Below are 288,358 nucleotides of genomic sequence, written 5' to 3'. Positions count from 1 at the left end.
CAGCTTGTTGGAGTCCAGCTGGCGTCTGTCGGCTTCTGTATGCCAGGTGAGGTTTTAGCGACCTTGGCGCCTTGGTAGGCTGTTGGGGAGCAAGTGCAACCGATGCCCAATGTGAAGTTGTGTCGTGCTGGCTTCTGGGGTGTCCTTCCTCCCACTCCAAATTCTGCGATGACGCTTGACGATCTATCAGCGGTGTAACAGGTATCGGCTATCCTGTGGTCAGTCTACCGGACTGATAGGTTTTAGGACTTGGACAAGCGTGGACGCTGAACAGGAACGTGGACCTCAAGTGGCCTTATTGCTGGTATCTGCATTGAAGTTCAGTGCTGGCAGCACCTTGTGAGGAGGTGTTGTTGGAAGACAATTACTTCATCAATAGACGGTGAAGACCATCAACCTGACCACATCTTCACTAGTTCATAGACTGTGATGGCGCATCTAGGACATACATTCATTATAGTATCGCAATCATGGAATAGACTGTTACTGTTGTGAATGCCATCTATCGCAAACATCAACTGAGGATGAGAGCTGGAAGGCTGGAGTATTTTAAGGGAGGCTATGACGCAAGGTTCGGTTCGTAACGACCGCACATGGCCTCGTTATTTTGCTATATTCACTTAACAGACTGTTAACCGCTGCGTCAATTCCTCACTAGGTGTTCTTATACAGGATTTCCACCCAAAATATCTCTGGAACAATAACAGCTATTGGAAAACGACTTTCACAGGTATCAATGTAGGGCTGGGGCCCATGAATGTACATATTTGGAAACATTCTAAAACGAAAGCATATGTGTTTTTTAACACAAACTTATGTTTTTTTAAATGGACCTCCTATATTTTTTCTTCAGCAATCCATAGCATGACAAAGCACATACACAATGGCGTTGATTGCATCGCAATATTCCCATTACATCCGGAGATATTGAGACGCGAAGTTGACGCTTGAAACACCCCTACATGCGCTGCTAGCGCACGTCCTGAGGCTAAGGCGTGAACCCCATGCTTCCCGTAATCGCAGCAGGATGGCAGCGGACCGTATTATTCGTTTCGGACCTCTAGATAAGTATGGAAGTGTGATTCCGCATGTCAATCACATCGCGATTACGGGCAGCATGGGGTTCACGCCTGAGCCTCAGGACGTGCGCTAGCAGCGCATGTCGGGTGTTTCAAGCGTCAACTTCGCGTCTTAATATCTCGGGATGTAATGGGAATATTGCGATGCAATCAACGCCATTGTGTATGTGGTTTGTCATGCTATGGATTGCTGAAGAAAAAATATAGGAGGTCCATTTAAAAAAACATGTTTGTGTTAAAAAACACATATGCTTTCGCTTTAGAATGTTTCCAAATATGTACATTCATGGGCCCCAGCCCTACAGTGATACCTGTGAAAGTCGTTTTCCAATAGCTGTTATTGTTTCAAAGATATTTTGGGTGGACAAGATAGCTGGGACACCCTGTATAGGAGATAGTGTTTGTTGCACCATGTCTTACAAGCTGACGAATACGCTTGCCTCACTTCCTCTGTCGCAGTCTTCTCTCTGCTGAATGCGTAGTCTCACTCGGCAGAGTGTGAAGGGTCCTGAACCGCTCCCTGTTTCTTGTCTGTCTCTGCCATGACTTTACTTACCCTGTAAAAATTTTAATTAGTTGTAAGAAAAATTTCTAATTTCCTACACCTTACTATTCTGTGCCAGTTACAAAACACAGACATCAGTCAAGTGTCAGAAACTATCACCAGTAATAACAAATACCAAAATTTTAAGAACTGGTTAAAATGCAGTATGCAGGCAGCAGTCCGCTATATCATATACACACGAAGTCTCTCAATGATGATTAAATGCTGTAGAGCAACCAAACTGCAGAGATATTGATTCATACGTTTCATCCGATCTTCCAAATACAGATTCTTTCTATGGGATTTTGCGGTAGGGTGCCTTATTGTTCGTCAAAAGAGGCATGTATGCTTGCAACCCTGCGAACATTGCTGTTGTCATCCTGGAAGATGAGTGTCTCCACAGCACACATATCATGTAAATGTAGAAGAAAGAGCAACACTTTGTCAGTGAGTAAATTAAAATAAACATCCTTGTTCACTCGACGCCTAGCATTATTGCAATGATATAATTTTTCTGGTACTTTCATTGTGTATGTGAATACTGCCTGCATAATGTCACGAATACAGTTGGCAGTAAAGAAGTAATTAATGTAAACGTCTTGTTACATGTGGCAGTTTCACTGCATGGTCGTCAGCGAGAAAACGTTTAGTAAAAATTTCAAATTAAGTTTAAACTTTGCTGCAAGTCTGTTAGTCCTTCATTCTCAAAACCTAGGTGACATTAGTATTGGTATTCTTATGTAGTGCGCTACACATCTTCCCCCCCCCCCCTCCCCCATTAACAGGTTGTTGGTTCTTACCCCCAAAATGATGCTCTCCCGACATTAAGTGATACGTGTATCAATTTCGCTTGAAATCGATCCAGTGGTTTAGGAGGAGATGTGAAAAAGACATAGATACATATATTGGCACTTTCATTTTCAAAATCTATATAGATTCGTAAGCCCTTGCTTTTTTTCCAGTATTGCATCACGCAAAAACTAGTCATACAACCATTCACTTAGTTACTGGCCTAACATTAAATACAGAAGTAAGTTTCCTTGCGCCTGGCACATTTGTATAGTGAAATTAAGATCTATACATTGCCGTTACGCTGCAATTATATGCTTGGCATTGTCCTAATTATTTATATTTAATGTAGCAATATCGTGAGCAAATATACACAGCGGGACTGTGCTGTCAGAAAGATAAAAGTGGATGTCTCTGTGTTCTTTTTGTCTTAATGTAGTGATGTGCTGTGATATTGCTCCGTTGCGAGTTAATCGGAGTTATGGAGCGGAATTGCAAAGACTTGTTCCTGTAGGAACGTTAACTTTCATGATGCCGCTACTCGCGATGTATCTCCTGGATACATGCGGCGATTTCTGTCGTTGAGTGTCTGTTTTCATACCTTTTACTTGCAGTTCTCTTTATTCGTATAGATTTGGCATGTACAAAATGGAATATTAGTTTCATTAGATATTAAAACTAATGTTAGTAGTTAACAAAAAGTCTTGCATGAAATGTATTAAATAGTTAGACCTAAGTACAGATTTAAGAAAATTATTGAACTAATCAGATACGCCTCGGAGACTTGATTGCCGTCTACAGATATATTTTTTCACAAACTGTTTTTGGATGCTCTTATAAACAGAGATATGTACAGTGGTGCACAAAATATCCAAAATACCTGAATTGCATTTCGCCTGATTCGCATGCAACCCGCATAACGCAGCTGTCTAGCACGTCCTCTAACCACTCCTCGGTACAGTCGTTTGACTATTGAAATTGGTTCCAACAAGTCACCACTAGAAAACACTGCTCTGTATCGCAGTAACTCAAGATGTAAGGTAATACCACGATACTACAAATATCACGGAACACCTTATCACATATAAGACCTTCCTTAAGGCTTGTAAGCTCACATTTATTACAATAAATGACATACCTCAAATGTTACCACTCTCATTATTACGTCAGATAGATAATGCACGTAGTAAGTTCGTCGTATTCATTATTTCCTCTTCGAAGTAACATACCGGTATTATTATTTAACACAAAAAGACATTAAAAACTTAAGTTATTCACGAGCAGCTAGCTGGGAATATGTATGAACTTCAAACGACACGACGAACCGTCTCGTTCTGAATATGGATTCAAACCCAGGTCATGAAGACTAAGCAAAGATTTCGTGACTGACGGAAAAGAACAGTCATTCCTGTTTAGGCATACAGAGAGTGATATACCTCGATTTTAGACAATATCAGTTAGCAAATATCAACTTTAAATTACATAACGCAAACATTTTTAACGGACACGAATTCCTACCCAGCATCTATTGACTCTGTTAACGAACTACGAGAGATGTTAAATATTGCTTCTTCATAAGTAACTTACTTGAAATGCCGTGAGGTAAAGCTTTGTGTTGGACAGGGATCCGAACCCAGAACCTAATCGGATTGATAACGAAGCGCAATCAACTGTGACATATCGGAATTTCTCGGCAGTAGTTAGATGTTTTAACTGAAATGACGAGACGAAACATTAATTTTTTCCTTCGCAAGACTTCAACCCGGCACCTATCGCTGTTATATTCTAGAGAAAACGAGCGAGAATTATGGGTTTGTTGCACTAGCAGCGACATGTAGGCATGTTTGAACTAGAAAAAAATATGACGAAGAGTTCAGTGCTCACTGGGTATAGAGCCCCATACATATCGTTGTTGACTACACACAAAGAGACGTCAGCTACCGAATATTTCTCCACCAGCAGCTCGGAATAACCTCTTGAACTTACAGTGATCTCGCAAATGGTTCTGTGTCTCACTGGGAGTCAAAAATGCCAGATATCGTTAGTGTTGACAACGAATGAAAATACATTAAAAATCAAAATTATTATCCACCAGCAGATAGGTGTCCACATGCTAGAGCTTGATAATACATAATGAAATCTTTAATGCCAGGCCCGGATTCGAACCTATTCACGCTCAATACGTGAGATGTTGAGGAATTTGCAGTTTTGAACAAACAACAAGTTGTAGCCGACCTGTATTGTCACGAAGGGATCAAATTCGGCGTTAAGGCGGTCTGAGTTGCATTCCCAGTTCAGAACAAATTTTATCGACATACAGAAGCTCAAATAAAAGATGGAATAGGTCTCCTGTGACCCTACATAGCGTTTTTTTCGTCACTAGAAATAAATAACTAGTATAAGAAAGGTTACTAGTGATAGAGTTACTACATGTCGCCACTCCTGACTTTATTGTGGTTCAACCTAACGATTACTTGGTAGAGAAGGAATATCATTTTTAATGTGAATTTCAGGCCACAATGCCATTATATCTTCTTCACTCAGTGTAGCCAGAAGAGAATGGAATCTGTCTCTCCCTATCTAAAATCATTGATAGAAAATGGAGTCGAACCCAGACCATCGGTATAGGAACCTTTCATCAGTCTAACAAACAACCAAATCCTCTTGTCTGTGAGTCATTTTTCTATGGTAAAGCCGTTGCGCCAGACTGCTTGAGAATTCTTACACACAGGCTCCCTGTAGTAATTTGCAGCATGTTCAGTAAATTCATTTACATGGTTGACCGAGTCACCATGAACTAGCTGCCTCGGCTACCAAGTGCATACATTCGACTCTATTTTGTAATCACCGAAATAAAATCACGTAACTGCCACCTACACAGAACTGCCAACAGTGTAGGATACAGAAATTTAAATAGGAAGTGTTCCTTTCCACTTGAGCTACTCTCTTGCGCTAACTGTGTGTTGAAAACGTCGTGCAGTGCAAAAGAAAATCTGTAATTATTTGTCTCTCACAAGTCTAGACCGGGTCATATGCCACAGCGCTGTGGAATGCAGAAGTTCTGGAGGACTTGTTACTGAGTTCTGGAGCTATTGTAGCTACGTGTCAGTTAGTAGCGTAATGGTAAACGTCGCGATCCGTAGGTAAGACGTCGTGAGTTCGATTTCATTCATTGCTACATTTTTTAAAACGCAATTCTGCTGTCTAATGAAGTAGTCAATCTAATGGAACTTTGCACATAATTCCATTCACTTCTCAAACCAAAATAGTCGCATGTGGAAAAAGGGCTAACTTCTGCGACATTTTGTTCTTTTCAGGTTTAATAGACAGCCAGGTAGCAGATGCATCTCGAAACTTTTGTATTATGTATGGGAGTGAGCATCGTGCCAAATTACGTCTGAAAAGTATTTCCTACATTATCTGTCGTGTGGTAGTGGCATTTTATTCTTCTTCAAACCTTGTTCGACAGCTTTAACTCAGAACAAGTTTTCTACATGCATGTAATCAATAAACTGCATGTGCATTGTCAGACTGTTATAGATAACATCGGAGAATTCGCATATATCGTTAATGATTAATTTCTCTCTCATTTTTACTATTGTTTTAACAACACTAAAGGAAACCTAACGAAAAGTGTGCACTGTATTATAAGAAATGAAATAAAACTACCCACGATAACCATACGACGGAAGTATGTTTTAATAAGACTGAGTATTTGTACACAAGCGTGTCTCTAACGGCACTACTCACTTAGATTTTGATTGGGTCTGTGTTTAATTGGTATGCTGTGTCATACTCAAGAGGGATGCAAATGTGGCATTTCATAAATAAAGTTATGTATTCCTAGAAACCCAAAATTTGCTTGTCAGCAGCGGAAAGAGGCGTTACCTGTTGTGCAGCATTGTAAGTTTTTCACCATTGCACTACGAGCCGATAGTATTTTCTTGCAATTTCCTTACCGATGTTTGATCTGACTGCTTGTAGCTCTTTCACAGAAGGGTAAAAAATGTTACAGTCAGTGAGATCGGAACTGCGAACCATAACAGACGCTTTTTCATTGGGCAGCCCATAACCAAAGAGATGGCGAAGCGGGATGTGTCATAGCTTCCTCTTACGAGGCCAATAGTGGCTAGAACTCGTAAACCGCTATTTCAAGGATGGGATTAGTTGGGATTTCCACGTGCAACGACTTTCGTGGACTGAAACCCGTAAATTTACAATCTTTTGTTACACGTCAAGCGATAATAGATTATTCAATGGAAATGACAGGTAAAATCAAGTGTACTTTGAGGCTTATTTCCATGCACCCCAGGAAGTAACTCGTCGATCACAGAGTTGCCAAACATACCTTGCCTTGTTGCCAAATCTCAGTTACAGTACCAGCAGGAAGAAGACGAATCGATGTGATCTTACAGCGGGCTGGGAAGAGACCATAGCTGGTGTCTCCAAGTCGCGGCTGCTAAGAAACTCATTCATAGACGTTTTCGTGCCTCGCTGATAGTCGAGCACAACAAACAAATAAAAATAAAAGTGTGCATGCATTTAGAGATGAAGTGCATGATGTGAAGTTTGTGACGGCGATACGAACCCAACACGTAATCGGATTGTTAACTAAGTAAAATCAAATGTTACGTATCGTTTTTCCTTACCAGCTGCTAATTGTTTGAATCTAAAATAAGGATACAAACCTTTGTGCCTAAGCGACAATCGAACTGCACACCTACCGTGCATCCACGAATATAGCTTAAATATCAGTTGCTTACCCACCAACAGTAAGATGTGTGCGTGTTTGACCAGAAATAACGACACCTATTGCGATTGTTGGTAACACATGAACAGACATTAAAAATGCACGTTAATTTTCACTAGCAGGCCGGTGTGCACCTGATAGGGCTTGGAACAAAATTATGAACATTTTTGTACTGGATCAGGATTCGGACCCACATACTTACCTTTGGAGGAGACCTAGAGAAGATTGCAGTCTTGGGAAAAAGGAACTAAATGATGAACTATTTTGTTCTGAGAGATTCATATCCTCGAAAGAGGAGATACGAATTCGAAATCACAGTCCAGCACCAAATTTTTCAGCGTCTATAGTTTAAGGGGAGCCGGAGGTGCCTATACTGCCCATGTTAAAATCACTAAGTTTGAGGAACATTTATGAATAAACTACCCAATAGAAAAATTTAATTTTTTTTACATATAGAGTGGTTTAGTATTGCAGTTATGACAGAGGGATTTTGGAGTATCTTTTCTAGTTTCCTTCCAATTATTTTTTTTATTAATGACCCAAATTTTTTACAAATAATTGCTTTATAACGAAACTGAAATGAAACTACTGAACATATTCCAAATGGCTGTGTTACAATGTATGTTTGACCACTAGGAGTGCTGTATAAAAATTTCATCTCTCTAGCTTGAGTGGATTTGGAGAAAATGTTCCTTATATTCGAAAAATTCTAATTTACAGGAAATGGCTATCAAAATTTCTCAATACATTCCTGCACTATAGGATGGTTTATCAGGGTCTTCTTCTTCATCCTCCAAAAGCTTCCTCATCTGTCTTCTTTTCTGGCCTGTTGTTCCATCATACTTCATATGCCTTTCTCTTCTTTCTGCTCCTCTTATCCTTTCTCTGTCAATATTTCTTAGTGCTCGTACAGTGTTCACCCCAGCTGTAAATCCTAATGCCTTCAGAACTTCACACTTCACACTGTTCCCTTGGTTGTAGGTTGCCATTGTATCATAAATGCCAAAGTGCAGTGTTTTTATGCTTACAAACACCCTTTTAGGAATCACTTTCCAAATCAAATTGTTTATGCTCTCATTAGGATTCTGCGTCTTTCCGTGTAAACATTTGTATAACAACTATGGCTGTGCTAAGTCATGAAAAATTCCTTTTATTGCATTTATCACAGCTTCTGGCAAACCATGTTTGTGATCATAGTCCTTTTTTGCATTATATTTGCACCAAGAATCTTTTGGGCACAGGCTGTGTTGAGGGTATTCATTGGAAGAGGCAGTATGAAGGAACAATGCCCACACTGCTTTTCGCATGTCACTAATATTACTAGTATTTTGCCTTATAGCGTACCCATAGTATCTCTGTAGACGTTCAATCACCTCATCAGTAAGCCTGCCTCTCCCTCCTATTGTCTTTTCATCACTGAGCTTACTTGAACTTGTTTGAGCCTTCGAAGCCGTGCACCCATATGCTTTTGCACATGCCCAGTGCATTCCAAGTTTTCAACTACAAATTCATTTCCATATGGTTTCAGTTCCTCTATAGTCTTGAAACCTTTGGAGTCACCATCCCCAAGGTAGTATTTGTACCTAACGTTGTATCTGGGAACTGAACTTTCAAAAATTTGTTTCACTCCATCCACTTCCATTGCTCCACTTGAACCACTAAAATTTGTCTCACAGGTTCCACTGTGCTCTCCTTTGATTTTATTTTTGCACCTACAATGTTTTTATAATATTGCAACATCTATCACTTTTGCACTATCACCACAAGTAGCAGTTACAACCCCATTCAGGGATTTATGACCCCTCTTTTGCCAGGAACCATCTAATGCCACTACCAAATCCCTAGAACCACCGTTCATTTCTACAGATTCCTCCACTGCTTCCTTCATGGTTTTCAAAGCCACATATTCAACAGAGGATCCTGCCAGTTCACAGTAGTACCCAAATTTGCTTGGAGGCGATGGCAAGTTCATAATACCACAAAACAGTTTACCAGCAGCAGACCCTTTTCCAATGGATCGAAGACCATACACAAGTCAAACATTCACATCAAACACTCTAGATCGTCCATTTTCACCAAAGAGACTGGCATGTGAATTGTGGAAAGTCACTTGGTACTTGCAACATGCACAGATTATCTTCATCTCACAAGCTAAACCAAAGTGCTTTGTTATCTCTAGTCCCACTCCTACACTTGAACACATTTTGCACAGAACACTTTCTTTCAGCACAGAAGATAATAATCCAACATTCAGTACTTCGTTAATATCATCACTGTCACTAACATATTCATGAAATCTGTCACTTCCACCACTCAGCTTCTTGCTAGAGGATGTCACAGGACTATGGCCGGCTATGTGTTGCTTAGCAGAAGAACGCACTGTTTCAGTAATTGTAGTATCGCAACTTGGTATTAGTGTTAACTTTCTATTCCCTACGTTCTTCCTCTTCTTATATACACGGTTACTAAAACGTGGCATCGTAACCAGAACAACGCTTTACACAAGAAGTATAATACTACCAAAAACAGGCGCAACACTGAACTAATTCGAAATGGTAAACAGCAAAGAGACGATGTTCCGCGCTCTTAGAGCTTCATTTGTCACAGAAAACAATGTAGCCAACCCTTGCACACTCGCTGTATGCGTAACATAAGGCGCTGTATGCGTAACAGGCCGAGAAAATCCCAAGCAGTTCGCCAGGAAGTCACAAGAGGGTGTTAGATGCATTCAGCGGCCGCCCATTTCCTCTGCAGGCGTGGGGGAAAATGATAATAGCTCCACTTTTAGGGCGAGTAGAACAATAATTCAATTTTTACATTAAAGAGGAGTGTTCCAACTAATTTTCGGTAGCAAAAAAAAATCGTAATTTTTTGGATTTGACCACCTCCGGCTCCCCTGAATCAAGTACAAGTAAAATAAGAGCCCTGTTCCTTTAAATGGTTATCGATTCATCAAATAAAATAAAATTTTCTAATGTAAATAAGTTTACTGGCGACTGTATTTTTGTTTACCATGACTTCCACTATGTCATTTCCCAACGTAAACCGGCTCTGCCCAGTTGGTAATGAAGGAACGTGATGTTGAATGCGGATTCTGGATTATGACGTCTTTGTCTTGAGGTTATCAGAAGTAAAGTAAATCTGTTTGTGCCTCTTAAAAAGTAAATACCTGAACCCACGCATTGCACCTGTGGTAGTTCGCTCCACCAGACCATTGTGGCCACATTTCTCAGCCCCAGGAATGTGCGGTAACGGATGATGTGCTTAGCTTACACAGTTAGTTACAGTGGAAAAAATGCGAGTCTATTAAATGGTTAAGTAGAAGCAAGCTTCTGACCCGGGTATTATTCTATTCTCATGTCAGCATGATGTAAAGACCCTTCTATGCGTCATAGGCTCGATGTGAAGCCATTTTGAAATTTTCATTAATTCAGCAACTTTCTCAGTTCGAGAAAATCCACTGTGAAGTATGAAGTTACCGGATAATTCGATTATTACCGTCATTATTACTACCATTTTCTTCATACTGCTGCTGGAACACATGTGCTTGAAAATCAGTTAATGTCTTTTGGTCATTTATAGAAGGAGTTTCCCAAGAACAGGTTCCTTACCTGTTTACGGAATCCTTCTCATGTTAATATCAATTATCAGCAATTACTCGTAGATTTACATTAAAACTAAAGTAATTGGTGAAGGCGTAACTTGATAGCAAAAACGCGCTGCCTTTCTTCATTTACTTGCGCCTAGAAATGGCTATCGAGTACTGCCAAACCAAAAGGCAAGAGGTCTTCCTTACAACCGATATACGTTGCTGTCACTTCTTCCATATGATTTGGTCGACATGACCTGATTCAAGTTGTGTATGACAGGCAATGTTTTAGAAAATCAATTGTTTTCCTTTGCAATAAACAGAAAGATTTTCATTCTAAGCTATCCAAGTACAAAATTTTCGCAATATTAGTTCAAATTTAATATTGCTTCTATTATGTAAGAAAGTATTTCACAGTTGCAAAACTCGCATCAGACTCATTGACCTTACACTTAGTCTCTGACCATAAGTAATAGCTCAGAGTGACACCAGTTTAAGTACCCTAATGTAGCGAATACTGTTTGCCAGCGCTCTTTCTCACCGAAAAATACGCAATTCACTCATTTGGCTCCATAAGTACACTGTATCAGTAATTTCCGTGTGTATGGACGAAGAATTTAGTGGTGCTCTCTCTTCCACTTCTGTATACAATATGCCTGACCTAAACGGTTCCGTTATCATTACAGGCCCTGGGCAGTGCAACATCGTACTGACAACAGTAATGTGCTTCTACTGATAAGGTGACTGTTCGCTTTACCTGATTTTGTAATCGTTTAAAATAAAACAACATGACGTTCCAGTAGGAGACATTTCGTCCCCGCCGGCTGGTGTGGCCGTGCGGTTCTAGGCGCTTCAGTCTGGAATCGCGTGACCGCTACGGTCGCAGGTTCGAATCCTGCCTCGGGCATGGATGAGTGTGATGTCCTTAGGTTAGTTAGGTTTAAGTAGTTCTAAGTTCTAGGGGACTGATGACCTCAGATGTTAAGTCCCGTAGTGCTCAGAGCCATTTCTTCCCCCTTTTCCTTCTGTGAAATTTGTCAGTAAGCTTTTTGCCTTCCAACCAGCGAAATGCGGCAGAGTACGGCCGGTAAACGATTCACAAACCACGATTTAGTGCCGTTAAGACGATATCTTTAAACATTGTCGTAGCTGAAGGAATTTAGTTTCTTCTGAAATCGTCTTAAGCAGCAACGTTCACAGATATCTCAAATAGGAAAAAGCTCATTATCCAGGTACGAAAGGTTGTCAAACAAACTTCCCACAATTTGTGTCAGGTTGATCATTTCGTCTGATAGCACTGCATAAATATTTTGTCTTAGAGGTATCACAAGTAATGTTCCTGTAGCTGTGGGAATCATTGGCTGAAAACGAGTTTAACACCAATAGGTACAGTACTGCTAAATATTCAGAATGATTATCAACCTAAGTCTGAGTTCATCCACAAACTGAGGCGAATTCATAATACTGAAACTAGATTGTGTATCCTAGTCTTCCTTGAGTGGGCATTGGAAGGCGTTTACACACACGTATACAATACTATGAATACTTCCAACGCTATAGTTAACATTGCTCTCATAAACTACTTCTGTTTTTTAATTCTTCTGGGTCTTCATCGTGTAATATGTGTTGTAGATACAGTCTTAGACCAAAAAATTGACCGCCGTGTCGTTCACGTAAGGTGATCAATACAATCGTGCTCCTCCCAGAATCCCATGTCCGGCAATATGCTCGATCTGGCAACATTGTACACTGCGGCACTTCTCAGAGGAAGTCTTGACTGCAGTCTTAGTACATAACTCTTGACTACGACTGTAGTCTTGAGGTAAAACGTGAGAATAGCTAATATGACGTCTGGCGACCGTCAGCACACGTCGACAAAATTTTTATCTCCCCTTTCCTCTCGGTGCTGAAGCTATGAGTATAATTCAAGCGAATCTACAGTTTATTTCGATTTCTGTCACATTGGTAATAACAGTTTGGTTCAACTATATTTTAGCGAGAGATTTCTTGGCCAACCATCTGCCTCTGAACACCACATGCGTCTGAGTTCTCTGGGACCCATTTGCTGCCTACCAGCGGGGGCTGAGGCACTGCGCTGCATCACCTTCTGCCAAGAACTTCTGCTCCACTCCTCACTCTCGATGGTGTAAAATGCTGTAATGTTGTTGAGTGGTGACCCATAAAATCTGTCTGCGATTTGTGTTTCACACTTGATAGCAACGGCACAAACCCGTTCTTATTTGATGACACTAGAAAGCAATACATCAATATGGCACAGAATTAATTTCATTGTTTCTGATCCAATGCGCTATAATTAAAGCGTCACATTCTGTTCTTTTTCCTTTCACAGGAGAGTCTTCCAATAATTTATTTTTGTCATGGATTCATAGGTTTTACTCAAGGCACAGAGATTAAATACAATGTAATGTGTTTCGTTTCTTTCTTTGATTCCCTATGGTAAATGGATGCAAACGATTGTGTCAATACCTTTCAGAAACTGCTCTATAGCTACTCAGGCAAATTGCTTGTTTTGAGGTCCATACATTAATTAATGGAGAAGTGAACGCTGTTCACAAGTGATATATAAAATATACAATTGCATTTAAGGTGACAAAATTGCTCATATTTGATGCTCCCCAGAGAAAAAGAAAGTTGCTAGACCAGCTGTTAGCAGATGTCTGCAGGGAGTTGCTAACTGCTACTGTGGAAATTTAGAAAAGAGGCCCTATAGTAATAAAGAGGTTCACTTCCTTCATACTTATCACCCTGACGTGTGAGTCTTAAGTGAAGAACAATATTGAAATTCGTATCGCTGACGGTCGATTCGAATTTCTTCAGAGACGCTGGTACTGCGAAGTAGCTTGGCAATTAGAAAGCCGAGATCTATGACCATTAACACAACTTACTGAGTCGAGCTACCAAGAGGATTTGATGTGTAAAGATTTTCTTCTGATTTCGTTACAGAATTTCTTCTAGAAATTAGCTGCCCCATAAAATATATCAGAAAAAAACGTCGCACACGATAGCCCATCCCACGGTTAGAACTGACGACTAATTGACCTGTACTGACATGAGACACAAGCGGTACTACCGGGCTACGGACACAGTGCTGACAGCAAGGCACTCTCATGATGGTATTAGTCGCTCAGCCTCATAACACATCGTGAAAGATAATAAAAGTGTCTTAGTTTACATGAGGATTATACAGCACGAGTCATTCAAATGGAAACGGTTACCTCTGGTAACCTCAAGAGAAAGAAAATAATCCAGAATCCGCACTAAACATCACGTTCCTTGATTACCAACTGAGCAGAGCCGGTTTATGTTGGGAAATGACATTGTGGAAGTCATGGTAAACAGAAATACAGTCGCCAGTAAACTTACTTACATTAGAAAATTTTATTTTATTTGATGAACCGATAGCCATTTAAAGGAACAGGGCTCTTATTTTACTTGTACTTGATTAAACTAGAGACGTTGAAAAATTTGGTGCTGGACTATGATTCGAATTCGTATCTCCTCTTTCGAGGATCTGAATCTCTCGGAACAGAATACTTCAATCATTTCGTTCCTTTTCCCAAGACTGCAATCTTCTCTAGGTTTCCTCCAAAGGTAAGTATGTGGGTCCGATTCCTGATCCAGTACAAAAATATTCATAATTCCATTTCAAGCCCTATCACGTGCACACCGGCCTGCTAGTGAAAATTAACGTGCATTTTTTATGTCTGTTCATGTGTTGCCAACAATCGCAATAGGTGTCGTTATTTCTGGTCAAACACGCACACATCGTACTGTTGGTGGGTAAGCAACTAATACTTAAGCTATATTCGTGGATTCACGGTAGGTGTGCAGTTTTATTGTCGCTTAGGCACAAAAGTTTGTATCCTTATTTTAGATTCAAACACCTAGCAGCTGGTAAGAAAAACTGATGCGTAACATTTGATTTTACTTAGTTAACAATCCGATTACGTGTTGCGAAAAGTTTCGGTAATTCATGACTCTTCATGACTAGTCATCAATATGATATGATTAGATCAGATTACATCAGATTAATTCTTGTTCCATAGATCATGAATACGACATTTCGTAATGATGTGGAACGTGTCATTTTAATGAAAGATTTATTTACATACCATGACTCAATGTGTTTACAACAATTTTATACTCTCTCTCTCTCTCATTCTTTTTGATCTTTATGTCCCTCTCTATCTCTCTCTCTCTCTCTCTCTCTCTCTCTCACACACACACACACACACACACACACACACACACACACACATTCTCTTTTATTTTTACTTGTTTTTTGTGCTCGACAATCGCCGAGGCACGAAAACGTCTATGAATGAGTTTTTTAGCTTTAAGTACACTTACGAAAGAAATATAAAAACAACTATGAGAATTACTGATTTATGATTCTTAGTTTGCAGTCAGTTCTATTATTAGTAACTACGCTCCAGTCCCTAACCCTAGTTACAGAAATGCGAATCAGACGCATCGTGTATTCCAGGCCATAGCAGCCGCGACTTGGAGACACCAGCTATGATCTCTTCCCAGCCCGCTGTAAGATCACGTCGATTCGTCTTCTTCTTGCTGGTACTGTAACTGAGATTTGACAACAAGGCAAGGTATGTTTGGCAACTCTGTGATCGACGAGTTACTTCCTGGTGTGCATGGAAATAAGCCTCAAAGTACACTTGATTTTACCTGTCATTTCCATTCAATAACCTGAGTTATTATCGCTTGACATGTAACAAAAGATTGTAAATTTACTGGTTTCAGTCCAGGAAAGTCGTTGCACGTGGAAATCCCAACTAATCTCGTCCTTGAAATAGCGGTTTACTAGTTCTAGCCACTATTGGTGTCGTAAGAGCAAGTTAAGACACATCTCACTTCGCCAGCTCTATGGTTCTGTTCTGTCCAATGAAAAAACGCCTGTTATGGTTCGCAGTTCCGGCCTCACTGGCTGTAACATTTTTATCCCTTCTGTGAAAGAGCTACAATCAGTCAGATCAAACATCGATAAGGAAATCGCAAGAAAATACTTTCGGCTCATAGTGAAATGGTGAAAAACTTACAATGCTGCACAACAGGTAACGCCTCTTTCCGCTGCTGACAAGCATATTTTGGGTTTCTAGCAATACATAACTTTATTTATGAAATGCCACATTTGCATACCTCTTGAGTATGACACAGCATACCAATTAAACACAGACCCAATCAAAATCTAAGTGAGTAGTATTTTACTAATTCGTGCCGTTAGAGACGCGCTATGTACAAATACTCAGTCTTATTAAAACATACTTCCGTCGTAAGGTTATCGTGGGTAGTTTTATTTCATTTCTTATAATACAGTGCACTACTTTCGTTAGGTTTCCTTTAGTGTTGTTAAAACAATAGTAAACATGAGAGAGAAATTAATCATTAACGATATATGAGAATTCTCTGATGTTATCTATAACAGTCTGACAATGCACATGCAGTTTATTGATTACGTGCATGTAGAAAACTTGTTCTGAGTTAAAGCTGTCGAACAAGGTTTGAAGAAGAATAAAATGCCACTACCACACGACAGATAATGTAGAAAATACTTTTCAGACGTAATTTGGCACGATGCTCACTCCCCATACATAATACAAAAGTTTCGAGATGCATCTGCTACCTGGCTGTCTATTAAACCTGAAAAGAACAAAACGAAGTTAGCCCTTTTTCCACATGCGACTATTTTGGTTTGAGAACTGAAGGGAATTATGTTCAAAGTTCCATTAAATTTATAACTTCATTAGACAGCAGAATTGCGTTTTAAAAAAATGTAGCAATGAATGAAATCGAACTCACGACGTCTTACCTACGGAGCGCGACGCTTACCATTACGCTACTAACTAACACGTAGCTACAACAGCTCCAAAACTCAATAACAAGTCCTCCAGAACTTCTGCATTCCACAGTGCTGTGGCATATGGCCCGGTCTAGACTCGTGAGAGAGAAATAATTACAGATTTTCTTTCACACTGCACGACGTTTTCAACACACAGATAGCGCAAGAGAGTAGCTCAAGTGGAAAGGAACACTTCCTGTTTAAATTTCTGCATCCTACACTGTTGGCAGTTCTGTGTAGGTGGTAGTTACGTGATTTTATTTCGGTGATTACAAAATAGAGTCGAATGTATGCAGTGGGTAGCCGAGGCAGCTAGTTCATGGTGACTCGGTCAACCATGTAAATGAATTTACTGAACACGCTGCAAATTACTACAGGGAGCCTGTGTGTAAGAATTCTCAAGCAGTCTGGCGCAACGGCTTTACCATAGAAAAGTGACTGACAGAGAAGAGGATTTGTTTGTTTGTTAGACTGATGATTGGTTCGTATACCGATGGTCTGGGTTCGACTCCATTTTCTGTCAATGATTTTAGATAGGGAGAGACAGGTTCCATTCTCTTCTGGCTACACTGAGTGAAGAAGATATAATGGCATTGTGGCCTGAAATTCACATTAAAAATGATATTCCTTCTCTACCAAGTAATCGTTAGGTTGAACCACAATAAAGTCAGGAGTGGCGACATCACCAGGAACCTTTCTTATATTAGTTATTTATTTCTAGTGACGAAACAAACGCTATGTAGGGTCACAGGAGACCTATTCCATCTTTTATTTGAGCTTCTGTATGTCGATAAAATTTGTTCTGAACTGTGAATGCAACTCAGACCGCCCTTAACGCCGAATTTGTCCCTTCGTGACAATACAGGTCGGCTACAACTTGTTGTTTGTTCAAAACTGCAAATTCCTCAACATCTCACGTATTGAGCGTGAATGGGTTCGAATCCGGGCCTGGCATTAAAGATTTCATTATGTATTATCAAGCTCTAGCATGAGGACACCTATCTGCTGGTGGATAATAATGTTTATTTTTAATGTATTTTCATTCGTTGTCAACACTAACGATATCTGACGGTTTTGACTCCCAGTGAGACACAGAACCATTTGCGAGATCACTGTAAGTTCAAGATGTTATTCCGAGCTGCTGGTGGAGAAATATTCGGTAGCTGACGTCTCTTTGTGTGTAGTCAAGAACGATATGTATGGGGCTCTATTCCCAGTCAGCACTGAACTCTTCGTCATATTGTTTCTAGTTCAAACATGCCTACATGTCGCTGCTAGTGCAACAAAATCATATTTAACGTTCGTTTTCTCTAGAATATAACAGCGATAGGGGCCGGGTTGGAGTCTTGCGAAGGAAAAAATTAATGCTTCGTCTCGTCATTTCAGTTAAAACATCTAGCTACTGCCGAGAAATTCCGATATGTCACAGTTGATTGTGCTTCGATATCAATCCGATTAGGTTCTGGGTTCGAATCCCTGTCCAACACAAAGCTTTACCCCATGGCATTTCAAGTAAGTTACTTGTGAAGAAGCAATATTTAACATCTCTCGTAGTTTCTTAACAGGGTCAATAGATGCTGGGTAGGAATTCGTGTCCGTTAAAAATGTTTGCGTTATGTAATTTAAAATTGATATTTGCTAACTGATACTGTCTAAAATCGAGGTATATCACTCTCTGTATGCCTAATCTGGAATGACTGTTCTTTTCCGTCAGTCACGAAATCTTTGCTTGGTCTTCATGACCTGGGTTTGAATCCATATGCAGAACGAGACGGTTCGTCGTGTCATTTGAAGTTCATGCATATTCCCAACTAGCTACTCGTGAATAACTTAAATTTTTAATGTCATTTTGTGTTAAATAATAATTACGGTATGTTACTTTGAAGAGGAAATAATGAATACGACGAACTTACTACGTGCATTACCTATCTGACGTAATAATGAGAGTGGTAACAAAAAAAATGGCTCTGAGCACTATGGGACTCAACATCTTAGGTCATAAGTCCCCTAGAACTTAGAACTACTTAAACCTAACTAACCTAAGGACATCACACACACCCATGCCCGAGGCAGGATTCGAACCTGCGACCGTAGCAGTCCCGCGGTTCCGGACTGCAGCGCCAGAACCGCTAGACCACCGTGGCCGGCAGAGTGGTAACATTTAAGGTATGTCATTTATTGTAATAAATGTGAGTTACAAGCCTTAAGGACAGTCTTATATGTGATAAGGTGTTCCCAGATATTTGTAGTATCGTGGTATTACCTTACATCTTAAGTTACTGCGATACAGAGCAGTGTTTTCTAGTGGTGGCTTGTTGGAACCATTTTCAATAGTCAAACGACTGTACCGAGGAGTGGTTAGAGGACGTTCTAGACAGCTGCGTTATGCGGGTTGTATGCGAATCAGGCTAAATGCAATTCAGGTCATTCGGGTACTTTTGAGCATGACTGTACCTCTTTCTTCACACACTCACTTGAGGTTGGTTGGTTTGGGGAAGGAGACCAGACAGAGTGGTCATCGGTCTCATCGGATTAGGGAAGGATTGGGAAGGAAGTCGGCCGTGCCCTTTCAGAGGAACCATCCCGGCATTTGCCTGGAGTGATTTAGGGAAATCACGGAAAACCTAAATCAGGATGGCCCGACGCTGGATTGAACCGTCGTCCTCCCGAATGCGAGTCCAGTGTCTCGCCACTGCGCCACCCCGCTCGGTACTTGAGGCAAGTCTTTTATGTCTCCTTGTAACATGATTGTCCCAGTTTTCTTTTCCTCTTCACTGGTTCCAGAGAAAATTCAGCGTTTTTTGTCGTGTTCCTTCAGGCTTGTATTTTGTCAGCATTGACATTATATCATGTGGTAGTTCCGTAATCAGCGTTCTCCTTTTGAGCTAATCTTGCAGTAGAGACAGAATCAACGCTTTGAGATACAAGTATTTACGCCTATCTCAGTATTTATTCTTCATTACAGTGAACTATAATTTGTGGCTTTATCTCTGATCCCCCCCCCTCAAACATACATACTAGGAAGGAGGACCACAGCTCCCCCCTTTTTCGGGATAAAAGAAACAAGTTTTTCATTTTTGGTGTAGCTAAATACGCTCTGACAGCCTTGGGAGAGCCAGCCCTGACGAAACTGTACCGTCTGGTGAGCAAGGTGTATGAGACAGGACAAATATCCTCAGACTTCAAGAAGAATATAATAATTCCAATCCCAAATGAAGCAGGTGTTGACAGATGTGAAAACTACCGAACCATCAGTTTAATAAGTCACGGCTACAAAATACTAACGCGAATTATTTACAGACGAATGGAAAAACTGGTAGAAGCCGATCTTGGGGAAGATCAGTTTGGAATCCGTAGAAATGTTGGAACACCTGAGGCAATACTGACCCTACGACTTATCTTAGAAGATAGATAAAGAAAAGACAAACCTACGTTTCTAGCATTTGTAGCCTTAGAGAAAGCTTTTGACAATGTTGACTGGAATACTCTCTTTCAAATCCTGAAGGTGGCAGGGGTAAAATACAGGGAGCGAAAGGCTATTTACAATTTGTGCAGAAACCAGATGGCAGTTATAAGAGTCGAGGGACATGAAAGGGAAGCTGTGGTTGGGAAGGGAGTGAGACAGTGTTGTAGACTATTCCCAATGTTATTCGATCTGTATATCGAGCAAGCAGTGAAGGAAGCAAAACAAAACTTCGGAGTAGAAATTAAAATCCATGGAGAAGAAATAAAAACTTTGAGGTTCGCCGATGACATTGTAATTCTGTCACTGACAGCAAAGGACCTGGAAGAGCAGTTGAACGGAATGGACAGTGTCTTCAAAGGAGGATATAACACGAACATCAACAAAAGCAAAACCAGGATAACGGAATGTAATCGGATTAAGTCGTGTGATGCTGAGGGAATTAGATTAGGAAATGAGACACTCAAAGTAACAGATGAGTTTTGCTATTTAGGGAGTGAAATAACTGATGATGGTAGAAGTAGGGAGAATGTAGACTGGCAAGCAAAGCGTTTCTGAAGAAGAGACATTTCTTAACATCGAGTATAGATTTAAGTATCAGGAAGTCTTATCTGAATATATTTGTATGGAGTGTAGCCATGTATGGAAGTGAATAGAATAGAAGCTTTCGAAATGTGGTGCTACAGAAGAAAGCTGAAGATTAGATTGGTAGATCACATAGCTAATGAGGAGGTAATGAATACAATTGGGGAGAAGAGAAATTTGTGGCACAACTCGACTAGAGGAAGGGATCGGTGGTAGGACATGTTATGAGGCATCAAGTTATCACCAATTTAGTACTGAAGGGCAGCGTTGAGGGTAAAAATCGTAGAGGGAGACCAGGAGATGAATGCGCTAAGCAGATTTAGAAGCATGTAGGTTGCAGTAGGTACTGGGAGATGAAGAATCTTGCACAGGATACAGTAGAATGGAGAGCTGCATCAAACCAGTTTCTGGACTGAAGACCACGACACAACAACAAATGTGCCTGCAAAACACTACCTCTTTTTCTGAAGCACACTTACTAATTTCAACGCAGAAAACCAATTACCTGCTGTAATGTTCCTACTAGTCTCGTATATTGGTTCAGTAAGTCCCAAAAACTACTGCTTAGGCAGAACTGATATTCTTCAAGGAATCTTCTAGCCATAGTCCAGAATATACATCCATGTTGTAAGTGTAATACAGTTTGGCGTCTCGCAGACAGAATATTTTTAAGCCGTATTTATATGGCATGAACTAGCAAAATCCCCACCGATCACGAAATGATAGTAACTGTTCATCAACAGAAGGAGGAATCTGCGTTGCAGTTATCTACAAACACTGTGAACATTTCCCCCATGGCAGCCTTTTTACCTCTTTGGCACCGTTTTAGTCTTGAGGTACCATCATCAAAACGAAAGCACTTTATTAGGAATAGGAAATGAGAAATGAGATAGTAGCTGTTCATCAACAGAAGGAGGAATCTGCGTTGCAGTTATCTACAAACACTGTGAACATTTCCCCCATGGCAGCCTTTTTACTTCTTTGGCACCGTTTTAGTCTTGAGGTACCATCATCAAAACGAAAGCACCTTATTAGGAATAGGAAATGAGAAATGAGATAGTCGTTATAAAAATGTTGAAACCAATGTCATCTGCTGTCCAGAAGTGCGTATTCTCTCGTCCAATACAAAATACACCAGCAAGGTATAACAAGCCAAAAAAGGTTTTTATTTCGGCTATGTCTGTGTCTCTGCAGTCACTCTAGCGATCAAATTTCCCTTTGAATTTAGCTATGATTCAAATGGCTCTGAGCACTATGGGGCTTAACATCTCAGGTCATCAGTCCCCTAGAACTTAGAACTACTTAAACCTAACTAACCTAAGGACATCACACACATCCATGCCCGAGGCAGGATTCGAACCTGCGACCGTAGCGGTCGCGCGGTTCCAGACTGAAGAAATTAGCTATGAGCCTGTTGGTATTTTCCACAGATGTACCATATCACCACTGGTGATTATGCTCCAACTATCAAATTCTTGGCCTTTGCCACTACCCCAGGCAGTTTGGTCAGTATATTGTAGGGCCATGCCTGTGCTGCTTTCTAAGGTCTTTTCTTTATTTCGTTTCATCCTTACCTGAAATGTAAAATCAGTGCGTTATTATATAATTATTGTTAATCATTACTATTGGTACAGGAGGATTCTACCAATTAATGGAAAACGTTAAGCAAATAACTCAGTCAATTTTTCTTTAGGTTCTTCTTCTTGTTCCAGAAGCCTTTCACTCTCTCCGGAAAGGTTTGTTTACATTCATCTGATCACTTTGGCCTGCACCGTTTTTCTGTTTGTTGCTCTGATGCAGCTGCCTATTTGTCTACTGTGTGTCTCTTTCTACAATGTCAGTTGGTCTTACGTTTGCGTTTTTTAAGTCTTTTTGAATTGCGTTCATCCAAGGTATTGAGTTCTTAAATGACGACACCTAGTCTATTATCATATCCGTCAATCGCTTTTCTGGTAGGAAGAGCAGATTTGTATTTAACGTCCTGTCGACAACGATGTCATTTGAGACGGAGCACAAGCTCCGGAAGAATGGAGAAAGGGTGAGGAAAGAAATCGACCGTGCCCTTTCAAAGGAACCATCCCGGCATTTGTCTGAAGCGATTTAGCGAAATCACGGAAAACTTAATCAGGATAGCCGGACGATGGTTTGAACCGTGGTCCTCCCGAAAGCAACTCTGGTAGTCTGATAGTTTGTTGAGATGACCAAAGAATTTCGTTCGCCTCTTCTTATGTCATTTTTGATGTTTGAAAACTTTTCTATTGTTTCGATTGATTTTGGCCTGTAACCGTCTTGGGTATGTATTTTTCCTAAAATTTTTCTAACGATCTTTCTCTCTCCTTTTTTGATTTCTGCAAGTTGTGTTTTCTGTTAAGGGTCAGTGTTCCGCTTGCGTAGAGGACTGATGGTTTTATGACTGTGTTGTAGTCCCGAATTTTTGACTGTCTTGTGGATTTATTGTTGCAGAGGTTTTGGACTAACCCCAGCGCTTTTCTTTGGCTTTTGGAGGCGATTTCTTCGTCAGTTCGACGAATTCTCCGACGAAGTACAGGACTCTGTTGATTTTGCCGTAATTTGTCTCTGAACGTAATAATTCAGTTTTCTTGAATGAGATTTGAAACCCAATTTTCTCCGTACATTATTTAAACCTCTGGAGTCGTTAGACGTCAGTGTCTTCGTCCACTTTAAGTATCACCAGGTCGTCCACAAACATGAGGTATGGTACGCAGAGGTTGTTTTTGGGAATGCCCAAAACCTACGTTCCTTGAGTTCTTTCTGCCATGCTTCCGTAACTTCGTCTAGGGCGACGTTGAACAGAATAGCAGAGAGTCAGTCTCCTTGTCTCACATCTGCTTGAATGTCAAAGGGTCCTCAGGTTTCCCCCATCGATTTTTCTTTAGATTTCGTGCCAGTTGGTGTTTGTTTTTACTTTATGACTTCTAGTTTTTTGATATTTAGTTAATTCTCTTTTAAAATATGGAATGGCGAGAGCCTGTCTATCGAGAAATACTCAAATCCGGCACTGTCATTACGAAAGCCATTGTCATCGAAGTTGCTGGATAGGAACATCACAGAAAATAAGGTAAGATATGTAGATTGCCTGTGCAAGGTAAAAACAACAAATATTAGGTCATGTGAGGATTAATTTCATGTACACAGCAACATCTCCTGGAATATACCATTCCATCCTCTTCATCGCATTATCACAGTCTCTGTCCCTTCAACAGCTCAGTTTCTAACTAATATCTATTCACGGTAATCAACTTCTTGCAATTAGACTGATTCTTGTCGTGAAACTTCTCCCTGTTGATTTGTGCGGTTCTCTGGACACTAAACCCTTCTGTATAATACATTAAATGAACTTCTACAATTACCTGCACCGAGCAGTGCCGCATCTTCGACAGCCACCCACCAACAGTTAACAGTAGCAAACCCTATAGCAGAGACGTCTCGTATCTACTTCCACATCTACATCTATACTCCGCAAGCCACGTTGCGATTGTGGCGGAGAGACTTCGTTGCAGTGTCACTTCCCCTTTTTCTTGTTCCAGTCGCGTATCGTTCGGGGGAAGAATGATTGCTGGTAAGCCTCCGTGTAGGCTCCGATGTCTCTAAATTTATCTTCGCGGTCTTCTCGCGACATACGCGTAGGAGGAATCAATTTGTTCGTTGACTCATCTGGAGACGTTCTCTCTCAGAACTTTAACAATAGTCCATACCATGATGCAGAACGCCACTCTTGCAGCGTCTGCCGGTGGAGTTGGCTGAGCACCTCCATGACGCTTTCGTGCTTGCTAAATGAACCAGTAACGAAACGTGCTACTCTTCTTTGGATCTTCTCTATTTCGTCTATCAGGCCTCTCTGGTACGGATCCCAGACTGACGAGCGCTATTCGTCGAACGAGGGTTTTCTAAGCTACTTCCTTTGTTGATGGTCTACATTTCTCAGGATTCTTCCAGTGAACATCAGTCTGTCGTCTGCCTTACCTACGATTAATGTTATGTGGTGGGTCTGCTTCAAATCCCTCTGTAAGGCTACTCCTAGATACTGCATCGATGTGGTTGTTTCCAGTAATTGATCTGCAACTTTGTAAAAATTCAGTATGAAATCTTTCTGTCTACGTAATCGCAATACGTTAAATTTGTTTAATTTGAATGTCAGTTGCCACTCCCTGCACCAGCTGCTGATTCTCCATAGGTTTTGCTGCATTTCACTATAATTTTGTAGCGTAACGACTTCTACATGTACAACAGCACCATACGTGAAACGCCTCATGGGATTTCAGACGTTATCTAGTAGGCACTACCATGGAGCCCGTTCAGAATAACATGTTATGTTCTGTTTGCTACTAGAAACGCTTCAGTCTAATCAAGCAATTGGTCTGATATTCTGTACGCTCGTATTTTGTTCATTAGGCGGCAGTGCCTAACTGTATCGAATGCCTTCCGTAGGTCAAGGAGCTGTGCACTGTTTCTCAAGGTAGCAACACCGACGTCGATGCGACTGGCAATTGTTCGTTAGGAAATACAAGCAGTTCAGAAAGACGCGTCTCACACGCATAGCCCATTCAAGATCTCGTACCGTCTGAAGCAATCATTTCCGACAACTTGTTTCTTAAAATACGCAGCTTAAGATTGTGCCGTTACTTCCTGCGATGCTCTTGCTTTCGCGGAGTTTCCTCTGTTGAAACGATATGCTTTGCGACGCGATTGTGTTGTCATTGCGGCGCTACTGGCTGTTGGGCGTGCGGAACTGGAGTGTGGCTACAGTGGCCACCAAACATGGGCTCCGTCCAAGACACGTTCCGCCTTCGCGCTCTGACGAGACTCCGGGGGTTTGGCGTGGTTTGAACATCCACGGCGGCTCCCTTGATTAATTTTCAAATGGTGATCTATTTGTCTGGTGGATCGCTTATCGTTTTTCGTCCGTGACTGCTCTTTGTGTCCACCCTGTTTGTTCGAAGGGTGTTCTTCTAAATCGCTTGAGTGCTCCGTTTGTGTCACTGTTAACCGCGATGGCTGATTTTGTTATCAGTTCTTGATTTCTGTCAATTGTGATCCACATCGGCAAATGTGTATATTACTGAGTGAATTGCTACTTTCACGGTTTGTCAATTAATTCCTCGATTACGTGCTGAAGGCTAACTTTCTACTTAGGTTGGATTTTGCAGTGCCACGTTTTGCCTGTGGGCAGCTGTAGTTTGCCGTCAAAGGTTGGTATTTTTAGTAGTTAAAATTGTGTGCTGGTTTTCGTTCTTTACAAGGTCAGAGTCCTGAGTGGCTCTGCAGATTAGCTTTTATGAATGTTAATTTGATTCAAGCTCTCTTAACGGCAGAATTAACACCAACTGTAGTTGCAGTTTACTACTCAATTACGAATTTAAGAAACTCTGAGCCCAATGTTATCTCCATTTGTTTTCTACTTCGATGATGCTGCATTTTACTGTTGTTGTGGTTTAAATGAATTTGTATATTAATGTTGGTTTGTGTGAGTTATACAAGCTGTTGTCAGTATACAGCCCATGCTGGTTGTTTTCTCCTGTCGGACCACGCTCACGGAAAAAGGCGCGCGGTCGGTTTTGAACGTCAACCGTCAGTAGTGTGCTAATGTGTGTTTACCCTTTTCAGGCTACTCCGTTAAGTAATGATCACCCGATATTTATTGTTATATAGTACTCTGTGAGCTGCAGATTCTTTGGGTATTACTCAGCTTGCTCAGATGTGATAAACTTCTGTTGTTAAGACAAGTAAAACAATTTACATTTGAATAGCCTGAAAGATTGCTTGCTATAAAATGTGTAACCGATATTTGTTGTTTTGCTTTTCTCAGAAAGATGAAGATTCTTTGGTTATTAATCAGGCTGTTCAATTTGATACATTTTTGCTCTTAAGCCAGTCTACATTTGAATGATTTGAAAGCTTGCTTGATATAAACTCTGTTAGTGATATTCATTGTTATGCTTTTCCCTGTAAGATGAAGATTATTTCTTTATTAATCGGGTTGCTCAACTGCAGTAGAGACTTTCGCTGTCAAGACAATTTACGTTTGAATAGTTTGAAAGCTTGCTTCCTATAAACTGTGTTACCTTACTGAAATTCGTAAGGAACTATCGTTTACATGGGCCGAAATTCGTTCATTCAACTTACATCAGTACTTAATTTTTTTTTAAATTTTGATTGTGAAGTTAAGTGTAAGTAAGAGTAACACTGTTTTTATTAGACTTTTGGGCTCTAATGCTGTTTATCTTCCACCCCTTCGAGAACTGCTCGCTTAGATGAGAAGTAACTTGTTTAAAGTTAGTTTTAGTTAATTTTGTAACCATGAGTATAACACCGGCTGCTTAGGCTAGTATTATTCAATAACCGTATTGTTACCAATGTTTACATCTCTTTTTCTTTACTCTATCCTCAAATAGTGGCTCAGCATTTAACTACAGCAGTCTTGTGCCCTGCTCCCTACCTTATCAAGGCGCTTCAGTCGTGGACTGTGCGGCTGGTCCCGGCCGATGTTCGAGTCCTCCCTCGGGCATGGGTGTGTCTGTTTGTTCTTATTTAGGTTAAGTAGTGTATAAGCTTAGAGACTGATGACCTTAGCAGTTAGGTCCCATAAGATTTCACACACACCTACCTTATCAAAAAACTTCTACCACTTGTGTAATTTTGACTCCGTAGAGCACTCGGTTTACGCCCTCCATCTCTGATTTGTAAGGACAGGTTGTGCTGGAGGTGATGGAGGAAACATATCGACGTTAGAAACTGTCGCTCTGATCTTGACACCAATGAGGGGGGACGCAAGCCGTCGACTCATGTTACTGTGAAGTTTACTTGTGTATGGGACCACGATCGCAGTAAACATCTTCATCTGGAACAGTACTTAGCAAACCACTGTGAAGTGCTTGCCCTAAAGGTACTTGGCCCGGCTATGGCCACGTCCAAATACATTAGCTTCTTTCTGCCACTTCGTCACATCGACCTACCTTACTGCACCGGTTCATACAGCCAGCTGGCACATAAACTGACAAGGCGTAGGACTGCGATGGAGGATCGCGTAGCCTCCGCCTATCAGTTTACACTATCTACAACGCTCCAAGGCGAGCAGTGTGTTTTTTCAATGTAGTGCTCAATATTTTGTCCGTCGAGTTTATGCGCTGACACTGGCAGGATGGCAATTTCACCGCCGTTTGTAACGCGCAAACCTACTTGTCGAGTGAACGGCCATCGCAAAAGCAGCGCCTCATCGTGTCAGCTTCCAGTGTCGTCTTTGAGAAGCGCTTCACGTTGCTACACGTAGCTTTGAAGTGTCACGGCCAGAAGTCGCCCCGCCTTTGGAATAAATCCTGCGCAGAGCTCGGTGTCTGCGCCGTGGCGGACAACGGAAAGCAGAATTTCCCCCGAGGGCCGCTGCAATCGCGCCAGCAATACGGCGCGGGATACGCCGTAAGCCGCTTACGTCTGCGTCGGCGTCTCCAGCGGCAACCTGTCGTACAAGGCGGCTGTTAACTTGAGAGAGCCACGTGTACCACTCTGGACACGACAGCTCGTACAGGGAAGTTTACTGACACGCTGAATCCTGTAACCATTACATTTAACTACAAGGTGATCCAAAAAGTTTCACCCGATTTCAATAGACTGTGTCTTCTACAAAAAACCTGACGTGAGTTTTAATTTATGCGTCGTAACTCAGACTCTACCCCATGGCCAGTGGTATTTTTTTTGTTATTGGTTTGTGTGCTTGCCGTTACGGAACTACTTGTTGCAGCTTGTCCGTTTATTAAACAACTACAAAGGCGTTTTAGGTTCTACCTTTCAACAAGTGTAATTCAGTGACAACAGTGTAATTTTGGCCCGGAGTACGGCACTGCACTCCTGCAACTCACATTATTTTACGATGGTTCCATCAGCGTGAGGACACTGGTTTTTAATGTAATGGGAAATCCAAAGGTTGCCCCCGTGTGCTCGTTCAAGACGTTGAGCGTATCCAACATTTTTGCACATATTCGACAGAGGTCTCTTCGCGGTGCCAGCCGACAGTTATCTATTCCTTATTTGTCTGACTGGCGTGTTTTTAGGTGACGTTTCTGTTACAAATGGAGGATTCATTTGCTACGAGCCCTTCATAATGGTGACAAACAATTACGAGTACAGTATTGCGAATTCATTTCAGGTGTATAGATGGAAAAGTAACAATTTCTTTTCACGTTCAGAATTGGGAATGAAGCTACGTTTCACAACAGACAAAAAGTGAACCATGGCAACGTAACAATACTCAGAACGTAGCACCTGAAAAAGTTCAGCCGCGGGAGGTAGCCACATGGTTAAAAAAATGGTTCAAATGGCTCTGAGCACTATGGGACTTAACTTCTGAGGTCATCAGTCCCCTAGAACTTAGAACTACTTAAACCTGACTGACCTAAGGACATCACACACATCCATGCCCGAGGCAGGATTCGAACCTGCTACCGTAGCAGTCGCGCGGTTCCGGACTGAGACGCCTAGAACCACTCGGCCACAGCGGCCGGCTTCCAAAAACGTTAGTGCTCTCCAGAGTTACATGGAGTTTGCACCGTTTCCAGACACAGGGCTTACGGTTTTTTGGTCGAGGCACAGTAGTAACGGTAATTGCTAAAAATTTGTACAAGAAGCATGTAGTCAGTAGAATGTGTCATGAAAGTGAGGAAAGAAACTTCTATAGATGACCTCAGAATAACTAAAGGACTGAAACAAGGTCTGCATCTGATACTCTTTAAAATGTATGTGCGGAACGCTCTGATTATCTGGTGTAAAAAATGCATGGGCATGGGGACTGAAATGTGGAGAATCTATTATTAAAGAGGGGAAATAAATTTCTAGAGAGGACCTCAAAATAACTAAAGAACTGTAACAAGGGCTGCCTCCGACGCCCATTAAAATGTATGTGCGGAAGTTACTGGATCTCTGGTGTAGAAAACGCATGGGCGTGGGAACTAAAGTACGGAGCCAGTATATGTACACCCTTTTCTATCCTGACGATCAGATCTTTGCAGCTAAGGATGAAGAGAATACGTTTTATGCGCTTAGAAAATTGTTACAACAATTTTAAATGTGTAATTTAGAAATTAATTTTGAGAAGATAGAAAATCTATGTTGCGAAGAGGAGGAAAGTAGCTTGGTGGACATAAAATTAAAGTATTTAAAGAAAGTACCAGCGTGGTATCTTATCAACATGGTGGAAGATGCGACAGAGATATCCGACAACGGATCAGGTAAACAAGCTCGGCTATTGAAAAATTAAATCCTATACGTTGGTCCTTTAAAGGTTAAATTACGCTGATACAAATTCATTGAGGACACAATAACGCGTTACGGGACTGAGCGTTGGGTAATCACATAAAGAAATAAAAATTACGTTAGAGGTTTGGAAATGGACCAGTGGAGAAAGATCATGTGGGGTTTTCCAAACTGACAGAGTAGGAAAGGTGGGAATAAGAGTAAAGGTACAGATATATTATAATGTTACAGATAGAATAGTAGAAAGATATTTAGGATGGTTAGGGCATGTAAAAAGATTGTAAGATGACAGTTGCCCAAAGGCAACCTGGGAGAACAAGAAGAAGGCCACGAAAAGGGTGGCTAAGGGGTATCCAAGAAATGATAAGACTAGAAGAGTGAGTCGTACGTGGCTCGTGTTCCCGCCATCATGTATTATACACCCTGTTTTTAACGCACTTCCACCTCACTACGTTAATTTAAAGGACTACTGTCACTGAGTTGCTGCTTTGTCTGGCCGTGAGCGGCGTTAGCAGCGCGTATCGATATATCTCCCTTCCTAGTATCTTTGCTCGACTGCTATTACTTCCCGCTCGTTGTCTATCGTAAGCGAGTTCGGGTCGCGAGTTCGAATAGCGAGTTCGGGTCCGCCAGTCGGTTGGAACGCATCTGGAGCTAAGTCTGGACCTGCCAGTCGGGGGGTTGCAATGCGGCACTAGTGCAGTCGGGTTGGAGCAGCAGTGAGGTCTGTGTCGACATGGCTCGCCCGACCATTGCCGTCACGCATCACTTGAGCCGGGTGATGGTTTTGGTGGATCGTCGGTCGGTAGTCCTATCGGACGACGCGTTTTGGCTCGCCGATCATTCATGAATCGGCTGTGTGTGTGTGTGTGTGTATGTGTGTGTGTGCGTGTGTGTGTGTGTGTGTGTGTGTGTGTGTGTGTGTGTGTGTGTGCGTGCATCGACTCCCGATTTGTCTTCGTGTGTGCTTAGTTACTGTTTGGTAGCGTTCAGATCTTCGTGCAAGTGTTTGTCAGTTGTGTGTGTAGTTGATGTTACTTACACTGACGACTATTTTAGATGTTGTCGGCATTCTGAGAGGAGTCGGTCGGTTGCTGCGGACCAGGGAAGTTATCTCCGCGCGGTGCTATCGGCTGGGTCCGTTGGCGGTCCCTGCGAAGTGTCGGAGCGTGTGTGGAGCTGTCCGACCGCTACGAGCTTCGTCATTCACCGACGCAGGACGTCAGAGTTGAGTAGAGGTTTCAACTACCCAAGCCACGCCCATTCGTGTTGTGGTGGTTGTTTCGGTGGTTCGTTGTTGTGGAGGTTCTCCTGTGAGTGTTTCAATTGCTGAAATTTAGCCGCCATGCGGTGCAATTAACTATATTGGTTGACTACAACTCGTGTGCACCAGCGGTATTTTCTGCCTTGTGGCCGTTAGTGCTCTGGTTACCTGCCCTCGCCACTGACGTAAATTCAGGCAGTATTCTTTTGGGTGAAGTTAACTATATTACCGTATTTCAAATTCAAGTGTACCAGCGATATTTTCTGCCTTGTGGCTGTTAGTGTTCCGGTTACCTGCCCTGGTCACTAACGTAATTTCAGGCAGCGTCCTTTCCTCACCTGTTGTCACTGTCCAACATGGTGTCTAATTTTGACAGCTAATACATACTTCATTGTGGATTATCACGTTCGTAACCTTTTGTGTTTGAGTTCTCATGTGCTGATTGATGGGAAGCAAGTCGTTGCGTCGGTCGGTCCGTGGCTGTCCGCTGGTTGGGTTCCGACGGGTCAAGTGTAGTTGGGCTCACCATCTGTCTCACATAAGTGAACGAGGGCAGACCGAACTCCCTGGAGGCTTCTGAGTGCCGTTGTCTTTATTGTCTTTCCCATCGGTGCTTTCAGCTACTTAAAATTTAAGGCTTATGGTTTTTAAAAAAAAATTTGGAAAATTAATTGTGGGCTTTCAGCCTTGTAACATTATTCTGAATATTATCTTTCAAGCTTAAACATTGTGGCCTTCTGCCTTTGAGAGATTATGGTAATATATTTTAAAATTTTGAAACTTAATTGTGGCCTTCAGCCATTTGTCTTGCACCTTGTATATATTGGTTCTATCTACTTTGCCTTGAGGCTTTCCACCTAGCTGTGATATGTTTCTTTTAACTATTTTATTTGCTATGTTAATTGCATTTTTATCTTGTTGATTTTTAAGATTTCTTGTTTGGAGGCCTTAAGCCATGAATGAGTTGCATTTGGTAAAGGTTCGGCTACGTGCCGCTTTGGTTGTAAATGTGTTATTTAATTACAGTAAATTACAATTAGAAGGTGAAACTGACCCCAGCCTCATTTGGCCCTTTCCACAATCCTAATTACCTGTTCTACTCAGCGGATTTAGCGGGCGTATCAAAGAGTATGAGGAATAGTGCCGAGATCAAGGCGTTTGTCGCCAGAGGTGCGCGATTGGTGGAGAACGCCCGCGGCAATAAGAAGAAGAATGTAATTCTCCTTTATTGTCCCAGTAGCACATCTTTAACTAAATTAAAGGTTTCGATAACTGTAGATCATCTTCAGATCGAAAACATAGTAAAACTGAATATGTACCATGTAACATTTTGGATAAGTAGAAAACCAAAGAATTGTACATAATCGTGGAATTTATGTAAGTTGTAGCGTCGGCAACCCGTCTCGTCTACTCAGCCCCACATATCAGATTACTGTGTTTAGCAACTGCAGTCAATGTTTCAAATAGGTACATATTGTTGGTGAGACAGGGGGGGGGGGGGGGGGGGACTTGGGGAGAAGGAATTTTAGGCCGTTTACATTTTATATTCCCGTTTTTCTACACTATTTGTGTTTCATCGAGAATTTTTGCACAATTATACGTTCTATGTTTTCAGCACGACCTCTCCTATTAAACTCAGGACAACTCTATCATCTCCTCCCTGCAGTTGCTAAACACAGTACTCTGATATGTGATTCTGAGTAGATAGGACGGGTTGCAGACCCAATTGCTAAGGTAAATTCCACGTTTTTGTACAGTTCTTTTCTACTTAGCATAAAACATTAGATGGTGCATAGTTAGTTTTACTTTGTTTCGAGTCTGAAGATGATCTACAGTGATCGGAACATGTAATCTAATTGAAATTTGAACTAAGGCGGAACAATAAAGGGGAATTATTTGAAATATCTATACAAATGCTGAGTCTCTCAAGAAAATTGTGTTGGCTATAGTGAAACAGAAAAAGAAGAAGAAGACGAGGGTTTATGGCCAGTTCCTTTAAGCAGGAGAAGTCATTACTGGAAGCGTGACCCGGGATATGCAGAAAATTTACATATTCAGCAGGACTAAACACAAACCCCGCTGACAAGCGCATTTAAGAGTATTTCTTAATATTTTAAATTTCTTAACATTGAGCTACCTTCACGATGGATCAACCGTAAGAGGCATATGGACCTCGCGTTCCACCACTGGTGCCCAAGGTCTCCTGCTCTCAATGTAGCTGATTTCTGTTCTTCTTTTCGGGAAGACTTCTTAAAGACTGTGTCCATATGCCTCCTTTTCCACCAGCTTCGAGAGAACTGCGATGTCGGATAACTATAGCAGTGAGTGTTCGCAAAACTACGGAACGAGAATGCCTACCGCTTCTGTGTCGTACGTCCAGTGTAAGGTATAATGAAAATTGGTGAAAGGTATACTTGGGTACTAGGTACTAGTAAACTTAGATACTAATCGTTATTGCGAAATGCAAAAAATGGTTCAAATGACTCTGCGCACTATGGGACAACATATGAGGTCATCAGTCCCCTACGCATGGAACTACCTGAACCTAACAAACCTAAGGACATCATACAGCATCCACGCCCGAGGCAGGATTCAAACCTGCGACCGTAGCAGCAGCGCGGTTCCGGACTGAAGCGCCTAGAACCGCTCGGCCACAACGGCCGGCTGTGAAATGCGGCCCATTGTTGTATGAGCAGGCATGTGAAAGATACGTACTTGTAGAATCATATGATTGTTTTGAAAACCAACCATTTGTGTTAAAATTCATCCCAAGGTTCTTTCACATAAAAGATATAGTTTTATGATGACGACTGAATCAATCTGAAAGTCTCCGTCAATAAATCTCAGCACTAGGCGGCATTATAAAGGAGCACATATTATCACAACAGAAACTTAAGCACATTTTGGGCCAGGTAATTTGAAAGAAACTGTATACCGAAACGACATACTGAAGGATGTGTTTGTTTTTGGGCGTGGCAGTGAGCCTACTACTAACAGCAACCACGTCGGCATGGTGAAATGTTCCTCTGTAAATTGAACGAAGGTTAGAGCATGATACTCCAGGCTTAACATCACCGTAAGCTTAGAAGTGTTAACGGCTGCAGGTTGTCGGGGCCTATACATTTCTTACCAAATGATTATTTTTATTGGTAACATAAATACCAGAACTAACTCTAAAAGAAAAAATGTAATAAAAATGCAAAGAGTAATCATAGAGGCATAAGGCAACCTATCAGATGCTTTCGCAACGAACAATCCTTCAGTGAGAAAAAAACTACTTGGAAATGAAAAACCAGTCCAAGATGAAAATTTTTACTTTTTATTCATTCGATGGCTAGTTTCGGGTTGAGATCCATTTTCAACTCATCATAACATAGTCTAAAATAGCATTTGCGAAGGTACAGTGAGCATTTGTAATGCTACACATAACTGTATGAACTGTAAATGTTTACTGTACATTTTTGACACCTTCGGAAATGCCATTTTTGAGTATGTAATAACGATTTTAAAATGGGTATTGCCCCGAGACTAGCCTTCGAATGAATAAAAAGTAAAATTTTGCATCTTGGACTGGTTTTTCGTTCAAATGATTAAGAGTATCCTGGAAGTTCGTAGAAAAAACTACGCCGATCTTCCAAAGACGCGTGAAAGCAAACCTAACACAATGAATCACCGTAATTAAGCATTTGTTAATAAACAGGCAATGAATACCACACAACATCTGAATAACAATACATGTATATAATTCCCATAGCGTAAATAAGATTTTCTTAATTAATTTAGAATCAACCAAACAAAACCTGACGAGGGAAAAGCGAATATTAACCATACACTATCTGCAAAATAACCAGACACTATTTGTCGTGCTCAAGGTCCCAAAAATTCTGCCGCTTGTGATGTCATCAACCGCCAACTACGGGAGGGGGGAAGAGGAGTGGCGGGGGGGGGGGGTTTACTGCTTGCCGAAATGCTTCCCAAGAAAACCAAAACAACAGAAGTGCAAACGGAAACGAAGACCAATATTAGCGCGGCCTGGTAGAGGATTTTTAATTCGCAAAAATGTGGCACGAGAATCTGTATACCTGTTTCTCGAAATACGAGTATTATATGATAATATTTTTCATTTACACTTTATGGGAGGTCTAGTGGTAAACATCTACATCTTCATGCATACTCTTCAAATTACTCTTAAGTGCCTGGCAGATAGTTCATCGAACCATTTTCGTAATATATCTCTGTTATTCCATTCTCAAACAGCGCACAGAAAAAAACCAACACTTACATCTTTCCACGCTACCTCTGATTTCCCTTATTTTATAATGATGATCGTTCCTCCATATGTAGGCAGATGTCAAAAAAGTATTTTCCCACTCGGAGGAGAAAGTCGGTGATTAATATTTCGTGAAATCTCGCCGCAACAAGAAATGCCTTCTCTTTCAATGATGTCCACTCCAAACCCTATCTGGTAAGGATCCAATACTGCGCAGCAGTACCTCAAAAGTGGACCGACAAGCGTAGTGTAGGCAGTCTCTTTAGTAGATATGTTTGATCTCTTCTAAGTCTTCTGTCAATAAATCCCAGTGAGTGGTTCATCTTCCCCACAACATTTTCTTTGTGTTCGTTCCAACTTAAGTTGTTTGTAATCGTAATTCCTACGTTTTAGTTGGTTTCATGACTTTTATATTTGGCTGATTTATCGTGTAACTGAGGTTTAACGAATTCTTTTTAGCACTCAAGTGAATTACCTCGCACATGTCATAATTTAGGGTCAACGGCAGTTTTCGATTTCTAAATCGTTTTACAATTTGTTTTGACCTTCTGATGACTTTACTAGACGATTAACGACAGCATCATTTGGAAACAACCTAAGACGGTTGCTCAGATTGTCTCCTAAATCGTTTATATACATTAGGAATAACAGAAGTCCGATAACACTACCTTGTAGAATGCTAGAAATCACTTCTGTTTTACTATATGACTTTCCGTCAATTACTACACTGACAGGGAGTCACGAATTCTGTAGGATAACTGAGATGGTATTCGACAAGCACGCAACTTGATTGCAAGCCGCTTGTGAGGTACAGCGTCAAAAACCTTCTGGAAATCTAGAAATACAGAATCAATTTGAATTCACATTGTTCAAATGGCTCTGAGCACTATGGGACTTAACATCTCAGGTCATCAGTCCCCTAGAACTTGGAACTACTTAAACCTAACTAACCTAAGGACATCACAGACATGCATGCCCGAAGTAAGATTCGAACCTGCGACCGTAGCGGTCGCGCGGTTCCAGACTGATGCGCCTACAACCGCCTCGCCACACCGACCGGACAATTTGAATTCCCTTGTCAATTGCACTCTACACTACGTGTGAGCAAACAGCTAGTCATGCTTCACGAGACCGATGTTTTCTAAACCCGTGTTGACTGATGGTCAATAGACCGTTATCTTAGAGGCAATTCATGATGTTGGAACAAAATATATGTTCCAAAATCCTGCTGCATATCGACGTTAATGATATAGGCCTGCAGTTTACTGGATTTCATTGTTTTACAGGTCCGTCTTGATCACACAAACTTTTACACTTCATTGTTATCGGTTTCGGCTATTGCTATCTTCAGCTCATGAAATATTCTGATGTTGTATCAACGTCAAACTAAACATACAGGCACATAGCAAGTGCACTACCTTTTATTAAGTGATATAAGCTGCTTCACTACACCAAGGTTGTCTACTTCCAAGTTACTCAGTTGCGGCTGTTCTCGTTTCGAATTCTGAAATACTTACTTCGTCGTCTTGGTGGAAGAATTTCGGAAGGCTGTGTATAGTATTTATTTGTAAAACCCAATACTGCACATTTAACCATATGGGTTTGCCAACTGGAAATTATATTCTTGATTACCACCATCCTATGTGTATTTAATTCTTTGAATTTTATTCTAAATATGTTACTGGTATTCTTCTTAAGTTTTCCTCTCATTCGTAATACTGGGTGAGATAAATGATTCCTTATAGGTTTTTGTTTCGTATGAAACAAAATATAGTTTCGTCGCATGGTTTTCTGTGGATTCATGTCTATTTATTACTGCTTACGGTTCCATATCCGAACTGCTTGATTTAAATGCGTTGTAAGTATATTGCCCGTATAGTCCGTTATTTTTGTTCTAATCTGTGTTTCGCACTCTCGCATTTAATGAAGGCCACGGAGAGTTTCATTGATTTCTGCTCAAATGTACTGTTTCTGGTTAATAACTTGTAATAACATTATCCACACTACTCCCGAATTTTTAGAATTTGCGAGAAAAAATGCTCCAGTCACCAAACTACTAAGCGTACTAACCTATGTCTGCATCCATATTCTGAAAGTCACTGTGAAATGCATCGCACTAAGTGATAAAAAGCAACACCGTTCAAAGCCAAATGACAAGATGTAATAAATTTGAGAACTAATACTGTCAAAACTTGCTAACATGTAGTCTCCATTAAATGCGAGAAACTACTGAAAACAGACGCAAAAAAAGTAGAATAAAGGTAACGTACTTAGAATGCATTTAAATCGAGCAATTCACAGACAAATTAGTAAGCAGCAACAAGTCCATAGAACATAATTCAAAGAAAGTAACTACTGGTTTACATGAAACAAAAACAAATATGGAATCATCGACCTCACATCAATATACGGACGAGAACAGAACGCAATCTGAATACGCGCAATATACACTCCTGAAAATTGAAATAAGAACACCGTGAATTCATTGTCCCAGGAAGGGGAAACTTTATTGACACATTCCTGGGGTCAGATACATCACATGATCACACTGACAGAACCACAGGCACATAGACACAGGCAACAGAGCATGCACAATGTCGGCACTAGTACAGTGTATATCCACCTTTCGCAGCAATGCAGGCTGCTATTCTCCCATGGAGACGATCGTAGAGATGCTGGATGTAGTCCTGTGGAACGGCTTGCCATGCCATTTCCACCTGGCGCCTCAGTTGGACCAGCGTTCGTGCTGGACGTGCAGACCGCGTGAGACGACGCTTCATCCAGTCCCAAACATGCTCAACGAGGGACAGATCCGGAGATCTTGCTGGCCAGGGTAGTTGACTTACACCTTCTAGAGCACGTTGGGTGGCACGGGATACATGCGGACGTGCATTGTCCTGTTGGAACAGCAAATTCCCTTGCCGGTCTAGGAATGGTAGAACCATGGGTTCGATGACGGTTTGGATGTACCGTGCACTATTCAGTGTCCCCTCGACGATCACCAATGGTGTACGGCCAGTGTAGGAGATCGCTCCCCCCACCATGATGACGGATGTTGGCCCTGTGTGCCTCGGTCGTATGCAGTCCTGATTGTGGCGCTCACCTGCACGGCGCCAAACACGCATACGACCATCATTGGCACCAAGGCAGAAGCGACTCTCATCGCTGAAGACGACACGTTTCCATTCGTCCCTCCATTCACGCCTGTCGCGACACCACTGGAGGCGGGCTGCACGATGTTGGGGCGTGAGCGGAAGACGGCCTAACGGTGTGCGGGACCGTAGCCCAGCTTCATGGAGACGGTTGCGAATGGTCACCGCCGATACCCCAGGAGCAACAGTGTCCCTAATTTGCTGGGAAGTGGCGGTACGGTCCCCTACGGCACTGCGTAGGATCCTACGGTCTTGGCGTGCATCCGTGCGTCGCTGCGGTCCGGTCCCAGGTCGACGGGCACGTGCACCTTCCGCCGACCACTGGCGACAACATCGATGTACTGTGGAGACCTCACGCCCCACGTGTTGAGCAATTGGGCGGTACGTCCACCCGGCCTCCCGCATGCCCACTATACGCCCTCGCTCAAAGTCCGTCAACTGCACATACGGTTCACGTCCACGCTGTCGCGGCATGCTACCAGTGTTAAAGACTGCGATGGAGCTTCGTAAGCCACGGCAAACTGGCTGACACTGACGGCGGCGGTGCACAAATGCTGCGCAGCTAGCGCCATTCGACGGCCAACACCGCGGTTCCTGGTGTGTCCGCTGTGCCGTGGGTGTGATCATTGCTTGTACAGCCCTCTCGCAGTGTCCGGAGCAAGTATGGTGGGTCTGACACACCGGTGTCAATGTGTTCTTTTTTCCATTTCCAGGAGTGTATTTACGACGCAATTCAAAAAGTACAGTACACACGAAAAGTCATGATCAGAAGCACAATGTGATGAAAAAAGTTCTGTCAGCCACAAAACAAAAGCAAACATGGAAGACAAAAAATCAGCGAATAGAGAGCGATACGATGGACTGATAAACTTTCAAAGCTGCAAACGGTGTGGCAGCGAACCAACGTCGTGTTACCGAAAGTCCCCATATGAACTTCAGCCCGGTGACACTATCCTCCAGTCAGACGGCGATTTGTTTGCTGGTTCGCGTGGTGCTGGTACAGAATCCGCACTTGTTACCAACGCCCTCTCGGCAAGGAGAGAATCTACTGAAACGCTCGGGCCACCTGTTGAGCGCTGCAGAACTCCAACTGTGCCGTATGTCGCTAAATCACGGCACAAATAACAGGATAGGCCACATAAAAATGATCCGGGCTTCGGCTTGTTACACTGCCAAGATTTTGAAACCATTTGGGCAACATTAACGGTGGAGGAAAAGACCTACAGTTACTTCTATCAGTATGGGGCAACTGCCAATACAACTGGCCGAACCTTCGAGCACATTTCCACAATCTTCATGCCTCACAGAGTAGTTAGCAGATGTCAGTCTTGTCGCGGTCCTACCTAGCCACCCAGTCACCTGACCTGTCATTGTGTGATTACTTTGGGGGGGGGGGGGGGAGCTCTCAAGTCTAAGATGTATCGTAAGAACTCTGGCAGTCATTAAGAAGTGCAGCAGAACATTTCGAATGAGACTGCAGGAACTCCAGCAGCCCATCGTCGATACGCCTTCAGTATCTTGATGAACAGAGCCCAAAGTGCCGAGAGATGATTGGTGGTCACTTTATAGTCAGGATAGTACTGTATTTGCTTCCCTCTTGTATGTTTCTTTGTACACTGGATCTCTGTTCTCCGATCCAATTTTATCTTCCCTACCCTGTATAAGGCTGCCACTGGATTACACACTGAAATTGAACATGGAAACTGTAATTGAAGTACGGAACATTTAGTTAACACCATACTTAAAACATTAGTATATGAAACGCAAAACTATGTCAGTACCATCAACGGTAACAGAACGCGTTACTTGCATTATTTGTCCTTACATCCGCCTTCATTAGATACAAACGTTACTGAAGGTATGTTATTACTCACGAGTCATAAACAGGAAAGATCTATACATTTTTCCTTTAATCGGTTAATTTTTGGTTGTAATAAATTGCCTTCTTCCCTAGAGAAAATTTTTATTTATTTAAATAAGCGTAAAGGTATGTGCTGTAGGTAGAAACACTTCGTGAATTACCAGGCGGGACAGGCGCTGTTGGCGTACTAGAGCGACAGATGACATATGTAGTCTGAGATCGGACACAGAAAAGTACGAGTGGCAGGAGTGGCGATGCAGTCGCTGTAGGCGCTATACTGAATGTTTGTCAATTTGTATTATTAGCGAAGTAACTTACAGAAGTTAATAATTAGCTCAGGGAAAGTGGTATTGTTAACGAAAATGCCACTGTGATACAGTGATATCAAAATATACTGCTCTGCAAAAGTTAAGGGCGTGATAGATAAAGTAAATTAAAATGGTAACGACCTGGCGGAAATGAATGAAAATGTTGTTGCATGTTTATAGACGTCTAGCAGTCGTGCGCATAGAGCTGGACGTCGCGTGGGTGAGATCAGCGTGCCCACAGCATCAAGACACTAGTGACCCACGTCACACAGCGGGTACCATTGAAACCACATTTAAAATGACTGCAAGGGACGCAGTCTCACACAGTGGCACGGTGACTTGTGTTGTGGTCTCTCTGCCCGACGAACAGTATGTCATGTTCCTTTCACATCCGCATACCGGGGGTAACATTTACCATGGCGCCAAGAGCATAGAGTGAAGTGGAGTTGCGTGTTTCTCTCGGATGAGAGCAGATTCAATCTCAGCGGTGATTCTAGATATATGCTTACATGGCCACAGGTGGAAACACGTAGTGTACCTAGCAACATTGTTGAACATGATCGGTTTGCTGGTCCAGTTGCTATTATTTGGTGAGGCCTAATGTTGCACGAATGAAGTGACCAAATCTTTGAACACAGTGCACTCAGCGGTAAACGACAGTGTAACACTGTACTCCATCCCCACGTGAGTCTTTCTAGGATACCACTCGGCCATGTCTTCGTTTTTATAGATGACAATGCGCGACCGCATCCTACAGGGCAGGTGGGGGAGCACTTGGAAAGGATATTAGCAAGTATGTCGTCCTGCCCATTTCCCAGACTTAAGTTCCATCTATCACATGTGGCACTTGTTCGGGAGACGCCATGCAGCACGACCACACGCAACAGTGACCATCCAGCGGTTGTCAACCGCACTGGTGGACGAATGGAACGCCCTACCACAAGCAGTCCTTGCCAACCTTATCGTCAGCCTGGGAACACTTTTCCGTGCCTAGTGATGCCACACCCTACTGAGAACGATGTCCCAAGTTTTGTAATGTACAGGGAACCACCATAATAGCGCAGATTTCAGTGTATTTATGGTCTCTGAACAAAAATGTTGTTTCTCTCCGTCTCACTGCGTATTTCTTTCAGTCACCTTATGTACCACACCGTAGTTTTCTGTCTATGTACCAAGTTTCATCGACCTACGCTATTTGGGAGCGATACATCATGCGAAAGTTACTTTCGTGTTTAAGTTTTGCACGTCAGTGTATCTGGATTAAGAGAAACAAGTGGTTATCACACTCTTTACCGATCCTTCGCAAAGATATATGAGATCTTGTAAACATCACTCTGAAGTCGGAAGGGATGTACTGTTGGGGACAAACAGTCACTGTCCTACTGGAAACGCGTCGACGTACAACGTATTGTGGCAGCCTGCGGCGACATTACACCAGATGTACTGCGGCGTGTACGACATTCATTACGCCAGAGATTGCAATTGTGTGCAGCAAATGATGGCCACCACATTGAACATCTATTGGTCTGACATGTCGGGACACACTCTATTCCACTCCGTAATTGAAAACGGAAACCACGTGTGTACGTGTACCTCACCCCTCATGGTAATGTACATGTGCGTCATTGAAAAAGACCAATAAAAAGGTGTTAGCATGTGGACGTAATGTGCTGTTCCAGTCTCTTCTGTACCTAAGGCCCATCACCGTTCCCTTTGTATCCCTACGTAATTCGGTGCTCTCCGATACACACGATCGAACAGCGGAGGAGTGGTACTCAAGCGTCAACTTTAGATTACAATATCTCCGGATGTAATTAACATTTTACAATGCAACAAACGGCACTGATTACGTATTTGTTTATATGTTCAAATGTTCTAACAAAACTAACAGGGTTCCATTAAAAAAAACGTAGGTTTGTGTTAAAAAACATACTTCCTTGCATTTTTTTATGGTTTGTATTAACCAGTTACACTAGCCCCTCTGCTCACGTTCGATCGATTCGTCAGTATTTGATGTGGTTTACGAAACATATCCAGCGGTAACGTTAGGTGACTCACCCTGTAGAGTTCTGGCAATACCGGCTATGACCTTCTTCTGTGCGGCTGCACATAGTCTTACGGGACTTGGTAAGAATGTCTTCCACGAGTAATGAGTGTGTTGGGTAGCGACACTACGAATATAGTGTGTGGGCGTATAAGGTGAAGATTGTGGGTCTTGCAGGAGGCATACTCGAGATAATCGCACTATCCTCTGTCCCTCGGTGGCTCAGGTGGATAGAGCGTCTGCGATGTAAGCAGGAGATCCCGGGTTCGAGTGCCGGTCGGGGAACACATTTTCACCTGTCCCCTTTGATATATATCAAATTCTAGTTTCGTTATAGACGGCTGCAGGTCATCAATGGTGTCTGTTCTTTCGGACATGTCCGAAGGAAGGGACACCATATCCACTTAAGTACAAAAGTGGTTAGTCCTGGAACTTTGTGTCAGGCCTTAAGATATTACGATAGTTAGAAGGATTTTTATCATTCTTCTTTTTATAAACAGGGGACAGGCAAAATAATGTGAACAGAGGTAGTAATGGGATGGCTGTGTCTGATAGCCAACAACACAGGTAAGGATCGCGTCGCGCTGGACTGTGCGTGTTCAGTACGGACTAGGCATCAGTACAGGTTGTTTACGAGTAGTGCACACTTGCATTCAGAGGCCGACGTCGACGTGCAGTGAAAGACCTAACAGAGTTCCAAAGAGGGCGACTCGTGAGGGTCCGATTAGCTGGAGCTCAGTAACCAAGACAGCCAACTTATTGAATATTTCGAGAGAAACTGTTTCAACAGTCATGACAGCAAACACAAAACATGGAAAGACATCATCGTGTAAACGTAATAGTGGGCGCAAATGAAAACTAAGAAGAATTGTGTCAAAACTACAGCGGCTGAAGTGACTGCAGAGGCTAATAGCCATCTTCGAGACACCGTATCTATCGACACTGTCCTCCGACAACTCCACAAAGCGAATATTCATGGACGAGCTATACTAAAACCATTAGTGACGACAACCAACGAAAAGAAGCGTAAAAAATGGTGTCAGGAGCACAAATCCTGGACGACTGATCAGTGGAAACATGTCACATTGTCCGAAGGATCAACGTTTTCGTTATTTCCAACATCGGGCCGGATTTACGCTTGGACAACGCCAAAAGAAGCCCACAAGCCTGATTGGTTGATTCCAATAGTTAAGCGTGGAGCCGGAAATGTAATGGTGTGGGCAGCTGTATCAAGGTATTCTCCTGCTCCCATCATTACTCTCAAAGGCCGTGTTATAGTCAACGATTATGTGAACATTTTAGGTGATCAGGTTCACCCCATGATCCAAATGTTGTACCCCAACAATGATGACATACTTCAGGACGATAACACACCCATTCACACAGCTAGAACAGTACAGTCATGGTGTGAGGAGCATGCACCTGACCTGCAGCGTCTTCCCCGGCCAGCGTAGTTCCGTACTTGATTATTATTAAACCCTTGTGGGCGGTATTGGAGCGCAGACTCCGGAGCAGATTTCCGCCTCCCTCGTCAGTGCAGGAGTTAGAAGAGATTCTGATCGAAGACTGGCACAACATTCTACTGAAGACTATGCTATCATTATATTCCAGTATTTCAAGAAGAATCGCAACTGTGTTATGGGCAAATGGGGATCCAACCCCTTATTAATAAAACATTCTCAAGTAAGTACAGGTATTCGCATTATTTTGCCTGTCCCCTTACCACTCACTGACCTTCCCTACAGTTTTCACCCTCTACAGCTCCCATTAACACAATGGAAGTTATTCTCTAATGTCTCAGCATATTATGTCCCACCATTCTGTCCCTTCCTCATTTCATTACTTTCCACATACCCCATTCGTCACCGGGTCGGGTCAGAACCTTTCCACATCTCATAACTCCACATAATTTTCGACGTCTATCTGAAGCACCATAAATAAAATGCTTCGAGTTTTTTCTCTTTCATTTTCCATATTGTCTGTCATTCATTTCCTTTTTATACTGAACTCTAGACGTACAGTTTCAGGAATTTGTACTTAAGATGTGTTTGATAATAGTAGACTTCTTTTGGCCTGGAATGTCGTCTTGCACTGTGCTACTCGCTTTTTAGTCCTTCTTTCTTCCTTCGTCGTTCGTAAGTTTTCTTCCAACGTATCAGAATTTCTTCACTTAGTCCCAACAGTCCTCAGATATCACTGTTGATAAGGTGACTTCTTGCGTTAAGCAACAAATTCGGTTTCGATTCTCGGTTTGGCAACAAATATTTAGTTAACACGACAAACTCGTTACATAGCAGGTTAATCATACATCAACTGTTTTACGTCATTTCATCTCCATTGACTTCGCACCTATCGACCCATTTATTTTAAGCTAAAGAGCTGTGATGCTCTAACAGTCCACATGCAATGATTGGGAGCTTTCGTCTTTTGAACGGAGAGGGACCGAAGCTAAAAACTCTCTTTAAAATGATTCTACAGGGTGTTTCGTGATATCAGCATCAATTCAACGAGAGAGGTGGCAAAGTGGTTATCATACTGCATTCGCATGCGGGAGGACGACGGTTCAAGCCCGCGTCCGACCATTCTCATTTAGGTTTTCCCTGATTTCCCTAATTCGCTCCAGGCAAATGCCAGGATGCTTACTTTGCAAGGGCACGGCCGACTTCCTTCTCCATCCTTCCCCAACACGATGGGACTGATGACCTCGTTGTTTGGTCCCCTTCTCCAAATCAAGCAAGCAGCCAACACAAATTCACATAGCTATTGTAAAAAATCACTTTTGCCTGGTAAAAAAAATCACTTTCCATATAATCCAACTGCCTCATATGAAGTGGCGCATCTGCTCTGGAAGGATTGAGGTATAAATGGCGTAGATCATCTGTAGCACCGCGGAAATCTACGTACAAAAACGTTTTGGATACTGGAAGCAGAAAATTTGGTCGAGAGTATTCAAAAGGCCCCTATTTTGAAGTTATCACGTCTGACTACTTTTATATGGTACATATACAAGTTTACAGCATCAGTCTGGATGACCGCGTGCGGTAGCCGCGCGATCTAAAGCGTCTTGTCATGGGTGTGTGTGTGTCGTCCCTACGTAAGTTAGTTTAAGTTAGATTAAATAGTGTGTAAGCTTAGAGACCGATGAGCTCAGCAGTTTGGTCCCATAAGACCTTACCACGAAATTCCAAAATTTTTCAGCCTGGATGCTCGTCGACGTCGTTTTGGCGCCTGCCCGCAGTCAATACCGCTGCCATAATATCCAAAGTGTCAAGCTGATTGCATACACTTCAGGCGTCGCGGCTTCTCTCTCCATTAGTGAAAACAGTATGTGGGTGTCAACTTGTTACTGAATAACGTCAAATTTGTGCATGGTATTAACATTGCACATAATGATATACATTTTCTTCGTGTAGCCGTAAATAAAATAATATACTCATTCCTGTCGCCATGCGTAATACATACTGGTTACGACACATTCTCTCTCTCCCTCTCTCTCTCTCTCTCACTCTCTGTCTCTCTCTCTTCTGTAGTTTTAGTATATACAGGGTGTTCCCGTAAGAACGTGCCAAAGTTTAAAAGGACAAAGAGGATGGGAAACTTCCCCTAAAGGAAAAAGAATGGGCAATGAGCGACTGCATGAGGATGCAGTAGGCAATGGAAAACACTGCTTTAAAGATATACCGGGTGATCAAAAGTCAGTATAAATTTGAAAACTTAATAAACCACGGAATAATGTAGATAGAGAGGTAAAAATTGACACTTCTGTATTTTTTTGGTTCTAATAAAAATCCATGTCATTCCAAGCATGTGTGTCAATTTGTAACTCTCTATCTACATTATTCCGTGATTTACTCAGTTTTCAAATTTATACTGACTTTTTGATCACCCAGTAAATTGTGTATCCACATAACACGCGGTGTGTAAATAAAAAAGTGTCATGATGATTTCTCCTTTGACAAAATATTCCAGAATGGTCGCCCATTCGGATCTCCGGAAGGGAACTGCCAAGGAGGAGGTTACCATAACAAAAAGATTGAATAACCGCCGGAAGGATAACATTCTACGTGTCGGGTGTGGACTGTCAGAAGCTTAAACATGGTAGGGAAGCTAGAAAATCTGGAAAGGGAAATGCAAAGGTTCAATATAGATATAGTATGGGACAGTGAAGTGAAATGGAAAGAAGACAAAGATTTCTGGTCAGATGAGTATATGGTAATACCAACAGCAGCAGAAAATGGTAGAACGGGAGTAGGACTCGTTATGAGTAGAAAGGCAGGGCAGAGAGTGTGTTACTGTGAACAGTATAGTGGTAGGGTTGCTCTTATCAGAATCGACAGCATACCAATATCAACAACAATAGTTCACGTATACATACCGACGTCGCAAGCAGAAGTGATAGAGAACATATATGAAATAATGAAAGGGTAATACAATACGTAAGGGGAGATGAGAACCGAATAGTTATGGGGCACTGGAAAGCAGTTGTGGGGGAACGTCTAAAAGAAATGGTTATAGGAGAGTATGGACTTGGGAGAAGCAATGAAAGAGGAGAAAGACTCATTGAGTACTGTAATAAATTTCAGCTGGCAGTAGCGAATACTCTATTCAAGAATCACAGGAGGAAGAGATATACTTAAAAAGCCGGGTGATACGGGAAGACTTCAGTTAGATTACATCATGGTCAGACGGTGACTCCGAAATCAAATACTGGATTGCAAGGTGCTCCCAGGAGCAGATATAGACAGATCACAATTTAGTACCATTGGAGAGTAGCCTGATGTTTAAGACATTAGTCAGGAAGAAGCAGTACGCAAAGAAGTGGGATACATAACTACTAAGCAATGACGAGAGACGCATGAAGTTGTAGATACAGCAGCAAGGAACAGCTCAGAAGGCAGTACAATTGAAGAGGAATCTACATCCCTAAAGAGGGCAATCACAGAAGTTGGAAAGAAAACCACAGGTACAAAGAACTGTGAAGAAGCCATGGGTAACAGAAGAAATACTTCATCTGATCGATGAAAGAAGGAAGTACAAAAATACAAGTCGCTGAGGAATGGAATAAATAGAAAGTACAGGGAAGATAAGACGAAATGACTGCATGAAAAAAATTAAGAACTCAAAAACGAAATGATTGTCGGAAGCAATGGCTCAGCATATAGGAAAGTAAAAACAGCCTTCTGTGACATTAAACCATGTGTGGTAACATTAAGAGTGCAACGGTAATTTCACTGTTAAATGTAGTGAAGAGAGCGGGTAAAGGTAATGAGTACATTGAAGGGCTTCATGAGGCGGAAGATTTGTCTGATGTGATAGAAGAAGAAACCTGAGTCGGTTTAGAGAACATATGGTTTCCAATATTAACAGTAATGAAATTCTAAACTCAGATTGGAATGTATACCGCAGAGACAGGCAGGATAGTAAAGGGGACGGCGTGTTTATAGCGATACGAAGTGCAATAGTATCGAAGGAAATTGACGGAGATCCGAAATGTGAAATAATTTGGGTGAAGGTCACAGTTAAAGCAGGCTCAGAGATGTTAATTGGATGTCTCTATAGGCCCCCTTGCTCAGCAGCTGTTGTGGCTGAGCACCTGAAGGATAATTTGGAAAATATTTCGAGCAGATTTCCCCACCACGTTATAGTTCTGGGTGGAGATTTTAATTTGCCGGATATAGACTGGGAGACTCAAACGTTCATAACGGGTGGCAGGGGAAAAGAATCCAGTGAAGTTTTTTTAAGTGCATTATCTGAAAACTATCTAGAGCAGTTAAACAGACAACCGGCTCGTGGCGATAACATATTAGACCTTCTGGTGACAAACAGACCCGAACTATTTGAAAAAATTAACGCAGAACAGGGAAGCAGCGATCATAAAGTGGTTACTGCATCGATGATTTCAGCCGTAAATAGAAATATTAAAAACAGGTAGGAAGATTTTTCTGTTTAGCAAACGTGACAAAAAGCAGATTCCAGAATGCCTGATGGCTCAACACGAAGGTTTTGCCTTAAGTACAGATACTGTTGAGGATCAGTGGACAAATTTCAAAACCATCGTACAATATGTGTTACATGAGTATGTGCCAAGCAAGATCGTAAGAGATGGAAAAGAGCCACCGTGGTACAACAACCGAGTTAGAAAACTGCTGCGGAAGCAAAGGGAACTTCACAGGAAACATAAACATACCCAGAGCCTTGCAGACAAACAAAAATTACACGAAGCGAAATGTAGTGTGAGGAGGGGCTATGCGAGAGGCGTTAAATGAATTCGAAAGTAAAGTTCTATGTACTGACTTGGCAGAAAATCCTAAGAAATTTTGGTCTTATGTCAAAGCGGAAGGTAGATCAAAACAAATGTCCAGACACTCTGCGAGCAAAATGGTACTGAAACAGAATGACAGACTAAAGGCCGAAATACTAAATGTCTTTTTCCAAAGCTGTTTCACAGAGGAAGACTGCACTGTAGTTCCTTCTCTAGATTGTCGCACAGATGACAAAATGGTAGATATCGAAATAGACGACAGAGGGATAGAGAAACAATTAAAATCACTCAAAAGAGGAAAGGCCACTGGACCTGATTGGATACTGGTTCGATTTTACACAGAGTACGCGAAGGAACTTGACTCCCTTCTTGCAGCGGTGTACCGTATGTCTCAAGACGAGCGTAGCCTTCCAAAGAATTGGAAAAGGGCACAGGTCATCCCCGTTTTCAAGAAGGGACGTCGAACAGATGTGCAGAACTATAGACCTATATCTCTAACGTCGATCAGTTGTAGAATTTTGGAACATGTATTATGTTCGCGTATAATGACGTTTCTAGAGACTAGAAATCTACTCTGTAGGAATCAGCATGGGTTTCGAAAAAGACGGTCGTGTGAAACCCAGCTCGCGCTATCCGTCCACGAGACTCAGAGGGCCATAGACACGGGTTCACAGGTAGATGCCGTGTTTTTTGACATCCACAATGCGTTCGATACAGTTCCCCATAGTCGTTTAATGAACAAAGTAAGAGCAATTGGACTATCAGACCAATTGTGTGACTGGATTGAAGAGTTCCTAGATAACAGAACGTAGCATGTCATTCTCAATGGAGAGAAGTCTTCCGAAGTAAGAGTGATTTCAGGTGTGCCGCAGGGGAGTGTCGTAGGACCGTTGCTATTCACAATATACATAAATTACCTTGTGGATGACTTCGGAAGTTCACTGAGGCTTTCTGCGGGTGATGCTGTGGTATATCTTGAGGTTGTAACAATGGAAAATTGTACTGAAATGCAGGAGAACCTGCAGCGAATTGACGCATGGTGCAGGGAATGGCAATTGAATTTCAGTGTAGACAAGTGTAATGTGCTGCGAATACATAGAAAGAAAGATCCCTTATCATTTAGCTAGAATATAGCAGGTCAGCAACTGGAAGCAGTTAATTCCATAAATTATCTGCGAGTACGCATTAGGAGTGATTTAAAATGGAATGATCATATAATGTTGATCGTCGGTAAAGCAGATGCCAGACTGAGATTCATTGGAAGACTCCTAAGGAAATGCAATCCAAAAACAAAGGAAGTAGGTTACAGTACGCTTGTTCGACCACTGCTTGAATACTGCTCACCAGTGTGGGCTCCGTACCAGATAGGATTGATGGAAAAGATAGAGAGGATCCAACGGAGAGCAGCGCGCTTCGTTACAGGATCGTTTAGAAATCGCGAAAGCGTTACGGAGATGATAGATAAACTCCAGTGGAAGATTCTGCAGGAGAGACGCTCAGTAGCTCGGTACGGGCTTTTGTTGAAGTTTAGAGAACATACCCTCACCGAGGAGTCAAGCAGTATATTGCTCCCTCCTACGTATATCTCGCGAAGAGACCATGAGGATAAAATCATAGAGATTAGAGCCCACACAGAGGCATATCGACAATCCTTCTTTCCACGAACAATACGAGACTGGAATAGAAGGGAGAACCGATAGAGGTACTCAAGGTACCATGCGCCACACACCGTCAGGTGGCTTGCGGAGTATGGATGTAGATGTAGATTAGAATCAGAATTTAAGACAACTTTGGAGGACTGGCACACAAACGCGGAAGGGACAGATAACGTTCCATCACAATAACTAAAGTCATTGTGGGAAGTGGCAACAAAACAACTATTCAAGTTGTTGAGTAGAATGTATGAGTCAGGCGACATACCAACTGACTTTCGGAAAAATATCTTCCATGCAATTCCGAAGACTGCTAGAGCTGACAGGTGCTAAATGTATCGTGCAATCAGCTCAACAACTCATGCATCCAAGTTTCTGGCAAGAATAACAAACATAAGAATAGAAAATAAAATTGTGGATGTGTCAGATGACGATCAGTTTGGCTATAGGCAACAGAGAGGCGATTCTGACGTCGCGGTAGATAATGGAAGCAAAAGTAAAGAAAAATCAAGAGACGTTTATAAGATTTGTCGATCTGGGAAAACGTTCGACAGTGTGAAATTGTGCAAGGTGTTCGGAATTATGAGAAAAATATCGGTAAGCTATAGGGAGAGCCAGATAATATACAATATGTACAAGAGACAAGAGAGAATAGTAAGTACTCGGATTAAAAAGGGTGTGAAACAAGGATGTAGTCTTCCAACCCTTCTGTTCAATCTGTACATCAAAGAAGCAATGATGGCAACAAAAGAAAGGTTCAGGAGTGGATTTCCAGTTCAAGGTGAAAGGATATCAATCATACGATTTGCTGATGACATTGCTATCTCGAGTGAAAGTGAAGAGGAATGGCATGGTATGCTGAATGAAATAAACAGATTAATAAGTATAGAATATGGACTAAAAGTACATCGAGGAAAGACGAAAGTAATGAAAAGTAGCAGAAACGAGAACAGCTAGAAACTTAAAGTCATGATTGATGGTCACGAAGTAGATGAAGTTGAGGAATTCTGATACCTAGGCAGTAAAATAACCAATGCCGGACAGGAGCTAGGAGAACGTCTAAAACAGACAAGTACTGGCTAAAAGGACATTCCTGGCCAAGAGATGTCTACTGGTATCAAACATAGGCCTTAATTTGAGGAAGAAATTTCTGAGAATATACGTCTGGAGCACAGCATTGTATGGTAGTGCAATGTAGACCGTGGGAAAACCGGAACGGAAGAGTATTGAACCATATGAGTTGTGGCGCTATAGAGGAATGTTGAAAATTATGTGGACAGATAAGGTAAGGAATGAGGAGGTTCTGCGCAGACTCGGAAAGGTATGTGTGGAAAACACTGACAAGGAGAAGGGAGAGGATGATATCTGCTTAAGACTAGGGAACGACTTCCATGGTGCTACAGGGAACTGTACAGGGCAAGAACTGCAGAGGAAGAGAGAGCTTGGAATACATCCAGCAAATAGTTGAGACCGTAGGTTGCAAGTGATACTCTGAGATGAAGAGGTTGGCACAGGTGTAGTAATCGTGGCAGGCCACATCAGACTAGTCAGAAGACTGAATACTCAAGAAAAAAATAAGAAATGTTCCATTGAAAAATTTGATAGAGGGAACCTGGGGTCGGAAGAGACAGCTTAAGGAGATGATAAGAATAAAATCACTGTATTGCGCGCTTTTTCATTTACATTAGTTGCAATTAACTGTAAATACCATCACTGACACAATGAACATACCATTTGTATTGTATCTTACCAAATGTGCCATCAATCTCAATGCAAGCATGACGTCGACGAACAAGATTTCGACGCACCCTGACAAATATACCTAGCGTGTTTTGAGTCACAGCGCAGGTAGCTACAATTCTGACAACTAATTCCATCTCCGTATCTAGTGAGTATCCATTCATACACAAGTGACTTTAGATATCCCCATAAGAAATAATCAAGGGTGATTCAGGTCAGTTGACCTCGCAGGCCATCGAATAGGACCTCCCCTTCCAATCCAGCGACCACTGAGACGGTTGCGAACATCCAAACTGAAGTGACGCGTTGCACCGTCGTGATGTATCGTAAATACATTGTCCCATGGCAGAACGTGCTATGAATCAACGATACAACAGAGCAACCTTATGTACGTACAAGTGAAGTAAACAAAACCGGCATCTTGACTTCCTACTAGTCAGGCTTGTCCTCCTTGTTTCTTTGCAGGAAATAAAGATTGTACTTGTAAATAAACAACACAGAAAACGTAAACTCGGACGCATGTTAGCTGTAAAACAGTAATGCTAGAGAAAGCTGTTGACAAGTTTACTTCCATATCTCCTTAAGCCCATGTGCCCTGCCGCAAATTGTTCAGTAAAGCATTCATCTACATCTACATCTACATCCATACTCCGCAAGCCACCTGACGGTGTGTGGCGGAGGGTACCTTCAGTACCTCTATCGGTTCTCCCTTCTATTCCAGTCTCGTATTGTTCGTGGAAAGAAGGATTGTCGGTACGCCTCTGTGTGGGCTCTAATCTCTCTGACTTTATCATCATGGTCTCTTCGCGAGATATACTTAGGAGGGAGCAATATACTGCTTGACTCTTCGGTGAAGGTATGTTCTCGAAACTTCAATAAAAGCCCGTACCGAGCTACTGAGCGTCTCTCCTGCAGAGTCTTCCACTGGAGTTTATCTATCATCTCCGTAACGCTTTCGCGATTACTAAATGATCCTGTAACGAAGCGCGCCGCTCTCCGTTGGATCTTCTCTATCTCTTCTATCAACCCTATCTGGTACGGATCCCACACTGCTGAGCAGTATTCAAGCAGTGGGCGAACAAGCGTACTGTAACCTACTTCCTTTGTTTTCGGATTGCATTTCCTTAGGATTCTTCCAATGAATCTCAGTCTGGCATCTGCTTTACCGACGATCAACATTATATGATCATTCCATTTTAAATCACTCCTAATGCGTACTCCCAGATAATTTATGGTATTAACTGCTTCCAGTTGCTGACCTGCTATTTTGTAGCTAAATGATAAAGGATCTATCTTTCTGTATATTCGCAACACATTACACTTGTCTACATTGAGATTCAATTGCCATTCCCTGCACCATGCGTCAATTCGCTGCAGATCCTCCTGCATTTCAGTACAATTTTCCATTGTTACAACCTCTCGGTACACCACAGCATCATCTGCAAAAAGCCTCAGTGAACTTCCGATGTCATCCACCAGGTCATTTATGTATATTGTGGATAGCAACGGTCCTATGACACTCCCCTGCGGCACACCTGAAATCACTCTTACTTCGGAAGACTTCTCTCCATTGAGAATAACATGCTGCGTCCTGTTATCTAGGAACTCCTCAATCCAATCACACAATTGGTCTGATAGTCCAATTGCTCTTACTTTGTTCATTAAACGACTGTGGGGAACTGTATCGAACGCCTTGCGGAAGTCAAGAAACACGGCATCTACCTGTGAACCCGTGTCTATGGCCCTCTGAGTCTCGTGGACGAATAGCGCGAGCTGGGTTTCACATGACCGTCTTTTTCGAAACCCATGCTGATTCCTACAGAGTAGATTTCTAGTCTCCAGAAAAGTCATTATACTCGAACACAATACGTGTTCCAAAATTCTGCAATTGATCGACGTAAGAGATATAGGTCTATAGTTCTGCACATCTGTTCGACGTCCCTTCTTGAAAACGGGGATGACCTGTGCCCTTTTCCAATCCTTTGGAACGCTACACTCTTCTAGAGACCTACGGTACACCGCTGCAAGAAGGGGGGAAGGTTCCTTCGCGTACTCTGTGTAAAATTGAACTGGTATACCATCAGGTCCAGAGGCCTTTCCTCTTTTGAGCGATTTTAATTGTTTCTCTATCCCTCTGTCGTCTATTTCGATATCTACCATTTTGTCATCTGTGCGACAATCTAGAGAAGGAACTACAGTGCAATCTTCCTCTGTGAAACAACTTTGGAAAAAGACATTTAGTATTTCGGCCTTTAGTCTGTCATCCTCTGTTTCTGTACCATTTTGGTCACAGAGTGTCTGGACATTTTGTTTTGATCCACCTACCGCTTTGACATAAGACCAAAATTTCTTAGGATTTTCTGCCAAGTCACTACATAGAACTTTACTTTCGAATTCATTGAACGCCTCTCGCATAGTCCTCCTCACACTACATTTCGCTTCGCGTAATTTTTGTTTGTCTGCAAGGCTTTGGCTATGTTTATGTTTGCTGTGAAGTTCCCTTTGCTTCCGCAGCAGATTTCTAACTCGGTTGTTGTACCACTGTGGATCTTTTCCATCTCTTACGACCTTACTTGGCACATACTCATCTAACGCATAATGTACGACGGTTTTGAACTTTGTCCACTGATCCTCAACACTATCTGTACTTGAGACAAAACTTTTGTGTTGAGCCAACAGGTACTCTGAAATCTGCTTTTTGTCACTTTTTCTAAACAGAAAAATCTTCCTACCCTTTTTAATATTCCTATTTACGGCTGAACTCATCGATGCCGTAACCGCTTTATGATCGCTGATTTCCTGTTCTGCGTTAACTTTTTCAAATACACTCCTGGAAATGGAAAAAAGAACACATTGACACCGGTGTGTCAGACCCACCATACTTGCTCCGGACACTGCGAGAGGGCTGTACAAGCAATGATCACACGCACGGCACAGCGGACACACCAGGAACCGCGGTGTTGGCCGTCGAATGGCGCTAGCTGCGCAGCATTTGTGCACCGCCGCCGTCAGTGTCAGCCAGTTTGCCGTGGCATACGGAGCTCCATCGCAGTCTTTAACACTGGTAGCATGCCGCGACAGCGTGGACGTGAACCGTATGTGCAGTTGACGGACTTTGAGCGAGGGCGTATAGTGGGCATGCGGGAGGCCGGGTGGACGTACCGCCGAATTGCTCAACACGTGGGGCGTGAGGTCTCCATAGTACATCGATGTTGTCGCCAGTGGTCGGCGGAAGGTGCACGTGCCCGTCGACCTGGGACCGGACCGCAGCGACGCACGGATGCACGCCAAGACCGTAGGATCCTACGCAGTGCCGTAGGGGACCGCACCGCCACTTCCCAGCAAATTAGGGACACTGTTGCTCCTGGGGTATCGGCGAGGACCATTCGCAACCGTCTCCATGAAGCTGGGCTACGGTCCCGCACACCGTTAGGCCGTCTTCCGCTCACGCCCCAACATCGTGCAGCCCGCCTCCAGTGGTGTCGCGACAGGCGTGAATGGAGGGACGAATGGAGACGTGTCGTCTTCAGCGATGAGAGTCGCTTCTGCCTTGGTGCCAATGATGGTCGTATGCGTGTTTGGCGCCGTGCAGGTGAGCGCCACAATCAGGACTGCATACGACCGAGGCACACAGGGCCAACACCCGGCATCATGGTGTGGGGAGCGATCTCCTACACTGGCCGTACACCACTGGTGATCGTCGAGGGGACACTGAATAGTGCACGGTACATCCAAACCGTCATCGAACCCATCGTTCTACCATTCCTAGACCGGCAAGGGAACTTGCTGTTCCAACAGGACAATGCACGTCCGCATGTATCCCGTGCCACCCAACGTGCTCTAGAAGGTGTAACTCAACTACCCTGGCCAGCAAGATCTCTGGATCTGTCCCCCATTGACCATGTTTGGGACTGGATGAAGCGTCGTCTCACGCGGTCTGCACGTCCAGCACGAACGCTGGTCCAACTGAGGCACCAGGTGGAAATGGCATGGCAAGCCGTTCCACAGGACTACATCCAGCATCTCTACGATCGTCTCCATGGGAGAATAGCAGCCTGCATTGCTGCGAAAGGTGGATATACACTGTACTAGTGCCGACATTGTGCATGCTCTGTTGCCTGTGTCTATGTGCCTGTGGTTCTGTCAGTGTGATCGTGTGATGTATCTGACCCCAGGAATGTGTCAATAAAGTTTCCCCTTCCTGGGACAATGAATTCACGGTGTTCTTATTTCAATTTCCAGGAGTGTAGTTCGGGTCTGTTTGTCACCAGAAGGTCTAATATGTTATCCCCACGAGTCGGTTCTCTGTTTAACTGCTCAAGGTAGTTTTCAGATAAAGCACTTAAAAAAATTTCACAGGATTCTTTGTCCCTGCCACCCGTTATGAACGTTTGAGTCTCCCAGTCTATATCTGGCAAATTAAAATCTCCACCCAGAACTATAACATGGTGGGGAAATCTACTCGAAATATTTTCCAAATTATCCTTCAGGTGCTCAGCCACAACAGCTGTTGAGCCAGGGGGCCTATAGAGACATCCAATTACCATGTCTGAGCCTGCTTTAACCGTGACCTTCACCCAAATCATTTCACATTTCGGATCTCCGTCAATTTCCTTCGATACTATTGCACTTCTTATCGCTATAAATACGGCTCCCCCTTCACTGTTCAGCCTGTCTCTACGGTATACATTCCAATCTGAGTTTAGTATTTCATTACTGTTGACGTCTGGTTTCAGCCAACTTTCTGTCCCTAGTACTATATGGGCATTGTGACCGTTTATTAATGAGAGCAGTTCTGGGACCTTTCTATAGACGCTCCTGCAGTTTACTATTAGCACATTAATATTGTTATTCCCTGTAGCATTTTGCCTACTCCTACCTTGCCGCGTCTCAGGAGGCGTCTTGTCGGGCCTAGGGAGGGGATTCTCTAACCTAAAAAACCCCCATGTGCACTCCACACGTACTACGCTACCCTTGTAGCCGCTTCCGGCGTGTAGTGCACGCCTGACCTATTCAGGGGGACCCTACATTTCTCCACCCGATAGCGGAGGTCGAGAAATTTGCACCCCAGATCTCCGCAGAATCGTCTGAGTCTCTGGTTTAAGCCTTCCACTCGGCTCCAAACCAGAGGACCGCGATCGGTTCTGGGAACGATACTACAAATTGTTAGCTCTGATTCCACCCCGCGAGCGAGGCTTTCCGCCTTCACCAATTCCGCCAACCGCCTGTACGAACTGAGGATGACCTCTGAACCCAGACGGCAGGAGTCATTGGTGCCGACATGAGCAACAATTTGCAGTCGGGTGCACCCAGTGCTCTCTATCGCCGCCGGTAGGGCCTCCTCCACATCTCGGATGAGGCCCCCCGGCAAGCAGACAGAGTGAACATTGGCCTTCTTCCCCGACCTTCCCGCTATTTCCCTAAGGGGCTCCATCACCCGCCTAACGTTGGAGCTCCCAATAACTAATAAACCCCTCCCCCCGTGTGCCTGCTCGGACCTTGCTGAAGGAGCAGCCACATGTCCACTCACAGGCAGAGCGGGCGATGCCACACGGCCAGCCTCCACATTGACCCTCCGCCTCATACGCCGCGAACGCCGCTGAACCCGCCACTCCTCTTGGGGAGAGGGTGGCCCAACCGCGCCCGGTACCCGCGAAGATGTCTCGACAGCAGGGACAGTGTGTGAAGCATGTAACACCTGGGGTGTACTCTGCGACGCACCAGACTCCCCACTGCCGCTACACTCCGAGGCAGCAGCCTGAAGACGGCTGACCGCGGCCATCAACACGCTCAGCTGTTCGCGAACAGTGGCCAGCTCCTCCTGCGTCCGTACACACAACCTCCTGTTAAATTTTTGCATGCTCTTACGGAAACAGGCTACATATAACCGTCAATATTACAGGAAAATCTACTGTACCTGACACTGAATTGTGTTTCAGATTTTCAGGTAGATCTGTCTAAGGTTATATCATTTCTTCACTAAATACCAACAGAAACTTTCAAATCTTGGAAGATCTTCAGCTTGTCCGCCGTTGACATTTGCTTTTTGTTGCGTTTGTATTGTGGAGAGGGACACAGTTTTGTACCAAAAAAAAAAAATCCAAAATATATTTATTTCGTTAACACATAAGAGCAAAATAATTTACTATAGTTGTAACACCGCCGTCAGGATTTTGACTCATCATTATACGGTTTAATCAAAACTAACCACCCACGTTACGACCTGAAGTCTGCAAGAGCATGCAGTTACAGAATCTTATCTTTGTGTGTTTGCAGAATTTTTAAATCGAAGTTTTTAAAAACTGTTGAAAATTTATTCTTGTTAACCTGATAAACGAAAGGTTTAACAAAATGCCAACATATAATCACGTGGCTAATAGTGATAATAATAATAACGGTTTCATGCGAACATGAATTCACTCTTCAGCACTAATCATGTGTAGGCGGCATGTACAGCTAAAGATGCTGTCAGTTGATGAAATCTACTATACTACTGAATTTGGAGAAATATATTCGTGAAGTGTCTTTGCAGCAACAGTGAGACTGGCTAACGACATTTCCACCCTCAGTGAAAGTGAAGAAGTATTACGGGACATATTGAATGGTATGAACAGTCTAATAAGTAGAGGATGTGGATTGAGAGTAAACCGAAGGAAGACGAACCTAAAAATGAGTAACCAAAATAAGTTTAGGGAAAAACAACTCAAAATAGTGGTCCACGAAGTAAATGAAGGAATTCTGCTGCATAAAAGGAAGACCTAAAAAGCAGGTTAGCCCAGGCGAAGAGGGAACTCCCGGTCAAGAGAAATCTGCTAGTATTGAACAAAGACTTTAGCCTAAGAAAGGATTTTCTGAGAATGTACGTTTGGTGCACAGCATTTTGTGACATTGAAACATGGACTGTGAGAAAATTTCAACAGGAGAGAGCAGATGGACTGATAAGGTAAGGAATAAGGAGGTTGGCTGCAGAATCGTCAAAGAAAAGAACATACGAAAACATCTACAAGAAGGGGAGAAAGGATGATAGTATATATGTTAAGAAACCAGGGAGTAACGTACGCGGAGCTAGAGGGTGCTGTAGAAGGTAAAAAATAATAAGTAGATAAAAAATTTTAAAAATCACAAAAATAGTAAAATTTTCAATTACAATTTTGCTGAGAAAAAGAAAAAGGAGTTCCCTACGCCACTAACGGGTAGCACTATACAGGGTGAGTCACCTAACGTTACCGCTGGATATATTTCGTAAACCACATCAAATACTGACGAACCGATTCCACAGACCGAACGTGAGGAGAGGGCTAGTGTAATTGTTTAATACAAACCATACAAAAATGCACGGAAGTACGTTTTTTAACGCAAACGTACGTTTTTTAAAATGGAACCACGTTAGTTTTGTTAGCACATCTGAACATACACTCTTGGAAATGGAAAAAGAACACATTGACACCGGTGTGTCAGACCCACCATACTTGCTCCGGACACTGCGAAAGGGCTGTACAAGCAATGATCACACGCACGGTACAGCGGACACACCAGGAACCGCGGTGTTGGCCGTCGAATGGCGGCCAGTTTGCCGTGGCATACGGAGCTCCATCGCAGTCTTTAACACTGGTAGCATGCCGCGACAGCGTGGACGTGAACCGTATGTGCAGTTGACGGACTTTGAGCGAGGGCGTATAGTGGGCATGCGGGAGGCCGGGTGGACGTACCGCCGAATTGCTCAACACGTGGGGCGTGAGGTCGCCACAGTACATCGATGTTGTCGCCAGTGGTCGGCGGAAGTTGCACGTGCCCGTCGACCTGGGACCGGACCGCAGTGACGCACGGATGCACGCCAAGACCGTAGGATCCTACGCAGTGCCGTAGGGGACCGCACCGCCACTTCCCAGCAAATTAGGGACACTGTTGCTCCTGGGGTATCGGCGAGGACCATTCGCAACCGTCTCCATGAAGCTGGGCTACGGTCCCGCACACCGTTAGGCCGTCTTCCGCTCACGCCCCAACATCGTGCAGCCCGCCTCCAGTGGTGTCGCGGCAGGCGTGAATGGAGGGACGAATGGAGACGTGTCGTCTTCAGCGATGAGAGTCGCTTCTGCCTTGGTGCCAATGATGGTCGTATGCGTGTTTGGCGCCGTGCAGGTGAGCGCCACAATCAGGACTGCATACGACCGAGGCACACAGGGCCAACACCCGGCATCATGGTGTGGGGAGCGATCTCCTACACTGGCCGTACACCACTGGTGATCGTCGAGGGGACACTGAATAGTGCACGGTACATCCAAACCGTCATCGAACCCATCGTTCTACCATTCCTAGACCGGCAAGGGAACTTGCTGTTCCAACAGGACAATGCACGTCCGCATGTATCCCGTGCCACCCAACGTGCTCTAGAAGGTGTAAGTCAACTACCCTGGCCAGCAAGATCTCCGGATCTGTCCCCCATTGAGCATGTTTGGAACTGGATGAAGCGTCGTCTCACGCGATCTGCACGTCCATCACGAACGCTGGTCCAACTGAGGCGCCAGGTGGAAATGGCATGGCAAGCCGTTCCACAGGACTACATCCAGCATCTGTACGATCGTCTCCATGGGAGAATAGCAGCCTGCATTGCTGCGAAAGGTGGATATACACTGTACTAGTGCCGACATTGTGCATGCTCTGTTGCCTGTGTCTATATGCCTGTGGTTCTGTCAGTGTGATCATGTGATGTATCTGACCCCAGGAATGTGTCAATAAAGTTTCCCCTTCCTGGGACAATGAATTCACGGTGTTCTTATTTCAATTTCCAGGAGTGTATAAACAAATACGTAATCAGTGCCGTTTGTTGCATTGTAAAATGTTAATTACATCCGGAGATATTGTAACCTAAAGTTGACGCTTGAAACCTCCGACGTTCAGTTAAGTGTTGTAACAAACACGAGCCACGGTCGGCGAGCAGCATCTGCAGGGACATGTTTACGATGACGACCGAGTTTACGAGTGTGGCTGTAGTGCACTGTTGTGGTTTGGTCTAGCTGTCGCAGTGTCCGCATGTAGCGCTTGCTGCTATTGTTATTCTGCATTCGTCTCCGCACGTAGACCAACTGTAGTACACCGTGTTACCAGACGTCTGTGATAGTGTAGTGTTGTAGGAACTGTGACCATGGTGTATTCGAATTCTGAAAAGGCGGAGATGATACTCATCTATGGCGAGTGTCGATGAAATGCAGCTGAAGCCTGCAGGGTGTATGCATAACGGTACCCGGGCAGAGTGCATCCAACGTGCCGCACGTTGCAAAACATCTACCGCCAACTGTATGCAACAGGTATGGTCGTAGCACGCAAACGGGTCCGTAACAGGCCCGTCACAGGAGAAGCGGGTCCAGTTGGTGTGTTAGCTGCTGTTGCCATGAACGCACAAATGAGTACACGGGACATTGCGAGAGCCGGTGGACTGAGTCAAAGTAGTGTCGTGCGCATACTGCATCGTCACCGCTTTCACCCCTTTCATGTGTCGCTACATCAGCAATTACATGGTGATGACTTTAATCATCCAGTGCAATTCTGTCAATGGGCATTAAGAGAGATTGCGTTGCAGTTCTACCTGTTTACCGATGAAGTGGGTTTCACAAACCACGGAGCAGTGAATCTACGGAACATGCATTACTGGTCCGTGGACAATCCTCGCTGGCTCAGACAGGTAGAGCGACAGCGACCGTGGACTGTAAATGTATGGTGCGCAATCATTGGCGACACGTCATTGGTACTCACTTCATTGCAGGGGCCCAAACAGCTGCAACCTACATCGCGTTTCTACAGAATGATCTGCCAACGTTGCTCGAAAATGTCCCACTGGAAACGCGTCGACGTATGTGGTATCAGCATGATGGTGCACCTGCACATTCCGCAATTAACACTAGGCTGATCCTTGACAGGATGTTCGACGGGCGTTTCATAGGACGTGAAGGACGCATAAATTGGCCAGCCCGTTCTCCTGATCTTACACCTCAGGACTTCTTTCCGTGGGGTACGTTAAAGGAGAATGTGTACTGTGATGTGCCTACAACCCCAGACGATATGAAACAACGTATTGTGGCAGCCTGCGGCGACATTACACCAGATGTACTGCGGCGTGTACGACATTCATTACGCCAGAGATTGCAATTGTGTGCAGCAAATGATGGCCACCACATTGAACATCTATTGGCTTGACATGTCGGGACACACTCTATTCCACTCCGTAATTGAAATCGGAAACCAAGTGTGTACGTGTACCTCACCCCTCATGGTAATGTACATGTGCGTCAGTGATAATGATAAAGACCAATAAAAAGGTGTTAGCATGTGGACGTAATGTGCTGTTCCAGTCTCTTCTGTACCTAAGGTCCATCACCGTTCCCTTTGGATCCCTACGTAATTCGGTGCTCTCCGATACACACGATCGAACAGCGGAGGAGTGGTACTCAAGCGTCAACTTTAGGTTACAATATCTCCGGATGTAATTAACATTTTACAATGCAACAAACGGCACTGATTACGTATTTGTTTATTTGTTCAGATGTGCTAACAAAACTAACGGGGTTCCATTTAAAAAAAACGTAGGTTTGTGTTAAAATACATACTTCCGTGCATTTTTGTATGGTTTGTATTAACCAATTACACTAGCCCCTCTCCTCACGTTCGGTCTGTGGAATCGATTCGTCAGTATTTGATGTGGTTTACGAAATATATCCAGCGCTAATGTTAGGTGACGCACACTGTATGTTTGGTTTATAGCACGTAGGCATATATATTGAATATTTCTGATAACTTATTTAAAATTTTCTAAAATTGAAAATTTGTGGTAAGGAGTATGGGACCAAACTGCTGAGGTCATCGGTCCCTAGGTTTACGCACTGCTTAATCTAACTTACACTAAGGACAACACACACACACACCCATGCCCGAGGGAGGACTCGAATCTCCGACGGGAGGAGCCGCGCGAACCGTGACAGGACGCCTCAGACCGCACGAAAATTTCGTAGAGGAAAGGAAGAGAAATATATTACGTGTTACTGTAATGAATGTGTGTGTGTATTTAAGATGTGTGTGGACGCCTAGGATGTTCTGTGTCGTTACTTAGTGAATCAAACCCTAACATTTCATTGTATAGCGGTACAATATTTGTTACTAGAGATATCAGCAGAGTATAATTTTACTGCTTTACAGAATAATAGATTTTGGTACCAGTGAATATTTACCACCTGTTTTTCTTCTTTATTGGTTTTATATTAAGATGTTGCACAGCTGTAAATTTGAAATTATCAATAAGATTTAATGGTTTTCTTTACTGGAGTGTGAATTTGGAACACAGTCAATACGTCTATGAAGAGGTATATTTTATGATAGGAAATATCGTCTAAAAATTGTCACGGACGCATTTACAATGTGTAGTCTTGTATTGTAATGCATAAAACAACTATAGCCATTTTCGACAGTTATTAATTCTCTGTAAAAGTGTTTCAACATATCATTGACTTACATCAGTCCAGTAGCTCGTGATGCACTATCTGTATGAAATATTCGTCTTTTGTCATAAGACAGATGCACTTAATATAACCGATGAGAGTTTTCAGAAAACCAACGAAGACTGTTGTGCGAGTCAACATATCCGATGAATGCAGCCATGTTTGCCAGAACAAAGGGCTGTTAGAAAAAATTGCAGCGACAGATGGCTGATTGTGTATCTCTTGTTGTAATTCAGTACACAGCCACGAAGTTCGTACAACGAAACGGTCATTTTCATATCAACCTCTCCATGAAGTACTGAGTGCAATAACCAGCTGTCAGTCTATGCACTAGCGTTACTTTATAATGTTTCTCTTAGTATAAAGTACTGCAGCTACATGGCACTGACCCACCAAAATGATTTGTTAAATGGCGCAACGATTTTCCTGATGTCTTTGCACGGACGCTACTTACTCATGTATGTCGGATAAAACCGTCATCTGTCAAAGTGAGACTAACGGACCACACCAAAACGTAAAAACTGGCTTTTATAGTGACATACAGGTGCGCCGAAGTATGGTCAAAGTTGGAGGTACACACGTAAGACATACGATTTGCGATACTCACTCGCAGCGGCCAATAGGTCAGTTACCAAAATAATCTCTGTTCAAGTGAAACCTTCGGTTCGTCTGGACAGCCGAAAACATCCGATAGCAAAATCAAAGCCATGTGTTAAAATAATCTCCCTGAGGCTCTCCAAGCACGCTATTTGAACGTGAAGGCGGATGTCGATGTATGCGAGTACGTAGATTCCAACCGTGGTTGGTTACCGCAAACGAACTATCTCACAGGACACGTTGTTCAGCGTGATCTGCAAGAGCAGGATATTTCATCAGCTGCTGTCCACAATATGTGGCTCACCATCAAATTATGTTTCTTTCCGAAGACGTATGGTTGTGAAACGGTTGTGTAAATGTTATTAGGGGTTGTCGAAAGTGGGCACATTAAATCCCGGAAAACATTGTGGTCAGTAGTCCCATATTCGCTAAAAATGCTGAAAAGTTAAGTTAAATTCCCTAATTTCTCCTGTCTCCGCGGTTCGTACGCGAAATGTATGTTGGTAGCGGTAGAATCGTTCTACAGTCTGCTGTTTCTCTAAATTATCTCAGTAGCCTTTCTCGAAAACAAAGTCGTCTTCCCTACAGGGATTCCCATTTGTATTCACGAAGCATCTCCACAATACATTGGTACTGACCGAATCTACCAGTTACACATCTAGGAACATATTTCGGAATTAGTTGGATGTCTTCCTTTAATGAGACGTGGTGGGAATTTCAGACACTCGAAGAGCAATGATCTGTATGCAGTACAGTAGAAGCTTGTTTATCACTATATCCGTCACATAATTTATCTGTAAAGAGGGTAAGAGCGATTCTATCACAGTTCCCCGGGGCACTCTCGATGAAAACTGTGTCCGTGATGAACATTCGCCGTCTGGGACAACGAACTGGGTTCTATAGCTGGATTCAAGCCGCTCACATTTCTGCGAACCTATTTCGTATGCTCGGGCCTCAGTTAACAGTTTGCAGTGCAGCACTACATCAAACGCTTTGCGGAAATCTAGGAATATGGAATCTGCCTGTTGACCTTTGTCCATGCTTCAGTATACAGTGAGGTGACAAACGTCGTGGGATACCTTCTCATAGCCGACCGCGGTGGCCGAGTGGTTCTAGGCGCTTCAGTCCGGAACCGCACGACTGCTCCGGTCGCAGGTTCGAATCCTGCCTCGGGCATGGATGTTTGTGACGTCCTTAGGTTAGTTAGGTTTAAGTAGTACTAAGTTCTAGGGGACTGATGACCTCAGATGTCAAGTCCCATAGTGCTCAGAGCCATTTGAACCACTTTTGAACCTCCTGATATTGTGTCGCACCTCCTTTTCGCCGGCGCCGGCGTAATGCAGCACCTCGACGTGGCAAAGAGTCAACAAGTCGTTGGAAGCCCCATGCAGAAATATTGAGCCATGTTGCCTCTACATGCGTCCATAATTGCAGAAGTGTTGCGGGTTAAGGGCTTTTGAGCATAATCTGAACCCTCGATGGCGTTGTCCTATAGAAAGCTGCAGCAAGTCAGTGGAAACGCCTGCAATTTGGCTTTTTTTAACAACTCAAAGACGCGGCACACTATCCGAAATAATTTTATCCTAAATGACACCAGCTGTGAAAGCATAGAAGACTACGAACTTATATCCCACAAATGTTAGATGGGATTCAAGTCGGGTTAACTAGGTGACCAAGCCATACATTCAATTTGTCCAGAATGTAATTCATACCACTCCCCTCCAAGTATAAGAACAGAATCACTTCCGCCGGCCGCGGTGGTCTAGCGGTTCTGGCGCTGCAGTCCGGAACCGCGGGACTGCTACGGTCGCAGGTTCGAATCCTGCCTCGGGCATGGGTGTGTGTGATGTCCTTAGGTTAGTTAGGTTTACGTAGTTCTGAGTTCTAGGGGACTTATGACCTAAGATGTTGAGTCCCATAGTGCTCAGAGCCATTTGAACCATTTAGAATCACTTACAGTAAATGATCGGTTCTGTTGGACCGGAGGGACCCAATACATCGATGTAAACGCAGCCCACACCATATGGAGCCACCTCCGTCTTGCATAGCGCCTTGTTCACAACCTGAGTCCACGGCTTCGTGGGATCTTCACCACATTTGAACACTACCGTCAGCTCTTAACAACTGACCAGGCTCCTGTTTTCGAGTCGTCTAGGGTCCAACCGATACGGTTACGAGTCCAGGAGAGGTCCTGCAGATCAGTCGTCCTGTTGGCAAAGGTACGTGCGTCGGTGGTCTGCTGAGATAGCCCGTGAACGCCAGATTTCGCCGCACTGCCCTAACGGATACATTCGTCATACGTTCCGCATTGACTTCTGTGGCTATTTCAAGCAGTGTTGCTTGTCTTTTAGCACTGACAACTCAACGCAAACGCTGCTGTTGAAAGTCGTTAAGTGAACGTCGTCGACCACTGCGTTGTCCTTGACGAGAAGTAATGCATGAAGTCTGGTACTCTCGCCACACACACTTGACTCTGTGGATATCGGAATACTGAATTCTATAACGATTTCCAAAATCGAATGTCACACGTATGTAGCCCTAAATAGCATTCCGCGTTCACAGTCTGTCAATTCCAGTCGTGCAGCCTTAATCAATTCGGACACCTTTTCGCATCAATCACCTGAGCACTAATGTCAGTGCTGCGAATGCACCGCACTTTTATACCTTGTTATGCGGTACTGCCGCCATCTGTATACGTCAATATCGCTAACCCATGACTTTTGTCACCTCGGTGTATTATTAACGGCCTTCGGAAACTCTTGAAATATTGAGGACAGTGATATAACGCTTGTTAATGTGGTCGTTGAAAGCTATCGCAAAGGCATCCTGTTGTGGCCCCTACACGAGTTGCTCTTTTGTGCCAACCTCTTTATCTCAGAATAGCATTTGCGAACCTTTGTCCCCATTTACTTACAGCCTGCCTTCCCCTATAGTTTTTACCCTTTTCAGGCCCCTTTAGTACATTTAGCGACGTCTTGACACAAGTCCTAGTATCCCCTTCTTCTCGTCAGTGTTTTCCATATATTACTGTCCTCGCTGATTCTGCGGAGAATACCTTCATTGCTTCCCTTATCAGTTCACCTAATTTTCAACATTTTTCTGCAACACCACATCTCAGATACTTAGATTCCCTTCTGTTATGGTTTTCCCACAGTCCATGTTATACTACCATACAATGCTGTGATCCAAACATACATTCTCAGAAATTTCTTCCTCAAATTAAGGCCTACGTGTAACAGTAGTAGGCTTCTCTTGGTCAGGAGTGCCCTTTTTAACAGTGCTAGCGCGCGTCTTATGTCCTGCGTGCTCCGTCTGTGAAGTGTTATTTTGTTGCCTAAGTATCAGACTTCCATAACAGTATCTACGTAGTGAACACCAATCTATAAATTGAGATTCTCGATATTCTCAATCATGCTATTTCTCATTACTTTCTTCTTTCTTAGATTTACTACCCGTGGACATTCTATACTCATTACATTGTTCTTTCTAGCAATATCATCAGCAAATCTCGTCATCGGTATTCTTTTCTCTCCAATTTTAATTCCCCTCTTCGACCTTTCTTTTATTTCTGTCATTGCTTCTTCGATACGTAGATTGACAGGTAGAGACGGAAGACTCATCCCTATGTGGAATCCTTTCTAATTGGAGCACTTTGTACTTGGTCTTCCACTCTGATTGTTCCTCCCGACTTTCCTTATAGTTTACCCCTGTTTTTCTCAGAATTTAGAACATCTTGCCCTATTTGACATTGTCAAACGATTTTTCCTGGTTGACAAAACCTATGAACATGTCTTGATTTTTCATCAGTCTTGTTTCCATTATGAACAGGAACGTCAAAATTAACACTCTGGTGTCTTTACCTTTCCCAGAGCAAAACATCCTCGATATATTCGTCATTCTTCTTTCTGGTTTGATACTCTCCACCACGATTTCGTCTTTTCTGTCAGTCTCTACGCCAAACGTTTCCATTTAGGTGTTCCATATATTCTGATCTCTGTCTCAGTATAAATCTGTGAAACGCTGTCACGATTTTGCTTTGGTAGCAAGGCTGTCACCACTCAATAATTGAGACATTGCTCCCTCTGGCGAAATCGATAATATTTCGCGGTTACGGGCCATAACAAGGGACTTGACTGTGAGCCGAGGGAAGTGCAGTTGTCTGCAGAGTGCAAGTGGCAACGGACGTCACCAGTGGAGGCTGCCATCTGTACAATCGGTCAGAGTAGTACGTAAAGAAATATGAACGTTTTGGTTGGACCACTTTTTTCGCTTTGTGATAGATAGCGCTGTAATAGTAACAAACATATTGCTCACAGTTTTAGACGAACAGTTGGTAGCAGGTAGGTTTTAAAATTAAAATACAGAACGTACGTATGCCTGAACGTTTTATTTCGGTTGTTCCAATGTGATACATGTACCTTTGTGAATATATCATTTCTGAGAACGTAAGCTCTTACAGCATGATTAAATGTAAATACCACATTAACGCAATGAATGCTCAAAATGATGTCCGTCAACCTCAACGCATTTGGCAATACGTGTAACGACATTCCTCTCAACAGCGAGTAGTTCGCCTTCTGTAATGTTCGCACATGCATTGACAATGCACTGACGCATGTTGTCAGGCGTTGTCGGTGGATCACGATAGCAAATAGCCTTCAACTTTCCCCACAGAAACAAATCCGAGGATGTCAGATCCGGTGAACGTGCGGGCCATGGTATGGTGCTTCGACGACCAATCCAATTGTCATGAAATATGCTATTCAATACAGCTTCAACCGCACGCGAGCTATATGCCGGACATCCGTCATGTTGGAGGTACATCGCCATTCTGACATGCAGTGAAACATCTTGTAGTAGCATCGGTAGAACATTACGTAGGAAATCAGCATACATTGCACCATTTAGATTGCCATCGATAAAATGGGGGCCAATTCCCCCCACAATGCCGCACCATACGTTAACAGGTCGCTGATGTTCCACTTGTCCCAGCCATCGTGGATTTTCCGTTGCCCAATAGTGCATATTATGCCGGTTTACGTTACCGCTGTTGGTGAATGATGCTTCGTCGCTAAATAGAACGCGTGCAAGAAATCTGTCATCGTCCCGCAATTTCTTGTGCCCAGTGACAGGATTGTACACGACGTACAAAGTCGTCGCCATGCAATTCCTGGCGCATAGAAATATGGTAAGTCGGTAAGAACTGATGGCAGGTTTCGAGTGTGGCTCAGACCCCACGAAGCCTTGGACCCAAGCTGTCAACAACGCACTATGGAAGCTGGTGACAGCTCCATAATGGTTTGGGCTGCGTTCATATGGAATGGACAGTCCAGTGGACTGTTGGGCGCCGCGTTTCTGCAAGGCTGGTAGAGAGCCTGCTTGTGAGTATTCCATAGATGTCGCTCGCTGTCGCCAAATCTACTGGCAGGTCGATTTGTCCGAACGTAGCCGTATTCAAAAAAAATCTCCTGTACGATGAAATGATTTGGAAATGTTCTTCACCATCATCAGCACATTTTGAGAAGCTGGTGCCAGTTCGTCTGTCAAGAGTTCCGACAGACTCGGCTGTTGTCTATCTCAAGTTTTCAGCATCGCTCTGAGAAAAAGGGTCACCGTGCGACCCTCTACCAGTGGGTAGGATCTTGAAGAGTAATCCAACATGGAAAAAGTATGCAAATGATGTTAGCATGCATCCGAACAATCTGTGCACCGTGGGGGAGACGTGACGCCAACTACATATTTCTCTAGGCAACTCGATGAATCACATCTGGGGCGCAAAAGCCGTTCTCTCTGACGTCTTCCGGACAACACGGAGCAACTTCTTGAAGTTCATCACCACCATGCGTCGGGTACGTCAATCACGAACACAATCCCCAAACACATTATGCTGTCCCGTATCTGGAAGGGTTCAATGCAGTCAGCAGGTAGTCAGTACTGATATTCAGGGCGACCAATTTGTGCGCGTTCATAGGCTACCCATAGCGGCACCGTACGTATTATTCCAATCCAATGCCACATTTGCGTAATTACCAGTCCGCAACAACAATATTAGGTCATCTGCATATGTCTTGCACTGAAAAGTGTGTCCCCGTATCGTAAGTCCTGCCATACGTTGGCGAAGGCCTCTGGGAAGTGGTTCAAGGGCCAGTGCACATATGATCGTGGATAAGGAATATCCTTGCCGAATTGATCTCATAGTAATAAAGGGCCCTACCAGTCGGCCATTAACAAGCACTTTGCAGGTGGCTCTGTGTAGTAACCGCATCACCGTAGCCACATATGGCTGCAGGAATTTCATCTGTGTCAGCACTTCCGTATTTAGGTATGGCTGGCCCTATCAAAGGCTTGTTCGAATTCTACGGATATCAGAACTCCGCGTGGTCGAAATGCTTCCACTACTGCGATCGGTATTCACCGAGCGCCACCTCGATGTTGCTATCGTCATCCATGGATGACTGGTCAAGTGACACAAAAGGATGCAGTATTCACTTGTCACGCCACCATAAAGCTGCTGAAAATCTTAAAATCACAGTGTTGTTAGTGTATAGTAGTTCTGAGTCGTGTGTCACCTGAAGGTGTAGGTATTGGGAGGACCAGCTCCTGCACAAAGGGAGGCAAAAGTCATACGTCGGGAGACACTAGTTCCTAGCAGATTTCAGTTCAACGGAGACTCATCAAGAGTTAAAAGGACCTATGAAACAAGGGGTTGTTCGTTTGGTCCAATCGACTTACTGAGCACCCCCTTACCTGCAGCATCTAAGACCTCGTCCTCATTAATTTCCTCCAGTCGTATGGCCTCTGCCTCTTGATCAATCATCCCAAAGAGCGTATGAGTAACGTAGATCCATCCTCTTGTGTTCTTCTTCGGTGTATAATCGTGTATAATGGTTAACGAAGATAGTTGCTGTGTCCAATCGACTTACTGAGCACCCCCTTACCTGCAGCATCTAAGACCTCGTCCTCATTAATTTCCTAGAGTCGTATGGCCTCTGCCTCTTGATCAATCATCCCAAAGAGCGTATGAGTAACGTCTTGTAGTTCCATCCTCTTGTGTTATTCTTCGGTGTATAATCGTGTATAATGGTTAACGAAGATAGTTGCTGTGTCATTTTGTGTCGTCAGATGTGTGCATCCTCTGCATCATTGATATGCATTTGAAGTCTGCGGTGTCGCTTGTGTTTGTCATCGAGTGAGGTGGCGCAGTGGTTAGCACACTGGACTTGCATTCAGACGGACTACGGTTCACACTCGCGTCCGGCCATCCTGATTTAGGTTTTCCTTGATTTCCCTAAATCGCTCCTCGTGATGACTGGGTGTTGTGTGATGTTCTTAGGATAGTTAGGTTTAAGTAGTTCTAAGTTCTAGGGGACTGATGACCATAGATGTTAAGTCCCATAGTGCTCAGAGCCATTTTTGAACCTAAATCGCTCCAGGCAAATGCCAGGATGGTTCCTTTGAAAGGGCACGGCCGACTTCCTTCCCCACACTTCCCTAATCCGAATGGACCTATAACCTCGCCGTTAAGTCCCCTCCCCTAATCAACCAATGATTAATCTTATGGTGTATCGAATGGGCATCCCACCGCGACTCGAGTTAATGCCCTATCTTGACCTGCTGCTCCCAGATGACAATGCACAATAGCAATGATTTTTTCCCTTGGCTCGTTGTATTACCACCTGTCGTTCAGAAGAACGACCTGGTTGGTACATCCCCGTAATATTGTGAAACAGAATATCAAGCCTGCAGTCTTCAATGTGAGTGTTCGCATCACAACGCAATCAGCGCACGCCATATCGCCGGCCTGGTACATTTCCGCCCCCGACATAATGTCGAAGGTGATATCTGTCGACGCCCTTCACAAAACTGCCGAACTTCTTCAGTAACTTAGCAACTCTCTGAAGCTTTAAGGTGGGCCACATTCATTTTACATAGGCCACGGTTTCACCACACCTGCTGTCTATGGAGGGCGATCGTGTAGCTGTATACCGTGTGGTCGGTGGAGGCCGCTGGCCACAGTTCGGCATCATGCATGTCAGGTTGGAGGCGCATTGGGACGTATACGCGATCGATGCAGTTGGCGGAGTGGCTAGTTACGTATCTATATACAGTTCGATCTCCATGGACGTGTTCCCACGAATCTGCCAAATGCAGATCTCGTACCAATGTTCTCAGTTCTGGATATGGGAACTAATCCTTCAGCGCCAGCATGCAATTAAGGTCGCCGCAGAGGATGTAATGAGCGTGCCGTCCTAGAAAGAGCGGAGCTATTTCTCCGCAAAGAAGCGTGATCGTTCTCTTCTTTTGTTCATGCCTGACGGCTCATAATGTTGATACGCCCAAATCCAAGTACTGTTACAACCATTCCGCGTGCCGGTGCTTGACAGGTGACGTTCTCCACTACGATGCCTTCGTTAAGGATTATCGCTGTGCTACTGCAAGTTTCAGCGGCTGGTAACATTGAGTTTGTCGTAACCATAGAAGGATGATAATTCGTAGACGTATACATCCTGTAAAAGAATGATATCTTTATCTGCTGCAATAGCATATCTATGAGTGACGTCACCTTGGTCCATGACTGTACGGTATTAGCATTAATAGGTGTGATGTGAAACTCCTGTTGACATCCCGTGTGTTGCAGGGCGTGCATGTTAGGTGCACATTGGTTCTTTCGCTGTGGTCTCCGTAAGGGGCGTCTTGTGACTGGTTTCATGCGGCCCGCCTCTTCATCTCAGAGTAGTATTTGAAACCTACGTCCTCAATTATTTGCTCCATGTAATCCATTCTCTGTCTGTCCTCTGCAGGTCCCTATAGTACCATGGAAGTCACTCCCTGATTTCTTAACAGAAGTCCTATCATCCTGTCTCTTCTTCTCAGTGTCCTCCACACATTCCTTTTCTCTCCGATTCTGCGGGGAACCTCCTCATTCCTTATCTTACCAGTACACCTAATTTTCAACATTCGTATGTGCACCACATCTCAAATGCTTCGATTGTCTTCTGTTCCGGTTTTCGCACTGTACAAGTTTCACTATCATATAGTTCTGTGCTCCAGACGTACATTCTCAGAAATTTCTTCCTCAAATTAGGACGTATACTGGCCAGGAACGCCCTTTTTGCCAGTGCTAGTCTGCTTTTGACGTCCTTCTTGCTCCATTCGTCATGTGTTATTTTGCTGCCTACGTAATAGAATTCCTTAACTTCGTCTACTTCGTGACCTTCAATCCTGATGTTAAGTTTCTCCGATTTCTCATTTCTGCTGCTACTGTTGTCTTTCTTCGATTTACTCTCAGTCGATATTCTGTAGTCATGAGACTGTCCATTCCATTTAGCACATCATGTAATTTTTCTTCAACTTCGGTCAGGATAGCAATGTCATCAGCGAGTCGCATCAGTGGTATTATTTCATCTTGAATAATTCCACTCCCGAATCTTTCTTTTATTTACATTATTGTTTCTTCGATGTACAGATTGAACAGTAGGGATGTAAGACTGTATCCCTATATCCATTTTTAGTCCGAGCACATCGTTCTTGCTCACCCCCTCTTATTATTCCTTCTGGTTCTTATACATATTGTATATTACGTGTCTGTCCAGATATCTTATCCCTATTTTTCTCAGCATTTCGAACATCTTGCATCATTTTACATTGTCGAACGCTTCTTCCAGGTCAACAAATCCTACGAACGTGTCTTGATTTTTCTTTAGTCTTCCTTCCATTATCAATCGCAGCGTCAGAACTGTCTCTCTGATGAATTTATCTTTCCTAAAGCCAAACTGATCGTCACCTAACGCATCCTCACTGTTCCTTTCCATTCTTCTGTATATTATTCTTGTCAGCAACGTGGATGCATGAGATTTTAAGCTGACTGTGCAATAATTCTCACACTTTTCAGCTCTTGCAGTCTACGGAATCGTGAGTATAATGTATTTTCCTAAAGTCATACATTCTTCACACCAGCGTGAATAGTCGTTTTGTTGCTGCTTCTCCCAATGATAGAAATTCTAATGGAATGTTATCTATCCGTTTGGTCGTAAGTCCTCCAAAGCTCTCTTAAATTCTGACTGTAGTACTGAATAGCTTATCTCTTCTAAATCGACTCCTATACCTTCTGCTATCACATAGGCAAATCTTCCGCCTCATAGAGGCCTTCAATATACTCTTTCCATCTATCTGCTCTCTCCTGTGAATTTAACAGTGGAATTCAGGTTGCATTCTTAATGTGACCATCCTCAGTTTTAATTGGCAATAATGAGTTGTAAAACGGGCTCTGTGTGTCTAAGTGTGGGGGGAGGGGGGGGGGGGGAGGGGTGTCCCCTCAATCATCCTGTCAGAGAGTTCACAGTTCGTAGTAATTGACGGAAAATTATCAGTACAACAGAAGTGATTCATCGAGGTAGTGTTAGCCCTTTGCTGCTCCTTATCTATATAAACGATTTGGGAGACAATCTGAGTAGCCGTCTTAAGTTATTTGCAGATGACGCTGACGTTTATCGACTAATAAACTCATCAGAGGATCAAAAAAATTTGCAAAACGATTTAGAAAACGTATTTGTATGATGCGAAGATTGGCAATTGGCACTAAATAAAGAAAAGTGTGAGGTTATCCACATAAGTGCTAGAAGGTTTTTAATTTTTTTTTCAAATCTTACGGGACTTAACTGTTAAGGTCATCAGTCCCTAGGCTGACACACTACATAACCTAAATTATCCTAAGGACAAACACACACACCCATGCTCGAGGGAGGACTCGAACCTCCGCCGGGACCAGCCGCACAGTCGACTGCAGCGCCTCAGACCGCTCGGCTAATCCCGCGCAATTCTAGAAGGAATCAGTTAAACTTCGGTTACACGATAACTCAGTCAAACCTAAAGGCCGTAAATTCAACTAAAATAAAAATATAAATGTCGTGTGACTAGGGCCTCCCGTCGGGTATACCGTTCGCCGGGTGCAAGTCTTTCGATTCCTCGCCATTTCGGCGACTTGATCGTGGATGGGGATGAAATGATGATGATCAGGACATCACAACACCCAGTCCCTGAGTCGGGAAAATCTCCGACCCAGCCGGGAATCGAACCCGGGGCCTTAGGATTGACATTCTGTCGAGCTGACCACTCAGCTACCGTATTCAACTAACTACCTAGGAGTTACAATTACGAACAACTAAAATTTGAAGGAAAACATAGAAGATGTTGTGGGCAAGGCTAACCAAAGACGGCGTTTTATTGTCAGAAAATGTAACAGACCTACTAAGGAGACTGCCTATACTACGCTTGTCCGTCCTCTTTTAGAATACAGTTGCGCGGTGTGGGATCCTTACCAGATACGATTGATGGAGTAGATCGAAAATGCTCAAAGAAGGGCAGCACGTTTTGTATTATCGCGAAATACGGGAGAGACTGTCACTGAAATGACACAGGATTTGGGGTGGACATAATTAAAACAAAGTCGTTCTTCGCTGCAGCGGAATCTTCTCACGAAAATCCTATCACCAAATTTCTCCTCCGAATACGAAAATCTCTTGTTGACACCGACCCACATGGGGAGAAACGATCACCTTGATAAAATAAGGGAAATCAGAGCTCGTACGAAAAGATATTGGTGTCCGTTCTTTCCATGCGCTTTATAAGATTGGAATAACAGGTAATTGTGAAGGTGGTTCGATGAACCCTCTGAAAGGCACTTAATTGTTATTTTCAGAGTATCCGTGTAGATGGCGATGTAGAAACGTGATATCTGCATTTATAGGCGGATGAGTTTCCTCGCTGTTATCTGCCATGTTCTGTCAAGACGAATCCTTTCGTCGGAACTTCTCAGCCTCAGCTGATAACAGCAGAGGCTGAGGCCACGGTTTTTCTCTGTGCCCAGTTCTAGGAGTTCCTGGCATCTGCATTAAAAGGGTCGCTGGTGTGAAAGGGCCACCGCATTCGGTGGTGTAACGTCGGCCGTAGTCAAAGATCACAGCACTCTCTACTCTGGTGTCGTCATCACCTTTCTGTTCGTATTTATCTCATCCCAAACAAAGATATCAATTGTCCGATGATATGCGTCTTCTCTTTCGTCATTTTAGGGACTTCTGTTGTCGTATGTCCACATCCATATCAGAATGTCATTTGGAAGCCTTGTCGTCTTGAATGTCGGGCACAAAAGCAGCTGTTGGTACCACCTGCCTCTCAGTTTCCTTATTCGTCTCTCTACCCGTGACATCATACTTCTGTTGCAGCTGCTCGGAAGAGGGTTCCTCACCTGAAGTGTTGGACACATTGTCATCCACCTGTGTCGACTGCGCCATGGTGCTGGCCGTCATTTGGTATCGGGTAACGTGCAATGTGGAATTCTTCCAAAAGGTGGAAACATACGTCAGATGGATGGATGCAGTCATAAGTGTGGGTACAGCTTCGTCAGCCAATACTTGACAGTCCTCCTATGGGCGCATTCTGAGCGTACATGGCCCCCCCTTCCCACAACCTGAGGAAGTCTTGGGCAGCTCATCGAATATAATTATCAATCTGCAGCCACACGTTGTGTGAACTCTATCTGCATTTAGGTCATCCTGTAATTAACAGGATAAGTCTTAAAAGTGGTCCATTTTTCCCGACAGAGCTTAGCAAGTGACCATATGGTTCTAAAGTATTGACCATTACATCTTCTGGAACCTCTAAGGTAAATTCTAAATCTCTTATAGTGACGAGTCTGCATCTCACATGGTCGATTGACAGTGTTCCCACATTGCCATCGGTATGTTTTGATTTTGGCTCATCCTTATGCTCATGTACAATTTTATCACATATTATGTTATTGATTAGTTTTGAGGTAAACTGCACTACTCGTAATAGAGAGGTGTATGCCTGACATGTTCTGTGGGTCTATTTTGATCTCTTCGCACATGAATCATACGATTTTGTAAGCTTTGAACCATGCGAATCCAGTAACGAAGCTGAATTTGGTTCCTCACTTTCCATGTAAATAAGCCACTTTATGCCAGCGGCACAGTTACTAGCGAGAGACACAACATGTAAACAATCTCAGACGCGCAACGCTTCGCAGTGTGCATGTATACTGCTGTCTACGCTGCTCTCTTGCTGGAGGCGAACAGTCACCACTCAGCTACGCAGGCAGACAGTATACAGGGCGCTACAAAAAGGTACGGCCAAACTTTCAGGAAACATTCCTCACACACAAATAAAGAAAAGATGTTATGTGGACATGTGTCCGGAAACGCTAAATTTCCATGTTAGAGCTCATTTTAGTTTCGTTAGTATGTATTGTACATCCTCAATTCACCGCCAGTTGGCCCAATTGAAGGAAGGTAATGTTGACTTCGGTGCTTGTGTTGACATGCGACTCATTGCTCTACAGTACTAGCATCAAGCACATCAGTACGTAGCATCAACAGGTTAGTGTTCATCAGGAACGTGGTTTTGCAGTCAGTGCAATGTTTACAAATGCGGAGTTGGCAGATGCCCATTTGATGTATGGATTAGCACGGGGCAATAGCCGTGGCGCGGTACGTTTGTATCGAGACAGATTTCCAGAACGAAGGTGTCCCAACAGGAAGACGTTCGAAGCAATTGATCGGCGTCTTAGGGGGCACGGAACATTCCAGCCTATGACTCGCGACTGCAATGGACGAGGCAATTCTTCGTGCAGTGGACGATAACCCTAATGTCAGCGTCAGAGAAGATGCTGCTGTACAAGATAACGTTGACCACGTCACTGTATGGAGAGTGCTACGGGAGAACCAGTTGTTTCCGTACCATGTACAGTGTGTGCAGGCACTATCAGCAGCTGATTGGCCTCCACGGGTACACTTCAGTGCAAATGTTGTCTTTACAGATGAGGCTTCATTCCAACGTGATCAAATTGTAAATTTTCACAATCAACATGTGTGGGCTGACGAGAATCCGCATGCAATTGTGCAATCACGTCATCAACACAGATTTTCTGTGAACGTTTGGGCAGGCATTGTTGGTGATGTCTTGATTGCGCCCCATGATTTCCACCTACGCTCAATGGAGCACGTTATCATGATTTCATCGGGATACTCTACCTGTGCTGCTAGAACATGTGCCTTTACAAGTACGACACAACATGTGGTTCATGCACGATGGAGCTCCTGCACATTTCAGTCGAAGTGTTCGTACGCTTCTCAACAACGGATTCGGTGACTGATGGACTGGGAGAGGCGGACCAATTCCATGGCCTCCACGCTCTCCTGACCTCAACCCTCTTGACTTTCATTTATGGGGGCATTTGAAAGCTCTTGTCTATGTAACCCCGGTACCAAATGTAGAGGCTCTTCGTGCTCGTATTGTGGACGGCTGTGATACAATACGCCATTCTCCAGGGCTGCATCAGCGCATCAGGGATTCCATGCGACGGAGGGTCGATGCATGTATCCTCGCTAACGGAGGACATTTTGAACATTTCCTGTAACAAAGTGTTTGAAGTCACGCTGGTACGTTCTGTTCTGTGTGTTTCCATTCCATGATTAATGTGATTTGAAGAGAAGTAATAAAATGAGCTCTAATATGGAAAGTAAGCGTTTCCGGACACATGTCCACATAAGATATTTTCTTTCTTTGTGTGTGAGGAATGTTTCCTGAAAGTTTAGCCGTACCTTTTTGTAACACCCCGTATAAACTGGTGTCTGCTAATTCTGCCCTCAACTACCGGGAGTGACTGAAATGTTGTTGGTAATCTGTTGTTAGATGAACGAGTCGTTATTTGTCAGCCTACGTGCCGAAGGGAATGTAAATTTTTACAAGTTAAGGATTGCTCCGATTTTAAATCATTGCCCAGTGGCGAGTGAGTGTTGTTTTGATTTATTACATGTGATTATAAGATGGAAGTCTTTCTAAGAATTTTCTGCTTTGTTTAATCTGTGCGGCGGCATCACGGAGAGTTACATTAAAATGATGTTCTTACTATATTGTTGTGCTCTTTGTCTAACACTGAACTGTTTCAGGGAAAGTTTTTTTGTAATTACTGGTTTTATATATTGTGGATGATTGATTGTTCAGCCAAAATTATAAAGCATGTGCACTCAAATGAGGTGGATGTTTAAAAGCAGCCAACTTTAGCGACATGTGCTGGTATCTCAACCTGGAATCATTGATATCCATTGAGAGAAGTTACCTGTTTTGACAGCTTCTGTACCTTTTATATTCTGTTTATATACTGATTTAACAACTGTTAAGCTGCATTTTATACAGTTCCTGTTTTTATACAATGTTTTCACGTTGTTAAGCTCCTTTTGCACTCTCGAGAGGTTTCAGTAAAATATTTATGGGCCTTATGTAGCGTTTTGAAGTTAGAGTTGAAATGGTATGTTTTCTGTTTTTTCAAGTTGTTTCTTAAAAAAACGCACGAGACTTGCAATTTGTAACGCAACTAATAGGCCCTAGTCTTCTTCCTTCTGCACAATTCCGCCACACACATATGGCTTCAATATCATGGACGGTATTCCACAACATTTCTATTCATATCCTTTTTCTAGAGGGAATTTTTCGTCCATTGCTATTCTCGACGATTCTGAGGGTAAATCTCGTCATTTACTGTATTTTATCAGTCCATTTACTTTTCAGCATTCTTTTGCCTCGGAACATACAAAATACAGCGATGCTTACCTTGTCAGGTTTTCCTAACGTCCATGATAGCTTCATGCGCTCCAGATGTGATCCAGACGTACCTTCACAGGAACTTCTCTCTCAAGATAAAGCCTGTATTTGATATCAATATACTTCGATTAAAGAGGAGCGCCCTCCTTGCCTATGTTAGCATGCTCCTTGCAGGATTTAAAAGTTTGTACCCGCCCAGATATCCAAGACTGCTATCAAAAACATAGATGCATCTTTTAAAATTCTAAGACAGATAACAAGATTTTTGAAAAAGATCAATTTGTATGCATTGAAATCCAGGACCAGAGCTTTTGGTACTAACTTCAGCAACAGATGGCTCTTTTTATTCCATATATTTTATCGAGGCCTGTGTAGTTGCATGTGTGAAGGAGAAGCACGGGGAAGATGGATTCAGATAAAATCAAGAATGCTTATGTGATCAAGGTCAGCAAACCAGAGAGGAGTATTAATGACGATACACAATAAAAGAAAAATGTGTTATGGGAAATTGACATAAAACCAAACTACATGGCCAAATATTTCCCAAAGTCAAACCCATTAATATGAACAGGTGTTCAAAACTTCCTGGGATAGAAACATTATAAACAGTAGATAAGTAAAAGAATTTATGAGATTATGAATGAATACTTTGCTCAGTGTAGATACCATCATTGGAAATGTTAATGGGAGAAGGGTACACAATTTTATTGAACAACTGATAAGTTTCTCAAGTGTAGAAGAAATGTCAGTGGATCAGAAAAAAAGAGAATTAACATTAAGAAGAATAAAAGAGAAAACTGTATACAGGAGGATTAAATATAAAAGTGAAGAAAGAAAACAGATTACAAGTTCAATATGAAAGTCATCGAAGTTCCCTTCAGAAAGAAAGTTTTATGGAATGTATGAACTAAGGCGCTGCAGTCATGGACTGTGCAGCTCGTCCCGGCGGAGGTTCGAGTCCTCCCTAGGGCATGGGTGTGTGTGTGTTTGTCCTTAGGATTATTTAGGTTAGGTAGGGTGTAAGTTTAGGGACTGATGACCTTAGCAGTTAAGTCTCATAAGATTTCACACACATTTGAACATTTTTTGAATGTATGAAAAGCATTGCAGGATACGTAGAACAGCCCACCCAAACGCAGTAGCAATTGTGAAAACAAGAGTTATCAAATGTATATACAAAACTGATGATTTAAAAAATATGTTGTGAGAAAATTTTTTGAGGGTTTGCTGCTATGGAGTACGCATCTCGTGATCGTGCGGTAGCGTTCTCGCTTCCCGCGTCCGGGTTCTCGGGATCGATTCCCGGCGGGGTCAGGGATTTTCTCTGCCTCGTGATGACTGGGTGTTGTGTGATGTCCTTAGGTTAGTTAGGTTTAAGTAGTTCTAAGTTCTAGGGGACCGATGACCATAGATGTTAAGTCCCATAGCGCTGAGAGCAATTTTTTTTTTTTTCTGCTATGGAAAGTATGTGCGTGATGAACACAGCATCACAATGTTCTACCTACGTTCCTTCCTATTCGTTTTATGTGCTGCTGGGTCCTCTCACTATCCTATATTACTTTACAAAGCTACTTTCAGCTATAGTACTAACCTTCCTAAAATTGTTAGCAACCTCATAAGTATACACAGTATAAAATCACGACTTTATAATAACTGTAGATGACAATGTTCTACCTGTATGTAAGACAGCATTCTATAATGAACATACTCAATGAATATTTTGAGAAGCAGCCTGTATATCTAAAGCAAGTACTACTAAACAACAGGATACAGTATATCCTGGTTGAGAGAATATTTATACTTACTTTATGCGTTAGTTAGTTAGTTACCACACAGATTTGATTGTCAACTGAAGTTAGGTTGAAATGCAAGAACTTTTGTACAGCAAAGAGAGACATATACTTTTAGATAATCATAAATGCTTAAATAAGGTGAAAACATTTAAAACAGAGAAAGAAAGTAAAAATAATATTGATCGTCATGTTGGAGACGTATTTATAAGAATTATTGGGCCTCAAACTAACCAATAGATCAGCGTTTTTGTAAGAAACCTGTATACGAAGACTTCAGTCGAATATGAGTTATTACTGAACACGATTTACAAACAAACACATTTTATATGAAAACGAGAAGGCAAGGAGACCTACTTGACGCTCACGAGACCATTTAAGAAACAAAAATACGTGGTATTACGTCAGCTAACAACAGCAACAACAGAAAGATTACACAAATCTAAGTTAAGTGATTATGATATAATGACTCAACAGTGAATTGAGAGTAATTTACAAATGCGGTAGTACAGTGCGTTACAGCCACTACGGTGCCTCATAGCCACAACAGATGTGGAAGTTATGTTAAGTATGAACAATGGTTTGCAGTTTTATGAGTGTTTATTGGGTAACACGAGCCTTTGCTGACGTGAGTAATAGAATTTCGAGGTTTCTATTCAAGGATTGGTGCAGAGTGGGCGTAGGAAGAGGAATGTATGGCAAACACTGACAAGGTACGGGACAGAATGGTAGTATATGTGTTAAGACATCACAGAATGGCCCTCAAGGTACTAGAGGGAAGTATAGAGGGTAAAATTTCAAGGATAGTACTACAACGTTTAATTACCATTAGAGCTGTCATGACACAATAGAAGATATGCTTATATCACTCATTTTATTGTGTAGGCGACAAAATATAATTATTATTCAGGTTCGCGAGGAGTAAAGTACTTTGCTTATAATAAGCATTTAGCTGCTACTTCAAAACACAGATTAATGCAGCAACGATGGATACTACTCTGACAGTAACATTGAGCCATGTGTACATGCACATGTGATCCACAAAGACTGTTCTAGACTTGGTAAAATAAAGTTAGAAAGTTGTACATTTTCTTTGATGTAAAAAGTACATTCCGGTGATAGGAGTCCTAATACAGTGCCAGGCCTCCTTTTTGCCTGGAATATTGCAGCAGCTCGATGTGGCATGGAGTCAACATGTCGTTGGAAGTCCCCTGCAGAAATACTGAGCCTGGATTATTTGCACGAATTGTCCTCTCGATTATACCCCATAAACGTTCTATAGGATTCACATCGGGGAATGTGGGTGCTCAAATCATACGCGCAAACTGTCGAGTATGTTCTTGCAACCAATCACGTATAATTGTGAGCCGGTGAGAGGGCACATTGTCATCCAATAAAGTTCAGTCGTTTTTTAGAAACCTGAAGTCCATGAACGGCTGAAAATGGTCTCCAAGCATCATTACTATAGAGAGGTCTTGTTTCTTTGTTCCCATTGAAAATACACTAAGTGTTACTTAATTCAAAATAGTCTGTTCTCTTCGAAAACGTTCCAGTTTTCGAGATCTCTGAAGGCAGAGGATATGTAACATTTCTGGGCGTTGCGGTCGTAGCGTTATTGCTAATGTCACATCTCAGTTGAGCGAAGACGCAGTAGCAAACAAATGACGTCATGAAGAGGACCGACGTAAGAACGGCAGTTAATAATATCCGGCGCCAACTTAATCTAAATGTGTTGTAATTGACTGCTGTATCGAAAACTGGGACTGCCCTCTGGTCTTGGCTCCAAAATTCTTATTTTCTGTTGTTCTTTATTGTTAAACTAAAATTAGATTATATTTATGGAAATATATAAGAATATGGAATAATCTCTTAATACTTTAACTTAAAGTACCATTTCACTCACCAGAAGAGCCAAATCACTCCATATATCATCGTCTTCGCACCTAATAACGGACTAGCAAGATGGTTGGCACCAAACAGTCCAGTGTTAAGATCAACGGCGTGCAGTTCAGTTGCAAGTCAAGGGTCGTACAGTGTTAGTTGGGGTGTAGGAGGCACATTATTAGTTGGGAAGGCTAACAGATACGTTGGCTGGATTACGGTGTGTGTCTAAGATTGGAAATTTGCTATGAATGCTGATTATTGTCATGTGTTGGAAAGTGCAGCTTAGTTTTTAAGATGTTAATATTTGCCACTCGGTCTGAAAGTGAGAAGGAATTGTATTTTGAACAGTAGGAATGATTAGCAACATATTACTACGCAACATTGTTGTTCAATTTGGTACTTTACCTGATTAAATGTGCAGAGTGAAAAGCAGCTGACTTCCCTATAAAATACGGTGACATTATTTTACTAAGACCGTTCCTTAGCCCGTTTCTTGGTAGCTCCGTTGAACATCACAGAAAAAGCAGCCGACGCAAGATCTACGTGCTACTTCTATTCTGAGTCAACTACTTCACTGATACACCTGATTGATGGACGATTAGGAATTCTTTGTTTTGGTTTGATGCGGCCTGTTTTGGTTCCTTACTCGTGCTGCTATTACGATTGCAGAGTCATCGTACTATTTTAATTGAAAATGAGGAATAATTACGATGCCTGAAGGTAAACTAGAAGTAAAATATGATTTGCGAGTAAACCAACGAAAGCCGAAAATATTAAGGAGCAGCAGAAACAAGATTTCTGCCTGGTTTACAACGATGGGTGTCCTTATAGTAGCCTATATGAAGGAAGCATTACAGAGCATTATGGTCGAAACATATATTGCTGTTACCTTATGTTGCTTCATCTACATATATATACACACTCCGAAAGCCACTGTACGGTGCTTGGTGGAGGGTGCACTGTACCACTACTAGCCATTTTCTTTCCTGTTCCACTCGCAAATTGATAGAGGGCAAAACGACTGTTTTGTGCCTCTCTAAGAGCCCTAATTTCTCTAATGTTTTCTCCATGCTCCTTACGCAAAATTTACTCTGGTTCCAGAAGAATTGTTCTGTCAACCTCAAATACTTCAAATTTCCTTTGAAGCTGAACACCTTACCGCAATTGTCTGTTACTTTCAAGGTAAACTCAGTAAAACCTAACTGTCCATTCCTAATATCAAATTTTTTCACATAACCCAGACACTACCATTCCCAGTCACAGTAAATATCGTATCCTGAACACTAAATTCTGTAAGTACACTCATGTTCAGACAAAACAGAATACCTTGAGCGACTAGAGATAAGACGTTCATATTCACAAGACATGTAAATTAGTATGTTCTGCAGAAATGATTCACATTTGAACCACATCGGCTCGTGGGTTCAAGGTCAACATTGATATCACGGCCGGCCGGCGTGTCCGAGCGGTTCTAGGCGCTACAGTCCGGAACCGCCCCACCGGTACGGTCGCAGGTTCGAATCCTGCCTCGGACATGGATGCGTGTGATGTCCTTAGGCTAGTTAGGTTTAAGTAGTTCTAAGTTCTAGGGGACTGATGACCTCAGAAGTTAAGTCCCATAGTGCTCAGAGCCATTTGAACCATTTGATATCACGGTGCAACGCCACATACTGGTAAACCGTGCCTACGGCTCTCGTTTTCACTATAAATGAACGTAATGAGTGTTATTTGAGCAGACGTGCAGGATGCCTCGCTGATATATGCGCGAACTGTGCCGTCAAATCAGTGAGTTTGAAAGAAGACACATTGTTGTTATGAGTGTGATGTATTCATCCTAGAAATTGCTACTCGTGTGGGACGAAGTGTTTCAACAGCGCACCGGGTGTGGGCAGAATGTTTCAAGTAGGCTGTAGAACACGACGAGATGGGTCAGGTTGCACCACCCACACCACCCCCTGATACCTCAGCTGATTGGGATTGTAGGACAGATCTGCGTTCTTCTAGGCTCTGGCACAACTTTGGAGCAGTGTAACACATTGCAACTATCAGAGGTGACAGTCCGTCGCCGTTTACTACGTCATGGGTTACACGATCTTCGTCCACTTCTCCGCCTACCTTTGACGAATATGCAGAAACATGCTATACGGCATTGGTGTATGGAACGAGTCACTGGGGACAGGAATGGCATCAGACAGTGTTTTTGCACGAACCCAGCTTCTGTTTGTTTGAATGTGGTAGCCGCATTTTGGTTCGTCACAGACAGGAGTAACGGCTTTAGCACAAGACATACAGCGTCAACTCAAAGCCTTATGGTGTGGGATGCTGTTAGTTACAACTACGAATCACAGTTGGTAAGTGTTTAAGGCATTGTAACCAGTCAACTACGAATCACAGTTGGTAAGTGTTTAAGGCATTGTAACCAGTGTGACCTACGTGAAAGACCTCTTACGACCCGTAACTAAACTCTTTCGGCAGAACACCTCAGATGCTATTTTTCAGCAAGACAATGCACGACTACACGTTGCTGCATGAACACGAGCCCTCTCGGTGTCTTTTGCCCTAGCCCGCCAGATCACCAGACTTACCGCCAATCAAAAATGTGTGGGATATGTTGAAATGATGGATGCATACTGTGATGCAATGTCAACCACGACACATGAACTTCAGAACCAGATGAATGGAACATGGATGGCTACACCACAGGAAGCTATTCGCACCTTATAAGCGTCGATGCCATCGTGCACAGAACAAGTTATCAGAGCCCTGTGCCTACTAGGCAACGGAACACATGCTGAACCGAGGTGACTGAAATTCTAATCACTTCTGCAGAACTTACTAATTTACGTGTCCTGTTAATATGAACGTCCTATCTCTTGTCGTTCAAGGCGTTCTGTTTTTTTTTCTGAACATGACCGTATTTTTTTTACACAAGTTTACCTGTTTCCAGAAGTTGACAACTCTTGCTCCATGCAGAGGTAACTCAGGGATCTATATTTTCTTCTTTATGTTTTCATATAAGTAATTGTCTGCGGCACTAACCTCGATTCCAAAAACTAGGATCACTACTGTTTTCCTGTTTTGTCTTGTGACCTCAGTTTTTAGCTGCAAAGCTTACGTTTTACTCCCTCTTCGACAAGAACTTATTTGCTACCGCTCATTTCATCATAACCTGGGAACAGCATAAGTGGTCCATAACATTCGACTGTTCATGAATGTTCCCTGTCTGAACAGCCCTCTAATTTTCCTGCACATCTTAATCTCTAACTCTTTTGAGTGTGTGTTCCCGATTGGGGCCACTCTGACAATCTCTTGTGTTTCTGTGGTAGCTCCCTCGATTCATTTCTCTCTGAAATGCTCTCTTTCTTCTTCTTCTTTACAGACTACGACTAAATCATGGTAGCCTGTTTTCTTCCTACTGGTCATAGAACACTGATGGCGTAACATACTGACGACATTCTGTGTGCACGTATCTGCGTGTATTCCACCTGAGAATCAATATTCGTTGCTAGAGGTCCACCTGAGAATCAATATTCGTTGCTAGAGGTAAAGTGTTCGTTGCACAGTCTATAGAGTTACCGTATATATTTAATTTAACCATGTCAATTTTCCTTCTTCAAACTCAAAATTATGGCATTTGTTTTCTTTACATTCAGTGTAACATTATTAAATACTGATCAAATGAAGATTTTGTTGAAGATTTCTAAATGGTTCAAATGGCTCTGAGACTATGGGACTTAACTGCTGTGGTCATCAGTCCCCTAGAACTTAGAACTACTTAAACCTAACTAACCTAACGACAACACACACACCCATCCCTGAGGCAGGATTCGAACCTTCGACCGTAGCGGTCGCGCGGTTCCAGGCTGTAGCCACATAGAACCGCTCGGCCACTACGGCCGGCTGAAGATTTCTCTTATTTTTTCTGTCAGTATAATATTTGTGTCACCAGCAAAGAGAATTTTTCGCAGTGTCTAGCACAATTATGGAAGTCGTGGATGTATGTCAGGAACAATATTAGCGCTAACATGAGGAACTCTTTTATTTACATAGTTCGGTTTTGAAGAACGTTTCACTAAAAATTCAAAACTGTTTGAGGTTCGTATTGTCTTTGCCTAGAAAAGGAAGCTGTACAGTTTCTGCCTCCGTCATTACCCTATCCAAATTTGCCCTCTGCCTCTAATGATACAGTCGTCGACGAAACAGTAAATCGTGATCACCCTTCTTCGAGTGCATCTAGAAGGCGCTGTGGGAAGTGGTCGCTGACGTATTTTGTGAACGTTCATTGTCAATACAGATGAATTCATCACTAATTCATATCTGTATGCCATTCATATTATCTTAATAAGCAGCTGGATACAAGGAAACGTACCACTCTCTCCTTCTAGACCTAATTTCCCTTCACAGCGGAGGGAAAGTTTTATTCCTTACGCGTTTTCCCTTTCCTTGTCCCGCGCCTGCGTCTGCTACAGGGCCCCAGAGAAACTCTTATACTTGCATTTCGGATAACCAGCTGTCGCCGCTGCCACGAGAATACACAGCCGAGTACGCCGTCCGCCTTAGAGCAAAGTAGCGCTTATTAAGCGGTCAGAGCAGCGGAGAGTCCGAGACGTTCATCTGGAGCAAACAAAGACGCGACTTGCTCGTCGGGAAATAAGAACCCAGCGTCCCCGAAGCCGCTGCGGCTTTGGGGACATAACGTCTCTCCTTATAGGACACTGGCAGAAAACAGCTCCCTCCAGGGCGCCCAGGGTTGACGACAAAGGAGCGACTTGATTGCCAGTTTCCAAAGAAAGGAAGTCGCTTTCCGGAGGAGGAGGAAGACGACGCGAGGCGCAGCCAGTGGGTGGGCAGACGTGACTCATCGGGACGTTAGCACTCCCTCTCCCCCTCCCCCCCTGCCCCCCTCCAACCATCCCGCTACTTCTTCCTCCAACCCCCCCCCCCCCCCCACCTCTCACCATCCCTCTCTCAGCGAACGCGGCCGTTAAACAGCGTGGCGCCGGATATACGTCGTAATTTCGTCATAAGTATGGAACTGCGGGAAGCAGCGATGCAAGGGCTCTGGATGCGGTGCCCGCCGAGATGTTACGACTGACAAGTCAGGGACGAGGAATGTGCAACACAGTAGGGCAGGGCATGTAACAGACACTAGCCTATGTGTGTTTTTGTTATTTAATGGAATCCCCATTAATAGGTACTCAAGTTTACAGCTCACTTAAATATTGTAATATTAGTAATTTTCGCCTCACAAACAGTAATATACGCTCAATGGTAAACGCCTGATAGCCTAAAGTTATCGAACAATTGTAAAGAAATGAACCACCGCATAGCAGCAACAGAATCTATTATTCTTCATTTTTGCCGTTCTTGCGCGGTGCCTGTAAACCTCTATGTACGTGTATTGATTAATGATATAAAAAAGAATTCTATTGCTTCAAGACAAATGAGGCATTGGGCGCCTCACCTTTGACTGTTTGTATTCCATGAAAGGCGGACGCGGACTTGCTGCGTTCCGCATCGGTATTTTATATTTTATGTGAAGATATTCAATAAATGTGCTAATTGTTATTTTTACAAGCAGAAAACATGTAGTTTCTTGCAACTGATTACGAACAGACAGTATCAAGAGGACATATTGACTGTTATGTATTAAGTATTTAACCACAATGGTCATCTATTGTAATTTAATATGGAAAGGTACGTAGCATTAAAAAAACGTGTGTTGAAGATAAGTGTGCTTATTTTAGTAAATTAACCTTGATGATTTCCATCTCCTTATTTTCTTGAATGATAATTATTTTATGTTAGTTCATCACCAGAAATTACGATCACGCTGATGGGCCGAACGTAGCATGAGGCAGAAGGAACATTATCGTTTTCCTATTATTTCTGAATCAACTCCTTTTTTATAAATTGTGTAGTGTTGCATTTCTTTTAAAGTCAAAAGGTTCAAATGGCTCTGAGCACTATGGGACTTAACATCTTAGGTCATCAGTCCCCTAGAACTTAGAACCACTTAAACCTAACTAACCTAAGGACATCACACACATCCATGCCCGAGGCAGGATTCGAACCTGCGACCGTAGCAGTCCCACGGTTCCGGACTGCCGCGCCTAGAACCGCACGTCCACCGCGGCCGGCTTTTTAAAATCTATAAATCTTCTGGTCCCTTAGTGTTGTTCTGGGTATGACTACATCGCGACTATAAAAATGCACAGAAATGATAATGTTTCTTCCGAACGATCTCAAATATATCAATATGCTGCTCTTATTCAAGTATTTAATGCTCAACGTATGTTATTATAATAGTGTAATCAATCCCTGATTCTGTTGCCAAGTGGCTCTCCAAAATATTCACTTTTTCGATATTTTTTAAAAAAATATAAAATAACAATTCTTTTTATTTTCGCCCCCCAAGAGCAACGCTACGATATACAAGATATTTCAAATGCATTCGATTTCAGAAGACTGTGTCTTCCAGCACACATATAATTTGACCTTCACTAAATTCCGACTGATCTTCAAATGTCTTCACTTAATGCGCAGCCTAAGTACTGCAACACCAATCTACATTCCTAAAGCCGTTATTGTGTTTTTAAAGAATTGCACATCGAAACCACCAAAAGCAGAAGTAATGTGTATTTTATTTATCGACAAACAGTTGCAGTCAAGTGACTGTTTTAAAGTCACCTACATATCATGAAAAATATATAAGAAACAGTACACGTCGGAATAATTCAGAAGAAGTACTAAAATCTGGAAAATGAGGAAAGAGGCGAGAAGAGGACAATGAAATAAGCAAATAATTCTAACAAACATTCGTCCGAAAACCGACGTATGCACAAGTAATTTTTGACAACATTTCTCATGGAGAAGAATAGCCGTCTGGCTAAAGTACTTTAAAATGGATTACAATCATTCTTGACCGCAATAAAATATTTATTTGTAGTTGATACTGGTTTCAGTCAGAATGTGACCATCTTCAGACCACTTGTAACATGATGGTAGGCGATGATGGTAAATAGAACAGTGTTGCGATTCCACGATCTCAAGCAGTTGACGTGGAGTCGCAACCCCCCCCCCCCCCCCCCCGCTTCTGTTGACTGCTACCGCCTACCATCATGGTACAAGTAGTGTGAAGATAGTCACGTTCCGGCCAATACCAGCATCCATTCCAAATAAATAATTTATTGCAGTCAAGACTGTTTTTAATCAACTGTAAAGTATGCACAACTGCACTGTGTCACAACACTATTAATGTCCAAGACTAGGTTTTCAATGGCGCTTCTTATAGTGGAGAGATGCGCTTGTCTTAGATTGTACACTCGCAAACTTTCAAGTGGCTGTTCGAGAGTCCATAGCGCGGATCTTCGACAACAAGTGTATCGGTCGTGACTCACCAGTACTATGTCGTACCACGTCCCCGGCTTGTACCCTTTTTTTTTGGGGGGGGGGGGATGTTCAGAACACGACTGGCACTTTTGAACATGTACGGGCATTGAGACATGCTGAGTGCTGAAGCTGCCTTCACCATGAACGGTTATCGCATACAACACAGTTTGGATCCTTGGAAATTATTTTCTAAGATATTCATATAATCATTCGTAGTACGTCGTACTGCGGAAGCTATTATTTACAGGTACCTACTATTATTAGGATTATTGACTTGTTTCACTGTCCTGTACTCGTCCACTTCATTTTTATTCATAATACTCGAACACTCTGCAGAGCAGATACTCACAGATACCATTACATCACTAAAAGCATGTTCCTTTGTGTCAGGTATATAATTACCAGCCGATAAATGCTTCTATCAGAGCACAAGAAATGCGAATATGTTAGTCTCTATTTAAAAGAACCTGACTTCAGAAGGGGTACCAGGTGCCTCATACTACCTTCCTCAGAACCTTCAAAACTTTTGGCACGCAAATACACTCGTGATTTTTGTAACATGCAACTCACCTCTAACTCCTATAAGCTCTGGTAACTGTAACTCCCTCACACCCACTAGTCCATAGCTGTAAATAGCTCACTCCTATCAACTCCCAGTTGCACTTTTTCAGTCACTCATTCATTCCAAATCATAGTCATTATCTCTTTGGGTCTCTGTGTCATTGTCTCCTGTGTCACAGCTACAGTCCCCTTCTTATTGTCCTACTACTGCACTCTCCTGTCATTGTCACAGACTTCCTCTTGTTCTGTCTTGCTGCTACCATCTCATTGCTTCCATCCTACCGCTACCATTTCATCTCACTGTCGCTGTCACTCTCTTCCCCATTGTCACTGTCATATACTCCGTCTCTCATTATCAATGGCTATCAGGCTGTCACCCACTTCAACTGACTTTCTCTTTATTCCTATAATTGCATTCCACTGCCACTGTGTCCCTCTCTTTTTCTCACTCTGGCATTGTCTCATTCACTCTTTCCACACTAAGGAGGCAAAGAAACTGGTACAACTGCCTAATATCGTGTAGGGCCTGTGAGCATGCAGAAGTGTCGCAACACAACGTGGCATTGAATCGATTAATGTCTGAAAAAGTGTTTGAGGGAACTGACACCATGAATCTTGCAGGGCTGTCCATAAATCCGTAACAGTGCGAGGGAGTGGAGATCTCCTCTCAATACCACATTTCAGGGTATCCCAGATATGCTCATTCATGTTCATGTCTGGGGAGTTTGGTCGCCCGCAGAAGTGTTTAAACTGTTCCTGGAGCCACTCTGTAGCAATTTTGGACGTTTGGGTGTCGCATTGTCCCACTGGAATTGTCCAAGTCCGTCGGTATGCACAATGAACATGAATGGATGCAAGTGATCAGAGAGGATGCTTACATATGTGTCACCTGTCAGAGTCGTATCTAGATGCACCAGGGCTCTCGCATCACTCCAACTGCACACGCCCCACACCATTACAGAGCCTACACCAGCTTCAAAAGTCCCTGCTGACATGCAGGGTCCAGTCAGTATTCATGAGCTTGTCTCCATACCCGTACACGCCCATGCGTTGGATACAATTTGAAACGAGACTCGTCCGACCAGGCAACATGTTTCCAGTCATCAATAGTCCAATGTCGGTGTCAACGGGCTCAAGCGAGGCGTAAGTCATAAACGGTGCACGAGTGGGCCTTCTACAAGTCGAGAAGAACCAGTCACCTATCTGATGCTTCAGGTATTATCGACACAAGACCTCTCTGCCAAAAGCCACTCTGTTCTTCTAATTCCTCAATTTTTCTGTCTATTCTAGTTTTAAGGATTTTACCATGCAGTTTTTTTATTACGTGTGTCCTGTGGCTTCCAACAGAAATCAGCCACAAGCGATTTACAACACAGGGATATTAGGGCAGCTTGTGAATTGAACTTTAGTTTCATCTACAACGTTTACGCTACGGTTTCCGCGAAAATACTGACATATGCCTCTTTTTTACACTTACCATTACTGAAATTTACTTGTCGTCAGCAGGACTTGGATTTTATTTACCTGCCAAATGTGATAAAGTAGTTGTTTTTATGTTTAAAATTAAATGCCAACAACGGGAAAAATTTTGTGAGGCTTTGTTATTGAGAACTACTGAGTGTGGTTTGTATTCACAGATTGTTTTGCGACTTCTAACAGCGTTTACTTAAAGCTTCTCCTGCAAGTTTGAGCGTTTGCTTAGGGTGTTGAATAACATTTTGTTGCAGAGTATTGTTTGATCATTGATGACTTGTCATTTTCTAATTTATTGGTGGTGTTCTAGTATTTTATCAGAACAGTATTTAACGCTTTCATTGCTTTCCAAACTATGTTTCCTTAGAACATAGTTTAACGCTTTCATTTCTTCTCAAACTTGTTTTATTTATTTTTGTTTTTCATTTTAGTGGAATAGTCTTTAATTCGGTATATATATATATATATATATATATATATATATATATATATATTCTAGCCGTTATTTATGCCTTATATGTCGAACCCAGTGGAAAACTCGGAAAGGACCTCACTGGATGCTTTGGTTCGTCTTTTGGCACTGACGAAATTATTTAGTAATTTAAACTCTTGATAGAAACTAAACTCTGTCCGAACAGGCCTCGGAAGGTACAACAGTGCCGACCAACCGCAGTACCATCGTCCGTCTAAAGTCGTTACTGGATGCGAATATGGAAAGGCACGTAGTCAGCACACCACTCACCTGGTCGTTATTAGTTTTCGTGACCGGAGCCGCTACTCAGTCAAGTAGTACCTCAGCTGTACTCAGGACTGAGTGTGCAGAACTCCTCATATATCTGTGGAAAATATATTTATTTTGGGAAGACAGTTGGCCGGTTGATTCTAGTAAATCCTCAATATTTGTCATTACATGTGTAAGTAGGCTGTTTATGTTTTCTTTATGTAAGTAGGCTGTTTATGTTTTCTTATTGGCAACGTTACATAGTGCTCTATATGAAAATCACTGGCTGTGCTGTGTGCAGTCTGTGGCTAGTTTGCATTGTTGTCTGCCATTGTAGTGTTGGGCAGCGGCAGCTGGATGTGAACAGCGCGTAGCGTTGCGCAGTTGGAGGTGAGCCGCCAGCAGTGGTGGATGTGGGGAGAGAGATGGCGGAGTTTTGTAATTTGTCATGAACTGCTATATATATTATGACTGTTAAGGTAAATACATTGTTTGTTCTCTATTAATATCTTTCATTTGCTAACTATCCCTATCAGTAGTTAGTGCCTTCCGTAGTTTGAATCTTTTATTTAGCTGGCAGTAGTGGCGCTCGCTGTATTGCAGTAGTTCGAGTAATGAAGATTTTTGTGAGGTAAGTTATTTGTGAAAGATATAGTTTAATGTTAGTCAGGGCCATTCTTTTGTAGGGATTTTTGAGAGTCAGATTGCGTTGCGCTAAAAATTATTGTGTGTCAGTTTAAGCACAGTCGTGTAAAAATTGTTCTAAGGGGACGTTACATATGGCGACCCTGCCAGGATACCTCACTGGAATCTTCTGATTTTTTCTTGTAGTTTGTGTATTTAGTGTAGCTTTTGTTTATTGCTAGCACGTAATTATAGAGAGAATTTCCTTTGTAGTTGTAGCTTTTCATTGTTGTACAGTAAAACAGTTGTGGCATGCATGTAGATTTTGCTTGCAATTAACTACATATTATTTTCAGTGCTATGTTAATGTGTTCCCCTATTTTTGCTCTTCAAATTGTGTTTTTCTGTGTTGTTGTGTGAAATATTGTGACAATAATGGAGTGTGAAAAACGTAACACTAGGCTCCAAAGTAAACTGAGAAATGACAGTGAAGACGAAAGCAGTGTGTTAACGCCACCATGTAATGGATTAACTAATATTCAAAGTAGTAATTTGGTAACTGTGCATAGGGAAATGGAGCGGGCGGCAAACAATGGCGTAGGCAGTGAAACAATTAGTGAACAGGGAAGCATTACCGATCGATCGGTCGGCAACAGCTCGCCTCAGGAATCCAAAGTGACAGAACACAATACTGCAAATACTGTACACTTTGGTTTTGGGTCCTCACCGTTTTCTCAAATGAGTCAAGACACATTTTCTGCTTGTCAAAATGTGAATGTTGCCGGTGAAAATGCACTGCCAAAAAGTATAGAGAAACAGATTCCAGACACTAATACATTACTATTGCAATTAATGCAACAAATGGAACAAAATCAGAGACAAATGGGACAAAATCTTCAAAAGTTAGACACAATGGAACAAAATCAGAGACAAACATAGCAAAAGCTTCAAAAGTTAGACACAATGGAACAAAATCAGAGACAAACACAGCAAAAGCTTCAAAAGTTAGACACAATGGAACAAAATCAGAGACAAACACAGCAAAAGCTTCAAAAGTTAGACACAATGGAACAAAATCTTAATAAGTTAGACACAGTGGAACAAAATCTTAAAAAGTTAGACACCACACTTGAACAAACACGTGAAGATTTAACTACTGAATTACATAACATTGAATCGAAATGTCAAAAAGTCTGTAATGACGTAAAAACACAAATTTGTGAGCATTTTCAACCTATTTTTTCGCGGCATGAAAATGCATTACAGAATCACGAAGCAACCATAAAAGAACTGCAAACCATTGTTCATGAAAATCATGAGACCTTGTGGGCTAAAATTGAATCAGTTGCATCTACCGATTCGGTTACGCAACTTGCAAAAACTCAGGAAAACTTAAAGGACACAGTAGATACGATTTCAACACAAATGGACACTCTGAAACTTGGTTCAGAAAAACACATTGAGGAAATAAGTACACTATCGGAGAAAGTAGCCGAACTTTCAGATCTGTTCACTAACTTATCTGCAAAGGTAGATGATGATCTGAATGACACAAGACCTGTAGCCATCACTGACATAGAAGAGTGCGAACAAATTATGAAATTCAAATAAAATCAGAATCAAATTAATACGCAACACCAAAGAGAAATCCGGGAAGTACAAGATCAGCTGACACAGGTAATACAAGAATTACATATTTCAGAGGCCACTCGCGCTCCAATACGGGAAGAGGGACATAGAAATACAGAACAGCCACAAAATAATAACTCAGGGCACTTTGGAAATTATGAAAGAAATTGGCAAGGTACACCGAATTTTGAGATGGAACCGCCGACACGACGAACCAGTGACCGATATGTGACTTGCCGACATGCTGATTTTGACTATAAGCTGTTCATTACTACACGTAAATTCAAAACGTTTAAGAATTCTGCCAACGACATTCATCCACAAGCGTGGCTCCATCAATTCTCTCATTGTTTTCCTCCCAACTGGTCATTGGAGCACAGGTTAGAATTTACGTGTGGCTACTTGGAGAATGAACCAGCTGTAAGAATGCGATCGGTCATTCACGATTGTCACAGTGAAGGAGAATTTTACCATGCATTCCTCTCAGCATATTGGTCACAAGCTACACAAGACCGAGTAAAACATAGCATCATGATGATGTAACACTTTGAACAATCGGTATTTTGAAGACATGTTGCACAAGAATCAGTACCTGTCAAACCCACACAGCCCCTCAGAACTCATCCGCATTTGCTTAATCAAATTACCTGAACATTTACGGCATATTATTTTGGCAGGACGTTGCAAAGACGACATTGAAGCTTTTCAGGGACTCTTACAAGAATTAGAAATTGACACAGACAGTCGCGGGATGCGAAAACAGGAAAACAATCACTACAGGTCACATCCGTCACAATTCTGTGATGACAGAAACAATAACTGGACACGACAATTCTATTCTTATAACGTAAATCGTGACCAAAACAGACACCACCCATACGACAACCACTGGCAGAGTAATAGTTACAGAGAAAGATCGCATTTCCGTAGTAATGAATATGACAGAGACAATCATAGAAACAGACAATATGGCAACCAGAACTATTATTATCAAGGGAGACGGAATAACTTCAGATGCAACGGTCCACCGCGCAGTTACGATTCTGGGAGAAATTCTCCACCACATGACCGACAAAACAGAAACTATGTAAACTACCGACAAAACGACAGATCTGAATTCCATCAGAACTGGCGAACTTCAAACAGGGCAGAGCCTTCTCGTCACGGTGAATTTGTGGAAGTTAGGTCTCCAAATCCCAATAACGACGCGCGCCAACAAAGAAACAGACAATGACTCGCACCGCAGGCAGCCACTTGCGCCCGCTGGCTCAGAGAAATATAACATAGACGCTAACCTTGAGAAAAATTCCAGTATTCTTTACCGACGTATACTACATGTTAATTGCGTTAAAGTTGAAACTCTGCGTACTAGGAAGAGCAAAGGGTTACACCACATTTCACATGTAAAACCGTTTATTGAAAGATAATCTGCTTTTTAACTTTGTCTTTGCCATAAAACGTCTCACTTCACGTTACTAGTATGCTTTAGAAACTGTTACCATGCAACAATGTTTAAAGTTAAATATCCAGTCAAGAACCAAGAGAACTTATTGAAACAGAAATTACGAATGCATTGTTATTGCGAACAGACGACACAGTGTTATTGTGTGTGTACATTCTTGCTTGTTAGTTGCACGATTACGTAACGACTATGAGGCTTACATACTTAGGACATATACTGATACTGCTAATGAGATTTTAATGCAACATTGTGGTTTACTTGAAAATACATTCTGAATTAAAGTACTTTCTGAGAGATACCAGATGACACAGTGCTTAGTTTATGTGACAGCTACAAGATTATATCACGACGTTACTAATGAGTGACAATTTACAATGTTGCTTTTGCGGTGTATCTGTTTTACATCTGCACAGTTTTTCTGAATTATTCTGGAATGTAAAACATGTTTTAGTAGTAACTTTTGTGGTATAGCTACAAGGAGACAGCCTTTTCTGTAGCACAACAATACGTTACAGTACAGTACTTTCTTCATCACGGTAATAAGCGTAATAAGTATGATATCTATACGCAAAATATTTCACTTTTGTTTATCATGAGGTCAGTACATTGACTTCTGCAGAACTTAGCTTTTGGAGGACGATAACTACGACACTTCCACAGAGATTATCTTACAGCAAGACGCATATTTAGCGCTACAGGACACGTATTTGAGTGATTAATTTTGTACTAAAAACATTTATTTTCAAAGATATTTGAAGTACAATGATACAAAGGTTTTCTGTGATACATTTCATTCCATTGCTGTAATCTGTAACACCTGAGGGTATAATTACATTAATCCTCTGCGGGGTACACGCTTACTTTGTGTACCATGTGTTTGGCAAGCACAAGGAGCCCTAGCTAATATGGTATCTGCTTATACAACTTTACACATCGGTACCATATTTCTCTAACACAAATTACACAGCTATCTGATCATTTAACTGAGAGAGACAAACTTTTTTATTACATCAGTGACAGATGTTTACGTAATTACACCGTTGTATAACTTCACACTTACGAAATTGTATTTTGTCTGTATTTTGTGAACTGTTCATATTTTTTTGGTACCATTGTGATACTATGAGAGCTTTGAATGATGTATTTGGTAAGGGAGAATGATTTTAAAGTACGTTTGAGGCAGATGATGCTTTTGACATGAGCAGAGAATTTTTTTAGGTTTTGAAATTATTGGAGGAAGCTACAACGATTTTGAGATTTGACTGAGGTGTTATGATGTTATTATTACGATGACAATGTGTATTATGCTGCTGAGGTATGTTTATGATTAATAGGCTGATGCTATATGAGTTATTTGATTAAGCTACGTATGTTATGATGAAATATTGAAGAAGTGTCGACGAATAAGGTAAGGAATAATGAGTAGTGTTTAGGGACTCTTGACTTGTGAAAAAGGATGTTGGAAACCAAGAATCGTACTTTAAGAGTTATGAAATGTGTGTAAATGCATGAATGTATCACAATGCCGGCGAAAATTTTTTGGACAATGTTATATTCATAGGATTTTGTTTCTACACATTTGCAACGCAAATTCTTGACCTGTGAAATATTTTTATATGAGCTGTAGCGGAAACTGCTGTCGTAAATATTTCCGTAAGAAAGTTAAGTGACCACCTGCACATAATGCGTCGTGGGCACCCAGGTGTGTCAGACGCCTGGAGAACAAGCCATTAGTGTGAGTGCCTCGTCAGAAGCACAGGTAGAAAAAAAGAAAGGGGAGGCCATTGTCCTCGCTATTGACATTTCCTTGTTGAAAGCATACTGTGGAGCTCGTAATTTATGATATTTACTGAAATGCCTAATGAAACGATGAGAAACGTTTCACGGCTATTGTCTTAATAGTTGAGAAAAATGCCATATGGCTTGCTTTATGTATTTATTTACACATTTTGTTTAATATCAAGTTTCTAGCTGCACTGCAGCATTGGTTAAAATAAAATTTAATATATGTACTAATATAGTTATTTTATGCCTACAGATCCAGTCAATAAGAAATTTATGATCTACTTCCAAGAAAACGAGGGCACATAAATAGACATTTCCCTTCACAGGAATTGCATAAATAATTTCTTTACGATTTGGTAACTTATCTGCTAGTGTAAGTTCTCGTGATGCATCACTTAGTGTTAAGATGTGACATAGGTATTAGACATGGCCATTTTACTGTAATATTTTTTTTGCTTGAGCTATGTCATGTTTAGATATAAGTTGCTGCTGCTGTTTGCCAGGCATAGTGCTACTAAATTTCACTTTGTATTACTCTGTTAAGCTAGTTTTACTACTGATTTATTTTTCTTGGTGCTGCACATTGGCTCATATTAGTTGTAATGTTGCATTTTTTGGTGATTTAGATTTACTGTAGCTTGCTTTGCAATTTTCCATTTTTTTGTCATTGCTGTTTGTGTTAATTATTTTGCGCTGCTGCATTGCCTCGTCGCTTAGTTTAGCTCAGTAGATTTAAGTTAGCTTAAGAGGGGGTAGACTATATAAGAAACTAACTATGATGGATTGGAAGAAATGCATTGAAAAGCTATAAGAAAATGGTTTGGCCAACAAAGTAGTGTACAGTGGAGAAAAACTATTTTTGAAAGAGGATATGAACAGAATACAGAAAGCATGCTTGGATAGGACTTTTTGGGAATAATAATGAATGAAGGGAGATCTCCAAGAAGCAAAGAAAGTTTTGTTTGCAAAATACTGCAATGAAAACAAACCCTGTCCTTTCCTTTTGTGTTATCCCACTATGTGTTTGTGTACCCTTGTGTATTTGTTTTCTTCCTGTCTCTGTGTAGTTTCATAGAATTTTTTTCTTCTAATACTCAGCTACATCAACTATGATGAGGAATAGTGTTATCCTCAAATATAATTTGCATTAATAATATGTTATTTACTTTGTAAAGATGTTTAGACATTATTTATTCTGTTTTGTTTTAATGCTCATGTGTAAAGTTGATGTTTCAAAAGTTATTCTGATCTTTTATGTGTTTACTTCTGTCATAATTCCTGTAACACTGATGTACATGTTTATTTCTATTCTTTTGTAAAGCCTGTTTTACTACAAATGTTATCTGTATTGTTATGTTCTTTAATGATGTATTTTGTACCTTTGTAATTGTATTCTCATGTTATAAAATTGTAATTGTCACCAGTTCATCAAATTAAGTAACTTGTAAGTTACATTTCACTGCACACGTTTCTGTTGGTCACAGTAATGCACAATATGTGAGAAGTTGGGACTGTTGTGTTTGCATGTGTGTTAATAATTCAGCAAGGGACTGGATAACAGCATTGCTGGTTCTAAGGACAATTCCAAAAACTTTGTGAGTGCACCAGTGGTGATTATGGACTTGCTATATTAACTTCAAGACACTTCAATGGTGATTGTGCGCCTGCACAGTCACAGCAGATGGCTGCTGGCCATCTCTACAAGGACTGCAGTGGGTCTACATCTTTGCTGACTCACCAATACCATTATTTCTACAAGGACTGCAGTGGGTCTGCACCTCTGGTGGCCCACCAATACCATACTCTCTACCAGGACTACAGTGGGTCTGCTCTGTGATGACCTACCTACCAATATTCATCAACTTCGAATGACTCTGCTGTGGGTTTGCTCTGTTGTGGCCCATTACCTGTCAGCATGTCAAGAGTCAGCAATGTCTTTCCGTTGGAAGGACAACACTGCTTCTTCAAGACTCCATGGAAATCCACTACTTCCGTGTGCATTTTCTTTTACTGCTCAGACTTTGAGAAAAACACTGCAGTTTTACTGTGATGAACAATCTGGACTGTCTTTATGGACTGTGAGAACATTTTAGCTTTTGACCAACATTGTATCAATAAGTGTGTGCATTTGATATCTTTGTTACTGTAATTATGAAAAAATTTTTCAAATCATTATTGGCCACTGCCCAAAAAGATTTTGTAAAATTTTTTGTGGGGAGCGTGGGGGCTATGTAAGTAGGCTGTTTATGTTTTCTTTATGTAAGTAGGCTGTTTATGTTTTCTTATTGGCAACGTTACGTAGCGCTCTATATGAAAATCACTGGCTGTGCTGTGTGCAGTCTGTGGCTAGTTTGCATTGTTGTCTGCCATTGTAGTGTTGGGCAGCGGCAGCTGGATGTGAACAGCGCGTAGCGTTGCGCAGTTGGAGGTGAGCCGCCAGCAGTGGTGGATGTGGGGAGAGAGATGGCGGAGTTTTGTAATTTGTCATGAACTGCTATATATATTATGACTATTAAGGTAAATACATTGTTTGTTCTCTATTAATATCTTTCATTTGCTAACTATCCCTATCAGTAGTTAGTGCCTTCCGTAGTTTGAATCTTTTATTTAGCTGGCAGTAGTGGCGCTCGCTGTATTGCAGTAGTTCGAGTAATGAAGATTTTTGTGAGGTAAGTTATTTGTGAAAGATAGTGTTTAATGTTAGTCAGGGCCATTCTTTTGTAGGGATTTTTGAAAGTCAGATTGCGTTGCGCTAAAAAGTATTGTGTGTCAGTTTAAGCACAGTCGTGTAAAAATTGTTCTAAGGGGACGTTACACACGTTTTTCGAAGTAGCCGTCTGTGTAATAGCTTGTGATTTGTTTATCTGCCGTTTCTGCCCGCCGAGCTTAGTTCATTTCGTCTGTATACTTGGTCAGCTACAGTCATGAGATTATGCATTTTCATCGATTTGGTGTTTTCTATTCCAATTGCGTGATTTAATGCAACTGATTTCTTTTAAATCCCGCTTAAATAAATCTAAGCAACAACGTTTATAGAGTAGAAGCCCAGCCTAAGCGTTTTGGTTGGCAAACTGTGCTTATAAGCCTAATAACACGACTTACTGCTGAGACTTGTTCGGATGTAAGCTTAAGACACATCAAAATGGTTATAAACGGATTTCTTTTTCTATTAACCAAATTTCATGTAAACCCTGAAACCCTTTCACCAACTGCTGTTTGCATCGCCGCAGGCATTTAATTCAGTTATTTTGTATCTATCTCAAACGCTATTAAAGTTGAAATTTTCTGGCAGATTAAAACTGTGTACCAGACTGAGACTCAAACTCGGGACCATTGCCTATCGCGGGCAAGTGCTCTACCGACTGAGCTACCTAAGCATGACTCCCGGCCTGTCCTCACAGCATCAATTCCGACAGTATCTCGTCTCCTATCTTCCAAACTTCACAGAAGTTCTCCTGAGAAACTTGCAGAACTAGCACTCCTGGAAGAAAGAATATAGCGGAAACATGACTTTGCCACAGCCTGCGAGATGTTTCCAGAATTTCATTCTGGCTATTAAAGTTCCTCGTAATGAAAGTATGTTCAAGTAAGACTGTGTCGCCGTAAACTGTTCTTTGTGGCCGAGACACCGTGTACCTGAATAAAAATTGTGTTTAAACCTACATTACTTGAAATGGTGTCGCCGAGGTAGACATTTATCATTGAGCCTTAAACCGTTTGCGTAGTTTCTAAGTATAATTATTTGCCTAGTCGGTCGGAGTGCTTGACCTGTTATTGACTACTAATGACTATGCTGCAATTGCTTAATACTTTATTTTCGCTTCGCCGTGGTAGACATTTATCAATGGGCCTTAGGCTTCTTGTGCAGTTGCTAAGTACAGTTACTTGCTTGATCTATTGCTGTTCTTGGCCTGTAATTGCGTGTTTACAAATAATGCCATACGGCAGGTAATCATTTTGTTCCTTCTGCATAGTACTTTGGATTATTTTAATAATTTTATTTCGGTCTGACAACATGGGGGGATCTTGACTGTTTTTTTTAATTTTTTTTTAATCAGCGTCTTGCTACTATGTACAGGATGATTCTTATTAACCTTTAGAAACCTCCGAAGCGACATAGATGACGCTGAGAGTAATTTAATATAAGACATACGGAACCGCAAATGTAGGAAAATACCCCAAAATGGATGGCACGTGTTAACATGTGACGTCAACAGGTGATGTACTTTGCTGCACGTGCAGTGGTTGGACTTCTCGATCCAACCCTCGCCGAAAGAGGGCAGTGCTACACATCGCGTACTTTCTTTCAAGCAAACGGTGCAATTTTCGAACAGCCTTTTGTAAATGTGATCTGTTGTAAACGTAGTGATTAAAAGGTTGTTGTACTCACTGTAACGAAGCAAAAGCTGTTCTTATTGTGTTTCTTTTCTTTTATCCCCTCTTTTTTTGCTCACATACATTGATCAGTAAAGAAAACATAATTCATTTGCTGGTAGCGACACAATTCGGGGGCTTACATTGATGTACTTGTGACGCTTTACGTTAGGCTTATGTTGTACTGTAGTTTGCAATAAACCTGCGGGTTCTGTGAGACCAGTAAAGAAAATAAGTCTTACCTCAGTGTAAGCACACAATTTTCCAACACAGGAGGAGCAGGCGTTCACGCCACACAGTTTATAAAGCTGTGGACAACATTGACATTAATGTTCATCATGTTAATGGGAAGGTCTTTTTGCATGGCCCATCTGGTTTTTTTTTGTGGAGGGGTGTTTAATTTCACTCTACAAAATGATGATTAGAATAGAGCTGGCAATGGATGGGTGACCGTAGCAATTGTACGGTACCCAGGAGACAAAGTGTCTAAAGTTGAAGGACTTGAGGCTTTTAATGATAGAGACATTATTGCCTATAGTACATATTATAAAGCTGAAGTGTTTAACAGAGATATGGGATCGTCCTATTTTATCTCTACAGTGCCTCTTGCTTTAAGGACTAATAATCACCGTAAAGTAGGTGAAAATGAATCTGTATGTGTTTGGGCTAAAGGCGCAGGAAACTGTAACAAGGTTCATTTTGTAGGTGGTCTGACTCACTATTATAGAAATTAATAAATATCCTGTCCTGTCCTTATATCCTTCCTATGAAAAAAAAACTACAAGCTTTCTTGTGCACTCTGGGATGTACTCTAACTTGAATACCGGACTGGGGTTGGGATGATCAGGTTCGACAGACCGATATGATCAATCGCTGCACCTACAGCTACTTACGTCATCTGATGACGTCACATGTTCAGCGTTTGTCACCCACATTTGCGGTATTTCACGCCTCTGCTGCCCCATGTCTCAACGTCATCCATGTATCTTCAGAGGTTTTTAAACGTTTGTATCATCCAGTATAATATCACCTTTTCTTGCCTGATCTGACAGTTCCGGTGTGTCTGTGTCAAACCATTAACAGCAATAGTTATGTATATTGGCAGTGCGACACTGGTTGACCAACAATTATATGTGTATTACATTGCAAACGGCATGCACTCTGCTTATTATTCTTTGGTAGAGAGTATTGTGAGATACCCATTTATGTAATTGTACCTTTTTGGCTTTGTATTTGTTCATTACGGAAAAGTTGTGGAGAACGTTTTTAACAGGACGTAAAAGTCAGTTGAAATACGTGTAACGGGATGGAAAAGGCATTGTCAAAAGGAAGAAGTCAAATAACAGATCTCAGGTGAAGCTTAAATCAAATTATATTGGCTTCATGTTTTATTAATCAGTAATCAAGGTTCCAATTACAGTGGTACGGGCTTAATAGAAGTGTTTGATGCTGCAACTGAGCTTGCTACAACATTATGTCTCATCTCTGCTACGAGAGCTTTCAGTTTGTCTTTTTGGGCCTGGGCAGCATATACCGGCGGCCCTCCGATCGTCGGCTAACTTTTATGCACAGGATCTACCTAGTCTGGATCTTGTATTCAGGCTTCAGAAATAAATCAACAATTAAATTTTAAACCTTGAATTCAACATATAAACTCATTAATAGTCACAGTAGCAAAAAAATATCGTAAGATGTAATTCACATGGGTTTAAATCGCTTTTAATTGTGTGTTCTCTCATTGTAAAGAGTTTAATTGTTTTGATTATAAATTGCGTGGTCACAGTACCCCACCACTCTCCAATCAGCTCCCTTCTGCTTCACCCTGAAATAACGTTACAAACCTTCTCAACTCACGAAGATTCACTTCCGACGCTACTCGCCTTCTGGATGCCTAACTTTTTTTATCGGGATGTGTATAGCAATGAATCTCTTCATGTTTAACTTGTACGATCACAGTTAGATTTTTATCTATTTATTTCAGTGTCATGAGTTAGAGTACTGTTCTGAACGTAAATCATCAAGCAGGTTGCTTTAGACGCAGAGTCTGTGCCGTGAATAAGAGCGTCTCTGAAGTTTTTTCCGACGCTGCTTGCGCCTAAGGCGTCAGTTTGCCGATGACTGTGTGTGTGGTACTGTTCCATGTGGAGAGGAGAGTGTCATATGAGTGTTGTGGCGACCCCCACTACTGCTGCCCGCAAACATCAATGGCGGTTTTGCGTCCGCAATAAATAAAAGTGTCGTCGATATGATGCCATTGGAAAAATTACATACACCACGAGACTCCCTTAGAAAGTCAGTGCTCGAACAACTCGTTAAATAGTGTAATTAACTTTACCACCCACTCAACAGTAGTAGAATAACAGAGTATCAATCACTTTACGAAAGTGACCAACATACCTTTTATTATTTTTCTGCTGCGTGATCCGTCGTCTGACTGGTTTAGCCCTGACTTCTTCTCGTGAGCCAAATTCTACACAGTAGCAGCTACACACAACACCCGAATCATCTGTCGAATACATTCCAGTCTCTCTCTTCCCTTAGAGTTTTATTCTCTACAGTTCCCTCTGGTACACTTATCTGTCGAATACATTCCAGTCTCTCTCTTCCCTTAGAGTTTTATTCTCTACAGTTCCCTCTGGTACACTTAATATGACCTACCACCCTGTTCCTCCTTCTTGTCAGTTTTTCACATATGTTCCTTTCCTCGCTTATTCTACGGAGAACTTCCTCATTTATTGTTTTATCAGTCCATATAATTGTCAACATCCTACTACATCACCATAGCTCAAACGCTTCGATTATTTTCTTTTCGGATTTTCACACCGCCCCAAACGCATTTCTTCTTCAGATTACGCCCAATGTTTGATACTAGTAGATTTGTTTAAGCCTGGAATACCCTCTTTGCCTGCGCGAGTACTCCTTACTTTGTCTGTCATCTGCTATTTTGCTTAAAAGCTAGCAGAATTCCTTCAACGCTCACCTCGCGGCCCCAAGTTCAAAAATGTTCAAATGTGTGGGATATGTTATGAGACTTAAATGCAAAGATCATCAGTCTCTAAGCTTACACACTGCTTAACCTAAAGTATCCTAAGGACAAACACACACACCCATGCCCGAGGGAGGACTCGAAACTCCGCTGGGACCAGCCGTACAGTCCATGACTGCAGCGCCCTAAACCGCTCGGCTAATCCCGCGCGGCCCACAAGTTCAGTGTTAAGTTTTCGTTAATCTCATTTCTGATACTCTTCATTACATTCGTCTTTCTTCGGTTTACTCTCAATCCGTACTTTGTATCCATAGACTGTTCTTTCCATTCAATATGTCCTGCATTTGTTCCGAGCTTCCACTAAGGATAGCAAAATCATCAGCGAATCTTCTCGTCAGAATTCTTTAACACTTAATTTTAATCCCACTCTTGAACCTGTTTTATTTATGCCATTGCTTCTTCGATGTACAGATTGAACAAAAGTGGGGGAGAACGACAGCATAAATGGCTTGCACCATTTTTAATCGGAGATTTTTCTTTCCTGATTTTTCTTTCTTATTGTTCGTTATTCATTTTTATTCCTATAGTGAAGTAACAATCTTTCCCTATAAATCACTATTTCTCTCAGAATTCCGCACATTTTACACCACTTTGCATTGTCCAGTGCTTGTTTTAGCTCGACAAATCCTATGAATATATCTTTATTTTCCTTAAGCTTTGCATCAAGTATCAACCTCAACTTCGGAAGTTCCTCTTTGGTGCTTTTATCTTTCCTAAATCGAAACTGAGGGTCACCTAGGAGTTCTTCGATTTTGTTTTCCATTCTTCTGTACATTATTCTTGTCAGTAACTTCGATGCACTTTTTTTCGAAAGTCTAATGGAACGTCTCCAGTGTCATAGAAGCCACAGGCCAGAATGAATACTCGTTTGTTTGGCGCTTTCCCGCAATGATTTTAAAAACTCCGCAGGAATGTTATTGTTCAGCGTGACCACGAGCGCCGCCACGAAGACGAAGAACGCGAGAGCAGAGATGGCTGTGAGACGACGTCAGCCAATAGCTCGCTGACTAGGACCGCACCTCGACAGGACAGAGAATATATGCGCCGCTCCTGCCAGTCTCGGCCGCACAGTAGTACATCGGCACGAGCAGAACAGTCATTAGTGATCCATATCCATTGCTTACATGGACATTGTATGTAGTAAAGGACACTGACTTACTTACATGTCTCCCTTCACTTGCGACGGTTCATTGTAAATCCAAAGTTAATTATTGTCAATCTCCTTTATTATAATAAAAACTATTAATATGATTTGCTTGAATTGTTTAATAGCTATCCAAGAAAGCAGCATCCTTTAGGCACCCTATAACAGACGAGTGGGTGGGACCCCATAATTACCTATGTCTTCCGGCTTATTTTTTGACAAATCTTCTAAAGCTCTTTCAGACACTGACTAATGACTAATAGTGGATCTCTTCCATATCGACTGCTATTTCTCCTTTAATCAGCTCAGTAAGCGGTGCCTCTTTCTCATACAGACCTTCGATGTAGTCTTGCCATCTATCTGCTCTCTCCCTTAAGTTTAACAGCACAATTACTCCTGCATTCTTAATGTTGATACTCTTCCTTTTAATTTTCTTAAAGGTTGTATAAACTTTTCGAAAGTCTGAAACTGTTCTTTTGATGACCATAACTTCTCATTATTCACATTTTTCCTGCAGTCATTTCTTCTTAGCACACCCGCACATTACATGTGTTTTATTCCTAAGCGACTTATACTGCTGCCTTCCTGTCTTTTCATCAGCATTTTTATACCAACAATACACTACGGTTAGTAAAGCCAGTAGCAGACCCATCAGTTGCATAGCATAAAAATAGTGATGTCTCTACTTACATTTTACTATATTTTTGGTAAAATGAAATGAGAAAAGTTAATACATGCATTTAATTGCCTTTTGCTCTTAATATGTTGTGCTTTAAATACCTGCCCCAAATGGGGAAATTAATGTGACAAAAGCGCTAATGAATCTGTGACTGAGTTTAAACTTTGCATTTCAGTTTAGCCATCATTTGCCAGTTGTTGCAAAAGAGAATGAATCTCTGAAAACTGCCTATATTAGTCTTTGAATATCTTATGAAAAAATGGTTAAAATTCTTTCTGTAACTATTGTTGACTTCTTTATTTGATATGTTTCCAATGAAAATAAATAATAAATCTGTATAGAAAAACGTTCTTGCTTTAAATTGTCAGAGATCTGTACACTCGTCCGCATATTCTGCACAGCAATTCTCGCTCACAGCATCAGAGGCTCTTCAGCTAAAACCTGAAGTATTCAGTCATTCATAAATTATACAGTGACTATTTCAGTACAATATTAGTTTTCCCATGTTGACTGGGTACATGGGTTCAGATTTCTTTCTATTCATTGAACGATTGTTTAATAAAAGTTTGACCATGTAAGGTTTGCAGGTTTGTATTCTTGTATCCAATTCACATCTGTCCACAACTCGTATAGAAAAACAGAACTCTGAACATATAAGCTTCAAGCTTTAATCAATATCATGTTTACAAAACATATATACCAGTTTGACCTGATTGTGAATATATTTTCCTGAACTACAGCATTTCATGTATTTTCCTCTTTTCATCTGCTTTTCCTTCTGGTTAGCAATTACAACGCCAGTTCATAAATTCACAGAAACTGAAGATGGATGAGCTACAACAATGGTTTCTGTGTTTATCTCTACCAAATCACATTACCTACTCAACTCCACCACATCTCACTATCCCAAATCACACAGCAGCAGAGAGTAACTAGTGTTGCACAGTGTAAATACTAGCACTCGCAGGCTAAAATAACTTTGGTCTGCTACACATAGCTGCTACACTGTTTCTTTAGTCTTCACAATAATTTGGTCACTGCACCCACAGGTAGACTCGATCAATGTGATGTACCACAACTTCAATGTAATGTTTCTTGTTGAGGTAGCTCCCACGACAAATACTAAAAAATGTAAAGTTGCCCTTCTCAGTTGGTCTTAGACAGCTTTCAACAAGACAGAAAATTACATGCTCTAATTTGCAATAAAACAGTAGGAAAAATATAATAAAATAAAACGACACTAAATCCAACCTAACCAGTAGCCACACTACTCACAAGAAAATAAAGGGTTGTTCAACCACAGCTTCCAATACCAAGACAATATGTGATATGGATCTGTAGACTCTAATACCTTCATACACAATTTAAGTGAACTAGCAACATTCTCACCACCTTTCTAAGATTAAAAGCACAACAAAAAATTCGATACCATATTCACAAGCAAGTATGTAAACCCTGAACAAAAATTAAGCTATGAAAAGCACATTACTATATATGGAGTAACTTTTAGGGAAAAATAAGTTCCACTCACACCAAGAGTCTCCAACCACTTCAAAGTAACTCTGTGGCTCTGAGATGAGGTGGACCAGAACCACAGGCCTTTGTGCCAGAATATGAAAAATGAATTTGACAAACAAAAATGAAAAGCCATACCAAAAAAACTGTTTACCAAAGTAGGTGCAATTCAAGGAACCATAAACCAAATGAACATTTAATCCACAAAGGCAGCAGAATGTGCAGAACATTGAACATAATTATTTACATTTAACATCCAAGCACAAAAGGGGACCCCTGCAGGAAAGACAAACCCAGCTACACTAGACAACAGAAAGTGAAAGAGAAAACGAAAGATGTAAACCCACTCTAGGTACAAACAAACATTCTTACTTATAATGAGGACCAATGTACCCATTGGAATCTCTGTGTTTCTTTGAAAGGGAATTATAATTTAAAGTCAAATTCTTCCTTTGTACATTTCATACTAGAACAAACCACTGAAGGAAACAAATCTTCAGACAGAACAACACAAACCAAATGTAATTGTAACTTTCACTATCTTGACCCAGACCTCAGAAGTCATTGTAGCCAATAATTTAGAGTGCTTCAGTGATGAGTATGCTACTACTGAGTATTCCTACCAGTGCTGCACTCCATTAGCATACTGATAATTTGTCTGTTGGGACTACAGTGACAAGCTGAACTGCATGAATTAACATGTGCTAAAATCTGGGAAGTGATTGGTAGGAATGCAAAAAAAAAAAAAGGAGCTCACCAAAAATTTAAGATACTTGTTTCCTCATAACACTTTGAAAGGAGTAGAGTTTTCACTATACTCAATTATATTTCATGTTCACTAAGACACTATTAGGAGCATAGCAGATAATTTCTTTTGCCTGAGAATAATTTGAACTCACGCAATAATGTTGATCCTACTGATCTATCACCTTGCTGATAACCAAAATTATTAATTAGTCCATTCATTAGTAGCAAATACCATATAAATTGGCAACTTTGACTATGGGGTACTACTTTGTGAGAACAGCATGTTCTAGCTTTTTATTCTTAAATACTGTAATTAACATTGCAAAGATTGCTCTGCAGCAGTGTTTTTCACATTGTACTACCATTACTAGTGGATGCTGTAACTACGTGCATTATGCTTGAATTGGTCGCAGAGAAGGTTGGTTTGTTTATAGGTGCAAAAAAATGTTTGCAAATTTCCTGGAAACTTACTTCTACTGCTGTTGACATTGAAGAGCTGAAGGCAAGTTGATATAAATAAGTTTTATGTGCAGACCACTCCATATGAAATTTATATTTTAGTGAAATTTTCTTGAGCTAATGAAAAGTGAAAACGGTTATGTCCATACCTGATAGCGATAACTTTGTGGCAGCATATGACATCTTTGTAATGAAAACACTGGCATTTGTGAATGGTTTAATATATAGACTAAGTTTCTTCCACAATAGAATTTTTTTTCCAAATTTTGAGAACACCTGCTCAGAATATTGTATTAAATCATGACTTTGTTTTTTCTGATACCATTGAACTTGTCAGCAAGCATGTAACAATTTGATATAATTACTTTACTTAAATAATAGTGTGCTAAATGTGTTGTTATATGTTTTCTTTCACACAGTTCCACTGAACAGATATGTAAATAAGTGTCACAATTTTGTTTAATCAGACTACTTATTCCAACTTGGTTTTTTTTTCATTCTTATTTTCTTTCTACATAGGTTGGCCTAAAATGACGTGATTTTTAAGAAAATTTGAAAAATACATTTACAAAATTAGGAAAAATAGTGACAGATATTTTTGGCTTATGGATAAAACAAAATTTATAGAAAAAGGTAGATTTGTACCAAAGTTACAACTGTGTGTCACTAAGCAACAGTAAGTCAGCACATTAAACTCTTCTTTCCATACAATGTTGTCCTCAGCTGGAGGCAACTTTCTCACAGTTCATTCCAAATTCTAAACTTTTCCTTCCACATCAAAAATGTTATTGCTGTCAAAATTAAGGGATACAGTTTACAGAATTCTGTAAACAAGGAAATTAAATATTGCAGTTCACATTTTTGTAAGTTTACATTAAAACTGCTTAAAAGTGTCACAAAGTTACTCATTTTTACTATAAATATAAAACTTTTAGTGTATCAAATGACACACCAAAAACCTATAGTACATCTTTATATTCTGAAAAGTGTACCATGTAATATAGTTTTTTCTGCTGAAGCCCACACTTAGGTTTTGTCCTGTATTAGTGGAAGGGATATAGACAGAATATATTAATGCTTATAAACCTCAGAATGATTTGACTGAAGTTCCTATAACAAAATTTACAGAACATTAGCAGATTTGCTGACTATTGTTATATTCTTTCCACATACACTGATTGTATGTTGGCCATTTAATTTTACTCTGCATTGTAAATTATTGTACACTGTAAATTATTTTACATCTGTTTAGATGTGTACAGTTCCACAGTTGTAAATATTGTTTATGGGGTTGACAAGTAGTTTGCGGGTAACTGATATTCAAACTGGATATTAGAAGCATCTTTCTGTAGTGTGATCCCATTATAAAAGCTTTGGTACTGCTCTAATAAATTAAAGTTTGATGATTATGAGCTTGCACATAGATGCCAGGGTACCAGTTTGTAACTGATGTGGTGCAGTTAATCAAAAAAGGATTAAAAACCTAAAGATAAGCAGTATATGATTCTGGAGAGGTATAACTACCATAACTGAAATCTTTATAATTCAGTATCTGTTACAAGAATCACTACAAAATCATGTAGATTTAGGGATATGACTGCCAACAAAAGTTTCTTGTATACTTTTTGTTATTCAGCCTCAGCAATAACTGAAGGTTACTGTTAAGAAGAGATACTTTAAATGTGGGGCACTAAGTCAGATCACACGAACAAAGGCAGAGACAGATGCAGAAGGGATCTGAAGGGGATGGGGGAACAAACAGAGGTATCTGCCCTGGGCAGCAATTTCTGGGGGCACGAAATTCTTATTCTTGAAGAAAAGGTTTGTTTCACAAAGTGCCTAGCATCTAGTGCACATTGGTCTATCTATTATTGATATGACTTTGAAACACATCCCTGTTGGCTTTTAAACATTTTTGAATATATTTTACATCGATTTCAAAATGAATCATAAACTGATTTTTAAAGTGTGCATAGTGTATGTGATGTCTCTACTAGGAGAATCCCCTTCACATCAAGAAATAAAGAACTTTCCCACATACAAAAGGGGATGGAGCTATAAGAGCTGAGCTGAATAAATCTGAATAGGTGAATACCAATAGCTGTTTTTTTTATGTGGTTGATTGGGTATGTGAATGATAAGGGTTGTCATAATTATTAGCAAAAACCATACATTCAGACTGGAAATAAAAGACTAACAAGAATAACAGATAAGAAAACATCTTCTCAGTGTAGCCAAGAAAATGAAATTTTGACAGAAAATTTTTGCCATGACACTACATTAGTAAGGGCCAGATGAACAGTCCCCAGGTAGCAGCCACTTCAGTTATCTTCTCGAAATAACATAGAAAACATGTTGTATGAACACATAATAATACCTAGCCAGAGAATAAAAGTGGGATAAGTAAAACGGTGATTCTGGCCGGATTAATGAAGTTAACTGACTAATAAGTTTTGAAAATGGCAGGAATAGTTAAAGAATTAGTGATGACAAGATTATTTGATAGAATGATGAAGGAGAAAAAATGGGGACATAACACAAAGTATATGGAAAAATATGATGATTCCAAATTTAAATAACAAATGAGAAACAATTTACTAGCATAACACTTTTTGCTTGTAAAGAGAACTGACTGATATTGGTACTTCATGAATATATTCTGTCATTTTATTTATATACATGGGCTAGATAAAAACTGGACATTTATGCCAAAATAGTCTTGCTGCAACATTAGAAAAGCCGATTTCATTGTATCTAGCAGAAAGTGACAAAATAGATGTAATCAAATCGAAAAATCACATCACCCTTAAGTACTATTCATATTAACAGCTGTTTCAGTATTGGACAATGATATTTGGATTTTTTATGTAGCAAAATGTTTGATGTACTTTGATGAGATAATAGAATCTTTCACAGAAAGGAAAGCATGCCACATAAAGCTGTAGCAAGATTAGAGAGAAAAAAATGCTGAAATCTAAGGATCTATTAAATGTGCACTGCCTTGATTGTTTTTGCCTTTACTGGTTTTACATTTCCTATATTTAGTTTTATATCATACAAAAGATAAAGCTATTAGCTAATAGGCAATAAAGAGTGCAAATTTTCTGAACAGTTCTCATTCTCCTGATCACAAAAAATTCCACCCAGTATTAATTGCGTGTTCTTTTTAGGGGGGTAGGATGTCAAGCTGACCAACTGGGAGTAGGAGAGGCACCACAGGACATTTTAATTTCTGCTGTCCTTGACTATAGGTTTGACAGCTTCCATTATAAAATGTAGAAATTTGAATTCCACAGACCAAAATGTGACAGTGCACTTTGCCACATTTACACCCAAATAATATGTCTTACATTTCTTCGGACATATATATTTAGAGATCAAACTCTTTAGAAGTGCAAAATGAGCATATTTGTTAAAAAGAGAAATTTTAATTTTTTTGCATCCTATTTGAAATGCAGGAGTGGGAGGGGTGGGGGGGTGGCAATATCAAATTTTTGCCCTGGTTCAGAAATATCATACATACAGGGCTGAAGAAAATCATATACCTGATACTTTCATATATAATTTAAAATCAGAACTCATTCTGGTTAGTGAAGAGAAAGAAGGATTAATTGTGTGAATACTGTGAAAGAATTGTTTATTTATGAAAGTCAAACATACTATGCTGGTACCAACAGTGTGAAGTTGGCAAAGTACAGACTGCTGTAGTAGGAGCAGTCATAGCAGTAATCACTTACCCTAAAACAGAAATATTGAGTTTAAGATATTGCGAAATTAATAAAGGACTGTTAAGTCATCTCAGAAAGAAGTTTTTTCATAAAATAATAAAACAAGAGAATGTAATGAATACAGTGTTTCCTTTTAAAGAAATAATATGTATAGTCAATACAGAAGTCCTCTACTTAACTTTGTAACTTTATGAAACTTCCTTGTGAATAAAATGCTTTACGTCAGAAGGCATATAATAAGGGTTTGTAGCTTGATTAACCAAGAATGAAAAACATTTTAGTTGCTCACAAAATAGGTCTCACCAATCAGTTCAGAGAGTCAGTTTCTCTCCTACCTATAAATGGTACACAATTAAAATTTTATTCTTACCCAGTAGACTTGGAGAAAATACTGGAGTATCACTTAGATGGGACTGAACATACAACTGTGGTCAAAAAGATGTTAGTGCCACTCAATGCACCACAGGTATATGAAAAAGTTAACTGTGATATAAAGTTATATAAGAGGTATGTCCTCATTCTGAATACTTTAATCATGGGAACTGTTCCAGTGTAACATCAAGCGCCAGCACATCGGCCTGGAATGTAACAGCTGAGAAGGCTGAGAGAGGATGTCAACCAATAGTACGCTGACTAGGACTGCACAATGAAAGGAGTGGCCCCTACATAAAGATAATGTAAGCACCGATCCATGCTAGCCGTGGTCTCACAGGAAGATGAGCCGATGTACTAACTCTTTAGTCATGACTTGTGAACTATACTATTTGCTTGCATGGAAATCATATAAATCAAAGGATATTGATTATTTGCATGTCACCATTTTTTGTGAACCATCTTTGTAAATACTGCAATACTGTCAGCTTGATTTACTGTAATAAACTCCATTAACAAGATTTCCTTGAATTATTACCTAGCTATTCTAGAAAACAGCTTCCTAGGTGTCCTACAGCAGTCGAGTGCTAATATGGACACTGCAAGAAACGTACAGGAGTTACAGATACTGTGGTGACTCATTTGTTTAATGATGTATTTAGATACACTGTGATTATTTGATGATGGTTATACTGAAATATGTCATTAAAAATACCAATCACTAATATCTATGACTTCTATATATATATATATATATATATATATATATTTTAGTTCCTGTATTAGCACTGTTTCAGTAGTTAAAACACGAAAAACTATTTCCTCTTGGACTTAAAGAGGAACTCATAGAGTCACTAGTGTTCAAAATTCTTGATTATGTTGATTCTATTATTCAAGGATTATCATGCAAGAGCTAATGCTGGAAGAAACTCATGATGAAAATTTTTCTGTGACATGTGTTCTTTGTTTTTTTTCTGTTTGTAAATATCTATCATTACTGTTTGCAGATTTGTATAAAGACTCACATATTCTCCATTTCCTCTGTCTACTCATCTCTGCACTCTTTTTTCGTCTTCACTTCTAACAGTTTACCTGAATACCATGGCAGAAATACATATCCTCAATATAGTCCTCTTTGTAGCACTACATAACAGAGCCACCTTCTGGAAATTATTTTCTGTGTCACAGAGGCTTCTTAAAGATCTTTCTCAAAATCTCACGGTAATTACACTCTTTTCCAAATTCAAAATAAAGTTAATGGTCCACCCTATGTCATAAGATCTAACAATACCTTGCACATCCCACATTCTTTGGTCGAGTTAAACTTATGCACACCTCACATTTTCCTTAACCCTCTCTGCACAGTCTTCTAATGAAATGGGAAGTTACATCTTAATGGTTAATATAGGGTTCAAATGTAATGTTATCTGGGTGTTTAAAAAGGGTGTGACAGATCACTTTAGCTTTCTCCTCCAAGACTGTAGGCAGTAAATACTGGCTGTCTGAGAAAGGAAGACCTCATTCAAAAATGCAAATATATTTAAGTATTGTAAAAATAATAAATCCGTTTTCATACACAAAAATAAAAATGTATAGTCTAATATTTTTAAGTGCAAATGTTGAGCTGCCATGAACCAGTCTAGGCATCAAAAGTGTAAAGCTAAGAATAATCCAGTAGTTGAAATAGAAAACAATATGCAATAAAAGCTGCAAATCTTTGAGTTAATGGTTGCTACCTCAACAAGATAACCTTGTTGCTTTATGAGATGGAGTTCTGTAAAAGTTACTCTCTGCCAAGCACAGTGATTTGCAGAGTATCAATGTAGATGTAGATGTACTAGAGAGAAGGAAAAGATGTTGTACTACACTTCCATGGGGAGTGAATTTTAAAAGGTGATCCTTCGTACATGAAAGACCCTGTAATTTATGACAACATGTAACCATGTATCAGTAAATAACCAATCCCTCCCAGGTAACTGAAATATGTTGGATGTGTACAGTGTTTCTATTTTGATTTGGAGGGCTTAATGCACAGTATTTATTGCCAAAATTTTAATGTAAAATTATTGTAGAACTAAAATTTCTAAGATGATCTTCGATTTTCTTAATAATTTCATTGTGTAACATTTGGAGGTTAAGTGTAACAAATTTTATAACAGGTAATTCATTGTTCAAGTGGAGGGTATTTAATTTTTTTCCGTTTAAATCAGTTTGTTTCTGTATCCTGTGATTATCATTTCTGATACATAACCTGTGTTCAGTATTTTGGTGTTGTTTATTCTTAAGAGATTTCTAGTAAAACAGCCATTGTAATATGCTATAGATAATGAAAAGTCTTATGGATGCAACCAGCAGAAGTTTTGTAAATTGTTTCACATACATCATTTGTGAACGAGTGGGAAACAAGAATTAGTAAGAGAGTTCCCAGCTTTATAAAAGACATGAGAGTAGTTGAATATAAATATTAATATAATACAGGGAAACATTCCACGTGGGAAAAATATATCTAAAAAGAAATATGATGAGACTTACCAAACAAAAGCGCTGGCAGGTCGATAGACACCAGCTTGTGTCTGTGTAAATGCAGATGGATATGTGTGTGTGTGTGTGTGCGAGTGTATACCTGTCCTTTTTTCCCCCTAAGTTAAGTCTTTCCGCTCCCGGGATTGGAATGACTCCTTACCCTCTCCCTTAAAACCCAAATCCTTTCGTCTTTCCCTCTCCTTCCCTCTTTCCTGACGAGGCAACTGTTGATTGCGAAAGCTAGAATTTTGTGTGTATGTTTGTGTTTGTTTGTGTGTCTATCGACCTGCCAGCGCTTTTGTTTGGTAAGTCTCATCATCTTTCTTTTTGAATATAAATATTTGTATACAGCTTATAAGTTCCAAGATGAACTGAATCATAACAATAAGATATTCTACCAAATCTACTACTGTTAATATCATTTGTCCATACCAATAGAAATAATACAGACTAATAATTAATCACGCATAATCAGTTCAGTCAATGATCTGGTTGTAAAGGTGGGATGTTAGTGTGATGGAAACAATTAACTGAGCCACCCATAGCACACTAAATCCACATGTAACTGAGCAACAACAGAACTGAAAAGAAAAAATAACCACCTGCTTTCCTTTCTTAAATCAGTGTCACAAGAAAGAGTGGCATCCACATGGCAAAAATTAGGGTATGTGATCAATAAAAACTAGCATTTATCCACTCACTAGCCTCAGAACATTATAAGTGAATTAAAAACCCCGACAGCCATTGACCAGTTAGTTCTTCTATGGATTTACTAATGAGGTCAGTATTTGAGCAGAATGGCTGAATAACACAAGACTAACTGCACACCACCCATTACAAAAAGTTTTCTCAATGCTGTTGGCTTGTGGTATAGTCTCCAATAATGTGCTGAACTGAAATGACAACATCTCACAGCAGACAGCGAATTTGCCATTGAGGATCTCCTACCTTTATCAAAATACTAATTACTAGCAACTCCCTGATAGAGTGAATAGCAAAGCCACAGGATATCTGGTGAACAAAGTAATAGAATCTGTAAAATGCAACAAAATAATTTCAGCAATGTATCACCAGTACTTACTTCAACATGACGTTTCCTTTGACAATGATTTTTCAAAAATGACTCAATGTTTTATAGAACAGAAATACATCACTTTGTTTTCAGTCTTATTTTATTTCTGTTCAAAATAGAATGGCTCCCACAAAATGTGAAAACTGTTCCATTTCCTGGATGATTTGTTTCTTATTTTCTTTGTACTTTAGTGTTGTGTCCCTATAATTAACTTATAAATGGAAATAAATGATATTCTTTATTATTATTATTGATGTAGTTGACTGACATTAATTCTTGCACAGTTTATAGACCATGTTATTTTAATGATTCAATTCGACTTAACATTGTCTTAGCTCATATTTTCTTCAAAACACTCTGTGTTTCAGTTGCAACTTTGTTTGTTACAGATGGTATTCCATTTTTAATATTTTTAAATGTATCTATTTTTGCACTATACGCTGTAAAATAGAACTCTCAGATTTACAAATTTTCACATTACATAATTATAAGGAAACAAATTTCCTTCCCTGCTGTCTGTGAAATTTGAGTGCCTGACATTATATAGGATAAGAAATTCATGAATTTGGTAATTATGCCCTCTCTGGAATCATACAACATAAAAATTGCCACCCACCTGACAAGAGGCTTGTGAAACAGCTACATGTGAATTTTTCAATTGATGAACTAAAATATTTTCCAAACCATGCTCTCTTCCTATGCCACAGAAATATAAAAAAGTGAACAATCAGATGAGTGTGTTGTGATAAAATGTTTGTTTTAATATGATTCACTGATAAGCTATTCATTTGTTTTACAATTGTATGGTCCTCTCTTGTAATTACAAGTAATGTACCATTATAGTAATACTATTCTCGAGGTTATGGAACAAAATTTTAATGTCAGCACAATGTGCTGTAATCCAAACTCTTACATAGAATTTCTGTGTAGATAATGTGATTTTCTTGATGCTTTAGTTACATTCAGCACTCCATTATTGATATCATGTATAGTTTTAATAAATTACATAAATCATTGGTCTTTGTGCTGTAGTGCTGTAGTAATTCCTGACTTATGCGAAATTCCTTGTTTAATTTGTAAGTTACATATGCATCTATTATATTCTGTTGACATAGGAAGATTTAATAACCTGTGTTTCATACATATATTCAGTGATAAAATCAAGATTCTGTATTTGGAAATCAGTATTTCAATTTTTTTTCCATCCAATACTAGTTTAATTTATAACAGTTTATTAAAATGGATAGTAGGTTTTGATGAATCTATGAACCAGTGTTAACAGAGAAAGAGCATTTTGTGGCATTCCTTCTCAGTCAGTACTTAAATAGAAAAATTCTGGAATATAGTAATAATTGCTTTAACTACAGATTTAGTTTATTTTTACACAACCCTGAACATTAGTTTCAACACTTTTGATGAATTATAAGCTCTGAAATATAAATAAAATACAGTACATTAGTTCACTCATGAATACATAATATCACTTTACATCACAGATTTAACATCTATGTTGCCATTAACTTTTGTTTCTCCCACCATATATAACATGATCATAAAAATACGAATTCCAAAAATATATAGGAATTTTGTAAGTATTTTTATCAGTTGAGGATGGTTAGCTTCATGTTTTCTTTGGTTCTCATCTTCTTATCAAATATCCAAAGTTGACTCCAATATTTACTGAAGACCTTTATTGTAGCCTGGAAACTAACCAAGGTACAAAGCCTGTTCAGGAAATGGAGAATATGAACATTGCTCTTGAATTAGCAATTTTTTTCAGTAAGAAGAAACAAAAATCAGGCATGGACTAGTTCATGTGATGTACATGGAAAAAAGCAACATTCATTTAACACAAGGAAGTAGTTTTTCTTTCTTCAAATAGCATTTGTGAAACTTCTGGTCTTGATAAGACTAAGCCAAAATGATTGTTTGATTTTTCTAAAAGATACAACTGTTCAGATGTTCACACAACACACGGTGAAGTGTATCTTACACATGTGTTGAAACTGTGAACAAGATGCATGTTTAATTAAGTGTAACATGTTTACTATAAGATTATAATCTTCAGCCATGATCTTGGAAACTGTTCCAGTTCCAAATATTATTCCATACGCAATTTTTCTTCAAAAGAACTCTAAATAAATGCACACTTTTATTGAGGTGCACTTAGTATACATGGCAGTACATGTTTGTAGATGTATTCTTTTACACACCATAAAAATCACTATCAAACACCATGTTTGACATAGCATTCTGCACACGACTATAGATAGACTAGTTCATCATCACACTGTCTCAAAGCAGAAGAGATTGACATACTAAGGTACATTCCACAAAGTCAAACGGATTATATTGCAAAAAACTGCCACAGATATATACCACAAACATGTCCTACAGCCCACTCAAATGGATATAAGTAGCATTGTCCTTAGTAGTGCCTTTTAGGTGCAGCATGAGTTCTTAATGTACTGCCAGCAGGCACTGGTGACAAGTGGTATTTGGTACTCATAACAAAAAGCTTTGATACAAAACTTTCAGAGGTGATAAATACGTTCAAAGAATTGTAATGAGCAAGCAAAATTCCTCATCATCCGATCATCTTAAACTCCATACAGATAATGAGGACGATAATTTTCTTTGACAGGAACACAGAGTTAACTGCATCGTGTGGTGCATTGGTTGCCTTATATACACGGACTAATGGACAGAGGTTATGAAGCAGAGAGCTTTACAGGTTGTGAGAGTAACCATCAGACTAAAGATGCTTATATTCCTTGATGACAACTCCTCATTTTAGTTACCAAAACAACTAAGGGACCAGATGAGTGAAAAAAATCGCTTCCCCTTGATAAAAATTAGAATGCAAGAAAAAATTCGACGAGTCACACATTCAATGCACTACTCATATCTGATATATGGAAAGCGCAGATATAACTATCTGTTACTGATGAAGGAATCATAGCGCTCTTGGAAAAAGCTTCACATTATGACGTCTTTCTGTTAGGAGCAAGCAAAAAACTGTTACATTGAAAGAATTTTTCGTGTTTGTGAAAAACATAACTGTCCCTAATTTCTGTAGTAAGGCAAAATTAATATCCAGGCAACATGCTATTACCTTATTTATTACTGTATGGTGATCAAGATAAGTATTTATCTGCAGTATAGTTAAAAATTGGTACAAATGCTTCCTTTCAACGAGAATAAAGTTAAGTGTTAGAGTGGAGAGCAGACGTTTTTGTTATTTGACTATCCGCTGCAGTGTATCCCCGTACACATCAGAGTTTTTGACACGCAGCATCACTCTCCATCGCTCGGAAGTAGCGACATCTGCCGATTGACTATCCTTTCAGACGTTCAGGTCGGCCATCATCTTGCGGAAATCGGCGAGCGTGTTGTAGTCGGGGTCCGAATCGCTATCCTTGTTGGAGTCAGACTTGGGGAAGCTGGGGTTGTAGCGACTGAGCGACAGCGGAACGGGCAGAAGCTCCGGCATCACGGAGTGGTGCGTGATCAGCGCGGTGAGGCTTGAGAACTCTTTCGTGAAGCCCTGCAAATGAAAGAAAACATACAGTTGCAGTTTCTAACACTACTAAATTCCCTTAACACGTACAAACAGTGTAAGACAGTGAAATGATTTTATTTTTGTGTTTCGGCGCTTCAGTGCGCCATCTTCAGGTTTTGGATGATGCTGAAGGGTTTATCTTAATTGGCAGTTGATAGTACGAGTGCTGACATCGCAGTTATAGATACACTATGTGATCAGAAGTATACGTTTTTCGTATTACGTGCATTGTGCTGCCACCTACTACCAGGTACTCCATATCAGTGACTTCAGTAGCCATTAGACGTCGTGAGAGAGCAGAATGGTGTGCTCTGCAGAACTCAAGGACTTCGAACGTGGTCAGGTGATTGGCTGTCCCTTGTGTCATACGTCTGTACTCCAGATTTCCACACTTCTGAACATCCCTAGGTCCACTGTTTCTGATTCGATAATGAAGTGGAAATGTGAAGGGTCACGTACAGCACAAAAGCGTATAGGCTGATCTCGTCTGTTGACTGACAAAGACCACAGACAGTTGAAGAGAGTCGTAATGTGTAATAGACAGACAACTATCCAGACCATCACACAGGAATTTTGAAACTGCATCAGGATCCACTGCTACGACAATTAGGCGAGAGGTGAGAAAAGTCGGATTTCATGGTCGAGAGGCTGCTCATAAGCCACACACCACGCCGGTAAATGCCAAACGACGCCTCGCTTGGTGCAAGGAGTGAAAGCACTGGACGATTGAAAAGTGGAAAAACGTTGTGTGGAGTGACGAATCACGGTACACAATGTGGCGATCCGATGGCAGGGTGTGGGTATGGCGTATGCCCTGTGGACGTCATCTGTCAGCGTGTATAGTACCAACAGTTAAATTCGGAGGCGGTGGTGTTATGGTGTGGTCGTGTTTTTCATGGAGATGAAGGGGGCTTGCACCACTTGTTGTTTTGCGTGGCACTGTCACAGCACAGGCTTACATAGATGCTTTAAGCACCTTCTTGTTTCCCACTGTTGAAGAGCAATTCGGGGATGGCGATTACATCTTTCAACACGATCGAGCACCTGTTCATAATGCATGGCCTGTGGTGAAGTGGTTACACGACAGTAACAGCCCTGTAATGGACTGGCCTCCCCAGAGTCCTGACCTGGATCTGACAGAACAACTATGGGATGTTTTGGAACGCCGACGTAGTGCCAAGCCTCACCGACCGACATCGATACCTCTCCTGGCTAAGGGTGGGCCAACGCCTTATTGAATTCCAAATACTTTTGATCACATAGTGTAGTTTGCGGAAACCAGTTATGTTGGCCACTGATGCAGCGTGTATTTGAAACGTGATAACCCTATCAGCAACAACTTAGGCCTGAAGATAGCGCAATGAACGGCGAAATCGACAGCTACACGATAAATAAGATCATAAAGACGGCTGTAGGCGGTTCTTTTTCTTACAATAGTGGATGGCTAAGGTCCCCAAGGCCTCCAGTCAAAAGGATGGACACACAAAAACTTCTATAAATAGTATCTCTTTCTGGTTTTATGCAGCTAAGTGAATCAAAACTATACTGTTTACGCCATCTCGAGCAAGTGACATCAGGCAACTACAAATGACGGTAGAACCCTGTTAGTTTCGTTTGAGAGAAGAATAGTCTTGATCACGTTGGCTTCGACAGCTTATAGACACTAATACTAATGATTAATGACGACATATTTATAGTGTCGTGAGTGGTTTCGTTCTTTTTGAGCATCATCAGGTTACCGACTTGCGCCAATGTCACGATATACTTGTATAGAGGGTGGACAAGAATGTGAAAATACCAAAAGCGCAGCACATCACTATGCCAAATACGGTGTTGGAAAATGACCTCAAAATAGCTTCCAGAGGTCTCGGACTGGATAAATATAGGTCACGTATGGTTTTCAAGGAAACTTTTCACCAATTCTCCAGAAAAATAGTTTCATATAAAAGAAACGATGATGGTGGTGGATAGTGACCATGTGGTGAATTAAACAACAAAGGCTCGATAATAATGAGATCTGGTGACCTGTAATGGCAGGAGACATGCGATAATTCATCCTCGTGCTCACAAAACCAGTCCTGAACGATGTTAGCTGTGACAATAGGGGCCCTGTCGTCTTCGAAAACAGAGTCTCGATAGCGGGACAAACACTATACCTTGGCACGGAACGGATCAGCCAAAATAGTCACTTCCTCCTTGGCGGTAATGCGATCTCGCAGAGTAAACATACTACGTTATTGCTGATGGCTGCTCAAATCAATGGCAACCCCCCCCCCCCCCCTTCCCCGTGTTTTACTCTGAGGACGTAAACTTGGCGTCAAGCTGAAAACACTGTGAAACCACGTTCATCCGACCAAACTACTTTTTAGGCCATGTCTTGTGGCTTCAGCACGTTTACCTGTTATATGCGTTTGCCATCACTGATGAGACGTTTTGGAATTCTACACTGAAGATCCAAAGAAAGTGATACACCTGCCTAATATCGCGTAGGGCCCCCGCGAGCAACCAAAAGTGCCTCAACACGACGTGGCATGGACTCGACTAATGTATGAAGTAGTGCGGAAGTGACACCACGAACCCTGCAGGGCTGTCTATACACGTAAATCTGTAAGAGTACGAGGGGGTGGAGATCTCTTCTGAACAGCACGTTGCAATGCATCCCATGCGTTCATCTCTGGGGAGTTTGGTGGCCAGCGAAAGTGTCTAAGCCCAGAATAGTATTTCTGGAGCCACTCTGTAGCAATTCTGGACGTGTGGGGTGCTGCCCTGTCCTACTGGAATTGCCAAGTCCGTCGGAATGCATAATGGACATGCATGGATGCACGTGATCAGACAGGATGCATACGTACGTGTCACCTGTCAGAGTCGTATCTAGACGTATCAGGGATCCCGTATCACTCCACCTTCCCTCGCCTCACACCATTATGGAGCCTCCACCAGCCTCCCCTGCTGACAAGCAGACTACATGATTTCATGAGTTTGTCTCCATATCCGTACACGTCCATCCGTTCGATACAATTCGAAACGATACTCGTCCGACCAGGCAACTTTTTTCCGGTCACCAACAGTCCAATGTCGGTGCTGACTGGCCCAGGCGAGGTATGAAGCCGTGTGTCATCAAGGGTACACGAGTGGGCCTTCGGCTCCGAAAGCCCATATCGATGATGTTTCGTTGAATGGTTCGCACACTGACAATTTTTGATCATCAACCATTGAAATCTGCAGCAATTTGTGGAAGGGTTGCCGTTCTATCACGATGAACGATTCTATTCAGTTGTTGTACGTCCCGTCCTTGCAGTATCTTTTACCGGCCGCAGCGACGTCGGAGATTTCAGACTCCTGGCATTCACTGTAGACTCGTGGAATGCTCGCACGGGAAAATTCTCACTTCACCGCTACCTCGGATATGCTGTGTCCCATCGCTTGTGCGCCGACCGTAACACCACTCTCAGACTCACTTACATCTTGATAACCTGTCATTGTAGCAGCGGTAACCGATCTAACAACTGCGCCAGACACTTGTTTTCTTATATAGACGTTGCCGGTCGCAGGGCCGTATTCTGCCTTTCTACGCATCTTTGAGTATGCATGCCTACACCGGTTTCTTTGGCGCTTCAGGGTAGTTCGTCCTGCATACGCTGCTTATCGAGCTCCCTCCGTGTTGCTTTGACCCTGACAGTGTTCGCGAGTGGAACATTCATTTCCTGCAGTGACTTTTGTACCTGTCTGGCTCTTATTTCTCGTCACAATCTTCTCCAATCACCGATTTCCGCGATCACTCATTACACACTTTCGCCCGCGTAGTGACATAGCAGATGTTTTTGCATTTACACTGTATGCAGTATAAATCTTTGTGTATTGCGTATTTAAACCGGGGACCTAGAAACGACAGAGCCAAATGTTTGCGTGGTAGATTAATTATGGTGTACGCGTACGTGGAGACAATGTCTGCGCAGCACTCGCCGACATAGAGTAACTGAGGCGGATTGAGGGGAACCAGCCCGCCTTCGCCGAGGCAGATGGAAAACCGCCATCAAAACCATCCACGGGCAGGCCGGCACGCTGGGCCACGACACTATTCCGCCGTTCGGATTCGTGCTGGAGACCAGCACGCCTTCCCGCTCGGGAAGCAGCGCGTTAGACCGCGGTTATGGCAGCATTCGCCATACCGGCACCAAATATTTGCGACGTTCGAATTTACTCAGCTCTGAAACAATGTACTCGCAACTACACAGAACACTGTTCTGATCAAGACCAACACTTGTAACGTGTTGAGGGTATTGCAGCAACCTGCAGGCTTGGGTAGCAGCTGCACTGACGCCCAAGCATGCATTTCTCACCGTGTTTCCAAATTTTTTTCTAACCCCTGTACGTAGCGTCAGTGACAAAATCAGTAGATGACTGTCTTGCATGCCGCATCGCATGCACTTACTGCTCTCCATGCTTCAGCCAAGTGACGATCGGCAGAATGCTTACGTAATGGTCGTTTCCAGATTTTGTCTCTCTAACGTTACATGTGACAACTATACCGCCCATATCTTGACGCTAGTCCGCCGCTCGTGGTCTCGCGGTAGCGTTCTCGCTTCCCGAGCACGGGGTCCCGGGTTCGATTCCCGGCGGGGTCAGGGATTTTCACCTGCCTCGAGATGACTGGCAGTTTGTGTTGTCCTCATCATTTCATCATCATCCAGGAAAGTGGCGAAATTGGACTGAGCAAAGATTGGGTACTTGTACGGGCGCTGATAACCACGCAGTTGAGCGCCCCACAAACCAAACATCATCATCATCATCTTGACGCTAGCGCAACTCGCAAATCTGATGATGTTATAAAAGATCGAAACCGGTCGCGATATAACAGATGTGTATAACTACATCTATGTCGGGTCTCACAAATAATTAATGTTGTAAAAATGATTTGAAAAATGAATATGACTGAGTTAAAGTAAACTATTGTGCTGTATATAACCGTAACGGTCCGCATCTGCAGGCCAGGTGAAACCCAAATGACCGTTTTACACTTATTTTAAATGCCCGTGCGGTAGCGTTCTCGCTTCCCACGCCCGGGTTCCCGGGTTCGATTCCCGGCGGGATCAGGGATTTTCTCTGCCTCGTGATGGCTGGGTGTTGTGTGCTGTCCTTAGGTTAGTTAGGTTTAAGTAGTTCAACGTTCTAGGGGACTGATGACCACAGCTGTTAAGTCCCATAGTGCTCAGAGCCATTTGAACCATTTTTTTTAAATGGCTCTAAATTTCTGTAACCAAAGATTATTGCTAAGGCTTAGTTGGTAACTAATTTGAATGTGTCTCAGGAAGTAAATGCATCTCTGGCTAACAGGAACAACTGCTGTATTGGCTGGTGTTTAAGGTATATTACTATATTCCAAGTCTATTGAGAACTAGCAGCTAATGAAACAACAATTAAATCTTATTTACTATTGCACTGTAGTGTCGGCCAAAAGATGTGTTGTAAGTTACGCTTATCCAATACGAAAATTCTTGACCACGTAACTGTGTATTAATTGAATATAAAGGGCGAAAAGGACGAATTCACTTTCGAAGTATTCGTTTAGTCCCATGAAATAATTTTCCAACCTTTTCAGGCCCATCTTCAGACGGGGCATACAGAAGTCACAACTATACTTTCGTAGGGTGACACTGATAATGCCTTGCTGGTAGAATGGCCGGCATTGTAGTTACCGAACTATAAACATAGTACCATCCGTTTTAATTGCCTATTGCTCGAAGATTTATCACTTTTCAGTATAAATACTGATTATCATCATAAATCCACCAGCATCCGGGACACAGTGTATAACTGAAGTACAAATGATTGCCAGTAGGGAATGAAAGTGGAAGCTACCAGGCGGATAGTAACTAGAAGGCCGCCTATATTCCCGAAGCCCAGTAGCCAAAACCGCGCTACAGAATTATATATGTAACTTCTTAATAGGATAAAGGGATCGGAAACTAGTTTATGGGAATAATAAAAATCTGAAAAGTGTATAAAATGTATGTTTGACCATCAGCCGCTCATGGAACATCTTCATGGGTAAGGGTTAAAATGGTTCAAGCCACAAAATTTCAGTTTTCGTTACTTAAATAATGTGTAGAACATGTCATGAATATCAATATAAGACATAGGACTTTTAGAAGCAAACATACTAATAACAAGTGTACACTGTTCACTGCTCTGTGTTCAATTGTTATCTATATGTTTGCTTTTAAAAGTCGTATGTCTTATATTGACATTCATGACATGTTCTATACATTATTTAAGTAATTAAAAGTGTTATGTTGTGGCTTAAGCCATTTCAATCCTTAACCGTGAAGATGGTCCACGACTCAAACTGGTCGATATTTAGGTTTAAAATAAAAGCAGCTGATGGTCAAAGACGCATTTTATACATTACATGACGGCTGTTGATAGTCACCTTCCAAAAATGTTTATCTGAAAAATAAATGGTCGAATTTCTCTGCGTTTGTATTCTATTCAATATACACTGATAAGCCAAAACACTATGACCACCCGCTTAATGCACTGTTTGTCCGTCTTCGGAACGAAAAACATCACTGCTTCTGCGTATCAGGAATCCGACAGTTTTTTGGTTGATTTGCGGAGGCATGTGGCATATATTTCTACGCACTTGGCATGTAATTAGAGAATATAACGGGCCGCTGCGAATGTGGTGATGGCACCCGATACGGACCCACATGGGTTCCACAGGATTTACATCAGACGAACTTGGTAGCCGAGACGTCAACGTCAGTTCAATGTCATGCTCCTCGAACGACTGTAGCACCGTTTTGGCTGCGAGATACGGAGAGTGATACAGCTGAAAGATGACATCGCCGTCGGGGAGACATCAAGCATGAAGGTATGCAGGTGGTTCGCAGCTGCTAGCGCTAGATTACTACCACAGGTCCCCTGCAAGCGCAGGAGAAAGTCTTTCATAGCATAATACTGCTCCCAGTAGTCTGCGTCTGTGGCGGCCTGCACGCTTCGAGCCGCCGTTAACCTCGATGAAGGCGTTTGTGGAGACGACCAGCGACCTAGTGTAGGAAAAATGTCATTCACCCGAAGAGCCGACACGTTTCCATTGATCGACGGTCGTATACCGATGGTCCGGTGCCCACTGCAGTCGTAATTGATATCGCTGGGTCAGCATGTGAACACGTAGGGATAGTCTGCTGCGGCGTTCCATGTTCAACAGTGTTCCATGAACGTTGTGTTCCGAAACACTTGTGCGCGCTTCAGCATTGTGCTCTTTCGGCAGAGATGCCTACTTTACACAGCGGACAAGCCTTGGAATCCCACGTTCTGTGTAGAGTCGTGGACGTCTAACTATTTAGTGTCTACTGGAAGTTTCACTGTCCTACCTCTTCCTGTGGATGCTCACGATAGTAGTACTTCAACATTCGACCAGCTTGGCCATTTTGAAGATACTCGTTCACAGGCTCTGCGAAATAATACTCTGCCCTTTGTTAAAGTCACTTACCTCAATGGATTTCCCCATCTGCAGCCAATATCTTCACTAAGGTGATCCCCCACCCATGTCTGCCCCCCTTACATACTTTTGTTACCACGTCACGTGCCTGCAACGCCAACAGACAGCATCCAACGTAGGGTGGACAGTGGTCATAACGTTTTGGCTGATCAGTGGAACAGACATAGAGACATCTTCCCGTGATTTGTATCGTGCCCCCCCCCCCCCCCTTTTGGAGCCATAAGATATAATCATTTACGAAACGAGACGTTTTCCTAATGACCTTTTCATTTACCTCTTAAACAGTTTCTGGCTCTGTCGCAAATAAATTATTATAGGACACAACGAGATATTGGATGTTCAGTGAGTTACTTATTCATATTAAAATGTACATGATGTTGCGACAGTTAGCTGTCATCTGATATGGACCAAAAAGCCGAAAGCACTTCATGATACAATAAAAATGGTTGCAGAACACCAAAATATTGTTTCTTTTTACCGTTATCGCAATCTTCTGTCAAGGTTGGACGGAAAAACCATTTATTATTATAACGAGCTGCTGCTATTAAAAGTACATTAATTCGATTAAAAAGTGATAATTATCGACTCCTTGCCGACTGATTTCTAACAACTGGGAACGAAACTTCCGTCTATGTGCAGATTTTAAAAAGAAGCTGCTGTTCGCTGAATCGGACGTGTAACAAACTGCCGCTAATAATTTACTTAAAAAAAAGAGACATACGTTGTGGTACCAGGAAAGTATGAGCACAGAAATTGTTGGGGAACGAGAGCAGCTTCAGAAGCTAGTCGAGAAGCTCATTGTCCTGCACTTCGAGAAGCACAATTTTCTGCACTGCGACACTTACAAAGCGCTGCAAATTACCACCTGCGCAAGCAATTATATGCGCGGTAGTGGGAAGCTGCGAGAGGACTTGGTAATCACTCACACGGCCCCGCTGCACGCTGCAGATAACGAGAAGCGAGCACGCAAATGTCTGCTGTGCTTGCAAAGCTTTGCGTCACGCAGCGATTGATCGAACAAGACAACTTTCTTCAGTTGTCATAAGTTCTTGGTATCCCTACGGCTCAAGAATAGACAAATATACAGCATCGTTTATTCTTAAGAGTGGAGTTTGGTATAAGGTGACAAGGGTTTCGCAGCAGCGGTTTATGATTTCGGTCTTGTATCTCTACATTTGGGTGTTGCACAAATAAACTGTGTTGTATTCACAACACGACAAATGGTATAAAGAGGATAATTTGGTTAGCAAGAAGAGGCGAGGTGTAATATGTCCCATACAATAAGGCAAACAATGGATGGAGCGGTGTTTTCGGGGAGTATGAATGCTTATCATTTCGGTATTGTAACTCTACATTTGAATGTTGCACAAATAAATTGTGTTGTAGTCACAACATGACATATGGTAGAAAGATAAGAATTTGGTGAGCAAGAAGAGGTGAGGTGTTCAAAAAATGGCTCTGAGCACTAAGGGACTTAACTGCTGAGGTCATCAGTCCCCTAGAACTTAGAACTACTTAAACCTAACTAACCTACGGACATCACACACATCCATGCCCGAGGCAGGATTCGAACCCGCGACCGTAGAGGTCACTCGGTTCCAGACTGTAGCGCCTAGAACCGCTTAGCCACTCCGGCCGGAAGGTGAGGTGTAATGTGCCCCATACAATAAAGCAAACAATGTATGGAGCAGTGTTTTAGGGGAGTATCAATGTCTTATCCTGATAATGTTAAGTTTGTTATATTTACAGGGTGTAGCAAAAATGTACGGCGCAAATTACGTGATACATTCCTCACAAGTAGGCCAAACAATTATCTTATATGAACATGGGTCAGGATACATTTTGTTTCCATGTTACGAGGGGGGACCCAAAAGAAACCGGACTCCGAGGGCGCTGCCACTCGTAGACGTAGTGCAGGGTTCTCACGCTAGATGGTGTTAGTAGAGACCTTCATGAAACAGCTGTGCAGACGGCGTCAGTGTAGAGCAGAACGTGCAAGTGTGGTATTGTGTTTCTCTGACTTGGCGGGTTACCTCTGCGAAGTCGTTATGGCAACTTTAAAAGAACAAAGAGTGTGTGTGAAATTTTGTTTTGTTTCGAGTGGTTTGGGCGCTTTAAACGTGGTGAGATGTGTGTTGAAGATCAAGCTCGTTCTGGACGCCCTTCAACATCGCGAAATGAGGAGAACATTGAAAAGGTCCGCCAAAAGATCAACGAGGATCGTCGCCAAACGATCGACGAAATTTCAGCAGAGACAGGAATCAGTTGCGGCTCGCGCCAGCGGATTTTGAGTGCGGATTTGCACATGAGACGTGTTGCTGCTAAATTTGTTCCGCGACTTCTCACACAGGAGCAGAAAACCATCTGCATGAATGTGTGTCAGGACTTGAAAACAGAGATTGCACGTGATCCAAACTTCTTGAACAAGGTCATTACAGGGGATGAGAGTTGGTGTTACGGGTATGACCCAGAAACCAAGCAAGCGTCAAGCCAGTGGAGGACTCCCAACTCTCCCAGACCAAAAAAGCCAAGGCAAGTAAGATCAAATGCGAAGACAATGATCATTGTCTTTTCTGATGTTCGTGGAATTGTGCATCGGGAATTCGTACCCCTGGCCAGACTGTTAACCAGCACTTTGACTTGGATGTTTTAAGGCGTCTGCGAGAGGATGTGAGGAGGAAACGCCCGGAACTTTGGCGATCAGGAGACTGGTTTCTGCATCACGACAACGCTCCAGCACACACGGCCTTACGAGTGACCCACTATTTGGCATCTCAGAGGTGGTCTGTCGTTCCCCACGCTCTGTATTCGCCGGACCTAGCCCTGTGCGACTTTTTCCTCTTTCCACGAATGAAAAAAACGCTAAAAGGGGAGCGTTATGACGATGTGGAGGCGGTAAAAGAATCTTCGCAAAGGGCACTGGACAATATCAAGCTTGAAGAGTTCTAAACATGCTTCCAACAGTGGGAAAAGAGACTTGACAAGTGCATCACATGTAATGGAGAGTATTTTGAAGGTGACTGAAGTAATTTTGTAAAAAGGTTCATCAATAAATTTTTTATGACAACAATCCGGTTTCTTTTGGGTCCTCCCTCGAACAACACATTATCTCCAACTCATTGATAGTGGGAAACACACAATAACAGAACACTGGAATAATGGGGAACATGCACTCTTGGTAACGTCTGATTGCGTTGTGCACCGCCAGTTTTTTGTTTTACATGTCCCTATGGTCATGCAGCAGACGACATTACGTTTCTTGAAGGTAACATCAACTGTTCCAACGATCAGTACGACCGTTGCAAGCACACGGGTTACTACGTAGAGTTAATCACAAATCTGGATCGTGCAACGACAGTGTACACAAATGCTATAATTTTAGATGCCGATTAGATGGATTAGCTGACGGCAAAGCCACTCGCGCTCAACGTTTGTATCTGGAGAGATTTCCGGAACGACGGTCCCCCGACAGGAAAACGTCTGAAGTCATTGATAGTCGACTTAAGAAACAGGGGGCGCCGGCCACTGTGGCCGAGCGGTTCTAGGCGCTTCCGTTCGAAACCGCGCTGCTGCCACGGTCGCAGGTTGGAATCCTGCCTCGGGAATGGATGTGTGTGATGTCCTTAGGTTGGTTCGGTTTAAGTAGTTCTAGGTCTAGAGGACTGATAACCTCAGATGTTAAGTCCCATAGTGCTTACAGCTATTTGAACTATTTTTGGAACAGGGGCATTTCAGCCTGATCCTCGCGATCGGGTGAGACCTAGAAGGACGATGGCATCGCAGCGGGGCGCCTTGCCACGGTTCGCGCGGCTTATCCCCTCGGAGGTTCGAATCCTCTCTCGGGCATGAGTGTGTTTCTTGTCCTTAGCGTAAGTTAGTTCAAGTTAGACTAAGTAGTATATAAGCCTTGGGACCGATGACCTCACCAGTTTGGTCCCCTAGGACCTTACCACAAATGTACAAAACATCGCAGCGGGAGTTGACGACAACCCTAGTGTAACAATAAAATATGTAGCTGCAACACTGAATGTTGACCACTTGACTGCCTGGAGGATTGATGGATGTATCAATTTCCATGGGGGGTATTCTCGTGTGAAAAATAGCTGCGTGCGGTATGCTGGTGCGTTCTATTCGTGTGTATTTCCCATGATTAATTAGTTGGAGAAAAAACTTGGAAACAAAATGTTTTCACAACCATGTTCATACAACATAATTTCTTCGTCTATTTGCGAGAAATGTGTCCTGCAGTTTGTGGCATACATTTTTGTTACACCCTATATATATTCCGTTTTCTCAGAAATTATCCATGGTAATAAAACGGAAGTTCGCCACGATATAGACTCAGATCTTGTACATTCACTGACCTAGTATCAAGTATCGTTGCTAGGAATCGAGATAAAAAATTGTTAGTGAAATTCTCAAAAATTAATGTAATTAAAAAAAAATTGTGATCAAACAGCGGATGCTACCTCTACTATTATCGATCCATCTAATCATAATACCGCTGTCAGTAAGAAGAAAAAACTTCAGAGCCCTAGCTTACGTAGTTTCTGAAATAATGAGAGACATTTTGCAAAACACGTTTTACAGAAATCACAACTGAAAGTTGAAGTAATGGAAAACACTCCAGAATGAAGAAACAGCCTAAAATTCTCCAGCTTCGTAACTTTTATCTTCTTGAGGATCAACCCACGCAGTCTCCTTTTCCATCTGAGTGATTTTTCTGCTTCTACAAACAAAATGACAGAAATTCGGAGACTTGGCTTGTCGAGTACAGATGGTTTTACGTATATAGACTGAAGCGGCGAGTGAAAATTTGTACCAGGGCCACGAATCGAACCCAGGTCTCCTGCTTGTTTGGCCCGAAAAGTATTGTCGAGGCTTTCCATGTTCTGGAATAGCACCTCAGAACGAATGTAAATGGTGGATCCAGCCTAAAACCCAACTGCAGGTTCTTACAGAAATGAAATGACACAACTTCAGAGACCTTAATGGTGTCATATAGCTATGATTTTATGTATATAGTCTGAAGCGGTGAGTGTTGATTACATGTGCAAGGGGAAATTTACAGTATACTGGAGCGGCAGCGAGACTTCGGATGGAGGAGGGAGGCATGCCAGGGTAATCTGTGCAGTTTTGTGAACCGGTGAGCGAATGTGGCTTAGTCGCTGACGCAATTGTCTAGCAATCAGGAGAACAGGGTTCGCCTCCCAGACTTGATACAAATTTTCAATCGCGCTTCAGTCTATATATATATAAAATCTTTCTGCTTCTGTTGATTTTTTGGCCATAACTTCTGCCTTGGATACTCGCTGTCAAGCCAGTTCTTGTAGGATTGCTTCTGTATTAAGACCAGACTTAATTCCTAATTCCTTCAGAGCCTGAACTCCACAGGCATTTCTTTCACTGTAGCTGATCACAGCATCACTGAGCCCAATATTCAGTACATTCAAGACCACAAATACGTTTTTGGGCACCCTGCTCCATACAACATGTTGAAAGATTCATTTTTTCTTTTTTTTTTTTTACAATCGTATTGACCAACTAGAATCACGTTAACAACTTCAGTTCCTCTTCTTCCTTTGTTGTTGTTTCTTATTTTTCCAGTATTCCCTCATTTTCTCCCCATGAAGTCTCTTAATTTCTTCTGTCCATGTTGTTCCCGATTTTTTATTTCTTCTGCTTTGAAAGCCTTCCAAATTTAGTATTTTGTTTTTAAAACGGTTTCTTTCCGCTATTTCTGATTCTTTGATGTTGTTTCTTTCAAGAGCTTTTATTACTTCTATAATCCATGCTATTGTGGATTTCTTCTTCCAGAAATATAGGAGTATTTGTTTTGTTAGTCTATTTCCATCCATTCGGTAGAGATGTCCAAAAAATGTTAATCTTCGTTTGGCCATTACTTCAGATACTTTCTCTATATTTTTGTAGATCTCCTCATTACTTCCTATTTTCCAACCATCTGCAGTTTTTATTGCACCCATTATTTTTCTAATAATCCTTCTTTCCAGTACCTCTAGTTTGTCCATTTTATAGTTCATCGTTAGGCATTCAGATCCATATAAACATTCTGGTCGTACCACTGTGGTGTAGTGTTTTAGTTTTGTTTTTCTAGATATACATTTCTTGTTGTAAATATTTTTGGTCAAACCATATGCTCTTTCCATTTTGTTAATTCTTACATCTATTGCAGATTTTTCTAGTCCGTTCTGTTGTATAGTTTCTCCAAGATATTTAAATTTATTTACTCGCTCTATTTTACGTATTTGTATTTCTATGTATTTTGGAGCGTTTTTTATATTTGTCATGAATTTTGTTTTTTCAGCCTAAATTTTCAGACCAGTTCTGTTTGCTAATTTATCATTTACATTTTGAGTTTTTCCTGTAAGACATTTCTTCAGAAGATTTGCATATGCTAGATCTCTATATACCAGCTTTATATACTGGCTCCATATACTGGCTCCGACAGCTTCAGGAATGGTGTTTCTATTGGTGTCTTGGGTTCCTGCTGCCTCAGCTTTGCGGTCATTACACCAGTCAACTGAACCCAAGTTTTGTGTGGCGTCACATCACTCGACATCTTGTGGAAAAGTGTTGCGCGTACAGCTTTTATCATTCGTTCCAAGGTTGTTTGTGTTCTGGCGATAGTATTCATTTTCGCTGATTGACTGTTTTGTCAGTCACGCGTCCTCTAATAGTCGCACTGTCTTCAGGATTTCTGCTAGAAAAGTTCTGCCTGATCTTACGCAGTCGGGTACCCACCCGTTTCTGCACATGACAAATACAGTGTAACTTTTGCGGTACTAGGCCGTCATAGGCCCTGTTGTCAATGACTGAAGTGAATGAACTGAAATCTCCATCACCAATAGCACCTTTAGCATAGCGAACCCCACGTTGTTCGTGAGAGCACTGAAAGATCCTCACATCTAAGGCACTTCCCGCTCCTCCACTGGGTCCCTCCTATGTTTTCTGGAGCTGTGTTCATGCAATTGTTTCTTTTCGTTATTGGTACCCAATTTCGCACAACCATGGCAATGTTTTGACAATACTACAACTCAAGTACCTTCCCTGTATCATCACTTACGGCAGCTGCACGACAATTTTTAGATTAACAACCCCTTTTCTGCCATGATCCGTCAAAAGCTATGCAAATGCCGTTGTTACCATCATTTTCTTCAACTGGTTACATTGTTGCATATTTCACTGATCCTTCTGTAATTACGTCTGTTGTTTCCCCTAAAGCACCTGTGTGTCTTGAAACATCAGTAGGGGGCCTGATGGATCACAAATACACAAAAAGTTTCGCGGTGCACCGAAGTCCATACAGTAGCTGACATTCGTCTCAAAAAGGTTATTGGTTTTGTTTTAAAGACATTTTCAGAAATTACTATCTCTGTACCACACAAATTACCGCAGGCAGTTTCATTAAACATTGGTTTTAGTAAACTTAAACGTAATGTTAAACTGATATCACTTGCACAGGTTACACTGCACACTTCATTACTATTCACAAACTTCTTCTTGGGAGCGATCGGCGGTGAAGAACTTCGTTTAATGTTATTTGCTCTAACTTCATACTATAAATGTTTACTTTCAACAGGACATGTTCTGTAGAATCCATTACCCTTATTTCTTCATTCTTAAACATTTCCTTTGGTGGAGTCATATTAAAGAGAGAACCACGACCCAGTGGTTAATGAGCCTTACAGAATATGGATAATATCATGCATTGTATCACAAACAGGAAGTGATATAACAGCAACCATGGTAGCCAAACTATGATGCAGGATTTTTAGCAGAAATCAACGTAAATCACTTCCTTCTAGACCAAACATTTTCCGAGATATCTTGTCGTAACTGAGCAAGCGTTCATTAAACATGAAGAAATTACTTTTGCAGTAAATAATTTCAAAATAAATTAAAAATACTTACACTCATCCAAATTCAACGAATCATACAAAAAATTACAGAGAAATCTCCGAAAGAAATTTTTCCATAAAAAACAAAAATCAACATATTATACCCATGCCACCTTTTCGCTCCCATTTACGTGCAATAGAGGCGCACAGAAACGACCAAAGAAACTGGATCACGTGGTTGGTAGAGATGGATGTCTCTGTCAGACTGCCGATCCCACAGGTTTACGTTTTGTGACATTCCCCAGCATAAGGAAAGAGATAAAGCATTCCACACGTCACAACTACCTAAGCATGTAAGGTCGATTTCTCGTAAAGTGAACTATGTAGGTACAAAAAAGGGGGCGCTTTAGGTGGCTGGCTGGCCCAGAAGCAGGTGAGTTGTGGTCAGCCCGTAGAATGAACGACAGAATGTATTAAAAAAGGCTGAAACGCCCACGAGTCGCAAGTGGACATTTTCATCCAGTTGTAAAAAGACGATGAAAGGGCAAATGGCATTTTGGACCTATGTGTCAACATTTACTGAAATCAAACCACCTAAATGCACAGCAGTTATATCAGAGTTCTGGTCAAACAACGAGACTCTACTCATTTACGAATAATTATCAAGAGTGTTAAGTGCTTAAAGCCAGGAGAGCATGGGGACAATGCAAAGAGTAAAAAATCAAATACGTTTCGTTCTTTGGTGTACGTACTGGGGAACTTACCTCCACCGTGTCATCCTTTGCCCACAGACCTCACTGGATATAGATATGGAGGAGCATGTGTCAGCACACACCCTTCCCGGCCGTTGTCAGTTTTCGTACCCGGAGACGCTACTTCCCAGTCAAGTGAAACATGAGGTATATATAGTTTTTCGATTTTTATCAGTTAAGTTACATTTATTCCGTAATAAAAGTGGGCAGTACAAATTGTTTGGAGGCGATTTAAAGGCTCTCGCGGAAAGAAAAGGATTCCAGGACGGCTCATGTGGACTCTTGAGATGTGGCAGAAAAGCTCTCCTTAAACATGGGTGTTGGTTTTTGGAGGTTTCCAGTGCCCGTTCACCAAATTCTAAAGAAGCAGTTTCTGACGTAAATCCTTTTGTGCGATAGGGAGCGAGCATAAGTCCCAAATAGCCACTTGGATTAAGACAAGCATCTATTCAGCATGGTTGTCAATAAGAACCACACCTTTCCGTTTCCGCTGCAACGTGAGAAAATGTGTGGCATCTCAAGAGAATTTCTGTCCGTCAATTGCCTCCTATAACAGAAGATCGCTACTTGGTACCAACCTAATAAATTGTTTATGGGTAGTTGTACGCCATGTCAGTGAAATTTCTGCAGCATACTCCTCTATTACAAGCTTCAAGGCACATTCACGCTCGACACGTTGGTTACAAGAATGCTGCTGCCCCTCCAATGGTACCTGGGGTGAGAGGAGAGAACTTTTGATTTCATATTTCTCGATTCTTCGCTTCCGTCCCATGCTGACCGTGCAGTTCAAAGATGTAAGTGTTGTTTTTGTTAACAGCATGAAGTTCTATTCTCCTATTTCACAGCTCGTACTCTGAGTAGCTCACGTTTACTTCGTTCTTCGTGCATCTTGGATGCAGAGTTTATTAGGTTGTTTCTCCCGTTATACATCTAGGGAATGAAGTTAGAGCAAGCAACATTAAACGACGAAGTTCTTCACCACCGAGTGCTCCAAAGAAGAAGCTTGTGAACAGTAATGAAGTGTGCAGTGGATGATTTCAGTTTAATATTACGTTTAAGTTTACTAAAAATGTAAACTGACCAGATGAAGAATTCTGTTTTGGTCTTCCAGTCTTCTTAACAATTTCAAACCAAGTTCCAAATAATAAGCTCAATTTTTTATGATAGTTTTTCGATGTTTTTAAGAACAACATTGTAGTGAGATATCATGTTGGTTTTTGAATTTATATAACAATTTGGTATTGTGAAATTGGCCTCCATTTATGAAGCCCACTTCCCAAAACTTCTCCAATGATTGGCGACCCTTATTGAACAAATTTAATCAGGAATACCCTACGCTGTTATCTCAATGTGATGGTGTTTCCAATGGGCGCAGTGCCCATAACTGAATCATGAATGGAATGATATAATATGAATATGTGTCAACTGTGGTGACGAATGGGTAGCTCTAACACATTGTATTTCACAGTTAAAATCAGTTACTAATGTAGATTAGTCTCACATTATTTTGCTTCATAAGAAATCGTAAGTTAGCTCTCCCTTTTGTAAGTTACTTATATTACTGTCTGTTTAGTTCTAGGACAACCTGTCTTTTAAGGGAGACGACTTACAACGAAAAGGTCAAATTCGACACAGAAATGAACCATCTACCTATTGTTCGTGACGTCTCTGTGATTAATGGCAATTGGCATGGTCATGGTAATTATACATCAGCAGGTTCTTTGATAAATGCCAATACGGCGTATAAACTTAGTTTATTGGTTCCCAGTAATGAATGTTCCAGACTTTGACTTCCACACCCACACTTCCGTAATCTAGACTAATTATTTGTTATTTCAGAGACGTTACGATTTAACTGATATTGATTCTATCATCAGTACAAGTTTCAACTTTTACTACAGTCTCCTACGGGTCGTTAATTCAGATAATTTTCACTTAGTAAATTAGAAAGTCTAAGACTCTCCCCTTCTTCTTTGTTTTTACTTATATGATTATTAATTTAGTACCGCTGGACTTCTCAACGCAGTTCTCCCTCTCAACACCGCCTTCAGCTTTTACTGACACCGATCTTCATCTTAACGATCTGACTAACATTTCTAGCTTCTGACACACTTCTAATAGCTTGGCCGCCTGACGCAAGTCCCGAACTCTCGCCCACTGTAGGTCTCCCAGCATTAAACGTAAACAGCGATGTGTCTGTAATGGCTGTAAATTGGTGTTGCAATCGGTCCCCCAAGAGGAACAGTGGTAAAGCATCGCAGGCAGGATTGTTGCTCCGTAAAGCCGGAGCTTTGTGCGAACGTTAAATTGCCAGCTCGAAAATAATGGATTTAGTTGATGAAATAAGTGCGTTGCATGTTCACGCCATTCCAGCACATGATCTCTGAAAGGGAGTTTGTGGTCCAGTATGACTCGGAAGTATTTAATGTGAGTAGTCCAGGGAAGTGCGACCTTAACTTTTCCCCGCGCATTGAATGTTCAAAAAACTTACGGGTTTGCTGCCGGGTGACGTCGTCCACCACCACCGATATTTCGACAGGTGCACACCCTGCCATTCTCAAGGCACAACTACAAGGCGGAAGCAACGTGCAAGGGAATTTAATACCTCGGTTCACAGAAGAGAAACAAGGGAGATACTACACACAGAACAAGTCACAGTAGAGTGAACACACAACCACATATAACCAACATCAGAAATATCGATAGTGACTATTAATCAACAGGTGAGGTAACACTAATTCTGTCGCTCTGTTTTTTGATGAGCAGCATTTAAACAAAATCCACCATCTCTGTTTATAAGGTTGCTTGATAGTTTGATTTCAACAGCTTCCTTAATAACACTATCCCAATAGCTGGACGCGCAAGCCAGAATCTCCGTGTTGTTGTATTCCACAAGATGACCGGTGTCAAGGTAATGTTCTGCAATAGCGGATTTGCTCGGCTGTTGTAAGCGTGTGTGACGCTTATGTTCAATACACCGGTCTTCCACAGTCCTGATTGTCTGACCAATATACGACATGCCACAACTGCAAGGAACACGATAGACACCAGCCTTATGCAAACCAAGATCATCTTTTACGGACGTCAACGGGGCCTTCAGCTTAGAAGGTGGTCGAAAAACACATTTCACATCATATTTCCGCAAAATACGACCAATCCTGCTGGAAATGATTCCTGCGTAAGGCAAAAAGGCCGTAAACTTAGGTGCCACTTCGTTGCTATCGTCACTCACCCGTTGCACAGAAGGCTGATAGCGCAACGAACGTTTGATCTGCCCCTCGCTATAACCATTCTGACGAAAGGTGACTTCGAGATGTGATAGCTCAGCTGTCAAACTTTCAGGGTCTGAGATAACGTGGGCCCTGTGAACCAAGGTACGAAGTACTCCTTCACGCTGAGCTGGATGGTGACAACTATCAGCTCGCAGATACAAGTCAGTGTGAGTAGGCTCCTATAAACAGAATGTCCCAACGTACCATCAGTCTTCCTTCTGACCAACACATCAAGTAAGGGAAGGCATCCATTCTTTTCCACGTCCATAGTAAACTGAATATTCGGGTGGACTGAACTCAGGTGTTCCAAAAACCGGTTTAAATTCTCACTACCATGAGGCCAAACAACAAAAGTATAGTCTACATATCTGAAAAAACACGCAGGTTTCAAGGTCGCTGACTCCAATACACGTTCCTCAAAGTCCTCCATAAACGGCCACAATAGGTGACAACGGGCTTCCCATTACAACTCCATCAGTCTGTTCGTAGTACTAATCATTGAATAAAAAGAAGTGGAAGTCAGCACATATCGAAACAAATTTGTTAACTCGACACCACAAAATGGTTCAAATGGCTCTGAGCACTATGGGACTTAACTTCTAAGGTCATCATTCCCCTAGAACTTAGAACTACTTAAACCTAACTAACCTAAGGACATCACACACATCCATGCCCGAGGCAGGATTCGAACCTGCGACCGTAGCGGTAGCGCGGTTCCAGACTGTAGCGCCCAGAACCGCTCGGCCACCACGACCGGCGACACCACACTTAACCTCAGTTAGCTGTAACGAATCAGAGAGGGGAACGCGAGTGAAAAGAGAAAGCACATCAAAACTGACTGAAATATCTTTCAAACGCAATCCCTGCAATCGACGTAAGAAATCTGTGGAGTTCTTACTGTGGTGTTCACACCTACCTACTAGTGGGCTCAACAAAATATCAAAATGTTTAGCTACACGATATGTCGGAGCATCAATATTAGAAACAATAGGCTTCAACGGGACAGCCTCTTTATGGACCTTAGGGAGGCCATATAATATAGGTGGTACAGCACAGTAAGTAAATTCCCTTGCACACTGCTTCCTCCTTGCAGGTGTGCCTAGAGAATGGCAGGGTGTGCTTCTGTCGAAATATCGGCGCTGGTCGACGACGTCATCCGGTAGCAAATCCGTAAATTATTTGAATAGTTCGGGGAAGTTCTACATCCTGCAATATCAGTCGATGGTGGGTGAATATGATAACAGTATGACAGATATTTTTCGGAGATTTGTCACTGAGTGACTGTAGACCCACCTTGATCTTGTACCCCTTGGCGGTGCGCAGGATGAGGTAGTGCGCGATGCCGGACGGCTGGAAGTCCCTGGGGACGCGCAGCGACAGCGCGTAGCAGCCGGGCTTGCTGGTGCTCTCGCGCACCATGAACGCGCCCTCCGGTTCACGGCCCAGCACCTCCAGCGCGATCTCCCTGCAAACAAAGACACGCAGGTCGACTCCGAGAACCTTACAACAAGCGGCAGTTAGCCTCCCTTGAGATATCGTGTACCGTGAATACGCCCTCCACATCACAATGCAACAACTCCAAAGTAAGCTCTCTGCAAACAAACTAACACGTACAAGGGTATAGAGACAATGACATAGCAGTCAGGCTTACTTATACTCTTGCGTACCATTCTTCACACCAAGTCTCAGAACCTCCATCGTAGTATTCGTCCAAGGTCACACATGTAAACTCTGGAAATGCTGTGTTCCTTGACTTTGGGAAGGCATCTGACACTGGCTCAATGGAGATCTGGCGCTCCATGAACAAGATCTCAGCACTGGCGTCCAGTGCCTCCCTGCAAACATTGTCATACATGTAAACTCGGAGCGCGTTGAGCATGGCTTACAGTGGCCGTTCAAGCAGAAGTTTATCGTAGATCGCTGGAGAAAGGGTAAGCTGCAACGAAAGAAAGGGTCTTTCCATGTTTCAAGAAGGGCCGAAGGACAGATGCACACAATTGTAGATCTATATCGTTGACGCTCGTCTGCTGTACAATTATGGCAAATGTTTTATATTCAAGAATCATGACGTTTTTGGAAAACGAAAATCTCCTCTGCAAAATCATCATGGATTCCGCAAACAGAGATCTTGCAAAACTCAGCTCGCTCCGTTCCTCTATGAGATCCACATCGCTTTAGACAACGGCTCTCACGTTTATGCCGTGTTCCTTGAATTCAGGAAGATATTCTACACCATCCAGAGCCGCCAGTTATTGAGAAAACACGAGCTTTTCGAGTATAGGATCAGATTTGCGACTGGGTTAACGATTTCCTTGCAGACGGAACTCAACACGTCGCCCTTAACGGAATAAAACGGACAAATGTAATAGTTATTTCCGGACTACCCCAAGGCAGTGTGATAGGAACGTTATTGTATACAATTTGTATAAATGATACAGTAGAAAGCGTCGGTAGCACTTCAAGACTGTTCGCATATGATGCAGTTGTCTACAGAAAAATAGCAACGCCAGAAGGCAGTATAGATTTGTAGAATGACCTGCAGAGAATTGAATAATGGTGCAGGATCCGGTAGTCGACACTGAACGTAAATAAATGTAATATATTGAGCGTACGTAGGAAGAGAAAGCCACGACTCCACCACTACGTTACTATTAACAATCTGTAGCAAACAGTATCTACCGTAACATATCGAGGAGTAAACTATTTCAAAGCGGCCGTAAGTGGGATGACCACATAAAACAAATAGCAGGAAAAGCAACAGGCAGACTGTCATTCAGAGGAAGATCTTGACTAAATGTAAGTCGTGCACGAAGGAAGTGGCTGGTAAAGCGCTTGAGTACTCTTCATCAACATCGAATCATCACCAGACAGGACTGATAGAAAAGATAGAGAAAATCCAACGGAGAGCGGCACGTTTCGTCACGGGATCGTTTATCCGGCGCGATAACGTTGCCGAAAAGCTCAACAAATTTCTGTGGCAGATGTTGCACGAGTGGCGTTGTGGGTCACGGACAGATTTACAGCTAAAATTTCTAAAGAGCATTTTCCGAGAAGAGTTGGACAACATTAATTCCTCCAGCATACCTATTGCGTAATGCCCATGCCGGAAAATTCAAAACATTAGATCTCCCCCCAGAAAGGGTCACACCGGTAAACTCTCCTCAGACACATAACTGGAGAGTGTAGCAGCAGTGCTCACTGGATACTTCTCGTTACAAGTATGACCACATGGATGCGCGGGACTCAACCTCCAACTCGTTGTCCCTGTAAGGAAGAGCACGCTGATAATCTCCTGGGATAACAAGTGACAGTACGTGTTTTTGTGAACCTGAAAGAGAGCTTCAATTTGCAGCTCATCATCTCTACAGCACCACGCTGATAAAACTTAGTCCACGCCAACTACAGCATATAGCAAGAGGTCAGGTGTGTATAAAATCACGTATGCTGAATGTCCTTCTTATTACATTGGCCAGACAGGAAGGGCCCTGTCTGTTAGGTTTAAAGAGCATCTGCCGACAAAAAGCGGTGATGGAACTCGAGGATCTACATTTGCTGAACATCTGGTCCAAAAGGCGCATGCTCCCAAGCCTCTAAAAGACGCAGAGCTTTTGCGTAATGAAGTAAAGGGATGTAGGCTAGACACCCTCGAAGAATTGCAAATTTTTAAACATCTTAGTATTGATAGAGACAACTTACTTAATGATCAGCTGCAACTAAAAAATAGAAGTTATTTCGAAGGATTTCAACCTTTGCTCCAGTGGAGTTGACCCACAGTCCGCTTCGAATGGCCGATGCTGTTTCCCTATCTGCTTTGTCCCTTTGTTATAGTGCGATTGTACATATGTGTCTTTGTATTTCGTTATATGCTTGGTAATGACACATAGTTGCTAAGGCGTTTTTATGTTAAAGACATTTTATGCTTAGCACGCATGGTTTCGACACTAATTTTTAGTTACTGTAGCGGGGCTTCGCCCTTTTACTATAATATTTAAATGGAAAAAATTTTTATACCTTGGCTTTGTAGTTTGTTCTCAGGTAATTGTTTAATGTTGCTATACCAATAGATAGGTTTGTCCAATTGTAGGACGGCTTTCAGTCACATTTTGTTTATATGTATATTTGCTCTAAGTAATTTTGAGACAGTTTATTTCTCGCGCCTGCGCTTGCGCTCGCGCATGCGCTTGGCCGCGGCCGAGCCTCGCCGCGTAACTGCTCACAACGCCTAGTTTTCGAGCCGCTCACGTGTGGTCCTTATTTCTGGCCGGCGTAGCTCCGTCTACGTTCGCCTTAATGGTTTTAACTTTGACTGACATAATGATTATGCGTCTTTATTGTTTTAATTTTTAATCTGCGACATGGCCAGTGTTTGGCTCTCAAAATAATGTAATTTTTTGTAAGTATCACGATTTCTTTATTATTCAATCATTAGACTGATAATTCATTTTAGTGAGTAATATATGTCCGTATGTGGTTTAATTTATAGGTTCTGAAGAAGATTCCATTACTGGAATCGAAACCTAGGTAAACGAGTAAAATTACCTTGCAACTGAAGGCTGAAAAAATTGTTTATTTTCTATAGCAAGAGGGTTTACTGGTACTCTGACGCTCCAGAAACATCTCGATCAATTAATGAGCCATTTCCAGCTGGAACTGCTTACGCACAGGGACATAGTTGTAGACTCGCTGATACAGGCTACATCGAATAGCAACTGTTGTAAAGATGGTAACTTTGGGTAATTCCATAATATGAAAAAATGTTGCCGCTGGGCATACTGGAGATCTACTTCACCATAAATGTTTTCTCCAGTTTACGGTCAAGCACTTCCAGCAGCAGCTTTAAGGACAGACAGCAACAGAGTGCAGCAACTGGGCTCATTTTCAATTCTGTCGCTGTACTACAGGACCCTTGGTTCGCGGCTATCACCTCCAACACGATCTCTCAGCAAACAAGAACACATTGATAACGTCTGCGAAACGTAGCGAAAGTGTGTCGTAGCCGTGCTTACTGGTCGTCTTACATACCATGCATGTGTGCTTTGGTACGCAAACCGTCCCCATTAGCACAATGTCCCTGCCACGAATTTCGCACCGGAAAACTTGGTAGGCGCCACCTACAGCCTTCGCTGATGCTCTCGGGGTCTATGAAAGCAAATCCCCATCTCAAAGACCAAAACCTCCAGCACCATCTCCCTGCGAAGAGTCACACTGGAAAGCTCATCTTGTGTATCCTGTAAACAAGATCACAATGGAGACGATTAGTAACAACATGAAAATGGCATGCGTAGTGACGCCTTCACACACTAATAATGCGTGCTATGGTTCGCGGGACAGTATCTCTAATATGGTCTCCCTTTAAACACAGGATTCACAGCACCATAGCTCGCTGAGAAGAAGGCTTATCTCAAGGATCTGGTAATGAGATAAGAGTTTGAGAGGGCAATGAGCAGTATCACATCAAATGAGTCAACAAGTGTTGAGGTTATGCTGTCAGAGATATTAGAAAGTAGTGGGAAACATAGGTATAATAACATTTTTCATCTGGAGTAAATAATGTTTATGAAACAGGTGATAAGTATGGTTATTGTAAAGAGGCGACGATTTACAGCTTCTAAATATTTCTGAAAAATTATGATTTGTGCAACAGCTGTATTTTATAAGATTCTGCTATCCTGCAAAAAGTCATTTTTTTTTAAAGTTCGTGTTTTATGTATAGGAAAGTGTTACCTTCAAGTACCCAGAAAAAATCAGGTGGATGAATACGAAGAGTATCTGGACAAAGAATCTCACGCTGCTGCACTGCAGCTTAGCATAATGTTTAGAAGAAGAGGTAAAGAGCCGGCCGCTGTGGCCGTGCGGTTCTAGGCGCTTCAGTCTGGAACCGCGTGACCGCTACAGTCGCAGGTTCGAATCCTGCCTCGGGCGTGGATGTGTGTGATGCCCTTAGGTTAGTTAGGTTTAAGTAGTTCTAAGTTGTAGGGGACTGATGACCACAGATGTTAAGTCCCATAGTGCTCAGAGCCATTTTTTAGAAGAGGTAAAGAAATTGAAGGTGATCCGGACGATGACCACTTGGATTAAATAAAAGGTAAAAGTACTAACGAAAAATAAGTAACATGAATAACTATCATGATACACCTCCTACCACGATTAAATACAGTTAAAGTGGAGGATTAATTCAACGTAATCTTATACGCACTAATTTAAAAATTAAATGGTAAAATTGTCAAAATACAAAGGGGCAAGAGATTCTTAATCTAAAAACTAACGCCTGCCTGCGATTAGGGCACCGCGAGGAGGTAGAGCTCTTTCCCGGGGAAGACAAAGGTTCCGAGGTCGAATCCCAGTCCAGCACAAAGTTTTAACCTGCCAGGAAGTTTCACATCAGCGCACGCTCCGACTGAGAGAGAAAATTTCATTCTGAAAGCAGAGGGTGTTAATAAATCACTGGTGCGGTTTTAATAATTAATAATAAATGGTTCAAATGGCTCTGAGCATTATGGGACTTAACCGCTGTGGTTATCAGTCCCCTAGAACTTAGAACTACTTAAACCTAACTAACCGAAGGACATCACACACATCCATGCCTGAAGCAGGATTCGAACCTGCAACCGTAGCGGTCGCGCGGTTCCAGACTGAAGCGCCTAGAACCTATCGGCCATACTGGCCGGCAATTAATAATAAATCAATTTATTACTTGTATAGGCGAGCCTTACAGCTAAATCAGCGACAATTGTCCTCGTTTTTTATGCACTACACGCTATTCGCTTGTCATGCTTACTGATTAGAAGTAGCGTCTATTAGCAATGGGAGAATGCTTTCTGTGTGCTCCGTTTTGAGGTGTGGAGGTCTGTGATTACAGTGCAGTATGAGTTCTGAGCACGGTTTAGGAAAGATCCACCACACAAGAATACCGACAGTTCATGGAAACCGGGTGCATTTGTCAGGGAAAGAGTCGTGGTCGGCTTCACGTGCTTTATGCAAACGTCGAAAGAATGCGCGAGGTGTTTCACCGAAGTCCTCGCAAGTCATTTAGTGAAGCAAGAAAGGCATTTTTCATGCCAGAGATTATAGTGTGGGAAGAGTTGAGTAAGCCGCTGCGTTTTTAACCGTAAAAAGTAGGATTATTATAGACCCTTGCACAAGCAGACAAAGTGAAAAGGGGTGTCTTTTGTGAATAGCTGTAGTTAAAAATGGAGTACGTTGGTTTTTAGTAAGAACAATCTTGTGCGATGCAGCCATTTTCCATGTGACTGACAACGTGAGCACGCACAAGTCCGTATCTGAGGAAGCGAGAAACAATATATGCTTGTTGAAAACAACCGGCCGCTGTGACCGAGCGGTTCTAGGCACTTCAGTCTTGAACCGTGCACCCGCTACGGACGCAGGTTCGAATCCTGCATCGGGAATGGATGTGTGTGATGTTCTTAGGTTAGTTCGGTTTAAGTAGTTCTAAGTTCTAGGGGACTGATGACCTCAGCAGTTAAGTCCCATAGTGCTCAGAGCCATTTGAACCTTTGTTGAACAACAGAGTGGCTCTCCAGACTTGAACGTTTTCTCTGTGTTGTCGTGTGTGAAAGTGCACCGTCAATTTTTGCTCAAACAACAAACAGTGACGGGTAACTCATTTGCAGACATGTTGGAAACCTTGTTGTTATTTCTCTGCCTCGTGATGACTGGGTGTTGTGTGCTGTCCTTAGGTTAGTTACGTTTAAGTAGTTCTAAGTTCTAGGGGACTGATGACCAAAGATGTTAAGTCCCATAGTGCTCAGAGCCATTTGAACCTTGTTGTTACCTCGGCTGAACACCAGTAATGACAATTACATTTTGCAGCTGCAACATTTTCACAGGGATGTACGAGAGCTTCGTAATCGTATTCTTCGTCAAGGCTGGATTGGACTTCCTGCTAAAGCAGACAACAACCTTCTCCCCTGGCCACCCCGTTCGCTGGAGTTAACACACTGCGATTCCTTTCTGTGTGGGTTTGCAATTCAACACGGAGGACATGCTACACCGAGTATGGGAAGAATATAAGTACCCTGTAGATACGTATCGTGTGACCTAAGTTTCACATATCGAAGGAATGTGATTAATGCTCCAAGAACTTGTACAGGGGCCGCTGCCTATGCTGCACGGTTTGCCCATGTAAAGTAATAGATTTATTATTAATTTTTAAAACTGCACCATTCATTTATAAACATCCTGTATAAAAACGAAGAAAATGTCTATGTCATGGTCGCTAGCCTGCACCCAAGTGGTCGACTTCGCACAGCGTGCTAAGGACAATAAAGTGGGACTCAGCTTACTGCGATTTTTGGCCGAAAATCAACGCCGTTCTGCAGTAGCCCGACAAGCTATCATGAAAATAGCTTGAATACGGATGGCAGCCTAACAGTAAGACCTTGCACTTGCGGAAATACACTAAGATGACAAATGTCATGGGGTAGCGATAGGCACATATACAGATGGTAGTATTGCGTACACGAGGTATAAAAGCGTAGTGTATTGGTAACGCTGTCATTTTTACGCAAGTGATTCACCTGGAAAGATTTCCATTGTGACTATGGCACGACGGAAATTAACAGACTGAACGCTGAATGCTAGTAGCAGCTAGACGCACGGAAAATTTCATTTCGGAAATTGTTAGGGCATTCAATATTCCAAGATCCACAGCGTCAAGAAAGTGCAGAGAATACCAAAAGTCAGACATTACCTCTCACCACGGACCATGCAGTGGCCGATGGCCTTCACTTAACGATCGAGGGCAGCGGCGTATGCTTACAGTTGCCAGTACGGATATGCAAGGAACGCTGTCTGAAATAACCGCAGAAAGCAATGTGAGACGAACGACGAACAGTGCGGCGAAATTTGGCGTTAATGGGCTACAGTGCCTCTCCTGCCATATCGGTTGGACCATCGTCAGATGAGCTCTGATTTCTGTTAGTGAGAGCTAATACTTGTGTTCGAGTACGGCGCAGACCCCACGAAGCCACGGACCCAAGCTGTCAACAAGGCACTGTGCAAGCTGATGATGGCTCCACATTGGTGGGGGCTATGTTTACATGGAATGGACTGAATCCTCTGGTCCAACTGAACCCCTTAGTGACTGGAAATTGCTACGTTCGGTCACTTGGGGACCATCTGCAACCGCTCATGGATCTCTTGTTCCCAAAAAACGATGGAATTTTTATGAATGACAATGCGGCATGTACCAGACCACCACTGTTCGCGTTTCGTTTGAAGAATATTCTGGACAAATAGAGCGATTCATATGGTCACCCAGATTGTACGACATTAATCCCGTTGAACATTTATGGCACATAATGGAGAGGTCAGTTCGTGGAGAAAACACTGCCCCGTCAACCCTTTCGTAGTTGTGGATGGCCATGGCTCAATATTTCTGCAGGTGACTTCCAACAACTTGAAACTTCCTGCAGATTAAAACTGTGTGTCGGACCAAGACCCGAACTCAGGAACTTTGCCTTCCACGGGCAAGTGCTCTACCATCGGAGCTACCCGAGCACGACTCACGCCCAGTCCCCACAGCTTTACTTCCGCCAGTACCTCGTCTCCTACTTTCCAAACTTCGCAGAAGCTCCCCTGCGATGCTGCAGAACAAGCATTCCTGGAAGAAAGGATATTGCGGAGACATAGCTTGCTACAGCCTGGGGAATGTTTCCAGAATGAAATTTTCACTCTACAGCGGATTGTGCGATGATATGAAACTTCCTGGAAGATTTAAATTGTGTGTCGGACCCAGACTCGAACTCGGCACCTTTGGCGTTCGCGGTCAAGCGCTCTACCTTCTGAGCTCTGAGTACGGGGCGTGAGTCGCGCTTGGGTAGCTCAGATGGTAGAGAACTTTCCCGCGAAAGGCAAAGGTCCCGAGCTCGAGCCTCGTTCCGACATACAGTTTTAATCTGCCAGGAAGTTTCGTATCAGCGCACACTTCGCTGCAGAGTGAAAATTTCATTCTCTTCCAATAACTTGTTGAGTCCATGCCACGTCGAGTTTCTGCACTACTTCGGGGAAAAGGAGGCCCGACACAAGATTAGGAGGTATCCCGCGACTTTTGTCACTTGAGTGTAAAGAGGAGAGAGGCTAGTAATCTAGAAACGGCTGCCTGGAACTAGCAAAGTATGAAACGGAAGAAAGTAGCTATCTTAGGGTCGGAAGCCCAAGTGGTTGACTCGTGAGCGTGCTAAAACACAATAAGGTGAGACTCAGTTTGGTACAACATTTGACTGAAAAGATGCCCAACCAGCTGTTTTGAAAACAGCTTGCATACGGATGGCAGCCTAAAATCAGGGTCTTGCGGTTGCCAGAATAGAAAAATGTGGGAGGTTGCTTGCCCAGGGATGCCAGCCCAAAATCACGGCGTGCCACACGATTCGTGCACCATATGTGCCAACAGACGAACATGTGGCTTACACACGGAAGTCAGCCTAAAAACGGATTAGAGAATTAGAATGCTGCTTACCTAGGGATGCCAGCCTGAAACCAGGGCGCAGTGCGGAGGTGGTGGGCCTCGGATCGCGTGCCGAGGCTGTCGCTGCGCTCGGGTGGAGGCGGGGGCGGCGTGGAGGCGGGGGCGGGCGCGACGCCTTCCAGCAGCGGCAGCTCGGAGCCCACGGAGACGCACCGGCGCGGCTCCTCTTCCGAGCTCTGCGACGACCTACACAGTCGTCAAAACACAGAATTTACCTCCACTCCACTTGCGCGACATCAGCATACCAGGCTTGCAAGATTAACCTTCACACGGTATCGGCTTTGGAAAAACACAGCAGGCTTTAACCAGAAATATTGACCCTCAGACAATGTGTCTAATAGTGTATTTTAAACACGACAGTATGCCATCTTAGGCACTGTAAAACATTAAAACACTTGATAATGGGAATTTAAAGCCGAAATCATGATCATGTAAATGTAACACTGCAAATAAAAAACAGTCTAATGTCGGGACTGACTTTAAAGAAATATATCATGACTGTGACCCCACATCATCAAAAAATTGTTATACGAGGTGGATTCAAGTTCTAAGGCCTCCGATTTTTTTTCTCCGGACTGGAAAGAGATAGAAACATGCGCATTGTTTTAAAATGAGGCCGCGTTCATTGTCAATACGTCCCAGAGATGGCAGCACCGTACGGCAGATGGAATTTTACCGCCAGCGGCGAGAATGAGAATTGTTTTAAATACTTAAAATGGCGACGTTTTCCTTACTTGAACAGCGTGCAATCATTCGTTTTCTGAATTTGCGTGGTGTGAAACTAATTGAAATTCATCGACAGTTGAAGGAGACATGTGGTGATGGAGTTATGGATGTGTCGAAAGTGCGTTCATGGGTGTGACAGTTTAATGAAGGCAGAACATCGTGTGACAACAAGCCGAAACAATCTCGGGCTCGCACAAGCCTGTCTGACAACATGATCGAGAAAGTGGAGAGAATTGTTTTGGGGGATCGCCGAATGACTGTTGAACAGATCGCCTCCACAGTTGGCATTTCTGTGGCTTCTGTGTACACAATCCTGCATGACGACCTGAAAATGCGAAAAGTGTCATCCAGGTTGGTGCCACGAATGCTGACGGACGACCACATGATTGCCCGTGTGGCATGTTGCCAAACAATGTTGACGCGCAACGACAGCATGAATGGGACTTTCTTTTCGTCGGTTGTGACAATGGATGAGACGTGGATGCCATTTTTCAATCCAGAAACATAGCGCCAGTCAGCTCAATGGAAGCACACAGATTCACCGCCACCAACAAAATTTCGGGTAACCGCCAGTGCTGAAAAAATGATGGTGTCCATGTTCTGGGACAGCGAGGGCATAATCCTTACCCATTGCGTTCCAAAGGGCACTACGATAACAGGTGCATCCTACGAAAATGTTTTGAAGAACAAATTCCTTCCTGCACTGCAACAAAAACGTCCGGGAAGGGCTGCGCGTGTGCTGTTTCACCAAGACAACGCACCCGCACATCGAGCTAATGTTACGCAACAGTTTCTTCGTGATAACAGCTTTGACGTGATTCCTCATGCTCCCTACTCACCTGACCTGGCTCCTAGTGACTTTTGGCGTTTTCCAACAATGAAAGACACTCTCCGTGGCCGCACATTCACCAGCCGTGCTGCTATTGCCTCAGCGATTTTCCAGTGGTCAAAACAGACTCTTAAAGAAGCCTTCACCGCTGCCATGGAATCATGGCGTCAGCGTTGTGAAAAATGTGTACGTCTGCAGGGCGATTACGTCGAGAAGTAACGCCAGTTTCATCGATTTCGGGTGAGTAGTTAATTAGAAAAAAAATCGGTGGCCTTAGAACTTGAATGCACCTCGCATTACATGTATGCGGTCTTTTGTTAGCCACCAAGTGATTCTAGCAACTATATTGCGATACAGTGTAAAATACTACCACATAAATAATAATGGCTTACCTGGCAATGGCAAGGAAAGCGTTTCTCAAGAAGAGGAATTTGTTAACATCGAGTATAGATTTAAGTGTCAGGAAGTCGTTTCTGAAAGTATTTGTATGGAGTGTAGCCATGTATGGAAGTGAAACATGGACGGTAAATAGTTTGGACAAGAAGAGAATAGAAGCTTTTGAAATGTGGTGCTACAGAAGAATGCTGAAGATTAGATGGGTAGATCACATAACTAATGAGGAAGTATTGAATAGGATTGGGGAGAAGAGAAGTTTGTGGCACAACTTGACCAGAAGAAGAGATCGGTTGGTAGGACATGTTCTGAGGCATCAAGGGATCACCAATTTAGTATTGGAGGGCAGCGTGGAGGGTAAAAATCGTAGGGGGAGACCAAGAGATGAATACACTAAGCAGATTCAGAAGGATGTAGGTTGCAGTAGGTACTGGGAGATGAAGAAACTTGCACAGGATAGAGTAGCATGGAGAGCTGCATCAAACCAGTCTCAGGACTGAAGACCACAACAACAACAATTCCACAGACTTTGAAAGGGGCTACAGGCTCGAACAGGCTTTAGCAGATGCACATTAGAGTCATAGAGATAATATATCAATTGTTGGAAATGCAGATAAGAGAGGTGATAGAGTTGTGTATAGGATCAGAATGATGTGAATAAATGTGAAGATGATAATGATATTCAGGCAACTAGTGCGCCTGATTTTGTATCTAGTTGTGGACGGATAAAATATGACAGTACCATCTGCAAGCAGGCTTCCAGGAATACGTGACTTGCGTATTTTTCTAGCCATAAAGAGGTTTCCAAGATTTCGTGGGATCCTGAGATGGCTCTGGTTTGGTAATAAACTTCCGAGAGAAAAAAGAAATGGTGTTACTGGATGAAAATCTGAATATATACAGCATGTGTTCTGTGTTTGAAATGTGCGTTGATGCATGCATTTCGTCGTATTCGTTTGGGCCTTATCTTACAGTTGATGAGCACCTGTGTGGTTACAGGGGACGATGTCCATCCAAGGTGTGCATTCTTTCAAAACCTGGAAAGTACAGGATGACAATGTGGCCTGCTGTAGATTGTGAGACAAAATTATCGCGTAAATACGCAACTGTATACAGGGAAATCAGCTGAAGAAAGGGAAACGAGTGGTGCGTGATTTAGTTCATCACCTCAGGGAAAGTGTGGGAACATTACCACGAAGATTTTTTTACTAGTTTGCAACTTCATTATAGCATGAAAGAATGGTTTTGTAATTTAAACAATAGGGATGGGTCAGTATTGCCTCACGTGTTCCCATTTTTCTACGGAATCCAAACTAATCTTCCCCGAGGTCAGCTTCTACTAATTCTTCCATTCGTCTGTAAAGAATTCGTGTTAGTATTTTGCAGCTGTGGCTTATTAAACTGATTGTTCGGTAATTTTCACATCTGTCAACACCCGCTTTCTTTGGGATTGGAATTATTATATTCTTCCTGAAGTCTGAGGGTACCTCGCCTGTTTCATACATCTTGCTCACCAGATGGTAGAGTTTTGTCAGGACTGGCTCTCCCAAGGCCGTCAGTAGTTCCAATTGAATGTTGTCTACTCCGGGGGCCTTGTTTCGACTCAGGTCTTTCAGTGCTCTGTCAAACTCTTCACGCAGTATCCTATCTCCCATTTCATCTTCATCTACATCCGCTTCCATTTCCATAAAATTGTCCTCAAGTACATCACCCTTGTATAGACCCTCTATAAACTCCTTCCACCTTTCTGCTCTCCCTTCTTTGCTTAGAACTGGGTTTCCATCTGAGCTCTTGATGTTCATGCAAGTGGTTCTCTTATCTCCAAAGGTCTCTTTAATTTTCCTGTAGGCAGTATCTATCTTACCCCGAGTGAGATAAGTCTCTCCTTACATTTGTCCTCTAGCCATCCCTGCTTAGCCATTTTGCACTTCCTGTCGATCTCATTTTTGAGACGTTTGTATTCCTTTTTGCCTGCTTCATTTACTGCATTTTTATATTTTCTCCTTTCATCAATTAAATTCAATATTTCTTCTGTTACCCAAGGATTTCTACTAGCCCTCGTCTTTTTACCTACTTGATCCTCTGCTGCCTTCACTACTTCATCCCTCAAAACTACCCATTCTTCTTCTATTGTATTTCTTTCCCCCATTCCTGTCAATTGTTCCCTTATGCTCTCCCTGAAACTCTGTACAACCTCTGGTTCTTTCAGTTTATCCAGGTCCCATCTCCTTAAATTCTGTGGAATTACTCATTGTTAATAAAATATAATACAACGTCGTACTCCAACATAGCGCAATTCCTAACTGTGAATTTCTTCCAATAATGCACGTGTATGTATTTTATAGAAATTCGTTACAATACTGTTGGTTCAGAAGGCAAATTGTTGCCTAAATTTTATTTATGTATTAAGTTTGAAGAAAACAGTGAAAAGCACATTTGTATACGTGACGTATTTTCTGAGCCCATTCATAAAACTTCAAATTATTGTACAATGTACCGTGACATAACCATAAATATTTTGTCCAGTTATAATAAATGGACCATCAGAATTCCTCTGGAGAATGAGAAGGCTACGTCTACGTTAAAACGGTACTATCATAGTTAAAAGAGCCCTGGGGTCTAAAAAAACCCCAGTCATCAAGCAAAGTTTAAATTGACGAAATTACCAAACATTGCCTCAGGACAGGATTTCCTGGTCTGAGGCCTGCGGGTGGACACAATAAAACACTTAGTAAATGTTAAAAATTACATTTAATATTGCTAGTTATGTCTTTCGACAAATTTTTATCACCTTAAATTATTTGCTAAAGTCGTTGCACGTTGTAAACTTCTAATTACAACGAATGCGCAGTTCTGCTTTTACCATACCGACAGTCAATTTGTTTTTAGCATTACATCTTAAAAGATTCATGTGACTGAAGACTCTTTCAACATGGGCACTGCTGCATGGAACCGCCATTGCCGTTGGAATAATTTTTTATGTTAGGTGTGTCACTGTTTGAAAACGTATTCTAAAAATACCGAACCACTGATTATTCGGTACCGGTCATCACACACGAGGCTAGAATGACGATCGGTTCGGTAAGAGACCGAACACATTGCAACCCAGACCGCAATCGGGGAACTGCAAGGTCAGTTGCATCATTCTGCTGCAGCCACGTGTCTACAAAAAACTTGTCGCTTTGTGCCAGTGGTACAAGTAACAGCGCTATCAGTGCTTATTTATCACAGGAATTTTTATTCTGCAAGACGCCTACAAATGTGACAAGCAAATATACCGGAGGGTTATAATTAAACTTCCATATTTAACACGTTATAACACGGAAACTAATTATCGTCAGAGCACCAAACTTAGGAGCATTAATAACCCAGTGTATGGCATACCTGACTTCCATGCGCCACAGCGCCACGTCCAGATCCAACTGTAGCCAACAGGAGTCGTGATCAGTTATCGTGATCCGTAGTCTCACACACCTGACAAGACGTAGTGCACTTGTTGACGTGTCAACATAAGCTTGAACAAACAGGGCGTTATTGAATTAACTCTATTATCAAAACAACAGTAACGCTGCAGCTGCACATCGAGAATATCGCCTGCTGGAAGGGTTACGGAAGGGACCTCTTTCTCCACATGCTGTGTGGAGCATGATGAACAAGTTCGAATCAACTGGAGAACTGGGCGTGTCTCCGGGAAGAGGCCGACGACCGGTTGCACCACAGGTGGTTGATGAAATCGCTGTTGCTATGGCAGACAACGCTGCGCGCAATCCCTATCGTCAGGCAGCGCGCGTACTGTCACGACAGTTGGACACCCAGTGCGTAGTCTACTGTACGGAAGGTGCCTCCAACCGTTCTCGAATAGTTTCGGTACAAGATCCATATCGTACAGCAGTTTGCACCACAGGATGCACAACGATATGTTGACTTCGCAAGGACTGAAGATGACGGGGGCACGCCCTGGACCATACTATGGACCGACAAAGCTCATTTTTCTCTGATAGGTTAGATGAAAACGCAGAACTGCCGAGTGTGAGGCTCTTCACCTCCAGTCACTGTGTATTAAGTTCCTCTGCATGATGAGCGTGTGTCACTGTGTAGTGTGGCTTCACGGCTACGTTCACCATTGGCCCATCCTTTTTTGAACAGGTTGGCGCTCAAAGACCAGAGACGTGCAGTGTGACTGACCAGCGTTACTGCGATATGCTTCGCCAGCATCTCCTAGCCACCCTGCAGAAGAGAGACGCACTGAACTCAACAGCTTTTGCGATATGCTTCGCCAGCACGTCATAGTCGTCCTACAGGAGAGACACACACATTGAACTCAAGAGCTTTTATGCAAGATGGGGCACCACAGCATATCGCTCGTGAAGATCACCTGCTTCTCCGAAACGCGATCGAATTATCAGCCGATCATTTCCGAATGCTTGGCCGGCACGATCAACTGATCTCACTCCTTGTGATTTCTGGTTGTGGGGCTACCTGTAGGACAGGGTTTACTACGGGAACATTCACACATGTAGTGTTTTACTTTACTGATGCGCAATTCTGCTAAAGACTACAAAAATGTCCTGCAAAGGTTTATTATTATTTTATAAATATTTTCCTCTTAGGGAATAAGCTAATCATCATTCATGAAACTTCGAAACGGTGTGCCTCGTCGTACGTTTCTGAAGATTAAATATGGAATTATTGCTGTCATACATGTGGGGTCCCATTTCTTTGCTCTCCTCCCTCTACTATGTCAGACCAGCTATGGCTAAAGAAAATACACAGATACTACCCTAGTGCAGGCCGTTGTGGCCGAGAGGTTCTAGGCACTTCAGTCCCGAACCGCGCCGCTGCTAAGGTCGCAGGTTCGAATCCTGCCTCGCGCATGGATGTGTGTGATGTCCTTAGGTTTAAGTAGTTCTAAGTGTAGGGGACTGATGACATCAGATGTTAAGACCCATAGTGCTCAGAGCCATTTTTGAATAATATTTGATATCCAAAACAAAATACCAATTCATTACGATTTTTCAAAATATTATAGTAATGGAATTTTTAATAAACTAAAATTATATTGAGGAAAGTAATGTAACTCTCGTAAAAGATAAGAAATCGTTTGCCAAAAAGCATACGTCAAGAAGGCATCACACCCCATAAAAAACTAAAACTCCTCCCGAACAGGCCACGAAGGCCCAACGGTACCGCCGTATGCCGTGTCATCCTCAGCCCATAAGCGTCACTGGATGCAGATATGGAGGGTCATGTGGTCAGCACACCGCTCTCCCGGCCGTATGTCAGTTTCCGAGACCGGAATGACACACCATAAAAAAAATAAAAGACAACCTGCATGGAAAAATATTAAAAATTAAATAAAACCACCTGTATCAGGCATTAGTAGAGAGCGTAGGACAAACCGAAAATGCGTTTGCCTCATGGAGGCAACGACAGGCATAGCAGCGCAGAGCAGAACCTCCCGTGCAACCCGAAAACAGCCGTACACTACAACGGTCCCTGAGGTCCGTCCGTGTTCACATAGAGTATACTTAATAAAGATAGGAGCTCATGCAAAATATTGGGCTAGTAGTAATGACAGTCGCCATGCGGCGCTGCCTCGGGTTTAGTGTGATAACGGCCTAAAATACAAATAGTAATGGGTAAATTAAGAAATAAATAGATCATATGGAAATATACACAATGCAGGACAGGCCAGATCAAGTACTATGCACAGAGACATAGAAAACCCTTGTATTCAAATGTGGTGTTAGAGAATAATAAAATACAATACGTAGAGAAATTAAATATAGATTAGACCACGAATCTATGGCTAAAAGGCAACAATGCAGTAAAGACAAAATACAATTGCATACACGTGAGAAGCGACCGAGGTCCTGGTAATAAAAAGCTAAAAACTAATAAACTGTTTAAAAAATGGGCAGCATGCAAGCATAGAAAACCTGATTCTTGCTTGATAACTGATCATTGAATAACTTATCCTTCATAACGTGAGAATTTTTAACAATTTCGATCTCTTGAAGCAGATTGAGCATCTTACCTTTTTGAGCGTGGTGAAAAACCCTTAAGTTTCCGAGTGTAATTGGCTGGGGGAAGCTGGGGAATTATTCTTAACCTGTCCCTTCCTAGTGAGTAAAAGCTCCTGAAACCTAATTTTAAAAGCCCTCCCCGTCTAGCCAATATAATCGGCACGACATTCACCATATATACACTCCTGGAAATGGAAAAAAGAACACATTGATACCGGTGTGTCAGATCCACCATACTTGCTCCGGACACTGCGAGAGGGCTGTACAAGCAATGATCACACGCACGGCACAGCGGACACACCAGGAACCGCGGTGTTGGCCGTCGAATGGCGCTAGCTGCGCAGCATTTCTGTACCGCCGCCGTCAGTGTCAGCCAGTTTGCCGCGGCATACGGAGCTCCATCGCAGTCTTTAACACTGGTAGCATGCCGCGACAGCGTGGACGTGAACCGTATGTGCAGTTGACGGACTTTGAGCGAGGGCGTATAGTGGGCATGCGGGAGGCCGGGTGGACGTACCGCCTAATTGCTCAACACGTGGGGCGTGAGGTCTCCACAGTACACCGATGTTGTCGCCAGTGGTCGGCGGAAGGTGCACGTGCCCGTCGACCTGGGACCGGACCGCAGCGACGCACGGATGCACGCCAAGACCGTAGGATCCTACGCAGTGCCGTAGGGGACCGCACCGCCACTTCCCAGCAAATTAGGGACACTGTTGCTCCTGGGGTATCGGCGAGGACCATTCGCAACCGTCTCCATGAAGCTGGGCTACGGTCCCGCACACCGTTAAGCCGTCTTCCGCTCACGCCCCAACATCGTGCAGCCCGCCTCCAGTGGTGTCGCGACAGGCGTGAATGGAGGGACGAATGGAGACGTGTCGTCTTCAGCGATGAGAGTCGCTTCTGCCTTGGTGCCAATGATGGTCGTATGCGTGTTTGGCGCCGTGCAGGTGAGCGCCACAATCAGGACTGCATACGACCGAGGCACACAGGGCCAACACCCGGCATCATGGTGTGGGGAGCGATCTCCTACACTGGCCGTACACCACTGGTGATCGTCGAGGGGACACTGAATAGTGCACGGTACATCCAAACCGTCATCGAACCCATCGTTCTACCATTCCTAGACCGGCAAGGGAACTTGCTGTTCCAACAGGACAATGCACGTCCGCATGTATCCCGTGCCACCCAACGTGCTCTAGAAGGTGTAAGTCAACTACCCTGGCCAGCAAGATCTCCGGATCTGTCCCCCATTGAGCATGTTTGGGACTGGATGAAGCGTCGTCTCACGCGGTCTGCACGTCCGGCACGAACGCTGGTCCAACTGAGGCGCCAGGTGGAAATGGCATGGCAAGCCGTTCCACAGGACTACATCCAGCATCTCTACGATCGTCTCCATGGGAGAATAGCAGCCTGCATAGCTGCGAAAGGTGGATATACACTGTACTAGTGCCGACATTGTGCATGCTCTGTTGCCTGTGTCTATGTGCCTGTGGTTCTGTCAGTGTGATCATGTGATGTATCTGACCCCAGGAATGTGTCAATAAAGTTTCCCCTTCCTGGGACAATGAATTCACGGTGTTCTTATTTCAATTTCCAGGAGTGTATTTGCCAGAGGCAGCGTGTTTATCTTTCTTGTTTTTTACCACGAAAGAGTTTAGCTATGACACAGGACACATTACCTAAGAATAGAAGCTTAGTAAACCAGTAATTCTCAGGAGCAGAATCGAAGGTTATTTCTGGATCACGTGGCGATGTTTTTGACGTGTATGATTTGTATATGATGGAGGTGCTGTAGCTATTACAGAAAGCGACATATTTCAACTTTACCAGTTCCTTTGTTATAGATTGAGCGCTAAGTGGAATTTTAGTGATACGTTGTATTATTGAACCAAAGCAGTTCGTGTTGTACTTACAGGGATGACACGACGTATCGTGTATAACTGAGTCGCTTGTAGAAGGCTTGCATTATCCGGTCGGTTTTTGAAGCTTTTTTTTTGTTTTTACGGAAGTCGAGAATAGGACCACGGCGGATTTATTGTAATATCGTTTTCAAATAACCTGATGATGCCCTGACCGGGCGCAACGTGTCGCTCTTTGATTTATAAAGAAAATTCTGTAAACTACGACTGGTTTTCAAATAGTATAAATGCAACTTTAAAATAAAATCTTTTCGGTGAAATAGGTGACTGTTGGCATCAGTTTTGGCGATACACCGAGAAACGCGTTACAACGTCCACATAATGGAAAACAGTAACATTGGAAAAGGTTTGAACTGAGACATTACAGGAAGGGAAAAGTATAGCGTTTGGAGATTCTACATCTACATCTACATCCATACTCCGCAAGCCACCTGGCGGTGTGTGGCGGAGGGTACCCTGAGTACGTTTATCGGTTCTCCCTTCTATTCCAGTCTCGTATTGTTCGTGGAAGAAAGGACTCTCGGTATGACACTGTGTGGGCTCTAATCTCTCTGATTTTATGCTCATGGTCTCTTCGCGAGATATACGTAGGAGGGTGCAATATACTGCTTGACTCTTCGGTGAAGGTATGTTCTCGGAACTTTAACAAAAGCCCGTACCGAGCTACTGAGCGTCTCTCCTGCAGAGTCTTCCACTGGAGTTTATCTATCATTTCCGTAACGCTTTCGCGATTACTAAATGATCCTGTAACGAAGCGCGCTGCTCTCCGTTGGATCTTCTCTATCTCTTCTATCAACCCTATCTGGTACGGATCCCACACTGTTGAGCAGTATTCAAGCAGTGGTCGAACAAGCGTACTGTAACCTACGTCCTTTGTTTTCGGATTGCATTTCCTTAGGATTCTTCCAATGAATCTTTATATGACCATTCCATTTTAAATCACTCCTAATGCGTACTCCCAGATAATTTATGGAATTAACTGCTTCCAGTTGCTGACCTGCTATATTGTAGCTAAATGATAAGGGCACTATCTTTCTGTGTATTCGCAGCACATTACACTTGTCTACATTGAGATTCAATTGCCATTCCCAGCACCATGTGTCAATTCGCTGCAGATCTTCCTGCATTTCAGTACAATTTTCCATTGTTACAACCTCTCGATACACCACAGCATCATCTGCAAAAAGCCTCAGTGAACTTCCGATGTCATCCACAAGGTCATTTATGTGTACTGTGAATAGCAACGGTCCTATGACACTCCCCTGCGGCACACCTGAAATCACTCTTACTTCGGAAGACTTCTCTCCATTGAGAATGACATGCTGCGTTCTGTTATCTAGGAACTCTTCAATCCAATCATGCAATTGGTCTGATAGTCCATATGCTCTTACTTTGTTCATTAAACGACTGTGGGGAGCTGTATCGAACGCCTTGCGGAAGTCAAGAAACACGGCATCTACCTGTGAACTCGTGTCTATGGCTCTCTGAGTCTCGTGGACGAATAGCGCGAGCTGGGTTTCACACGACCATCTTTTTCGAAACCCATGCTGATTCCTACAGAGTAGATTTCTAGTCTCCAGAAAAGTCCTTATACTCGAACATAATACGTGTTCCAAAATTCTACAACTGATCGACGTTAGAGATATAGGTCTACAGTTCTGCACATCTGTTCGACGTCCCTTCTTGAAAACGGGGATGATCTGTGCCCTTTTTCAATCCTTTGGAACGCTACGCTCTTCTAGAGACTTACGGTACACCGCTGCAAGAAGGGGGGTAAGTTCCTTCGCGTACTCTGTGTAAAATCGAACTGGTATCCCATCAGGTCCAGCGGCCTTTCCTCTTTTGAGCGATTTTAATTGTTTCTCTATCCCTCTGTCGTCTATTTCGATATCTACCGTTTGTCATCTGTGCGACAATCTAGAGAAGGAACTACAGTGCAGTCTTCCTCTGTGAAACAGCTTTGGAAAAAGACATTTAGTACTTCGGCCTTTAGTCTGTCATCCTCTGTTTCAGTACCATTTTGGTCACAGAGTATCTGGACATTTTGTTTTGATCCACCTACCGCTTTGACGTAAGACCAAAATTTCTTAGCATTTTCTGCCAAGTCAGTACATAGAACTTTACTTTTAACAACAATTTCTTTAGAGACAGAGCACAAGTTTCAGGTGCAGGAGGAATTAGTTTTAGAGTGAGCTACATGGCAGCATGGTTACGGGAGTTATTTCAGGGAATAAAATCAGCTACAGCCTTCTTTAAGTAACTATCCTTGCGTTTATTTTGGGAACTTAGTGAACACTTATATTAGCATAGCCAGATGATGGTATGAGCTCAAGTCCAGTGCTGTAACCATTGTATCGCCTATTCGAGCCGAAGCAGAAAAGGGGTATGCCATCGAGGCCTGTCCAAAAATATCCAACCTTTGGCCAAAAAAAATATTTCAAATGCCTGACGGGGTTGGGACCCTAATCCCCTTCAAAGCAGGCCCCTTGTGCTTGCACACACTTAGCCCACCGATCCTTCCACTGCTGGAAACACCTCTGGAAGTCTTCTTTTGGAATGGTGTTCATCTCCGTCGTCGTGTTCCACATTCTCTCGTCTCTACTCTCAAAACGGGATCCTTTCAGTGGCGTCTTCAGTTTTGGAAACAACCAGAAGTTGCAAGGAGCTATGTCTGGAGAGTAGGCAGGTTGACTAACGGCTGTAATTCCATGTCTGGCCAAGAAATTTTTGATCAAGTACATGAATGTGCGGGGGCGTTGTCGTGATGCAGTTGCCATTTTTTCGCCGTCCACATGTCTGGTCTTTTGCGCCGAACTGCGACACTGAGTCGCCGGAGAACATCTTGATAGTACTCATTTGTCACTGTTTGTCCTTCCGGTACGTATTCGTGATGCACAATTCCACGGACATCAAAGAAGACAGTCAAAATCACCTTGATTTCGCTTCGCACTTGCCCCACTTTCTTCGGCCTTGGAGACTCGGGATGCTTCCATTGCGAAGGGAAGGCTCTGAGCACTATGGGACTTAACTTCTGAGGTCATCAGTCCCCTCCAACTTAGAACTACTTCAACCTAACTAACCTAACGACATCACACACATCCATGCCCGGGGCAGGATTCGAACCTGCGACCGTAGCGGTCGCGGAGTTCCAGACTGTAGCGCCTAGAACCACTCGGCCACACCGGCCGGCGCTTCCCTTGCGAAGACTGCCTTTCTGTTTCTGGGTCGTACCCGTACACCCATGACTCATCTCCAGTTATCACGGTGTTCAGAAACCCTGGATCAGTCTTGGAGGCGTCTAGAAGGTCCTGTGCAACGTCTTTTTGTCCTGGAGACAACAACTTGGGCACGAATTTTGCAGCCACTCGGTGCATGTTCAAATCATCAATCAAAATTGCATGTGCAGAAACTTTACTCACTCCAACCTCTTGGGCAATCTCCCGTACGGTAAACGACTATCTGCCATCACCGAATTTTGCACCCTCTCAACATCAGCTGCACTCCGAGCAGTTTCGGGCATACCAGAACGCTGGCCACTCTTCGCTGATGTGCGGCCATTTTTCAGTCGGTTGAATCACTCCTTAATTTGTGTTACATCCATCGCATCTTCTCCAAACACCTGCTGAATCTTACGAATTGTTTTGCTTTGAGAATCACCAAGCTTTTGACAAAATTTGATGTAGAGTCTTTGCTCAACACGTTCAGTCATCTTGAGAGAATTGGTCATCCGACGAACACGTTGCCTAATACCTCACTCAGCGACCGACAGGCAGCGACTGACGCGCTGAAAGGCGGAGACAAAATTCAAACATGCGCATAAAGGTCTCTTCCTTTACTGTGTACATTGGCACAGCGCTATCGTCTCTATTTTGCGCTGGAAAATCAAACGTCGGATACTTTTTAGATAGACCTCGTATTCTTCTTCCTGGTGACTTGAGTTCCCTATAAAAACCGTCAGAATTGTTGGACGCTATTCTCCTTGCAACTGAAAATTCCTCATAGCTCTGGATTTTATAAGTTTTCTGCAGCACTGTCACTGCAGTTCTTGGGGTTTGTTCTCGAGTTACCAGCCGATGTCAGAAACTAGTTACAGTATTTAGAAAGTAATCGCAGTTATCTGAAGGTTACCTATCTCAAAGCAACTTACTATGTATAAATCTCATACGTACTATATGTTCTCATTGTCTAAAACTCAACTCCGTCCGAACAGGCCTTGGAAGGCCCTACTGTACCGACCGGCCGCCGTGTCATCCTCAGCCCACAGGCGTCACTGGATGCGGATATGGAGGGGCATGTGGTCAGCACAGCGCTCTCCCGGCCGTATGTCAGTTTACGAGACCGGAGCCGCTACTTCTCAATCAAGTAGCTCCTCAGTTTGCCTGACAAGAGCTGAGTGCATCCCGCTTGCCAACAGCGCTCGGCAGACCGGATGGTTACCCATCCAAGTGCTAGCCCAACCCGACAGCGCTTAACTTCGGCGTCCTCATTGTCAATTATAAAATAGGTAGCGTTAGTCTGATTAACACAGGGTTGTGTTTTATTAGGTTTGGATTTTATACTCTAAGGAATTGTGCATAGTTTCCCTCGGCCCTCTCTCTTTCATGAAAGTTAAGCTACCTTTCCTCCTCCATTTCGTTGGTTAGCCGGTCTACCCAACGAATCTGCAGTATTCTTCTATAATTTAGTTTATTGGTGTTGGCTTACGCAGCAACGAATGGTGCAACTAATCAGTGTGTCCTTGTGGCTTCGACTTCTTGGCATTTACAACTTCATCAACATTGGCTGCTACACTGTCATCACAAGCAATCAGCGATTGGCGAAATCCTTAAAATTTGAAAGGACTAGTCAATGAACAAGTATCTTGTGCACAAACGAAACAGTGTTTGAAATATGCTGGTGGGCATTTTCATATGGCAATGCCCATATAGCAATGTAGTGAAGAAAGCGTAATGCTCTGGTATCTATGACTTCCATGCCATAGCTATTGAAATTAACCGAAATCAAAGCGCCTCGGATTTCACCTCAGTAGTATTCCAAACATGCGTCGGCACCAATGGGCTTCAGACTGAGTCGTGGCAACAAAATGAACAACTTCTTGACAATCAACAGAATTGCGCCTCTATCGTCCATCCCACTACAGCTGTAGGTATCTGTTTTGGCATCGGTAATATCCTCAGAATATGCAAGCCGTCCTGAACGCGCTAGACACAGAGGAATTTTGAGGACAGCCAAAGAACATTTGCTGGACTGATGCAGTGTACACCCAACACTAGGGGTGAAGCACTTATACTCGTCTTGGCTACGAAGATATCATTGTTTGCAACTGTTTTTGTTCTTTTCAACCCATATTTCCTAAAATATGCCGTTAGAAGCCGTAATGATAGCAGTTTCATTACACGATAAATCATACTCACGAAAGCTCCAGTACGTATTCAAAGGTCGTTTGTTTTAAACCGTCACGATATAATGATCTCTCAGCAAACGTTCCACACGTAACGTATCCACGTTCCTGACTAACCCACGCACGCGCTATCGCTTTGTAATCACGCTCCGACATCATATTTGTAATTTTTGTACCCGCATGCTTCCCTTGGTGTTTCAAAAATTAATAATTTATTACATTTGATAAATGTGTGACGTCCCTGGATTTATTAAACGGGTCGTTATCCTACTGCGCACTTGATGTACGAAATTCCGCCACTGCATGTCCACTGCAAAAGCCGACATAAAATTACGTTCGTTTCGAGGGAAACAGAACGCGTTCCCGAATACTCGGATTAACAGAGCTTCGTGGTAATGTTCTCTGAAATCCTAACACTTTCTGGGAATGAATATGGACATACAGGACGTGTTGTTATTTCAGGCAGACCAAATTGCTTGCTCGGGCAAACCTACATTACGAACGATATGAGATTTGAGAGCCGCACAAACGCAAATTACACATGACAAGAGCCAGTCGATTGATCACCTGTGCTCATAAACGAAACATTTCAGTACCAAAATTGCTATTCTTGTCCATTGTATATGAGATCAAGCTGCGCGAAATCATCACACTCACTGTGCTCTGTGCCCTGAAAATACATTTTGATGGTATTTGCTCCACAAGACACGAGAGATCAAACTAGGAAAAAGAGATTACAAAAAGTTACACCATGTTCGACTGCTGCAAACACCGACCCTTTGCGAATTTTGATAGGCTAATCAGTAACCAAACAAGTGGGGCCGTTCGCTGAGTTTGCTTCTTACTCGCGGCTGTCGCGTTAATTCGTGCTCGTAAAGTCAGCACCGGAAAGCAGGGAGGAAACATAATTAGCGAACTTAATTAGTGAAGTCTGGCACGGAACTTGAAACGTAGAGGCACAGCTGCATATTGAATAAATTCCGCTTCAGTTGGAACTTAAGTGGTGCTCCAGTAACTTGAGCCTAAAGAAACTCTATTAACTGCTCCAAGACCACTGGAGTCGAGCGACCAAATCAAATAGAGAAGCAAAGGTCGGGCGATGCAGCCAACTGCAGAATGTGTAAGCTGCACGAACGGCAAGGGGCCCGTCGGTTCTTCACAGCGTGAAATATCGCAGATCGTAATTGCCTTAGATCGTCGCTCGCAACACCGTGTTCTGCAATTCTCTGAAGTTGCACCACCTTTGCAAAAGTTACTATAAAGGGCGTTTTTTCTATTTTCCCAAAACCATGTAAGGTAATAAATGTTATTCACTTGAGCTGACACCCCTACTATCTCTTCTTTTGAAGAGATCGTTGGTGCCTCTAAAGAAGAGGCAGCTAAAACACAAAAGCACAGAAATATAAAACCATGGTCACCAGTAGAAACAATGTTATTATTTAGGTTACCTTGTCTTTATTGTAAGTTACTGGTCTTACGAACTAACTGGTTTATATCTTGCAAAAAAGTTAATGTCTGTTATTTCAAGTACAGAGGTACCACATGCATGCAGAAACAGGGTCTCGCAATGGGTTCACCATTATCCTGCTCCCTTATTAACATATTCGTCACTATGGTCGAACATAATATGATCCAAAACCTTAAATTATTTTACAAAAAAATGTAGTGATTCGGGAAAGGTACACTGATGACATTATTATATTATGCAGAGGCTCTTTTCAGGAATGTGACAATTTTATGGAGTAATTAACCAAAATACAACACAATATTCAGTTCACTATGGAACGGAGTGAAAATGGAATCTTTCTCGTTTTTAGACTTATGATGAAGTCTGAAGCTAAGTCGTAAAAATTATTCCATTCCACTGTGTCAGGGTGCTACAGCAACAAATTTCGAATTATTTCAGAATAAAAACAGACTTGGTTGGGAAATTATTTAATATCAATGACGAGTTTCATCCTTTTGAGGCAAAATCACACTGCGTAAAAGAATCTGGATATATAACCTACCCATCATAAAGCCATATAAAATGGAAAATGGACATAACACTAGCGGTATACGTAATCCATCCGCCATACGGACATGTAAAGTGCAAGGTAGACCTTGAGCACAGCAGCTGATTTCACCATAGCAAAATAAAGAAGGGCCACGCTTGCAAAATAAACGCGGTATAAGCCAGCCGCACACAGCACACTGTCCGTTTGGCGTGCACACAAATATTACTGTGACAAATAGTAACATTTGCGCGCACGCCAAACAGAAACTGTGTTGGTTTCATATCAATGTCTCACGTGTAATGGCAACTAAAAGAGCATGTGATGATGAAAAACTGCCTATCAGTCACAATAAAATTAACTTAGGACTACTTAAACCTAACTAACCTAAGGACATTACACACATCCATGCCCGAGGCAGGATTCGAACCTGCGACCGCAACGGTGGCGCGGTTCCAGACTGTAGCGCCTAGAACCGCTAGGCCACACCAGCCGGCTTAAATAGCTCAACCTAAAAAGTGAAGCCCTCCACTTCGACTCGACGAAAGAATACAACAGACGCAAATATGTCGTAATCGGAAAATCTGATAATATCTGCCAATTCTCAAACGCAAAAAAATTCAGTAGACAAACGCCAGGATTCCGCTGCATGAATGGAAAAATTATTACTAACTTCTTGAGCGAACCCGGGTACCACAGACAGTTATATTTTATATCTCACTGGAGTTTGTTAAATAACATCATATATACCTTAGGCCTCTCGTTTGTCCTACAAGACGTGAAAATAAAGCATTATTAATAGACATTTAGTATTATTCACTGCTTTTTTTCTCCAACCAAAGATCATCGGTTCTGCTATTACAACAGACACTACAGCTTCCACTACCAAAAAATACCATAGGTTTCCTTTCTTCGGAGATATTTCTCATAGGATGTCTGATTCCGAAAAAACACAACCCTGGCTTATGATATTCTCAGAACAATGGCCAAAAATTTTGATGCAAGGGATGAATGCTTTGTGGTAGGTTTACGTTATCAGGTAACTATTGCATCTCTTGTCAACAATGTGACAGCAAATATATACATCAAACAGGCATAAGTTTTTCAAGTCGGTTTAAAGCGCATACTACAATCCTGGAAATTGAAATAAGAACACCGTGAATTCATTGTCCCAGGAAGGGGAAACTTTATTGACACATTCCTGGGGTCAGATACATCACATGATCACACTGACAGAACCACAGGCACATAGACACAGGCAACAGAGCATGCACAATGTCGGCACTAGTACAGTGTATATCCACCTTTCGCAGCAATGCAGGCTGCTATTCTCCCATGGAGACGATCGTAGAGATGCTGGATGTAGTCCTGTGGAACGGCTAGCCATGCCATTTCCACCTGGCGCCTCAGTTGGACCAGCGTTCGTGCTGGACGTGCAGACCGCGTGAGACGACGCTTCATCCAGTCCCAAACATGCTCAATGGGGGACAGATCCGGAGATCTTGTTGGCCAGGGTAGTTGACTTACACCTTCTAGAGCACGTTGGGTGGCACGGGATACATGCGGACGTGCATTGTCCTGTTGGAACAGCAAGTTCCCTTGCCGGTCTAGGAATGGGTTCGATGACGGTTTGGATGTACCGTGCACTATTCAGTGTCCCCTCGACGATCACCAGTGGTGTACGGCCAGTGTAGGAGATCGCTCCCCACACCATGATGCCGGGTGTTGGCCCTGTGTGCCTCGGTCGTACGCAGTCCTGATTGTGGCGCTCACCTGCACGGCGCCAAACACGCATACGACCATCATTGGCACCAAGGCAGAAGCGACTCTCATCGCTGAAGACGACACGTCTCCATTCGTCCCTCCATTCACGCCTGTCGCGACACCACAGGAGGCGGGCTGCACGATGTTGGGGCGTGAGCGGAAGACGGCCTAACGGTGTGCGGGACCGTAGCCCAGCTTCATGGAGACGGTTGCGAATGGTCCTCGCCGATACCCCAGGAGCAACAGTGTCCCTAATTTGCTGGGAAGTGGCGGTGCGGTCCCCTACGGCACTGCGTAGGATCCTACGGTCTTGGCGTGCATCCGTGCGTCGCTCCGGTCCGGTCCCAGGTCGACGGGCACGTGCACCTTCCGCCGACCACTGGCGACAACATCGCTGTACTGTGGAGACCTCACGCCCCACGTGTTGAGCAATTCGGCGGAACGTCCACCCGGCCTCCCGCATGCCCACTATACGCCCTCGCTCAAAGTCCGTCAACTGCACATACGGTTCACGTCCACGCTGTCGCGGCATGCTACCAGTGTTAAAGACTGCGATGGAGCTCCGTATGCCACGGCAAACTGGCTGACACTGACGGCGGCGGTGCACAAATGCTGCGCAGCTAGCGCCATTCGACGGCCAACACCGTGGTTCCTGGTGTGTCCGCTGTGCAGTGCGTGTGATCATTGCTTGTACAGCCCTCTCGCAGTGTCCGGAGCAAGTATGGTGGGTCTGACACACCGGTGTCAATGTGTTCTTTTTTCCATTTCCAGGAGTGTATTTGCGTGAAATCAGGATCAGCACTAAGAGCGTATTTAAGCGACGGAGGACGTCAGTTCACGGACATACACTAGTATATGCAAATCATATATTTGTTTAATAACTGTGAAAACCTTCATATTTTACAGCAAACAGCAATTTTCCGATCTTTAAAAAAATTTCCTGAACGCACCTTAGACACCCAGACACAGCTTAGACATAGATGTATTTGGGAAATTTTGACTTTCTAACCAGGCGGACCAGAGTTCTTACATTTCGACGAGTTTTACTGCATTAAAAACTTTTACTGTTTATAAACTCTCCACTGATTTTCAAATTGCGTGGAACAATCTCCATTACAAATATTAGTAGCCGCATCACACGGGATTTACCATATTAGTTTTCTATCCATATATTTTGTACGTTTTGTATCATTTGTGATTTAAATTATAATTTATATTTATGTACGGCGTTTTCCCGTCTTTCACTTTGTCATTCAGTGTACTACCCCACTTTCTCTAGCGCAATCTCGCTCGGTTTTCAGACACCACAGTCAATACAGTTCTCATAGATGCTTGCATAAGGCTTTGGCAAGTTCAGTGTTCCTTATGGCCGTGCCCGAATCGTCTCCAACTGATAATCTGGTACATTTTTTAACTTTTTGAACCTGGGATTCACATTCATGTAGAACTTTATAAAAGACATCATATTTACGCCAGTGATTGTAACACTTCCTTTAATTCACGATTGCAATTTCGGAATTAGGCCATTACCAAATGCAGATTTTTCTGGCTTTAACCCATGTCAACTTAAAATGAGCTGACACTTTCTATGTCGTTGTCATTACTATTAAATACATTCGTGATGCTGTTACATATTGCGAGCACATATCCATATGTCATAAAACAACAAAGTCTGTACACACTCATGTTCGTTAGCCCATCACTAGTGACGACATATAAATGTGTCACCTCATTTTACGTTGACATGGCTTAAAGCCACAAAAATCGGCACTTGATAACGGCCTAAGGCCGAAACTGCAATCGTGAAATAAAGGAAGTGTTATAGTCACTGGTGTAAATGTTACGTCTTTTATAAATTGTACATTTTTATTGGTATTTAAAGATATTTTTTACGCTTTGCAGATCTTATTTTATTCTCCACGCTGCAAATACTCGTCTTATTTTGTTTTATGGACACATCGTTTTTTAATAAAATTGACAAACACTTCCAGACTGTTATGTCAGTGACGTGAAGGACGGCAAAAGACTTCAGGACGGCGTAAAATATTGTTGTAAAGACAATTTATGTAAGTATCTAATGTACAGGCCTATTATATTCCATATAACAATATTTACTAAATCAGAGCTAAAAGAATTGTAAAATACTTCCTTTTTAATCCCTGTTTAGATTACCTGAGGATGCGCCTAAATTGGCTTGAAACCAGTCGTGATTTTTTTCTGTCTTACAAAAATGTGGACATTTGGGTGCGGTTACCCGCAATTCAAAATAATACGATGTCTTTGCATCTCTACCATACACTGTATCCACGGTGTTTCGCCTTTCAAAGAGCAATCCTTTGTGCGTCCCCCCCCCCCCTCCACCCCCTCCCCCGACAAATGCTCTCGATGTCTCCATAATTGTTCGTTTCACTGCCAATTAATCATGGCTGCTTTTTACTTATTTCGTCCTTTGGTAATGTGAGACCCAGATGTCTTTCTTCGTCTACTCTTAAGATCTGTTAAAAACTTTTTTTTTCTTTTTTTAAAAAAATCTTCAGTCGGAGTAGCCATGGTCGTTTGTATCTACATCTTACCCTAGAAGAACAAAATATGAGGCGTTTCTAAGCGTATTTCATGTGATACTGATATGTAAAGTTTAGTGATGAACTGAAAAGGTTTTAGTGCTAAACTAATTTGTAATTGTAATTTATGTAGCCGACAGGCGTCGATAATACAAGAATCCTCTACAGGCGTGACTGCTTTTGAAAGCCATCTCGCTTAGTACGCTCTTATAAGGTTATATTGTATGGAACTGGGGTCCTGGAAAGGACGGAGAGGCTTCGTCCCCGTCGTAGCCCTCAGTGGTTCACAACCCCACAACAGGCTACAGCAGTCCACTCAACCCACCGTCACCCCACATCGAACCCAGGGTTATTGAGCGGTTCGACCCCCAGTGGACCCTGGACCCCCCCTCCCCGGAACATCTCACACCAGACGAGTGTAACCCCAATGTTTGCGTGGCAAAGTAATGATGGTGTACGCGTACGTGGAGAAAGTGTTTGCGCAGCAATCGCAGACGTAGTGTAACTGAGGCGGAATAAGGGGAACTCGCCCGCATTGGCCGAGGTAGATGGAAAACCGCCTTAAACAGCACCCACAGACTGGCCTAGCGGGTTTGTGCCGGGGACAGGAACGCTTTCCCGCCGAAAAGCAGTGCGTTAGGCCGATCGGCTAACCGGGCGGACATTTACACGTAACTAGCAACTCGCCCCTGTTTTACGTCCTCATGAACTGTTCTATATATTAATAAAAACCGTATCAAAATATCTACAGTAGTTCCTGAGATTAGCCTTCAATACAGACAGAAAAAACGGTGAGAAACTCCGAATTACAATGTGTATTGACAGCTATCGGTCATGTATCACTGCTCTCTGGAGTTGTGGTAGATGTTTACTGCTTTTCGCGCCAGAGACCGCATCCTTTTTAGCTCGTAGCTGCCTTCATTGCCGTAAGATGTCACACCAAATGCCAGTTGAATACCGAACAGGTAACAATACATATATGAAACACTCACCATTACTACAAACAATAACGTAGATACACAAAGCTTCCTCGTGAATCAGTCTTTAGCCTGAAAACAGAAACAGAAAAACGCGGAGGGGGCTTTAATTTATAATGCGAGTATGTACAGATATTTCGCCAGTACTTAAATCAAACTACATATGATTCATTGTCTGCTTACGTATACTAGTGTAGCATTCCGGTGTTGTCAAATTCCCTACTTATGCAGCAAATCCAGATATCTACCGTTTCCAATTTTTGCTCAATTGCGCTGAGATCGCACTTAAGTCAAAATCGGAAGAACTCAGTGAAAAGTGACACGGTGCGGGAGAGATGGGAGAGTGAGGGACCAACAGATCTTCCAACTGTCTTTAAAGCTTAAATTTTTTCTCAGTACCTGTTCTGCTTTAATAACAGATTGATATGTTGGCCTAAGTCAATTATCATGGAGATCTTGGACGTCTAGGTGTACTGGGATGTCATTTCACAAGCGTATTTGCTTAGAGTTGCTCAGGAGGGATTGCATGTCTCAAAATAGGTAGAAATTACGTGGGGGTTGCTTTTATAGTTGCAGAAACAGGATAATTCACATTGCCTACCCACACCGTACTGTTCAGCCACACAGTAGAGCAATACTCTACAGTGCAATGTACAACAGAGTAAAGCGCATAGAAGGAAGAGAACCACAGGAGATGTCACCAACTTGCGCACAATGTTATTTCAATTTCTGGAGTTGCAAGGTGTTTTAGAGAAGTTCTCCTTGAAATGTGTTGCATCAAACATCATATCAAGATAGTATGTGTCGTGGTAAATGCACCTGATTTCGGAACGTAAGTCGAACTTCCCTTTTACAGTGTTAAGATGGGACGGTACATCTCTGTTTTAGGTGCGTTGAGACAATAGATTGCTGATTGTTAGTCACTGTGGATACCTCCGTGACCTCCTTTCGCTATAAACTAGACAATGGCATATCTAAACGTATTTCAGTGTTCGCTACAGTTGTTACAATACAGCTTATTCTCTTGAGGATAAGACGAAGTTTCAAGTATGGCGGAAAACCGGAAGATACCGGTCCCTGACCAGGAAACTTCTGAGATGGATGTTATACGTGAAAATGAGAGCACTGTTAATCAATAATTGGTCTGCTGACGAAGATTAAAATCCAAGTAGACACATTCTTGTAAGAATTTTATAAACCTGCTGAAATTGCACAAAGTCCTGTTATGTCAACAGCTGTTCACAATGACGTCATTAGCTTCTGAACACGTCATCACAAAATATTCTTACCCTTATCAACAAACCACGGATGATACGTTTAGTTGCTCTTCCCATTTTACTTGTGACGCAGTATTCTGAGCGATACCCATGTGAATTTATATTGTGTTGTCACTTTCCCTGTTTTCCTTGACTGTTGGAACATTAGCGGACATGCCTGCAGCGAGCGTACTTGGCTCGGGTTCCATAATGTGCATCTGCTTATCCGAAAACGTAAAATAAGTCTGCTATTACCGCAACCAGAAACAACGCTATTGGACTTGGACTGATCGACTGTACACATCCGATTCTTAACACAGTTTTAAGTCGTAAAACTTTTGCGTCGACACCACGTCAGTGAAAACAGCATTCCATCTGCACTGTAGTAGTAGTATTTGCTGTCCCATTCCCCGTTATGGACTTCTAAATTTCGGGCAGGCCTGCCTAGCCTAAGCATTAGCAGCAACTACATAATAAATAAGTTTACTATACAATACAAACAATGGTTCGTAGTTTTCCATATTCCACAACCAGTGTTCACCTCAGTAGGTGTATATACAAAGATGGGCAGCATGAATGACCAAAACCTTTACGAGGAGATACCTGAGGACAAACGTCAAAGATTCCACGAAAGCATGCTAACAAAGTTCCAGTGAGGAAGGCAGGAATGTACTGAGTGCCCTTCGTACCACCCTTGCAGGAACCCAAAATACGAGATTAATTATAGCACGCCCAGGGCGTTTAAGTTGTCATTGTTTCTGCTTTCCATACACTAATGGGATGAAAAGAAACCATAACACAGAACAACGGTAAGTACCCCGTCACAAGCGCTTTACAATGGTGTCCATAATTTCCTTTCCCCTGGACTATCGTCCGAGACTGCGGTGCCACAGCAAAGTCGGCAGCGCGAATCAGTATCCATCGACATTATCGTGGACTTGCTGCAATATCCAACTACATGCCGCGCGGGATTAGCCGAGCGGTCTCAGGCGCTGTAGTCATGGACTGTGCGGCTGGTCCCGGCGGAAGTTCGAGTCCTCCCTCGGGCATGGGTGTGTGTGTTTGTCCTTAGGATAATTTAGGTTAAGTAGTGTGTAAGCTTAGGGACTGATGACCTTAGCAGTTGTCCCATAAGATTTCACACACATCCAACTACGTATGGGAGGCGCTCCAGAACACCACTTCTCCCTCTTAGCCACAGTAGTGCCCTCGCACTGAGGCCAATACAGTGTTGAGCACACAAGAGCTCAGCCCCAGTTCGAGATCTCAGCTACAGGAGTTAACACCACTGTCCAGGACCAACGAGTAGCTGAAGTTTATCCAAAACTTGTAGTGTTGTTACTGATGAACGTTGTACCTCACCATAAATGTTTCTTAATTAGTGCATCACGTGATGCTTTGCTAGTCCGTAATAGATGTAAATATCCAATACTCCTGTGACAAAAAAGTGAGTCAAAGTGATATAAATCTTTCACTCATTAATTCAGTAAAGTGAACTAATATTTCATGTATTCTAGTTTGATGAGCCTTCTTCAAGAGCAATCAAAGAACGCACAATTAAGGCCAGATGGAAGTAGTTTCGCCTGGTCACAACACTCACAGTAGAATCAAGCTGCAAGAAACTAATTCCTGCACAGTACTATACAGAAAACAGAGACAGATACACGGTGATAAAAGTCATGTGATAAGGACATGCACAAATACAGATGGCGGTAGTATCGTGTACACAAGGTATAACAGGGCAGTACATCGGCGGAGCTGTCATTTGTACTCAGGTGATTCATGTGATTATGGCCCCACGACGGGAATTAACAGACTATGAACGCGGAATTGGAATGGTAGTTGGGGCTAGACGCATGGGACATTGCCTTTCGGTAATCTTTTGGAAATTCAGTATTCCGAGATCCCCATTTGTCAAGAGTGTGCCGAGAATACAACATTTAAGACACTACCTCTCACTAGGGATAAAGCAGTGGCCGATGGCCTTCACTTAACGACCGAGTGCAGCGGCGAATGCATACAGTTGTCAGTGCTAACAAAAAAGCAACATCGCGTGAAATAATCACAGAAATCAATGTGGAACGTACGACGAACGACTGTGTTAGGACAGTGCTATCAAATACAGCGTTTTGCGCTATGCAGAAGACGACCGACAGTAATGACTTTGCTAACAGCACGACATTGCCTGGATCTCCTCTTCTCGGTTCATGACCGTGTTTGTTGCACCCTTCACCACTGGAAAACCGTGGCCTGATCAGATAAGCCCAGGATTCGAGTGTGGTGCAAACCCCACAAAGCCATGAAGCGTAGTTGTCAGCGAGGCACAGTGCAAGATGGTGGTGGCTCCATAATGATGTACGATGTTAAGGTTTTTAACATGGCTGTCAATCAGCGACTGTTGTATAATACAAAATTTTGAAAAACACAGTGACCTACTACTTTTTACGGCTCACATACGTACTTTAAAAACTTTTTTGGTTTTTGCAACGTATCTATTATAGCAAGCAGTAATGTCATTTAAAGGATTATTTCGTAAATGTCTTCTTTATGCATTTATTCTGGAATTTCTGCATAGCAGCCAATCATTCATTAGTTATATTTTATACTATGCAGTATCCCGATATTGTAATTACTTCTTGTACACCAGTTGTTCGATTATTTCCGTCTCGGCAGTTACGAGAGATGTCTACAAAATAGCTTGTTTTACCAATTAGCCACCAGATGGCGGTACTGTCTTAAAGTTCCCGTGGCGCTCAAGTCACATGATGTTTCAGTTTTGCGTTGAGTGTAGCAGAGGACACATGGCAGCCCCTAGTGGCTTGCACCTGTGTTGCATTTTACTTTATTTCTATCTGACGCTGTCAGGTATGACCGTAGCTTTCGTATTTTTTGGTACGTTATGCTGTAACATTTAGTTTTAATTTTGGCCGAAGAAGGTATCCCTTGTGACACCGAAACATAGGTCACAAATTAATTGTGTTCGCGACTGAGGGCTGTGTTTTTCAAAATTTTTGATGTTGGATGTGTTTACATGGAATGGCCTGGGTCCTCTGATCCAACTGAATCGATAATTGACTGGAAACGGTTATGTTGGGGTACTTGGAAACCATCTGCAGCATTCTTTCACTTCCTATTCCTAAACCACTATGGAGCTTTATTGGCGACAATGTGCGACGATTGGTCTGAAGAACATTGACAATCCGAGCGAATGACTTAAACACCCATATTGCTTTAGATGAAAATGGTTGAAATGGCTCTGAGTACTATGGGACTTAACATCTGAGGTCATCAGTCCCCTAGAACTTAGAACTACTTAAACCTAACTAACCTAAGGACATCACACACATCCATGCCCGAGGCAGGATTCGAACCTGCGACCGTAGCGGTCGCGCGGTTCCAGACTGAAGCGCCTAGAAACGCTCGGCCACACCGGCCGGCCTTTAGATGAAACCTGTCGATCACCTTTCGGACATAATCGGGAGTCCAGTTTGTGCACAAAATCATGCACTGACAACACTTCCTCAGTTATGGACGGATATAGAAGCAGCGTGCCTTCGTGCAGAGGACTTGCAACGACTTGATGCGTCCATGCCACGTCGAGTTGCTGCACTATACCCAGCAAACGGAGGTACGACAAAAAATTAGGAGGTATCCCATGACTATTTTGACCTCAGTTTTGTGTGGCACATACTTGAAGCTCACGGCGTACGCCACCGCTTCGACGGCTTACCTGCTGCCGGCGAGGTGGAAGACGCGGAGCGCGGGCGGCGGCAGGGCCTTGGCAGCCTCGTTGACGTAGCCGCCCAGGCCGAGCCCCAGGCCGGGCACGCCGCCCCCCTTGCGGCGGTGCGCGTGGGCGGCGGTGGGCGACGCGCAGCCGCTGCCCTCGCTGCTGCTCCCAGCGGGAGACGTGGCACCGGTCGGGACGCCCACGGCCGCTGCCGTGCCGTCCTGCTGGCGACAAACAAGACGTCATGTGATATACAGAGCCGTGGAGTGGGTGCAGCGCGTGGGCAGTGCTAAACAGCACTGTAGTGGGCAGGTATCATCGAGTAAATCATGAGAAATTACACAGGCTGTAGTCAAATGAAAACGAGATACACTACTGGCCATTAAAATTACTACACCTAGAACAAATGCAGATGATAAACGGGTATTCATTGGACAAATATATTATACTAGAAATGACATGTGATTACACTTTCACGCAATTTGGGTGCATGGATCCTGAGAAACCAGTACCCAGAACAACCACCTCCGGCCGTAATAACGGCCTTGATACGCCTGGACGTTGAGTCAAACAGAGCTTGCATGGCGTGTACAGGTACATCTGCCCATGCAACTTCAACACGATACCACAGTGCATCAAGAGTAGTGACTGGCGTATTGTGACGAGCCAGTTGCTCGGCCACCACTGACCAGACGTTTTCAATTGGTAAGACATGTGGAAAATGTGCTGGCCAGGTCAGCAGCTGAAAATTTTCTGTATCCAGAAAGGCCCGTACAGGACCTGCAACATGCGGTCGTGCATTATCCTGCCGAAATTTATGGTTTCGCAGGGATCGAATGAAGGGTAGAGCCACGGGTCGTAGCACATCTGAAATGTAACGTCCACTGTTCAATGTGCCGTCAGTGCGAACAAGAGGTGACCGAGACGTGTAACCAATGGCACTCCATACCATCACGCCGGGTGATACGCCAGTACGGTGATGACGAATACACGCTTCCAATGTGCGTTCACTGCGATGTCGCCAAACACGGATGCGTCCATCATGATGCTGTAAACAGAACCTGGATTCATCCGAAAAAATGACGATTTGCCTTTCGTGCAACCAGGTTCGTCGTTGAGTACACCATCGCAGGCGCTCCTGTCTATGATGAAGCGTCAAGGGTAATCGCAGCCATGGTCTCCGAGCTGAGAGTCCATGCTGCTGCAAACGTCGTCGAAGTGTTCGTGCAGATCGTTGTTGTCTTGCAAACGTCCCCATGTGTTGACTCAGAGATCGAGACGTGGCTGCACGATCCGCTACAGCCATGCGGATAAGATGCCTGTCATCTTGACTGCTAGTGATACGAGACCGTTGGGATCCATCACGGCGTTCCGTATTCCATATTCTCCTAACAGTCATTGGATCTCGACCAACGCCAGCAGCAATGTCGCGATACGATAAACCGCAATCGCGATAGGCTACGATACGACCTTTATCAAAGTCGGAAACGTGATGGTACACACTTATCCTCCTTACACGAGACATCACAACAACGAACGTTTCACCGGGCAACGCCGGTCAACTGCTGTTTGTGTATGAGAAATCGGTTGGAAACTTTCCTCATGTCAGCACGTTGTAGGTGTCGCCACAGACGCCAACCTTGTGTGAATGCTCGGAAAAGCTAGTCATTTGCATATCAAAGCATCTTCTTCCTATCGGTTAAATTTCACGTCTCTAGCATGTCATCATCGTGGTGTAGCAATTTTAATGGCCAGTAGTGCAGATGGAAAGAAGTAAGGAAACATTATTAATTCAAAATAAATCGTCATAACTGCTAACATATTTACTCCGTAGTGAGACAAGACGATCAACGCGAGCATGGAAAAATATTTGTGGTTGCCTACTGATCCATGACTGTTTCAGGCTTTCACCTCTTCGTCCGAAGCAAGTCAATGGCTACGAATGTCTATTTCAGTGCTCCGACAACACTGAAATCACACGGGGAGAAATCGGAATTGCTAGGGGATACGTAAAGTCTTCGCAGCGCAACTTCTGCACTGTAGTCGACACGACAAACATGGCAGCTCAGGGAACGTCATGATGACCTTGTTCTTTGACTGCAAGGACCCGCTGCTCATTGACCTTTTGAAACACGGCGCCACAGTTAACGCACAGCGGTACGAGCACAGTTTGCAAAAACTGGAGCGCATCATCTAACACAAAATGTCAGGAATGTTGACACACGACTTCATTCTGTTGCAAGACAATGTCCGCTCATGTGTTAGCAACGTTTTTTAGACTCTGCTGCAGGAGTTTCGCTGGGAAGCCCTTACACATTCTCCATAGTGTCCTGATCTCTTCCCAGGCGATATCCGTATTTTTCAGCCTTAAAGAAAGACATTCGTGGTCGTCGATTTGCTTCGGACGAAAATGTGCACGTCTGGGTACAATCATGGTACCGCAGACAACCGCATACATTCTTCCAGGAAAGCACTGACCCTCTTGTCTCAATATCTTTACAGTTACGGCGATTACTTTCCAAATAATAAACAGCTTGCTTATATTTATTCCACAGTCTCGTTTTCATTTGACTTCCCCTTACGTAATATTACCTTTTTGCTTTTCATGCAGCGGAACTTCGGAATCACGCATGGAGTTGTAATTTGTTTCTTCTTTACACCACACTCTATTCGCATCAGATAAGATGCTGATATACCACTGAACGTACCTGCCAAACTATATCATTTTACGACACACGGTTCAGGAGATGTGACGTAATAAACATTGAGAAGCGTAAAAAACTACGTTTTCCAAAAAAGAGGGCGCAAATCTACATCTACATCTGCAAAATACTCCACAACCCACATAACGCTCTGTGGCGGAGAGTACTTCTGATCTGACCTTGCCTGTTCCACTTGCGAATGGAGCGTGGGAAAAGTGATTGTCGGTAAGCCTCCGTATCAGCTCCAGTTTCTCGAATAGCCTCGTCGTGTTCATTTCGTGAGATGTAAGAGGCAGAAAGTAATATATTGTCCGACTTTTCTCAGAAAGTGCTCACCCGAAATTTCAATAGGAAACGTCTTCGTGATGTCCAACACCTCTCTTGTAGCGTCTGCCATTGGAGTTGCTGAGAATCTCTATAACGCTCTCGCGCCAACTAAACGAACCAGTGACGAAACGCGCCGCTCTTCGTTTAAATAAAAACAAATTTTTAATATAACATCTTTTTAAATAGGGGTAAAAAGAGCAAAATAATTTCTCATTGACCCATACAGATTCCTAATGGCTTATCGGTAGCCCCGGGAATTTGTGATGGTGAATTTTTAATAGCTGCGAAAATACTTGTAAGATTTGTAACGACAAACGTGGGATGCATGCATTAGACAATAGGATGTGGACTGTTCAGGCAATAGTTATGTATTACATGCGCCCCACATTCTTCGTTACATGTCTTATCCTTAGAAGTATTTTCATAGCTAATGAAAATTCACAAGCACAAATTTTCAGGACTGTCTGTATGGGGTTGTGGTCACAGATACGTGAAATAATTTTATATTTTTGAGTCTAGTTTGTAAACATATTAAAACTGATTTTAAATAAATATTTCGAACATTTTGGTGAGATTACAATTTTTACGTTTTTTTCAGTTTCTTTTCACCTGAGTCAACCATTATAATGTTTTCTTCTACGCACATCTTACGAAAAGACCGTGATAGTAAAAATTGGAGAGATTAGAGCCCATACTGAGGCTTACCAGCAATCGTTCGTCTGACGAACCATTCGCGACTGGTATAGGAAATAAGTGGAAATGAGAATAGTACGAAAAGAACCCTACGCCACACATCAGACAAGAAACGAAGTTAATATTTCAATGTCATTCTGTTCCATGCTGTGTTGAAATTTTACGGTCTCTCGCTCATCACGAACTTAGTTTAAAATCAGCTGCAAAATTTGTACCAAGTAGACAGGCAAGAAAGCGGCCTAATAAAAACGTGTTAAAAACAACTATGTATTTCCATTTAAGAGATTCTGCAACTAAGAACAACTGTGTATCGGAGGCCGAGAACGCTTCCTTAAACGTGATATAGTTAATCCGTGATTTGAATATCGTTACTTGATTGAAACTGTCTGTGAATAGATACACGTTATAGCAGATCCTAAAATCTGGCAGGTCATAGAGACGATAAGGGAATACAATATCAAGTTTTCATATACTTGGTGGATTACAAGAAAGCTTTCGACAACGTGACATGGTAAAAGCTACGGACTATCTCATCGATATCGGCACGCCAAGACGCCTAGTATACCTGACCCGTCAACTGTACTTTTCAAAGAGAGCGACAGTAACAGCCAGCAACACCTTGGAATGAAACAATTTCATAGATTTTACTGGTCTCATACAGATATGATTTTACGTATATAGACTGAAAGGGGGAATTTAAGGTGGACTGGAATGGCAGTGAGAATTTATATCGAGGAGAGAGGCATGCCTGGGTAGTCCACCCAGTTCTATGAACCGCACCTGCGTAGAAAGCGGGAGGCCGTGGTTCTATACCAAGCCTCAGGACAAATTTTCACTCGTCGGTTCAGTCTATATATGTAATCATCTTTTCTGCTAATTCCACCGTGAGACAAAGTTGCGTTCATTCTCCACCATTGTTCATTGCATATAGTGAAGACTCACAGGTTCGTGAATACTACTATGACGGCACCATTGTAGGTGGCAGAAAAATTAACAATATCAGGTACGCAGAATACATCTGGGTAACTGCAACAGAAGAACGTCAACTGGAAACCATCATACAAAGACTGGCCCAACAAAGCGGAGAATGTAGTTCCTAAAACATGGCCGAAGTAATAGTTGTAGATCGGCCTAATGACAACAGAACTGTCATAATAAGAACTGCTGGCTACGAGGTCGTCAGTCGCTTGCCACTAGCACTAGAGACTGCACGCCTGCGATCCGTAGGCGCATTTCGATTGCGAGAAATTTCTACAGCAACACTTGCTCTCATTTGGAACGACATCTGCCTCGCTGCCAAGAGGCCTACCCTTGTCCGAGCACTAACCTTCCCTATCGAGACCTACGCAGTACAAATTTTGAAAATGAAGACGGCGGATCGTTGCAGGATTGCTGGAAATGTGGTGCTATAGAAGATTACTTCGAATACCGTAGCACGGCGAATTAATGAATCGATCCTGAGGCAGTTCGGCATCAGAAGAAGACTATCTTGTCAATCAAATTCAGTTGCAATAATTTGGTCACTTTACCAGAAGGCAAGAGTCAATGGAAAGAACGATCACAAAGCGAAAAGCAGAAAGCCGAAGACCTAGAGGACGCACACCATTGCGTTGAATAGACTAGATACATATACTGACCGGGGTTGGCCCGTAGCAAGCAAATCACCATACCCAAGACAGAGCTTCTTGGCAATAGGTCGTCAAGAGGCATACCACGTGAAGCCACAAAACTGCTACGTAGAGTTATACCAAAGAGAGGCACAGCGGCTTTTGCTGTTCTTTACACTGAGACTATCTACATAAAATACGAGTATTATGGACCGAACCGTAAGGCTCTCAAGTGTAACCATTGACTCTGGTCACCGCCCTGCTCAAGGCCTCACTCCGCGATGACGTTTCTCCTACATTCCATTCTAGACGACCAGATAATACGAAGTCAGACTTTGAACAAAAAGAGCAAACTGCGTGCTCGTGCTCTTCGTGACAGTTATTTTTTATCGGTGTTCTTCGTGAAAGTTATTTTTTATCCTATGGTGGAGCAGGCTGCCAATTAAAGCTGAAGTGCATGTATAATTATTTGCTCCATAGGAGGTAAGCAGAAATTCCCGATGGATCAAGGGCGACAAGCCTCGAGGCGTAACATCAATCAAGGTAGGCAAGGTCACGCTGCACAAGTGAACGCCTCGTTTGCATTCGCAATTAATCACTTACTTCGACCGCCGCGCACAACAATAGCTACATTACTCCAACAACTTATCCGTTGATACTGTGAACGTAATTCGTTTTATGTAATTTTCATTATAATAGGTAATCAATTAAAATAACTGATACCCTGTCACTAGCAGGCTGAAGTTAATCATAATAATAAATTGAAACTTGAAGATCTTGCATGATTGTTATTAGCCTGTGACCCGAAATGTCTTAGAATCGTTAGGTGACAGTCATTTCCTAAAAATGCAATAACACACTGTCTCTGGACGAAAAAAAACGGGCTGTAGATACAAAGACTGGCAGTTTTGTGACTCTGTAAAATTATAAAGAATGTAGAAACCATTCGCGGAAACATAATTTATTTATCTTGTTGTAAATCGATTTCGACAGATATCAGTCATCATCGGTGCATTTTTCTGACCGAAACACGCATTAACTAGAAGTACTGTCCTTGGCAGTTCCCTGTCATGATAGAAATCTGCAAATGATGACTGATATCATTCGAAATCGATTTGCAACAAGATAAATAAATTATGTTTCCTCGACTGGTTGGTACATTCTTTATAACTTTATATTACACCGTCGCTGTCAGAAAGGGAAACTTATGGAGCTCAACATTCAAAAGTTTTGTGACTGTCACCGCATCATGTTGACGACCTGTCATGTTCGTTGGTCTGTACGACGAGAAGTTGGAATTCATCAGCAATTAGTGGATCGGGTAGTCAGCGACATATTACGCGGAACGTAGCAAGACGTATTGCAATAACCTGGAACGACACAGTTTACGATTTATTGATATAATTCACAATTGTGGTAGCGTAAGAAGGAAGACGAGAACTTGGGTCACGTCAACGTCTAAGTCATTAGAGACAGAGAGAAGTTAGAACTGAATAAGAATGTGACAGGTGTTTTGTTACAATATGCTTTCGCAATTAACAGTTGAATCGAAAAAATTCAACTAACTGTAAGGGCTTCTGAAGAGCGTAGTTTTTCTGCTCAGTAACAAACAAAATTGATTACAGAAACAGTGATACATTTCAGATGTGCTCTATTTTAACTGTCTTCCGTGAACTAGGCCATGAGCTAAGTAAAGTTGCCCGCTGATCATAGAGGCAGAGGGGGTAGGTCGCACATATACTGTAACTTAACAACACTTCGTCAAGTAGTTATAGTGTCACCGCTTTGGGTTCGCTGAAGGTATCAGCAATCTGGAACAGGGAACTGTCGACACGAAGTGATTCTTCTAGTACTGTATTTTAAAGAATAATGTTTGGTTGAGAGGGGGATCGACGGTCAACTTATCGCGCCCTATATACAGCTAATGTGCTGGGGGCTCGTAACAAACGAAGTTACAAATGATAATATCGCTAAGTATGCGGCCCAGTCGCCGTCGCACAGTGTCAGATTCGCTCTGAATAAATAAGTTTGACAACCACTGCTCTAGAATGTTCTAAAGAAGAAAACGAAAGAAAAATGCAGTCTGTCCTGCACGCCTTGACTCCCGAATAAAAAACAACGACACGTCGACGCCTGAAGCGATATTATTGAAGTGCAAATCGTGGACAATTCTTTCCTGAAAACATCATGGGTGATATGAATTGGTGCGATCAATATAAAACTATCACAAAATGACGAAGCCCAGAAATTGACACGAAGTGTCAACGCTTTGACGTCATAAGCGACGTTCAAGACAATGTGAGGGGCAAGTTGAACAATATCTCAAACGAGGGCTTTTTCGACAATTTCTGTGCATTGTACACAAGTGGAGGGAGGCTTTGTAGACTATCTGAAGTATTAAAACCACCGGCTTACAGATTCTCTATTGAGTATTAATGCTGTCCTCAAACTTTCTGGACTGACTGTATTATTGGTGCCCTCTAAAATCTCTATGCTGCATGTTCTATGAGCGGCAATAACGAGGGCAACTTTAAAATCCTAGGTAACGTATCTTTTTCGCGAGCTTAGATAAAATTGCACAGGGAATCAATTTCTTGTAAAAAAAAGGCTAGCTAGAACTTATTAAACCTTGGGGGGGGGGGGGGCATTCGCAACGGTGGAAAACCAGTGGGGTGATGAGTATTATTTCAGTAAATGATATTTTTTGTATTCAGAAGAGTGGATAGGATATGCTCTGCAACATATTGTTTCAGGGAGCATTTCAGCACACCACAGATGTGTCACTGGGGTATGCAAAAGTAAACAGCCGGGATAAATTTGAAAAAACTTCCAGTTCTCAGTGGATACAGCACGGAACAGAGGCAACACAGAGGTCGAGTAAACTTGAAGCTAGCGTATATTGCAATTTAAATATACATTCGGTGTTATCGCTTTCATCGCCAGACGGGGAAATGTATCAAGCGGTCGTTTTCACAACGAACAGACGTTTCACCCACGTATTTTCAGAGGCTTCGCGTACGATAAGCCGTCCGCAACTTCTGTTTGTGTGAGGAGAATCTGAAAACAGAGAGAAGCGTTTACTTACACAGCAAAGGTAATAGTACCACAATCAACAAGAGGAATACGGGAATATACTTCCTACGACGTTGTGAAACAGATACAACCTCTGCTCTTTGAAGGAACGACAGATTAGAGTCGCGGTACAGGGTGAGACATACAGTTCGAAGGAACTGTGTAATAATATTAACAGCCTTTAGCTGAACAGAAACTTCATTTCGTGGAATAAACATTTTTATAAGTCTACATATCTTGACGTTGAAACATTTCTGCTATCTGATATCAGGTATGTGCGCACACTGGGAGCGTGTATGCAATGTTTGTAAAACGAACTATTATAGCAATGAATTACGTTGATAACTGTATATAGGATCGCCATAAATACGTATTTGTTTATTTGTCACTATATCAATACTAACTTGTGGTCCATCTCAACATGTGCTCCTGGGTACGCCTTACAATCCAGCAGCCAGCCGTTTTGGCCGAGCGGTTCTAGGCGCTTCAGTCCGGAACCGCGCTGCTGCTACGGTCGTAGCTTCGAATCCTGCCTTGAGCATGGATGTGTGTGATGCCCTTAGGTTAGTTAGGTTTAAGTAGTTCTAAGTCTAGGGGACTGATGACCTCAGATGTTAAGTCCCATAGTGCTCAGAGCCGTTTGAACCATTTTTTACAATCCAATATCTGATTTCGGAATCTTTATCTGACCATTATGTACTTGTAATCCAGCTGCAATCTTCCGGTATCTCCACACCTTTTCCAAATTTACTCTCTTTGTGGTGATTTTTTAATAGTGTATTCGCCATTACCAGCTGAAATTTATGACGAAAGTCAACTATCTTTTCTCGTCTTTCATTCCTACTACTTAACTCAGTCTTCTACTTCTTCCACTATTAACGCGTCCAATCTCTCATGACTATTAGATTATCATCTCCTTTTAAATACGAAATTACCCGTTCGGTATCCGCATGCACTTTCTCAACCTTTTCATCTCCTCCTTTTGACGTCGGCATGTATACCTGAACTATTGTTGGTGGCATTGTTTTGCTGTCGAGTCTGATGACACTAACCCTATCACTGAACTGTTCACAGTATCTCTTCGCCCCCCTATCATTTTCGTAACATCCTACTCCCGTTGTACCATCTTCTGCTGATGTTGATATTACCTTATATTTGTCCGATCATAAATCCTTATCACATTTCCATTTCATTACACTGAATCCACTATATTTAGAGTTAGCCTTTGCATTTCCTTTTTCGGATTTTTATAGCTTCCCTATCACGTTCCGATTCTATGTCACCCTTTTGTCGATTAGTCAATCAATTTCTCATGGTTACGTTCCCCTTGGCACACCCTTCCCAGAGGTACAAATGGGGGACTAATCCGGAATCTTTTGCCAATGGACATACACTTTTTCAATTATGGGCTAGATATCTTCTGGGTTTTTCTGCATTTTAATGCAGTAGTTTCCGTTGCCTTCTGCGTCCTCACGCCGTTGATCGTTGTTTATTCTTTCACCTTTTAGGGGGAGTTCACCACCGCAAGAACAAGAAGTTGGCTTATAACTATCCGTTTCTCCGCCTTCGTTCACAAGGCCGTTGGTGGAACGAGGGTGCCTCTTTATACTACGAATCTTTGGCCTCCATTGCCAACGATGTTCAGTCAAAATTTACGGGCAGGGGACAGAGGACGCCAGTCTAAGATGCTATACCTACGGAAGACGTGGACATATATACCTTTTCAATATATGCTTATCCATTTCAGAACGAATGAAGAACGCTAGGATTGTAACTTATTATGCAAATATATCTTGTATCGGTTTCAGATTACATGAAGCAACCAATACCGCATAATCACCAATTATTGGACAAACATTGCTGGTAAGAGGACTCCCCCACATTTCTCCACACGTGGTAGTCTTGATTTCTATGCATCTCCGCTACTGCTGCGTGTTTTCTAATGCTATCTACACAGTTTTCGAGATTTCATCTACGTCTTTTCTCACCTCTTGGAAGGCGCCAGGAAACTTCTTTGGTTGCATGGCGACAAGTACGGTCCGCTTCCATCTCATTTTCGTTTGTGCTGTAAATATCTCCACCTTACCAACCTGTTTCCTGATCCACTGCTTTGTTTGTCTGTCTCTTCAAGCACTTCCCATCATTCATCACATCACTGCTCTCTGAGAACCATCATTTTGGCAGTTAAAGTGTATATTCCATTATCACAAGTTAAAATTAGAGATCTACGTTGCTGTAGGTTTTGCTGTTTCGGACACAATGGAAAACTTTATTACCAGAAACACAGTGTGCCATTCTTACTCCTTTCTTTATTTGTTACTGACGTCCCGCACCGGCTTCGAATGGTTAACACTAACAAGGAGAATCCACCAGAGGTCACTTTCTGACACAGTCGAAACGTATCAGGGTGAAAGAAGAGTGCAAGTAAAGGGATACCTATTTTGAATTAGGCGCCGACTCTCAATAGTTTCCGAGAAAATGGCTGTCAATGTTTCGATGTCTCATCACCAGTCCGCTCTCGAATCGAACAAAATCTAGATACTCAGCAGTGCAGTGGCTAAGAGCATAGGTTCGAATTTCTGCGTCCCTTGTTTCTTTCTCTTTTTTGTCGCGGAAGTAGCTGTTCGCCAATACTTTTTTGTGACTTAAAGGCAACAGAACTACTGACAGAAGAAATAAGCATCTCCAATCTTATTCGGAAATGATTTTATCATAACAAATCTTGTATAATCTTATACAATTAATAGCAACCGGAAATGAAAAACATGTAAATTATAGTATTTCAGATTTTCCTTTAATTTTTACTTTCGCACTTCAAGAGAAGTAGGACATTTCCCAGGCCGATATAAACATCGTAAAAATCATTCAAAACATGAAAACTAGGAGCACCACGAGTACCTTATTATTAGTATGAATATCATTAGGAATAACAACTTCGTTAACTTTGCTAAATACCTCACGATCCAGCGATAGTTTCGAGGCAAATCACACATTCGAAACATTATCTCGAAAGTCATCACCTGCAGCTGATTCTGGGTTGCTACAACAGCATACACACAGATGGAATTACTTTTAATGACTCTATCGGTATCCCAATTTCATTGACAAACTGACCACCGTATGAGGAGGAATCGCTTCGCCCACGCTACGAGTCAGTAATGTGCAGAATATGTTCCATTTTTATGCAAGGTCGCAAAACTTAAAAGCCAAGAGAGGTTGGATGAGAACACGTGGCGAAAAAATCAAAACTGCTCTAAGCCATTGCGCTTCCTACGCACTTAGTTTTACGCCCTGCGAGAGAACTGACGAAATGACGTCCACAATTTGACCGTTATTTTCTAGGGCACTATTGAGTGTCCACATTTAAGCCATAGTGGATGTCCCTTCAGTTTCAACCTTCTTTCACCATGCGAAATTTCGGACTGTGTCAGAGAATGACTACTACTGGGGGACGTATCTGCTTATCGGTAATGAATTATACACGCAAGCTTTCCTCGTGAATCAGTTTATCTATTAGTGAAAACCATATAAAAATCCTTCAGTAGCTCCTGAGATGAACCTTCCCATATACACTCCTGGAAATTGAAATAAGAACACCGTGAATTCATTGTCCCAGGAAGGGGAAACTTTATTGACACATTCCTGGGGTCAGATACATCACATGATCACACTGACAGAACCACAGGCACATAGACACAGGCAAAAGAGCATGCACAATGTCGGCACTAGTACAGTGTATATCCACCTTTCGCAGCAATGCAGGCTGCTATTCTCCCATGGAGACGATCGTAGAGATGCTGGATGTAGCCCTGTGGAACGGCTTGCCATGCCATTTCCACCTGGCGCCTCAGTTGGACCAGCGTTCGTGCTGGACGTGCAGACCGCGTGAGACGACGCTTCATCCAGTCCCAAACATGTTCAATGGGGGACAGATCCGGAGATCTTGCTGGCCAGGGTAGTTGACTTACACCTCCTAGAGCACGTTGGGTGGCACGGGATACATGCGGACGTGCATTGTCCTGTTGGAACAGCAAGTTCCCTTGCCGGTCTAGGAATGGTAGAACGATGGGTCCGATGACGGTTTGGATGTACCGTGCACTATTCAGTGTCCCCTCGACGATCACCAGTGGTGTACGGCCAGTGTAGGAGATCGCTCCCCACACCATGATGCCGGGTGTTGGCCCTGTGTGCCTCGGTCGTATGCAGTCCTGATTGTGGCGCTCACCTGCACGGCGCCAAACACGCATACGACCATCATTGGCACCAAGGCAGAAGCGACTCTCATCGCTGAAGACGACACGTCTCCATTCGTCCCTCCATTCACGCCTGTCGCGACACCACTGGAGGCGGGCTGCACGATGTTGGGGCGTGAGCGGAAGACGGCCTAACGGTGTGCGGGACCGTAGCCCAGCTTCATGGAGACGGTTGCGAATGGTCCTCGCCGATACCCCAGGAGCAACAGTGTCCCTAATTTGCTGGGAAGTGGCGGTGCGGTCCCCTACGGCACTGCGTAGGATCCTACGGTCTTGGCGTGCATCCGTGCGTCGCTGCGGTCCGGTCCCAGGTCGACGGGCACGTGCACCTTCCGCCGGCCACTGGCGACAACATCGATGTACTGTGGAGACCTCACGCCCCACGTGTTGAGCAATTCGGCGGTACGTCTACCCGGCCTCCCGCATGCCCACTATACGCCCTCGCTCAAAGTCCGTCAACTGCACATACGGTTCACGTCCACGCTGTCGCGGCATGCTACCAGTGTTAAAGACTGCGATGGAGCTCCGTATGCCACGGCAAACTGGCTGACACTGACGGCGGCGGTGCACAAATGCTGCGCAGCTAGCGCCATTCGACGGCCAACAACGCGGTTCCTGGTGTGTCCGCTGTGCCGTGCGTGTGATCATTGCTTGTACAGCCCTCTCGCAGTGTCCGGAGCAAGTATGGTGGGTCTGACACACCGGTGTCAATGTGTTCTTTTTTCCATTTCCAGGAGTGTATACAGGAAAATGCATAGGTGAACTTTAAATTCTCTACTGTTTATTTATTACGTTATCTACCTTGTAGTTACACTACGTTAAATAAAAAAAAATCATCGTCTGGTTCCACGTCATTAATGTTCCTTCCTTTATCGCTCCGCATCTCAGTTGGTAAAAACGGAACCTTTACAGGATGACTTTGTTGTCTGTCTATCCGACTGTTAAGGCTCCATTTTCTCTGGAAAGCGTAAAGGCATCACGCTGAAATTTATGCCACGTATTAAGATCTGCAACCTCTTGGCCGTGAGAAACATTTCAGCTCCTAACTCAATGAAATAGAAAGATACGGCCATTTATGTCACGTATGTCGATACTAGCGTGTGTCGGGTCTGGTTGTCTAGTGGGAAAGTGCGTGCTTGGAAACCGAGACGTTGTGGGATCGAATCTCGGTTGGGCAACGGATATTTCAGTCTTCGTTTTAGCCCAGCCTCCGCCTTTGCACGATGTGGAGCGTCGCCAGAAACGACTAATGGTTCGGATTCCACTTTAAACTGTAGGTCCCACTTCCCCCAGTTGCACGATTGGCGTAGATTCGGGACACTCACATTGCCGAAGTGAAGTCCACTGAGCCACACGAAATAATTATTATTATATGTACACATAACTAAGTTCACACGCAACCCTCAGAGCGCGGTTTCTTTTTCGATGTGCTCACACCAAGACGATGGTTTGATTGCGACGTGAGAATCGAATTCGAGGTATCGGCGGTTCATATCATCATACCGTCCTCCAGATACAAGTTTCCAAGATTACGTAAATAGTTTATGGCAAAAACAGGGTAACTGCTTTGGAAAGAACACAGCCTCTTTACCCAACCTTCCTTACCCAGTCCGAGCTTCTGTTCTGTCTCTGATAACCTCGATGTCAACGTCGGCGGGACGTTGAGATGTTCCATCATTCTTTTCTCCTTTTCAATTGATCATTCTACATTATGTTGGCCATATTATTTTTGACTTCATATCTGTTCTGCCCTATTATGTTCTTCCATTATTGTATAAAGTCCATCTACACTAGAATCAAACAGTATCTTACACCATGTATTCAAAAGTATGCGGACACCTGGCTAAAAATGATTTACAAGTTCGTAGCGACCTCCATCGGTAATTGCTCTAATTCAATATGGAGTTGGCTCACGTTTACCCTTGACGACAGCTTCAACTATCGCAGGCATATGTTCAATCAGGTGCTGGAAGGTTTCTTGGGGATTGGCAGCCTATTCTCCACTGCACTGATGAGAGGTACTGATGTCGGTCGATGAGGCATGGCACGGTGACGTCGTTCCAAAATATCACAAAGGTGTTCTGTAGGATTCAGGTCAGGATTCTGTGCAGGCTACGCCATTACAGGGATGTTATTGTCGTGTAACCACTCCGCCACAGGCCACGCATTATGAACAGGTGCTCGATCATGTTGAAACATGGAATCGCCATCCCCGAATTGCTCTTCAACAGAGGGAAGCAAGAAGGTGCTTAAAACATCAATGTACGCCTGTGCTGAGGTTTGCCACGCAAAACAACAAGTGGTGCAAGCCAACTCCATGAAAGAACCAGTGCCTCGGAATTTTACTGTTGGCACTACACACGCTGGCAGATGATGTTCACCGGGCATTCACCTTACCCACACCCTGCAATCGGATCGCCACATTGTATACCGTGATTCGTCACTCCACACAACGTCCTTCCACCGTTCAATCGTCCAATGTTTACGCTCCTTACACCAAGCGACGCGTCGTTTGGCATTCAGCGGCTTGATATGTGGCTTATGAGCAGCCGCTCGACCATGAAATCCAAGTTCTCTCACCTCCCGCCTAACTGTCGTAGTACTTGCAGTGGATCCTGATGCAGTTTGGAATTCCTGTATGATGGTCTGGATAGAAGTCTGCCTAGTACACATTACGAATCTCTTTAACTATCGGCGGTCTCTGTCAGTCAACAGACGAGGTCGCCCTGCAAGATTTTGTGCTGTAGGTGTCCCTTCACGTTTCCACTTCACTATCACATCGAAAACAGTGAACCTACGGATGGTTAGGAGTGTGGAAATCTCGCGTACAGACGTCTGACACAAGTGACACCCAATCACATGACCAGGAGCGAAGTCCGTGAGTTCCGCGGAGCACCCCATTCTGCTGTCTCTGAATGTCTAATGACTACTGAGCTCGCTGATATGAAGTACCTGGCAGTAGGTGGCAGCACAATGCAAGCAGTATGAGAAATGTATGTTTTTGAGGGTGTCCGGATACTTTTGACCACATACTGAACACCTGCCACCTTAAATTTTGGGAACGTTTTCTCACACGACGGATGCACTACAAGGATATTTTTTTGTAGTATCGTCGTGGCCATATTGGACACTGTGTGGTAAAGGCCTTTGAAGACATCGGTAATTATTCTTCAAATTTTTTTTATAGCTGAAGAATTTAAATCAAGCCTTTCATCAATTTCTATTGGCAACGACGTTGTATTTTTTGACATATTACGAAAAGGCTGTGACGGAATGTGTAAATTTATATTCTTTACAAACGCTCTTAATGTTAGATCTTTATCTCTGGTACTTCATTTGAAAATGTTCCTTATATGACAAAAATGCACTTCTGTGGAAGCGGTTTTGAAATTCCAATAACCGTAACATGAAGTTCCTGAGTTTATGACGGATTTTTGGAATTACTGCAAACTCTTCCCTGATGTGACTTTCAGCAGCTTTCGTCTACTGTGCAGCTTGCCTCTCAGAATTCCTCTGCCTCTCATTGTCTACGAATGGCATAGCGCTGATAGTTTGTTTTCCCAAGAACATGACATTTTCTTTGCAATTCGTGGGAACAACATCATATACTCCAAAGTGTAACACACTCTGTCTGCAGTTACTGGACCTTACTTGAGGTAATGGTGCGTCCCAATGGCCCAGATACTTGGTGCAACTACAGTGGATACCAAGAATCACAGCAAATTTATAGCAGTAAGCACAGTCAAATATTTGACAGACATTGCAAAGCTGGTTTCCGGAGATGTGTCCGATACAGAATTACAGGAAAAATGTATTTACGGTCGTATTCAGAATCAGAGTGATTAATGTGTTTGGGAAAAGAATTTTGGTTCTCAGGTCCATGAAACTTCAATGAAATGGATGTTGGAGTGAATGACTCCTAAACAATACCCGACTACCACCAGCAGCACTGTCCGCAATAGGAGAAATGTATTTATGGTCATATAAAGTGTCAGGTTAGAATGTGATTAATGTGATTTGGAAAAGAATTCTGTTTCTCAGGTCCAGGAAGCTTCAGTATAATGGATGACGCAGTCGATGCCTCCTCAGACAATACCTTACTACCACTAGCAGCGGTGTCCGCATCATCTGTTACTTACGTAGCTCCTTGGACGTTTCTTCTGATTCAAAACTCAATGCGGCATGTTTTTACGGACCTAACAAAACAAATCATAAAGCAGCAATAAAGATATAACGTTGTTCTTGGGACTCGTCGTGTGAAACGGAAACAAGTCCCATGTTAGCCAACTACAGGGATATGTGCCGCTGAGTATTGTTTAGGAATTACTGAAAAGTTTGCATGTCTTATTCTTTTCAGTGGTGCAATCCAACTCCATGAAAAAACCACCGCCTCGGAATTTTATTGTACCACAGCAGATTTATAGGAGTAAGCACAGTCAAATATCTGACAGACAAAATTAATGAGGAGGTATTGAACAGAATTGGGGAGAAGAGGAGTTTGTGGCACAACTTGACAAGAAGAAGGGACCGGTTGGTAGGACATATTCTGAGGCATCAAAGGATCACAAATTTAGCATTGGAGGGCAGTATGGAGGGTAAAAATCGTAGAGGGAGACCAAGAGATGAATACACTAAGCAAATTATGAAGGATGTAGGTTGCAGTAAGTACTGAGAGATGAAGAAGCTTGCACAGAATAGAGTAGCATGGAGAGCTGCAACAAACCAGTCTCAGGATTGAAGACCACAACAACAACAACACAACATTCTTTTCATAGAGCATGTAGTTACAAACCTATGTCAGTATATTTTTAAAAAATAAATTAACGTCTGTTAGAGTTAAACTAAATATAAAATACACACAAATGTGTCCAAATTCAGTCTCCAGCCGGCCGAGGTGGCCGAGCGGTTCTAGGCACTTCAGTCGGGAACCGCGTGACGGCTACGGTCGCAGGTTCGAGTCCTACCTCGGGCATGGATGTGTGTGATGTCCTTAGGTTAGTTCGTCTAAGTAGTTCTGAGTTCTAGGGGACTGATGACCTCAGATGTTAAGTCCCCGGTCTAAGGCGCTGCGGTTATGGACTGTGCGGCTGGTCCCGGCGGAGGTTCGAGTCGTCCCTCGGGCATGGGTGTGTATGTTGTTAGCAGTCAAGTCCCATAAGATTTCACACACATTTGAACATTTTTTTGTTAAGTCCCATAGTGCTCAGAGCCATTTGAACCATTCAGTCTCCAGATCGCATTGCTTTATTTCCACATAACTGGTTTCGGATCATTACGTCTAGTTTTGGCAAAATATGTTGTTTTTAAGACAAAACTCTCTAAAATATTAATAAACAAATAACCCGAAAGTGAAGTTTTCATTCTCTTCTGGATCCGGTTCACACTATGGACCGTAAAACCTTCTGCAGGGCTACTGAAAGTAGTTTCGGAGATGGTCTCTGTGGTGTCACCGCCAGACACCACACTTGCTAGGTGGTAGCTTAAATCGGCCGCGGTCCATTAGTACATGTCGGACCCGCGTGTCGCCGCCATCAGTACTTGCAGACCTAGCGCCACCACATGGCAGGTCTAGAAAGACGGACTAGCACTCGCCCCAGTTGTACGGACGACATTGCTAGCGACTAGACGTACGAGGCCTTCCTCTCATTTGCCGAGAGACAGTTAGAATAGCCTTCAGTTAAGCACATGACTACGACCTAGCAAGGCGCCATTAGCCTTACCTACTTTGAGAGTTATAGTATAAATGTCTCAAGAAGAACGCTGTATTCATCAGAGAATAAAAGTTAAGTATAAAGCAACTACGTACTTTTCTTGCTACCATTCAATAGTGATCCTGTTTCAGACTTCACGCCCGTCTGCATTAGTTAGCGTGCCTTTCGGCTACCTCCGAGTGGTGTGGCTGTCTTGCTACGCCACAACAGTCTCGTTACTCGACTTATTTATAATTTGAATTTTCCACTACAGCGATGAAGAGGATATAGGTTTTTACAGCGAAATACCATAATCAGAATTTATGACTTATTGAAACCGAAAGTTTCATTTTTTCCTGACAGCAAAATTGAACATTACAACTGCATTACCTCGTAACTGCTGGGATAACACGCGATGAACAAGCTTGAAAGCAATCAGTGGAAGCGTGCGTTTCGATGCCCCTGTCAATTTATCTGGCGTAGGATTTCGCAGCAAGCATATCCATATTTCACTAACTGCATCTTCACCGCAGCTGCGCAGCTGGTATCTGTGTTAATTTCCTGGGGGCTTAGCGGTGAAGTGGGCTGCCATAGCGACCACAGATTTCCAATGCGTCCGACATAATAGCTGCTTACGTCACGCGGGCAGACCGCACAGTAATGCCCGTATAAGCCGTCGCTCCGGTTACAGGCGGAGAGCAGCGGCGCGCAATCCGCCGACATTTATGTGACTGGTTGCGGGCGAGGGCAGTGCGAGGCCAGTAGCCTCCGTGTGTGTGTGTGCGTGTGTGTGTGTGTGTGTGTGTGTGTGTGTGTGTGTGTACTAGGGACTTGGCCTCTACCACCGCAGGCTTACAAAGTGGTTACCCCTGTGTTACGTAGTCTTTCAGTGTCACGCTGGAAGCCAATGGCTGTCAACTAACTTCGAGCAATAATACTTCGCCGTGGTATTCAGTACTCGGTACAGTTACTCGTAATTGATATTGGCGAAACTAGCTTTCCGATGGGCTGACGTAGCTAAGCGCTGAGACTTCTTAGAAACTCTTATGCGAGTTAGTAGAAGAAGTAATTCTATAGAGACCCTTAATTGTTACATTGCTTTACAACCATCAGAGACTATACTGGACGGTTTAATGAAATACGAAATTTGTACCAAGAATGAATTTATTACACTGTAGCGGAGTGTGCACCGTTTCGCAGCATCCTGTCAAATTAAAAATGTGTACTAAACTGGGACTCGAACTCATAACCTTCCGTTGGAGAACCATTTTTCTCCGTATTATTTTCTTCTTTATCCACCCCTTCCTCCAAGTCTTAAGCTAGCAGTAAACCCGTATATCTCCTCACGTTTTTAGTTTCAAATAAATTAAGTTTCTCATTCACAGAACGTGGTCCCTCTGAAGTGCAAAAAATGTGCTCCGTCATCTGCACGGAAGATTTTCTCACTAGGCACGAAGGCGCTCCTCGATATGGCTTAGGGTTGGTGAAAGCAAAACAATATTCTGTTAAACTGAAAAAATAACACTTCTATAACTTAATAAGCTGAATGCTTGTCGCACTAAAATGACTGCGAGCCGGCCGCTGTGACCAAGCGGTTCTAGGCGCTTCAGTCCGGAACCGCGCTGCTGCTACGGTCGCAGGTTCGAATCCTGCCTCGGGCATGGATGTGTGTGACGCCCATAGGGATAGGTTGAAGTAGTTCTAAGTCTAGGGGACTGATGACCTCAGATGTAAAGTCCCATAGTGCTCAGAGCTATTTGAACCAAAGTGATTGCGCAGCGGGGGCAGTTGTGATTGTGGAGATACATCTGAAGTGGTTGCCATTACAATATGGTAGTCACGCGTAAATCTGCCTCTAATATCGCTGTACATATCTAGTCGCATTAATGTGACCACCACCAATGTTCGACGTCAACGTGCAATAACCACTCACAGACGCAGGTGGTAGCACCAGCAGTAGAAGATACGTAAAGCGTGTCGGGAGGGTGGGGGTTGGGGGGCAGACGAGGATAACAGTTCAGTCGTTGTCGTTATGTGGGAACTGAGCGATTTATCTGATAACCAAACGGTCAAGATCATTGGTTTTCGTGACAAAGCATTTCCGAGTCGACTAAGTGTGTAAACTGTTCGTGTGTTGCCGTGGTTAAATTAGACCGTGCATGGTGAAATGACACTATCAAAAAGTGGCACTATGGAAACCGTGGTAGCGGACAGGGGTGAACGACGGCTGCAGAGGTGTGTACGGGCGAACAGTTGCACAACTGTTGAGCAACTTACCAGCCAGGTAAATGAAGGACCATCAATGGTATCTCCGCAATGTTCAGCGCACGTTCTACTTATGGACAGCAGGCGTCTGGTCCATGCATCCATGGTGGCTGCTTATCATTGGCGACGAAGGCTGAAACTGACATGCTAGTACGTCCATGCTGGACGTCCACTAAGTGGGGACAGCTGTCTTTCTCAGATGAATCATGTTTGTCACTCTATCGGCCAGACGGCCATAGATTCGGCCCTGCAACAATCTTTGTAAGGGTCCAGGCTGAGGAAGGTGCGTTTTGGTCTGGAGAATGTTTTTGTAATTTTCTCTGGGTGATCTCGTCACTCTGGAAGGCACAATGGATTAACATAAGTATGCATCTATCCTTAGGGACCGTGTCCATCTGTTAACGGTATACTACGCCTTCCACACAGCTGGCAACGGCTTCTACACAACGCTGGAGACTAGTTTAAAGGACAGTAGCAGGTGCAAACATGTAGCTCTTTTGCATCGGTTGTGAATAAATAGTTGCCACTATATAAGTTCCAACCCTGGCAAATTTTTGATACAACGAGATTTTAAATCGAGCTGAATGTATCAAATAATTTCTGCTAACACCATAAAGATTCATAACCTCAAGCAAATAGTCCTGAACATTTCTGCATGTGAATTTTTAATAGCAGTGAGAATTATCATAGCATTTATAATGCAGAAAGTAAGCCACATGCAATACATACCTGATGCACGGATAGTTCACCGCCTAACTACTATCTACTGAATGTGCCTCACGTTTTTCGTTATAAATGTTGTCTCTTCTTTCCGACATGTCCGAAAAAAACAGACATCATTTTGACCCTGCACCTCTTATGAATCAAGAAACTAAATAGTTAACGGTATTAGCTGCCAGTGGGCATTGATTTATATCAATGAGACCAATTGAAAATTTGTGCCAGACCCGAAGTCGAACTAGGGTCTCCTGCCTACTAGGATAATGCACTGACCACTACACCATCCAGACACAGTGATCACAAGTACCTCTACCGGTTCTCCCTTCGATTCCAGTCTCCTTCCGGGAAAGAAAGATTGTCGGTATGCGGGTTCTAATCTCTCTGATTTTATCCTCATGGTCTCTTCGTGAGATATACGTAGGAGGGAGCAATATACTGCTTGACTCCTCGGTGAAAGTAGGTTCTCGAAACTTCAACAAAAGCCCGTACCGAGCTACTGAGCGTCTCACTTGCAGAGTCTTCCACTAGAGTTTATATATCATCTCTGTAACGCTTTCGCGATTACTAAATGTTACTGTAACTGAGTGGACTACCCTAGCACGTTCCCGCCAGACACAAATTTTCAACTTTTACCACACACTTGTGATGTAATGACCCTGCCCTTTAGCCTCACTGCTCGCGGCATCTCGCTGATTCCCATAAGAGGTCGAACTAGTGCCTCACGGGTAGCGTGCTAGAGTAGTCCACGTGGTTGTGGTTACCACTACCTCCGATCGTGTAGTGGTCAGCGCAGCTGCCTAGTAAGCAGTAGACTTGGGTTCGAATTCCAGTCCGGCACAAATTTTCAGCTTACCCCATTGATATAAATCAGTAGCCCGTGGCAGCTAATGTCTTTAATTTGAAAGAATGAGATTTTCACTCTGCAGCGGAGTGTGCGCTGATATGAAACTTCCCAGCAGATTAAAACTGAGACGACGAGGTACTGGTGGAAATAAAGCAGTGAGGATGGGGCAAGAGTCGTGCTTGGGTAGCTCAGATGGTAGAGCACCTGCCCGCGAAAGACAAAGGTCCCGAGTTCGCGTCTCGGTACGGCACACAGTTTTAATCTGCCATAAAGTTTCAATGTCTTTAATTCCTTCGTATATTGTCACAGCAATTAAAAACTCAGTAGCACCAACTTTCAGCACCATCTGCTTGGGATTAGGAATCTGTATGGGTCTAGGAGAAATTATTTTAGACTTTTTAGCCGAATTTCAAAATGTGTTGGATTAAAACATTATTTGTGTTTAAATAATTATTTAAGAGCTCCACTGTTGGGTGGGCGTTCGTGTTCCATAATACCATACTCGAACCCATCAGAGAAGTCACACCAGTGAACAACCGACTGATAACCACGCGCGATCAGTGCGCTAACAAAAAATACACACTGATCAATGCACACGCCCCTACTAACCATAGCAAAAAAAAAGAGACGCACAGTCCGCAAATAAATTCTGGTCAGACCTTGAGAAAGAATTATATAAAGTCCCCAAGGATGACATGAAACTTCTTATGGACGATTTCAGTCCACAGATCGTCCGAGAAAAAATGCCCAGGTAAAGGGAAATTATCCTGCACACTAATTCCCCAACAAAAATGGCACAGGACTCACAGAACTTTGCCAGCAGCACAACCTCAAGCTCATGTCGACATCCCTCAGAAAACACCCCAGAAAAAAGAAAACCTGGCGTTCACAAGTCCAGCAGTCAGGCGAGTTCCAAATTGACCACGTGGCAATATTGTAACCAGTTCAGTAAGAGATGCGCGACATACAGGTACGCGGGGAGCCAACATTGATTCTGACCACTACCTAGCAAGCATCAAAATGAAGTTCAACCCCAAGAGAATTTTCTATAAGAAAACTCCCCTACTGAAATCTGACACGAAAAAGATCACTAACTCTGGAGTGAACGAGGCTTGGGAAAAAAAAAACATATAAATGACTGCCAAAATTTCCGCCAAAAAATCACAGAAATAGCACAAGCCCTCGTTTCTCTGATGAAGAACACCAAGCACCCTTGGTGGGACACTGCGAGAATGCACTCGCCACCAGGAAATTGGCATACCAGAAATACAACAGTAACAAGCCCCAGAAAATGCAGGCAGAGTGACGGACTCTCGCCGGTCCTCTTGAACCTAGTGCTGGATAGGGTCATCAAGGAAGGGGAGAAAAAGCTGCAAATACAAAGCCACTGGGCCGGCCGGTGTGGCCGTGCGGTTCTAAGCGCGTCAGTTTGGAACCGCGTGACCGCTATGGTCGCAGGTTCGAATCCTGCCTCGGGCATGGATGTGTGTGATGTCCTTAGGTTAGTTAGGTTTAAGTAGTTCTAAGTTCTAGGGGACTGATGACCTCAGTAGTTAAATCCCATAGTGCTCAGAGCCATTTGAACCATTTTTGAACAAAGCCACTGGAAGCCAGTTCGACTTGGACGACCCAAGAACAAGCTGGAGGTCGGCTGTCTAGCCTTTGCAGACGATCTGGCACTACACAGGAATAACGAAATCACAGCACTCAGACAGATACAAGAACTGGAAGAATGCGCAGAAAAGTAGGGTTACAGATCTCCTTTCAGAAAACTGAGTTCTTCTGCAAGAAATTAAACACCAAATTTGAATACAAAGTATGACAAGATCAATAGGGTCACACACTTCAAGTACCTAGGTGAAGTGCTCGAACCGACAGGAAAGGAGAAAATTGGCCAGAACAGTTGGTTATTGAAAATGAAGAGAGCCCTGTACAAAACCCAGGGTATTTACAACAAGAAATGTCTGTCTACCAGCACCAAAATTCGTCACTACAACACTGTAATCAACCCTGAGGTGCTATACACCAGTGAGCCACTGATGTCACACAAAGACTGACCTTGAGAACATTCTCACACAGGAAAGAAAATCATTAGGAAAATTATTGGACCAAAACTCACGGATGGAAGATATAGACTTCACTGCAGGGACACCAGAGAGAAGTTCTCCAACATCGCAGCGGACATTATAAAGAAGCGACTAAAATTTTATGGACACATCATCAGACTTCCACAGACCAGACTCACCAACAGAATCCTCACATACATCCTGGGACTCAGGACCACTACACCCTGGATGACATAAGTCATAATTGATCTGGAAAGACCTCAGACAGATTCAGCGGACGTCATGGAAAAAGACTTCTGTAGACACAAGAAAGTAGAAAGCGATGTCAGAGAAAACAGCACCTAAAGCCCAAAGGTCAAAATGGACTGAATAAAGGAAGAGAGACTTTAGTGAACGAATGAAGGGGTACTGGAAGAACAGGAAGAACAAGTAGTCATGAATGTTTCGCGTGGTCTGATAAAAGGCCTGTAACGTGTGTAATAATTTTAATTATTATTATTTTCTGCTTTTTAGTCTTGTGTTTGTACACTTTCTCAGTAGATTTTAAGATTTTACAGAGAATATATTTTCTATTTGAATAATAATAATTATTACTATTATGTGCGATTGGACCTTAGCAGATCACGCAAATCTTCAAGAGTTTCCAAGTAGCTCTCTTTGCTCTCTGTGGATCTTTCCTGATATATTTACATAATGTCGCTTTCTTACCTATCTGTCTTTCTGTGTGGTACCAGTTTTGCAGTTTACTTTTAATTAACTTCGCTATCAGCTAGAGACTCGAAATTATAAACATAGAATAGAACCAGTTGACAATATTAACTCGCTTTCTTGTGTATCTGATCCGTTAAGTGCGGGGCTAGGGACGACTAGTGTTGATAACGCTGCGCTGCAGGACCGGCGTGTTGTGCGGGTAGTATGGGTATGCTTACCAGGCGATCGCACTGCTCAGGGTTTCGCTCTCGGCTTATTCGTTTGAACATTGTTATTCTGCCGTCCCCTTTCCGTTGTCCGGTTCCCTCTTATTGTTGTCCTCCTGTTCCCCTTCAGCTAACAGCTGTTGACAGACCCTGGCCGGTCGGCCAATCTGCTGCTTCTTTGTGTCGTCCTGGATCCTTGTCACAATATTTGCAACAATAAAATAACAGTATTAATAGCGAATAGCGCTTTAGCGACAGTTTCTTCGATGATTAAAAAAATAGCCCCCCAACACAAGCGATGCCTATAGCAGGAGAAGCAAACACTACACGAGAGACTTCGACAGGAATCGGAAGCAAGTAAGTCTGCAAGATTAGCCAGAGGACGTAAGTGGGCTCAAGAAGTTTCCGAAAAGCAATCGCGAAAATTCCTAGTAACGAATGCCTCAAGGAGGATTTATTGAGTCAGTGGACGCACCTTTCACTCGACTTGCCAATGACTAGCGGTGACTTGTTCAAGCAAGAGCATATGAAACAACCGAAGAGCCTTGCTAGTGACGCACTTCGTCATGCCCAAAGTTCAGCGATTGAGACAACTGAAGCGCATATATGTCGTCTGGAATCAGATGTATTGAGGCACTCGGAATTAAGAGCGAGAGACACAAGTCAGAAACTTGAAGTAAGTCTACAAGATCAACGTGAGACCTAAGCTCAACGGGTAGCTCATCAGGAATATTTTCACTCGACAACGAAAAAGTTAATGTGACAAGTGCTGTGACATTTGTCAGAAAAAAATACTAGCACAATCACATAGTGAAACATCGTTTGATTACGCCAAAGCAGTATTTGCTACCGGAAACTGAAGATAAAACAGACTTGCTTCTTTGCACTTCACGCAATATGCAATGGAAGAGGTTAAAGAGTAATGCTCCATCCGAGGTGTATTGGAATAATTTGCTACTGGGTGATATTCCTGATGAACCTGCGGTTTTAAGTGAACCAGAACAATGTTTGCTTCACCGCGTCACTCCGTATGTCAAAGTGATGAAACTGACAGGTAGTACTGGTCAGTAACAACTCGAAGGATATTCAACATAATTTGCTCTCGATATCTTTCAAGTCAGTCACGAGATGTCTGAAATGTCTCCTCGATCGTGCACTGACGTAGGAACATTTGTGGTGACCGAAACTCTTGAAAACAGGAATTTATCCAGATATCATAACATTCATTTACTGCAAATAAGCCACTCTACAAGGATGAAACAGCAAATCGATTTGCACGATTAAATACGCTGCATGTCGTTCGCGTTAATGCAGCTCAGACAGAAAGCCGAAGTAGATCTATTGGGCAAGCTACTTATGTTTACTTTAAATGCAAATTAACAATACAATGCAAATCGTACGTGCTTCCTGTACTCAAAGAAATGAAAGGATCTTTTAATCCGGGCATGCTTGACACGAATGTTTCGCCACGGAAAATTTAATTCGTGCTGGCATTCTACCACAAAGCCGAACATCTTCTTCTTCTGTGCGAATGCACAAACAGTGCCCGAACTCTTACGGGAATCGGCAACGCGCCGCGAGTAATGAGTATAATGAGCGGGGGCACTACGAATGTAGTGCGGGACAATACGTTGAGAATGTGGGCTTCGCGCGAGGCGTGCCAGAGATAAATCCCTGCAGTCGCGCTATCCTCTGCTTCCTCTGCGGCTCAGATGGATAGAGCGTCTGCCATGTAAGCAGGATATCCCGGGTTCGAGTCCCGGTCGGGGCAGACATTTTCATCTGTCCCCGTTGACGTATGTCAACGCCTGTAAGCAGCTAAGGGTGTTCATTTCATTGTAATTTAATGCTAACGAGCTGCCTGGTCACCGATGATACCATCTTAGTATATATATATATATATATATATATATATATATATACGTGACTGACAAGATCGGTTTATCGGTTTGGACAGAATGAAAACATAGATGCCGCAGCAGATAGCCACAGAATAACCTAAGAAAAGTGAGCGATCAAAAGACCACGCTGTGATGTCACAAAACTCGATCAGCTCTTCGTCCATGAATCCTTTCCCGTCCTGTGTGACGACGGCTTTATACTGTTGGTTAACAGCAGTGGTCCCATTACCTGCTCCGGCGACGCACCAGTTGCTACTTCCAAGTCTGTAAATGCGCTGCGCCCTGCTGGCAGGAAATTTTCGATCTAGCCGCAAATCTGGTAGAACGTACTTTCTTTAGAAGGCGCAGAAGAAGAGCACTAGTTACGTATGATGGGTGTTTTCGGAACTCGTGTTGGTCTTCACGGAGATAGTTCTTTTGTTCAAGATATATGGTTACTTAGTAAATGTTGTTAATGTTCCAGTATTATACAACAAATAGATGTGAATTATGTAGGACTACAGCTCTTTGTATCTGTGTAGTAGTGATGAACCTTAGAAAGTGGGACAACCGGACTAGAAGAGAATCGAAGCTTTTGAGATGTTGTGCTCTAGAAGAATGTTGAAAATCAGGTGGACTGATAAGATAATCAAAGGAGGTGCTCAGCAAATCGGTGAAGGAAGGAACACACGGGAAACATTGACAAGAAGAAGACACAGGTTGCAGGACATATGTTAAGACTGTTTCTCGAAGTTTCTGGGAGTCGTGAAATCGCGGGTGCCACCCCGGTATTCACCTACTCGGATGGTGGAAAGCGCCTAAAAATCAGATCCTGGGTGATCGGCAAACCAGCTGTCGTCGTTAATCCGCGGGTGGATTCAGTCCGAAGCTGGCGCGTCCTCGAATCCCGGAAATGGCGTGCTAACCTGCGCGGTTGTCCGGACAGGAGTTAACAGTACAAAAAGTCTTTAGTAAAATTTCGTTCCGTGGATATTTTCGGTAGAAAATGGATGTAAGTGCAACTCAGCAATCACATTTACGACAAGTATCTTGAATTCATATAGAGTAACAGCCGTGCCCAGTTGACGCAGTGCGTACAGATTTCGTATAGAATACTGGAATTCGGTAGTTCGATACTGGATGTATAATTCTCTTTCCTATTTTTTTTTTTTTTATTTTAAGCTATGTGATACTACATCTGGCTTCTTGATCGCTATACAGAAATTAAGAAGGTCTTGTACAAAATACGGGCAATTATATAATACCAACACAGATATGAGAGTACAATCCTTTCTAGTAGTCCACTCTTCAAGACCTATTTTTGCCTTTGCACGCTTACTCTGTACCCTTGTATGTACTGTACATCTTCATGCTTTCCCGTCCGTTGGCAGCATTGCTTACCTTCTCTTCTCCGTATTAAAAATAAATATAGCACAAAATAACATAATTTTTTAAAATAAAGTCAGCCCCTCTCCTTCTTGGTCTACCTCTGCTGTTTTTATGTTAGATAATTCTCCTACAACAGAGTAAATCACGCATCCAGTTCGTCTGAGATATTGTGTCGCACTGCTTCATCATCTACTTTCGATACCAGTTTCCATTATACTATTCTGCCATTAGTTCTATCTACTAGCTACAATGACGAAAAAAAATCGCAACACCAAGAAGATTGTGTTACGCAAACGAAAGTTGTCAGACGTCTGAAAGACGATATCTATTCAAATTTCCCACCAGTCGCATACGAGTGGCGCTAGTAGCCTCACTATGAGGATATTTTAAATAAACGCTGTAATGGTGGTGAGCGTTAGTTACCTTTGAGACTGGACGTGATGAAGTTATTCAAGAACGCCTTCAAGGCGAAAAAGACGCCATTATCAATCAACTCCTCACTGAGTTTGAACCAGGTCGTGTAACAGGGCTACGAAAAGCTGGACGTTCCTTCTGCGATACTGCAGAAAGACTTGCAGGAATGCAACCACTGTACATGATTGCTGGCAGCGGTGGTCGTGAGAAAGTACGATCGCAAGAAGATCGGGCTCCGGTCGACCACGTGGCGCTACCAACAGATAAGACCATTGTGTTCGGCGTATGGCTCTGGCGCATCGTACTGCATCTGCAGCAGCTGTTTGAGCAACAGTTGCCACCACAGTAACACAACGAGTTGTCACAAACCGGTTTCAACAAGCCGGCCGGTGTGGCCGAGCGCTTCTAGGCGCTACAGTCTGGAACCGAGCGACCACTACGGTTGCAGGTTCGAATCCTGCCTCGGACATGGATGTATGTAACGTCCTTCGGTTAGTTAGGTTTAAGTATTTCTAAGTTCTAGAGGACTGATGACGTCAGCAGTTAAGTCTCATAGTGCTCAGAGTCATTTGAACCATTTGGATACACAAGGCCTGCCAGACAACCAGAAGCCCTGTAGCGTACATTCCACCGACCCCAAACTACGCCATTGGCGACTTCAGTGGTGTCAAGCGACAGCTTATTGGAGAGCAGGGTGCAGCTCTGTTGTGTTTCGCTGCCAGTGATTGCCAGTGTTGGTTAGAAGGGGGCCAGCTGAGCACCTGCAACCAACCTATCTGCGTGCTAGACACCTGGAATTATAGTCTGGGGTGCGATTTCGTATCACAGCACGAGCATTCTCGTGGTTATCCCGCACATTCTCAGTACAAATTTATTCGTCAGTCTGGTGGATCGACCTGTTGTCCTGCCATTTACGAACAGTAGTATTCAAGGGGGGGGGGGGCTTCCAACTCGATAACGCTCGCCCACACACCGCGTTTGTAATCCAACATGCTCTACAGAGTGTCGACATGTTGCCTTGGCCTGCTCGATCACCAGATCTGGCCCCAGTCAAGTACATATGGGGTACCGTGGGACGACAACCCCTGCGTCATCCAGAAACAGCACTAACCGCCCCTGTATTGAACAGCCAAGTGCAATAGGCATGGAACTCTACCCAAAAAATGGACAACCGCCACCTGTACCATCTATGCACGCTCGTTTCCATGCATGCAGACAACATTCTGACGATTACACCGGTTATTAACGTACCAGCGTTCCACATTTTCAATGGCTTACCTTGCGCTTATATTAACCTCTGATCTTCCAAGGTTAATCATTTAAGTATGTTACCCAGACAAGTGTATTCCCGAAATTTCTTACTCTACATCAATTATTTTTTGGTGCTGCGACATTTTTCCGCTTTCATACTACTCACAACTGCGGATGTAGCTCTGCTGCGGACAGTTCAGAGAAGCTGAATGTTTGGGATATGCAGAGACATTTATACGAACACCTGCTCTGACGACAATGTATCTTTCGTGGAAAACGTGCTTCCACATTTAGAATGTTACAACTACCTGTTGTAACTGAATGTAGTGTGTATGTCAACACCTGCACAAATGAATTTTGTAATTATTCTTCTTCTATGACAGCTGCTTTAATAAAATGAATGTTTGACCCAAATATCGGCTGGTTTCAGTCACATACCATCTTCACGGATTAGGGATAAAACAGTTTAGGTCACAACACCAGATCTGTCATTACTTAAACAACGGCCATGTCTCATATATAGAGGATACCATGAATTCCAGTATAAGACACACGACTTCAAAAGGCAAACACAAATAACTTGCGTAAACAGAGCAGTACTGCATTGGTCTTCTGCTACCTTAACCGATTAACGCCAACCTTCACCGCACTCCGCTAACGGATAGGTTCGTTGCACGTTCCATATTGATTTCTGCGGTTATTCCACGCAGTGTTGCTTGTCTGTTAGCACTGACAATTTTACGCAAACGCCGCTGCTCTCCGTCGTTAAGTGAAGGCCGTCGGCAACTGCGTTGTCTGTGGTGCGAGGTAATACCCGAAATGTTGTATTCTCGCCACACTTTTGACACTGGCGATCTCGGAATTTTGAATCCTCTTACGATTTCCGAATTGGAATGGCCCATAAGTCCAGCAGCAACTACCATTCCGCGTTCAAAATCTGTTAATTCACATCGTGTAGCAATAATCATTTCGGAAACCTTTTTCCATAAATCACCAGAGTACAAATGACTGCTGCGCCAATGCACTGCCCTTTCGTACCGCCATCTGTATAGCAGAATATCGCTATTTCATGACTTTCGTCACCTCAGTCTATGAGAAACATTTCCACATATGTAGGGACAACGGCGATATTCTACGCAAAAACACCGCCAAGTAGAGCTACAGAACGAGTGGTTGAAACTGACTGTAAACAGTCATATTACCTCCGTAGTGCATCCTGCATGGGAACCACCGGGATAAGAGAGGATGCGAATGCGACTATTTTCGCTTTAATTATTTCCAGTGTCTCTTTTCATGCTTTAATTTGGCATAAGTGGTTGTTTATTTAGCAGTGTTGTGCAGATTTCTCAGACATGCATACGCTCCTGATGTGTGGTCCGTAAAGAGAATTTGCTGTGCTTAGCTGAGGGCGAGATGGAGGGGAGCCGGCATACCTGCGAGGCTTGGCTGCCTACCTGGGGAGTAATCGGCGCGTGTAGGCGCTAATTAAGACTGCGGAGGAGTGCCGCCTGATGGATATTGATAACGCCGCCTAACAGGTTTCCCGTGTCCGTGCTACACCGCCCCACGGATGCAGTCGCCCGTGAACACTGCAGCTTGCGCCCGATTCCATGCGCCTGCGACTAGGCTGTCTCCAGTAGCCACAGCCGACCCCACACGGCACAGCTGACGTGTTGCTAATGACTCGTGGTCGTGTCTCTTCCTCCACAGACGTCCTGAAGGGAGGTTGTGGTGAGGTTCAAAAATGGTTCAAATGGCTCTGAGCGCCATGGGACTTAACATCTATGGTCATCAGTCCCCTAGAACGTAGAACTGCTTAAATCTAACTAATCTCAGGACAACACACAACACCCAGTCATCACGAGGCAGAGAAAATCCCTGACCCCGCCGGGAATCGAACTCGGGAACCCGGGCGTGGGAAGCGAGAACGCTACCGCACGACCACGAGCTGCGGTGTGGCGAGGTGCGCGCACGGTTGTCCCCTACTGGAATCCGAAAAATAAACTTTTAATTCATTCCAGAATTCATACGCCTGACGCGTTTCTAGCAAGTTATTCCACAAAACTGCAGATTTAGCATTTCTGAAGACGACCAGAAAAATATTGTGACTTTAGCAATAGCTAGATAACTTGTTTTTCGTTATCACAGCGATGGTTTCGGTGCTATCTTGACGTCAAGACAGATGTGGAACACTAAAGAACATTACTAAAGCGGGATCCTAAACTGCCACTTATTTGTACATCCCATCAACAAGCTTCAGAAACGAAATGGTTTGACTTAGTGAAGGATCTGAGCCCAGTTGCCTCTCTCGCCAGCTGCACACAAGACGTCCGCCTGCTTAGCTTTCCTCCCATGTAGCGGGCCCGGGTTCGATTCCCAGCAGGGTTGGGATTTGAGTCGCCCGACGTGGCCTCGACAGAAATAAGACTCGCACTCGGCGGCCGAACTCCCTGGATGGGGCCTCCCAGCCAGCAATGCCATACGACCACTTCACTTAATGTATTCGGTACACAGGATGATTCAGCTGCGCCCACCGCTGGGTTATATGCAACCTGCAACACCTTCAAATGCCAAACACAAGATATTTGTATTCTCTCGTTCGTTACGCACAAGCAGTCAGCCCCAAAGAAAAAATAAACAGAACATTTTTGTAGGAAATTTAATGTAGTTAAATTTTGTACTAGGATATGTTTTCCCAATTGGCCGTAGTTTTCGAATTTACGAAAAAGGTACAGAGTGACCTTCAAACGCGTTTTTCTTGAATAACTAGAGAACTATGGCCTCCAGACAAAACGTATTCCAGTACAAACTTTAACTGCATTACGTTTCCTGCAAAAAGGTCCTATTCATTTTTTCTGTACCACTAATAGTTTGCTCATAGCAAGTGAGAGAATATGAAGAAGCCGACCGGAGTGGCCGAGCGGTTCTAGGCGCTGCAGTCTGGAACCGCGCCACCGTTACGGTCGTAGGTTCGAATCCTGCCTCGGGCGTGGATGTGTGTGATGTCCTTAGGTTAGTTAGGTTTAAGTAGTTCTAAATTCTAGGGGATTGATTACCCCAGAAGTTAAGTCCCATAGTGCTCAGAGCCATTTGAACCATTCGAATATTAAAATTTCGCATGTGGGTTTTTATAGTGTTGTGGGATGCATAAAGCCCAGTGGTAGGGGCAGCTGAATGAACATATATAAACGTGGTTGTATTAAATGCCTGGCTGGCATCCATATCCAGTCCCAACAATGACACTCCCCCTCGCTGCACAACCTAAAACCACAAGATTAGTTTGTTTTCTACTTATTGACAAACAAAATCCCTAACAGAATACAATCACTTTAAATGGCAGATTGATTGTAACAGAACCTGAACAAAGCGGTCGCGTTCTGCTGTAAGCGTAGTGATGTATGTTTTGCCGTGAAATTTCAACATCTAAAACAAGTCCTCTTCAGAAAGGGTTGATTGGTTGGTTGATTTGGGGGAGAGGACGAAACAGCGAATTCATCGTTCGCATCGGATTAGGAAGGAAATCGGCCGTGCCCTTTCAAAGGAACCATTCTTCATTTGCCTGAAGAGGTTTAGGGAAATCACCGAAAAGCTAAATCAGGATGGCCAGACGCTGGTTTGAACCGTCGTTCTGCCGAATGCGAGTCCAGTGTGCTAACCACTGCCCCGCGCGGGATTAGCCGAGCGGTCTTAGGCGCTGCAGTCACGGAGTGTGCGGCTGGTCCCGGTGCAGGTTCGAGTCCTCCCTCGGGCATGGGTGTGTGTGTTTGTCCTTACGATAATTTAGGTTAAGCAGTGTGTAAGCTTAGGGACTGATGACCTTATCAGTTAAGTCCCATAGGATTTCACACACATTTGAACTTTTTTTTTTGTTTGCTAACCACTGCGCCACCTCGCTCGGTTTCAGAAAGGGCAGCAACACATTGTATTTTGTAATTCAGGTGTCACGAAAACACATTAAGATATCGGGTAGGAAGATCAAGGCGCTTCAGTGCTACACTATTTTAAGTTTAGAGTTTCTGTCTCGTCGAATCAGTAACATAAAAAGTGGCCATACTCAAAACCGTTCCTCTTCTTAGACAAATTTGTTTCCCTCATACATTCCAGTCTCTAGATCAATACTTGTAGAGATATGAACTCGCTGAGAAATAGATACCCACAGATTGAGGATTGTTTCCAACATGAAACACATCGCTGAGGAGTGTCCACTGTTTCGAAACTTCAGATTCAAACTGTTTATTGCACCAAGATCCGAATCCGCAATCTTCAGACAGTCAGACAGTGCTCGGTTACTTTCCAGATTCGAGCTTCAATTTTACCAGTACCTCTCCAGACTTCATAGAAACTCTTCTCGATGGAATGCTGGACTAACACGAGTCTCGTCCTGGACAACAGTTTTAATTTGTCAAAACTTTTCACAACAGCGCTTACTCCGTTATGGAGTGAAAGACTCATTTTGAAAACAACTTCTACTATGCAGTTAAGTCGTTTCTCGGAGATACCATTCGTCCCGCATCCACTAATGCAACAAGAGGTACAAAAGAGTTCCTGTGAAGTCTCTCAACGATGAAAGAGATACATCCAAGAATTAAGATTTGAGAGCAGGTCCTTAGAAGCACTTGTATGGGCCATTCAGTGAGAGTTCCACGTAGTTTATCTTCCGTGTTCTGTCAAGAAACGAACCGTAAGCGCATTAATTTCATTTTAATTATATTTATCCTTCTTGGAATAGTAATTTTAAGAAACGTTGCTGGAGAGTTCCGTTCGAGCATGCGAAATATTACCACTGAGGATACCATGCTATTATACAGCTTCTTTTGAGCTTTCAGTCGTTAAGTTCTCATCCTCGTCTCTCATATCTGTGTTGGCGTTTTTCAGTGGTTCATTTTTGGGACATAGCCCGCATCTCGTGGTCGTGCGGTAGCGTTCTCGCTTCCCACGCCCGGGTTCCCGGGTTCGATTCCCGGCGGGGTCAGGGATTTTCTCTGCCTCGTGATGGCTGGGTGTTGTGTGCTGTCCTTAGGTTAGTTAGGTTTAAGTAGTTCTAAGTTCTAGGGGACTGATGACCTTAGATATTAAGTCCCATAGTGCTCAGAGCCATTTTTTTTGGGACATACAGCGCGTTTCCGTTTTCTCCAATGGAGTGACGAATTGTTTGCCGTCGATGACAATGTACAGTGTCATAGCAGTTTGCGTCCGAAGATGGTACTATAAAACTTGGGAATCGGTGACACTGAAAATTACATACGTAAACGAGTGGAAACAAATATTAACGGACTTGCTCCTTGACATAACAGCGCTTATCAAGACCTGAATGCTGAAAACTGGAATGAGACTTGTGTTTGCAGAGATTGTGGGTGAAACTCTCAATGAGGCGACAGAAGATACGAGTACCTCTCAATTTACGCTAGAAGTGAGCAAACTAGTGTTACCTGTCAAGATGAGAAAACGAAGTATGGTAGTTTCTCGTCGACAAAATGATACTGTCGCAATCGCTATAGAAGGTCACAATTTTGAAAGAGTTGCAAAATTCAAGTATCTGGGTTCAATATTGCCGAATAAAAGTGAGATACAGAAGAAAATTGGACAGTAAGTGCGAACCAGGTGTACTACAGTTCCATCCACCAAACACATGTCACGCATCGTATCCCAGGAAAGCAATATACAGCTATACATGCCACTAGGGCGAAATGTTGTATAGTATGGTTGTGAGACATGGGCAAGTACACAGACAATGGAACAGCGCATTCGTGCGTTTGAGAGGAAGATTTTAATGAAAATTTATGGCCCCATATACAATTCAGAAACTGCATTATATGCCGTTGTAAACTGTTCTCCTACCTCTGTTTATCTGAGTAAGGATCTTCATCTCCTCATAACAATTGCAACCTGCACCTATCTGAACCTACTTACTGAGTTCAAAACTTAGTTTGTTTCTATAATTTTGAGTCCCCAACACTACCTTCCATTACCAGACTATGTCCTATCAAGCGTTCTTTTCTCTTAAGTTATACCAATCGTTACCCGAACTATCAATCTGATTTTCATCATTCTACATCTACATCTACATGGATACTCTGTGAATCACATTTAAGTGCCTGACAGAGGGTTTATCGAACCACCTTCACAATTATCTATTATTCCAATCTCGTGGAGCGCGCGGAAAGAATGAACACCTATATATTTCCGTTCGAGCTCTGATTTCCCTTATTTTATCGTGGTGATGGTTCCGCCCTATGTAGGTCGGTGTCAACAAAATATTTTCGCATTCGGAGGAGAAAGTTCGTGATTGGAATTTCGTGAGAAGATTCCGTCGCGACGAAAAACGCCTTTCTATTAATGATTTCCAGCCCAAATCCTGTATCATTTCTGTGACACTCTCTCCCATATTTCGCGATAATACAAAACGTGGTGCCTCTCTTTGAACTTTTTTGATGTACTCCGTCAGTCCTACCTGGTAAGGATCCCACACCACGCAGCAGTGTTGTAAAAGAGGACGGACAAGCGTAGTGTAGGCAGTCTCCTTAGTAGATCTGTTACATTTTCTAAGTGTCCTGCCAATAAAACGCAGCCTTCCCCACAACATTTTCTGAGTGATCCTTCCAATTTTAGTTGTTCGTGACTGTAATACCTAGGTATTTAGTTGAATTTACGGCTCTTATATTAGACTGATTTATCGTGTAACCGAAGTTTAACGAGTTCGTTTTAGCACTCATGTGGATGACCTCACAGTTTTCGTTATTTAGGGTCAACTGTCACTTTTCCACCATTCAGATATCTTTTCTAAAACGTTTTTCAGATTGTTTTGATCTTCTGATGACTTTAGTAGTCGATAAAAGACAGCGTCATCTGCAAACAACTGAAGACGGCTGCTCAGATTGCCTCCCAAATTGTTTACATAGATAAGGAACAGCAAAGGGCCTATAACACCACCTTCGGGAACGCCTGAAATCACTTCTGTTTTACTCGATGACTTTCCGTCAGTTACTACGAACTGTGACCTCTCTGACAAGAAATCGCAAATCCAGTCACGTAACGGAGACGATATTCCATAAGCACGCAATTTTACTACGAGACGCTTGTGTGGTACAGTGTCAGAAGCCTTCCGGAAATCCAGGAATACGGAATCGATCTGAAATCCCTTGTCAATAGCACTCAGCACTTCATGTGAATAAAGAGCTAGTTGTGCTTCACAGGAACGATGTTTTCTAAACCCATGTTGACTGTGTGTCAATAGACCGTTTCCTTCGAGGTAATTCATAATGTTGGAACACAATATATGTTCTAAAATTCTGCTGCATATCGACGTTAACGATATGGGTCTGCAATTTAGTGGATTACTCCTATTACCTTTCTTGAATATTGGTGTGACCTGTACAACTTTCCAGTCTTTGGGTACGGTTCTTTCGTCGAGCGAACGGTTGTATATGATTGTTAAGTATGGAGCTAGTGCATCAGCATACTCCGAAAGGAACCTAATTGGTATACAGTCTGGACCAGAAGACTTGCTTTTATTAAGTGATTTGAGTTGCTTCACTACTCCGAGGATATTTACTTCTACGTTACTCATGTTGGCAACTGTTCTCGATTCGAATTCTGGAATATTTACTTCGTCTTCGTCAGCTCATTTAAAAAGCTTGCATTCTCTTCTTGCCTGCTGAAACACTTTTCTTACTTTTATAAGTGGCTAAACTCCCGGTAGACGAAAAACATCGGAAACCGTTTTCCACTGTCGTGTTTGCAAGTTAAGGCTGAATCCATTCTGCAAGCCAGGTCAAATATCGGTTTTCTGATCGTTAGTTGTTTTACACAAATGGCATCTAGAAATTAGCTGTTAAGTTTTATGATTTAGTCAGCACTCTAACTGTTTCTCTTCAGCCAAATATTTAGGCCTAGGTAACTTCTTGCTAAGTCAAAAGTTTCTTGTTCTCCTTGTTGTACCGTCTCCATTCACTTCCTTTTTCTTGTGTGTCGTCCACATTAAAAAAAGACGGAGCTTGACTATCCGCAGCACGTTTCAAAACGGTTGAGCGTTTACATGAGAATCAGTATTGGAGTGTTTACATAAAGAACCAGAAGCGGTACTGAGAAATAGGTTTGCGGAAACATTATGTAAACGTAGAAAAAAATGTGTGTGAATCGCGGCGGACAGAGTCAGAGGACGCAGTAACACGGAGTCGTCATCGCAGAAGTCTCGATGGCGTTCTACAGACTTGTAATTCGGAAATAGCTCTCTGCCGAGGTAGAACCCGGGCCCAGCCGTTAAAGCCATTGACGGGCCCGTCTTGACTGCGGCTCTCTCCCCTCTTCTCCAGCGGAGGCGCCATTAGCACGGTTTACGGCACCTGCTCTCACTACCGCTGTGCCCCCCCCCCCCCCTCCACGGCCCACACTCGGCTGTTCCGTTCTCGGCTGTTCCGCCGCCTCAACTCAGCCTCCTACCCCCACCTCCTTACACCCACACACCAACCATTCGCCCTGTCGTCTTATAGCCGCTTGCACAGCCTTTAGAGAACGGCGACCACCATGTACGCCGCGCTTCTGTGTGATTGAAACAGTCCAAAAGGGCAGCAGGGTGGGAAACAGAAAAAAAAGCTGACGACGAGATCGCAGACTGTGAATGTACTATAATACACGTTGAACATTCATCGTCAGATACGTAGTGACTACCTAAATCTGCATTCACACTTACACGCATTAAACCACTGTAAAGTAAGTGGCAGAGATAAGAAACAGTGCAAGTACGAGACAGTTGTTGCTAGTTGTATATGTCAGAAATCAAAGAGAAGGGGATCAAACACGTCTTTGAAGAAGAAAAAAATAAAAATAAAAAGATGAGTTTACTATTTTTGAATGAACGCCGTAGAAACGGGGACAGATGTAAAAAAAAAAGAACTTAAATAAAATATTTATGCTTTTTAATGTACATTACAACTACGTACCCTCTTTTTTTTTCGGAATCCCCGTCCCCTCCGCCCTCACTGTTCTGTTTTTCATTTCGACATTTGACAAACAGCAAAACATGTAGCATTGATAATACAAAATTGAATCATATATCATGAAGTATTCCAAAGCAGCATTTGTCAGAAATAAGCAAGAAACATGTTTATACTGCTGTATGTGTGCCCAATATGTACCGTGTGATCAAAAAGTCAGTATAAATTTGAAAACTGAATAAATCACGGAATAATGTAGATAGAGAGATACAAATTAACACACATGCTTGGAATGACATGGGGTTTTATTAGAACCAAAAAAATACAAAAAATGTTCGACAGATGGCGCTTGATATGATCAGAATAGCAATAATTAGCATAACAAAGTAAGACAAAGCAAAGGTGATGTTCTTTACAGGAAATGCTCAACATGTCCACCATCATTCCTCAGCAATAGCTGTAGTCGAGGAATAATGTTGTGAACGGCACTGTAAAGCATGTCCGGAGATATGGTGAGGCATTGGCGTCGCATGTTGTCTTTCAGCATCGCTAGAGATGTCGGTCGATCACGATACACTTGCGACTTCAGGTAACCCCAAAGCCAATAATGGCACGAACTGAGGTCTGGGGACCTGGGAGGCCAAGCATGACGAAAGTGGCGGCTGAGCACACGATCATCACCAAACAACGCGCGCAAGAGATGTTTCACGCGTCTAGCAATACTTCGTTTTTTTTTTTTTGTTCTAATAAAACCTCATATCATTCCAAGCATGTGTGTCAATTTTACCTCTCTATTTACATTATTCCGTGGTTTATTAAGATTTCAAATTTATACTGACTTTTTGATCACCCGGTATACCTCTAAATGCCAGTTTCATGTTCGGTTGTTTAGTAAGTCTTTCCCAGGTAAATATATTCTAAACGTATATTCTCCACCTTTTAATTTTATGAAATATATAACACCTTGTATTTGCGCTTCCCTTTTACATTTGGTATACATCACTTAATTTACGTCTTACCCTCCAAATTGTCGCAAAAAATAGCTTTGAGACCTTGTGATCCCGGAAATTGGCCATCCTAACAAGGGATACATTTCAATTTTGATCGGCTTTGAATATGTTGTGCTATAGAGCAGCAGACAGAGCATTCCACCTTCATCATGGATGCATAGAGTTGCATACACTTCCGTCACGTGATACACTATGTGATCAAAAGTATCCGGACACCCCCAAAAATATACTTTATTCGTATTAGGTGCAGTGTGCTGCCACCTACTGCCATATACTCCATATCAGCGACCTCAGTAGTCATTAGACATCGTGAGAGAGCAGAATGGGGTGCTCCGCGGTCTTCGAACGTGGTCAGGTAATTGGGTGTCACTTGTATAATACGTCTGCACGCGAGGTTTCCACACTCCTAAACATCTCTAAGTCCACTATTTCCGATGTGATAGTGAACTAGAAACGTGAAGGGACACGTATAGCACAAAAGCGTACAGGCCGACCTCGTCTGTTGATTGACAGTGACCGCCGACAGCTGAAGAGGGTCATAATATGTAATAGGCAGCGATTTATCCAGACCATCACACAGGAATTCCAAACTGCATCAGGATCCACTGCCAGTACTATGACAGTGAGGCGGGAGGTGAGAAAACTTGGATTTCATGGTCGACTGGCTGCTCATAAGCCACACATCACGGCGGTAAATGCCAAACGACCCCGCGCTTGGTGTAAGGAGCGTAAACATTGCACGATTGAACGGTGGAAGAACGTTGTGTGGAGTGACGAATCACGGTACACAATGTCGCGTTCCGATGGCAGGGTGTGGGTATGGCGAAAGCCCGGTGAAAGTCATCTGCCAGCGTGTGTAGTGCCAAAAGTAAAATTCTGGGGCGGTGATGTTATGTTGTGGTCGTGTTTTTCATGGAGGGGGCTTGCACCCCATGTTGTTTTGCGTGGCACTATCAGATCACAGGTCTAAATAGATGTTTTAAGTACCTTCTTGCTTCCCACTGTTGAAGAGCAATTCGGGAATTGCTATATCTTTCAACACGATCGAGCACCTGTTCATATTGCACGGCCTGTGGCGGAGTGGTTACACGACAATAACATCCCTGAAATGGATTGGCCTGCACAGAGTCTGAACTGAATCTTATAGAACACCTTAGGGTTGTTTTGGAACACAGACTTCGTGCTACGCCTCACCGACCGACATCGATAATTCTCCTCAGTGCAGCACTCCGTGAAGAATGGGCTTCCATTCCCCAAGAAACTTTCCAGCATCTCATTGAACGTATGCCTGTGAGAGTGGAAGCTGTCATCAAGGCTAAGGATTGACCAACACCATATTGAATCCCAGCATTGGCAATGGAGGGCGTCACGAACTTGCGTCATTTTCAGCCAGGTGTCCGGATACTTTTGATTACATAGTGTACTTTTCAGAGAATGCAAATATAAGGACTCGGCTGCAGCCAGACGAAAAAAGTACACCGAATGAAAAAAAGAATTGCAGCACCAAAAAATAATTAACGTAGAGCAAGAAATTTCGGCAACAGATTTGGCTAGGTATCACATTTAAGTGATCAACATCGAAAGACCAAAAGTTATCAAAATTGCAACACCTAAAGTTAATGTAAGTTATAAGCTACTGCAGAAGTGAAATGGTTGCACATTAATATTCGTTGTAACCGCAAGAATGTTGAAAGCAAGCATGCTAATGTGCATGCATTGTGGCCGTCCACTGTGGCCGAGCGGTTCTAGGCGCTTCAGTCCGGAACCGCGCTGCTGCTACGGTCGCAGGTTCGAATCATGCCTCGGGCATGGATGTGTGTGATGTCGTTAGGTTTAATTAGTTCTAAGTCTAGGGGACTGATGACCTCAGATGTTAAGTCCCATAGGGCCTTGAACCATCTGAACCATGCACTGTGTTGTACATGTGCTGGATGTCAGTTTGTCCGACGGAGTACCATGTCTGTTGCGCTTGGTGGGTCAATACGGGGACGGTTATTGCTGATTGTGGAGTTGTGAAGTTGTCCAATGATGTCCCGTGTGTACTCGATTGGAGACAGATCTCGTTATTTAGTAGGCTAAGGCAACAAGTCTACACTCTATAGAGCATGTTGTGTTACAACAGCAGTATGTGGGCGAGCGTTTACATCCTGTTGAAAACACCATCTGGAATGACCTTCAAGAATGGGAGCAGAACAGGTCAAATCAGCAGACTGACGAACAAATTTGTAGTCAGTGGGTGTGGGATAACCACGAGAGTTCTCCTTTTGTCATACGAAAGTAGATCTCAGAACAACCTTGAGATGTAGGTTCAAATGGCTCTGAGCACTATGCGACTTAACTTCTGAGGTCATCAGTCGCCTAGGACTTAGAACTAGTTAAACCTAACTAACCTAAGAACATCACACACATCCATGCCCGAGGCAGGATTCGAACCTGCGACCGTAGCGGTCGCTCGGCTCCAGACTGTAGCGCCTAGAACCGCTCGGCCACTCCCGCAGGCTGAGATGTAGGTCCAGTGTGTTGAGCACGCAGACCGGTTTGTTGCAGGTGCGCAACTGGCCTCGTTGTAACGAACTAATAACCATCACTGGCACCAAGGCAGAACTAGCTTACATCAGAAAACACACCAGACCCCCACCCTGCTCTCCAATGAGCTCTCGCTTGACACGACTGAAGTCACAAGAGGAGGCGGTGGTTTTGGATCAGTAGAATGCTTGCTGCAGGGCGTCTGAACACGATGGTTTTTCCTCTGGGTAGTACGACATGGCCGTCTGGATCCCGGTCTTCTTGCGACCGTACATTTTCGTGACCTCCGCTACCATGTACAGTCGCTACATTCCTACCATGTATTTCTGTAATATCACCGAAGGAACATCCAGCTTCAAGTAGCCTTATTACATGACCTCCTTCAAACTCAGTGGAGTGTCGCTAATGGAGTCTGTGTCCCCTTAAAGCCTTCTACTTTCGTCGCTATACTCAGTTCGGAGTAAACAGTACAAGCATATTACAAGCATTGTATTAGGTAGGAGAAGTAATTCGCCCTCCAGTATTTTAAACGGGGTAAAACTTGCGTCCTCCCTCCACACAATTCTCACCCTTTTCTTCCTCTCCCTTGAATGCGATCAGCAAAAGAAACGACAAATAAGCCGACCGGATAAACATATCGTTACTGCTAGGATAAATCACGTTAATACTGTGTAACACCGCATCTGGCCATGACAGCGAGCCTATACATTTCTGTTTGACTAGCATCAACTCACCACGTCCAGTGTCAAAGGTAACTAACGTTAGCGCGTGTTACAAGCAAATCTGATTTATATCCTCATAGAGCCACTGCTAACACTACTCTTATGCGATTGGGGCGAAATTTGAATGGACATCACATTTCAGACGCAGAAACACGCCCACCAACTCTCGTTTATGTCGCACAACTCATTCTTGGTACTGCGATTTTTTTCAGTCGGTGTATATGTGTGTCAGACAAACAAGTGCAGATGTTACACAACTGCTATGAGCACTGGACGAAAATGATGTCATGCCCCGTCCATCTTTACACGTAGGAAGCTCTCTGATTGACCATTTCAAAGGGGAAAAAATAGAAATTGTGGCAGAGGGTGGGGTAAAGAAAAAAAGGTTGTGATTGGACGAGCTGATATACAAGTAAAACATTGAGGTGCGGCTAAACTAAATATTTCTGAGACAGAATAGGCTTAGAATCACTCTGATTGGCTACCAAATAGAAAGGGGGAGGGATGGGGAGAGGAGAGGTCGTGGAAAGGCTGGGATGTGGCTTAAAAAAATGGTTCAAATGGGTCTGAGCACTATGGGACTTAACATCTATGGTCATCAGTCCCCTAGAACTTAGAACTACTTAAACCTAACTAACCTCAGGACAGCACACAACACCTAGTCATCACGAGGCAGAGAAAATCCCTGACCCCGCCGGGAATCGACCCGGGAACCCGGGCGTGGGAAGCGAGAATGCTATCGCACGACCACGAGCTGCGGACGATGTGGCTTAGGAAAGGTGCTTGGCTTACGAGAGGAGAGTGGCGTGCTAACGTCGTGATTTTCGCCCTGTCCTTCCTTGTATTTACGAAACGTGACGCTCAACAGTCATATTTTGTTCAGAATACATTACTCTCCTACTTATTCGGTCAGTCGATTGTGAACGTGTTTGGATATAAGTAACAGTCAAACAAAAGATAAAATTTTGTTTTAGGAAATGTCGGACCCTGTAAAAGTCAACAGGAGAGAAAAACGACATTGGAAATAAAATTAACAATGAGGCAGAAGCTGATAATGGGTAATTAGGTAAGCGTCCTATCTGCTGAAGACACGATTTACTGTCTATAGTGGGAGTCCGGTAAGCAGTCAATGACCAGTAGCAATTAATGCGGGAAGCGCTTTGCGGGCAGCAAGCGGCCGGCATTACTCTAATTACGGAGTCGGCCACAGCCACAGAGCGGCTCAGCGCCGGCCCGGCCGCGTCTCACGGGACGCGGCGACAATGCCGTCCGGCGCTGTCCCTACCCCGGTATCCCTACGCAGCAAGACGGCCCTTGCAGTTAGGGCCCCTAGCAGTTCCATTAGCAGCCGCTCCCGGAGCTGTGAGCCGCTGATTGCCGAGGGGCCCGCGCTGCGCGCTCAAATTACTCCACCTGCTGCGTCCGCCAATGGCTCCCCAGCAGCAGCCCAGCTCAGGCGTACTGAGTCACACAATTCAGGTATAACGCCCAAGGGGGTCAGAGGGGCCTTCTTGCAACCAACTACTGACATTGTATTTTACACCCTCGTGGTCACGCAAATAGACTGATAACCGTTTTCGACTTCTTACCAATAGACATCAGGTGAACTGAATGCCTTACGTAGTACATTATCAACTATTTTACGATGGCTTTGTTTAAAAATAACTTTTCTGCTACAAGTCACGATTATCTTTTATTTATATTTTAAACGACGCGTTTCAGGAAATTCCGTTTTTCTGAGTGTACTATGTCATTTTTACGTAATTTTTTACGTGTCAGTTTCTGCTTTGTTCTGTTGAATTTACTGCAATATACATTGCAGTAAAATCAACAGAACGTGAAATGGCATAGCACACAGAGAGAAACGCACTTAGAAATGGGAATCATTTCCAGAAACACGTCGTTTAAAATACACTACTGACCATTAAAATTGCTACACCACGAAGATGACGTGCTACACACACGAAATTTAACCGACAAATGGTTCAAATGGCTCTGAGCACTATGGGACTCAACATCTTAGGTCATAAGTCCCCTAGAACTTAGAACTACTTAAACCTAAGTAACCTAAGGACATCACACACACCCATGCCCGAGGCAGGATTCGAACCTGCGACCGTAGCAGTCCCGCGGTTTAACCGACAGTAAGAAGTTGCTGTCATATGCAAATGATTAGCTTTTCAGAGCATTCACACAAGGTTGGCGCCGGTGGCGACACCTACAACGTGCTGACATGAAAGTTTCCAACCGATTTCTCATACACAAACAGCAGTTGACCAGCGTTGCCTGGTGAAACGTTGTTGTGATGCCTCGTGTAAGGAGGAGAAATGCGTACCATCACGTTTCCGTCTTTGATAAAGGTCTACCGCATGTTGCAGGTCCTGTACGGGCCTTTCTGGATACAAAAAAATGTTCGACTGCTGCCCTGCCCAGCATATTCTCTAGATCTCTCACCAATTGGAAACGTCTGGTCAATGGTGGCTGAGCAACTGGCCAGTCACAATACGCCAGTCACTACTCTTGATGAACTGTGGTATCGTGTTGAAGCTGTATGGGCAGCTGTACCTGTACACGCCATCTAAGCTCTGACTCAATGCCCATGTGTATCAAGGCCGTTATTATGGCCAGAGGTGGTTGTTCTGGGTACTGATTTCTCAGGATCTATGCACCCAAATTGCGTGAAAATGTAATCACGTGTCAGTTCTAGTATAATATATTTGTCCAATGAATACCCGTTTATCATCTGCATTTCTTCTTGATGTAGCAATTTTAATGGCCAGCAGTGTATAAATAAAAGGTAATCGAGAGTGGCAGAAAAGTTATTTATAAGCTGGTTTCACGGCCGCTGCCTTTCAAAAAACTATTTATAATGGATCAAAGCAAACTGGGGTGAGGTATTTAGATCATCTCACGCTAAGAAGATGAAACCGATGATGAAAATATTTGCGTCATCCAGGGCCGTAAAACACAGTAAAAGAAATCGGATAGTGAGTCATATTCTAAAATAGCGACCGTTTCTGCCAGTTATTTTTCTATTAATCCATTTCTACTTCTGTAGTCCTTTTTCTTTATAACACTAATTTCTTCTTTTTGTTATTTTTGTCCACTTTGCGTATTACATCAATTGTGGCCTTTTGCGGTTCGCACCTTAAAGTTATTTCATAATAGGTGAAGTTGGAGAAATGTGAAACTGTTAAAACTTCGTCTCCAATAAAACTAAAGTGTTTCACAGCTAAATTTAGACACGCGGCGACAATAATCTGAGGCATTAACTTCTTCTGAATTTTATCAGCTATTAGAAACTCAAGGTGTTCAGAATAATGGAACTGGCTCGTTAAGTAAGACAGCTGGGAAACCGCAGAAAGAGGAGAGAGCATCAGCAATTATCAACGGTATGAGGATGAAGAAGGTAATGAAAACCTTTGTATTAAAGGCATATAGATTGTATCCACAAGAGATGTGGCCTGTAATTGAAAAAGAGTTACGATGATCTCTCCACCGAGTAAAGATTTCGGATTATTCCCCATTCGGATAGGCGGAAGTGGGTGCCAAGGAGGAGGTAATAAGAAAAAGATTGAATAAAGTTTGAACGTGGCATGGAAGCTAGAAAATCGGGAAAGGGAAAAATAGTGCGTTTCGGTGGAACTAAATAGAAAGAAGATAAACATCTCTGGTCAGATGAATGTAGAGTAATACCAACAGGAGCAGCAAATGATAAAACCGAAGTGAGATTCGTTATGAATAGGAAAGGCAGAGATTACTTAGAACAAATGGTTTAAATGGCTGTAACCTGTTATCACGACACACGAGGCCATACGCACTGCCAACAACAATCAAAATTCCAATTATGTCCCAAAATGGTTCAAATGGCTCTGAGCACTATAGGACTTAACATCTGAGGTCGTCAGTCCCCTAGACTTAGAACTACTTAAACCAAACTAACCTAAGGACATCACACACATCCACGCACGAGGCAGGATTCGGACCTGCGACCGTAGCAGCAGCGCGGTTCCGGACTGAAGCGCCTAGAACCGCTCGGTCACAGCGGCCGGCTACTTCGAACATTTCGGTGCTGGGATTGTAATGTAAAGTAAGCAAACGCAAACAACAATAGTTCCTATATACAAGACGACGTTAAAATAAGAAGATGAACAGATAATTTATTGGGTTGGCACATAAGTTCGCAGCATTTTTTCATATCTTTAATAAACACAACAGATTCACATAACAAAGAATTTAATCACCAATAATATGCTCTCCTTCACTGTTTACAATCTGCCAACGCTGGGGTAACTTTTCTATTCGTGATTGTAGCAATCACCTAGTTTTGAGGTAAAAAACTCGTCGAGACACGTTAAGAACGCATTTTCACGCGAAAAGAAAGTTCCTTGAATGTTATTCGATAGACAGGTAGGCGCAGAATCACTTCCAAATCCAACTCCTGTGTAGTGATTTTGTCAGTCTAACAGAATGTGAGTGGACGTTGTCGTAATGTAGCATCACTTCATGGCGTCTTCCTGGTATTTGTTCCTGAACTGCGCCCAAGGTGCATAACATTATCAGTTTTGTATGCGAGCAGGTCTTTGTACCGGTGACTTACTGCTTTGTTTAGACGCAAGTATTACTTTCTTTTCATTATGTTAGGATAGAAACACCATTTCTCGTCACCAGTAACGCTACGGGGTAGAAATGGTCGGTGTTGTTCACGAGGCAATTGATGACGTGTAAGCAGACATGCACATATGGCCACCCGCTAATTTTTATGATTATGGTTTAGAGAATGTGGTACCCATATTCCGATTTTTGAATCTTCCGCATTGCACGCAAATGTCGTACGACGATGGAATGGTAGCAGTTCATCACATTTACGAGTTCTCCAGAACACTGACGTGTATCATTGTGGATTAGTGCGTTTAAATGAGCTTCATCAAACCACGAAGATCTTCTTGAAAATTATGAGTCACTAATGTCAAAAAAACCTCTTTAAGGGAGAAAACTATAGCCGTGCTATGTCCAATGGTTTTATTCCTATACACGGCGCAAATGTTTATAGCTGCCTCCATCGCTGTCGCCCCTCTAATGTCAAACAGAAGAATACATCGAAAATGTTCCAATTTCACCACTTGGCACTCCATTTTCTAGCGTTCACAGCTCCGCCCACTGTCTCCTGATGACAAAATGACGAGATATAAACTGAAATAGCAAACGTTAACTACAAATAAAAAATAAGCCCACAGCAACCGGAATACCAAAATGTAAACAAAAACGCTACAACGTATAAGGATGAGAGTCAACTCTGAACCTTACCTTCTACTGATGCTATAGGCGTGGCGAACGAACTCTATTCTCACAATTGTAAAAGTACTATATGAGAGTGACTAGTTATTTAGTGGCAGGACGAGTATTCCGGTAAACACATGACATGCAGTATAGGCGATTATTAAAATAACTGCTTGGTGTTAATAAGCAGTTTTTACAGTGCTAGCGAATTTTCAAAAACCGTTTATTTACCGCAGTTTAGAACTCAGTTATTTTTGGCTCCTTCTAGCCAATACACCAGAGTCAAATTAAAATAAATACTGGCTACACAATAAAATACAGCTAGTGACACTTGTAAGAAATGGCCTCAATAGGACCACACAAGTCAGTCATACGACACGAGTGAGGTTAAATTCAGAGTGGGGAAACGGTATCTCGCAAGGATCAGTACTTGGCCCACTCATGTTCACAATCCCCATTACTAATTACACGGTACATTGGCGGACTCATCAAATGTTTTCTCGTGACACAGACATTTTGATAAGGGCCAAATCACATTGGTACAAAAAAAAGCCAGCAGAATATTGGAACAAGCTTACAAATGGTTCACAGCAACGGATTAGCCCTCATTTTACAAAATCGAAATCCAAACAAATCAAAATAACTTACAGGTACAAGAAGTACAGATCAGTGGGTGTGCACTGGTGAGGAGCCCACTGTGAAGTTTCTGAGTATTCAGGTGGATAATAAATTCACCTGGAACCAGCATGTGGATGAGTTAAACACATCACGTTATATGGCCCATCATAGCATTGTTTTGGACCATATATTCCCTACACACGTAACCATTTTTTCACTGCATGAATTACGCTTTTATCATCGTCAAAGTGTGTCGCATGTAGAGGATCCCTAAGTGTCACAAACAAATGCCTGAGGTGAAGAATACAAGGCAGATGAGGCAATATATCCACTTTCGTTCTGAGTTGAACTGCGCTATGGTTCGGCAGTTTCGGCACAGCACGAAAATGACGTAGCAAATGCAAGATTGACCGCTACTATTGTTACTACTGGTAGCGAAAGAAATATAAAATAAATAAAACAATAAACTGGTAGCCAAGAACGCAGGAATTCTTTTTATTCCGTGATCAACGGTTTCGGCGAAACTAAAGCCGCCATCATCGGATCTTAGGACACATAGAGGTTACAACATCAAGGCAAACAATCGTTGTAACCTGTATGTGTCCTAAGACCCGATGACGGCGGCTTTAGTTTCGTCGAAACCGGTAGTCATGGAATAAAAAGAATTCCTGCGATCTTGGCTACCAGTTTATTGTTTTACAACCATCTAGATCGCTCCCACATGAGCACAATGTGCTCCCTGTAAAAAATAAACCTTCCTTTGTTTTTGTTTGTTTGTTTTGTACATAATTAAAGCTGCACATCGTTCACTGTTAGTTCATTGTGTATTTTATATCCTTACAAAATATAATTTGCGTTTTATAAGTGATAAACATAATCTTCTCACTTAACATCTGCCTTTTATGTGACCGAAGCAGTTGTTTTTAATTAAGTATAATTTACATGCAAAAAACAACAAAATCGATAAATTGTTGTTGCTATTTTGTACTCAATAGAACTTACTTCAATATGTCGAAGGCAAGAGTTTCCTGTTATTATTGATAAGTGCGAAAGTTGTTTAGGAATAACAGTAACATGTTTTACATAAGCTGGCGAAGAACTGAAGCAATGTGTGATATGTTTTCTTTCGCTTTTTTTATTTTACCTTTTTTTTGAGGAAATTGATTTTTATATATCATAACGTTTTGTTGTTTCTTTTATTTTTACTACAAAATCCCTCTGTTCACGATACAAATCAACGATTTGCTAATAAACTTAAATTAAACATTGGAAGAGTTCCAATTTTCCCTTGAACGCTGTGTATTCGTTAGTAACTGACAGGATAATAACAACGTAGACGAAAAATGTTACTTGGGTTACGCAGCCCTTTAAGTATCCTCACCCAATGTCAAGACAGTCTAGGCATGCAACACATCTAATGTGCAAGTACCGCGGTTACTATCTTAAGTGACCAAGGCTATCAGGAAAACTCCGTAGTCCACGCTTATTTGTGATAGCCTTAGGTAGTTTCACAACTGCAGTTTTAAGACTTAACTGTGGGCATGGATTGTAATTTTTGAGCAAGATTTCTTTTTTTTTATACTTGCCTCAGTAAACAGGCCAGTAACGATTCTTTGTTTAGAGGCATTCTGAATGAGTGGTTGTCTCTTTTGGCAGCACATCCACGAAAATAACACCATCGCAAAAGACCGTGAGAATAATTTCCGCAGCGGTGGGAGCTGCCTAGAATTCCTTTTTTTGTGACATTCCAGTGGCTGCCTTATTGTTTCTGACCAAACGAAAAGTGCTCAGGTTTTGTCACCTATAAGGATCCGTGACAGAACGGCACTTCCTCAGACTACAACAGCCCAAATGAAAATATTTTACTTTGACTCTTGTGGTGTATTGATCACACATTTGTGCACCGAAGAGTCTCAATAACCACATACGCACTCGCAATGCCCGCAGTTAGCTGGAGAGCCAATTTCAAACTGTGATGCGGCCAACAATGGCATCCTCACAACTGAACATGACGAGAGCAACAGCTGTGACGGAACGTCCAGAACGTGGCCGATAGAACAAAAGTTTATGGATGTTCATCACAGATTCTTTTTCCATAACTGAGAATTCGGTAGCAACATGTAGCTTGTCAGAAGTATCTTACGCAGACGCCGTTTTGACATTTCACTCTGGCTCTATCCTCTATCGAATTTGTACGAAACCTCACACACGTGCAGAAGAAATATGATTTTAAGTACCATATTTGCTCTTAAAAAAAGACGCACAAAGAAGCAATTATCCTAAAGGGATGGAAATCGGTAGGTTCATTGTATATTGAGACAAATGATTACAATTTCAGAAAAATTGGATTACGAGGACATTTACAAATTTAGCAAGTCAATAACACGTGTAAGTCAACAACGCGTTGATCCACCTCTAGTACTTACGCAAGGAGTAATTCGAGTTAGCACTGATTAATAGAGTTGTTGGATATCCTTTTGAGCAATATCGTGCCGAGTTCTGTCCAACTGGCGAGTTATATAGTCAAAACACCGAACTGATTGGAAGGCCCGGCACATAATACTCCAAACGTTCTCAACTGGGGAGAGAACCGGAAACCTTGCTGGTAGTGGTACGGTTTGGCAGGCAGGAAGACAAGCAGCAGAAATTATCGCCGTATACAGGTGCGCATTATCTTGTTATAATATCAGCCCAGGATGGCTTGTCATAAAGCGCAAACACAAAGCGGCGTATAATATCGTCGACGTACCGCCTTGCTGGATTCCGTAGAAATCCTACGACTTACCTTAGAAAATAGATTAAGGAAAGGCAAATCTACGTTTCTAGAATTTGTAGACTTAGAGAAAGCTTTTGACAATGTTGACTGGAAAACACTCTTTCAAATTCTAAAGGTAGCAGGGATAAAATACAGGAGCGAAAGGCTATTTACAATTTGTACAGAGACCAGATGGCAGTTATAAGAGTCGAGGGGCATGAAAGGGAAGCAGCGGTTGGGAAGGGAGTGAGTCAGGGTTGTAGCCTCTCCCCGATGTTATTCAATCTGTATATTGAGCAAGCAGTAAAGGAAACAAAAGAAAAATTCGGAGTAGGTATTAAAATCCATGGAGAAGAAATAAAAACTTTGGGGTTCGCCGATGACACTGTAATTCTGTCAGAGACAGCAAAGGACTTGGAAGAGAGTTGATCGGAACGGACAGTGTCTTGTAAGGAGGATATAAGATGAAAATCAACAGAAGCAAAACGAGGATAATAGAATGTAGTCGAATTAAGTCGGGTGATGCTGAGGGATTTAGATTAGGAAATGAGACGCTTAAAGTAGTAAAGGAGTTCTGATATTTGGGGAGCAAAATAACTGATGATGGTCGAAGTAGAGAGGATATAAAATGTAGACTGGCAATGGCAAGGAAAGTGTATCTGAACGGATAAATTCCTGCGTAATAAGGAACTGACCAATACATATCACAACAGGCGGACCCGCTAGTATAAAAGAAGACGGTTTTGCGTTGTCAGGAGAGAAGCAGTAACAGCAGAGTGGGTCGACAGGGAGAGAAGAGCGACTTCTAACGCGAACTTGTCATTAGGTGTCACCTGAGTAACAAAATCACCAACGATATTTGAACCATTCTGTAGCATCCCAAGTGGCTACAGGTCGTTTGATTGTGAAGTGGAAACGCGAACGAACAACTACAGATAAACCGAGCCCAGGCAGACATATGTACTGGCGGACAGGGGCCATCTAGTAATGCGTAGTTTGGTTGCAAAATATCGTATCAAATAAGCGGAAGAAATCATTCGTGAGTTCTAAAATGCTATCAGCCAGTGCAGCTGGCGCATTGACTGTGCGTAGGGAGTTAAAAATAAAACGGTTCAATGGTCGAGCAGCTACGCGTAAGCCACACATTTCCGTACCCATCAATAAGCGACGCTTAAAGGTGGTAAAAAGAGCAATGCAGCTGGACAGTGAGTGGAAACGAATGATTTGCAGCAATGAATTACGCTCACCTTGCGCCATTCCGACGTGTCTGAGTTTGGCGGCTGCTTGGAGAATGCTACCTGCCACTATTTTTTGAGTGCCAACAGTATGCTTGGAGAATGTTACCTGCCACTATTTTTTTTAGTGCCAACAGTAGAGCACAGAACAGGTAGTGTTATGGTATGAGGGTGTTTACGAACTCCCAACGTGATGGAATAGCTGTGGGTCAGCAAATTCTGTTAATGAGTACATCGGCAAAACCACTCCAAAGTGGCGAATTTTACTTTTTTCTATTAAATCGGTGACTAGTTTCGGGCCGGGACCCGTTTTCTAATCATCATACAGGGCAGGAAACCAGATTTACACTCATGTACAATACAAGTGCTACCAAATCATTTTAAGCACATGCCAAAAACGTAGAACATATCGTATTAAAAGAAAATGATGAAGATTTTTTAAATGTTGGGCTCCATAAGGTTCCCTTTCTGTGCAGCGACTGTGGAATATAAAATTATAAAGAACGTAGCAACCGGTCGCGGAGACATAATGTATTTATCTTGTTGCATATCGATTCCGACTGATATCAGTCATCATCGATGCGTTTTTCTAGTCGATACATGACATAAGTAGAAGTACTGTCCTTGGCAGATTTCAATCATAGATGATGATGACATGAACATTACTGAATATATCTGGGATGCCTTGCAACGCCGGCTGGTGTTGCCGAGCGGTACTAGGCGGTACAGCCTGGAACCGCGCGACCGCAACGGTCGCAGGTTCGAATCCTGCATCGGGCATGGATGTGTGTGATGTCCTTAGGTTAGTTAGGTTTAAGTAGTTCTAAGTTGTAGGGGACTCATGACCTCAGAAATTAAGTTCCATAGTGCTCAGAGCCATTTGAACCATTCTTTTTTTTTTTTGCCTTGCAACGTGCTGTTCGGAAGAGACCTACACCCCGTCGCACTCTTACGGTTTTATCGACAGCCCTGAAGGTTTATTGATGTCAGTTCCGTCCAGCACTACTTCAGACATTAGCCGAATCCATGCCAAGTCGTGTTGCGGCACTCATTCGTGCTCGCCGGGGTGTTTCTGGGGGTGGTGTCCGGATTCTTTTGATGACATAGTGTATATTGAGGGACACATATCTTACTGAACTTTCCTGTCCTACATAGTTATCCTCCTGTCTGTTACATAAAAATAAATAGTATTTACAACAAAACTGAAAGTGTCAATATTTGATTCAGGATTTATTCGAAAATTGTCGATTGGCATCCTGAAACATGGGAATGTTTTAGTAAAAATTAAAATGAAAAATACAGATCTATACACATAGTGTAAGAAACCGTCATTTTCTCAGAAACAGGTAAAATTAGAAAAAAGAAGCAAAACAAAAATATGACAAACACTGCTTCAAAACTTTCCCAAATACATTTCTCACTTACGAACAATAACAGGAAACTCTTGCCTTTGAACAAGGTGAGGAACGTTCTCCTTGGTACAAAGTAACAGTAATAATTATGCAGAATTTTTGTATTTGTGCTTGTAAAGCGTATGTGCATTAAAAGTAATTCCTTTAGGCACATAAATGCGCAGAAATTTTGCGAACGACCATTTTTTATTACTTACAAAACGCGGTGCACATTTTGCAAGGATATGTAATGCGTTTATATTTTGTGGGGATATAAAATAGACAACGTATTAACACTGAATCGTTTGCGTTTCTAATTATGTGCAAAACTAACAAAAAAACAAAGAGAAGTCATCGGTCTCCAGTTCCGTTACCCCACACTCATTTATGTTTCTTTCCCCACCAATGCAATCAGCCCCAGCATTTACTACGTCATTTATGTACTGTAACAAAACTACTGAATCATAGCGTAAGTAGAGTGCAACTGCAGTGAGACTAGATAGGCATATTTTATAATTAGTGGGCACTACTCGTTTCATAAATAACCAGCCCTGGTCGCAGTACGGTTTATGGAACAAGACATTTAAACGGCAAATCGCTAAAATTACTCCACCTATTGAACTACAAGCACACATGAACACAGTTACTATATATGACGGTAGTATCTGTTCCCGAAAGAGCAGTTACCGTAGATGGCCACGCAGCTTTGCTAAAAATGAAATGGTAATTAAATGGACACCCTAGCTGCAAACAGGCGTTGACGTAATTCATTGGGGACATGTTGAAAATATGTGCCCCCACCGGGACTCGAACCCGGAATCTCCTGCTTACATGGCAGACGCTCTATCCATCTGAGCCACCGAGGGCACAAAGGATATTGCGCCTGCAGGGACTTTCCCTCGCACGCTCCCCGTGAGACCCACATTCCCAACATGTCCACACCACTACATTCGTAGTGCGCCTAATAGATGTTTGCCCATCATACTCATTACTCGTGGCACATTAATCTACCAAGTCCGGTACGAGTTCGGGCATAGCGTGTGCGTTCGCACACAAGAAGGTCAATGGCCGGGAAGCCATATTTTAACTATATATGACGGTAGTATCTGTTCCCGAAAGAACAGTTACCGCAGATGACCATGCAGCTTTGCTGCCACGAGTAATGAGTGTGATGGGCAAACATCTATTAGGCGGACTACGAATGTAGTGGTGTGGACATGCTGGGAATGTGGGTCTCACGGGGAGCGTGCAAGGGAAAGTCCCTGCAGGCGCACTATCCTCTGTGCACTCGGTGGCTCATCTTGGGTCGGACAACGAGATGGAATTCCACGTTTACATGAAGTGTGAATATGCAAAAATCAGGACGTATCGCAACCACAAGAAGCACTACGGCAACATGCTGAAGGTCATTTTTGAAAGAATGGGTGTCGGTTAAATATGTGGAACCACTACAACACCTTGAACGACAACGAGCAGAAGAAAAAAGTCACTTGTGTTCTTATTATTATTTACTATTACCTTGCTTCCGGAACTTCTATTTCACACGAAGAGTTTTTTTCAAAACCTTGTTCAGAATTACTCGTGTTCGACTTCTAAAGACTTTTTGTAATTCAAGAAGAATTGTTAAGTTTTATCAGTGTTCAGTTTCTACTCAGAGAAGAGGTTTCTTTGTCTTTCTTACATCAGAGAATGGGAGTTTTGTGATAAGATTTCTGCACACTTAGTGCTATGACCCAACAGGGGACATGAAAAAAGGGGTGGGAGGGGTTTGGGCCTCGACGCACTGGCAGTGCGTGTACCACGCCATGACCATCCTTTAAAAAAAAAAAGAACAATTACTGTATATATTAATGCGTTGTGTGATAGTTTACAATTTTCTGAATATAAAAAAAGATGGATAGAGCGTCTGCCATAAAAAAGTGGTAACTGTCAAAAAAAAAAAAGCTTGATCGGTCAGAGGTTTAGCTGCCCTTTGTAATAGAACACACTGATTAAATGGATTAAAAAAAACAAAAAAAAAAATGGATAGAGGGTCTGCCATGTAAGCAGGAGATCCCGGGTTCGAGTCCCGGTCGGGGCATACATTTTCAACATGTCCCCGATGAAGTACATCAACGCCTGTTTGCAGCTAGGGTGTCCATTTAATTATCATTTCAGAACACTTATGTACCCAGAACCGAATGCGATTAGCTTCTACAAAACGAAGCTGCGTTAGTACCGGCGGTGTTGCCGCTGACTTGCAGCAGCTCGTGGGAGCAGAGCAGCGGGTCCTTACCCAGTGGTGAGGAGGGGGCGGTACGTCCCTGCGCTTGTGCAGCTGCGCCGCGTACGCCATCCGGAACGCCTGGCCCACGGCAGCGTGCAGCTCCTCTGCCTGAAACACAGCACACCGTCAGCTGGCCTCTCAAGAAAACAGTACACAGCGCAAAAGGGTAGTACTGGGAGCTAGGATTACAATTTCGGTTCATTCAGTTACCGCTTCGTCACCCGCAGGTTTTCGACGAGATTAGACCGCACAGCGGGAATTAATAGACTTTGAAAGGGAAATGTATCGGAAATAGGAAATTCAATATTCTGCGATCCACAGCGCCAAGAGTGGCCGACAACACCATATTTCAGGCATTACCTCTCACCACGGACATTTAGTGGCCGACGGTATTCACTTAACGATCGAAAGCATGGACGTCTGGGTAGAGTTGTCAGTGCTGACAGACAAGCAGACCAACGACGCGAGTGCCTTTACTAACAGCACGACATCGCTTGCAGCGCCTTCCCTAGGCTAGGGACCATATCGGTTGGACCTTACACAATTGGAAAACCTAGGTCTGGTCACATGAATCTGGATTGCAGCTGTTAAGAACTGATGGTAGGGTTATAGTGTGTCGCAGACTCCATGAAACCATGGACCCAAGTTAGCACTGAAATTTAATACATGCAGATGACGGCCAATGATCCTTTCAGTGCACATGCACTCCAAGCACGAACTCTTACGGTAATCGGAAAGATGCCATGAGAAATGAGGCTAATGACTAGGAGCACTCCATCTGTTAGTGTGTACTATAAGGTGAGTATTTGAGTCTGTGTTAGTGTTCACTGTAAGGTGAGTATTTGGGTCTGGCGGGAGCCATGCTGGGGTAGTCCGTGCTGTTGCAGTGACCACTGCGTTTGGGTGGCTTGGTGGTCAGCGTATCTGCCTAGTAAGGCAGGAGACGTGGCTTCGAATCCCTATCCAGCACTAGCACACTGGACTCGCATTCGGGAGGACGACGGTTCAATCCCGCGTCCGGCTATCCTGATTTAGGTTTTCCGTGATTTCCTTAAATCGCTCCATGCAAATGTCGCGATAGTTCCTTTGAAAGGGCACGGCCGACTTCCTTCCCTGTCCTTCCCTAATCCGATGACCTCACTGTTTGGTCTCTTCCCCCAAACAATCCAATCCAATCCTATCCAGCACAAATTTTCAATTTGCCCCATTGACAGAAATCAATGCCCACTGGCAGCTAATGTCTTTAATCCCCTTGTGTCTTAATCCATACAGATTGCTTGCACGATATCCAGATATCAGCAAAGAACTAGAGTGTAACAAATGAAGCTGCATACTTGACCGTTACCTACATTAAAATCTATAAGAGAAAGTCACCGATCTTAGCGTGCAACCAGGAAAAATATTGTCCAAAGCTTTTAGTGTTTTCTTTCGCAAAGAAAAAAAAAATAAAAAAAAATGAAAACTTGATGGAATTGCGATTTACAGAAATTCTTTGTTTATTAATTTATGAAAAATTGTGCATTAAATCATGTAGCGCAGAGATTCTCGTTGCGTTGAGAGCTTTTTTGCAGCATCAGAAGACTGAACTCTCAAACAGACTGCACAACACAGTTAAAGCGTCAGTTTCGGAAAACTCCATAATTGTCTCCTATTGCGACATAGAAGTTAGAAATTTGGTTAAAAATGCCTACACCCTGCGTCTGTGGTGGTGAAAAAACGTGGCACTCTGTGACGTCACCGTCGTGTTCGGCGCAGCCTCAAAAAGTAACTTGTTGACACATACAAACAAATGCCTGAGCTCGGATGTTCTTGTGAGGTATAAGGTGGCTTTTTTCCCATCGGATCATCTGACTGCTTTGCAAATCACTTCATCTCTGAGTATCAATTGCAACCTACGTCCTCAATTATTAGCTGGATGTATCCCAATGTGTGTCTTCCTGTACAGTTTTTACCCTCTACAGGTCCCTATAGTACCATGGAAGTTGTTCCCTGATGTCTTAACAGATGTTCTAGCATCCTGTCCATTCTTCTTGTCAATGTTTTCCATATATTCCTTTTCTCGACGAGTCTGTGGACAAACTCCTCATTCCTTACCTTATCAGTCCACCTAAGTGTCAAATTCTCCCGTAGCACCACATCTAAGACGCTTCTATTCTCTGCCGTAGAACGCTGTGCTGGCTTAATGATGTTGTGTTGGCACCAGATTTCACCTAAATTGTGCCCAGTACTACGATGGACATGTCACCCCCCCCCCCCCCCGCCTTACCCACATTTTCACCCCTTATCTTTGACGCCTTTGCGATGGAGGTCACAACAGCGACCCCAGCGTTGAAATAACGCTGTTTTCTTATGAGTAGCCGACGAAACATGTCAGATACATCGTCGCTTAGAATCGACAAGGAAGGCCTCAGCGGGTGGCGTGAAGGATGTCAATGAAATAATCTCTGTCGTTGGAGCGTGCATTTCCACACTTTTCGCAGTCGAAAACGACAGTTTGCAGTGTGTTGAGCAACCTTTGAAACTGCTGAGAGCCCCGGACGATTCAGCCTTTCTCTAAGGACATCGTGGGCCTGAAACCTCATTGAACGTGACAGCACGCGTTTGGAGTTTAGAGCGATCGCAGTTTTTGCTTTGGGTACAGTGTGGATCCACGAGGGACCGTTCTAGAAAATCCGACGAAATTTGATACTGACCCGAAGCAGCGAAAGGGATTTATGCTTTTTCAGCACGCTTCGCGCCCTCCCGTAACAGCATCACGTGGGAGGGAGTGGGGAGGGATGTGGGGGGGGGGGGGATGGGGGTGTTACACTGTCACATGTACGAATAAAACGTGGTCCCGGCGGAGGTTCGAGTTCTCCCTCGGGTATGTGTGTGTGTGTGTGTGTGTGTGTGTGTGTGTGTTTGTCCTTGGGATAATTTAGGTTAAGTAGTGGGTAAGCTTAGGGACTGATGACCTTAGCAGTTAAGTCCCATAAGATTTCACACACATCTGTTTTTGAATAAAACGCCGAAGGGTCCTTCTAACACAAACCAGTTCGCCAAAAACCCTCACTGCCCCCGTGCTCCTTTGTTCGGCACTGCAAAAATGTCCTGATGAAAGACAGCTATTCACAGATTCCTAGCCGGCCGGAGTGGCCGAGCGGTTAAAGGCGCTACAGTCTGGAACCGCACGACCGCTACGGTCGCAGGTTCGAATCCTGCCTCGGGCATGGATGTGTGTGATGTTCTTAGGTTAGTTAGGTTTAAGTAGTTCTAAGTTCTAGGGGACTTATGACCACAGCAGTTGAGACCCATAGTGCTCAGAGCCATTTGAACCATTTGAACAGATTCCTAAGCGCAGATGTGATATGCAGCATTGAATACGGAATCACCCAACACATAACACGTAACGCCGTTAGGTTTAGTAGTGGCCTCCTCACTCACTGTAGTTCAGATCTGCCTAAGCATTCAAGTAACACGGGTACTTTTAACCTGTGCTGCACTTGCTAGAATTTAAGAAACATTTGCATTACTGCCCCAGTGATTCACGCTCAAGCGCGTAGTCATTCAGACACAATAAACTAGAACTGTTACACTGATTACAGTGTGGCTTTCGTCCACTGTTATATCTTTTAATGAGTGTCATGTTCCTTCTGACAAGACGCTGTCCGCGTTTTCAAGCCACTGAAACGCTACCCCCTCCAATTCATCACGACGTATATTGTGGATGAATTCTTGCGACCAGTAATTGCGCGAGTGGGTCGTTACATACGACTACCGCCCTAGTCATTACTGGTCAGGAGGTTCTCTTTTTGCAACTCGGACTAGCAACAGCAGGGCGGGGGTCGGGCGAGGCTGGGATACCGCGGAGCTTTACGAGCCTGCGATCCGCCGAGCGCCACCCCTGCTAAGTTACGTCCTCTAATTACATCCGCCGACACGCACCGCGGCTATTTTCGTCTTCCCAGAATCCTCGCATCTGCAGGGAAGTCCAATCTGCGCACCGCGTTTGTACCCGTCACGAAGATTAACATCTCGCGGGCAGACTGTGTCCGATGCTATCGCAGCGGGCTGTCAGTTACAACAATTGCCCGTGATCGATACTGCATCCCAGTAAAAGCTGCGATACGATCTGGTAGCCGCTCGGTGGTCGATGCAGCAGAGTGATGGATCACGCTAGGGAGGGAGGGTCGCCAGTCATACAGACTGCGACAGTGACAAGTTCATTAAAGCCTAGAGAACTGACAGTATTTGCCATCGCTATCCTGAAGTATAGTACAAATGTGTAGAGTGAAATACCTTTTCCGTCCTCAAATGTTTTCTCTCACAGCAACGTCATATATATATACGAGGGTCACTCCAAAAGAAATGCACACTATTTTTTTTAATCCATCTATTATTCTACATGTTTGAAAGTTTTAAAGTGTGTAGATACATCCTTTAGAAACAATATTTTCATTTCTCCAGATAATTTCCATATCCCTCTCAACTGCCTTACGCCATCTTGAAACCAGCGCCTATTATTCCCACAGGATTGATTCGACAGTAACGACAGCCCATGTAGGGGAATAGCTGTATCTTTAAACAGTGCAAAGAGAAATGTTAATGTAATTACGGTTTGGCTTCCGTGACCCATCGGAGTTGACACTCCCTACGATATGCTCCAGGAAGCACGATTTCTCTTAAATATTACTGCATACGTCACCTCCTTTTCAACTAAAACGTAAAACTCATATACTAAATAAAAGCAGACATTTCCACGATTGAGGCAAGATACAAGGCTGTTCGACATGCGATGTAACCAGAATACGAACTCGTAATGTAATGTCAGTCATTATAAACCCAAAACGGACAATAATATGAAGCATAGGCCTTATCTCGAGAAAAATATTTGAGAATTTACCGTTCGAAAACAGCACTGTACAGGTGGATTGACAAGAAACGAGGAGGTTCTCCGCACTATCGGCGAGGAATGGAATCTATGGAAAACAGTAGCAAAGCGCAGGATGATGGAGCTGTTAAGATACGGGGGAGTTATTTACATGGTTGTGGAGGGAGCTGTACAAGGTGATCGTTACAGGACAAGAGGGATACCGGAATATATCCAACAAATAATTTTTGATACTAACACTACTCTGCGAGATTAAGAGGTTGGCACAAGACGGAAAGTTAATGCGGGCTGCGTCACACGAATCAGAGTACTGATTAAAAAAAGAATCGTTAGTTAATTTGCTCACAGCACGACGTATCTACAACTGATTTTGGTGAAAAGGTGCAACGTCACCTGGTCATAGCGCATCCATATCTACTGAAAGTTACGTGATCACGAACCTTCGCCTGAAACTATACATCTTGACTATTTTCTATGAGATGCTAAGAAAACCTCTGTGTTCACTACTACTATAATATTGGACTCGCCATATCCATGTTTATCTACGTTGTGCTATCATAGAAATGGATGTTATTTTTTAATCACTGGACACGTTACTGTATGATATGCAGCTGTTCTGGCGTTTCTCAATGAAATGTGTAACCCATCACAATAAACGAACAGTTGTCAAATTTCGGTGGAGAACGCTACCAGAACCACAAATCTCTGGACAAGGTTGTCTTGAAAGAAAGCCAGTCAGTTTGATGTCCCGTCCTTCATGAAAATCGTTGTTACTGTTGAACTTACATTTAATGCCACGAACATAGACGTATGACTTGAAGAGGAGGAGGCATCAATAGTCCTCTGAACATGGACCCATGACCTGTGACGTATCAAATCGCTCCATATCACGCGAACAAACTGATCGCCAAAAGTAGCGACTAAGGTGGGGTCACATCTGACGATGTGCCGTGTGTAATACCAGAATGTTGAGCCTAGTCGCGGCGCTTACCGTGAGTGTAGTAGATACGGTAACTGAGACGTTTTCCACAGACTGGTGCGTAGTGAACACATCAGAATGCTGCAAATAACTGACATAGAACATTGTTGATGTTCGGTGCAAGACGCATGGATATCGTACCAGAGATTGCACAAGAATTCGGATTGACGCGGTCAACATTGTCTATCGTACATCTTCAATATCGTAATGTTCCCATACACGTAGGCCGCCACAATGGACGAGCATTTAACAAACGGATGCCACGTTGTCTCCGTAAAGTCGTAAGGGGCGGTCGACGGTCTTCTGTGAGTCAGGTCAGTTTAAATTTGGGTCGTAATGAACCTACACTGAAGAGCCAAAGAAATTCGTGTAGGTATGCGTATTCAAATAGAGAGATATATAAACAGGCGGAATAGGCGCTGCGATCGGCAACGCCTACATAAGAAAACAAGTGTCTGATGCAGCTGTTAGATCGGTTACTGCTGGAACAATGTTGGGTTATCAAGATTTAAGTGAGTTTGTCGGCGACCGAGTGATGGGACACAGCAAATCCGAGGTAGCAACGAAGTGGGGATTTTCCCGTACGACCATTTTACCAAAGTACCGTGAATATGGTAAAACATCAAATCTCCGACATCGCTGCGACCGGAAAAAGATCCTGCTAGAACGTGACCAACGACGACTGAAGATAATCGTTCGATGTGACAAAAGTGCAACCCTTCCGCAAATTGCTACAGATTTCAATGTTGGCCCATCAACAAGTGTCAGCTTGCGAACCATTCAACAAAACATCATAGATATGGGCTTTCGGAGCCAAATACTCACTCGGGTACTCTTGGTGATTGGACGACACAAAGCTTTACGCCTCGCGCGGTCCCGTCGACATCGACAGTGGACTGTTGATGACTCACAACATGTTGCCTGGTCGGCTGAGTATCGTTTCAAATTGTATCGAGTAGATGGATGTGTACGTGTATAGCGACAACCTCATTAAACCATTGACCAGGCATGTCAAAAAGGGAGTGTTAAAGTTGGTGAAGGCTCTGTAACAGTGTAGTTGAAAGTGACTCCTGATACGTCTACATACGACTTTGACAGTTGACACATATGAAAGCGTCCTGTCTGATCACATGCATCCATTCATGCCCATTGTGCATTCCGACGGACTTGGGTAATTCCAGCAGAACAATCCTGATAACATTGCTATCCTGAATCAAAGTAAGAAGAATTGCTTGATCTTTTGAATGGAATGAACAATCTAATGAGCAAAAATTGTGGACATGGAGTGAATCGAAGAAAGACGAAAGTAATGAGAAGTAGCAGAAATGAGAACAGCGAGGAACCTAACGTCAGAATTGATGGTCACGAAGTAGCTGCAGTTAAATAATACTGCTACCGAGACAGCAAAAGAACCAATGACGGACGGAGCAAAGAGGACATCAAAAGCAGAATAACACTGACGAAAAGGGCATTCCTGGCCAAGAGAAGACTACTAGTATTAAACAGGCCTTAATTTGAGGAAGACATTTCTGAAAATGTATATTTGGAGTATAGCATCGTATGGTAGTGAAACAAGGACTGTGGGAAAGCCAGAAGAGAATCGAAGCGTTTGAGATGTGGTGCTACAGACGAATGTTGAAAATTAGGTGGACTGATAAGGTAAGGAATGAGCAGGTTCGGCAGAGAATCAGAAAGGAAAGGTATATGTTGAAAACACTGACAAAAAGGGACAGAATAATCGGAAATCTGTTAAGACATCAGGGAATAACTTCCATGGCATTAGGGGGAGCAATAGAGGGTAGAGACTACAGAGGAAGACACAGATTGGAATATACCCAGCACATAATTGATGACGCACCCTGCAAGCTCTGAGATGAAGAGGTTGGCACAGGAGAGGAATTCGTGGCGAGCCGCGTCAAACCAGTCAGAAGACTGATGACTCAAAAAATACACTCCTGGAAATGGAAAAAAGAACACATTGACACCGGTGTGTCAGATCCACCATACTTGCTCCGGACACTGCGAGAGGGCTGTACAAGCAATGATCACACGCACGGCACAGCGGACACACCAGGAACCGCGGTGTTGGCCGTCGAATGGCACTAGCTGCGCAGCATTTGTGCACCGCCGCCGTCAGTGTCAGCCAGTTTGCCGTGGCATACGGAGCTCCATTGCAGTCTTTAACACTGGTAGCATGCCGCGACAGCGTGGACGTGAACCGTATGTGCAGTTGACGGACTTTGAGCGAGGGCGTATAGTGGGCATGCGGGAGGCCGGGTGGACGTACCGCCGAATTGCTCAACACGTGGGGCGTGAGGTCTTCACAGTACATCGATGTTGTCACCAGTGGTCGGCGGAAGGTGCACGTGCCCGTAGACCTGGGACCGGACCGCAGCGACGCACGGATGCACGCCAAGACCGTAGGATCCTACGCAGTGCCGTAGGGGACCGCACCGCCACTTCCCAGCAAATTAGGGACACTGTTGCTCCTGGGGTATCGGCGAGGACCATTCGCAACCGTCTCCATGAAGCTGGGCGACGGTCCCACACACCGTTAGGCCGTCTTCCGCTCACGCCCCAACATCGTGCAGCCCGCCTCCAGTGGTGTCGCGACAGGCGTGAATGGAGGGACGAATGGAGACGTGTCGTCTTCAGCGATGAGAGTCGCTTCCGCCTTGGTGCCAATGATGGTCGTATGCGTGTTTGGCGCCGTGCAGGTGAGCGCCACAATCAGGACTGCATACGACCGAGGCACACAGGGCCAACACCCGGCATCATGGTGTGGGGAGCGATCTCCTACACTGGCCGTACACCACTGGTGATCGTCGAGGGGACACTGAATAGTGCACGGTACATCCAAACCGTCATCGAACCCATCGTTCTACCTTTCCTAGACCGGCAAGGAAACTTGCTGTTCCAACAGGACAATGCACGTCCGCATGTATCCCGTGGCACCCAACGTGCTCTAGAAGGTGTAAGTCAACTACCCTGGCCAGCAAGATCTCCGGATCTGTCCCCCATTGAGCATGTTTGGGACTGGATGAAGCGTCGTCTCACGCGGTCTGCACGTCCAGCACGAACGCTGGTCCAACTGAGGCGCCAGGTGGAAATGGCATGGCAAGCCGTTCCACAGGCGAATAGCAGCCTGCATTGCTGCGAAAGGTGGATATACACTGTACTAGTGCCGACATTGTGCATGCTCTGTTGCCTGTGTCTATGTGCCTGTGGTTCTGTCAGTGTGATCATGTGATGTATCTGACCCCAGGAATGTGTCAATAAAGTTTCCCCTTCCTGGGACAATGAATTCACGGTGTTCTTATTTCAATTTCCAGGAGTGTAAAATGAAATAACATAAAAGAAAAATCTACCTTATGACAGCCAGTGTGGCATATCATTGTCATTTAAAACGGTTAACTCGAATGTGGCCCCACTGCTACTAACATAAAGAACTCCATCGGAGGCCAAGCGGTTCTGGAACAGCGCGACCGCTACGGTCGCAGGTTCGAATCCTGCCTCGGGCATGGATGTGTGTGATGTCCTTACGTTAATTAGGTTTAAGTAGTTCTAGGGGACTGCTGACCTTAGAAGTTATGTCCCGTAGTGCTCAGAGCCATTTGAACCATTTTTTTTTAACTCCATCGGAGCAGTTCTCGGAAGGCCCCACGATAAAGACCGACAGCCACGTCATCTCAGCCGATGGGCACTACTCGATGCGGATATGGAAGGGCACGTGGTCAGCACAGGACTCTCCCGGCTGTTGTCAGTTTTCGTGAGCAGAGCCGCTTCTCGATCAAGCAACTCCTCAATAGGCCTCACCAGCGCTGAGTGCACCCAGCTCGCCAGCAGCGTTCGTCAGACCCAGAGCAACTAAAATAAACACAGTTTAAAAGCCGGCCGTGGTGGCCAAGCGGTTAAAGGCGCTACAGTCTGGAACCGAGCGGCCGCTACGGTCGCAGGTTCGAATCCTGCCTCGGGCATGGATGTGTGTGATGTCCTTAGGTTAGTTGGGTTTAAGTAGTTCTAAGTTCTAGGGGACTGATGACCTTAGAAGTTAAGTTCCATAGTGCTCAGAGCCATTTGAACCATTTTGAACAGTTTAAAAATTTATATCATCCGACAATCTACGTCAGATAAATGTTAGGTAGGTATATTCCGAGTACGCCAAAAAGAGTAACAAAGCAGGTAAAGCGAAAGTGAAACATTTAGCTGGTCACGCAGTTCTTGCGAGAAATACGACTGTGACCAGCAAAGAGATTCCGTAACGCTAAGAGCTAAGCAACGATATTTTATTTCTTTTAGGTGACATATGACCCAACAAGGAGGATTTAAGATTATAGCGTTGTCAGTCTGAAAACTGGCACATGGCTTTCTGACATTTTGCCAACTTCATTACGTCTGAACTTCACGAAATGGCTCTGAGCACTATGGCACTTCACGTCTGAGGTCATAAGTCCCCTAGAACTTAGAACTACCTAAACCGAACTAACCTAAGGACATCACACACATCCATGCCCGATGCAGGATTCAAATCTGCGACCCTAGCGGTCGCGCGGTTCCACGCTGAAGCGCCTAGAACCGCTCGGCCACACCGGCCGGCTGTGAACTTCACGGTCACAGGAGATATACCACGTGACATGTTATCGAACACTTTCATGGGTAAATGAAGTCATCATAAAGGAGCATAACAAACTAACCTGAGATTGCACGAGTCGTAATCTGGGCGCCTGGTGGTCGTAACTGGTTTCTGGCTGCACGAAAGGTCAAGAAGCGCGTGACGTGGCAAGGTCACAGCCGGCGCAGTGCAGTCTGCTGTCCAGGCACGACGCCTTCCTCCTCCGGACTCGGCAAGACGGTCTCTGGAGTGGTGCTACGGCTACTGCCGCGAAACGCGTGACAACAGGTCGCCAATTTCAAATACGTCTATTTCATTTGCTTTCATTACCTCTGAAATTCTTTTCTCTGAGCTTGGGCGTGTCGGCACCGTGGAATACTAAGATCTTTGAAGCCGTGGCAAGGTTATCTTGCATGTTTCTGGCATGTGGTCAGCGAACACACAATATTTATTGATTCCAATGTCCTGCGTGTTTAGGTCGGCGAACTTGCTACGCAGTTACTTGTGTGAAGGAGACAGACAGAGAGAGAGAGAGAGAGAGAGAGAGAGAGAGAGAGTGAAAGAGAGTCAGAGAGAGAGAGAGAGGGGGGGGGGAGGGAGGGAGGGAGAAAAATTTGCTTCCTACCGATTTTTCAGTGTAAGGGATGAGCGTCGCTCAGCTCTTGTTTTTGGGAAAGAATCATTTGTGCTAGTAGCTTTCGATGCTCCGATACAGAAAAATTTTTTTCGATGTTGTGACGAAGATAATTTCTGACATTACGTGTCAGAAATGACCCACAAACGGATACATCAAAGCCGCATAGCACCCAGATAGTTTGTGTTAGAAATGACTTTCATCTCATGCATTAGATCTGCACAGCACTCAGATTTCGAGGTGTGTGTTGATTTCGTTGGAGCCACATAACGAATGTCAGTTATATATTTATTAGGTGTGCTTACCATTCAGTTGATACGCTCCAGCTGCCTCGCATTATATAAAATTTATAATGCTGATACCAAAACAACAACACATACTTCAGTTCCATCCTCATGAGTGAAAGTATTCCTCTTGCTCTGCATGATACTACCGTGAGACGTTTCTCAGCAATTACCTACGCGTATAAAGACGACACTGCTGCACTGGATTACTAAGCATGTGGTACATTCAAAAGAACAACAGTTGCGGAGATGGGCTAATTGCTTGCAGCCGAAAACAGGGCAGTGTTATTATTATTATTTCTTGAAAGTCGTCGTTCATTAATTGGTTTTATATTCTCCTTAACTCCGTATGTTGTGCTAATATTTTCAGCCCTATATACATCAAGAATATGGATCGAACGTAAATTAAAGAATAACACAATGAGTAGCATCAAAAATGAGATTAGTGATTAACTTATTAAAATTGGTCACCAAGAAGTAGCTGAAGTGAAGATATGCTCCTACTTTGGAAGTTAAATGACAAATAAAGGACGATGCAAGGAGGACATAAGAAGGAGAGTAGCACAGGCGAAGTGAGCATTTCTGGCCAAAATAATTTTTAATTTGAGGAAGAAATTTCTAAAGATTCACGTTTGGAGCACAGATAGTGAATCATGAACTGTCGAAAAAGTGGAAAACAACAGAGTCAAAGCGTTTGAGATGTGTTGCTATGCGACAATGTTGAAAATGACGTGGATTGATAAGGTAAGAGATGAGGAGGTTTCCGTAGGATCGACGAAGGAAGGAATACTAGAAATACACCAAGAACGAGAATGAACAGGATGACAAGACGTATGTTAAGAGATCATGGTACCGGGGAGGTGCAGAGGGTAAAAACTGCAGAACAAGACAGAGATTAGAATTTATCCAAAGAATAACTTAGGACGTACGGCGCAAGTAGTACTATTTGATGATGATTGTCAGTTCTTTAAGTGAATAATAATGGCAGTTTCCAAGGAAAGGAACATATGAAAAACCCTAACAAGACGAAGGGCTACGGTGATAGCATTTGCGTGCAGACGTCCGGAAAACTTCTAGCGTGCTACAGGAAGCTACCCTCCCAAACATTCAAACAACTTCATTCACTGTGTCTCCAGCAGAGTTCAGGACTCATAAGGGGGAAGGGTGGACAGCCTATGTTAATATCCTCTACCATCTGGTACACTTTGCAATCTCCGCTCCACGATATCATAGCACGTCACTGTAGGAGCAACAAAGAAGTGGTGTGGAGGTTTTAATGTCTACCATAATTGCAGATAAGTATTAGATTGGTGTTGTTATTCCGGTTGCAGCGGTTTTTTTATCGATTGTCATTTTTTATCAGTCGTTCACTGTTGTTGTTTGAGTTTACATATTGTCATTTTGTCTTCTAGAGATGGTCAGTGGAGCTTTGGAAGCTAGAAAACGAAATGCCAAGTGGAGAAATCGGGGCATTTCCGAAATATTCGACTGTCTGAGTTCAATAGATGGGCGACGGCAGGGATGATGCCACTGGACAGAGCACGGCAGGAAAATTGTTTTCTCGTTTTAAGGAGCATCGTTTTGACATTAGTGACTCTCAACGTACAGGAAGACCTTCGAGGTTTGATGAAGATCGTTTAAACGCATTAATCCGCAATGCTCCACGTCATTGTACTCGAGAACTGGCAAATGTCATGAACTTTGATCAATCCATCATGGTGCGACATTTTCACGCAATAGAGAAGAATCAAAAATCTGCTGTTTGGGTACCGCATGCCAAAGTCACAAAAACGAGCGTGTGGCCATGTGTGCATCTCTGCTTGCTCGTCATCATGTGGCTCGTGAATAATACCGACTATTTCCATCCCGTACCGTTACTGGCGACGAGCAATGGTGTCTTTATGCTAACGTAAGGAAAAGAAGGGGAATGGTTGAGCCCAAGCGAAGCAGCAACACCACGTACAAAGACCAGCGCGCATCCACACAAGATAATGCCATCCATCTGCTGGAACAGCGACAGTGTGATGTACTACGAACTGCTTCTCTGAATAGTAACCATAATTGCTGACATTTATTGTTAAGAACTGAGACGTCTTGCAGACTGACCAGGAAGTCTGCGTGAAGTGATACTACTCCACCAAACGCCCGCCAGTATTTTGTTACAGTGGCGAAAAACACTATACAGGAGTTGGGTTCAAAATGGTTCAAATGGCCCTAAGCACTATGGGACTTAACATCTGAGGTCATCAGTCCCCTAGACTTAGAACTATTTAAACTTAACGAACCTAAGGACATCACATACATCCAACCCGAGGCAGGATACGAACCTGCGGCCGGAGCAGCAACTCGGTTCCAGACTCAAGCGCCTAGAACAGCTCGGCCACAGCAGCATGCCAGGAGCTGAGTCAAGAAGTCATTCCCTCTCATCTTATTTACCTGATCTTGTGCGCTCAGATTTTCACCTTTTCCGCTCTGTATCGAACAACCTTCAAGGAACTTCCTTTCCGGATAATAATGCGCTCCGAAGATGACTCGACGAGTTCTTCGCCTCAAAACTCAAAACCACGTAAGTTCTACAGTCGTGGAATAGAAAATTACCGTAGCGTTGGTAGATTGTTGTAAATAGTGAGGGAGAATCTATAATTGATGACTAAAGTCTTTTTTCTGTATATCAGTTGTGTTTGCACCAACCCAATATGCGACGGACGATACACGCACGGTCTGTGGCTCTATACCACGGTTCGCGCGGAGTTTCGAGACCTCCCTCGGGCATGGGTGTGTGTGAGTTGTCGTTAGCTTAACTTCGTTTAAGTTAGGTTACGTAGTATGTAAGCCTAGCGACCGATGACCTCAACAGTTTGATCCCATAGGAACGTACCACAAATTTCCAAAAATTTTACCCACCCATTATCTACCAACAAACAAAAGATTGCATAATTCCTTATGTAGGTGGCAAAACTCGACGAGCATTGCTCCTACACGACTAGGCGAACTCGTCCTGCAGGAGGAACCAACGCTAAGACGACAAGAAGCAGCTATTAAAGACTGCAACAAAATGCTGTAGATCGATCATGCAAAAAATTTACGTCTTCACCATACAGTAATGAATTTATAAATACACGTTTGAAGTCACGGAAGTCTATAAGGAACAACAGCTATGTAAGAGGATTGAACGGCTTAAAACTATCACGCACGTGGAAAACAAAGTGTGATAATTAGGTAATCATCATCTTATAACTGATCCCTCTAAACTATTGCAAGTGTCCAAATTCCAAAGAAAAGACAAATGGGGACATGGTGGAAAGCCCAGTTCGTGACTGTGGATTAGCTGAGCAGACTCTGACCCATACTACAAAATTGTAACCTTTAAGAAAATGTGGATCACCTGACGACTTTACAGAAGCCACGCCACTTGCTATGAAGTGAATACAAGATGAGGACACTGTAGTCAGCAACTAGTCTCGCTTGCTACATATCGTAATTCTATATGTTTGTTAGGCGATACTGATTGTGTTCTTTATGTTCTCATGCATGTGTTACACATTCTTATTCGTTTTTATTGTTGTATTTATATTTCTGCTATCGTCAATGCTTCGCAGTTGCTACATACTGCGTGGCTATTATTAAAGACCAGCAACTCACAGAGGTCCAGTGTGGGCAATAATTATCGTATGACAGCGAAATTTGGTAAATATTATGCATTAAAGCTGAACCGCTCTATGCTGAAAAAAATTAGTTCCAATTTTGACCACGAGGAGTAAATCTGGCACTGTGAATACAAGAAAGACATATAAAAATGTTTCCATATGTAGTGGATTAGGAACGGGATGTGGATTGAAAAGGTCAAACAAGTGAGAAAGGCATAATATTGATTTTATTATTAGCTGCCTATTACACCATTTGCTCAATATGAGCACCGGAGACCGTCGACGAGATGCTGTACAGCGTCAGGTGTGAAACTGGTTGCCAAAATTGGAAGTAATTTTTTTTCCGACGTAAATCGATTCAGCATTAACGCATTGGAATATATACCAACTTTCGCTGCCATACGATACCTACAGCCCACACTGGAATTCTGTGAGCAGCTGAACTTTGTTTGTAACCAACCGGTATATGTTATTGCGACCAAAATGAGTGGGTAAATGGGGTGGGGTAAATGGGATACGGGGTATGAGAGAGACCATTCTCGCTGCTGGATAAATGAGGACAGTGGATTCAGTGACAGTACTTCGCACAGTTTTAATCTGCGAATCGGTAGGATTTTAAAGATTCGGACGATTCAGATTACGTAGTATTGTAATCATATGAAAGTATGCAATAAATATAATTCTTGCTTCCTGCGGAAACCAACTGCGAGGAAGAAAACTCAACCGAACATTTTCGCAACAGAGCACACTATTTCCTTTCTCGCAGTCCGTTTTAACAAAAAGTCTGTAGGCGGTTTTAAAAATATATATTGCATGGGGGCTTAATTAAAATAATGATATAAGAATGCAATGCAAATACTTTTTAATTTTCCGTCGCTGTATGTCCGATTACGCTGTTTCGTAAACGGCTGGCCCTGACTAGTTTTAGTACGCAATCTGACTGCTTAGAATGACAACAAAGAATGTAAGGAAATTTCTGTTAGCACAATTAATTAATTAAGTCCCCAGCAACTATAAAACCTACGAAACAACAAACACAAGTGTAGCTGTTCTGTATGTGGGAGTATGACTCAACGCACATCTGGCACGGTTCTTCTTCAACAAGACAAGAATTTTTAAATACCAATTATGCTGACGTGATAAAAGAAAATTAGAAATACTATAATTGTGCAAGAAAACCAAAATTACACTCTAATACAAGAACACAAGCCAGATGCTTTGTTGACTGAACCTGTAATGATACATTATTTAGGTCACTGAAATAATGAGAGAGAAAAATAAAAGTAGTTTGTTACCTTAATTTATATTGACGGAATGCACTCTGATCATTACAATGTCTCCATTAGAATAACATCTGCTATCTCTCCCATCAAATAGCTGCATAAAATATGGAACAAACACTCTCCACTACCACATCTCACTCTGACTTCACGACAATCAGTGTCCACCACAACTTCTCGGTAAGAACTGCTTGCCGCTACGTCTCAATAATCACTGCCAGTGGAGGCGGCGGAACAATACTCTCTGGCGCGATTTCTGGCGCTGTGGCTCAGTGTAGCCACCTTTCTTATGCCCTTCCTCCACGGGCTAGAATTTGATGGTATTTTTGCCAGCATTGGTGGTGAAAATACCACCAAATGCGTCAAAAAAAAAAAATACAGACAAAAATAAAAGATAATATTAATACGTAAGTATCATATAACTAGATAAAATTTTGGCTTTGCACTGACCTTACAATAGCCTAATATATAAAATACAGTAAGGAATACAAATTCTTTCATACATATGACTTTACATAATAGTTTACAGAAATATCATGTGGTTAAACAATTCAATCGATAGCGTCAGCAATGACGAATATGAGCAGGTAAGAGTCTTATAACTTTTCACAAACAGTAATACACAAAAAATCAGTTTATACAAATATTTACATAAAATGTTTTCATAACAAGTGGTTGACAGTTCCAGCAGTAGCACCCAGCAATGTTGAGTAGGTGCAGACACCATCAGGTGACATCATTTCAGTAGAAGCAGTCCATCAGTGGCACCCAGCATTGTGGAACAGGTGCAGACTCCAACAGGTGACATCATTTCAGTAGAAGCAGTCCATCAGTGGCACCCAGCAATGTTGAGTAGGTGCAGACTCCAACAGGTGATATCGTTTCAGTAGAAGCAGTTCATCAGTGGCACCCAGCAATGTTGAGTAGGTGCAGACAGCAAGAAGTAACATCATTTCAGTAGAAGCAGTTCCATTTGTGGTACCCAGCAATGTTGAAGCCACGTGCATGGGGGCTCAATTAAAATAAATATGAATCCAAATATTTTTAGTAGCTGTATGTCCGATTACGCAAGTCTCGTAAACGGCTGGCCCTGACTAGTATTATTACGCAATCTGACTGTTTAGAATGACAACAAGAATGTAAGAAAATTTTCGTTAACACAGTTAATTAATTAAGTCCCCAGCAACTATAAAACCTACGAAACCAACAAAGCACAAGTGTAGCTGTTCTGTATGTGGTAGTATGACTCAACGCACATCTGGCACGGTTCTTCTTCAACAAGACAAGAATTTTTAAATAGCAATTATACTGACGTGATAAAAGAAAATTAGAAATACCATAATTGTGCAAGAAAACCAAAATTACACTCTAATACAAGAACACAAGCCAGTTGCTTTGTTGACTGAACCTGTAATGACACATTATTCAGGACACACAAATAAATAAACAACATAATATTTATTACCTTCATATATATTGACGAAAAGCACTCTGACCATTACTACTTTTATTTTTCTCTCTCATTATTTCAGTGACCTAAATAATGTATCATTACAGGTTCAGTCAACAAAGCATCTGGCTTGTGTTCTTGTATTAGAGTGTAATTTTGGTTTTCTTGCACAATTATAGTATTTCTAATTTTCTTTTATCACGTCAGCATAATTGGTATTTAAAAATTCTTGTCTTGTTGAAGAAGAACCGTGACAGATGTGCGTTGAGTCATACTCCCACATACAGAACAGCTACACTTGTGTTTGTTGTTTCGTAGGTTTTATAGTTGCTGGGGACTTAATTAATTAATTGTGCTAACAGAAATTTCCTTACATTCTTTGTTGTCATTCTAAGCAGTCAGATTGCGTACTAAAACTAGTCAGGGCCAGCCGTTTACGAAACAGCGTAATCGGACATACAGCGACGGAAAATTAAAAAGTATTTGCATTGCATTCTTTTATCATTATTTTAATTAAGCCCCCATGCACGTGGCGACCGCTGCTTCGGATCGTCCCTTGGAATCTTCTGATTGTAAAAATAGTAGACAGTAGTATTGTTGTAGTAATCTGTAGTTTAGTATTTGTAGTCTATGTTGTATGTGTAGATTTGGTAATTGTCATTCTTCTAATGGTATTTTTTTCTCAGAATTTGATTTGTTGTCTTGTATACGCGTTAGACAATTTAGTGCAATTATTTCAATTGTTCGATTAATCGTGTTTGAGGGAAACATTTCATGTAAATGGTATTGTTGGAGATAAAGAGTCATTGTGTGTAAATTTTCGTACAGTGACGATTTTTTTATGTTTTGTAAATGATTACGCGATCTATGAAAAAGGCAAAAATGATGAATAGTGAGAATGACGAAATTGTTAACATGGCGAACTCGCCAACAGAGGAAAACAGTGTGATGAATAATGAAGTGGAAAACAATGTAATAAGTCGGGAAAATAGTTCGGAACCATTTCAAAATTTTTCTCAATCAGAAAATTCACAGAATACGAGATTAACGATAGAAGATTCTGAAATAGTATCGAACACTGATAGCTTTACAGCTATGACGAAGGAAGCTGGTTTTGTGGGAAATGTTAGGGGCGAAAGGAATTTCGAACAAGTTAATATGGAGCAGTTGATGAGCGTAATATTAAATTTTCGATCTGAAATTAAAACTGATATAGGAACAATTAAAACTGAGATGGGAACTTTGGCAACACGATTAGAAACTGATATGGGAACAATGGAAACACGGCTAGACTCACTGGGATCACAAATAGGAACAATTAAAACTGAGATGGGAACAATGGGAACACGGTTGACTCACGAATAGGGACATGTTTCAAAAACATGAAAGATGAATTAAGGAAAGAAATTAGAGAAGAAGTACAACCGATTTTGAATTCTCACAATAATAGATTAATTGCAGTAGAGATTAGACAAAGGGAACAGGATAGAGAACAGGAAGAAAGAGATCGCGTGATAGTACAAAAATTTTCAGAGTTAAATTTACAACGTGCAAACGATAAGGAGGAAATATTTGAGAGAATCGAGAAATCCGTACCAAATGACAGAATAAATAATCTAACACAACAGTATGAACAGTTAACTACTAAATGCGTTAATAATGAAACGCGAGTCGCGACGCTTACGGAAGACGTAAATAAACAGAAAGAACAAATTAGTGATTTATCGGAAAGAGTTGAGGAGATTTCAGACAAATTGACAAATCTTAGTTTAAGTGGGGACAGAGATTCAGATGATACAGCACCATTGCCATTTGCAGAAACTGAAGAATACCAGAACATAAATAAACATGTTGAAAATCAGGGAAAATTTAATGAACGCGTGAAAAGGGAATTTGAGGCATTAAAAAAGCAAGTCAAACAGATTGAAGGCGAAATCGTAGGAAAAGACGGCACAAGAAATTTAGAATCAAAGATACCAGAGGGGTTTGAAGAAAATAATTTGTTTCATTTACGGGATGCAACAAGAGAGCGCCAGGCGCGCGAACTTGACAATAATCGACATTGTGACTGGGACAGACGCGGTAGGTCTTTGTCGCCACGAGGCGAAAACTTTGACTATAAACACTTTTTGACTGTTCGGAAATTTAAGATCTTCCGCAATTCTAAGAATGACATACATCCATGTGCATGGTTAGATCAATTTATGTACGCACTTCCGGTAAATTTGCCACTAAGTCACAAACTGAAATTTATGTGCAGCTATTAAAGTCCTCAGGGGATTCACTACTCTAAGTGAATATGTGCCGTAGCGAGCATAGGGCCCCGAGCTGTAGTGGTGCTATTTCTCTTTTAGTTTTCTGTACCGCTGCCTACTCTTTTACTATTCTTTGCATCTATCGAAACAACTCTTCAACTATCAATCTATCTAGTGAGTAAGTAAACAATAACCTGATATGACTATTTTACCCAAAAGTGACTTTGGAATTTACCTTTTGGACTTACTGTATCTTCAGCAGCATTCATTCGTAGCCTAAATGAAATTTTACCTGTTTATCTTCGTGACAATATTACTTCATATGTTGACGACATTCTTATTGCTAAACATTCTTGGAGTGAGCACAACAAAATTTTGGATTCATTATTACGTATCTTTGCAAGAGTTGGTATTACAGTGAACTTAGAAAAATCTGAATTTGGTCGTTCTCAGGTGAAATTTCTCGGTCACATTATTTCTACAGAAGGTATTCTTCCTGATCCAGAAAAACTAGACGCAACTCGTAATTATGCTGTTCCTACCACAAAACGTGATGTTCGTAGTTTCCTTGGTGTCTGTAATTTTCTTAGACGCTTTGTTAGATTGGACAATTTGGCCACACCTCGTTTATGTGAACTATCTGGAAAGATATCTAATTGGTGTTGGGATGAGGAAGCTCAGTCAGAATTTGAACAACTTCGTGATGCTTTAGTTGCTGCTCCACTTCTTTCACACCCGGATTTATCTAAAGATTTTTGTTTGGCGACGGACTCATCATACAAAGGCCTAGGTGCACATTTATTTCAAGAGATAGAAGAAAACGGCGTTGTAGTACAAAGGACTATTGCATTTGGAAGTCGTGTTCTTTCTAAATCAGAAAAGAATTATTCGATTACGGAACTTGAAGCTTTGGCTGTTGTTTGGGCTTTTACAAAATTTCGGACATTTTTGTTTGGCAGACATACTAAGGTTTACACCGATCATCGAGCTCTGGAATTTCTTATGTCAACAAAATTAACTCACGGCAGATTGTCACGATGGGCGTTGTACCTACAGGAGTTTGATTTTAGTATTGTTTACATACAGGGTTCTTAAAATATTGTTGCCGATGCTTTATCACGTGCACCTATGGGTTTGAAACAAAGTGCTGAAGAGGACTGCAAGGAAAACAATTATTGTTTGATGTATATTCAAGGTGTTGCGGTTGAGAACTGTATTTCGTCTTCGCTCCAGGACATTGCTAAGGAGCAAAATAAGGATCCAATCTGGAAGGACATTAAGGAGAAGTGGAGGAGAAAGGAAAGCGTAGCGATTAGACGGCATTATTTAGTTCGCAATGACATTCTTTTCAAACGAAAATCGGTCGACAACTCTGTTTGGTTAGTTTGTATTCCTGATGAGTGGGTTAATAAGCTGATTTGGTATACGCATTTCAGTTATGCACACTTTGGTCCCAGAAAATGCTTTCATAAATTACGAGAAAATTGCTACTTCAATAATATGGAAAAACGTATTCGATTTGTTCTTGCCAAATGCAAATTATGTCAAAAGGCTAAGCCGCCGACAGTTTCTCACAGAGCACCGTTGTTTCCTATCATTCCAGCAAAATTAAAGGACATGGCTGCAGTTGATTTGTTCGGTCCAGTGGTTCGATCTACTAATCGTTTTGCGTACATTTTCGTAGCAGTGGAGTTGACATCAAAATATGTGTGTTTTACACCGTTACGCAAAGCAACAGCTCGTTCAGTATCTAACGCTTTCATCAAACATTTTCTTAAAGAAGTGGGCCATGTTGATAAGGTTATATCAGATAATGGATCACAGTTTCGTTCTAAAATTTGGCTTCGTACTCTACGGCGTCGAACGATTAAACCAATTTTCATTTCACTTTTTCACCCTCAATCTAACGCTTCAGAGAGATGGATGAAGGAAATCAATAAATTGTGTCGTCTTTATTGTCATCAGAATCACAGAACTTGGGATCAGTATCTTCATATTTTTCAAAACATTCTGAATGAACTTCCTAATGACTCAACTTCTTTACCACCTATACTGATATTAAAAAATAAAGCACCGACAAATCGCATTTCTGAAATCGTTCCTTTTCCGCCTCCACGGACACTGCGGCATTCTGGAGTTGTGAATCTGGCTCTACAAAATATTGCATCTGCGGCTGCTAGAAGAGAGAAATCAGCTAAGCGTCCTGGTCGTTCAAAAATCTTGTCAGTTGGTCAGAAGGTGTTAATTAAGTCTCATCGTTTGTCTCACAAAGGAAAAGGCTTGTGTCGCAAATTTTTTCTGCTTTATAACGGTCCATATAGAATTCGCAAGATTATTCATGATAACACTGTTGAAGTAGAAACTCTTAAATCTCGACGCTCTAAGGGAATGCATCATATATCTAACGTTAAAATTTTTGTGGAATGATATACTTTTGAAAAATTTTTGTAGAATGACATACTTTTGAGAAACTAACAGCTAGATGTAAACATGCGGAGAGTACAAAGGATACCGCGCTGTGTTTTGGCGGCGGCATATACTCAAAGCAACAGTCAAGTCTGCGCGCCGCACAGGGCAGTCGTTGACCGCAAACAATCACTTCCTACGTCACGCGCCTACAGCTGATCGAGCGCTCAGTGCGAATGCACTGACAGCCGTAAATAAATACACAGTCTAATTTCTCCGACTAAATTCAGTATAAAGCTATAGTGACTTGATGAATTCTGTTATTAACATTCAGTATTTTTCAGGATACGGTTCTATAAAATATTTAAGAACTTCAGGTAAATTCTGTGCGTGTCCGACGTTAAGACGACTTGCTATCTCGAAAATTTCGGGAAAAATGTCATTTCGAAGAAGAAAGTAATAAACTAAAAAGGTAATTATTAATTGAGTTTATTTTTCAGGTAACATATTGCCACTTAGGTACGTACTTTAGACGTAATTTGCTGCTCGCGATTACGTGATTCATACTTTGTACTAATTTCATGTTCTATGAATTTACTTGTGAAGCGACGTGCTTGCGTACGTTAACAGATTTTGACAATGATTATTAATGAACTGGATTGTAACTTGTGTATATTATGCAGCGCTTGGCTGCTATGCTTTTTCACTGATGTCATATTTTTTAATTATGTGCCTGCTGTGCTTATTTATTTAAATTATAATTGTCACCTGATTAATTGTGCTGATGTGGTTAGGTATGTAAGTTATACTTTGTGATTTATCTGCTTGCGCCTTCATGTTTAACATAGAGTTTAGGTCACACTATTGTATTAATTATAGATTGTTTGTTGGCAGAGCCTCGTTGTAAGAAATTGTGCTGCATCCACTTGTTGACATTCTGTTCACTACTGGTATATTTACTCGCTGTTGCTTGTTTTGCTTACGCTCAGTGCTTTATATTTTAACATAAGAAAATGAACTGCAGTAATTCGACGAGCGACTTTAGTACAAGAAACATCATAGAAGTCACATGAGCTGGAGGTTTTATGAAAGCTGTATAAATGTATGCCAATAGGAAGGAAGCTAACGACATGACATACCAACACAGTTATTACACTGCATTTTTCGTGAGCAATTGAAATAGGAAGTGACACTTGACACAAGAAATACTCCACATGTTTGCTTCTGTTTGCCATAATTCTTGAAGTGGTGTACACACTGTGAAATATTAGGATCATTCACACTCCGTAATCGTACTTAATTACTGAGAGTTATTCGAACTAAGTCTGTTAGAGGTCATGTATGCATTCTTTGTTTATAATTCATAATGAGTAGAAGAATTTGGTCAGATGGATTACACAGAGGTTGTGTGTTGACAGTGTGTCTTCGGATTGTATGGGATGAGGAGGTTTGCATTAGGATTTTATCTGTACCCAATCGAGGAGATTGACTAGAGGAAAGAGTTGTTATGGAAGTGAAATGATACTGGCAATAAGGTTTATATGTATCGACGTATTGAAGAGGTATTATTGAGGTATTGAGATTATATGAAGTTGATTAGAGTTTTGGTGTATAAGAGGTAAAATAAGTGAGGTGCATATTATTTTTTTTTTTTTTTTGTTGGTCTATATGGAACAAGGAGGATAAAGATAGCAGACTAGAACACTAAAATGGAAGGAAGATTGTCTACACACACTTTGTTAAATCACTAAGCAGTATGTACATTTTTTTGGAGAGAGGAAGTTGCATATCTTGGCACACTGACAGTTGTTCAGCAACCGTACATTTTGGTCTTGACATGATGACTATGACGTTGACTTAACTATTATTGACTGTTATACATTGCTGTCACTACTACTTGATACACATGATGAACATGAAATTTTGACAGAAGTGGATTCACACAGTTTACACTATTCAATTACACAGTAGTACTTAATGTGGATGAAAGATGAGTGAGTGTGTTTTGTGTGTTTTCCTTTCCTAATCCTACCCACCTATCTCCTAAATATTATTTTATTTGTTTGTAGTGGCTTGCACTGACACCCATAAATATTATAGGTTTACTGATGTTTGTGTATTTGTAATAGTAATATGACAATTATCTGATATCATTTGTGTGTTTGTTATGATTTGCATGTTTAGTGTAAGAGCATTGTAAAAGCATTTGTATGTGCATTCAAACTATTGTTCATCCTTGAACTGTCTGATTAGTGATGGTGAAATTATGGACTGTTACTTGTACTTTTTCTACATGATTGGTGCCACTAGGACATGTTTAATTTCTACTAATGAACTGTGTGATCAGTGATAGTGAATATTATGGACTGCTGTCTGAACCTACTCCACATTGCTGGGTGCCACTGATGGACTGCTTCTACTGAAATGATGTGACCTGTTGGAGTCTGCACCTGTTCCACAATGCTGGGTGCCACTGATGGACTGCTTCTACTGAAATGATGTCACCTGTTGGAGTCTGCACCTACTCCACAATGCTGGGTGCCACAGATGGAGCTACTTCTATGGAAATGATGTCATTTGTCGGTGTCTGCACCTACTCAAATATGCTGGGTGCCATTGATGAACTGCTTCTACTGAGAAATGTGACTTGTTGCTGTGTGTACCTCTTCAACATTGCTGGGTACCACAAATGGAACTGCTTCTACTGAAATGATGTTACTTCTTGCTGTCTGTACCTCTTCAACATTGCTGGGTACCACAAATGGAACTGCTTCTACTGAAATGATGTTACTTCTTGCTGTCTGCACCTACTCAACATTGCTGGGTGCCACTGATGAACTGCTTCTACTGAAATGATATCACCTGTTGGAGTCTGCACCTACTCAACATTGCTGGGTGCCACTGATGGACTGCTTCTACTGAAATGATGTCACCTGTTGGAGTCTGCACCTGTTCCACAATGCTGGGTGCCACTGATGGACTGCTTCTACTGAAATGATGTCACCTGATGGTGTCTGCACCTACTCAACATTGCTGGGTGCTACTGCTGGAACTGTCAACCACTTGTTATGAAAACATTTTATGTGAATATTTGTATAAACTGATTTTTTGTGTATTACTGTTTGTGAAAAGTTATAAGACTCTTACCTGCTCATATTCGTCATTGCTGACGCTATCGATTGAATTGTTTAACCACATGATATTTCTGTAAACTATTATGTAAAGTCATATGTATGAAAGAATTTGTATTCCTTACTGTATTTTATATATTAGGCTATTGTAAGGTCAGTGCAAAGCCAAAATTTTATCTAGTTATATGATACTTACGTATTAATATTATCTTTTATTTTTGTCTGTATTTTTTTTTTTTTTACGAATTTGGTGGTATTTTCACCACCAATGCTGGCAAAAATACCATCAAATTCTAGCCCGTGGAGGAAGGGCATAAGAAAGGTGGCTACACTGAGCCACAGCGCCAGAAATCGCGCCAGAGAGTATTGTTCCGCCGCCTCCACTGGCAGTGATTATTGAGACGTAGCGGCAAGCAGTTCTTACCGAGAAGTTGTGGTGGACACTGATTGTCGTGAAGTCAGAGTGAGATGTGGTAGTGGAGAGTGTTTGTTCCATGTTTTATGCAGCTATTTGATGGGAGAGATAGCAGATGTTATTCTAATGGAGACACTGTAATGATCAGAGTGCATTCCGTCAATATAAATTAAGGTAACAAACTACTTTTATTTTTCTCTCTCATTATTTCAGTGACCTAAATAATCCATCATTACAGGTTCAGTCAACAAAGCATCTGGCTTGTGTTCTTGTATTAGAGTGTAATTTTGGTTTTCTTGCACAATTATAGTATTTCTAATTTTCTTTTATCACGTCAGCATAATTGGTATTTAAAAATTCTTGTCTTGTTGAAGAAGAACCGTGCCAGATGTGCGTTGAGTCATACTCCCACATACAGAACAGCTACACTTGTGTTTGTTGTTTCGTAGGTTTTATAGTTGCTGGGGACTTAATTAATTAATTGTGCTAACAGAAATTTCCTTACATTCTTTGTTGTCATTCTAAGCAGTCAGATTGCGTACTAAAACTAGTCAGGGCCAGCCGTTTACGAGACTTGCGTAATCGGACTTACAGCTACGAAAATTAAAAAGTATTTGCATTGCATTCTTATATCATTATTTTAATTAAGCCCCCATGCAATATATACAGTCTATGACCGTATGAATGTCCATTAGAGTACCGGGTACAGAGATGAAGTAAATTGCTCAGAAACTTTACGAGACTTTTGCTTTTCGTCTTTATACATTGTACATATCAGAAAATATGTACCAAAAATTTGAAGTAAATCGGTCAATGACTTTTTCGACGTTTTTGATATCATCGTTCAACCATGTCTTCTGTTTCAACAGGGTGATTCTTTTTAACGCTTGAAAACCCCCGCAGCTTCGTACATAACGCTGAGATAAGTAATTTAATACAAGACACATGGGGTCGCATACATCGGAAATACACCAAAAATGGATGAGAAGTACTGAACATGTGACATCACCGGTCAACGTACATCGCCGGAAGTGCAGCAGCTGGGTATTGGCGTGAAGGTAGATTGAGTGATGCATTCGAGTAAAGGGTGCCAATTTCGAACATCTTTTTTCTTTAATGTAAGCTGTTGCAAACGTACACTCCTGGAAATGGAAAAAAGAACACATTGACACTGGTGTGTCAGACCCACCATACTTGCTCCGGACACTGCTTGAGGGCTGTACAAGCAATGATCACACGCACGGCACAGCGGACACACCAGGAACCGCGGTGTTGGCCGTCGAATGGCGCTAGCTGCGCAGCATTTGTGCACCGCCGCCGTCAGTGTCAGCCAGTTTGCCGTGGCATACGGAGCTCCATCGCAGTCTTTAACACTGGTAGCATGCCGCGACAGCGTGGACGTGAACCGTATGTGCAGTTGACGGACTTTGAGCGAGGGCGTATAGTGGGCATGCGGGAGGCCGGGTGGACGTACCGCCGAATTGCTCAACACGTGGGGCGTGAGGTCTCCACAGTACATCGATGTTGTCGCCAGTGGTCGGCGGAAGGTGCACGTGCCCGTCCACCTGGGACCGGACCGCAGCGACGCACGGATGCACGCCAAGACCGTAGGATCCTACGCAGTGCCGTAGGGGACCGCACCGCCACTTCCCAGCAAATTAGGGACACTGTTGCTCCTGGGGTATCGGCGACGACCATTCGCAACCGTCTCCATGAAGCTGGGCTACGGTCCCGCACACCGTTAGGCCGTCTTCCGCTCACCCCCCAACATCGTGCAGCCCGCCTCCAGTGGTGTCGCGACAGGCGTGAATGGAGGGACGAATGGAGACGTGTCGTCTTCAGCGATGAGAGTCGCTTCTGCCTTGGTGCCAATGATGGTCGTACGCGTGTTTGGCGCCGTGCAGGTGAGCGCCACAATCAGGACTGCATACGACCGAGGCACACAGGGCCAACACCCGGCATCATGGTGTGGGGAGCGATCTCCTACACTGGCCGTACACCACTGGTGATCGTCGAGGGGACACTGAATAGTGCACGGTACATCCAAACCGTCATCGAACCCATCGTTCTACCATTCCTAGACCTGCAAGGGAACTTGCTGTTCCAACAGGACAATGCACGTCCGCATGTATCCCGTGCCACCCAACGTGCTCTAGAAGGTGTAAGTCAACTACCCTGACCAGCAAGATCTCCGGATCTGTCCCCCATTGAGCATGTTTGGGACTGGATGAAGCGTCGTCTCACGCGATCTGCACGTCCAGCACGAATTCTGGTCCAGCTGAGGCGCCAGGTGGAAATGGCATGGCAAGCCGCTCCACAGGACTACATCCAGCATCTCTACGATCGTCTCCATGGGAGAATAGCAGCCTGCATTGCTGCGAAAGGTGGATATACACTGTACTAGTGCCGACATTGTGCATGCTCTGTTGCCTGTGTCTATGTGCCTGTGGTTCTGTCAGTGTGATCATGTGATGTATCTGACCCCAGGAATGTGTCAATAAAGTTTCCCCTTCCTGGGACAATGAATTCACGGTGTTCTTATTTCAATTTCCAGGAGTGTAGAAGTTACACAATTACTGCACTCGCTGTAAATCAAGTAAAAGTTCCAGAATGAGATTTTCCCTCTGCAGCAGAGTGTGCGCTGATATGAAACTTCCTGGAAGATTGTGTGCCGAACCGAGACTCGAACTCGGGATCTTTGCCTTTCGCGGGCAAGTGCTCTAACAACTGAGCTCCCCAAGCACGACTCACGCCCCTTCCTCACAGCTTTACTTCCGCCATTTGCCCGCGAAAGGCAAAGGTCCCGAGTTCGAGTCTCGGTCCGGCACACAATTTTAATCTGCCAGGAAGTTTCAAGTAAAAGTTGATCTTATTTTGTGTTTCCTTGCTTTTGCCTCTTCCTTTTTTTTTTGTTTACAGACATTATCTAGTACAGAAAACGTAAGTAACTTACTGGTAACGACACAATTCGGAAGCTTGGTTACTTGCGTCGCAATCCCATTCCTTTCTACTGTACTGGGTGCACTGTGAAATAAATCAGCGAAGACGGGCAAATAAAATATCTTTCCTCAACATAGACACATAACTGCGTAGCGCAACGAAAAAAATTCAACCTGCCAGACGCATGACTCGAAAACTGAGCCCCAAACGCTTAAATTGCACACGTAGGCCCATAGTCTCACCGACGTGAATATTTGTCTGGGGTTGGGACGATCAGGCGCGAAGGACCGACAGACTCAACCGATGCACGTTCTACGACATACCTGATCTGACAAAGCCACATTTTCAACATCTGTCATCCACTTTTGAGCTATTTTCCGACATATGCTGCTCCATGTGTCTCGTATTAAATTACTTATCTCAGCGTCGTCTGCGTTGCTTCGGAGGTTTTTAAACGTTAACAACAATCACCCTAATTAGAAGCTGCCATGTGCCATATGATAAATAAAATAATCACTGAATAGGTTGGGCATGGGTAGGATGCTGCAGAAGCCAGCACTGTTTCAGCAAACAGCGGTCATGCGAGACACAGCTGGCCCTCTCTGTGCATGATATACAACAGGCTCTAGATTCCGGCTCCCAGGTTGATGCCGTATTTCTCACTTTCGAAAGGCGTTCGACTCAATTCCGCACTGTCGCTTGCTCCAAAACGTGCGCGCTTGCGGCCTATCCGACGACATATGCGGTTGGATAGAAAGTTTTCTAACAGACAGGGAGCAGTATGTCGTCCTGAACAGGGTGACTTGAACAGAAACAAGCGTAACTTCAGGTGTGCCCCAGGGCAGCGTAATTGGTCCTCTGCTTTCTACAATTTACATAAACGATCTGGTTGATGGTATTGACGGCGGCCTTAGACTGTTTGCCGATGACGCTGTAGTCTACAGGAAAGTAGTATCACACGAAAGTTGTGAACAAATCAGTGAGGATTTGCAGAAAATAAATGCGTGGTGTAATGACTGGCAGTTGTCTCTCAATATTAGTAAGTGTAACCTAGTGCATATAACAAGGCGAAAATCCCCATTAATCCATTAATGTATGAGTACAAAATAAATGATCAGTCTTTGGAAGCGGTAACATCAGTCAAGTATCTGGGTGTGACTATTCGAAATGATCTCAAATGGATGATCAGATTACACAAGTAACGGGTAAGGCGAACTCTAGATTGCGATTTATTGGTAGAATCCTGAAGCGATGCAGTCCTTCAACAAAGGAAATAGCTTACAATACGTTAGTCCGTACAGTCTTAGAGTATTGTTCGTCTGTATGGGACCCTTACCAGTTGGGTCTGATTCAAGAGATTGAGAAGGTCCAAAGAAGAGCGGCAAGATTCGTGACTGGTACATTTAGCCACCGCGAGAGGGTTACAAATTTCATGAAGTTTGAAGTGGGACACACTTGCAGATAGACGACGCGCTAAACGGAAGGGGCTGCTCATCAAATTCCGAAATCCTATCTGCACCGAGGATGTAGAGCATATATTACTATCACCAACTTTCAAATCGCGCAATGATCATCATTCAAAGATAAGGGAAATAAGAGCTCGTACTGAGGCGTTCAGTCGTTTTCCCCTCGCGTGATCCGCGAGTGAAACAGAGGGGGGGAAATACGAGTTTGGCGCGAATTATGCCCTCCGCCACACACCGCTTGGTGGCTAGCGGAGTATATATGCAGATGTAGATGTAGAGGGAGGTTAGTTTTCAACGATAATAGTGCCAGAGGAACGGCGGGCGAACCGCACCAGGCGGAGCTTATCGCAGCTTCGACTGCGCGACAAGAAAAAACACACAGCTCGCATACCGCGTTTCCGGGTCAGCGCAACTGTCGCTATCAGCCGTTCCGTAGCAGCGGGATCCGCGTAAATTCCGCGCCACAAAATGTGTGTCCACGGAGCGGACGCCCCGCGGTGTTCCGTGCTGCGTGTGCCGACCGACTGCCCCTGCAGGTTAGCTTTCCGTCTGCCCCCCCCTCCCCGTCACCCTCACTGCCGCCGTGTTCCAGCGCCGTGCACGCGTCGCCGTGGGATTTACTGCGCCGTGCTGGAGTTACGCGTGTGGGACACGCCTCGGCTGTTCCTTGCTTTGTTGGTCCACGATTCCGCCCGCGCGCAGACGAGCTGCTGTAACACAGCACAACGCCGAGATCCTTCGTGCACTTGCAGGATTTTCTCCACCACTTAACCCGTCTCGCTGATTTGCCTCGTTTTTTTTCCTTTCTTTTCTTTTCTTTTCTTTTCTGACAGCTACCGAGCGACGAGCGTCTAGCGGGAGGCAGCGACTCCATTTATCTCTTTCACGGCAGTTACTGACCACACAGCAGTTTTAGCTTCAAGTATACCGTGACATAAAGTCCGGGAACACTTCCAATTATTTATTGCGCAAGAACTAAACATTATACACATGTCACACATACTGCATTTTGAAGAGAAACTATGAAAGGTTTTTTTACAAACATTCGATATGCGAACCATGAGTGACCCGGCAGATGTCAATATGGCAATCGAATTCTTGCCATACCCGTCCCAGCATGGCATCGTCGACTGTGGCAGTCGCTTCTCGCATTCTCTCCCAGAGCTCTGCTACATCACGGGGTAGAGGCGGCACATACATCAAACCTTTGATGTAACCCCACAGAAAAAAGTCACACAGAGTGAGATCTAGTGATCGGGGGGGGGGGGGGGGCGCATTTCATGAAACAACCGTCCCCTTTTGTAGCACGGCCGATCCATCGATGCGACAGCTCCATGTTCCGGTGTCCACGAACATCACGATGAAAATGGGGTGGAGCCCCATCATGCTGAACGATGAACGGAGATTCCGATTGCATTTGAGGCATCAGCCATTGCCTCAACATGTCCAAGTAGGAATATCCAGTGACAGTGCTCTCGGCGATGAAGAATGGCCCGTACAGTTTTCGACGTGACAAGGTACAAAAAACATTTACCTTTGGGGAATCACGCCCAAATTCAATGCATTCGTGTGGATGCTTTATACCATAGATTCGACAATGATGCCTGTTCACTTTCCCATTAGTGTGAAAAGTGGCTTCGTCGCTAAAAAATTAAGCGATCAACAATGCCATCCCCATCCTTATTCAATTGTTGCAAGTGCGAACAAAACTCAAAACGCTTGTCTTTGTCGTCGCCAGTGAGCTTCTGCACTAGCTCCAATTTGAATGTTTCATAGACAGCTTCTGTCGCAGGACTTTCCACACTGTCATTGGAGCCATTTCGAGTTCACGGGATGCACGACGCACCGATTTCTTTAGACTCCTTTTGCATATCTCTCGTACGGGCCCCACATTCACTTCACTCACACTGGGACGTCCGCTTCCCTTTGCCGGGCACAAGCAACCCGTAGCAACGAATTTGTTGTGCCAGTGTTAATGGCCTTCCTTGTTGGTGGATTGTTACCATACTTAGTTCTATACATCCGTTGAACAGCTGTAGCACACTTGTTTTTGTCGAATTCCAACCCACAGATAGCTCGCTCCGCACCTGTACTCGCCACGTTTGCGACTAACGCTGACTACCGGCAAATTACCAAACTATACTGTGGAAGTATACATGAAAAAAAAAAAAAAAAAAAAAACTTTCAGGGTTTCTCTTCAAAATCACATATGCATCATATCTGAGCAATGTTCTGTTCTTGTGCAATAAATAATTGAAAGTGTTCCCGGACTTTATGTGCACCCTGTATATTCACTCTGTGTTTCTAGATGGTACTGTGCTGTCCAAAACTGTTAGAATCAGGTCAGAGACCTTCAGGCAGCCTGTTTATCGTTTCCGAGTTTCCACACTTTACACTGAGCTGACAAAAGTCATGGGGTAGTGATATGCACATACACAGATGGGGGTAGTATTGCGTGCACCAAGTATATAAGGGCAGCACATTCGCGGAGCTTTCATTTGTACTCACCCGATTCTTGTGAAGAGGTGGCGACGTGATTACGGCCGCACGACGGAAGCTAACAGACTCTAAAACCGGAATGGCAGTTGGAGCTAGACGGTTACGATATTCTATTTTCCAAAGTCGTTAAGGAATTAAGTAATACGAGACCCACAGTGTCAAGAGTGTGCAGAGAATACCATATTTCAGGCATTACGTCTCATCACGGACGACAAGCTGTCCGTCGGTCTCCACTTAACGACAGAGAGCAGCGGTATTCTCGCACATTTGTCACTGATAACAGACAAGCAACACTGCGTAAGACGAACGTTTCCGCTGGGACAGTGCGGTGAAAGTTGGCGTTAATGGGCTATGGCAGCAGACGACCGACGCGAGTGCCTATGCTAAAAGCACGACATCACCTGCAGCGCCTCTCCTGGACACGTGACCATATCGGTTGGACCCTAGATGACTGGAAAACCGAGACCTGGTCAGCTGAGTCCCGATATTGTGAAGAGCTGATGGTACGATTCGGGTGTGACACAGAGCTTACAGAGCCATAGACCCAAGTTGTTAGCAACGCACTGTGCAAGCTGGTGGTGGCTACATAATTTTTGTGTGTTTGCACGGAATGGAGTGTGCCATCTGATCCAGCTGAACCGGTAATTGACTGGAAATGGTTAGTTCGGCTTCTTGGACCCTATTTGCAGCCATTCCTGGATTTCATGTTCCCAAAGAACGATGGAGCTTTCATATATGACAATGTCCCATATCACCAGGACACAATTGCTCGCCATTGGTTTGAAGAACATGTCTGGACAGTCCTATTAAATGATTTGGCCATCCTGATCGCCCGAGATGAAGCCCATCGAACATTTGTGGAACATAATCGAGCAGTTCGTGCACAAAACCCTGAACCAGCAACACTTTTGGAGCTGTGGGCGGCTGTAGAGGCACCATGAATCACCATTTCTTCGGGGTGAGCCAGATCGCTGGTCGATCATCAGCGATCGGCTTGTTATCTTTGGCGCGTCCCCGGGCATGAGTATCTTTGCGTTTTCGGATGGTTGGATGGATGGATATGGTGTTATGGGCGCTCAACAGTGTAGTCTTTAGCGCCCGAACGGAAACAACAACTGACGAGAGTCACTAAAATGCAGCAAGTGCAAAAATAGGAGTAAAATTATAGGTGAAAGTCTACAGAGTCAGTTGGCTCGTCAACAATAGCAAAAGGAAAGCAGCACATAATGAGGACAACTGCAAGAGAAAGGAGGGGAAGGGGTTAAAATGAAACACATAGCACATGTTTGGAACTGGCCTATTACAAGAATAAAAAGGAGTGGTAAGCTACTCGGCAACACACTAAAAATTCCAACCTAAAATTTTTGGCTGAAGCCCAGAAACATCACAGTACCTTAAAACTTTCTTGACACTCGCCTCGTCATTGGCTAAAATCGAGGGCAGATCCCCACTAATATTAACTTCCGCCCTGACAAAACGATATAAATCACACTCAACTAAAATGTGGCGTACAGTGATTCATACGCCACAGGCATCACACAGAGGGGGTTCCTCTCGCCATAGTAAGAAGGCATGCGTAAGAGGACAGTGCCCTACGCCTAGGTGACCGGCAGGAGGAACACCACGGCTGGATGGTGGGTTTCACCAACCGCAGCTTATTTTCCCTCACCGCCAGCCATTCCTCCTCCCACAATTGCATATACTTCCGCCGCAGCACAGAAACGACACCTTGCAAAGGAATAGAACATTGTGTCACCTCCGGTAACCGGCAGGCGTCCTTGGCAGCTCTGTCAGCTTGTTCATTTCCCCGTACGCCCACATGCCCTGGCACCCAGCAAAAGGACACTTGCTTGCCCCGTCGTTGGAGGATGTACAGTTGGTCGTAAATCAGCTGTTCCAACTTCTCCGCTGGGTACAGGTTCTGCAGTGACTGTAATACGCTCAGTGAGTCAGAGCAAATTAGGAAGTGTTTGCCCTGAGTAAACCGTATCTTCTCCAATGCCTTCTGGATCGCATGAAGTTCTGCGGAAAAAACAGTGTATTCCTGGGGAAGGCGAATCCTGATGACTTTCAAATGATTTGTTGAGTCCATGCCACGTCCGTGCGTGTAGAGCTGTCCTAGACCGCTAGTATATGTAGGTCCCCGACATTCAGGAACCCTGTTCGTCGTTTCTGGCATTTCCATACTTTATCTACCCTGCTTAACCCTGCTCTGCTGACATTGCTTCAGCAGCTCGGTTTCGCTGTGGAGTGTGACATGTCTAGCTCCAGACCCGGTTGCACCCACCATTTCTGCAAAGCTAAGTTTCTACCACTACTTTGCTTTTTACATTTGTTTTCAGATATCAACGGAACTTTACAACGAAACAAAAGGTAAATTTCATGTCGAAGTGTCTCAAAAAGCTGTGGATTCTCAACAGCGCCTGGTCCTTCAGACATGCACGAAAGGATTATATGCCTGGACGGGCACACGACGATTACAACAATGGTCTCGATTCCTTGCTGTCTAATTCTCCCGGTTGCGGAATCCAAGTACTGTTGCGAGCACTGGGTGATTAGTTCAGTGAAATACGATGTAAGAATGCAGACAGTGAGACGTATGGAAGCTGGGGTCGGTCCAAGAAGCATTCACGGGTAGCTGAACAGGTTAAGGCGACCATTCGCGATAATTGTAAGACGATAACTGTAAGACTTGATTCGATTCTTGGTCCGGAACAAATTTCCATACGTCACTTTTGGGTAGTAAATCTCTAAATACAGCCGACGCCATGGAATCCGCGGTCGACGAGTTAATTTAGAAGTATTTCATAATTTTTTTTCTCGTACGTGGTCCATAGGAAAAAATACGAGATCGTGATGAAAAGTAATACCTTCGAATTTTTTATGTGAAAATTCTTAACGGTTTTTAAATGAAACAAACCTTATTAGCATTCTACACCTTTATTCTTCCATGTCTACAGACTTGTAGCTCTCTGCCGCTAGAGGGCTCCGACTTGTGGCGTGTAACATGACAGTGTGTAACGTAACTGTGTCGATGCGTGAGAAAGAGAGTGCTCTGATCGAGTTTCAAATCGGAAGAGTTCATCCACACGCAGAGCACCGTTTCCTTCGGCATGACAACGCCAGACTGCATACGAGCGCTGCGGCATCTGCAACAATCAGACGCCATGAGCTCAATGTCATCGATCGTCCTCCATACAGCACCAACTAGGCCAAAGTCGATTTTCATCTGTCACCGAAACTTAAAGAACCCCTTCGAGGACTTCATTTCAGCAGTGATGAAGCTGTTCGAGCACAGGTGAGGTTGTGGCTCCGTCAATAAAGTCGAGTATCGTACAGTAACGGTATCAACAAACTGGTCTTTCGTTGGTAGAAATGTGCTCGTCACCAGGGTGACTACGTTGAAAAATAAATGCGCAGACGTGAAGAATACAGGTTTATAATATTAATAACGTTTGTCTTATTTAGAAAGCTTTAAGAATTTTCACATAAAAAATTGTATGCCTTGTTTCAGCATTCCCTTTCCTTCACCTTGTTTTTCTTGCAGGATGCGGCGGCCTTATTACAATGTAGTTTTCCCTTGAAGATGATTCATCTATACTTGGAAAGTACCTTTCTGGTAGTCACAAGGGGCTTTACCCAACGGATCGACGATCTCTCGATTTTAATCTTTCTTCGTGATGATCCTCTGGAAATCCATGAATAATAGTGATGCAGTACTCGTACATGGATAGGTTTGTAATGTTTCCCCAAGTGTTAGCCGGATTTTGTGACTGCGTTTTCGCGCAGTAGTGCTGAGACGATTTTATCGCTGACAATAGACACTGCGATTACAATGATATTAATATCTCTGTAATTTGATTATCTATGTAATCTAAGCGAACAAGGACTCGAAACTTTTTTTTTCTCTTCCCTTTCAGCCATTGTATGGCATGGTCATAAAACACAAACATAAAAAAAGTTTTACGTCACTTCGGTTTCGAGAGTTCCGGAACTGTACAGAAAATTGGAATACAGGTCGACATAAGCCTCATTTCCGCCCTTTTTATTGCTTACGAAAACCACACATACATGTTATACCACCATACAGCACACCTTCAGAGGTGATGGTCCAGATTGCTGCACACACCGGTACCTCTAATACCCAGCAGCACGTCCTCTTGCATTGATGCATGCCTGCATTCGTCGTAGCATACTATCCACAAGTTCATCAAGGCACTGTTGGTCCAGATTGTCGCACTCCTCAACGGCGATTCGGCGTGGATCCCTCAGATTGGTTGGTTGGTCACGTCGTCCATAAACAGATCTTTTCAATCTATCGCAGGCATGTACGATACGGTTCATGTACGGAGAACATGCTGGCCACTCTAGTCCAGCGATGTCGTTATCCTGAAGGAAGTCATTCACAAGATGTGCACGATGGGGGAACGAATTGTCTTCCATGAAGACGAATGCCTCGCCAGTATGCTGCCGATATGGTTGCACTATCGGTCGGTGGATGCCATTCACATATCGTACAGCCGTAACGGCGCCTTCCATGACCACCAGCGGTGTACGTCGGCCCCAGTTAATGCCACTCCAAAACAGCAGGAAACCTCCACATTGCTGCACTCGCTGCCTGACCGGGTTGCCCACAAACACGTCTCCGACGATTGTCTGGTTGAAGGCATATGCGACACTCATCAGTGAAGAGAACGTGATGCCAACCCTGAGCGGCCTATCTGTACCGCGCTGCATGGTGTCGTGATTGCGAAAATGGACTTCGCCATGGGCGTCGGGAGTTAAGTCGCGTATCATGCAACCTATTGCGCACAGTTTGAGTCGTAACATGACGTCCTGTGGCTGCACGAAAAGCATTATTCAACATGGTAGCGTTGCTGTCAGAGTTCCTCCGAGCCATAATCCGTAGATGGCGCTCATCCACTGCAGTAGTAGCCCTTGGGCGGCCTGACCGAGGCATGTCATGACAGTTCCTGTCTCTCTGTATCTCCTCCTTGTCCGAACAACATCGCTTTGCTTCACTCCGAGATGCCTGGACACTTCCCTTGTTGAGAGCCCTTCCTGGCACAAAGTAACAATGTGGACGCGATTGAGCCGCGGTATTGACTGTCTAGGCATGGTTGAACGACAGACAATACGAGTCGTGTACGTCCTTCCTGGTGGAATGACTAGAACTGATCGGCTGTCGGACCCCCTCCGTCTAATAGGCGCTGCTCATGCATGGTTGTTTACATCTTCGCGCGGATTTGGTGACATCTCTCAACAGTGAAAGGGAATGTGTGTGTGACACAATATCCACAGTCAACGTCTATCTTCAGGAGTTCTGGGCACCAGGGTGATGCAAAACCTTTTTTGATGTATGTATATTGCTTGGTCTATGTTACGTAGAATTTTATTGTTTGTGCTCATTTTGCAAAATAACAACTATTTAATTTCATTGTATTTGTTATTACGACTAATCATACCTTCTTTCCTCAGCTTTTCTCCATGAATTTGCTAATTAAATGTGGCTTACTTTGCGTGGGGATGCCTGTTAGGGAATGATCTCGTATTAACAGCACCAATCTGGGTAATACGTTTGGTTTGCTTTCAGAACAGAACCTGCACCTGAAACTTCACTTTTCACAAAACGAAGTCCGGTAACTTTAGGCGTAAATCACGTCCCAAAATTATATTCACCAACAGACAATTCACGTAGAGGAGCCTAGTTAAAAATATGGTGGTAATACATGGCAAACTGCGTTCAAATTTCAATATTTAAAAATATATTTACACAATTTTTCAAGTAGGTAATTTTCTTGCATTAATTGACAACTCATTCAACCAAAGATAATTTTAATTTGCTTCAGACTTGCATTTTAGTTCAAAAGTTTTAAAAGCCAGAATAATATAAAATTAAATACTAATTTCAAAACCCAATAATAATAAATAATAATAAAAAGCCACCATTTAAGGTTTTTCCGTGTGCAGACTTAGCAAATAGCATGAAAATCGATTATACTTAATAAGAGAGGACATATCAATCGACTATGTTTCGCATATCGCATTTATCAGGTAACTGTGCTCTCGGTAAACTGTTGCATACCCCTAGAATTGTTTCAAATGAAAAATCATGGTGCATGTTCTTTGTTCCTAGCAGCGCTTTCTTTGGGAGTTCAAAGTACCACGCGTCAAAATCTGTATTCATCAAGATTTAACCGATGCTGTAAAGTCAACTAAAGGTATAAAACCATTCCATGTAATTCCAGTGAAAACAACGTTCTTTGATGTGTTAGGCATGCAAGAGCTCCAAATACACTGTCATCAAAGTATCTCATACTCATCCAGCTCTAATGGCTATTGAAGATTCTTGGTCTGAAGAAATATTTCAGTTTATTCAGAAGAGGAAGACGATGGCTGCTGTATGTCGTGCCGTACTTTATCCGAAAGATCAGTCACGTTTATTAGTTGCAGAAAGGAAATCCCTGTTGATGGTGTTACCATTTATTCTTCAACAGCACAGGGAGTTCTATAGTAAAATTTGCAACATCCGAACAGAATGGAATTCTGTAAGACACAGATGTCAGTACTAAGATATTACTTCTTCAGATCAGTTTTGTTAATCTAGTGGAAAAAGAATAAAAGATATGAGAAATAGCTTCTCTTGACTACAGTTCTACTAGTAAAATATTACTGCTGTACTTATGTATTCGTATTACGACAAATAAAGCCTAGCCCCTTTCTAGAAATTAGTTTTGTTGATTTCAGTTTTACTAGTTAAAATATTACTCATGTATTACCCTACCTTTATTATCACAAGTATAGCGCAGTACCTCAGTAATTGCCCTTGTAACAAAAATTTCATTATTGGCTCTTCTCAGTTTCCTGTTATGGAACTTAGAACGTCCTTAACAAATTATTTTTTTCCTAATTCATTTTTTCTTTCTCCCTGGCCAATGTGATTTTTTCACTTAACAGCGTTTGACATTTTCACTCTTCGTATGTCTGTGGGACGGTTTGATTTTAGAACGTCCTTAACAAATTATTTTTTTCCTCATTCATTTTTTCTTTCTCCCTGGAAAATATGAGTTTTTTTTCGCTTACAACGTTTGACATTTTCACTCTTCGTATGTCCGTGGGACGATTTGTTTCCATTTGAAAGCTAGCGGGTTGTACTAATCCCGCCACCAACACACCAACCGTGTTGGCTCGCAGTATGTTAGGAATTCGGATAGCAAACCACCGTCTCTTCTACTTCTAAAGTTCGAAACTTTTCCCGACGCGAAAATTTCGCCTACTTTAAGAACAAGAGAAAACCTGGCGGTAATTACATTAGCCAACCGACTTTTGACATGTTTAGAGACGCAATGGAGAAAATGAAAATAATTACGCGATGTCTGTAGGAGATTCATACTTTAAACATCAGACTTGCCAAGACTTAAATATTAGCAAAATTGCGAAAAAAAGATCCGTGGCAGAGCAAGGTACTTCGGTAATCATTAAAAGGAGTCAGTTAGTCAACAGCTTTTTTGAGGTCTCCCGGCCGGAAAAATTTCATTCCTTTTAGAAACCGTAACATAACTTCAACCCTAACTATAATTAAGGACAATTTTTTTGCATTGTTAGAGACAATATAGAGATCTATGCCGTAAGTGAATTTCAGATTTTCACGGAAGACAACAGCGACATCCTATCTCTGCTGAGAACTGAGCGCTGCGGTGCCTTCCCACAGAGGTGCTTGTGATGACGTCACAATATATTTCAAACTACAGATACCAGCTACACTGAAGCGCCATAGAGACTGGTATAGGTACGCGTATTCAAATACAGAGATATGTAAACAGGCGGTCCGCAACGCCTATATAAGACGAGTGTCTGGAGCAGTTGTTAGATCGGTTACTGTTGCTACAATGGTGGGTTATCAAGATTTAAGTGAGCCTGAACGCGGTGTTTTAGTCTGCGCACGAGTGTTCATGAGTGAACCGTGAATATCAGGAATCCGGAAAAACATGAATCTCCGACATCGCTGCGGCCGGAGAAAGATCCTGCAATAACGCGACCAACGACAACGTAACAGAAGTGCAACTCTTCCGCAAATTGCTGCAAGATTTCAGTGTTGGGCCACCAACAAGTATCAGCTTGCGAACCATTCAACGAAACATAATCGATATGGGCTTTTGGAGCCGAAGGCCCATTCGCATACGCTTGATGACTGCACCACACAATGCTTTACGCCTCGCCTAGGCCCGTCAACACCCGACATTAGACTGCTGATGACTGGAAACACGTTGCCTGGTCAGACGAGTCTCGTTTCAAATTGTATCGAGCGGATGGACGTGTACAGGTATGGAGACAACCTCATGAATCGATAGACCCTGCATATCAGCAGGGGATGGTTAAAGATGGTGGAGGCTCCCTACTGGTGTGGGGCGTGTGCAGTTGAGAGTTATATGGGACCACTGATTCGTCTAAAAAGACTCTGACAGGTGACATACTCATAAGTATCCCATCTAATTGCCTGCGTCCATTCATGACCATCGTGTACTCCAACGGACTCGGGAAATTACAGCAGAACAATGCTACATCCCACAAGTTCAGGACTGCTACAGAGTGGCTCACGGAACACTATTCTGAGTTTAAGCCCTTCCGCTGGTCACTAACTCCCCAGACATGAACATTATTGAGTATATCTGGGATGCCTTGCAACGTTCTTTTCATAAAATATCTCCACCCCCTCGTACTGTTACGGATTTATGGACAGCCCTGTAGGATTCGTGGAGTCAGTCCCCTCCAGCACTACTTCAGACATTAGTCGAGTCCATGTCACGTCGTGTTGCGGCATTTATGTGTACTCGCGGGGGCCCTTATAATTAGGCAGATGTACCAGTTTCTTTGGCTCTAAAGTGTATTTTACATCACATTTTCTGAATTTACGAGAGAAAGTCAAAAAGTAAAGTGACTTTCGCAGTTTCTCGCCTTACGGCTCGATAACACTGCTAGTATCCAGGGCTGAAGTATTGTCGTTGGCAAGAATTCTATACAACGCGTCACTAATTCTCGCGTTAGTCGTATTGTTGCAGGCCGTTTAACATGGCAGCTCCGTTGCCGATCTGCACCAAGGAGGAAATTCGGGCAGTGGTACGCTTTTTGCTGCGAAATGTGTTAACCCTGCGGAAATTATTCGTCGAATACAAATGCAGTATGGTGACAGCTGTTATCACGAAGCAAGATCTACGAATGAGTAGCCGTTTCAGACAGGAAAAACTTGTCTACGTAGCGAGGAAAGAACGGGTGCGCCATCGATCTCAACAGCTGAGGACAATTTGGAAGTCGCTGGGAGTATGGTGATGGAAAAGTGACGAATCACAATAGACAAAATCGCCAATACTTTATATAGTAATAGTTCAGGGTATCCGCCTTACACGACAGGGTAAGTTTCCGGAAACTGTGTGCAAGGTGGGTAGTGTAAGTCATATAGGATGGACATCTCTTGTAAACATTTTGCCCGTTATCATCGCGAGGGGGATGAATTTTGACAGCAAATCGTTACTGTAAACGAAACTTCAGTGCATCATCACGAACCGGAAAGTAAGGCTGCGAGCATGGTTTGCAGACACCCACCGTCACCAGAAGTTAAGAAATTTAAACGTCAGCCATCAACTTGTAAGACAACGTTAACACTATTCCGGAACATGTAAGGTGTGATAGCCGCTCATTTCAGACCAGGAAGCGAAACTGTGAAGAGTGAGAGCTACTGTGATGTGTAGCGAACTAAACTGAAACCTATGATCAGATCAAAACGTCGCGAAATAATGCTCGGCCATATTCTGCCAAACGGACGACAAAAACAATAAATGAGTTGGGATTCGAACTGCTGCTGGAACACCCGCCATACGGTCCAGACCTGGCTCCAAGTGATTTCCATATGTTTGTTCCGCTGAAGGAAGCGCTCAAGAGAAGAAGATTTGCAATCGATGCAGAAGTCATTGATGCGGTGCAAAATTGGTTACATTTGCAACCAAAAAGCTCTTTTCCGACAGAATCAAAAACCTGGTGAAACGTTTGACAAAGTGCGTTGAAGTGCCGGGAAGTTATGTAGAAAAGTAATACATGTATCAGTTTTCTAGGCCGCGAGGATTAGCCGAGCGGTCTAAGGCGCTACAGGCGGCTAGTTCCGGCGGAGGTTCGAGTCCTCCCTCGGGCATGGGTGTGTGTGTTTGTCCTTAGGATAATTGAGGTTAAGTGGTGCGTAAGCTTAGGGACTGATGACCTTCGCAGTTAAGTCCCAGAAGATTTCACACACATTCAGTTTTCTATCATTAGGAAAAAATATTCTTTTTCTAAGTCCCTACATTCTTTGACTTTCCCTCGTAAATAATAGTTTAATAAAATAATTTTTAAACAATTACAAGTTATTTCGAAGACACCCTACTGCTCCTATTGATTGTTTAGATTTTTCGAGAGTACTCTGGAGAGCTGCTTTTCCTGTTGATGGCTTTTCAGCGGTACAACGCGCCGACAACATACACTCGACTCTTCGGTAGCTCCACTTCAGTGTCATTAGCGCCACGTGGAGTGGCCGCGCGGTTAGAGGCCGATTGGGCGACCTCTCTCGCCAGAGGTTCGAGTCCACCCTCGGGCACGGGTGTGTGTGTTGTTCTTAGCGTAAGTCAGTTTAGGTTAGTTTACGTAGTGTGTAAGTCTAGGGACCGATGACCTCAGCAGTTCGGACCCTTAGGAATCCACACACATTTGAACATTTTGTCATTTGCGAGCTCGTCCAGTTTCCACTTCTCCTATCTGCAACTTGCTTCAGAGGTTCGGCATCTTCCTTCTGGCCACTCGATCTGTATCTACTGCGGCTGCTCCTCTGTCGTACAAATACTGAAAGAGATCTGAACCTGCGTGATTCAATTGTCTATGTAGAGTGAACGTCCTCTTGTCAAAGAAGGTTCCATAATGTTTGCAACCATATTTCCCGAATTTTATAAATACTTTTCAGTAGCTACTACTGTAGATCAGCCGCTGTCCCGGTGTAAATTAATAAACCCGATAAAAATATAGTTTCGCAATTACAAACTTTTTCTTCAGACTCAACCTTTTTCCGACAAAATATAGAGTGTTTATTAGCCAGTTGTAGAAAAATATCCTTTGACTGTGAAAAAGGTAAACAACTAAGAGGAAAGTTTGATATAGCACTGAATATAGTATATCTTGAAGTTTTATTTACAAATGTTCAATGTGACTACCTTTTGTCACACGACAAATGCCCTATCTGTAATCAATTTCTCGTCGAAACCTGTGAAGCAAGTCTTGATGTATGGTGGAAAAAGGTTGTGTTAACCGTCGACATTCCCCGGAAGCGGAGGTACATTTTAACAGTCCGTCTTTAATGAACACCATACACAGAAGTCTGTTGGGGTTAAATCACGAGATTGTGGTGATCACGGTATTGCTCCACCACGCCCAATCCAAGTCCGCAGATTTCTACAGAGATACGCGACAAATTCACGATTATAGTGTTGTGGTGCTCATCTTGTTGGAAAATAAATTCCGTGCCCATGTCATATTGTAATTGGAGCATTAGATAATGTTCAAGCATGTCAATTGTTCAATTGTTGCGTCAGAGACTGTTGACCGGCCCTGACCTGGCGTCGTATATGATACAGAAACAGTTTCTATAAAACGATGTACCAGTTAATAACAGTTTGTCTTTGAGGTGATGACTTGCCATATTCTGTCCTAAATTGTCTCTGATGTATAGTACCGGATTTGGATTTATGAAACCATAAACAACACTGCGCACGCGCTGCACCGTTGTACGACTCCATGATGACTGCTGGAACAACTCATTTGCGCATGCCACCTAGCGGGAACGTCGGGAACTAGCAGTGTTAGCGTGAATAAAGCTTGAAGATATACTGCGTTCGGTGCTGTGTCAAACATTTCTGTAAGTTAAATACCCGTTTCACCATTAAAGGGTATTTTCGTATAATTTATAAACAGACTGTACTTTCTGAAAGCCATACGTTTAGAAATTGAGTATGAATTGATCTGAACTCTGTAACGAACATACCAACAGACCTTATCGTGAACAATTTCGCTCCCGTAGAGCGAGTGCTAGTAACAGGAAGAAAGATTTCCTCACACTTGTAATGCAGAAGAGCCAGGATCGACAATAGCCGTAGTACCGTTATCTGAAGACGAAACAAAATTGAAATTCTCCTCCAGCACTATTCACAAGCAGACCTACTACCACTGCGTTTGGCAATCCGCACTGTAAATCTTTCAACACCTACGAAACATGCTCCTACACAATAATCTCGTTAAGAGATGCTAATTGCGAATAGAAAAGCTTCGTCTACCATCACTGAGGGATAGTAATAGTATTACCAGCACGACAGTCGTATGAAGCGCCGTGGGTCACGTAGTGCAGTTACGCTGTGATAAAACACAGAAACGTACATCCGGCACTAGCGCTATTGACCTCTGCCGCATACGTCGCTAGTACACGGCGCGCGCAAATTCGCGATGTATGTACGCAGTTTAAGGTTAGCCAACCTCTTGACTGTAATCCGTGTTTTCACAGTTTGGTACTATGTACTACTAAAGCCACAAGTGAAAGTTTGTCTGACTTCGTATTATATGTTTGCTAACCGCTGCACGTTTAAATACTCCTAGTATTATGTCCAACAGTGTAAGATTAGACACGGAGAAATCTATGTAGCGGAATGATTTGAGCAATGTGAGAAGAATACTTGCGTAGCTACTAGTCGACAGAGTCAAATATGGCCGCGGACCATTGCCGCCGTCAAGTGAAAATGAAGCTTGTTAACCACACGCACCTTATATGTTATAAGAACACTCGTGGCGTACTAAACAACGGAGCAATGAATATGTTACTTTCTCTCGAGCACATAGATTTTGAGGAGACTTCTAATTACCAATTTTTAATTGTATATTCTATCCTGAGGAAACAAATGGTATCATCACATCTTACCAAGTCATCATCAAATGCACGTTAAGTGACCCCCTTGCACATTACCAACGACGATCGAGTCTGTAGATGGTCCCTATTTAGCCCTATTCTCTGTCTGATGATGACTTGCTAAGAAATGGAAACGGTAATGATACCATATGCGGGAAATGAAGAGGAAATATACACTCATCACATTTCAAACGATTTGATTGTATTCTTTTCCACTTCTTCCACGGTTCGCCGGCATGTGTGGCCGAGCAGTTCTCGGCGCTACAATCTGGAACCGCGCGGTCGCAGGTTCGAATCCTGCCTCGGGCATAAGTGTGTGTGATGTCCTTAGGTTAGTTAGGTTTAAGTAGTTCTAAGTTCTAGGGGACTGATGACCATAGATGTTAAGTCCCATCGTGCTCAGAGCCATTTGAACCATTTTTGAACTGTCGGCGGTCTCTGTCAGTCAACAGACAAGGTCGGCCTGCTCGCTTTTGTGCTGTACGTGTCCTTTCACGTTTCCACTTTAATGTCACATCGAAAACAGTGTACCTAGGGATATTTAGGAGTATGGAAATCTCGCGTACGGACTTACGACGCAAGTGACACCTGCCCACGTTCGAAGCCCATGAGTTCCGCGGAGCGCCCCGATTCTGCTCTCTCACGAAGTCTAATGACTACTACTGAGGTCGCTGATATGGAGTACCTCGCAGTATGTGGCAGCACAATGCTCCTAATATGAAAAACGTATGTTTTTGGGGGTTGCCCGGATACGTTTGATCACATAGTGTAGCATGGATGGCTACCCCACAGAACGACATTCGCGCATTATACGAGGCGTGTCATCACGCTTGGAAAAAGTTATCACGGAGCATGGCAGACCCTCTGCCTACCAGGCCACAGGACACGTACTGAACTGAGGTGACTGGAATGCAAATCATGCGTGCAGTACTAATGTACATTTCCGTGAATATGGCCGTCTTGTATCCAGTTGTTCAATATCGTCTGCTTCTTCTGAACATTAATGTATATTGCCTGACAAGACCGTGAAACATTCACAAGTCATTGGCGGATATAAATGTGATTTCGTACATGTACACTCCATCGGCGAGTATCTAATAGATTACAGTTTCAATTCTCCACGTCACATAGAACGGAAACCCAAAGTCTGTAGTGTTTTTCGTGTATAGTTTTGTTACCAGGCGTGGTAGACTAGTAAAGTGCGTGAATAGCATCAGATGTTGTGTGATTATTGTGAAAGACACCAGTGTTCGGGGAATAGCGGTAGCCAGACTAGGAAATTATCGCCCCTTGCGTAGGCTGCCGTTAATATGAAAACACCTAGGACCCTTCCCAACTAAATCAGTGCATGCATCCAAATGGGAGGGCGTGCAACGTCATATTGACAAGTGGGTTCGTACTGTACTTTCTAAATTTGACTCGAATTTGTTATCACCGCAATAACATCACATGCCCCCTAGACACGTGAAGTTCCTAGGGTACCCTGAATTACAGATAAGAGAGCAATTTACTTTATTTCCTGTTTTACTATTTCACATACCTGAAAGTGAATGCATCAGCGCCTGTAGTACGTACGGAGTAAGGAGTCAGCGGAAGTTTCCTACGCTGGCTAACAGAGGCGGTTTGCCATATGGCACTTTCACAGCCAATGGCATTAGATGCCGATGCAGAAATCGCTCGTGACGTCTGCGAAAAGATACGTAGGGAAAGCGCATTTATTCTGGCCAGAATAAATATATGGTAACAAAAGTTTCCTTTTGTCGCTAAGACATTAGGTGCAGTCTGCAGGTCATAAAAACCATATTTCAGTAATTTTATAATGCCAGGGAACCCCTTAATATTAATAAATAAATGAATAACTTTGGGATAACCGGAGAGGTGCAATCTTATACGAATAATACCGACTGAACCCTCAAGTTACACACTGTGCGCAATAGACGGCAGTCGTCGAGAGGATGTCTTTCGATCTAGTCATGCGGTAGACCATGCTCTTTTACCATTAATAGTTAGCTTATAATCAGTGTGAACAAGTTCATTTCGCGGTGTTTCTTAAATAAACGCACCATAATGGAATCTCGAGTACAGATTATTTGCACCAAAAAAGCTTCTTCCCGCTTCATTACGTAAGACGTAGACAGTAGTATCGCACTTTCAGAATCAGAGGACGTTGCTACGGCTTTGCAAGTAGACATGAAACTACGAGAGCACCGCCACATAACAGGCAGGAATAATTCCTACGCGGTGGCTCACTAGGTAAATTCAAGGACGGACTGGCTTAATTATCGCAAAACTCGCGCGCGAAAGCGTGGCCACCCGATTTTAATTCCATTTAGACGTGATACTTTTTTTTTTACCTGTAATAATATTATATTTAGTTTGATAGTGTTCTCACTAAAATTGAGTACGTCGAACGCATCTGTACATGTTACCAAATTAAAATCCTCCATCCGGTTTTTCTCTCTGTAAGTGATGACCAATCTCAGGAGCTACTGTAAGAATTTGGATGCGGTTTTCTCTGACAAAAAGACAGTTTCAGGAGGAAAGTTTGTCTATACAATGTACGTCGGCGAGCAATTTTTTACATAGAAACCCTTGAGGCCTTCTCAATGAAACAAATTCTATTGCCACTTTACATCTTTATTCTTCATGTATACATATTTGCAGCTCTGTTCCGCCACAGGCTTTGAATTGCAGCTTGTAACGTGGCAGTCCGTAACGTAACTATGTCCGTGCGTGAGAAACGACGTGCTATAATCGAGTTACGAATTCGTAGAGTTCCACCTCACATGAAACACCCTCTCCTTCAGCAATGCCAGACACTGTGACATCTGCAACAATCCGACGCCTTCGGTTCATCGTCATCAATCATCCTCCATACAGTAACGACTTGGCCACATCCGCTTTTCATTTGTTTTCAGAACGTAGAAAACACGTTTATGGACTTCATTTTGACAGTGATGAAGTCAGCAAAGTTAACATTCTACCGTGTCGGTATCAACAAACTGGTCCGTCGACGGGAGAACAGTGTTCCTCGCCAGGGTGACTCTGTTGAGAAATAACTGTATGAACATGAAGGATGAAGATTTAAAATGTTAATAAAATTTGTTTAAAAAGCTTTAAGATTTTTCTCATAAAAAAATCGGAGGCATTACTTTTCGGCCCTCCCTCGTATTACTTCCATAACTCACATTAACGTAACCAGATTTACAGTGCAATAAAAATAATTACAATTACCATGTCATGTATTACATATCGTATTCATCAAATTCTATTATGTCACATTCACAAATACAGAAGTCTACTCCATCATAACCCTCTTTAAGTGTTCCAGCCTGACAACTAAAACAGCTTTTACGATGTTGTCAAAGATGTACTTACTTCCAAACATAGCAAACCTGTAGACAGCCATGTGCAATTACATTACATTTACGGCTGGCGTGCCAGATTTAGTTGAAGTATTGTGTGCTTGGTAATCAGTGACCAAAGGTCACTTAAGGGCATGTGTATACTTTACAGTACGTTAAAATCGTATATGAAAGTATAAATATCACGAAATGACGACAGAGACAGAATGTTATTACATCACGCTGGGTGATAATAAGAACCAACAAAGATATTGGTGTATGAGTACACATAAATTTCATTGTAAAAGTATTACATACAGAAAAATGAGAAAACATTGTTCTAAAAACCATGTATATGGATCTCACATTAAGCAAAACACATAGACAAACCAAAATTGTAAAGAAAAACGTATAGAACCAAGCAGAAATGTCCGGGAAATACAGGTGACAATAATTCGAAGACATGCCTCAATTAGGTGCTTGATAATGGCTCACGGTCGAAAGCAGCTAACAGCACGAATACATTACAGCCTACGACAGAAATTTATTCTTTTATTAAACTCAGATGCTGTGGATCCCCACAGAAGCAAAATCGAAAGAGGATTATAGGTGATGGATGGAAACCCCAGAGAAGAGAACGACAGAGCTTCAATAAATTTAAATAAATAAGTAATTTTTCATAATGCAGTACCAGTCATTAACCTCTCAAAATCTGTCAAAAATCCATATTTAAAGCCGGTAGTACGAAAACATGACCGTATATAAATACATGAATTTTGAAATTACATCATTTTTAGAAGTACACTTTTTACTCTATTCTCTTTGAAGTAAGATACATTATTTGTCCCTAAGAAACTTGGCAATCCTTATCATCGTTCGTGTATAACCGAAAACTGTGAAAAAATACGTAAATGAAAACAGGTAACCCCGGAGACTGAATGAAAACATTCGTATCACTGACGTTACTGTCAGACATTTGTCAGTCGGTTGTCTCATAATGAGTGAAACCACTATTAGTTCCCCATGTAGTTAGACAGTGCCGAAGTAAAGGGCAGCGCTAAATGTAGATACGGAAAAACGCCTGTGTTCGAGATATTTGAAACAAAACGTCATCGAATTAGATGACTTTTGCTACCCAGTAGAGATAACTTATTTTAAAAGCGTCAAATGCCTATGGCACTGTGCTTTCCCATTACCCCTCAAATAACGTCAAATATGTTACAGTGTGGCTATACCGTTCATTTCAGCTACAAGCCCTGTATAATATGACACGAAACCTTTTAAAAATCTGTTAATGTGAGACAATCACGGTACGTTCACTGAGAATATATTCCAATACATAAAAGGTCGAAATTCCTTTACACGAACAAAGTATTAAAGAAACATCTGAAGAAGGCAGCAATCACAGTGTATAAAAATGGTGGGGCTATTCCACCCAGTCAAGAGGCTATTCTGCCCAATGTGCTCCAGTGCCAAAATCTCAACTATTTGTCACAAGTAAACATTTTTCCTCCTTTTGGAGCAACACACACTTCGTGAAACCACGTAGCACATCTCTGGCACTTTATCCAGAGGAGCTGCCTAAAACACTTGTTACTGCTTGTTTCATATCTTCCTCGGGTCATGAAGCACTTGGCTTCTTTCCCTTTCAATGTACGAACCATCTGAAAAGAAACCAATAAAACGTATTCTCCAGAATTTGGCAGTAAAACATTAAATTAATTATTTGACTGAGCGGAAATAGCTCCACGTGTAGGGGGTGAAGTATCCTCATATGCAGGCCTTTGACGAAAAAGCCAGCAATATTTGCTGATACACACTGCGTTCTTATGCAAGTACCAGTAAGAGTTTAAAATTTCACGTTATTGTGCATCGTGCACCTTAATTTGTTAGGTTGTGTTCTTTAACGTGGCAATAATGCATCATCTGTTCTTCTGTCCTGTCAATAATTTAAGAGAAAACACATTCGGCGACAGAAAGATACTGGCACAAACATAATGCAGAAAGACTTTGACAGTGTGAACTAGCACACTGGTGCAGCATTTCTTATTTCAGGTGGATTATCCCCGTGAATGGAATAGCCCCCGGTATCCTATACTGTTCTGTACTGAAACAGGAAGGGTAGTCAAAAAGTCCCATTGATAAGGTGGAGACGGGCCGCGACATTTTT

The 288,358-nt window shown here is 42.8% G+C and overlaps 1 protein-coding gene and 1 non-coding gene across 2 annotated transcripts; both read right to left on the bottom strand.

Annotated features, from left to right (window-relative positions):
- Positions 1–122,332: 122,332 nt before the first annotated feature.
- On the bottom strand, positions 122,333–248,529 carry LOC126162308 (EGFR adapter protein-like). The gene is made up of 6 exons (XM_049918768.1): positions 248,485–248,529; positions 237,019–237,117; positions 180,184–180,404; positions 152,599–152,793; positions 143,415–143,586; positions 122,333–122,719 (listed from the first exon to the last, which is right to left on the bottom strand). The coding sequence occupies exons 1-6, from the start codon at positions 248,527–248,529 to the stop codon at positions 122,519–122,521; spliced, it is 933 nt and encodes a 310-aa protein (XP_049774725.1). The 3' UTR covers positions 122,333–122,518.
- Positions 235,536–235,610, bottom strand: Trnat-ugu (transfer RNA threonine (anticodon UGU)). The gene has a single exon. It is a non-coding gene; the product is annotated as a tRNA-Thr (tRNA).
- Positions 248,530–288,358: the final 39,829 nt, after the last annotated feature.

Source organism: Schistocerca cancellata, chromosome 1 (assembly GCF_023864275.1).
Source record: "Schistocerca cancellata isolate TAMUIC-IGC-003103 chromosome 1, iqSchCanc2.1, whole genome shotgun sequence".
NCBI lineage: Eukaryota > Metazoa > Arthropoda > Insecta > Orthoptera > Acrididae > Schistocerca > Schistocerca cancellata.
The sequence above is the reverse complement of the archived record's forward strand: the minus strand, read 5'-3'. Positions and strand labels throughout refer to the sequence as shown.

What these genes read in the sequence shown, in the direction of transcription:
- LOC126162308 (XM_049918768.1), bottom strand. Translation starts at nt 248,529, where the DNA reads ATGCAGAGCAAGAGGAATACTTTCACTCATGAGGATGGAACTGAA. An exon ending in TTCCACCTCGCCGGCAGCAG is followed by an intron (nt 152,794 to 180,183) that starts GTAAGCCGTCGA and finishes ACGACTGTGTAG; the next exon opens with GTCGTCGCAGAGCTCGGAAG. An exon ending in TTTCAGGCTGGCATCCCTAG is followed by an intron (nt 143,587 to 152,598) that starts GTAAGCAGCATT and finishes CTTTGTTTGCAG; the next exon opens with GGAGATCGCGCTGGAGGTGC.